The sequence below is a fragment of the Erinaceus europaeus genome, chromosome 13, assembly GCF_950295315.1.
Source record: "Erinaceus europaeus chromosome 13, mEriEur2.1, whole genome shotgun sequence".
In the NCBI taxonomy this organism is placed as follows: Eukaryota; Metazoa; Chordata; class Mammalia; order Eulipotyphla; family Erinaceidae; genus Erinaceus; species Erinaceus europaeus.
Genome location: NC_080174.1, coordinates 97,367,078 through 97,655,435, shown reverse-complemented (window position 1 = coordinate 97,655,435; position 288,358 = coordinate 97,367,078). Strand labels below are relative to the sequence as shown.

At 41.2% G+C, this 288,358-nt stretch overlaps 4 protein-coding genes across 7 annotated transcripts; 3 read left to right on the top strand and 1 right to left on the bottom strand.

Annotated features, from left to right (window-relative positions):
• Positions 1–64,856: 64,856 nt before the first annotated feature.
• Positions 64,857–192,227, top strand: LOC103127391 (zinc finger protein 709-like). 3 transcript variants are annotated; one of them, XM_060205022.1, is made up of 4 exons: positions 64,857–64,996; positions 187,533–187,659; positions 188,492–188,549; positions 190,480–192,227. In XM_060205022.1, the coding sequence occupies exons 1-4, from the start codon at positions 64,982–64,984 to the stop codon at positions 191,828–191,830; spliced, it is 1,551 nt and encodes a 516-aa protein (XP_060061005.1). In that variant the 5' UTR covers positions 64,857–64,981; the 3' UTR covers positions 191,831–192,227. The 3 variants fall into 3 exon arrangements, with proteins under 3 accessions (XP_060061005.1, XP_060061006.1, XP_060061007.1); XM_060205023.1 differs by lacking the exon at positions 64,857–64,996 and adding an exon at positions 131,725–131,846; XM_060205024.1 differs by lacking the exons at positions 64,857–64,996; positions 187,533–187,659 and adding exons at positions 131,725–131,846; positions 136,120–136,246.
• On the top strand, positions 72,895–73,926 carry LOC103127888 (zinc finger protein 709-like; the record flags this gene model as incomplete). The annotated part of the gene is made up of 1 exon (XM_060205051.1): positions 72,895–73,926. A coding segment is annotated over one exon (888 nt), but the record flags the coding sequence as incomplete, so codon positions are not given.
• Positions 192,228–251,029: 58,802 nt separating the features above from the next.
• Positions 251,030–260,061, top strand: LOC132542410 (zinc finger protein 709-like). The gene is made up of 4 exons (XM_060204983.1): positions 251,030–251,151; positions 255,442–255,568; positions 256,475–256,532; positions 258,216–260,061. Exons 1-4 carry the CDS (start codon positions 251,137–251,139, stop codon positions 259,912–259,914), a joined length of 1,899 nt encoding a protein of 632 aa, XP_060060966.1. The 5' UTR covers positions 251,030–251,136; the 3' UTR covers positions 259,915–260,061.
• Positions 260,062–275,384: 15,323 nt separating this feature from the next.
• LOC132532464 (endogenous retrovirus group K member 7 Env polyprotein-like) lies at positions 275,385–283,363 on the bottom strand. Of its 2 annotated transcripts, XM_060170908.1 has the most exons (3): positions 283,262–283,363; positions 278,029–278,278; positions 275,385–277,129 (listed from the first exon to the last, which is right to left on the bottom strand). In XM_060170908.1, exon 3 carries the CDS (start codon positions 277,087–277,089, stop codon positions 276,274–276,276), a length of 816 nt encoding a protein of 271 aa, XP_060026891.1. In that variant the 5' UTR covers positions 277,090–277,129; positions 278,029–278,278; positions 283,262–283,363; the 3' UTR covers positions 275,385–276,273. The 2 variants fall into 2 exon arrangements, with proteins under 2 accessions (XP_060026891.1, XP_060026892.1); XM_060170909.1 differs by lacking the exon at positions 283,262–283,363 and having other exon boundaries at positions 278,029–278,361.
• Between the last annotated feature and the right edge of the window lie 4,995 nt (positions 283,364–288,358).

Genomic DNA, 288,358 nt, shown 5'->3' with positions numbered 1-288,358 from the left:
GGTGTGCCACAGCCTGGCCCTACATCATGTTTTTGATGAGGACTTAAAAGTCTTTTGCACTGCTCAGGACATGTTTGACCACACTGTTTTGTATCCTAGCACCTGCCCATTAAAAAAAGAGAGAGAGTCCAGTGGTAGTGCAGCAGATTAAGCACAGGTGGTGCAAGAGAAGGATTGGCATAAAGATCCTGATTTGAGCCCCCGATTCCCCACCTGCAGGGGAGTCGCTTCCCTAGCGGTGAAGCAGGTCTGCAGGTGTCTCTTTCTCTCCCCCTCTCTGTCTTCCCCTCCTCTCTCCATTTCTCTCTGTCCTATCCAACAGCAACAATATCAATAATAACTACAACAATAAAACAGCAAGGGCAACAAAGGAGAATAAATAAATATTTAAAAGAGAGAGAGAGAAGTTATTGATCCCAGCTTCTGTATCCGAAAAAGAACTTTGGCCCATTCTCCTAGAGGCCCATGATAGAGGGAAGATGACCAGAGGGCTCTGGAGTCCAACTCCATCAGGACCCACAGAGAGAAAAGCAAGAAAGGAAGAGCATTTGGATATAGTCGTAGGTGTTGCTTGGAGAGGAAGAGAAGGGCTGGGGAGATAGCATAATGGTTATGGAAAAGACCTTCCCGCCTGAGGCACCAGAGGTCCCAGGTTCAATCCCTGGCCAAACGATAAGCCATAGCTAAGCAGTGCTCTGGAGGGGAAAGAAAAAGAAAAAAGAGTGGTCCATGAGGTGGTATGGTGGATAAAGCATTGGACTCTCAAGTGTGAGATCCTGAGTTCAATCCCTGGGAGCACATGTACCAGAGTGATATCTGGTTCTTTCTCCTCTTATCTTCTCATGAATAAAAAAATAAAAAAATTTTTTTTGTGGAATGAAAATAAAATTGGACCATGAGGGGGAAAAAAAAAGGACAAATATAGACAGTTAGTTTAGAAATAATAACCATATCCTCAACCTTGGGAGAACTGTTGTTGATTCCACTGGAGAGATTGAGACACAGGACTCAGGGAACAATGTGGAATTATATTCTTATTATCTTATAATTTTATAAATCAATATTAAGTCACCAATAAAATTGAAAAATATTTCAAGAGGAAAGAGGGAAGTTACTGATACATATCTTGGGAGTGGGAGGAAGGGGTGTGTGCAAATGAACATTTGTGGGGCTGAGTGTGGTGCACATGTTACAGTGCACAAGGACCCAAGTTTGAGCCCCCTGTCGCCACCTGCAGTGGAAAAGTTTTGCAAGCAGTGAAGCAGATCTGTAACTGTTTCACTGTTTCTCTCTGTCTCTGGAAATATATATATATATATGTGTATATATGTATATGTATATGAAGAGAGGAAAAGGGAGAGGGAGTGAGGGAGAGACTGAAATAAAACCCAAAAATGTTCCAGAAGCCTTTGGGCCTGGCTTACATCCTTTGAACTCAGCTCATCGATGGGTCAAGCCTGCACCTTAGTGGTGATTTCATCAATTTGCAGGAGACTTTTGATTTTGCTGCTTTTTGGTCCATTTTTATTCTTTCCTTTTTAACCTGAGCACTGTTCAGCTGTGGCTAATGGTTGTGCTTATGGTGATGTGGGGAGTTGAACCTGGAGTGTGGAACCTCAGGCATGAGAGTCGTTTTGGGTCTTCTTCAATCCTGGATGGGCCTCCTAAGCTCTTTTGGCTACTTTATCTGGGCTTCTCAAGCTCTCTCCTGGCTCCTACTAAACTTCCCTTTGTCTACATTCCTGACTCTACGTGCACCACTTAGTGTCTTATATTAGTAACACTTGGTGCTAAAATCTATGGAGCTAAACCCCCTCTATTGCCATTCTTGTCACACATTTCTCTCCTAGAGTCTTCCCCAGTATTGAGAAGCATACTCAAAAGTTGAAATCATACTTAAAATACTAAAGGATAGGGCAGAGAATAGATAGCATAATGGTTATGCAGAGACTCTCATGCTGGAGGCTCCAAAGTCCTAGGTTCAATCCTCCCACCACAAGCCAGAGCTGGACAATGCTCTGCTAAAAAAAGGGGGGCGGGAGTGAGACAGTAGTGTAGGGGGTTAAGTGCATGTGGCGCAAAGCACAAGGACCAACTTAAGCATCCTGTTGCAGCTCCCAACTCCCCACATGCAGGAGAGTCAATTCACTGGTGGTGTAGCAGGTCTGCAGGTGTCTGTCTTTCTCTCCCCTTCGTATTTCCCTCCTCTCCCCATGTCTCTCGGTCCTAACAACGACAACATCTATAACAACAATAACTACAACAACATTAAAAAATGGCAACAAAGGGGAAAATTAATAAATAAATATTAAAAATATTTTTTAAAATACTGAAAGCTAAGTACTGTCAGCCATTATGGTGAATCCTTACACAAATACAAATGGAAAAACAAATACATATTATCCAACAATACCACTACTAGGCATAGACCCAAATGATAGAACAACACTGATTCAAAGGGATATGCATAATTCATTCAGTAGCTGCTTAAATTGTTGTAGATTTGACCATGTTTTTAACGTGGTGGGGTTTATATTTTTCTATCCTGTCTGTTGTCACTTAGTTATTGTGTTTTGTGAGTACAATGCACACCAACTCAAAGTCCTTTCACAGATGAAATCACAAGCCTCAGAAAAGACAATACTATCCACAGAAGCAAAGATTAATGCAGTTCCACTCAAACCAGTTAGCCAAGCAACACCTCCACTCCAAAAACAAAACAAGAACAAAAACAAATCCAAACCATACAGACAAGGCAAAAATAAACAATTAGAGTAATCAACTGTAAATTCTAGAAATAGTGGAAAAAGAGAAAAGAGAGAATCCACTCTGAGTCTAACTTCTTTCACAGGATAATTCACAAACATGGATAAGTGATTACAGAAAAAAACAGCAGCAAAAGGAAAAAGATTTTTCCAATCAGAAAGGAGGAATGAAACAGAAAAGGAAAGAAAAGCAAACCCCTCCCACAATAGAAAGTACACCCAATCACCAATCAAAAGAAAAAGCAAAATAACTAATTTTGCTCAACCTAGAGAGAAGGAAAAACAGACAAAAGTAAAACAAAGGGGGAAAAAAACAGTCGTTTGGAAGGTGGTGCAGTGGAGCAAGCACTGGATTCACAACCATGAGGTCCTGAGTTCTATAAAGTTAATTTAAAAAATACAAGGAAGAAAACCTGCAAAAAAAAATCCAGATTAATAAAACCCTAACAATCAGTTTTTAGATTACTATTCCAATTGCCTACAAAATCCCCCCTCTTTCTAAACAAAGCAAAAACACACAGTCACAAGAAGCAACTATCAATTACTCAATATTACTATCATTATACTCAATAGGTATAATGGAGAAAGAAAAATAGATAAATTAACCTAAACAAGACCAAAGGACATTAATCTCACAGCCCCCAGTATAGACAGAGGTTGGTCAGGTATTCAGCCACTCAGACTGAGCTCCAACCATTGTAAAATAAATTAAATAAAATAAAAAACGTTTGCTTGGGGAAAGAACCCCCCTCCTCAGGATGGCTCAAGATATCCTGATAATGAAGTCACCATTAAAAATATTTTTATTTATTCCCTTATATTACCCATATTGTGTTTTTGTTGTAGTTATTATTGATGTGTTTGTTGAATAGGACAGAGAGAAATGGAGAGAGGATGGGAAAACAGAAAGGGATAGAAAGACAGACACCTACAGACCTGCTTCACCGCTTGTGAAGTAGATAAATTATCTTTAGTAATCTCCTGTCTGTAGCTGGTTCCTTTACTCTGGTGTGAGGGTTTTTGTTAGGGTACAGTATGAAAGAGTCAGACTTAGAGCCAGTGGGCCAACCCCATGTTTCCTTTGTCCTTTTCAGCCTCGGTTTGCCAACCTATAGGACTCTTCCTAGGCTCCTTAGAGCTCTTCTACATTCTGCGTCTGCCACTGGCCTGGAAATCCTACCCTCACCTGAAATTCCCAGGATGAAAGCAGCTTCCTTGCAGAGCTCATGCCAGGTGTGTCTTCAGCTGCCATCTTGGCTCCATCCACTGCACCCTCTCCCCATGTCACTGTTTTAATACAGATGTCTGAGCAGTATTTATGTGAGGCTTAATTAAATAAGAAAAGTAATAGACATTTTACTAGATTTTTTAAAACCTTTTTTCATTTTATTTTTCCCTGTTTGTTGTCCTTTTTTAAATTGTAGTTGTAGTTATTGATGTCATTGTTGTGAGATAGAATGGAGAGAGGCGTGGAAGACAGTGGGGGAGAGAAAGATAGCCACCTGCAGACCTGCTTCACCACCTGTGAAGCGACTCCCCTGCAGGTGGGTAACCAAGGGCTCAAACCGGATCCTTAGCCTGTTCCCTGAGCTTTGGGCCACATGCGCTTAACACACTACTACGCTACTTCCTGACTCCCGTTATACTAGTTTATTGTGAATGCTTTTGTTGAAGAAATATTAAAAGGTTGAAAGAGATGTCAGTAGAATTTGTGGGCTTTGTAGTGGTCTTAATAGGCAGGATAACTCGCTAAATATTTCCATAGCCTCTTCTGTTCACATTGCACAGCTAGGGTATTGTACCTTGTATTCACTATAGTATCTTCCATCTAGGGGTCATACTGTCCAGTGAAGAGGCTGTGCTGCCAGATTTAAACAGAGTCTGAAGCTATTGCTGTGATTGATCTTTCATTTTCTGGCCTGAAAGACATTCAGGGAAAGAGGAAGAGATGGCAGATTCTTGGGTAAGTTGACTTGCCCCACATCAGATTCTGTATCTTTTTTCTCTTGAATAAGTTTTATTTTAATTGATACATGTTTAATTTACTGTTTCTGTCTCTTTCTTCCAAGGTCCTGCTCATCTCTGGCTAACGTTGGGTCAGGGAGTAGAACCTGCAACCTGAGAGACGCAGGCAGAAACTTTATGTTACCTCCCCCACCCTTGTATTTCTCTTTTCACTTATTCTTTTTTTTTTATTATTTATTTATAAAATGGAAACACTGACAAACCCATAGGGGAATAGAGTCACAATTCCATCCAATTCCCACCAGCAGAATGCCATATCCCCTCCCCTCCCCTGATAGCTTTCCTATTCTTTATCCTCTGGAACTATGGACCCAGGATCATTATGGGGTCCAGAAGGTGGAAGGTCTGGCTTCTGTAATTGTTTCCCCACTGAACATAGGCACTGACAGGTCAATCCATACTACCAGCCTATCTCACGCTTTTCCTAGTGGGGCAGAGTTCTGGGGTAGCAGGAATCCCCTAGTTTCTTTTTTTGTTATTTTTTTCAATGAGAGAGATAGAGACAGATCAGAGTACTACTCAACTCTGGCTTATGTTGATGCTGGGGATTGAAATCCTCAAATATGGAAATATTTTGCATAAACACTATGCTATCTCCGCACCCATTTGCTCTTTTTTTTTTCTCCCTATAGTCACTATCTTCATTTCCCTATAATCTCAGTTGAGGTGTGTGTGTGTGTGTGTGTGTGTGTGTGTGTGTGTGTGTGTGTGTAATCATATCCATTATGCTATCTACTGGATTTTATTCTTTGTTTTTTTTTTTGTCATTTACTGACCCCATGGCCCTTCTCAGGTTCACTAATGACTTTGTTTTTTTTCTTATTTATTTTTCCTTTTTTTTAATGTTTTACATTCAACAGTAAATACAATAATTTGTACATGCATAACATTCCCCAGATTCCCATTTAACAATATAACCCCCACTATGTCATTCATCATCATTCATGGACCTGTATTCTCCCAACCCACCCACCCACCCCAGAGTCTTTTACTTTGGTGCGATACGTCAATTCCACTTCAGGTTCTACGTGTGTTTTCTTTTCTAATCTTGTTTTTCAACTTCTGCCTGAGAGTGAGATCATCCCATATTCATCCTTCTGTTTCTGACTTATTTCACTCAACATGATTTTTTCAAGGTCCATCCAAGATTGGCTGAAAAAGGTGAAGTCACCATTTTTTACAGCTGAGTTACTACTCATTGTGTATAGATACCACAACTTGCTCAGCCACTCATCTGTTGTTGGACACCTGGGTTGCTTCCAGGTTTTGGCTATTACAAATTGTGCTGCCAAGAACATATGTGTACACAGATATTTTTGGATGGATGTGTTGGGTTCCTTAGGATATATCCCCAGGAGAGGAATTGCAGGGTAATAGGGTAGGTCCATTTCTAGCCTTCGGAGAGTTCTCCAGACTGTTCTCCACAGAGGTTGGAACAATTGACATTCCCACCAGCAGTGCAGGAGGCTTCCTTTGACCCCCACACCCTCTCCAGCATTTTCTGCTGTTACCTTTTCTGATGTATGACATTCTCCCAGGAGTGAAGTGATATCTCATTGTTGTCTTTATTTGCATTTGTCTGACAATCAGAGACTTGGGGCATTTTTTCATGTGTTTCTTGGCCTTTTGGATCTCTTTTGTGGTGAATATTCTGTCCAACAATTCTTACGTTGATTAGTGGCATAGAACTGTTGAAAATGTCTTAATTTTTGCAGATAAAAGTAATGACATTGATCCGGTATTCCTACTGAGAAGTTGTCTCTCCTGGGATATCACAGACCTAACACAATTCTGCTTAGTTTCCATGTGTGCTTTTCACAACCTCTGTCTAAGATATAAGACTCAGTGACTCTACAAAAGGATAATAAACCAGAATTACTCTTGTTTTAAAAAATGAAACTTTATTGTTAGAACATACAGGTATCTGACACTCAGGGATTGTGAGTGATTTTTAATTGCACTGTGACTAAACATCTTGGTTAAAGAGATTATACATGTCTTTCTGTGCATTTACTGTGGTTGTTTATGTTACTCTACTGAGTTGTGTGAGTACATATATTGCTCATTAGCGCTTTGATGTAGAGCGTGTAAATATGTTTCCTTAATTTTTTTTTGCTTCATATCTTTGTCTTGGTGATATTATCCTTGGTCTTGTCATTATGCCAAATATATTCATTTTCATGTATTCTCAGTGGTTCATGTCTCCATTTATTTATCTTTAATGTTGAGCTCAGGTTTCTGAAGACATTTCCAAATCAGATATTATGTACTGTACTGAGGATGACTTCTTTTTTAAAAAAATTATTTAATTTTTTTTATTTATTCCCTTTTGTTGCCCTTGTTGTTTTATTGTTGCAGTTGATGTAAATCTCATTGTTGGATAGGATGGAGAGAAATGGAGAGAGAAAGGGAAGACAAAGAAGGGGAGAGAAAGATAGACACCTGCAGTCCTGTTTCAACGCTTGTGAAGCGATTCCTCTGCAGGTGGGGAGCCGGGCGCTCGAACCGGGATCCTTACACTGGTCCTTGTACTTAACGCCACCTGCACTTAACCCACTGTGCTACCGCCCGACTCCCTGAGGATGACTTCTATAGGTTATTTTGGTTACTGCTGTAAAATCCAAGTGCATCTTAAGGAACATAAGACCTTCACAGCCAGACTTTCCACAATGGCTCCCTCCTCCTCATAGAATCTTTTTGTATTTATAAATTATATTTTACTTCCTGTGATAGAGAAATTGAGGAGGATGTAGCTTACTGTGGAACAATTCTTCTTGTCCTCTGATCTTTTTTCTGCTACCAGGGTTATTTCTTGAGCTCATTGTGCAAAGTTTGAATCCACTGCTGCAGAAAGCCTGTTTTTCTTTCCATTTTATTTGATAGGAGACACCTGAAGGCCTGTCTCACTGCTCATGAAGTGGCCCCATTCAGAAGGGAAGCAGGCCTCAAACCTAGGTCCTGTGTCATGGTGAAATGTACACTTAACCAGGTGCACCATTGCCCTGAACCTGATAATACTTATTTTATTTGTATAACATTCTTGCATTTTTAACCCTTTATTGGACACTGACACTGCAGAGATGCCTAATGTAGTATGATGACTCTAAATAGTATAATTTCCATGCTTCCATAATGATGTTGATTTTATAAAGAGCTATGTGTGGCTAGAGATGTTTCTTTTTTTTTTAAGATTTTATGAGAAAGAGACTGAGTAGTTAATATGCTAACCTGCTTCCACTCACATTTTCTCACATGAACACATTGCACATATTTTAGGGCTCAGTGACCTATGAAGATGTAGCCGTGATATTCACTCAAGAGGAGTGGGCACTACTGAATCCTTCAGTGAAGAAACTCTACAGAGATGTGATCTGTGAAAACTTGAGGAACTTTCTTTCCATAGGTAACTCTAATCGCCTTAATTTATCAACTAGAAGGCAAGTCACTTTTTGTTCACCAATGTAGAAATGGGGACAGTGTTATGTGAGCCGAGTTTGATTGTGACTCATAATGGATCACGAATTCAGTCTTGGGGTCCAGCAGATGGCGCAGTGGATAAAATATTGAATTCTTGACCATGATGTCTTGAGGTTGGTCTTTGGCTACACATGTACTAGATTGATGTCTGATTCTTTCTCAGACTACCTGTCTCATGAATTAAGAAATAATTATTAATTCAGTTGTTCCAGTAGTCTTAAGCTACATGAAAGAATTCACAGTGGTGAGAAACCCTATGAATGTAAACAATGTAGTAAAACATTCAGTTGTACCAGTAGTCTTAAGCTACATGAAAGAACTCACAGTGGAGAGAAACCCTATGAATGTAAACAATGTAGTAAAATATTCAGTTGTTCCAGTAGTCTTCATTCACATGAAAGAACTCACACTGGAGAGAAACCTTATGAATGTAAACAATGTTGTAAAAAATTCAGTTTTTCCAGTAGTCTTCGGAAACATGAAAGAACTCACAGTGGTGAGAAACCCTATGAATGTAAACAATGTAGTAAAACATTCAGTTGGTCCTATAATCTTAAACTACATGAAAGAACTCACAGTGGAGAGAAACCGTATGAATGTAAACAATGTAGTAAAACATTCAGTTGTACCAGTAGTCTTCGCTCACATGAAAGAACTCACCATAGAGAGAAACCCTTTGAATGTAAACAATGTAGTAAAACATGCAGTTGTTCCAGTAGTCTTAAACATGAAAGAACACACAGTGGAGAGAAACCCTATGAATGTAAACAATGTAGTAAAAATTCATTTGTTCTAATAGTCTTCCCTTACATGAAAGAATTCACACAGGAGGGAAACCCTTTGAATGTAAACAATGTAGTAAAAAAATTAACAATCCTGTATTCTATGATAACATGAACAAACTCAGTGGAGAGAACCCATATAAATGTAAAGTAAAACATTTAGGCAATCCAAAATTCTTCAGACATGTGAAAGAATTCACAGTGTAGAGAAACCCTATGAATGTAATCTATGTAGTAAGACATTCAGGCAATCTGGAAATCTTCGGACACATGAAAGCATTCACAGCAGAATCACAGCCTCAAACCTGCTCCCAGCGCCCTATCCTCAGCCTGTATCCTCCCGGCTGTGATGACATGGAATTAATCACTGGACACCTGCTGCTGGCTAGTCTTCCTGCCCTGGAAGCCAGTGAGTCCATATATGAGAGCAATCCCTTCTACTCTGGGAGACCCTGCAGCTGGCAGGAGTCTTTTGCTTGGTTGGCATAGCCTTTCCCTGAGCAGCAAATGTAAATACAAAACTAAAAAGGAGCAGAGGCAAGTACCTGAGAGTATCGTCCCACTCATTGTGCCAGGGTCTGTCAGGACCTGCTGAGCCAGAAAGCTTCCCTCTTGGGGTCTGTGCCCCAGCCAAAGGCTGTTCTCTCTGGGAGCTCCAGGATCCCTCTTGATGGAAGGCAGGATGAGCTTTCTTTGCGAATAAAAATGCTTATAAAAAAATTCACAGTGGAGAGAATCCCTATGAATATAAACTATGTAGTAAAACATTCAGTTGTTTCAGTCATCTTGAGACACATGAAAGTACAGTGCAGAGAAACCATATGAATGTAAACAATGAAAGCATTCTTGTGATGTAGTTCTCTTCAGTTACATGATACAACTCACAGTGGACAGAAAGAAACCTCATGAATGTAAACAATGTAGTCAAACATTTAAGTCAGTTTTCTTTGGATACATGAATGATCTCACAGTGGAGAGAAACCTAATGAAAATAAACTGAAAAAATGGGAACTTAGATGTCAACAATGCTTAGATGTATTCAAATCAATAACTGTTTTTGCACATAAAAAATGACGGGCATTAGAAAAACAATTATCAGTGTAGACATTGTGGAGTGAGTTTACAGACCTAGAAAAGAACTTGTCCTAGAGTGATGAGTGAATGTAAAACAATGGAATAATAGTGGATGCTACAATATGTGTATGTAAATATTAAAAAAGTTAAAAATTGAAATTAACAAATGTCTGCTCACACTGGCCTGGTCCTTCTCAGCATTTGGAATCAGCTGAGGTGCTGAGCCAGGCCTGAACACCAGTCTGGACTCTGAGGATATATGTCTGCCTTGGCCACCTGCTTCCCAGCTTGACCCTGCGTGTGCTTTTTAGTCTTTCACTTTTGAAATAGAGAAAATAAGATCATGGTGCCCTCCCCAACCCCTGTGTGTTAAAGGCCATCATGAAGTGCCTCGTGAGTGAACTATCTTGAAACTGAGTATCTTCATTTGTGTCAGGCAAACCTAAGCCACTTGGATGATAATGAAAAGGCTGTTTTTAAAATATACATTTTATTTATTTAATACAGACAGAAAAATTGAGAGGGAAGGGGACCATAGAGAGGGAGAGACATCTGCAGTGCTGCTTCACCACCTGAAGGTTTTGCCCTGCAGGAGGGAACCAAGGAATTGAACCAAGCTCCTCCTGCATTGTAGTATGTGCATTCGACCAGATGTGCCACCACCCAGTCTCTGAAAGGATGTTTTTTTAACCAGAGCACTGTTCAGCTCTGACTTGTGGTGGTGTGGTGGATGGAGCCTGGGACTTTGGCACCTCAGGCATGAGAATCTTTTTGCATACCCATTATGCTATCTACCCTCTGCGAAAAGGATGTTTTTATGGAGAATGTGGTCATCTAAAATCTGAGCAGATATGACTTGTTATGAACTCTGATTCCACTTGCCCTGGTTTGGGAAGCAGGTGTGTGTACAGGAGATCTAAGAGAAAATCCTGATGGGGTAAAAGCATTCAGGCTGTTGTGGTGAGGCATTATCCAGGGATATTGTGTGTTCTCTCACCTAGAAGAGATTGCATTAAAACAGGTTTGAAATCAAGCTAGAAAGATAACAGGGTTAGGAATATCTAGTGATTTGTGAACTAGATTTTCATTCTTGAGACCCTGAAGTCCCAGGTTATATTCCCAGCACAACCACATGCTGAGCAGACCACCAGTGACAAAAAAAGAAGGAAAGAGAGTAAAAGTAGGACCAAGAAGCTCCAGTTCCTTATTTTTTCCATAGGAATTTGAGAAAGCAATCATATTTAAGGCAAAATAGCTTTACAGATATTGTGTAAAGCACAAGCTCACAAGAGTCCATCAATACCCATTTTCAGAAAAATAGTCTGCAGTAAGTACCTCCCAACACTTCATCTGCACTATTCCATCCTTTAGGTCAACAATTGTTCAACAATTTGTTTTTTTTTAGGTCCATAATTGTTCAACAATTTGTTTGTTGTGCTTAACTGGCTATGCAACCACACGACTCCCCAAAAATAAATTCTTTAAAAAGTTTTCAGAGGGGAGTCAGGCTGTAGTGCAGCGGGTTATGCGCAGGTGGCGCAATGCGTAAGGACTGGCCTCAGCATCCTGGTTTGAGTTCCTGGCTTCCCACCTGCAGAGTAGTCGCTTCACAAGTGTTGAAGCGGTCTGCAGATGTCTATCTTTGTCTACCCCACTCTGCCTTCCCATTCTCTCTCAATTTCTTTCTGTCTAATCCAACAATAACAACATCAATAACAAGAATAAAACAAGGGCAACAAAAGGGAATAAATAAAATAAAATATTAAAAAAAAAGTTTTCAGGGTGGGGATAGGTAGCACCATGGTTATACAGACTCTCAGGCCTGAGACTGTCAAGTCCCATGTTCAGTGCCCTGCAACATCATAAACCAGAGCTGAGCAGTGCTCTGGTAAAAATAAATGAATAAAAATAAATTTAATCTATTTGTATAATTTCTTTCTTTATAATTATTTCTTTATTCATGCAAAAGATAGGAGATAAAAAACAATGAGCCATAACTCTGGTACATGTGCTGCTGGTTATTGATCTCAGGACCTCATGATTGGGAGTTTAGTGACTTACACTCTGTTCGACCTCCGTAATCACTGTATAAGTTCTAATCCTTTATATATTTTGTAATTTTAGAAAAAATACAAGAACTTTCCACCAAAAAGCAGCATTACAGGAGTCAACAAAGGTGAGAGTTAAACTTACAATAAAATGTGATGTACCACCCAGAAAGCTATTGTGTTTTCAAATATATTGTCTCTGTGTTATTTAACTAGTTTTGGTGCCTGCATAATTTCTATGTATTAGGCTGGGGGCTTGAACCCAGATCCTTAAGACTTGTCCTTGTTCTTTCTGGAACCTACGATTAACCTGCTATGCTACCACTTGACTCCCTACTTATGCGTTCTTAATTGTGTGCTCTCTACTGACTTAATAACTGCATAACAGCTCTTTTAATAGATTTTTTAAGAAAATGATATTTCTAATAAAAAATTTATAATCACTGCCACAAATAGATTAATTTTTATATAATCTCATCAAAGATGCTTCATGACTAGGTTATAGAATACTTGGACAAGTGACTCAAATACAATGTATGTGATGTACATGACTGAAGTTCCCATCTGACTCACTGGCAACAAAAGGACCATAATGATGTTATACATTATCTGTCTATTCTTTACATCATAGGAAAATCTTTCTCACATGTAACAAGGAAATGGAAGTCTTAAAAAGGGGGCAAAGATGCTTAGTGTTTATAAAATAGTACACTTGTAAAATAAGAGTATCTATAATGTATGAATACCTATATTTTATGATACGTAGATGTAATCCTAGAAAAGATCAATACTTTCAGTGAAAAATTTCAACACAATGCCAAAACTGGCTGTTAACAAATAGTGGTTCAATTACTATATACAAAATACCTGTAAAGATATCATTAGTTGTTGCATAATATACTTAAATGAAAGTATGTAGTTTTTACCAGTTTTTATCTTATTTATTTATGGATAGAGACAGCCAGAAATCTAAAGGAAGGGAGAGATAGGGAGAGAGAAAGAGGACCTGCAGTCCTTCTTAAGCACTTGCTAAGCTTTTCCCCTGCAGGTGGGGACCGGGGGCTCAAACCAGGTCCTTGCTCATTGTAGCATGTGTGCTTAGTCAGGTGCACCACTGACCATCCCCCCCCTTTTTTTTTAGTATTTTTTGTAATATTTATTCCCTTTTGTTGCCCTTGTTTTATTGTTGCTGTCATTGATTTTGGACAGGAGAGAAAATTGGAGAGAAGGACAGAGAAAGATAGACACCTAAACACCAGCTTTACCACCTGTGAAGTGACTCCCTGCAGGTGGGAAGCCACGGGATCAAACTTGAATTCTTCATCCTCTTTACCTTTCACACCATGTGTGTTTAGACTGCTGTGCTACCTCTTGACTCCCAATTCAGCCGCTTTTAACCAATTTTTTAACTTTACTTTTTATACGAGATTTTTAAAAAATTGTTATTGGATAGAGACATAGAGAGAAAAGGGGTACATAGGAAGGAAGAGAGACACATTCTGATCAGCTTCAATACCTGTGAAGTGACTCCCCTACAGGTGGAGAGCTAGGGACTTGAATTGGGATCCTAACCAGTTCTTGCTCTTTGCACTGCACGTGCTAAACCCACTGTGGTAACGCCCAACTCCCTGGAGATCTTTTTCCAATTTTGAATATTTGTTTTTTTTTAGTAACGTTCTAGTAAAATCTATTGTTGATAACTGATGTTACTATGTAAAATTATGTTCTGCATCCTGGTAATAGATTCCGTTATATTCATTGAAATTTTATTAATTCATTGTTCATTATTTTACAGTAATACAGCACTTAAAGTCTCTGAGGGCAAAAAAAGTCAACATGGTAGAAAAATCTCAAGAATGTGAAGTATACAACAAGTTACTCAGTGATTCTATTCATCTTCAAAAATTTGAAAGAATTCACAATAGAAAGAAACCCTATGAATGTAAACTATGTAGTAAAACATTCAGTAGTCCCAGTGTTCTTCGATCCCATGAAAGAAGTCACAGTGGAGAGAAACCCTATGAATGTAAACAATGTACTAAAACATTCAGTTGTTCCTGTAGTCTTAAGCTACATGAAAGAACTCAAAGTGGAGAGAAACCCTATGAATGTAAACAATGTTGTAAAACATTCAGTTGTTCCAGTAGTCTTAAGCTACATGAAAGAATTCACAGTGGTGAGAAACCCTATGAATGTAAACAATGTTGTAAAAAATTCAGTTTTTCCAGTAGTCTTCGGAAACATGAAAAAACTCACAGTGGAGAGAAACCCTATGAATGTAAACAATGTAGTAAAACATTCAGTTTTTCCAGTAAACTTAAGCTACATTAAAGAACTCACAGTGGAGAGAAACCCTATGAATGTAAACAATGTACTAAAACATGCAGTTGTACCAGTAGTCTTAAGCTACATGAAAGAACTCACAGTGGAGAGAAACCCTATGAATGTAAACAATGTAGTAAAATATTCAGTTGTTCCAGTAGTCTTCACTCACATGAAAGAATTCACACAGGAGAGAAACCCTATGAATGTAAACAATGTAGTAGAACATTTCAACAATCCTGTATTCTACGGCAACATGAACTCACAGTGGAGAGAAACCCTATAAATGTAAACAGTGTAGTAAAACATTCAGGCAATCCTGTCATCTTCAGACACATGAAAGAATTCATAGTGGAGAGAAACCCTATGAATGTAACCTATGAAATAAGACATTCAAGCAATCCGTAATTCTTCGGACGCATGAAAGAATTGACAGCGGAATCACAGCCTCAAACCTGCTCCCAGCGCCCTATCCTCAGCCTGTACCCTCCCGGCTGTGATGACATGGAATTAATCACTGGACACCTATTGCTGCCGGCAAGTCTTTCTGCCCTGGAAGCCAGTGAGGCCACTGATGAGAGCAGTCCCTTCTACTATGACTGGGAGACCCTGCAGCTGGCAGGAGTCCTCTGCTTGGTCGGCATAGCCTTCGCCCTGAGCAACAAATGTAAATGCAAAACTAAAAAGGAGCAGAGCCCTGGTACCTGAGGGCGCCGTCCTGTTCAGTGTGTCAGGGTCTGTCAGGACCTGCTGAGCCAGGAAGCTTCACCTTCGTGGTCTGTGTCTCAGGCAAAGGCTGTTCTCTCTGGGAGCCCCAGGGTCCCTCTTGATGGAAGACAGGATGAGATTTCTTTGTGAATAAAAACCCATCTCCCTCAAAAAAAAAAAGATTTCACAGTGGAGAGAAACCCTATGAATGTAACTATGTAGTAAAACATTCAGTTGTTCCAGTCATCTTCAGACACATTCGACCAGGTGTGCCACCACCCAGCCCCTGAAAGGATGTTTTTTTAACCAGAGCACTGTTCAGCTCTGGCTTGTGGTGGTGTGGGGGATGGAACCTGGGAATTTGGAGCCTCCGGCATAAGAATCTGTTTGCATACCCATTATGCTATCTACCCTCTTTGAAATGGCTGTTTTTATGGAGAATGTGACCGTGTAAAATCTGAGCAGATATGACTTGTCATTATGAACTCTGATTCCACTTGCCCTGGTTTGGGAAGCGGGTGTGTGTACAGGAGATTCTAAGAGAAAATCTTGACAGGGCAAAGCATTCAGGCTGCTGTGGTGAGGCGTTATCCAGGGATATTGTGTGACCAATCTGAGATTATAAAGATTGTACTTGCTTGAAGGGAAATGAAGGTGATGCTGCCTGCAGCCCCTAGGAGATCACCAGGAAGCTTCTAAGGTTAAGGCCCAAGGACCTCAGGAGGGGTCTAAGCCTTAAGGGAGATTCCAGTGCATTGGAGAGGGCTCAAACTTTGTATGTGGGACGTCATGCCGCCTCTCACCTCCACTCTCCTCTTTCTGTACCACCTGGAGATCTGATCGGGTCTGTGGCCTGGGAAAGGCACATACACTTTTCTGTAAATGCACTGTGGTATTTTGTAGTCATTTTGGTGAACTGAGGATGGGAAAAATGTCTGGGAAGATGTTGTCAAAGCTGAGAATAGGAATAGAAAGCTGGATAAGGGCAGACAGTAGCTTCCAAATATGAGGAAAATATATAAATACCATTAACTGGAAACCCCATTGATCTGACCCATGTCTATTCATATTTAGCACAGGAGCCTGTGTGACCTCTGTGTCCTAATTTCATCTGCTCTACTCCTACCTTTGGGTTCCTGTTTATTAATCATTTTTGTTCTGCTTTATATCTTCTCACCTTTAGCACCATGTTACATATGCTACCATGAGGCCATCCTGACTTCCCTGGGCAGGTGACCTCCCAAATGTGTCCCAGAACATCACTTTCCCAGATCCCTGCCCCACCACAGAAAGACAGAAAGAGGCTAGGGGTTTGGATCCACCTGTTGACACGCATGTCCAGTGGAGAAGCAATTGCATAAGCGAGAACACCCACCTTCTGCACATATAAAGATCTTTGGTCCATACTCCCAGAGGGATAAAAAAATAGGAAAGCAGGAGTCAGGATGCCAGTGCAGCGAGTTATGTGCACGTGGCACAAAGTGCAATGACAGGCAAAAGTATCCCAGGTCGAGCCCCCAGCTTCCCACTTGCTGGGGAATTGCTTCATAGGCAGTGAAGCAGGTCTGCAGGTGTCTATCTTTCTCTCCCTCTCTCTGTCTTCCACTTCTCTCCCCATTTATCTCTGTCCTATCCAACAATGATGACATCTATAACAACAATAACTACAACGGCAATAAAAAGACAACCAGGGCAAAAAAGGGAAAATAAATAAGCAAATAAATAAATCCAAATAGGAAAGATTCCAATGGAGGGGATGCGACAGGGAACTCTAGTGGTGGGAACTGTCTGGAATTGGACCCCTATGATTTTACAATCTTTTTCATCATTATTTAATTACTAGAAACAAACAACAGTCCTCATAATGTTCTGAGAGAGAACTGCTCGAGTCCTGGGTCCTGATGGAGAGATTTTATACACTATGTGGAAGGGGAAGCTACAGTGAATAAACAGTCTACAAAGTGAAGTAAGACAAACAACATGCCACCTAACTAGCTGTTATCTACACATTGAGGAAACCCAACATCTGTCTAATCCTTTCTTCCTCCTTTTTTCTTTCCTTCCTTTTCTTCCTCCCCCTCTCTGTTATTTCTTCCTTCTCTCCCTTCCCCTCCCTATATTTCTCCCTTTCTTTTTTCCCCTCCTTCGTTTCCTCCCTCACTCCCTTCCTTGCCACCAGGGTCATTTCTGAGGCTTGGTACCTACATGATTAATCCCCACTCCTGGTAGCCATTTTTTCATTTTCCTTTTTTATTTTTTATTATTTTTCTGAGACCCCACTGCCATGGGAGATCTATACCCTGCCAGCTATTAAGGTCAAATGGAAAGACCCACTCTATAAAATTTGGAAAGGGCCTGACCACCTATTGACCATGGGAAGGGGTTTTGCATGCATGTTTCCACAGAATTACTCAAAACCTGTCTGACTTCCTGTCCACCAATACCTGCATGATGGCACTGTTATCCCTGAGGAACAAGAAGCGCTGCAAGAGGACTGGCTGCAGGATGCACCTCAGGACTCATAATACGACATGCCAGAATCTGAAAAGTCTGGTTCACAGAGCCCTCTGCCCCCTTCTCTGTATATCGTATGCTATGACTGCCCAGTTGTGTTTTGTGTGAGTGAATAACTAAAAAAAACTTTTTTGAGTGACTTGAATGACCAAAATTTTTTGTACGACCCATTTTTCTCAGAGTACTCTTGTTGTAGAGCCAGATGTTGTAGTGCGCGGGCCGCAGAGAAGAGAGAGAGGGTCCGGAGCGAAGAGGAAACACAAATCTTTATTCGCGCTGGCACCTCAGAGTTGGGTGTTAGAGAAGCAGGTTGGGCCACATGGAGGTAGAGAAAATGGCCGCCTCATGCAGTAACCTTTCCTGCGTCTGAAAACCAGAGTGGAGCGCTGGCAAGAGAGCGAGGTGCGGAAAACGAAGGGTTTTTATAGGAGTAGCTTTCGCAAGAGAATGGGAAGGGGGAGGAGTAACCATAGCACTCCAGGATAGGATGATAACTCTCGTGAGAATGGGAGGGGGGAGGAGTAACCAGAGCACTCCAGATATCGTGGGGATATAGACAATGTCCTGAGGGCACAACATGGCTGAACAGGCACTCCGAGAATGTCCCAACTCTCCAGGGAACTAGCAGTAGCCTGAGGGGACAACATGGCAGATGTGACTGCATTGGCACAATTTCCCAGCATCTCCCCCTTTCCTTTTATCTAATGCCCAGGGCAACAGTGTGTAAAGTCTATGAACTACTCAGGGTCAGTCTATGAAAAACCAGCAACGTGAAGGGAAGAAAGCTGCTGTAAAATTGTCTAAAGTGTCCAAAGGGTATACCAGCAAGTCCGATAGAAGTCTCAGTCCAAAGTAGGCGACTAGGGGGAGAAATGGCAGAGGATGAAATGCTGCATGAGGAAGGTCAGCCTCTGGAATTCTGCTGTTCTGTAGATTGTGAACTGGAACCGCCAAAATGTGACAGGTCAAAGCAAAAGCAGGAAAGGCAGACAGGCAGTAAAAAGGTTCTGTCCTTGGAGTCTGCGAATCAGATTCTTCAGATCGCGTCAGATGACATCTAGGGTTTTGGGGGGTGTGCCACTGTAGTCGTGCCATCTAGTGGGTGATGTCAGGATGTGCAGAGGTCCAGATGTTTTTTTTCTGGGATTTCTGTGGAAGAAACATAAACAATCTGCTTCTCGTGGTTAGCAGGGCATCTGATTTGAATGCTTTATAGAAAAAGAGGTTTGGTGCCTTGACCAACTGAGTATTGGGAGATGTATCTTTCCTATTCATTTATGATTATATTTTATATTATTTGTCATGGTAGTCAGCCGTTTATCTGGAAGGTCCTGGGTGATTCATGGGGAAAAAGACCTTATCTTTTAACAAAGACTCTAAGGTGTAGGGAAGCGGGAACTATCTTATCCCTTTTTTTGTATCTTGCCTTTTGTTGCCCTAGTTGTTCTTGTTGTAATTATATTGTTGTTATTGCTGATATTGTGGTTGTTGGATAGAACAGAGAGAAATGGAGAGAGGAGGGAAAGACAGAGGGAGAGAAAGATACCTGTAGACTTGCTTCACTGCCTGTGAAGTGATTCCCATGCAGGTGAGGAGCCGGGGGCTCAAACTGGGATCCTCAAGCCAGTTCTTGCACTTAGCACCACCTGCGCTAAACCTGCTGCGCCACTGCCCGATTCCCAGGAACTATCTTTTAACATAAACTCTATGGCCATGCCAATAGCTCCCCACATGTCACCCTGTCTTATATCATGTTTTGATGTTTGGTGGACTTTGTTTTATGGCAGGGTGGACTGTGCCTATCTTAGGTTGGGGATCAGCCTTCCGTCTTACCCGTCATTGGAACACCTGGTCATTTTCGCCCAGTAGTACCAGATGCCCTGTCTTAGGTTGACTGGATAGCGCTAGTTTCCTCTTACCCATCATTGGCTAGCCAGCCCTCTACATGGTGGACGTTCTGATGGAGGGGGGCAAATCCTCCACAGCAACACAATATTCTGCCATGTCCAGCCTATGATAGTGAGTTTGTATAGGTTGCATCTTTATGGCATCAATCTGTTGCCACAAAAGGCCATGAGCTTGTTAAGAATTATAGGACTTTGGTCCGGGAGGTGGTGCAGTAACTAAAGCCTTGGACTCTTAAGCATGAGGTCCTGAGTTCAATCCCTGGCAGCACATGTACCAGAGTGAGTCTGGTTATTTCTCTCTTTCTCATCAATAAATAAATTTAAAATGTTGAAAAAAAAGAATTATAGGACCTATTGTGAGCAGAAGAAGTAGAACAAGCTAGGGTCCCACAACTAAGGGTATACAGGTAAGGAAGGGGGAATGTATCCATTGATATGAAGAGGTAGGATCATATCTCAAGTATAAGGGAAGCAGTCAGTGGATGTGATGTCCAGGGGAACAGCCATTTGTCTTTGGGGGTAGTAAAGGATGTCCATGGCATGGGTGATGTTATAAAGGGAAACATCTTTAAATTGTTGGCTGACAAAGGCAGGCCTATGGTGGCAAGACAAGATACACTAGTTAAGTTTACAAGAATATGTGAATGTTGCTAATTCACATAGGTTGGATATGGAGGAACTTCTTACAGTTTAATACCATACCATATGAACAGATGATTCCTAATATGAAGGCTTGATAACTGTAATCACTTACTTGTAAAAAACAATAAAACTTGTAACAAGTTAGAGGTTTACTATAATTGACTTTGGACTATAAGCAGACTCAGGTTACTTAGAGAGTTAATTCATGTTAGTAACAATGGTTTTAACATTTAGAGTACTCTGAGCAGATGGGTCATACAAAAATTTTTGGTCATTCAGCTCACTCACTCACAAAACACAACTGGCCATTCATAACATAAGACATTCAGGGAAGGGGTAGGAGAGAGGGCTCTGTGAGCCAACTTTTGTAGGTTCTGCCATGTCATATTATGGATCCTGGGATGTATCCTGCATCTAGTCCTCTTGTGTTTCTTGTTCTTCAGGGATAACAGTACCATCATGAGGGTATTCTCAGACATGGCAGGCAGGAACCAAGACAGGTTTAGAGTAATTGTGAGGGAAAATACATGCAGAACCTCTCCCCATGGTCAATAGAGGGTCAGGCCCTTTCCAAATTTTATCAAGTGGGTCTTTCCATTTGACCTTAATAGATGGGAGAGTAGATGGTGTTTGCCAGTGAAGAATAATAGGAGGTAAGTCCGAGTTATTGTAAATATTAAAGAGATTTAACGTAGTTAAAGCTTTTGCTAGCTGGATATTGGGGGGATACATTCCTCCTTTATCTTTATTCAATTGAGCCTTAAGAGTTTGATGGGCCCTCTCGACAATGCTTTGTCCCTGTGGATTATAGGGAATGCCTGTGGTATGAGTAATGTTCCAGAGGGAACAAAAATCTTTAAATTGTTTGCTGGTAAATGCTGGTCCATGGTCGGTTTTCACTTGAAGAGCTAAGCCCATCACAGCAAAACAGGAGAGCATGTGGCTTATATGCTTTTTAGAGCTTTCTCCTGTCTGAGCTGTTGCCCACATAAATTTAGAAAAGGTATCGAGACAAACACATATTTTTGTTTGCCAAAGTTTGGTATGTGGGTGACATCAATTTGCCAAATAGCATTAGCTTTTAAGCCTCAGGGGTTAACACCAAGAGTCTGAATAGCAGGTGTTTTTATGAGACTTGCACAGGAAGAGCATGTAGCTAGGATATGTTTTAATTGTGGTAACGGAACATCAGGAAATCAAGCTCAAAGGCCTTTAAGATTAACATGGGTTAGAGAATGGAAATCAGCAGGATCAGAGACAGAGACTAGGAGAGCTCATGTGGAGGCAAGGCGGTCAGCTACAGCATTCCCTTCGGACAGGGAACCAGGAAGAGGGCTGTGGGAACAAAGGTGCTGAATATATAGTGGTTGGGTTCGAGAAGAGAGCATAGAGGTGATTTGAATCAAGAGAGGGGAAAGTGGGTTGTCATCAATTTTCACATAAGAACAAGCAAGCCATGGAAGTAAGTTAACAGTATACACACTGTCAGAAAAAAGGTTGAAGGATTCTGGTACAGCTTTTAATGCAAGGAAAACAGCATAAAGTTCTTTGTACTGAGGGGAATTCTCAGGAAGCTCAGTAAAGAGAGGTTTAGGAGATTGTTTGTCTGGGTAATATATAAGGGCAGCGGCTCCCTTTTTTCCACCATCAGTGAAGACTGTAGGAGCAGAAGGAATGGGATCTCGAGAGAAAAGTTTAGGTGCTAGTAGAGGCAGAAGAGGTAAAGAAGCTATCAATTTATTGGAAGGAAAATGGTTATCTATTTGTCCTGGAAACCCCAGGAAGCTTATGGCAAAGCGGGAATGATGGCGTATAAGCCACTCTGTATCTGTGAGAGAAAAGGGCAGAATAATTAAATCTGGTTCTTTCCCTAAGACCTGCACAGACCTATTTCTCCCTTGGCGAACCATGAATGCTAACGCGTCTATCTCAGTGAGGAGTCTTGGAGTTCCTCCTACTGGTGTGTGAAGCCACTCAAGAACCCCATGGTCTTGCCACAATGCCCCTACTACTGTGGGGGTGGAGTTAAAGATTAGAAGGTTTACCGGAGAAGAGGGGGAGAATCGAACAAGCTGCATGTCCTGGAGGGCCTGGTTAACCCTTTCCAGTGCCTAGGAGGCCTCGGGAGTTAACTTATGTTTTGAGGAGGGCTGTTTGTTTCCTTTTAACAGGTCAAACAGTGGTTGGAGGCAGCTTGTGGGCAGATAGAGATACTGCCTAAGCCAATTTAAATTTCCTAGAAAACTTTGTAAAGAAGCAAGAGTAAGGTTAGAAGGGAAGGTAACATTAGGTTTTAAGGGACGAATTTGTGTTAGAGAAACCTCTGAACCTAGGAAGGATATTGGAGGGATTAGCTGTATCTTCTCAGGGGCTACATTAAGGCCGCTTTTCTTTAATGCAGGCATGAGAAAATCACGTAAGGCATAGAGATCTGTATCTGATTTCCCCATATTGAAATATCATCTGTATAATGAAAAATATTAAGGCCCTTATGAATATATGGGACAAGGGCAGATTTAACAGCCTCCTGACAAATTATAGGACTGTTGGCCATACCCTGGGGCAGCACCACCCATTCAAATCTGTCAGCAGGGCTGGCGTTATTAATAGAAGGAACAGAGAAGGCAAAACGTTTACAATCTTGTGGATGCAAGGGAATAGAGAAAAAACAATCTTGTATATCAGTAGCTATGATTGGAATTCCTGTGGGAATTGCAGAAGCAAGAGGAAAACCCCTTTGGGGGGAGCCCCAGACCTGCATGGTTTTATTTACTGCACGGAGATCTTGAAGGAGGCGCCATTTTCCCGAGTGCTTTTTAATCACAAAGACAGGAGTATTCCATGGGCTTCGAGAATGGCGAATGTGTCCCAAGGACAACTGCTCTCAGACGAGCTCTTTTAAAATTTTTAGCTTATCCCTAGGTAAAGGCCACTGTTCCACCCAGACAGGCTCATTAGAAAGCCAGCTTAAACGGGGTTTTTGGCTACGAACAATGGCATTTAGTATTGGGGGTGCTGAATAGACCTGGTATTGTGGGAACGAGTTTTACACTCTGCAGAGGCGTCTGTGGATATCCTAACATCAAGACATTCCAGAAGATCCCTGCCCAATAGGTTGGTGCTAATATTAGCTACCAAAGGGCGGAAGTGTCCGGTAGAACCTTCCAGGTCTTCCCACATGATCGAGTCTCATGTGCGAAATGATTGGGTCACCCCTCCTACTCCATGTATACTGGGTCCAGGGATGAGTTCCCAATCTTGGGGAACCTCTTCTTGCCTTAAAATCGTCTTTGCTGCCCCTGTGTCAACAAAAAATTTAAAAGGAATATTGCCAATCTTTACTGTCATAGAAGGGTTGCCTTGTTCTAGAACAGGAGTGGTCCACAAAATCTCAGGCCCCGAATTTGTACCATTCAGGGGCGAACCATCTTTATGAAATTGGGACCAACAATTTCTCTTCCAATGAAACCCCTTACGACATCTTGGACAAACAGTACGTGGCCTCTGGCTCCCTGACTGAAAGCGGGGTTGCTCTGACTGGAGGCGGGGTTTCCCTGACTGGAGGTGTGGTCGCAGCTTATCAGGACATTGGTTACGCCAATGTCCTTGGCGACCGCACTGAAAATAGGCCCCATTGTGATTACGTGGGGTAACTGCATAAACCTGTGTCATAGCGGATGCCCCATAATTGCCTGATGTAAGTTCCTGTGTCGCTAAAATCCAATTATCTGGGTGTAGTTGTTTAAGATTAAGGCATGCCTGATGGAATTGTGGTATCATGCCTTCCCAGACAATAGAGCGCAGGAGTAGTGAGCGGATGTCAGGATTATAAACCTTTCTCTCTAAGCTTGTCTTCACCCTTGAGATGAAGCTCGCTAATGATTCATCAGTGCCTTGGTGAATAGAGTTAATGGGAACTGACGAATCTACATTGGGTGGGGTCACCCTTTCCCATGCTTGTGTTGCGCAGATGCGTACCTGTTCAAAATAACTGGTTGGAAACCTGGCTTCTGCCTGCTGAGCTCCAGATTCATAAGCTCCTTCTCCAAACAAAGCATCAGAATCCCATTCTACCTTTTTGTTACTATTTTCCTGTGACTGTCTAGAGCACTCATCGCAGAAGTATGCCTTCCACTGTAGGTAGAGGGGGTCTGGGAGTGCAGCACGAGCCAGATCTTTCCAATCTTGGGGTGTGTTAAGATGGTGGTAAAAACTCCTTAAAACGGACTTGGTCCATGGAGCGCACATTCCGTCATCCCTGACTGCTTGTCTGAGTGTTTCAAGGCCTTTAGCGGAGTATGGCTGCCACGGCTGAGGGTTTTGTTTAGACGGGGCCATGTTTACCGGGAAGGTGTGGATTTGGTTCGATGACACTGGCGAGAGATCTACGGAAGTGGAAGGTGCCGTGGAAACTGCTGTAGTGGCCACAAGGGAAACTGAACACGTATCTACGGGGATGGAGCTCTTGAGGTGGACTGCAAATGGTTTAAGGTCCTTAAATGCTGAAAAAATATCCTTTAACTCTCTTATCTCAGCCACAAGGTCTCTTAATGATGATGTATCAGCAGGGGGTGGGGTCAGAGAAGCAGAAGCCTCAGGGGAAGCCAAAACCGGGGCGGTAGGAGGAGGGGCTAGAGAACCGGAAGCCTCAGGGAAAACAGGGGGTGGGGCCAGAGAAGCAGAAGGTACTGAACACGTGTCTGCGGGTGAAGGGGTCATGGAAGCCGCAGAAGGGACTGAGCACATGTCTGCAGGGACAGAAGTTTGGGTGCTGACTGCAAATCGCCTAGGGCGTTTAGGTTGTAAGCACATATCTCTTAACTCTTGTATCTCAGGAGAAGTTTAACCCTGGGCAGTAGGTGGAGGGGTCGGAGGAGGAGCTTTTGAACACGTATACGTGTCTGTGGGAACGGAAGTTCTGGGTCTATCTGCTGATCGCTGAGGGCGTCTTAAGCACATGTGCTTTAACTCTCGTATCTCAGCCTCAAGGTCACTTATCATCATGGCAGACCACATTGTACATATCTTGTAAGTGGCGACCACAGTTATAAAAATCCAAGGGATAGCGAAAATTACACCATCTGTGACAGCGTGAATCTGTCCCAGGGCAGAAGGAGATAATAACTGGGACACCTCCTCATAAAACGAAAAAATTCCCATGATGTGGGAGACGCGGGGCCACAGAGGCGGGCGGATGCCACTTACCTGTGTCTGGGAGGCTTTTCTGGACCTCAGGCTGGGCATGAGTGCGGGACACGTTGAGTGCCAGATGTTGTAGAGCCAGATGTTGTGGTGCGCGGGCTGCAGAGAAGAGAGAGAGAGGGTCCGGAGCGAAGAGGAAACACAAATCTTTATTCGCGCTGGCACCTCAGAGTTGGGTGTTAGAGAAGCAGGTTGGGCCACATGGAGGTAGAGAAAATGGCCGCCTCATGCAGTAACCTTTCCTGCGTCTGAACACCAGAGTGGAGCACCGGCAAGAGAGCGAGGTGCGGAAAACGTAGGGTTTTTATAGGAGTAGCTTTCGCGAGAGAATGGGAAGGGGGAGGAGTAACCATAGCACTCCAGGATAGGATGATAACTCTCGTGAGAATGGGAGGGGGGAGGAGTAACCAGAGCACTCCAGATATCGTGGGGATATAGACAATGTCCTGAGGGCACAACATGGCTGAACAGGCACTCCGAGAATGTCCCAACTCTCCAGGGAACTAGCAGTAGCCTGAGGGGACAACATGGCAGATGTGACTGCATTGGCACAATTTCCCAGCATACTCTGAAACTTAATTTACTTTATATAAAAATGCTGGATGCAGACATGGTTTCTGGAGACATCCAGCAACAGTCAAAAAAATTTTTTTTTCTTCTTTTAATTTTTTAAGCTACTTAAACCAATTATAATCATTGAGTTATCAATTATAGTTAACTTCTACCTCATTAAAAGTTTTTTTGTCTTCAAAGTAATTGACTACAACTTTGTCAAAGCCTTCACATGAAGAAGCATCTGCTCATATGGTAAGATATTAAACTATATAAGAAGTTCCCCCATATACAACTTATGTAAATTAACAACATTCACATATTTTTCTACACTTAACTGGTGTGTCTCATTTTGCCACTATAGTCCTGCCTTTGTCAACCAACAATTTAAATAATTTTTCCATTTATAACATGACCCATACCACAGACATTCCTTACAACCCCCAAAGACAAACATTTGTTGAAAAGGCCCGCCAAATGCCTAGTCCCAATTAAGTAAAGTAAAAAGGGGGGATACCTACCCCCAACATTCATTTGGGTAAGGCACAAACTACATTAAACCTCCTTTAATATTTATAAAAATTAGAACCAGATGCCCTGCTATCCATGGGAAGCAAAATTGTGTGTGTTTCCTTCACAGGAATCCCCAGAAAACCATCTGGACCCCTGCACACTCTGACGTCACCCACTAGATGGCACAACTACAGCGGCTCCCCCCTGAAACCCATGATGTGACCTGACACAATTTGAAGAACCTGATTCACAGAGGCCAAGGACAGAACTTTCTTACTGCCTTTCTCTCACCCATCACTGTCTGCCCTTCCTGCCTCTGCTTCACCTGTCACGTTTTGGCCATTCCAGCTCACTCTCTATAGAGAAGCAAAGTTCCAGTGGCTGTCGTCCCCCATTGAGATAGACGTGCAGCATTTCTTCCTGTGGTCTTTGGCATTGGACTGACACTTCTATCAGACTTGCTGGTACACCTTTGGACACTCCCTTTACACTGCTGACATTGTCAAGGACTGACTGTAGAAGTCCTGAGACTGCAAGGCCAGATCATCCCTCTCGCCCCTCAGCCAATAAGGCCCTCACTTCTCCCCCTATCAGGCAGCGCACACTATCTGCCCAACAGGCAGCTCCTCTCTACCTACTAGGCCTCTCTTCAGTCTCAAGTTGTCCCTTGCTACTCTTATTTATTTCTCCTTGTCTTATTCCAGTTCTTTTTAAGACGCCTGCATGATATCATTTAGGTTTCTGCCCAACAGGTTTCGGTTCACCCCTACACTACTATTCCTCTGTCAGATATGGAGCCTTTTACAGACATTGACCCATTCAAATATAGCCATTGGAAAGAGGGAAATGTTCAGAAATTGTGAGGATGGGGTTGAGCTTGGCAGGGCTTGAACCTGAGGAGTGTGCTAATCCTGTTAGTCTCTCTACTGAGAGGTTGAACAAGAAGAGACAGTAGTCACCCCAAGGTGTGCCTCGTCCTATCAGACTCCCTGATCACAAAACACCCCGAATTCCCGATACCATGGCCATTAGATAAAAAGAAAGGGGGTGATGTTGGGCCTTAAAGCCAGCACCCCTGCTCTGCTTACATAATCATTGTTCTACCTGAAAGAGCCCCACCACGTTATCCCCTCAGGGTATTGCTAATTCAGTTAAAACCATTGCAACAGTTGCTACGGATGCTTCTACCAACCCAGCATGTCTTTTGCCTCTCTCCACCTCCTTTCCTAGCCAATTCTGTTCTTGACTTGCCACTTGTGTCTATAGACCCTATAAATCCCGCTGCTGTTCCAGTTTTGTCCCCTTTTCTCTTCCACGTACCGACCCAAGAAGACCTGGAGAAGGGCTGGTGGGCATAGTGGGAGGCGGCCATTTTGCTAGCTCCATGTGGCCTAAGCCTCTGTGCTCACACACAACTCTGGGGCACCTGTGTGAATAAAGATTTGCGTTCCCACTTTGCCACTAGTTCCTGGTCTCTTCTCTCTCCCCCACCACACAACCCAACAGAGATGGAAGAGAGGAATATCCTTTTTAAAAATAATTATTTAATCCCTTTTGTTGCCATTGTTGTTTTATTGTTGTAGTTATTATTGTTGATGTTATTGATGTTGTCGTTGCTGGATAGGACATAGAGAAATGGAGAGAAGAGTCTAGAGAGAGAGGAAAGAGAAAGATAGACTCCTGCCGACCTGCTTCACCGCCTTAGAAGAGACTCCCCTGCAGGTAGGGATCCAGGTGCTCAAACTGGGATCCTTATGCGGGTCCTTGCACTTTGCACCATGTGCTTTAACCTTCTGTGCTGCTGCCCAACTCCCCCAGGAATGTCCTTCTTGACCAGAGGTGGGATCCTAAGCAGATGGTCTAGGTCCCTCCAGGGAAGAGGGGCTTCAGTCCTGTGCAAGGACAGAGCCAAGTTCCTGCCCCAGATCTTGTCCTGGTCATCTGCCTGGGATCCCCTCTCATTCCACAGCCGCTCACCAGAAGAGCTCCCATCAAGTTCCTCCAAAGATTCACTAGTCAGAGGTGGAGAGGTCTGTGTGTCATTCCTCCTTGAGCTCAGGATACTCCTCTATAGGTAATAGAGACACAGACCTCCCTCAGCTCCTGCAGTGCTGCGCACCTCCCCCTACACACACACTGACTGTATCCTAGAGATTCAAGGTTGGTCTTATGGAGGGACCTATCCACCTCATTGGATAAAATAATCCTGAAGTGTGTGGGGGCTGGGTGGTGCTACAACAGGTTGAATGCAAACATTGTAGTGCACAAGGACCAGGGTTTGAGTCCCCAGTGCCCACATGCAGGAATAAAGCTTCAGGTATAGTGAAACTATATATAAAGCTTCAGGTATCTCTCTCTTCCTCTCTCTTTTTCCCATCTCACTTTCTGGCTGCCTCTATGCAATAAATAAAGATAGTTATATATAAACAAATAATCCAGTGGCTGTCGGGCAGAGGCACAGCAGGTTAAGCACACCTGGTGCAAAGCACAAGGAACAGCATTAAAATCCCTTTTTAAGCCCCTGATCCCAACCTGCAGGGGAGATGCTTCACAGACAGTGAATCAGGTCTGCAGCTGTGTGTATTTTGCTCCCCCTCACTGTCTTCCCCTCCTCTCTCTAGTTCTTTCTGTCCTATCTAACAACAACGACAGTAATAACAATAATGACTACAACAACAATAAAAAAACTACAAGGGCATTAAAGGAAAAATAAATAATGTTAAATATTTTAAAATTAAAATAAATAAATAAAATATCCTGGCGTGTGGATCAATTTAGGGGAACTTGAAGAAGTCACATTCCCTTTCTGGGCTTCAACTATCCTTGTGTAGAAGTAGGTATTGGACCTGCATTTCTCCCAGATTCTGATGGCACATTGCTGGGCCGTCTACTGCACACCCAAAGCTCCAAATGTCAAAAGGTGGGAACAGCTCAAGGTGTGGATACTGGACTTTGGGACATAATCCCCATATGGCTGAGGTCAGACTGGGAGTATAGTAAGACTCACGCAAACCCACAAGGGTGTGGTGTGTGGGAAGTGACTTAGTGCATGTCTGCTGGAAACACTCTGTTACTGCAAACTCAGCTGCACTAGCTGCTTCTACAAGGATAGGAAAGTTATCAGGGAACGGGATGAGACACAGTTCTGGTGGTAGGAGTCGTGTGGAATTATTTTATACTATGGTTTTTGTCAGTGTTTCCTTTTTTTTCCCCTCCAGGGTTATTGCTGGACTCAGTGCCTGCACCATGAATCCACTGCTCCTGGAGGCCATTCCCCCCCTTTTTTTGCCCTTGTTGTAGCCTCGTTGTGTCTATTATTGTTATTGCCATTGTTGATGTTGTTCATTGTTGGATAGGACAGAGAGAAATGGAGAGAGGAGGAGAAGACAGAGAGGGAGAGAGAAAGATAGATACCTGCAGACCTGCTTCACCGCATGTGAAGCGACTCCCCTGCAGGTGGGGAGCCAGGGGTTCGAACCGGAATCCTTATGCCAGTCCTTGTGCTTTGCATCACATGCACTTCACCCACTGCACCACCACTCAACCCCCTAGTATTTACTTTTTAAAAAATTTCCTTTTTGTTGCCCTTGTTTTATTATTGTAGTTATTATTGACGTCATTGTTGTTGGATAGAACAGAGAGAAATGGAGAGAGGAGGGGAAAATAGAGGGGGTGAGAAAGAGACCTGCAGACCTGCTACACCACCTGTGAAGCGACTCCCCTACTGGTGGGAAGCCAGGGGCTCGAATCAGGATCCTTAGCCTGGTCCTTGTGCTTTGTGTCACCTGTGCTTAACTACAGTGCTACCACCAACTCCCTCCTTTTAAAAAAGAACTATTTATTCCTTTTTGTTGCCCTTGTTTTGTTCCTGTTGGTGGTGTTGTTGGATAGGACAGAGAGAAATAGAGAGCGTAGGGGAAGACAGAAAGGGGGAGATGATAGACACCTGCAGACCTACTTCACCACCCGTGAAGTGACTCCCCTGGTGAAAATCCAGGGGCCCAAACCAGGAATTTTATGCCCATCCTTGGGCTTTTTGTCACGTGTGCTTAACCCACTGGGCTACCGCCCAACTTCCTAGTGTTTCCTTTATACAAAAATTTATAAATTCAGGGCACAAGAGGTGGGATAGTGGATAGGTTTTGGATAAAACCACTTCCCAGACCACTCAGTAGCTTCTGCAACACTTGGTGTTTCTGTCTCTTCTACAGCTTGGCAATCTCACATTGTTGGTTTTATTTACCTTCCATGATAAACAGTAACTTTGAGAATATTTTCAGATGTCTATTGTCCCTTTGGATCTCTTGAGAATATTCTGGTCATATATTGCTCCTATTTTTGAAAGAATTGTTTATCATATAAAAAAATATTTTGTTCATTTTATTTTTGAGAGATGCAGAGATAGAGAAACACCATAGCAATGTCCAGCTCTGGCTTCTGGTGGTTTGGGTGGTTGAAACTAGGACTTTAGAGCCTCAGGCATGAGTTTCTTAGCATAACCATTATGCTCTATACCCATGCCCAGGGATTGTTTAATTTTTTTTTTACCTCCACGGTTATTCCTGGGGCTCACTCAATGCCTACACCATGAATCCACAGCTCCTGAAGGCCATTTTTTTCCCTTTTTGTTGCCCTTGTTGTTGTAGCCTCATTGTGGTTATTATTGTTATTGTTGATGCCATTCGTGGTTGGATATGACAGAAATGGGGAGAGGAGGGTAAGACAGATGGGTAGAGAGAGACACTTGCAGACCTGCTTCACCACCTGAGAAGCGACTCCCCTGCAGGTGGGGAGCCAGGGTCTTGAACTGGGGTCTGTACACCGGTCGTCTCACTGGCTCACTGCACTACCACCTGACCCCGTTTAATTTTTTAATTGATGAATTCTTTATGTATTTTGATTATCAATACTCTCTGATGTAGGACAAAACTTTTGCTCAGAGTCTGTAGGAGGTATCTGTTATGGTAGCCTCCCTTTGCTGCATATAACCTTTTCAATTTGATGTAACTGTATTCATTTATTTTTGCTTTTGTTTTCTGCCACACCCCACTCAACTCTAGAATGATGGGTCTGACAGTGTCAGCACCCAGGAAAACTCTCTTCAAGGAAGAATTCTGGGAGTGGGTCTTGGCATCCTGAGCAGATCTAAACTGGAAACTCTGATTATTGTTTTCATTATGTACATGGTAATGATGCTGTGTAATTGGGGACAAACAGACCCTGTTCCCAGATCAGATACAGATGAACAGGAAATGAGGTGGACAAAGTTATGGGTCATCAAATACATAAAGTTTTAGGAAAAAATTTTAATAATACTTATCACTTCCTCTTATGAAATATGTTAAAACTCTATGTAAAATACTATCTGCTAAGCCTATTACTCAGAAATGCATTACCCCATGAAGTACAATATTACTGTGTAAAACTACAAGGCCATCTAATCAAGAAATGAGCTTTGTTCCGGATATTGTTTATATAAGACTGAAGGATATATAAACTCTCGCTTGTTAAATAAAACTTGAGTTCAGATTCACCCTCCAACAGAGTGTGTTGTATTCTGTTCTCCTCCTGACCCACCCTGGTGGTCACCTTCGGAGTTCCCTGATACTTCCTGCTGCTCCTCCGCCTGTGCGATCCATCGCAGTTTTCCTTGCAACTAAGTTTGTAGTGGTGAACATGTTGATAAACTTATATGGAGGAGAGTTCTGCATATGTTTTTATCTAAACATTTGATGATTTTTAGCCTATCAAATCATTTATCAGTTTGGAGCAAAAATTTAAGTCTTTATTTGCTTTAGTAGCATAGAGAAAAATCAACAGAGAAAGGGGTAGAGGGCACAAGTTACCTGTAGCACTGTTTCACAACTTGCAACTTGATAATTAAAATTATATACCATGTACTAGGACATGGGTAAAAGCCACCAGTTTCCACATGCAGGGCAGAAGCTTTCAAACTCGGAGGCAGTGCTGAAGGTGGCTCTCTTTCCGTTACTACCACCTCCCAGTCAATTTCTCTCTGGCTTACCAAATAAAATAAAAGTATGTTAAGGGGGAGTCGGGCTGTAGTGCAGTGGGCTAAGCGCAGGTGGCGCAAAGCACAAGGACCGGCATAAGGATCCCGGTTCAAACCCTGGCTCCCCACCTGCAGGGGAGTCGCTTCACAGGCGGTGAAGCAGGTCTGCAGGTGTCTATCTTTCTCTCCTCCTCTCTGTCTTCCCCTCCCTCTCTCCATTTCTCTCTGTCCTATCCAACAACGACAACAACAATAACAACTACAACAATAAAACAACAAGGGCAACAAAAGGGAATAAATAAATAAAATAAGTATTTAAAAAAGTATGTTAAATACAAAGTATACAAAGAGAAATTTAGAGAGAATATGTGTGGTGACACTATATGCCCTGACACAGTGGTGACGTCAGCTTTGGCGACAGAAGGCTAACAGAGTGTGCAGTGATCTGCACAGGTGCATGGTGGATTGTAGGTGAATCCAGACTGCTGGTGGGCAAAGCATTGTGGGTAGGCTGAATAGACCTAAAAGGACAGCAGCCAGAACTCTGGGGTCTCTTTGGCTGTGGCTTCTCTCCTGGTCAGATGCCTCTCAGTGGAGATGCCCCAGGCATCACCGCCAAGTCTACTTCTGGGAAATGAGTACATGTGACTCTGCTAGCTGGTAAACTTTTAGTCCCCTCTACAGCCATGAGTAAACTTTACCAGAGCTTATAATTGTTTATATTATGGGATTAAATTTTGATAACCATATTCAGACTTTACAGACCTAGCATATGCAAAACCCTTGATGATAATTGCTTATTTTGCCTTTTACCTGTTTCACCCTAATAAACTGTGTATTGATTAAACCAGTTCCCAGCTCCCGCTGTGAATTTTTCTATAGGCACCACAAGCAGCCCCAACCCCCATACCTCTTTTTAGGTTAATTTACAACAAATATATACTTTTGAACTAGACAGTTACAATTTATGCAAAAAGAAAATAAAGATTCACATATTGTAGCATCCATTGTTATTCCAATGTTTTACATTCACTGGTCTCACCAGTACAAGTACCTTACTAGGTCTGTAAAGTCATTCTACAACATCTACACAATAAGAATTGTTTTTATAATGCCAGGTATTTTATATGTGCAAAAATGTGTTATTCATTTGAATACATCTAAGCATGTTGACATCAGGAAGTTCTCAGTACCAAGTGGATTTTTTCACATATTAGAATTTATGATAAAAACTCAAAGTACTTACTTGTATTCCATATATTTATACTATATTCAGAGGTATGGGTTCACATGGCCCTCTGATTCCCTACAATTATTTAGATATATTTACTTATATATTAAAACAAGAAGGAGAGATAGAGAGACAATAAAAACAGAACATTATCTCTAGCCCATGTATTGCAGAGGCTCACACCTGAGAGCAATTATATTGAACCACAAGCCTCTGCATTGTGTCTCCAATCCTTAGTAGAGTTTACACTCAAAAGATTGATTTCCATTGTGAATACTTCATGTGCTTGAAAATTAGCGAAACATCTGAAAGCTTTATGACTTTCTTGGGGTTTGGTTTCACTGTGAGTTCTTTCAGGTCCATAGAGAGGACCAGAATAACAGAATGTTTTCAACACTGCTTGCATTTATCAAATGTCTCTCCATTGTGAGTTATTTCATATTGACAAAGATGACTGGCTTGAATCAATGTTTTGCTATTTACTTTCACTGGGTTTCTTACCACTGTGAGATCTTTCATGTCTCCAAAGAACACTGACTTAAATGAATGTTTGATTACATTGTTTATATTCATGAGGCTTCTTCCTCTCCACTGTGAGTTCTATCATTTAACTGAAGAGAACTAGATCCCATGAATGCTTTACTTCATTGTTTACATTCATAAGGTTTCTCTGCACTGTGAATTCTTTCATGTGTCTGAAGACTACTGGAACAACTGAATGTTTTACTACATTGTTTACATTCATGGGGTTTCTCTCCACTGTGAGTTTTTTCATGTGTCTGAAGATTACTGGATTGCCAGAGTGTTTCACTACATATTTTATAGTCATAAGGCTTCTCTCCACTGTGAATTCTTTCATGTTCCCAAAGACTACTGGAATCACTGAATGTTTTACTACTCTGTTTTCATTCTTAGGGTTTCTCTCCACAGTAAATTCTTTCAAGTGTCTGAAGACTACTTGAATATTTTACTACATAGTTTACATTTATAGGGTTTCTCTACACTGTGGATTATTTCATGTATCCAAAGATTACTGGAAAAACTGAATGTTTCATTACACAGTTTACATGCAAAGGGTTTCCACTGTGAGTTCTTTCATGTGTGCAAAGATTACTGGAACAACTGAATGTTTTACTACACAATTTACATTCATAGGGTTTCCCTCCACAGTAAATTCTTTCATATGTTGGAAGACTATTGGAAGAACTTCATGTTTTACTACACAGTTTACATTCATAGGGTTTCTCTCCACTATTAATTCTTTCATGTGACCGAAGATGACTTGAAAAACTGAATGTTTTACTACACTGTTTACATGTATAGGGTTTCTCTCCACTGTGAGTTCTTTCATGTTCCTTAAGACTACTGGATTGCCTGAATGTTTTACTACATTTTTACATTCATAGGGTTTCTCTCCACTGTGAATTCTTTTATGTGCCCAAAGACTACTGGAACAACTTAATGTTTTACTACATAGTTTACATTCATAGGGTTTCTCTCCACTATGAATTCTTTCATGTTTTTGAAGATTACTATAATAAGTGAATAATTTGTTGGGTGGTGGTGCACCTAGTTGAGTGCTCACGTTGCAGTGCAAGGACCCAGGTTCGAGCTCCCGGGCCCGACCTGCAGGGAGAAAGCTTTGCAAGTGGAGAAGCAGGGCTGCAGGTGTCTCTGCCTCTTTCGCTCCATAGGTGTCCTCCCCTCTTGATTTCTGGCTGTCTCTGTTCAATAAATAAGTGAAGATAATTTCAGTCTCATGCCTGTAATGTGTGCTCAGCTAGGTGCACCATCACCTGGCCCCTACTCTCAATTCTCTTTCCTGGTTCAAAATGAATACAAATCAATGAAAATAGCAAACAGCTTAGATTGTTCTCATTAAATCACCATGGTGCAGAGCAGCTCACTCATTCATCATCTAGAGCTTCTGGCTCCTTAAAAACCACAAGAAAGGGAGTCAGGCTGTAGCGCAGCGGGTTAAGCGCAGTTGGCGCAAAGCACAAGGACCTGCATAAGGATCCAGGTTCAAAGCCCGGCTCTCCACCTGCAGGGGAGTCGCTTCACAGGCAGTGAATCAGGTCTGCAGGTGTCTATCTTTCTCTCCTCCTCTCTGTCTTCCCCTCCTCTCTCCATTTCGCTCTGTCCTATTCAACGACAACAACAATAATAACTACAACAATAAAACAACAAGGGCAACAAAAGGGAATAAATAAATAAAATAAATATTTAAAAAAACAAAACACACACACACACACAAAAATTAAAAAAAAAAAACCACAAGAAGCCAACACTGAACCACCAGGCTAGAGAGGCAGCACTGGGCTCCAGGGCAGAAACATCTCTGTTTCCGGGAGCGTCATCTTAGGCCAGCCGCATGGGCTGCCTGGACTTGTAGTTCGCAGGGCTCTTCTCCCCTCTGATGGCGAGGGGGCGGACTACAACTCCCGTCAGGCCAAGCGGCGCCAGCGGGGTCCTGCACACGTGCAGCTGGGCGGCAGGTTCGAGTTGCTGTAGCTGCCAGTCGGCCATGCAGAGTCAGTTACACTACAGCGTCAGGTCAGTGGCAGCTGGTGTGTGTCAGGTGTCGGCTGGCTACGGAGGCCTTGGCGTGACCGGCCTTAAAGACCTGGGGCTCTGCGTGTGTCGGGGAGGTGCGCCAGCCTTGCCTCTGGCCATTCTGCGCCGCCTCCCTGCTGGTCTGGGTCCCGCTTCCCCTCGCCCCGCTTTGGGGCCCGCGGAGCTGCGGGGAGGTGCGGGGCCCGCGGGGGCGCGGCGTGAGCCGCTGAGGCGGGCGCTGGGTGTCCCGGGCAGGCTCCGGCCGGGCTCCGGCGGGCGACCGGGGGCGCGGACCCGCGGCTGGAGCGCGGCGGCCTCTGGCCTTGGCCGCGGGAGGACCGGCGCGTCTGCGCAGGCGCGGGGCTGCGGGTCCCCAGTGCCGCGGCGCCTGCGCGGTTGTGCGGCTGCAGGTGGCCGCCAGCTGCGTGTCTGAGGCCGGGCGGGACTGGCCTGCTGGAGCTGGTCCCGCTGCAGGATCCTGTGCAGCGATTCTGCGACCGCTTCACGTGCTGCGGTGCGGCTTAACCCCCTGCACTACTGTTTGACTGTTCTCCCCCCCCTTTTTTTAAAGCAGAGCACTGCTCAGCTCTGGCTTATGGTGGTGTGGGGATTTTACCTGGGACTTCAGAGCCTCAGGCATGAAACTCTCTTTGCATAACCATTGTGCTATCTGCCCCCACCCTTCTGTGCAAATTTCTATGAATTTTTACAAGTTGCATTGAAAACAGGCAGAAAGAATAGGAAATATTTCTAAGACATTTTACTCTGGTTTAATACTAGTAGTAAAAATGGGAGGTGTGCACAGCTTTGGAAACTGTCGTGAGCATAGACTAAAAAATGACCCTGATATTAATGAATTGAGTAGGGTAAAGAATCTGCCAATGGAGACCTAGGCTGTTATTTTATATGTGCTGTAGTACTCGTTTATGGACACCAGATGGCGCTTTAACACCACGTTGCACTCTAACATCACACTCTTAACATTAAAATAAGTTACTGAAATGCAATTTAAAAATCTTAATATCCTGACGTCAGATTCTTATAATTACAATTATGTATCCCAAATACCTCCTCAGTATAAGACAGGGAGGTGCGTTGGTAAGGTCATGACAAATGATGTCCTCAGGTTGAGGGAACTGGTCCTGGCAGAGTCCTTGTTTGGATGGGCCCTGTTTCTGGTCCTGGTCCAGATCTGTTCCGGTTGTGGTCCTGGTTCTTGTCTTGGTCTTGTCCTGTGCTGGTCCAGGTAGCTGGTCCGAGTCCTTTCCTGGGTCTGGTCTGGGAATCTGCAGACACCTCTGTGACTGTCGGTGTGGTGATTGCCATGGGACATGCGGGATGGGGGCTTCTGAACTTACAGAGTAGCAGGCAGTTCAAAAGTTGCCATCCATGTCCAAATGTCCAGGGCTTTTGTCCCTGAGCTAGGTTGGGGTGTGGATTAGGTCATTTTCAGCCACTGAGAATTGGGGGTCTTCCTAACATGTAGGTCTAACTTTATCAGGTGCTGCAGATGTAGGGCCTTCCCTGCACAGGACTTTATCTTATGCTGGTGTAAGGGGCATGTCAGAGAACTCAGGGGCTGCATTGAGCTTGCCCTGCACAAGACTTTATCTTATGCCGGCCTGCAGGGGCATTTTAAAGAACTAAGGGGCCTGCATAAAGCTTGCTCTGTAAGAAACTTTATCTTAGGCCCGTGCAGGGGCATTTTCAGGGCGTTTATCCTGCATAGGACTTATCTATGCAGGCCTGCAGGACTTGGGGGCTAGGTTCTAAGTTTTATCTTTCACTTTCCTTTGTCACTTAAAACTCAAGAGCATTTTGGCACTTTAATTTTAACAATGTTTCATCACTCAAATAAGCATTTTAACATTTCAAACTCAAAATAATATTCTCACACTTGAATATTCACTTTAACACTCTAAACTTAAACAACTTATCCTAATATCTCCAGTCTATTTAACAATTTCACACTCAAAGGAATACTTTCACAATTAATATTCTCACACTTCTTATGTATGTCTTAAGTACACACTTATCATTTCATGTACATATTATTTCAAGTACATATTATTGTTTCAAGTACACTCTTTAGCATTATTCTGAGTTCACACTCCTTATACATTAATAATATTCTAGTCTAAGTTTGGGCATAAGTCACAACACTCAGTTCACACTCCTTGTACATTAATATTATTCTATTCTAAGTTTGGACATAAGTTACATACAACATATTTGTTCAGGAATCCAGGGTCTCAGCCCTTGTGTTGAAGGAGTCGTGTTTTCTTCATCTGGTATATGTAAGGGACACTTAACTGAATGCTTGAATATTCTTGTTTGTGACATTCCATCCTCTTGGTCCCAAGGGCCTAGAAGGCCCAATGGTCTAGGGGGAGCTTGAGAGAAAACTAAGCCGTCCCATATACCAGCTCACAGTGCCTGCACTTGCCTGAGGTGCAGTGTTTTCAATTCCCTCCAATAACTCTGAGCTATGTATTGGTGAATACATTCTTCGATAAGAGGTTTTAAGATCATAGGGGCTGTGTATGGTTCTAAGGTTTTGGGCTGATAGGCCTTCTCTGTTGGGGGGTATCTAGAGAACCAGTCTCCTTCCAGGGATGTGAATGTGCCCTCTGGTTGCCTAATTAACATGGAATCAAAACTGGAATACTGTGTATATGATCCTTTATCTGTGTAACATGCTCACAGTCCTGCTGCCCAGGTTGCTGTCTATACTAGAGGGTCCCTGTGTACACATTTCTTAGGTATTAAAGGGTCATGCCCTATCAGATGGTGTGCTAGAGTGACCAACTGGTCTTATCTTCTGGCCCTGGCTTTGAGTAAGGTTTCCAAGACATAATATTGTATTTATATGTACAAAATTTGCAACAAATTTCCTTAGGAAAAATGTTTCTACAGAGTCTAGATTGGACATTGTATACTATGAAACAAAACAGTAAGCCTTCAAAATGCATTTTGTAACAATTAGAGAAAAACCAAAATTGATGACTCCGTATTCCCAGGTCACACTTCCTCCTGAAGTCCCAGGGATTTTCATTCCTGCCGTGTCTTCAGAGACCTTATAGACAAGGTCACAGCAACAGTGGTACACTGGAATGCAAACTCCTGACTGTCAGTGCTAGAATAACAATTACACAGGTGATCCAAAACATCTCTTTCACCCAATACCACCAATCACAGATATGTATACACACAAAATCAAGTTGTACAGCTCAGGCCAGAATTTCCCCAAATGAGCATTTCTTAATAGTTGTACTAGTGGATCTGTGTACAAAGGTGTTGGATTGTAATAATCCCACAATTTCATGTGCATCATGGATCTTTGCCTTGTGCAGCTGTCCCTGTTTCTCTATTTTTGAAAATATTTATGTATTTTCCCTTTTGTTGCTCGTGTCTATATTGTTGTAGTTGTTGTTATTGATGTCGTTGTTAGGACAGAGAAAAATGGAGAGAGGAGGAAAGACAGAGGAGAGACAAAGAGACACCTGCAGACCTGTGTCATCGCTTGTGGAGTGACTCCCCTGCAGGTGGGGAGCTGGGGGCTCGAACCAAGATCCTTTCTCCGGTCATTGTGGTTTGCACCACCGGCGCTTAACCCGCTGTGCTACCGTCTCTATTTTCTTGTGTATACTTTTTAAATTTCTCTTTCCTTGTGGCAATACCCCATATTTCATTAGCAATTTTAATAAAATGGTTGTAATTTTCCCATTCTAATTTTAAGTCAAATAGTTTGGTGGAATCAAAATAATGCTTCTCTTCATAGTGCACAGGGGTGACCAGGGTGGTATTATGCAGTGTAGCTTCTGAACAATTGGTCGGTATATAACACTGCTTTGTCAAATTATAAATAATGCTTACTTCTTACAAATAGGTTTTATTCAAATAAGTGCACACTAGTTGAGTGGGCACATCTGTACTTATTTAAAAAGGTGTAATCACTCGATCCTTAAGCATTTTTGGCACTAGTGCCTTTGCTAAATTTGTGGTTGCCAATTTTACCTCGGGGAGGCCTATATGTATAAATAAGTTTGGTCTTAATTGCAGTCACTCCTCCACAGGTATATACAATGATGTGTTAGTAGTATTGAGATCTGTCCACAAGAAATGGTCCACAGGTATAACCCTCTCAATACTCCAAAGTTGTGGAACAACCTGGGTGTGATAGGCTACATAAGTATTAACCAAGAATATTTGCAGCAAACACAGTTTACATATTCCATCTTCACACCAAGGTTCACCCTCAGGGTTCAGTCTAGTTTGACCTTCTCTAGTCCTTCTCCCAATTTCAGTGGTAAAGAAAGTATTTAATTCTCTTTCTAGCTCCTGGAGTGTAGAAGTGTACATCTGACACATTACTAGATTGTGATTCTCCACTGTCAATAACAGTGTCCTGTTGTATTCTTCTTGGTAACTGTCCTCCACTGCTTTCATCTCAGTCTGCATGGTATTGCTAATTATATGCATAGATCCAATGCTTTAGATAATGCATGGGTACCTCTGACTGAGTCCTTATTCAGTCTCCAAATTAGCTATGTCTGCTCTAAGGTGCTGCATTAGGGTGGCTGCAATACCGCCTTTCAATATGCCTCCAACTATTGTTCCAGCCATAAATGCTTCTGCTGCTAGGAACAGTAAAGGTTTCCTTCCAGTCCGTTGCAGGGAGGTGTAGTGTAAGCTACTCCTAGGAAAATTTTTGCCATACTTCCCAGGGGGAGTTAAGGCTGTAAGAGGAAAGGAAATCTCTATTGGCCTGACACGTGGTGTTAGTATCATAGTTACAGGTAATTTCAGGTTGGGTACTGCCATGGGGGCTCTGGTTATCTTTGGGTTTCCCTTTGATGGAATTAACCATTCCCTAGGTTAATGAGCAGTCTTGAAATGGATCTATTCTGTGTCATTTCCTTTCTTATGGGTAAGAGTTCCTCTATCCACTATGCATGCTCTATGGGTTAAGTTACAAGTCTGGAAATTCATTGGTATATAGTACCCTACATTCCCATGGTTGAGTGAATAAATTGGTCATATTCTGTTTGGGTTTCTGTGCTGTCCAGTCAGACATATGCCGTATTTGAGGTCCAAACGCTGCCTCTTTAAGAGGTATTACATGTGACATGTGGTGTCCAAAGTCAGTCTTAATGAGAGGTAGTATATAATAAAAATAATATGGTTGTCCTGTATGGTGTACCTCATAGACTCATTTCATGGTAAAGTTCCATGATTTCCACCACTGTAGTGGTTTATTATCAGCCTCCTTAATGTGATATCTAGGTCTGACTGAGCTATGATCTATATCTAGGTCTCACTGAGCTATCATCTAGATCACATCCTGCTAGTGTGAATTTAGAAATGGATAACACCAGTTTCTCGTATTGTTTACTTTTCCATCCTGTGAAATTAAATGCTTACCTTATGTGGATGGAGTTATCCGGGAGAGTGAGATGTCTTTCCTTGAATTCTGTGATCCCTTCTGTGGCATTAATATCCCACAGTATTGTGAATTCTAACCTGTCAGCATTAATTCCAAAATCACAACCGTCAATCATATAGGAGGGTATACACCTTCTGGTAAAGGTATGAGTGTTATTAACCTGAAGACGATATAAAGGAACATATCAAATTGTATGTTGTACTTATGGTATCTTGTACAGGTCCTACGAGAAATTCCTTATATTTATGAATTGTGTTGGCATCCCAGGTGATGTTACATTAATATAATATATTGGGTGTTCAAAAACTAATGGGCTAGGTTTACCTATCATAGGCCAGAGGTTATCAGATACATAGTATAGGTGTAGTGTGCTGGAGGTGTTATGTCAGTGTGCTAACTTGTTAGTTTTTTTAAAGTTACTTAATAGAGATCCTGTGGTGATACTCATATCTCCAGTATGATTATAATAATTAATTGCCTTTCTCTTACGGTTAATGTGGCCCGCAATTTAAGAGCCATAAAGGTTTCTCTCTCTTGCCATTATGGTACCCTGGTACAACATAACAAATGTGGGTAGCTCCCTGTGGTGAACAATACAAATCAGTTTTCTTAGGGACATTGGATTGCCATGGTTGTGGCACAATATCTGTTAAGACTAATGGCATCTGATAAGGATGTACACCTAGAGTCATGATTTTCATCCAGTGTTCCCATGAGGGCCAGTTCTCCAGGGAGGTATTCACGTAAGGCGATACCTCATCATTATAATACCTAAGTGTCCAAAAAATGGTAGGTTGGGAAATTCTGCCACACACGGCCATATAGTACTATCACTTGAATTCCTTAAGAACACATCCTCATACTGTATGTTGTCCTTCAAAGTCTTGGGGCATAAATTTCCCCATGGAATTGGGAGGGCTGGAACTCCTCTTTTAACCAGTTTAAGCTTTACATACTCCCCTTTATTACATGCAGTCCAATTCATTGGATTGCATGGATCTACAGATTCAGTGGTGGTGACTGATTCACTAAATTCATAATCCTTCCCTTGCATTGCTTCTGCAGACCCATTATAAGTTATCCTGTTGTCATCATCCCAAGTTATTTTTAACAACCATGGAGAAGAATGCTCTTAATAGCGTCATGTTCGTAGACATATTGCCATCAAAAGGATCTAACGTAAAAACTCCTTGAAAGACATCCCCTGTTAGCTTAAATGCCATCTGATGTATGTAGCTAGGTGGTCTCCAGTGTGTGGAGTATATTGCCATGGTATCTGTCTTATTGGTCCAACCTTCTGAGAAATGACATTTCAGTGGATTTTTCTCAAACCTGTTAGTATTAACTGAGTCATTAGTTACCAGCATATATATCTTATTGGGATGATAAGGGGCTACCCTAGCTCTGTACTGATGACATCCTGGATTACAGTTGTATGTGAGACAATATAAATATTTCTACTAAAACGATTGTATGTTAGAAAGAACATTACTATATAGGGTCTCATCAGTCCAATAGAGAGGGAGATTTCTCTCAAGTTCCACTTCCTTTGGTGTCCATACCTTCAGTGGCTCTATAGTTGGCAGTTCTGGTATAATGGTTTTGGGTTTTGCAGGAGTGCTGGTTGTACTGGAGACAGTACTGTTGGCACTGATAGTAGTACCATCTGCCTGTGTACTAGTGATGATGCCAATAATGTAGTCACTAACAATGCACTGAGTGTCATATTTGGGGTGTATGGAACACTAGTGTAGTAAGTAAGCTCAGGTGTCGTGAGGGTTAGGGTCTGCGTGGGGGGTTTAAGGTATCTCACTGGCCCACTAGAAATGACTTTCGTTTTCCCAGCAGAATAAGAAGAGTCAATAATCCCTACATCAGTCCCTTCAGGCACTGACTTTGCTCCTTGCAAAAGTGTGCCTCAGTCCAGCTTATGGTGTAATTAGTTAGCAGGACTGCTAGTCTCCTGTTTCCTGTGATATTGCTCTGGTTGCAGCTATAAATACTCTGACAAATAGTTACTGTCTCATGCACAATAGGGCCTCCTAGGTAAATAACACACAGAAAAACAACTAACACTAGGATGTACCTTGTGCACATCCTCTTATGCTATTTGGTCTAGTTTGGCCAACCGTAAGTCACTCTTGTCCTTAGTAATCCAAGCGGTGTTCCCTTGACCTGTCACAATCTTAGCCTTTCTCAGTGATTGTGTTTTCTTGTCCCTGTAGAGACAAGTGCATGGTCTAATTAGTTGCTGGTCTGGGAGGTTTACATATTCTAAAACAAGTACTTGGTCTGATAGACTCTCGAATAGGGTTGTTCCTATAGAGTCTAGGCCTGTGGTTAACTTGTAAGATGCCTTTACTCTTGCTTCCTCAAGGATTTTATATTCACTGTTCACTAATTTAGCTTTAATGTGCCCATTCCTTCTCTCTACATATCCTGCTGCTGTTGGGTTGTAAGCCATATGGAATTCCCATATGATACCTAAGTTCTGTGCCCATTGTTGGATTATGTTTTCAGTAATGTGGGTTCCTTGAGATCAAAGAACTAACTGTATGACTGTTGGAATACCATATGCTGATATCCAATTCCATAAAGTAAAAATAGTTAGATTTTGGGAGGGGCTATTGCCACTTCTTGCTAATCCTAGACCTGTACATGCATCCACTACTGTACAAGCGTATCTGTCCCTGTACTGTTTTAGGGGTCCTCTAAAATCTATTTGTAGGGTATGGTTAAAATGTATTTTTATTGCAGTCTGTCCTGGGTATCTATGAGAAAATCTACTTTGTTCATTTGGACAATTCTTACAGGACCTGACAGCTTACCATATGCCAAGTGACTTTAGCATTCCTTTCTTTAAACCACTTGTGTGTTCCATGAGTCCCAGGATGCCCTAAAAACTTACGAACTTCTAAGACTTCCTCTAGTGTGAGGGATCTAATCTGGGAGTTCCTTTATAACTTTAATTTTGTTCCTGTGTTTTCTGTCACTTTGCATCCTGTCTGTTTTTCCTATAAGAGCTGCTAATTTATCAACCTCATTATTATATTTAGTCTGTAAAGACTCATCTTTCTTATGAGCATCTACATGATATACCTGAATTTTGATCTGTCTCCCCATCTGGTGTAGCTCCTTCCATGCTTCCTTACTCCAAATAGCCTTTCCATTGATTTTCCAATCTGTATGTTCCCATTTTCCTGACCATAAAGCTATCCCATTTACTACACACCGTGATTCAGAGAACAAATGTAAATCCTTTCTCTTCTTTACGGATTGTCTGGCAGCTGAAATAGCTGCTGTAACTTCTGCATGCTGTGCAGAGTGGGACGTACCTTGATCAAACATGATCATGTTATGTGATGGCTGAAATGCCTCGGCTTTCCATCTTTTTTTTTATATAATTTATTTCTTTATTGGGGAATTAATGTTTTACATTCAGCAGTAAATAAAATAGTTTGTACATGCATAACATTCCCAGATTCCCATTTAACAATACAACCCTCACTATGTCATTCATCATCATTCATGGACCTGTATTCTCCCCACCCACCCACCCCAGAGTCTTTTACTTTGGTGTAATACTCCAATTCCATTTCAGGTTCGACTTGTGTTTTCTTTTCTGATCTTGTTTTTCAACTTCGGCCTGAGAGTGAGATCATCCCATATTCATCCTTCTGTTTCTGACTTATTTCACTCAACATGATTTTTTCAAGGTCCATCCAAGATCGGCTGAAAATGGTGAAGTCACCATTTTTTACAGCTGAGTAGTATTCCATTGTATATACCACAACTTGCTCAGCCACTCATCTGTTGTTGGACTCCTGGGTTGCTTCCAGGTTTTGGCTATTACAAATTGTGCTGCCAAGAACATATGTGTACACAGATCTTTTTGGATGGATGTGTTGGGTTCCTTAGGATATATCCCCAGGAAGGGAATTGCAGGGTCATAGGGTAGGTCCATTTCTAGCCTTCTGAGGGTTCTACAGACTGTTCTCCACAGAGGTTGGACCCACTGACATTCCCACCAGCAGTGTAGGAGGGTTCCTTTGACCCCACACCCTCTCCAGCATTTGCTGCTGTTACCTTTTCTGATGTATGACATTCTCACAGGAGTGAAGTGATATCTCATTATTGTCTTGATTTGCATTTCTCTGACAATCAGAGACTTGGAGCATTTTTTCATGTGTTTCTCGGCCTTTTGGATCTCTTCTGTGGTGAATATTCTGTCCAAGTCCTCCCCCCATTTTTGGATGGGGTTATTTGTTGTCTTGTTGTTGAGTCTGGCAAGCTCTTTATATATGTTGGTTATTAAACTCTTATCTGATGTATGACATGTAAAGATCTTCTCCCATTCTGTGAGGGGTCTCTTGGTTTGGGTAGTGATTTCTTTTGCTGTGAAGAAGCTTTATAATTTGATGTAGTCCCATAGGTTTATACTTGCCTTAGTCTTCCTTGTAATTGGATTCGTTTCATTGAAAATGTCTTTAAAATTTATGCGTAAAAAAGTTCTGCCAATATTTTCCTCTAAGTATCTGATAGTTTGTGGTCTAACATCCAGGTCCTTGATCCACTTGGAATTTACTTTTGTATTTGGTGAAATACAGTGATTCAGTTTCATTCTTCTGCATGTTTCAACCCATTGTTTCCAACACCATTTGTTGAAGAGACTCTGCTTTCCCCATGTAATAGTCTGGGCCCCTTTGTCAAAGATTAGATGTCCATAGGTGTGGGGCCTCATTTCTGGGCTCTCAATTCTATTCCACTGGTCAGTGTGTCTATTCATGCTCCAGTACCAAGCAGTTTTGATGACAATGGCCCTATAATACAATTTGAAATCTGGGAGTGTGAAGCCTCCAGTTCTGTTCTTTTTTCTCAAGATTGTTTTGGCAATTCTAGGTCTTTTCTGGTTCCAGATAAACATTTGTAATATTTTTTCTATTCTCCTAAAAAATGTGCTTGGGATCTTGATGGGGATAGCATTAAATTTGTAGATGGCTCTGAGTAATATATTCATTTTGATGATGTTAATTCTTCCAACACATGAACATGGAATATCTTTCCAGTTCTTTGTGTCTTTTTCAATTTCTTTGAGTAGTGACTCATAATTTTCAGTATACAAATCTTTCACTTCTTTGGTTAGGTTTATTCCTAGATATTTTATTGTTTTTGTTGCTATAGAAAAAGGAACTGATTTCTGGATTTCAATTCCTTCTAACTTAGTGTTTGCATAGAGGAATGCCACTGACTTTTGAATGTTAATTTTATAGCCTGACACCTTACTGTATTGCCTGATGATTTCCAAAAGCTTCTTGCTGGATTCCTTAGGTTTTTCCATGTATACTATCATGTCATCTGCAAATAAGGAGAGTTTGACTTCTTCTCTTCCAATCTGTATGCCTTTAATTCCTTGCTCCTGCCTGATTGCTATGGCAAGAACTTCCAACACTATGTTGAATAGTAATGGTGATAGTGGGCAGCCCTGTCTAGTACCTGATCTGAGGGGAAATGCTTCCAGTTTTTCACCATTGAGTATGATGTTGGCTGTAGGTTTGCTATATATAGACTCCACTATCTTCAGGAATTTCCCATCTATTCACATTTTTTGTAGTGTTTTGATCATAAAGGGGTGTTGTATTTTGTCAAAGGCTTTCTCTGCATCTATTGATATGACCATGTGGTTTTTGGTCTTGCTTTTGTTGATGTGGTGGATCACATTGATTGATTTACGTATATTAAACCAACCTTGCATGCCTGGGATAAACCCCACTTGGTCATGATGAACAATCTTTTTGATATACTGCTGTATCCGGTTGGCTAGAATTTTGTTCAATATTTTCGCATCTATGTTCATCAGAGATATTGGTCTGTAGTTTTCTTTTTTGGTTGTGTCCCTGTCTGCTTTTGGTATCAGGGTGATGTTGGCTTCATAGAAGCTGGCAGGGAGTATTCCAGTGTCTTCAATCTTCTGGAAGACTTTTCAAAGTAGAGGTATTAGTTCTTCTTTGAAAGTTTTGTAGAATTCAATTGTAAAACCATCTGGTCCAGGACTTTTATTTTTGGGAAGATTTTTGATGACTGTTTCAATTCCATTAGCTGTGATGGGCCTGTTCATGTTATCCACTTCCTCTTTACTTAGTTTTGGAAGTTGGTAGGTATCTAGGAAATCGTCCATTTCTTCCAGGTTCTCTAGCTTGGTGGCATATAGTTGTTCATAGAAGCCTCGCATGATATGTTGAATTTCTGCGGTGTCTGTTGTGATATCTCCTCTTTCATTTACTATCCGATTTATTTGGGTCTTCTCCCTTTTTTGTTTTGTGAGTCTGGCTAAAGGTTTGTTGATTTTGTTTACTCTTTCGAAGAACAACGTTTACTTTCGTTGACCTTTTGTATGGTTTTCCTATTCTCAATGTTATTTATTTCTGCCCTAACTTTAGTGATTTCTGTCCTTCTGGTTGCTTTAGGATTCCTTTGTTGTTCTTCTATGTCTTTAAGATGTGCAATCAGGCTGTTCATTTGTGCCTTTTCTTGTTTCCTAATGTGTGCTTGTATAGCTATGAACTTCCCTCTTAGGACTGCTTTAGCTGTGTCCCAAATATTTTGATAGTTTTTGTCTTCATTTTCATTGAACTCTTGAAACATTTTGATTTCTTCCTTGATTTCCTCTTTGACCCAGAAGTTGTTAAGAAGTGTACTGTTGAGCTTCCACATTTTGGGACTGTTACTAATCTTTTGTTGATTGTTAAGTGTTAGTTTAATTCCACTGTGGTCTGAGAAGATGCTTGGGATGATTTCAGTGCTCTTGAATTGACTGATGCTGTCTTTGTGGCCTAACATATGGTCTATCCTTGAGAATGATCCATCTGGATTTGAGTAAAATGTGTATTCCAGTTTCTTGGGATGAATTACTCTGAAAATGTCCAATAGTTCTAGTTTATCTATCTCTTCATTTAGCTCCCTTATGTCTTTACTGATTTTCTTCCTGGATGATCTGTCTAGTTGAGATAGTGGGGTGTTGAAGTCCCCTACTATGATTGTGTTACTGTTAATATATTTCTGTAGCTCTTTCAGTTGAAGTTTGATGTATTTAGATGGCTTCTCATTGGGTGCATAGATATTAATAATTGTTAAGTCCTCTTGATTGACTGATCCTCTGAGCATTAAGTAGTGTCCATTCCTATCTTTTTTAATCTTATCTATTTTAAAGTCTATCATGTCAGATATGAGAATAGCTGTTCCTGCCCTTTTTTGTGGGCCATTGGCTTGTATGATAGTTTTCCATCCTTTCACTTTAAGTCTGTGTTTGTCTTGTTGAGTTAGGTGAGTTTCCTGTAGACAACATATTGTTGGGTTGTGTTTTCTGATCCATCTTCCTACTCTGTGTTTTTTAATAGGTGAATTCAGGCCATTGACATTTATTGATATCAAAGATTGAAGATATTTTAACGCCATTCTTGTAGAGTTTTAGAGTGTTTTGATATATATCCTATTTGTGGTGGTCTGGTTGTTTATAGGAGACCTTTCAGAACTTCTTTCAGGGCAGGCTTGGTGATGGTTGCTTCCTTCAACTGTTGCTTGTCTGAGAAGGTTTTGATGCTTCCATCTAGTCTGAATGACAGTCTAGCAGGATATAGTATTCTTGGCTGAAAGCCTTTCTCATTGAGTACTCGATAGATATCTTGCCATTCTCTTCTGGCCTGTAGTGTTTGTATGGAGAAGTCTGCTGCTAATCTTATGGGTTTTCCTTTGTAGGTGACTCTTTGTTTTTCTCTTGCAGCCTTTAGGATCCTTTCTTTATCCTTATTCCTTTCCAATCTTTTTTTTATATTATTTTTTATTTAAGAAAGGATTAGTTAACAACACCATAGGGTAGGAGGGGTACAACTCCACACAATTCCCATCACCCAATCTCCATATCCCACCCCCTCTCCCGATATCTTTCCCATTCTCTATCCCTCTGGGAGCATGGACCCAGGGTCATTGTGGGTTGCAGAAGGTAGAAGGTCTGGCTTCTGTAATTGCTTCCCCGATGAACATGGGCGTTGACTGGTCGGTCCATACTCCCAGTCTGCCTCTCTCTTTCCCTAGTAGGGTGGGTCTCTGGGGAAGCTGAGCTCCAGGACACATTGGTGGTGTCTTCAATCCTGGGAAGTCTGGCCGGCATCCTGATGACACCTGGAACCTGGTGACTGAAAAGAGAGTTAACATACAAAGCCAAACAAATTGTTGAGCAATCATGGACCCAAAGCTTGGAAAAGTGGAGAGGAAGTGTTAGGGAGGTACTCACTGCAAACTCTATTGTACTTCTGCTTTCTTACTTTGTTGCCATACTCCAAACTCAGTCAATTTCTGCTTTGCGTTTCTACTTCTTTTTTTTTTTTTTTTACATGCATAACATTCCCCAGATTCCCATTTAACAATACAACCCCCACTATTTCGCTTCGGCAGCACATATACTAAAAAAATTCCTTTCCAATCTAAGTATGACATGTCTTGGTGTCTTTAGGTCTGGGTTAATTCTGTTTGGGACCCTCTGGGCTTCTTGAATCTTTATGTCTTTGGTGTTGTCTAGACTAGAGAAATTTTCAGCTTTTATGGCCTGGAGAATGCTTTCTTCCTCTCCTTCTCTTCCTCTGGTAAGCCAATAATGCGTATATTGTTTCTTTTGACGTCATCCCATAGGACTCTGTTGTTGTTTTCAACATCTCTTAATCTCTTTTTGAGATCTCTTACTTCTTTTTTAGTTGTCTCTAATTCATCCTCAATCTTGCTAATTCTGTCTTCAGCCTCATAGATTCTATTCTCTCTGCCCTCTACTGCTTTCTGGAGTTCATCTATTTTGTTGCCCTGCTCTGATACTGTTTTAGCTTGTTCAGCTAGTTGCATTCTTAGCTCAGCGATTTCAGCTTTCAGCTCTCTAATAACCATGAGATTAGAATTTTCTTCCATATTCTCATTTGTTGTTCCTGCATTTCTGATTACAATTTTTTCAAATTCTTTACTCACTTCTGTTATTATTTCCTTAGCTAATGTTTGGATGTTGAACTCGTTGTTTTGTGCTTCACCCTCTGGAGGACTTTTAGCTGGACTCTTGTCCTGATTCGAGTCTCCAATATTTTTTCTTGTTGTTTTAACCATTTTATATATTATGTTATGAGTTCCCTTTATCAGTACTTTTCAAATTATTGATCACTATTGCCTGGATTGACTTGTGTCTAAGTAAGTTAATTAAAGGGTTCACAGTGGTGGAAGTTAACAGTTAAAACTATCAATAGGCTTCTCAGCTTAATCACTGACTCCTGACCAAGAGATAAAGCAGGGTGTGGCAGAGATAATCCAGTGGTTATGCAAAGAGACTTTCACAGCACCTCAGCTATGCCACCAAAGTATAGGTCTTCTCCTGAGTTTCCCGGTTAGATCTCTGTCCCCTGGTGTCCCTCCCTGCCACTGCTCCAGACTCTGAGGGTAGTAGCAATGGAGACTCAGAGTTGCACCTGGTGAGTCTCTGGGGAGTCCTCTCCTCCCTTAAGCTGATAAACTGCTGAACTGTTAGCAGTCACTTAATCTCTCCTTAGGCCCCTCTCTCCTCTCTGTCACCAGCCACATGTGTTAGTACTCAACGGTGATTTACTGGGCTCCTGTCTTGTTTTGGTCCTAGGTGGCCTCCTTTGGTATTCCTAGTTCATCCTGGAGAGGGAGCAGAGTAGAGGAGAGAAAGTGATCTGCTCGTAGCTCCGCCTCCTGAGTAGGTTCTATAATTCCTTCCTTTAGCATGATCTGAATTGTTTCACTAATCTCTTCCATTCCTTCCTTAACTGGGTACTGATTGGTCAAGCTAGGTTCTGTACATGGTCACTTAATACCAAGAATATTTACAGTGTTTAGGCCCCATGGAATTTCTTTAGCAATTTTCTTCATACATAAATACTTAGGGAATATATTACATATTTCTCCTATACTTGAAATATTTTCTGGTGCATTACAACATGCAAATCTAACTCTAAATTGCTTCTCATGACTCTTAACTACTAAATATTCTATGGGTATCTTAATCTCTCCTTAAGCTGGTCTCTGAGCTTTGCGCCATGTGAGCTTAACATGCTGTACTACTGCCCGACTCCGGTTTTACTCAATTTTTGTTGATGCTTTTCCTGAAGAAAAATTAAGAGGTTGAAAGAGATGTCAGTAGAGTTTGTGGGCTTTGTCATGGTCCTAATAGGCAGGATAACTCACTACATGTTTCCAGAACCTCTTCTGTTTCCATTGCACAGGTAGGGTATTGTACCTTGTATTCACTACAGTATCTTCCATCTAGGGGCCATACTGTCCAGTGAAAAGACTGTGCTGCTAGATTTAAACAGAGTCTCAAGCTATTGGTATGATTGATCTTTTATTTTCTGGCCTGAAAGACATTCAGGGAAAGCAGTAGAGATGGTAATTTCTTGGGTAAGTCACTTGCCCCACACCAGATTCTGTTTCTTTTTCCTCTTGAATAAGTTGTATTTTAATTTATACATATTTAATTTACTGTTTCTGCTTTGTCCATCATATTTCTGTATCTCTGTCTTTTTCCCTCCCTTCCTGCCAGGGAACTGCTCATCCCTGGCTTATATGCCTGGCTTATTGTCATAGAATACAGCCTCAAACCTGATAGCCTCAGGCAGAAACTTTGTTATCTTACCCTCCCTTGTATTTCTCTTTTCACTTAGTCTTTTTTCTTTTATTATTTATTTTTTTAAGGTCTCTTGATTTTTTAAAAATACTTATTGTCCCTTTTGTTGCCCTTGTTGTTTTTTATTGTTGTTTTTGTTATTGTCATCATTGTTAAGATAGATCAGATAGAAATGGAGAGTGAAGGGGGAGACAAAGAGGGGGAGAGAAAGACACCTGCAGATCTGCTTCACCACCTGTGAAATGACTCCCCTGCAGGTGGGGAGCCGGGACTCGAACCTGGATCTTAAGCTGGTCCATGTGCTTTGCGCCACATGCGTTTAACCCACTGCGCTAGTGCCCAGCCCCCAATCAAAAATTTTCTATAAAGACAAACCTTCATAAAAAAAAAGTGGTCCGGGGGATGGCGCAGTGGCTAAGGAACTGGACTCTCAAGCATGAGGTCGTCAGTTTTAGCCCCAGCAACACATGTACCAGAGTGATGTCTGGCTCTTTCTCTCCTCCTGCCTTTCTCATTAATAAAATCTTTTTAAAGAAAAAAAAATGAAAAAAGATAAACAATTCTTATCAGTATAGATATTGTAAAATGACATTGCAGACCTACTAAGTAACTTGTGCTGGAGAGCCCAGTGAATGTAAAACAGTGGAATCACAATGGATGCTACAGTATGTGAATCTTATTTATTTTCTTGCATAAATTGTATCTGTCTAGTTAAAAGTACATATTCTCTCTAAATTGTCTTTTTTAAAACTTTTTTTACATATTTATTTTCCTTTTTTTGTTGCCCTTGTTTTTTTATTGTTGTAGTTATTATTGTTACTGATGTTGTCATTGTTAGATAGGACAGAGAGAAATGCATAGAGGAGGGTAAGACGGGGAGAGACAGACAATTGCAGACCTGCTTCACGGCCTGTGAAGTGACTCCCCTGCAGGTAAATAATATTTTACTTCCTATTATAGAGAGAAGCAGAGGAGGGTGTACATTACTGAATAACAGTTTTTCTTTTCATCCTCCTCTTTTCTGCCACCAGGGTTATTTCTTGAGCTCAGTGTCAGAATTTGAATCCACTGCTCCAGAAAGCCATACTTTCTTTCCATTCTATTTGATAGGACAGAAAGAAATGGAGAGTGGACAGAGGTAGAGAGACATCTGCAGGCCTGTTCACTGCATTTTTAACTGTTTTTTTTTTTTTTTTTTGGAGAATGACACTACAGAGAAGCCTAATGTGGTATGATTACTCTAAATAGTATAATTTCCATAATGATGTTAATTTTTAAAAAATATTTATTTATCCCCTTTTGTTGCCCTTGTTGTTTTTTATTGTTGTAGTCATTATTATTGCTGTTGTCATTTGTTGGGCAGTATGCCAGCTCCCCCCTAACTGTTGTGGTCCATTTACATAATCACTTTTACCTGAGACCCTCCCTGCCTGCAGGGCACTGTTTAATCCCACTGGTTCACACTCTCTTTTTGCTCTGCCCCCTCCTAGTCACATCCTGTTTTCCACTGTGTAATCCCCACTGGTTCGATCTCTTTCCACTCTGCCCCCTTATCCTATGTTCTTCCTATTACACCCTACCACTTCCTTCCTGGAGAGTATAAATGCAGATGAATAAAGGCAACATGGCATTGGGTTCCTGCTCAGCCACCAGAGTTCCTGGTTCCTCTCCCACATCTATGAGTAGGCAGCAGCCTAGGTTGGCTCTGGCAGAGTTCTCTCCAACCCAGAGAGCACATGCCCAGGAAGAAACACTCTCAAGCTAGCCTGGCAGTCATTGTTGGATAGGACAGAGAGAAATGGAGAGAGGAGGGGAAGACGTGAGGAGCCGGGATCCTTTCGCCAATCCTAGCACTTTGTGCCACATGCACTTAACCCGCTGTGCTACCCACCAACTCCCCATGATGATGTTAATTTTATAAAGAGCTATGTGTGGCTAGACATGTTTCCTTTCTAACAAACAGTAATAATCTTCATTATTTGTTGTTTTTTTAATCCCTTTTTAAATATTTCTGAGAAGATAGAGAAAGAACCAGCCATCTCTCTGGTACATGTGCTGCTGGAGACTGATCTCATGAAGTCATGTTTGAGAATCCAGTTCCTTAGCCACTGTGCCACCTCCCTGACCACCCCATCTTTTTCTTTTACCACTGTGGCTTCATTATAAATTCATTAACCCGCTGTCCATTTTCTTTATTTATATTTTTGAGTTTTATATAGGTGAAGAGAATTTAATAAGGAAAGTGAGGTAGAAAGTAAAGTAGAGATATCTCTCAGTGTGTCATATGAAATTGTTAGTCATATATGATAAGTGAAATAAATGTTTATTTTCTTTTTCTTCTCCTTATTATATCCTTCCAGGAATATTTTTATTTTAATTTTTACTTTTTATCTATTTATAAAAAGGAAACATTGACAAAACCATAGGATGAGAGGTGTGCAGCTCCACATAGTTCCCACCACCAGAACTCTGTATCCCCAATGGCTTTCCCATTCTCTATCCCTCTGGACGTATGGACCCAGGGTCATTGTGGGTTGCAGAAGGTGGAAGGTCTGGCTTTTGTAATTGCTTCCCCGATGAACATGGGCGTTGACTGCTCGATCTATACTCCCAGTCTGCCTCTCTCTTCCCCTAGTAGGGTGGGTCTCTGGGGAAGCAGTGCTCCAGGACTCATTGGAGGGGTGGTCTGTCCAGGGAAGCCTGGTCGGCATCATGCTGGCATCTGGAACCTGGTTGCTGAAAAGAGTTAACATACAGAGCCAAACAAGTTGTTGACTAATCATGAACCTAAAGGCTCTCATGCCGGAGGTTCCAAAGCCCCAGGTTCAATCCTCCCACTGTCCAAGAGAGCTGGACAGTGCTCTGCTTTAAAAAAAAAAGGGGGGGGTGAGACAGTAGTGCAGGGGGTTAAGTGCATGTGGTGCAAATCACAAGGACCAACTTAAGCACCCCTGTTCTAGCTCCGAGCTCCCCACATGCAGCAGTCAATTCACTGGTGGTGTAGCAGGTCTGCAGGTGTCTGTCTTTCTCTCTCCTTTGTCTTCCCCTCCTCTCCATGTCTATCCTAACAACGACAACATCTATAACAACAATAACTACAACAGTAAAAAATGGCAACAAAAGTGAAAATAAATAAATATTAAAAGTATTTTTTAAAATACTGAAAGCTAAGTACTGTCAGCCATTATGGTGAATCCTTAAACAAATACAGATGGAAAAACAAATACATATTATCCAGCAATACCACTACTAGGCATAGACCCAAATGATAGAACTACTCAGATTCAAAGGGATATGCGTAATTCATTCAGTAGCTACTTTAATTGTATATTTGACCATGTTTTTAACGTGGTGGGGGTTATATTTTTCTATCTTGTCTGTTGTCATTCACTTGTTGTGTTTTGTGAGTACAAGGCACGCCAAATCAAAGTGCTTTCACAGATGAAATCACAAGCCTCAGAAAAGACAATACTATCCACAGAAGCAAAGATTAATGCAGTTCCACTCAAACCAGTTAGCCAAGCAACACCTCCACTCCAAAAACAAAAAAAGAACAAAACCAAATCCAAACCATATAGACAAGGCAAAAATAAACTGTGGGGAGCCACATGTGCCCTCAAGGTTGCTATTGGCATGGTCATAGAGTTTATGTTAGGAATCGGGCGGTGGTGCAGCAGGTTTAGCGCAGGTGGCGCTAAGTGCAAGAACTGGCTTAAGGATCCCAGTTTGAGCCCCTGGCTCCTCACCTGCAGGGGAATCGCTTCACAGGTGGTGAAGCAGGTCTGCAGGTGTCTCTTTCTCCTCTGTCTTCCCCTCCTCTCTCCATTTCTCTCTGTTCTATCCAACAACCACAATTCAGTAATAACAACAATATAATTACAACAATAAAACAACTAGGGCAACAAAAGGAAAAATACAAAAAAAAAAAAACAATCCCACTTCCCTACACCTTAGAGTCCTTGTTAAAAGGTAAGTTCTTTTTCCCCATGAATCACCCAGGACCTTCCAGATAACGGCTGACTACCATGACTAATAATATAAAATACTAATAACTAATAAATAGGAAAGATACATCCCCCAGTACTCAGTTGGGTAAGGCACCAAACCTCTTTTTCTATAAAAAATTCAAATCAGATGCCCTGCTAACCACGAGAAGCAGATTGTTTTTGTTTCTTCCACAGGAATCCCTGAAAAAAACCATCTGGACCCCTGCACACCCTGACATCACCCACTAGATGGCACGACTACAGAGGCACACCCCCATCCCCGAAACCCTAGATGTCACCTGATGCGATCTGAAGAACCTGATTCACAGACTCCAAGGACAGAACCATTTTACTGCCTGTCTGCCTTTCCTGCTTCTGCTTTGACCTGTCACATTTTGGCGGTTACAGCTCACTCTCTACAGAAAAGCAGAATTCCAGAGGCTGACCTTCCTCATGCAGCATTTCATCCCCTGCCATTTCTCCCCCTAGTCACCTGCTTTGGACTGAGACTTCTATCAGACTTGCTGGTATACCCTTTGGACACTTTAGACAATTTTACAGCAGCTTTCTTCCCTTCATGCTGCTGGTTTTTCATAGACTGACCCTGAGTAGTTCATAGAGTTTACACACTGTTGCCCGGGCATTAGATAAAAGGAAAGGGGGAGATGCTGGGGAACTGTGCAGATGCAGTCACATCTGCCATGTTGTCCCCTCAGGCTACTGCTAGTTCCCATGAGAGTTGCGACATTCTCGGAGTGCCTGTTTCGCCATGTTGTTCCTTCAGGGCATTGTCTATTTCCCCGTGATATTTGGAGTGCTTTGGTCACTCCTCCCCTTCCCATTCTCATGAGAGTTATTATCCTATCCTGGAGTGCTATGGTTACTCCTCCCCCTTCCCATTCTCGCGAAACCTGCTCCTATAAAATCGCTTCCGCACCTTGCTCACTTGCCAGTGCTCCACTTCGGTGTTCACACACAGGAAAGGTTACTGCATGAGGCGGCCATTTTCGCTACCACCACGTGGCCCAACCTGCTTCTCTAGCACCCAACTCTGAGGTGCCAGCGCAAATAAAGATTTGTGTTCTGTCTTCGCTCCAACTTCCTCTCTCTCTTCTCTGCGGCCAGCACAACAACAATAAACAATTACAGTAATCAACTATAAATTCTAGAGATACTGGAAAAAGAGAAAAGAGAATCCACTCTGAGTCTAACTTCTTTCACAAGATAATTCACAAACATGCATAAGTGGTTACAGAAAAAACAGCAGCAAAAGGAAAAAGATTTTTCCAATCAGAAAGGAGGAATGAAACAGATAAGGAAAGAAAAGCAAACTCCTCCCACAACAGAAAGTGAACCCAATCAATCAATAGAAAAAGCAAAGTAACTAATTTTGGTCAACCTAGAGAGAAGGAAAAACAGACAAAAGTAAAACTAACAAAGGGAAAAAAACAATGGTTTAGGAGGTGGTGCAGTGGACCAAGCATTGGATTCTCAACCATGAAGTCCGGAGTTCTATAAATTTAACAACAAAAAAAAAAAAATACAAGGAAGAAAACCTGCCAAAAAAAAAATCCAGATTAATAAAACCCTAACAATCAGTTTTTAGATTAAACTACTCCAGATTGGCTACACAGTCCCCCCCACTTCCTAAACAAAGCAAAAACACACAATCACAAGAAGCAACTATCAATTACTCTATATTACTATAATTATACTGAATAGGTATAATGGAGAAAGAAAAGTAGATAAATTAACCTAAGCAAGACCAAAGGAAATTAATCTCACAGCCCCCAGCAGAGACAGAGATTGGTCAGGTATTCAGCCACTCAGATTGAGCTCCTTTGTAAAAGTAAATAAATAAAATAAAATAAAATAAAAAACATTTACTTGGGAAAAGAACCCCCCTCCTCTGGATGGCTCTAGGTATCTTGGTAATGAAGTTACAATTAAAAAAATATTTTTATTTATTCCCTTATGTTGCCCATGTTGTATTTTTGTTGTAGTTATTATTGATGTGTTTGTTGAATAGGATAGAGAGAAATGGAGAGAGGATGGGAAAACAGTGAGGGAGAGAAAGACAGACACCTACAGACCTGCTTCACCGCTTGTGAAGTAGATAAATTATCTTTAGTGATCTCCTGTCTGTAGCTGATTCCTTTACTCTGGTGTGAGGGTTTTTGTTAGGGTACAGTATGAAAGAGTCAGACTTAGAGCCAGTGGGCATTTGTCCTTTTCAGCCTCAGTTTGCCAGCCTAAGGGTGGGTTATAGGACTCTTCCTAGGTTCCTTAGAGCTCTTCTATATTCTGCCTCTGCCACTGGCCTGGAAATCCTACCCTCACCTGAAATTCCCAGGATGAAAGCAGCCTCCTTGCAGAGCTCATGCCAGGTGTGTCTTCAGCTGCCATCTTGGCTCCATCCATGGCACCCTCTCTCCATGTCACTGTTTTAATACAGATCTCTGAGCAGTATTTAGGTGAGGCTTGAATTAAATAAGAAAAGTAATAGACGTTTTTTTTATAATTTATTTCTTTATTGGGGAATTAATGTTTTACATTCAACAGTAAATACAATAGTTTGTACATGCATAACATTCTCCAGATTCCCATTTAACAATACAACCCCAACTATGTCATTTATCATCCTTCATGGACCTGTATTCTCCCCACCCACCCACCCCAGAGTCTTTGACTTGGGGGCAATACGCCAATTCCATTTCAGGTTCTACTTGTGTTTTCTTTTCTAATCTTGTTTTTCAACTTCGGCCCAAGAGTGAGATTATCCCATATTCATCTTTCTGTTTCTGACTTATTTCAGTCAACATGATTTTTTCAAGGTCCATCCAAGATCGGCTGAAAACAGTGAAGTCACCATTTTTTACAGCTGAGTAGTATTCCATTGTGTATACATACCACAACTTGCTGAGCCACTCATCTGTTGTTGGACACCTGGGTTGCTTCCAGGTTTTGGCTATTACAAATTGTGCTGCCAAGAACATATGTGTACACAGATCTTTTTGGATGGATGTGTTGGGTTCCTTAGGATATATCTCCAGGAGAGGAATTGCAGGGTCTTAGGGTAGGTCCATTTCTAGCCTTCTGAGAGTTCTCCAGACTGTTCTCCACAGAGGTTGGACCAATTTACATTCCCATCAGCAGTGCAGGAGGATTCTTTGACCCCACACCCTCCAGCATTTGCTGCTGTTACCTTTTTTGATGTATGACATTCTCACAGGAGTGAAGAGGTATCTCATTGTTGTCTGTTTGTATTTGTCTGACAATCAGAGACTTGGAGCATTTTTTCATGTGTTTCTTGGCCTTTTGGGTCTCTTCTGTGGTGAATATTCTGTCCAAGTCCTCCCCCCATTTTTGGATGGGGTTATTTGTTGTCTTGTTGTTGAGTCTGGCAAGCTCTTTATATATATTGGTTATTAAACTCTTATCTGATGTATGACATGTAAAGATCTTCTCCCATTCTGTGAGGGGTCTCTTGGTTTGGGTAGTGGTTTCTTTTGCTGTGAAGAAGCTTTTTAATTTGATGTAGTCCCATAGGTTTATACTTCCCTTAGTCTGCTTTGTAATTGGATTCGTTTCATTGAAAATGTCTTTAAAATTTATGTGGAAAAGAGTTCCGCCAATATTTTCCTCTAAGTACTTGATAGTTTGTGGTCTAACATCCAAGTCCTTGATCCACTTGGAATTTACTATTGTATTTGGTGAAATACAGTGATTCAGTTTCATTCTTCTGCATGTTTCAACCCATTGTTTCCAACACCATTTGTTGAAGAGACTCTGCTTTCCCCATGTAATAGTCTGGGCCCCTTTGTCAAAGATTAGATGTCCATACGTGTGTGGCTTCATTTCTGGGCTCTCAATTCTATTCCACTGGTCAGTGTGTCTGTTCATGTTCCAGTACCAAGCAGTTTTGATGACAGTGGCCCTGTAATACAGTTTGAAATCTGGGAGTGTGATGCCTCCGGTTCTGTTCTTTTTTCTCAAGATTATTTTGTCAATTCTAGGTCTTTTCTGGTTCCAGATAAACATTTGTAGCATTTTTTCTTTTTCTTTTTTTTTTCTCCTCTTTTTTATTAATGGGGTTAATGCTTTACAGTGCAATCATTCACATATGCAAACAATTTTATTATGTAATAAGCTCCCCAAATTTTTTTCCTATCCTTCTCTCCCCATCCCTCTCCAGAGTCCTTTGCTTTGGTGCAATTCACCATGCTCAGTCTATGTTTCACTTTGTGCTCTCCCTCTCCAAAGTCCTTTAGTGCTTTTTCTTCTTTTTGATAAGAGATATGATAGAGCTAGAGAAATTGAGAGGGAAAGGGGAGATAGTGGTAGAGATAGACGACAGTGGGGGCTGGGTGGTGAAACACCTGTTTGAGTACATGCTACAATGAACAAGAACTGGGGTTGAGCCTGCTATCCCCACCTGCAGGGGAGGGAACTTCTCAAGTGGTGAAACAGGGCTGCAGGTATCTTTCTCTTTCTCTCCCTATCTCCCCTTCTCAATTTCTGGCTCTCTCTATCCAATAAATGAAAATAATAATAACAAATAAGAGAGATTGAATCAGAGAGAGAGAGAGGGAGAGAGAGAGAGACCAGCAGCATTGCAGCATTGCTTTTCCATATGTAAAGCTTCCCCCTGCAAAGATTGGGGGCCGGGGGGCTGAACTTGGGTTCTTGTGCAGTATAATGTGTGTTGCTCTATTGGGTGTGCCAAGACTCAACTCCAAGCTCAGTCTTTTCTTTCTGTAGCATTTTTTCTATTCTCCTAAAAAATGTGCTTGGAATCTTGATGGGGATAGCATTAAATTTGTACATGGTTCTGGGTAATATATTCATTTTGATGATGTTAATTCTTCCAACCTATGAACATGGAATATCTTTCCACTTCTTTCTGTCTTTTTCAATTGCTTTGAGTATTGACTCATAATTTTCAGTATACAAGTCTTTCACTTCTTTGGCTAGGTTTACTCCTAGGTATTTTATTGTTTTTGTTGCTATAGTAAAAGGAATTGATTTCTGGATTTCAATTTCTTCTCACTTAGTGTTTGCATAGAGGAATGCCACTGACTTTTGAATGTTAATTTTATAGCCCGACACCTTACTGTATTGCCTGATGATTTCTATAAGTTTCTTGCTGGATTCCTTAGGTTTTTCCATGTATACTATCATGTCATCTGCAAATAAGGAGAGTTTGACTTCTTCTCTTCCAATCTGTATGCCTTTAATTCCTTGCTCCTGCCTGATTGCTATGGTAAGAACTTCCAACCCTATGTTGACTACTAATGGTGATAGTGGGCAACCCTGTCTAGTACCTGATCTGAGTGGAAATGCTTCCAGTTTTTCACCATTGAGTATGATGTTGGCTGTAGGTTTGCTATATATAGACTCCACTGTCTTCAGGACTTTTCCATCTTTTCCCATTTTTTGTAGTGTTTTGATCATAAAGGCATGTTGTATTTTGTCAAAGGGTTTCTCTGCATCTATTGATATGACCATGTGGTTTTTGGTCTTGCTTTTGTTGATGTGGTGGATCACATTAATTGATTTATGTATATTAAACCAACCTTGCATGCCTGGGATAAACCCCACTTGGTCATGATGAACAATCTTTTTGATATACTGCTGTATCCGGTTGGCTAGAATTTTGTTCAATATTTTCGCATCTATGTTCATCAGAGATATTGGTCTGTTGTTTTCTTTTTTGTTTGTGTCCCTGTCTGCTTTTGGTATCAGGGTGATGTTGGCTTCATAGAAGCTGGCAGGGAGTATTCCAGTGTCTTCAATCTTCTGGAAGACTTTTAAAAGTAGAGGTATTAGTTCTTCTTTGAAGGTTTTATAGAATTCATTTGTAAAACCATCTGGTCCAGGACTTTTATTCTTGGGAAGGTTTTTGATAACCGTTTCAATTTCATTAGCTGTGATGGGCCTGTTCATCTTATCCACTTCCTCTTTACTTAGTTTTGGATGCTGGTAGGTATCTAGGAGATCGTCCATTTCTTCCAGGTTCTCTAGCTTGGTGGCATATAGTTGTTCATAGAAGCCTCGCATGATATGTTGAATTTCTGTGGTGTCTGTTGTGATATCTCCTCTTTCATTTACTATTCGATTTATTTGGGTCTTCTCCCCTTTTTGTTTTGTGAGTCTGGCTAAAAGTTTGTCGATTTTTTTTACTCTTTTGAAGAACCAACAATTACTTTAATTGATCTTTTGTATGGTTTTCCTATTTCAATGTTATTTATTTCTGCCCTAACTTTAGTGATTTCTGTCCTTCTGGTTGCTTTAGGATTCCTTTGTTGTTCTTCTTCTATGTCTTTAAGATGTGCTATCAGGCTGTTCATTTGTGCCTTTTCTTGTTTCCTAATGTGTGCTTGTATAGCTATGAACTTCCCTCTTAGGACTGCTTTAGCTGTGTCAAAAAATATTTTGATAGCTTGTGTCTTCATTTTCATTGAACTCTTGAAACATTTTGATTTCTTCCTTGATTTCCTCTTTGACCCAGAAGTTGTTAAGAATTGTACTGTTGAGCTTCCACATTTTGAGATTGTTACTAATCTTTTGTTGATTGTTAAGTGTTAGTTTCATTCCACTGTGGTCTGAGAAGATGCTTGGGATGATTTCAATGCTCTTGAATTGGCTGATGCTGTCTTTGTGGTCTAACATATGCTCTATCCTTGAGAATGACCCCTGTGGATTTGGTATGCCAGTAATGCATATATTGTTTCTTTTGAAGTCATCCCATATGACTCTGTTGTTGTTTTCAGCATCTCTTAATCTCTTTTTGAGATCTCTTACTTCTTATTCATCATCAATCTTGCTAATTCTGTCTTCAGCCTCATAGATTCTATTCTCTCTGCCCTCTACTGCTTTCTGGAGTTCATCTATTTTGTTGCCCTGCTCTAATACTGTTTTAGCTTGTTCAGCTAGTTGCCTTCTTAGCTCAGCGATTTCAGCTTTCAGCTCTCTAATAACCATGAGATAATTAGTATTTTCTTCCATATTCTCATTTGTTGTTCCTGCATTTCTGATTACAATTTTTTCAAATACTTTACTCACTCTTGTTATTATTTCCTTAGCTAATGTTTGGATGTTGAACTCGTTGTTTTGTGCTTCACCCTCTGGAGGACTTTTAGCTGGACTCTTGTCCTGGTTCAATTCTCCAATATTTTTTCTTGTTGTTTTAACCATTTTATATATTATGTTATGAGTTCCCTTTATCAGTACTTTTCAAATTATTGATCACTATTGCCTGGATTGACTTGTGTCTAAGTAAGTTAATTAAAGGGTTCACAGTGGTGGAAGTTAACAGTTATTTCAATCCCTGAGTTAGAGCTCAGTGGGCTAAAGGCCTCTTTTTTTTTTTTCTTCCCTGTAGGCTATGGGAGCCTGAGGGCTTTTAAACTATCAATAGGCTTCTCAGTTTAATCACTGAATCCTGACCAAGAGATAAAGCAGGGTGTGCGGAGATAATCCATTGGTTATGCAAAGAGACTTTCACAGCACGTCAGCTATGCCACCAAGGTATAGGTCTTCTCCTGAGTTACCCAGTTAGATCTCTGTCCCCTGGTGTCCCTCCCTGCCACTGCTCTAGACTCTGAGGGTAGTAGCAATGGAGACTCAGAGCCGCACTTGATGAGTCTCTGGGGAGTCTTCTCCTCCATTAAGCTGTTCCCCTGTTGGTGGAGCAAACTGGAGGTGGTGTCTCAACTGATAAACTTCTGAACTGTTAGTAGTCACTTAATCTCTCCTTAGGCTCCTCTCTCCTCTCTGTCACCGGCCACATGTGTTTGTACTCATGGGTGATCCACTGGCATCCTGTGGTCATTCTAGTGGTGTTTTGCTTCAGTCCCGGGTGGTCTCCCTTGGTATTCCTAGTTGATCCGGGAGAGGAAAGGAGAAAAAGCAATCTGCTGCTCGTAGCTCCGCCTCCGGAAGTCGAATCGTAATAGACATCTTACTAGATTTTTTTAACCTTTTTTCATTTTATTTCTTTTCCCTTTTGTCCTTTTTTAAATTGTAGTTGTAGTTATTGATGTCATTGTTGTTAGAATGGAGAGAGGCATGGAAGACAGTGGGGGAGAGAAAGTTAACCACCTGCAGACCTGTTTCACCACTTGTGAAGCAACTCCCCTGCAGGTGCGGAGCCAAGGGCTGAGACCGGATCCATAGGCTGGTCCCTGAGCTTTGGGCCACATGCCCTTAACACACTACTACGCTACTTCCTGACTCCCGTTATACTAGTTTATTGTGAATGCTTTTGTTGAAGAAAAATTAAAAGGTTGAAAGAGATGTCAGTAGAATTTGTGGCTTTGTAGTAGTCTTAATAGGCAGGATAACTCGCTAAATGTTTCCATAACCTCTTCTGTTCACATTGTATAGCTAGGGTATTTTACCTTTTATTCACTACAGTATCTTCCATCTAGGGGTCATACTGTCCAGTGAAGAGGCTGTGCCGCTAGACTTAAACAGTCTGAAGCTATTGCTGTGATTGATCTTCCATTTTCTGGCCTGAAAGACATTCAGGGAAAGAGGAAGAGATGGCAGATTCTTGGGTAAGTTGACTTACCCCACATCAGATGCTGTATCTTTTTCCTCTTGAATAAGTTGTATTTTAATTGATACATGTTTAATTTACTGTTTCTGTCTCTTTCTCTCTCTTTCTGCCAAGGTACTGCTCATCTCTGGCTAATGTTGGGTCAGGGAGTAGAACCTGGAACCTGAGAGCTGCAGGCAGAAACTTTATGTTACCTCCCCCACCCTTGTATCTCTCTTTTCACTTACTTTTTTTTATATATATAATTATTTATTTATAAAATGGACACACTGACAAAACCATAGAAGAGGGTCACAATTCCATACAATCCCGCCACCAGAATGTCATATCCCCTCCCCTGATAGCTTTCCTATTCTTTATCCTCTGGAACTTTGGACCCAGTATCATTATGGGGTCCAGATTGTGGAAGGTCTGTCTTCTGTAATTGCTTCCCCACTGAACATGGGCACTGACAGCTCAATCCATACTCCCAGCCTGTCTCATGCTTTTCCTAGAGGGGCAGAGTTCTGGGGAAGCAAGACTCCCCTAGTTTATTTTTTTGTTATTTATTTCAATAAGAGAGAGAGATGTGGATCAGAGTACTGCTCAACTCTGGCTTATCTTGATGCTGGGGATTGAAAGCCTCAAGTATGGGAATATTTTGCATAAACACTATGCTATCTCCACAGCCATTTACTCTTTTTTTTACATCTTTTTAAAATTATTTATTTATTTTTTTGCCCTTCTTGTTTTGTTGTTGTATTTATTATTGATGTCATTGTTGTTGGATAGGACAGAGAGAAATGTGAGAGGAGGGGAAGACAGAGGGGGAGAGAAAGACAGACACCTGCAGACCTGCTTTACTGCCTGTGAAGTGATTCCCCTTTAGGTGGGGAGCCGAGGGCTCGAACTGTGATCCTTCCACTGGTCCTTGTGCTTAGCGCCACCTGCGCTTAACCCGCTGCGCTATCGCCCGACTACCCGCCATTTACTCTTAAAACTAATTTTCCAATTAGTATTATCACTGGGACTCAGTATCACCATTCTTTAGTGTCATGTTACATATATACAGACATGAATAGATATAAGAAATGGGGTGTGCTTGAAGCACATACAATTGTGAGACTTCCCTCTACAGCTGTTGTTGAGATGATTCTTGAACCCATCTGAGTTCACACAGGTGATCATTTGTGGTCTCCACTTGGTATGTCACCAGAAAGCACCTGTGAAATAATTTTTGAATACCAAGACATAATTCGTGTTGTAAAGTGCTACTTTGTCATACCCAGATATTGAGTTTCAAGCCCTGAAAACATAGATAGACATGAAAAGGGGAATTTCATGGGTATTACTGTAGTGTCTTCCCTTTTTTTTGTCTAATCTTCTATCTAGAGAAAATAAATAAATAAAATCATTCCACCAAGAATAATGGAATCAGGCGCAAATGAGGTTCGTTAGAATACATACTTCCTAATATTCACTCTTCATTTTATGTCTCTTTTTAATTTTATTTTTTAGTTATGAAAAGGAAACACTGAAAAAAAGCCATAGGATAAGAGGGGTTCAGCTCCACACAATTCCCACCACTAGAACTCCCTATCCCATCCCCTCCCCAGATAGGTTTCCCCATCCAAAAATGGGCAGAGGATAGGAACAGAATATTTACAACAGAAGATCCAAATGGCTAACAAACACATGAAAAATTGCTCCAGGTCACTGATTGTCAAAGAAATGCAAGTAAAAACAGCATTGAGATAGCACATCTCCCCCCGTGAGAATGACAAATATCAAAAAGGACAGCAGCAACATGTGCTGGAGAGTCTGAGGGACAGCGAACCCTCCTGCGCTGCTGGTGGGAGTGTAAATTGATCCAGCCTTTGTGGAGATCTGTCAGGAGAACTCTCACAAGGCTAGACATGAACCTTAACGTGAGCCAGTAATTCCTCTCCTAGGGATATATCCCAATGACACCATAACACCCAACTAAAAAGATATGTGTACACCTATGTTCATAGCAGCACAATTCGTAATAGGGAAAAAACCTGGAAGCAACCCAGGTGCCCAGCAACAGATGAGTGGCAGAGAAAGCTGTGGTATATACACACAATTGAAGACTACACAGCTATTAAGAACAGTGAGCCCATCTTGGATGGAGCTAAAAGGAATTTTCTCTTTTTTAAAGTAGATTTTTAAAGCAATATTTGTTTATTTAAGAAAGGATTGGGGGTCGGGCGGTGGCGCAGTGGGTTAAGCGCATGTGGCGCAAAGTACAGGGACCGGAGTAAGGATCCCGGTTCAAGCCCCCAGCTACCCACCTGCAGGGGAATCACTTCACAGGTGGTGAAGCAGGTCTGCAGGTGTCTATCTTTCTCTTCCCTTCTCTGTCTTCCCCCCCTCTCCATTTCTCTCTGTCCTATCCAACAACGAATTGCGTCAACAAGGGCAATAATAATAATAACCACAACGAAGCTACAACAAGGGCAACAAAAGGGGGGAAAATGGCCTCCAGGAGTGGTGGATTCATAGTGCAGGCACCGAGCCCAGCAATAACCCTGGAGGAGGGAAAAAAAAAAAAAAGAAAGAAAGGATTGAGACCAAGAGAAATGGATGGGGCAGGGGAGATAGAAAGGGAGAGCCATAGATAGAAATCTGCAGCCCTGCTTTACATTTCATGAAGCTTTCCTGCTGTAGGTTGTGCCAAGGGGCTTGAACTGGTTCTTTGAACACTATAAAGTGAACACTTAATGAAGTGTGTCACCACTTGACCCCCTGGCCTTTTTTTTTGTTGTTGTTGTTCTTATAGATGTCATTATTATTAGATAGGACAGAGAGAAATGGAGAGAAGAGTGCAAGACAGAGGGGAAGAGAGAGACACCTGCAGACCTGCTTCACTACTTGTGAAGCGACTTTCCTGCAGGTGAGGAGCCAGGGGCTCAAACTGGGATCCTTATTCTGATCCTTGTGCTTTTCACCACATTCTCGTTACCTGATGTGCTACCACAACTCCCACCTTCTTTTTCTCTCTACCCAACATTCTTTTAAAAGAGTTTTTTAAAAAATATTTATTCCCTTTTGTTGCCCTTGTTGTTTTATTGTTGTACTTTTTTATGTTGTTGTTAATTGATGTTGATGTTTTTATTGTTGGATAGGACAGAGAGAAATGGAGAGAGGAGGGGAAGACAGGGGGAGAAAAAGATAGACACCTGTGGACCTGCTTCACCACCTGTAAAGCGACTCCCCTGCAGTTGGGGAGCCGGGGACTCAAACCGGGATTTTTACTCAGGTCCTTGCGCTTTGCACCACGTGCGCTTAACCCATGTGCTACCGCCCAACTCCTAGGGTCAACAATTCTTATGTTGATTAGTGGCATAGAACCGTTGAAAATGTCTTAATTTTTGCAGATAAAAGTAATGACATTAATCCAGTATTCCTACTGAGAAGATGTCTCTCCTGGGATATCACAGACCTAACACAATTCTACTTAGTTTTCATGTGTGCTTTTCACAACCTCTAAGATAGTATAAGATTCAGTGACTCTACAGAAATGTAATAAACCAGAATTACTCTTTTTCTAAAAAATGAAACTTTATTCTTAGAACATACAGGTATCTGACACTCAGGGATTGTGAGCGATTTTTAATTGCACTGTGACTAAACATCTTCTTGGTTAAAGAGATTATAAGTGTCTCTCTGTGCATTTACTGTAGTTGTTTATGTTACTCTACTGAATTGTGTGAGTACATATATTGCTCATTAGCGCTCTGATGTATAACATGTAAATATGTTTCCTTTTTTTTTCACTTCATCTCTTTGTCTTGGTGATAGGTCTTGTCATTATACCAAATATATTCATTTCCATGTATTCTCATTGGTTCATTTCTCCATTTATTTATTTGTCTTTAATATTGAGCTCAGGTTTCTGAAAACATTTACAAATCAGATATTATGTACTGTAATGATGATGACTTCTATAGGTTTTTTTGGTTACTGTTGTAACATCCAAGTGCATCTTAAGGAACATAAGACCTTTCACTGCCAGACTTTCCACAATGGCTCCCTCCTCCTCATAGATTCTTTTTGTATTTATAAATTATATTTTACTTCCTATGATAGAAATTGAAGAGGATGTAACTTACTGTGGAACAATTCTTCTTGTCCTCCAATCTGTTTTCTGCCACCAGGGTTATTTCTTGAGCTCATTGTGTCAAGTTTGAATCCACTGCTGCAGAAAGCCCGTTTTTCTTTCCATTTTATTTGATAGGAGACACCTGCAGGCCTGTCTCACTGCTCATGAAGTGGCCCCATTCAGGAGGGAAACAGGCCTCAAACCTAGATCCTGTGTCATGGTGATATGTACACTTAACCAGGTGCACCATTGCCCTGAACCTGATAATACTTATTTCATTTGTATGACATTCTTGCATGTTTTTTTATTTTTTTTAAATTTATGTTTTATTTATTTATTTCCTTTTGTTGTCCTTTTGTCTTAATTGTTGTAGATATTTTTTATGTCGTTGTTGTTGGATAGGACAGAGAGAAATGGAGAGAGGAGGGGAAGATAGAGAAGGGGAGAGAAAGACACCTGCAGACCTGCTTCACCGCCTTTGAAGCAACTCCCCTGCACGTGGGGAGCCGGGGGCTCGAACCAGGATCTTTACGCTGGTCCTTGCGCTTTGCACCACATGTGCTTAACCTGCTGCGCTACCTCCGGACTCCCGACATTCTTGCATTTTTAACCCTTTATTGGACACTGACACTGCAGAGATGCCTAATGTGGTATGATGACTCTAAATAGTATAATTTCCATGCTTCCATAATGATGTCGATTTTATAAAGAGCTATGTGTGGCTAGACATGTTTCATTTCATTTTTTAAAAGATTTTATTTATTTATGAGAAAGTGACTGAATAGTTAATAGGCTAATCTGCCGCTCACATTTTCTCACTTGAACACATTGCACATATATTTAGGGCTCAGTGACCTATGAAGACGTAGCCGTGATATTCACTCAAGAGGAGTGGGCACTATTGAATCCTTCAGAGAAGAAACTCTACAGAGATGTGATGTGTGAAAACTTGAGGAACTTTCTTTCACTAGGTAACTGTAATCGCCTTAATTTTTCAATTAGAAGGCAAGTCACTTTTTGTTCACCAATGTAGAAATGGAGACAGTGTTATGTGAGCAGAGTTTGATTGTGACTCATAATGGATCACAAATTCAGTCTTGTGGTCCGGCAGATGGCGCAGTGGATAAAATATTGGATTCTCGACCATGAGGTCTTGAGGTTGGTCTTTGGCTACACACGTACTAGATTGATGTCTGATTCTTTCTCTCAGACTACCTTTCTCATGAATTAAGAAATAATTATTTATTTATTCCCTTTTTTGCCCTTGTTTTATTGTTGTTATTGATGTTGTTATTGTTGGATAAGACAGAAAGAAATGGAGAGAGAATGGTCAGACATAGCAGCGTAGACAAATGGAGAGAGAATGGGAAGTTAGAGTGGGGTAGACAAAGATAGACACCTGCAGACCATTTCACTGCTTGTGAAGCGACTACACTGCAGGTGGGAATCCGGGATCTCACACCAGGATGCTGAGGCCAGTCCTTGCGCATTGTACCATGTATGCTTAACTGGGTATGCTACCACATGACTCCCCCGAAAATAAATTCTTTAAAAAGTTTTCAGGGTGGGGGTAGGTAGCACCGTGGTTATATAGACTCAGGCCTGAGATTCTGTCAAGTCCCAGGTTCAATCCCCAGCAACATCATAAACCAGAGCTGAGCAGTGCTCTGGTAAAAATAAATTCTATCTATTTGTATAATTTCTTTCTTTTTAATTATTTATTTATTCATGCAAAAGATAGGAGGAGAAAAACAATCAGCCATAACTCTGGTACATTTGCTGCCATGGATTGAACTCAGGACCTCATGATTGAGAGTTTAATGCCTTACCCACTGTGCCACCTCCCTGACCACTGTTTGTATAAGTTCTAATCCTTTATATATTTTGTAATTTTAGAAAAAATACAAGAACTTTCCACCAAAGAGCAGTATTCCTTGTACAGGAGTCAACAAAGGTGAGAGTTAAACTTACAATATAATGTGATGTACCACCCGGAAAGCTATTGTGTTGTCAAATATTTTGTATCTATGTAATTTACCTAGATCTGGTGCCTGCATAGTTTCCCCGAATTAGGCTGGGGGCTTAAACCCAGATCCTTAAAACTTGTCCTTGTTCTTTCTTGAACCTGCTACGCTACCACTTGGCTCCCTACTTACACGTTCTTAAATGTGTGTTCTGTACTGACTTAATAATATCATAGCAGCTCAGTTAATACAATTTATTAAGAAACTGATATTTATAATAAAAACAATTTATAATCACTGCCACAAATAGATTAATTTTATATAATCTCATCAAAGATACTTCATGACTAGGTTATAGAATGGTTGGACAAATGACTCAAATACAGTGTACGTGACGTACATGACTGAAGTTCCCTTCTGACTCACTGGCAACAAAACGACCATAATGATGTTCTACATTATCTGTCTATTCTTCACGTCATAGGAAAATCTTTCTCACATGTACCAAGGAAATGGAAGCCTTAAAAAGGGGGCAAAGATGCTTAGTGTTGATAAAATAGTACACTTGGAAACAATAAGAGTATCTATAATGTATAAATATCTATATTTTTATGATACGTAGATGTAGTCCTTCTAGAAAAGATCAGTATTTTCAGTGAAAAATTTCAACACAATGCCAAAACTGTCAACAAATAGTGGTTCAATTAGTATATACAAAATACCTGTAAAGATATCATTAGTTGTGGCATAATATACTTAAATGAAAGTATGTAGTTTTTTCCAGTTTTTCTTTTATTTATTTATTGGATAGAGACACCCAGAAATCTAAAGGAAGGGAGAGAGAGAGGGAGAGAGAAAGAGCAGCTGCAATCTTTATTCAGCATTTGCAAAGCTTTCCTCGTGCAGGTGGGGACCGGGGGCTCAAACCAGGTTCTTGCTCATTGTAGCATGTGTGCACAGACAGGTGCACCACTGCCCATCCCCCTCTTTTTTTTGGTATTTTTTGAAATATTTATTCCCTTTTATTGCCCTTGTTTTGTTGTTATTACTGTCATTGATTTGGGACAGGAGAGAAATTGGAGAGAAGGGAAGAGAAAGATAGACACCTAAACACCTGCTTTACCACCTGTGAAGTGACTCCCCGGCAGGTGGGAAGCCAGGGGATCAAACTGGAATCCATCAGCCTCTCTTTACCTTTCGCACCATGTGTCTTTAGACTGCTGTACTACCTCCAGACTCCTAATTCAGCCCCTTTTAACCAATTTTTTAACTTTACTTTTAATACGAGATTTGAGAAAAATTATTTATTGGATAGAGACATAGAAACGGGGGAGATAGGGAGGAAGAGAGACACCTTCTGTAGAGCTTCACTACCTGTGAAGTGATTCCCCTTCAGGTGGAGAGCCAGGGACTTGAATCCTGGGATCCTAATCGGTTCTTGCTCTTTGCACTGCACGTGCTAAACCGACTGTGGTACCGCCCAACTCCCTGGAGATCTTTTTCTAATTTTGAATATTTGTGATTTTTTTTCAGTATACGTTCTAGTAAAATCTATTGTTAATATCTGATGTTATTATGTAAAATTATGTTTTGCATCCTGATAATAGAATCAGTTATATTCATTGAAATGTCATTAATTGTTCGTTATTTTACAGTAATACAGCAATGAAAGTCTCTGAGGGCAAAAAAAGTCAGAATGGTAGAAAATCTCAAGTATGTGAAGTATACAACAAATTACTCACTGATTCTATTCATCTTCAAAAATATGAACGAATTCACAGTGGAAAGAAACCCTATGAATGTAAACAATGTAAAATATTCAGTTATTCCTGTAGTCTTAAGCTACATGAAAGAACTCACAGTGGAGAGAAACCCTATGAATGTAAACAATGTACTAAAACATTCAGTTGTTCCAGTAGTCTTCGCTCACATGAAAGAACTCACAGTGGAGAGAAACCCTATGAATGTAAGCAATGTACTAAAACATTCCGTTTTTCCAATAGTCTTAAACTACATGAAAGAACTCACAGTGGAGAGAAACCCTATGTATGTAAACTATGTACTAAAACATTCAGCTTTTCCAATAGTCTTAAGCTACATGAAAGAGTTCACAGTGGAGAGAAACCCTATGAATGTAAGCAATGTACTAAAACATTCCGTTCTTGCAGTCATCTTCGGGTACATGAAAGAACTCACAGTGGAGAGAAACCCTATGAATGTAAGCAATGTACTAAAACATTCATTTGTTCCAGTAGTCTTCACTCACATGAAAGAACTCACAGTGGAGAGAAACCCTATGAATGTAAACAATGTACTAAAACATTCAGTTGTTCCAGTAGTCTTAAGCTACATGAAAGAACTCACAGTGGAGAGAAACCCTATGAATGTAAGCAATGTACTAAAACATTCCGTTTTTCCAGTAGTCTTAAACTACATGAAAGAACTCACAGTGGAGAGAAACCCTATGAATGTAAGCAATGTACTAAAACATTCCATTGGTCCTGTAGTCTTAAGCTACATGAAAGAACTCACAGTGGAGAGAAACCCTATGAATGTAAACAATGTAGTAAAACATTCAGTTCTTCCAGTTATCTTCGGGTACATGAAAGAATTCACAGTGGAGAGAAACCCTATGAATGTAAACAATGTACTAAAATATTCATTTGTTCTAGTAGTCTTCGCTCACATGAAAGAATTCACAGAGAAACCCTATGAATGTAAATAATATACTAACAGATTTCGACAATGCTGTATTCTACAGCAACATGAACGAACTCACAGTGGAGAGAAACCATATAAATGTAAAGTTTAGTAAAACATTCAGGCAATCCAAAACTCTTTGGACACATGAAAGAATTCATAGTAGAGAGAAACCCTATATGAATGTAACCTATGTAGTAAGACATTCAGGCAATCCAGAAATCTTCGGACACATGAAAGAATTCACAGCAGAATCAGAGCTTCAAAGCTGCTTCCAGCATCTGTCCTCAGCGTGTACCCTCCCGGCTGTGATGACATGGAATTAATCACTGGACACCTGCTGCTGCTGCTGGCAAGTCTTCCGGCCTGGGAAGCCAGTGAGTCCATTGATGAGAGCAGTCCCTTCTACTATGACTGAGAGACCCTGCAGCTGGCAGGAGTCCTCTGCTTGGTTGGCATAGCCTTCACCCTGAGCAACAAATGTAAATGCAAAACTAAAAAGGATCAGAGCCTGGTACCTGAGAGTGCTGTCCCATTCATTGTGCCAGGGTCTGTCAGGAACTGAGCCAGGAAGCTTCCCCTTTGGGGTCTGCCCCAGGCAAAGGCTGTTCTCTCTGGGAGCCCCAGGGTCCCTCTTGATGGAAGACAGGACAAGCTTTTTTTATTAATAAAAATCCTCCGTCCTAAAAAAAAAAATTCACTATGGAGAGAAACCCTATGAATGTAACTAGGTAGTAAAACATTCAGTTGTTCTAGTCATCTTTAGACACATGAAAGAACTCAATGCGGATAAACCTTATGAATGTAAATAAAGCATTCTTGGGATCTAGTTCTCTTCAGTTACATAATAGAACTCACAATGGAGAGAAAGAAACCTCATGAATGTAAACAATGTAGTCAAACATTTAAGCCAGTTTTCTTTGGATACATGAAAGATCTCACAATGGAGAGAAACCTAGTGAAAATAAACAGCAGAACATTGATTCAAGCAAGTCATCTTTGTCAACATGAAGTAACTTAGAATGGAGAGAAATTTGATCAATGTAAGCAGTGTTGAAAGCATTGTTATTCTGGTCCTCTTTGTAGACATGAAAGAATTCACAGTGAAACCAAACCCCAAGAAAGTCAAAGTTTTCAGATGTTCCCCTAATTTTCAATCACATGACAATATTTGCAAAGGAAACTAATCTTTTGAGCATAAACTCTACTAAAGATCAGAGAGAGAGAGATGCAACCTGAGACATGATGCAGAGGCTTGTGGTTCAATATAATAGCTCTCAGGTATGAGCCTCAGCAATACATGGGCAAGAGAGATGTTCTGTTTTATTGACTCTCCATCTTGCCATCTTGTGTTAATATATAAGTAACTATGTATAAATAATTATAGGGAATCACAGGGCCATGGGAACCCATACCTGTGAGTATTGTATAAATATATAGAATATGAGTAAATACTTTGATTCTTTATTATAAATTCTAATATATGAAACAATCCACTTGGTACTGGGAACTTTGATGTCAACAATGCTTCGATGTATTCAAATTGATAAGTTTTTGCACATATAAAATTACTGGCATTAGAAAAACAATTCTTATCAGTGTAGACATTGTAGGATGACTTTACAGACCTAGAAAGGAACTTGTTCTGAAGTGACAATGTAAAACAGTGGAATAATAGTGGATGCTACAATATGTGTATATGGTGTAAAGCGCAAAGACTGGCATACAGATCTGGTTTGAGCCCCCAGCTCCCCACCTGCAGGGGAGTCACTTCACAACAACAGTGAAAGGCAAGAAAAAGGGAGTATATAAATATTAATAAAAATAAAACATTTAAATTGACAAATGTCTGCTCACACTGACCTGGTTCTTCTCAGCATATGGCATCTACTGAGGTGCTGAGCCAGTCCTGAATACCAGTCTGGACTCAGGGGTTGTGTGTCTGCCTTGGGCCACCTGCTTCCCAGCTTGACCCTGCTTGTGCTTTTCAGTCTTTCACTTTTGAAATAGAGAAAATAAGATCATGGTGCCCTCCGTAGCCCCTGTGTGTTAAAGGCCATCATGAAGTACTTTGTGAATGAACTAGGTGCATGTCCTGGAGGGCCTGGTTAACCCTTTCCAGTGCCAAGGAGGCCTCCAGAGTTAACTTACGTTTTGAGGAGGGCTGTTTGTTTCTTTTTAACAGGTGAAACAGTGGTTGGAGGCAGCTTGTAAGAAGATAAAGATATTGCCTAAACCAATTTAAATTTCCTTGTAAAAAACCTTGTAAACAAGCAAGAGTAAGGTTAGAAGGAAAGGTGACACTAGGTTTTAAGGGATGAATTTGCGTTAGAGAAATCTCTGAACCTAAGAAAGATATTGGAGGAATTAGCTGTATCTTCTCAGGAGCTACATTAAGGCCGCTTTTCTTTAATGCAGGAATGAGAAAATCACGTAAGGCACAGAGATTTGTGTTGTATGCTTTACATTGAGTTGTTCTAGTTCTCCCCTGCCAAGAAAATTGGATCAGTCCTGCTAGTTTCGCAGGCCCGCTTGGCCCCGCCCCTAGGAACCCCGAGAGAGTGCCAGAGTTCCAGAGTTGGAGAGTTGGAGAGTTGCAGAGTTTGAGAGTGCTTGGTGCCGCCGTGGGGGAAAGAGGCAGCAGAGTTCTGTTTGGTGATTAGTTTAGTTTAGTTTATGAATCGTTGTTCCTGAATAAAGAAATACAGCTTCCCTGCCCAGCCGTATGTCTCTGGTTGTCTCTGTTACCTGCCCGTGAAGCTAGCCCGGCCAGCTAGAGCCTCCGAATTTTAATAATAAATGGCGCCCACGTGGACCTGACCTCCGCATCTCTCAGATAAGTAAAGACAATTTGGCTACCTATGTATGCCTTCTCTTCTGCTTGTAAAGAGATCTCCAATGGCCTCTGCTCTTTCTTCACGAGACTGTTTTGCTGTTTCTGGAACATTTATCTCTGGACCACTCTGTGGTTTCCACTCGCTTGGGCGAACTCAGAACAGCCAGCGGGAATAGCCAGCGGGCGGGAGGCGAGGCGCGGAGCTGCTGTTTCCACCTGGTTAAACAGCCAGCCAGCTGCGCCCAGACAACTCCGCGCACCGCGCCCGCAGCCCCGCAGCCCGCAGGAGGCTGACGCCAGCACGCAGGAGCCCGATGCCAGCACGCAGGAGCCCGATGCCAACACGCTGGAGCCCAATGCCAACACGCTGGAGCCCGATGCCACCACGCAGGAGCCCAATGCCAGCATGCAGGCCAGCGCACAGGAGCTGGCTCTCCACCGCGTGGCGCAGTGCACTGGACGTGTGATCCCTCCACGTTGCTCGGCCACTGTGAGCAGGGTAGCAGACATGACAGGGCCATGGGGTAGGGCCGCGGCGGCCTATCATGGCCGCCACCCCTGGGCACCTAGGCCCACGCCTTCTACAAGACTGGCCCGCCCGCCCTCTTGCTATGAATTCTGGAACGATCCCGGACCCCCGGGCTCCCTGCCGAAACTGGGCACACGAGATCTCCAGCTGCCAGTCCGGTCTGAAGGCAGACAAGCTGGAGTACGCAGAGATTTGTACAGAGATCGCAACCTGCAATTCCTAGAAGTGAAGCTGCCCAAGAGACCACCACTGGACAACGCACCCCCCAACAACTAAGACAGTACAGATTTAAATTCGTGTTTAAAATGACATGTCTTCGTAACAAAGTTTTCTCTCCTTGTGTATTAATGACCATGTTTATGTGTGTGTTTAAAGTTTGGTAAACAGTAACTTTAAGGCTAAATTCTTACTAGACAAAGTTAAATGAAAAAAGTTTTCAACGTAATTCTCATAAAGATAAAATTAACTTACATTTAAAGTCTGAGGTAAAAGTAAAAATTAGTTAACAATCAATATATTTTAACTAAGTTGGTCTAAACAAAAGGTTAAATAGACTTGTTGATATGTAAAACTCTCCATTACCTTCTCTATTAGAAATGGTAGATCGCACAATGGCCATGCTAATTATTCTCATGCCTGAGGTTTCCTTTCCTGCGCACACCTAGGGTGTGTCTCCATCTTGAATGAGTGTAACAAAAGGTAAAAAAGATGTTCTGATATGTGAAAGTCTCAAATTCCTTCTCTATTAGAAATGTTAGATTGTGCTTTGGTTATGCTAATAACAAGTTTTGTTTCATAGTAAGTAAATTGCAGCCAGCTGCCTTTGGGCCGTTTCCCACCCCCATGCAAATGTCTGTCGAGTCAAGTATGCCCCTGAGAGGCAAGAAATATTTTTTTTAAGCTGATAAAGTTTTGCCCACAGAGGCAAAATATGGCCCCCTCAGGCCTTCCCTTGGCAGCACACTGGTTCTTGTTACTTGCTTACATATTTCTCCATGTTTGTGCCAGTTTCTTTTTTAAAAATGCCTGTATGATATATGTTTCTGTTCACCCCACACCCCTGATACTGTGGTCATTTAGTTGAAAAGGGGGAATTGTTGTATGCTTTACATTGGGTTGTTCTAGTTCTCCCCCGCCAAGAAAATTGGATCAGTCCTGCTAGTTTCGTGGGCCCCCTTGGCCCCGCCCCTAGGAACCCCGAGAGGGTTCCAGAGTTCCAGAGTTGGAGAGTTGCAGAGTTAGAGAGTGCTTGGCACCGCCTCGGGGGGAAAGAGGCAGCAGAGTTCTGTTTGGTGATTGGTTTGGTTTAGTTTATGAATCGTTCCTGAATAAAGAAATAAAGCTTCCCTGCCTAGCCATATGTCTCTGGTCGTCTCTGTTACCCACCCATGAAGCTAGCCCGGCCAGCTAGAGCCACCAAATTTTAACAACAGATTTGTATCTGATTTCCCCCATATTAATATGTCATCTGTGTAATGAAAAACATTAAGGCCCTAATGAATATATGGGAAAAGGGCAGATTTAACAGCCTCCTGACAAATTGTAGGACTATTGGCCATGCCCTGGGGCAGCACCACCCATTCAAATCTATCAGCAGGGCTGGCATTACTAATTGAAGGAACAGAGAAGGCAAAACGTTTACAATCTTGCGGATGAAAGTTAATAGAGAAAAAACATTCTTGTATATAATAGCTATGATTGGAATTCCCGTGGGAATTCCAATTGCAGAAGCAACTGGGGGAAGCCGCAGACCTGCATCGTTTTATTTACCGCACGGAGATCTAGGAGGAGGCACCATTTTCCCGAGCGCTTTTTAATCACAAAGACAGGAGTAGTCCATGGGCTTCGAGAATGACGAATGTGTCCCAAGAATAACTGCTCTCGGACGAGCTCCTTTAAAATTTCTAGCTTATCCCTAGGTAAAGGCCACTGTTCCACCCAGACAGGCTCATTAGAAAGTCAGTCTAAGCAGGGAGTTTGTATACGAACAGTGGCAGTTAGTATTGGGGGTGCTGGTTAGATCTGGTCTCGCTAGAGCTGGTGTCATGCTCTGCAGAGGCATCTGTGGATATCCTAGCATCAAGACATTCCAGAAGATCCCTGCCCAGTAGGTTGGTGCTAATATCAGCTACCAAAGGGCAGAAGTGTCCGGTAGAACCTTCTGGGTCTTCCCACATGAGCGAATCTCGTGTGAGAAATGATGGGTCACCCCTCCTACTCCATGTATACTGGGTCCGGGGAGGAGTTCCCAACTTTGGGGAACCTCTGCTTGCCTTAAAATCGTCTTCTCAGACCCCATGTCAATGAAAAATTTAAAAGGAATATTGCCAATCCTTACTGTCATAGTAGGATGACCGCATTCTAAAACGGATGTGGTCCACAAAATCTCAGGCCCCAAATTTGTACCATTCAGGGGCGTGCCATCTTTATGAAATTTGGACCAACAATCTCTCTTCCAATGAAACCCTCTACGATATCTCGGTTATATTGTCGGTGGCTTTTGGCTCCCTGACTGAAGGCGGGGTTGCCCTGACTGGAGGCATGGTTGCAGCTTATCTGGACATTGGTTACAACAATGCCCTTGGCGACTGCACTGAAAGCAGGCCCTGTTTTGATTATGTGGGGTAACTGCATAAACCTGTGTTGTAGCGGGTGCCCCCTAAGAGCCTGATGTAAGTTCCTGTGTCATTAAAATCCAATTATCTAGGGTTAGGGTTAGAAAAGAAACGAAAAAAATCCAATTATCTGGGTGTAGGTGTTTAAGAGTAAGGTATGCCTGACGGAATTGGAACCATGCCATCCCAGACAATAGAACGCAGGAGGAGAGAGCGGACTTAAGGATTATAAATCTTTCTCTCTAAGGTTGCCCTCAACCTTGAGATGAAATTTGCTAAAGATTCATCAGTGCCTTGGCGAAGAGAGTTAATGGGGACTGATGACTCTACTGTGGTTAGGGTTACCCTTTCCCAAGCTTGTGTTTCGCAGATTCGTACCTATTCAAAATAACCAGTTGGAAACTTAGCTTCTGCCTGCTGAGTTCCAGTTTCAAACTCTCCTGCTCCAAACAATGCATCAAAATTCCATTCTAGCTGTTTGTGACTATTTTCCTGCGATTGTCTAGAGCATTTGTCATGGAAGCATGCCTTCCATTGTACATAGTGGGGGTCTGGTAGTGCAGCACAAGCCAGGTCTTTCCAGTCCTGAGGGGTGTTTAGGTGCTGGTAAAAACTCCTTAAAATGGACTTGATCCATGGAGCATGAAACCTGTCCTCCTCCACTGCTTATCTGAGTTCTATGATCTCTTTGGAGGAGTATGGGTGCCACACCTGAGGGTTTTGTCTATTGGGGGCCACATTTACCAGGAAGGTGTGGACTTGGTCTGATGATGCAGGGGAAAGAGTTACAGAAGTGGAAGCTGCCATAGTGTCTACAGGAGAAACTGAGCGCGTATCTATGGGGATGGAGCTCTTGGGACAGACTGTAAAAGGTTTAAGTTCTCTAAACGCTGAAAACATATCCTTTAACTACTGTATCTCAGCCACAAGGTCCCTTAAAGATGAGGTATCAGCACGGGGAGGAGTCGAAGAAGCAGAAACCTCAGGGGAAGCCAAAACTGGGGGAGGAGTCATAGAAGCAGAAGTCTCAGGGTCTCTTGATGAGGTATCAGCAGGGGGAAGAGTCAGAGAAGCAGAATCCTCAGGGGAAGCCAACACCGTGGCAACAGGGTCACCTGGGGGCAGGGTCAAAGGAGGAGCAGCTGTACACATGTACGTGTCTGTGGGGACAGAAGTTTCGGGGCTAACTGCTGATCACTTAGGGCATTTAAGTTTTGTGCACATATGCTTCAACTCTCGTATCTCAGCCTCAAGGTCGCTGAACCTTGTGGCAGAACACCTTGTACACATCTTGTAAGTAGCAAATATAGCCATGAGAACCAACGGTGTAGCGAAAAATAAAGCGTCTCTGACATTGAGAACCTGTCCAAGGAGAGAAGGATATAATGTCTGGGACACCTCCTCATAAAACGGAAAAAGTCCCATGGTGGGGGGAAATGCGGGGCCACTTAACTGTTCCTGGGCGACTTCTGGGGACCTCAGGCCATGCCACCCAGTGGGGTGTGAGTTTGGGACACGTTGGTCGCCAGGTGTTGGGCTGCACTGCTGAGAAGAGAGGAGGTCCAGAGCAAGTGGGGTACACAAATCTTTTTTATTGGATCAGGAGGGGGTGGTTCATGCCACGTGGAATCAGCTGACAATGGCCCTCCCCACTACCTCACCACTGGTCAAGAGCAAGAGGGGGGGGCTCTGAGAAAGGGAGCCCAGATAGAGGGGGGAAGTGGGAAAGCTTTTATTGGGCAACAACCGGGGTGATGTGTGGGGACAGGATTGGTTGAAGGGGGGTACTGCTAGGATTTTGTGGGGCATGGTAAAACCTGGGGCAGAGACTGCATCAGAATAATTCCTCAGCATCCGGGTTAGATAGCATAATGGTTATGCAGAGAGAGTCTCATGCCTGAGGCTCCAAAATCCCAGGTTCAGTCCCCTACACCACAATAATCCAGAGCTGTGCAGTGCTCTGGTGGTTCTGTGTCTGTCTCTCACTGCATCTGTCTCAAAAATAAACAAGAGCAAATGTTTGTGTCACCAGGAACTGTCATCATTCATCCTAATAACACCATTTTTTTTTTGGACTACCTGCCTCAATGAGTCACTAGTCTGTGTGAACTGAGAATTTGGGAAGGAAGAGAGTTGAGGGGGATCTGGGAAATCACTGGAATGTGAAATGGTATAAAGTGACCAATTTGCGGTCGGCTGATAGCACACCTGGTATAGGGCATATGTTTAAATGCACAAGGATCCAGGTTCAATTTCCCTGTCCCCACCTGGAGGAGTAAAATGCTGTGAGTGGTGAAACCTGGCTGCAGGTGTCTCTCTGTCTCTCTCCCTCTCTACCTTCCCCTTCCCTCTCATTTTTTGGCTGTCTCTATCCAATAAATAAATAGATATCTATATATATTTTTAATTACAAACAAAGTGACCAATCTGAGGTCAGAAAGATTGTACTTGCTTGAAGGGAAATGAAGGTGATGCTGCCTGCAGTCCCTGGGAACTCACCAGGAAGCTTCTAAGGTTAAGGCCCCTGGACCTCAGGAGGGGTCTAATTCCTCAGGGAGATTCCAGAGCTTTAGAGAGGGCTTAAACTTTGCATGTGGGAGGCCGTGTCTCCTATCACCTCCACTCTCCTCTTTCTGTACCACCTGGAGATCTGGTCGGGTCTGTGGCCTGGGAAAGGCACATACACTTCTGTAAATGCACTGTGGTATTTTGTTAGTGATTTTGGTGAATTGAGGATGGAAAAAATGACTCAGGTGTTCATAGACAGACAAGCTAGGAATTTAGGAGAATTTATTAAAGAATCAGACATAACATTCAAGCCTAGAGGGAACCTAAACCCAGGAACTGCCCTCAGATGAAACTGGGGTCTTTGGGGGTGGGGCGAAGAAGCTAGGAGTCTATTTCAGGTTCCTAGAGGTCTATGACTTTAGTAGTTTTTGCTTGATCCCAATAGCTGATATGAAGGTGAATTAAAAATATTGTCTCTCTGGCTTACCAAATAAAATAAAAGTATTTTAAATACAAAGTATACAAAGAGAAATTTAGAATATGTGTGGTGACGCTATATGCCCTGACACAGTGGTGACGTCAGCTTTGGCGACAGAAGGATGACAGAGTGTGCAGTGATCTGCACAGGTGCCTGGTGGACTGTAGGTGAATCCAGACTGCTGGTGGGCAAAGCATTGTGAGTAGACTGAATAGACTTAAAAGGACAGCAGCTGGAACTCTGGGGTCTCTTTGGCTGCCGCTTCTCCTGGTCAGATGCCTCTCAGCGGAGGTGCCCCAAGCATCCATCCGCCATATCTACTCCTGGGAACTGAGCACGTGTCATTCTGCAAGCTGGTAAACTTTTAGACCCCTCTACAGCCATGAGCAACCTTTAACAGAGCTTATAATTGTTTATCTTATGGTCCTAAACTTTGATAACCATATTCAGACTTTATAGACCTAGTGTACACATACCCTTGATGATAATTGCTTATTTTGCCTTTTACCTGTTTCACGCTAATAAACCGTGTATTGATTAACCAGTTCCCAGCTCTCGCTGTGAATTCTTCTATACGCGCCACAAGCAGCCCAACCCCCATACCTCTTTTTAAGTTAATTTACAACAAATATATACTTTTGAACTAGACAGTTACAATTTATGCAAAAAGAAAATAAAGATTCACATATTGTAGCATGCATTGTTATTCTACTGTTTTACATTCACTGGTCTCACCAGTACAAGTACCTTACTAGGTCTGTAAAGTCATTCTACAATGTCTATACAATAAGAATTGTTTTTATAATGCCAGGGATTTTATATGTGCAAAAATGTGTTATTGATTTGAACACATCTAAGCATTGTTGACATCAGGAAGTACTCAGTACCAAGTAGATATTTTCATATATTAGAATTTATGATAAAGAATCAAAGTACTCATATTCCATATATTTATACTATATTCAGAGGTATGGGTTCACATGGCCCTCTGATTCCCTACAATTATTTAGATATATTTACTTATATATTAACACAAGATGGAGAGCTAGAGAGACAATAAAAACAGAACATATCTCTAGCCCATGTAGTGCAGAGGCTTACACAATTATATTGAAGCACAAGTCTCTGCATCATGTCTCAGGTTGCATCTCTTTCTCTAATCTTTAGTAGAGTTTATACTCAAAAGATTGATTTCCATTGTGAATATTTTCATGTGCTTGAAAATTAGTGGAAATCTGAAAGCTTTATGACTTTCTTGGGGTTTGGTTTCACTGTGAATTCTTTCATGTCCATAGAGAGGACCAGAATAACAGAATGTTTTCAACACTGCTTGCATTGATCAAATTTCTCTCTATTGTGAGTTATTTCATATTGACAAAGATGACTGGCTTGAATCCATGTTTTGCTATTTACTTTCACTGGGTTTCTCTCCACTGTGAGATCTTTCATGTCTCCAAAGAAAACTGACTTAAATGAATGATTGACTACATTGTTTACATTCATGAGGTTTCCTCCTCTCCACTGTGAGTTCTATCATTTAACTGAAGAGAACTAGATCCCATGAATGCTTTACTTCATTGTTTACATTCATAAGGTTTCTCTGTACTGTGAATTCTTTCATGTGTCTAAAGACTACTGGAACAACTGAATGTTTTATGACACTGTTTACATTCATCAAGTTTCTCTCCACTGTGAATTCTTTCATGTGTCTGAAGACTACTGGAATAACTGAATGTTTTTCTACAGTTTACATTCGTAGGGTTTCTCTCCACTGTGAGTTCTTTCATGTGTCCTAAGACTTCCGTATATCCTGACTGTTTTACTACACTGTGTACATCCATAAAGTTTCTTTCCACTGTGAGTTTGTTCATGTTCCTGAAGACTACTGAAATTCCCAAATGTTTTAGTACATTGTTTATATTCATAGGGTTTTTATTATGAATTATTTCATGTGTTCAAAGATTACTGGAAAAAGTGAATGTTTTACTACACAATTTACATTCACAGAGTTTCTCTCCACTGTGAATTCCTTCATGTGACCAAAGATTACTGGATTGCCTGAATGTTTTACTACAAATTTACATTCATAGGGTTTCCCTCCACAGTAAATTCTTTCATGTGTCTGAAGATTATTGGAAGAACTTTATGTTTTACTACACAGTTTACATTCATAGGGTTTCTCTCCACTATGAATTTTTTCATGTGCCCGAAGATGACTTGAACAACTGAATGTGGGGATTCAGAACTGAATCTATCCCCACTTGAAATTCCCAGGTTTAAAGCAGCCTTCTTGCAGAAATTACTCCAGGTTTGTCTTCAAGCTGCCAACTTGGCTCCATACACCCCCTCCCCACCCCATGTCACTGCTTTAATACAGATCTCTGAGCAGTACTTAGGTGAGGCTTGAATTAAATAAGAAAAATAATAGATGTTCTACTAGATTTTCTTAACCTATTTTAAATGTATTTTATTTATTTTCCTTTTTTGTTGTCCTTGTTTTTTAAATTGTAATTGTAGTTATTGCTGTCATCATTGTTAGATAGATCAGAGAGAAATGGAGAGAGGAGGGGAAGCCTGTGGGGAAGAGAAAGATAGACATCTGCAGACCTGCTTCACCACCTGAGCAGAGACTCCCCTGCAGGTGGGGAGGGAAGGGCTCAAACCTGGATGCTTAGGCTGGTCCCTGAGCTTCTTGCCACATGTGCTTAACGACTCCCAATTTCCTAGACGATTGTGAATGCTTTTGTTGAAGAAAAATCAAAATGTTGGAAAGAGATGTCAGTAGAATTTGTGGGCTTTGTCATGGTCCTAATAGGGAGGATAACTCACTACATGTTTCCAGAACCTCTTCTGTTTCCATTGCACAGTTAGGGTATTGTACCTTGTATTCACTACAGTATCTTCCTTCTAGGGGCATGCTGTCCAATGAAGAGGCTGTGCTGCTAGATTTAAACAGACTCTCAAGCTATTAATGTGATTGATCTTCCATCTTCTGGCCTGAAACACATTCAGGGAAAGATGGCAGTTTCTTGGGTAAGTTGATTTGCCCCACATCAAATTCTGTTTCTTATTCCTCTTGAATAAGTTGTATTTTAATTAATACATGTTTAATTTACTGTTTCTGTTTTGCCCATCATATTTATTTCCTTATCTCTATCTCTTTCTCTCTATTTCTGTCAGGGCACTGCTCATCCTGGCTAATGTTGGGTCAGGGAATAGAACTTGGAACCTGAGAGCCTCGGCAGAAACTTGATGTTATCTACCCCTCTCTTGTATTTTTCTTTTCATTTACTCGTTTTTATTGCATAACCATTATGTTATCTCCACAGCCACTACTCTTAAAACTAATTTTCCAATTAGTATTATCACTGGGACTCAGTGTCACCATTCTCGAATGACATGATATATATATATATTTACAGATATAAACAGATACAAGAAGTGGGGTTGGTGGTGGTGAAGCACATATAATTGTGAGACTTCCCTCTACATCTGTTGGAAAGATTATTCTTGGATCCATCTGAGTTCACACAGGTGATCATTTGTGGTTTCCACTTGGTGAAGCACATATAATTGTGAGACTTCCCTCTACATCGGTTGGAAAGATGATTCTTGGACCCATCTGAGTTAACACAGGTGATCATTTGTGGTTTCCACTTGGTATGCCACCAGAAAGACCCTGTGAAATAATCTTTGAATACATAGACATAACTCGTGTTGTAAAGCACAAATTTGTCATACCCAGATACTGAGTTTCAAGCCCTGACAACACATATAGAACTTTATGGGTGTTACTCTGGAGTCTTTCCATTTTTTGTTTGGTCTAATCTTCTCTCCAGAGAAAATAAATAAATAAAATCGTTCTACCAGGAATAATAGAATCATGCATAAATGAGGTTCATTAGAATACATATTTCCTATTATTCAGTGTTCGTTTTCTCTCTTTTTAATTTTATTTTTTTAGTTATGAAAAGGAAACACTGAAGAAGAACCAGAGGATAAGAGGGGTTCAACTCCATACAATTCCCAACACTAGAAATCCGTATCCATCCCCTCCCCTGATAGCCTTCCCCATCCAAAAATGGGCAGAGGATAGGAACAAAATATTCACAACAGAAGAAATCCAAAAGGCTAACAAGCACATGAAAAATAGCTCCAGGTCACTGATTGTCAAAGAAATGCAAATAAAGAAAACTTTGAGATAGCACCTCATCCCTGTGAGAATGGCAAACATCAAAAAGGACAGCAGCAACAAATGCTGGAGAGGCTGTGGGGACAGAGAAACTCTTCTGTACTGCTGGTGGGAATGTGAATTGGTCCAGCCTCTCTGGAGAGCAGTCTGGAGAACTCTCACAAGGTTAGACATGGACCCAGTAATTCCTCTCTTGGAGATATACTCCAGGGACGCCATAACATCCAACTAAAATGATACGTGTACACCTATGTTCAGAGCAGCACAATTCATAATAGCGTAAACCTGGAAGCAACTCAGGGGCCCAACAACAGATGAGTGGCTGAGAAAGCTGTGTATACAATTGTGTATACAGTTGAATACTATACAGCTATTAAGAACAGTGAGCCCACCCTCTCTGACCCATCTTGGATGGAGCTAAAAGGAATTTTCTTTCTTTTTTAGATTTTTTAAATAATATTTATTTATTTAATAAAGGATTGAGACACAGAGAAATGGATGAGGCAGGGGAGATAGGGAGAGACATAGAGAGAAACCTGCAGCCCTGCTTCACATTACATGAAGGTTGCCTCCTCTACGTGGGGTCAAGGGGCTTGAACTGGTTCTTTGAACACTACAAACTGAACACTTAAAGACGTGTGCCACCACTTGACTCCCTAGCCTTCTTTTTCTTTCTACCCAGCATTCTTTTAAAGATTTTTTAGAAAATATTTATTCTTTTTTTTTGCTGTTGTTTTATCGTTGTACTTATTATTGTTGTTAATTGATGTTGACTTTTTGTTGTTGGATAGGACAGAGAGAAATGGAGAGAGCAGAGGAAGACAGAGGGGGAAAGAAACACACCTGCAGATCTGCTTCACCACCTGTCATGTGACTCCCCTGCAGGTGCGGAGCTGGTGGCTTGAACAGGCATCCTTACTCCAGTCCTGCGCTACAACCCAACTCTCTTTACCCAGCATTCTATGTGGGGTCAACAATTCTTTGTTATTTTTTTAGTATTTTTTTACTTATTTCCTTTTTGTTTTCCTTGTTTTTATTGTTCTTGTAGTTATTGTTGTTGATAATGTAGCATAGTTTTTGGATACTACAGAGAGAAATGGAGAGAGGAGGGGAAGACACAGACGGGGAGAAAAGGATAGACACCTTTAGACCTGCTTTACCGCCTGTGAAGTGACTCCCCTACAAGTGGGGAGCCGGGGGCTCACACGGGGGTCCTTATGTTGGTCCTTGCACTTTGCGCCACATGCGTTTAACCACATCTCTACCGCCCGACTCTGGGGATCAACAATTCTTATGTTGATTAGTGGCATAGAACTGTTGAAAATGTCTTAATTTTTGCAGATAAAAGTAATGACATTAATCCAGTATTCCTACTGAGAATGATGTCTCTCCTGGGATATCACACACCTAACACAATTCTGCTTAGTTCCCATGTGTGCTCTTCACAACCTCTGTCTAAGATATAAGATTCAGTAACTCTACCAAAGGGTAATAAACCAGAATTACTCTTTTTTTAAAAAAATGAAACTTTACTGTTATATCATACAGGTATCTGACATTCAGGGATTGCGAGCAATTTTATTACATACTGTACTGAGGATCGTTTTTGGTTACTGTTGTAACATCCAAGTGCATCTTAAGGAACATCAGACCTTTCACTGCCAGACTTTCCACAATGGCTCCCTCCTCCTCAGAGTATCTTTTTGTATTTATAAATTACATTTTACTTCCTATGATAGAGAGAAATTGAGGAGGATGTAGATCACTGGAGAACAGTTCTTCTTGTCCTCCTCTTCTTTTGTTTGCCACCAGGGTTATTTCTTGAGCTCATTATGAGAAGTTTGAATCCACTGCTGCAGAAATCCATTTATTCTTTCCATTTTATTTGACACCTGCAGGCCTGTTTCACTGATCATGAAGTGTCCCCCACTCAGGAGGGAAGCAGGCCTCACACCTAGGTCCTGTGTCATGGTGATATGTACACTTAACCAGGTGCACCACTGCCCTGCATATGATAATACTTATTTTATTTGTATAACATTCTTGCATTTTTAGCTTTTTGTTGGACACTGACACTGCAGAGATGCCTAATGTGGTATGATCACTCTAAATAGTATAAATTCCATGCTTCCATAATGATGTTGATTTTATAAAGAGCTATGTGTGGCTAGAAATGTTTCATTTCATTTTTTTTAAGATTTTATTTATTTATGAGGAAGACAGGAGGAGAGAGAAAGAACCAGACATCACTCTGGCACATGTGCTGCTGGGGGATCGAACTTGGCACCTCATGCTTGAGAGTCCAAAGCTTTACTACTGTGCCACTTCTTGGACCATGAGGTTTGATTTCTAACAAATGTATCATAATTACAAAAGTATAGAGGGGAATAGTGATAATAGGGATATCTCTCTGTCACATGAGATGCCAGCAATTGTATTCAGGGCCTCATGAAACAAAGGCCAGTGTTCTAATCAATGTACCAACTTCTAGAGCATGATTAAGAGGTATTTGATTTTCAAGTCACCAAAGACATGTTTGCAGATGAGACAATCCTTCACAGGCTTCCTAAAGTAGAGACTGAATGGCTAATCTGCTGTTGCTCACATTTTCTCCCATGAACACATTGCACATATTTTAGGGCTCAGTGACCTATGATGATGTAGCCGTGATATTCACTCCAGAGGAGTGGGCACTATTGAATCCTTCAGGGAAGAAACTCTACAGTGATGTGATATGTGAAAACTGGAGGAACTTTCTTTCACTAGGTAACTCTAATAGCCTTAACTTTTCAACTAGAAGACAAATCACTTTTTGTTCACCAATGTAGAAATGGAGACAGAGTTAAGTGAGCAGGGTTTGATTGTGACTCATAATGGAGTACATATTCACCTCATGCTTGAGATTCTTGTGCCTAAGCCACTGTGCCACCTCCCAGACCATTATATATATAATTTCTACTACTTTATATATTTGTAATTTTATTTATTTTATATATTTATAATTTTATTTTTTATTTTTTATTTTATATATTTGTAATTAAAAGTAGAACATTCCAGCAAAGAGCAGCATAACTTGCATGGGAGTCAACAAAGGTGAGAGTTAAATTTACAATAAAATGTGACGAACACCCAGAAAGCTACTGTTTTAAAATATTTTGCTATATTATATTATATTATATTATATTATTTATTTATTCTTTCCCTGTTGTTGCCTCTGTTTTGTGGTTGTACTTATTGATGTTGTCATTGTTGAATAGAACAGAGAGAAATGGATAGAGAACAGGGAGAGAAAGAAAGACATCTGCAGACCTGCTTCACCGCTTGTGAAGCGACTTCCCTACAGGTGGGGAATTGGGGGCTCGAACCCGGATCCCTAGGCTTGTCCTTGTGCTTTGTGGAACCTACCCTTAACCCGCTGCACTACTTGACTCCCTACTTATGGGTTCTTAATTGTGTGTTCTGTACTGACTTAATAATTTCATAGCAGCTCTGTTAATACAATTTATTAAGAAAATAATATTTATAATAAAAACATAAAATTTACAATCACTGCCACAAATAGATTTTTAAATAATCTCATCAAAATACTTCATGACTAGGTTATAGAATCGTTTGGCAAGTGACTCAAATGTGATGTATGTGATGTACCTGACTGAACTTACCATCTAACTCACTGGCAACAAAAGGACCATAATGATGTTCTAAATTATCAGTCTTTTTGCCACTTTATAGGAAAATCTTTCTCACATGTAACAAGGAAATGGAAGTCTTAAAAAGGGGGCAAAAGTGCTTAGTATTTTATAAAATAGTACACTTGGAAACAATAAGAGTATCTATAGATCATTCGACTTTCGGAGGCGGAGCTACGAGCAGAAGATTGCTTTCGCTCATCTCCTGGATCAACTAGGAATACCAATTAGACCACCCAGGACTGAAACAAGACATAACTAGAATGACCACAGGAACCCAGTAAATCACCAGTGAGTACAAACACGTGTGGCTGGTGACAGAGAGGAGAGAGGGGCCTAAAAAGAGATTAAGTGACTGCTAACAGTTCAGCAGTTTATCAGTTGAGACACCACCTCCAGTCTGCTCCACCAACAAGGGGACAGCTGAAGGGAGGAGAGGACTCCCAAGAGACTCACCAAGTGCAACTCTGAGTCTCCATTGCTACTACCCTCAGTCTGGAGCAGCGACAGGAAGGGGACACCAGGGGACAGAGATCTAACCAGGAAACTCAGAAGACCTATACCTTGGTGGCATAGCTTAAGGGCTGTGAAAGTATCTTTGCATAACCACTGGATTATCTCTGCCACACCCTGCTTTATCTCTTGGTCAGGAGTCACTGATTAAGCTAAGAAGCCTATTGATAGTTTAAAAGCCCTCAGGCTCCCATAGCCTACAGGGAAGAAAAAAAAACGCTTTTAAACCACTGAGCTCCAACTCAGGGATTGAAACAACTGTTAACTTCCACCACTGTGAACACTTTAATTAACTTACTTAGACACAAGTCAATCCAGGCAATAGTGATCAATAATTTGAAAAGTACTGATAAAGGGAACTCATAACATAATATATAAAATGGTTAAAACAACAAGAAAAAATATTGGAGACTCGAACCAGGACAAGAGTCCAGCTAAAAGTCCTCCAGAGGGTGAAGCACAATACAACAAGTTCAACATCCAAACATTAGCTAAGGAAATAATAACAGGAGTGAGTAAAGAATTTGAAAAAATTGTAATCAGAAATGCAGGAAAAACAAATGAGAATATGGAAGAAAATACTAATTATCTCATGGTTATTAGAGAGCTGAATGCTGAAATTGCTAAGCTAAGAATGCAACTAGCTGAACAAGCTAAAAATGTATCAGAGCAGGGAAACAAAATAGATGAACTCCAGAAAACAGTAGAGGGCAGAGAGAATAGAATCTATGAGGCTGAAGACAGAATTAGCAAGATTGAGGATGAATTAGAGACAACTAAAAAAGAAGTAAGAGATCTCAAAAGAGATTAAGAGATGCTGAAAACAACAACAGAGTCCTATGGGATGACTTCAAAAGAAACAATATACACATTATTGGAATACCAGAGGAAGAAAGAGGAGAGAAAGAAAGCATTTTCCAGGCCATAGTAGCTGAAAACTTCTCTAGTCTAGACAATATCAAAGATATAAAAATTCAAGAAGCACAGAGGGTCCCAAACAGAATTAACCCAGACCTAAAGACACCAAGACATATCATACTTAGAATGGAAAAGAATAAGGATAAAGAAAGGATCCTCAAGGCTGCAAGAGAAAAACAAAGAGTCACCTACAAAGGAAAACCCATAAGATTAGCAGCAGACTTCTCCATACAAACACTGCAGACCAGATGAGAATGGCAAGATAATTAACATTCAAAAGTCAGTGGCATTCCTCTATGCAAACACTAAGTGAGAAGAAATTGAAATCCAGAAATCAATTCCTTTTACTATAGCAACAAAAACAATAAAATACCTAGGAGTAAACCTAACCAAAGAAGTGAAAGACTTGTATACTGAAAATTATGAGTCACTACTCAAAGAAATTGAAAAAGACACAAAGAACTGGAAAGATATTCCATGTTCATGGGTTGGAAGAATTAACATCATCAAAATGAATATATTACCCAGAGCCATCTACAAATTTAATGCTATCCCCATCAAGATTCCAAGCACATTTTTTAGGAGAATAGAACAAATACTACAAATGTTTATCTGGAACCAGAAAAGACCTAGAATTGCCAAAACAATCTTGAGAAAAAAGAACAGAACTGGAGGCATCACACTCCCAGATCTCAAACTGTATTATAGGGCCATTGTCATCAAAACTGCTTGGTACTGGAAAATGAATAGACACACTGAACAGTGGAATAGAATTGAGAGCCCAGAAATGAGGCCCCACACGTATGGACATCTAATTTTTGACAAAGGGGCCCAGACTATTACATGGGTAAAGCAGAGTCTCTTCAACAAATGGTGTTGGAAACAATGGGTTGAAACATGCAGAAGAATGAAACTGAATCACTGTATTTCACCGAATACTAAAGTAAATTCCAAGTGGATCAAGGACTTGGATGTTAGACCACAAACTATCAAGTACTTAGAGGAAAATATTGGCGGAACTCTTTTCCGCATAAATTTTAAAGACATTTTCAATGAAACGAATCCAATTACAAAGCAGACTAAGGGAAGTATAAACCTATGGGACTACATCAAATTAAAAAGCTTCTTCACAGCAAAAGAAACCATTACCCAAACCAAGAAACCCCTCACAGAATGGGAGAAGATCTTTACATGTCATACATCAGATAAGAGTTTAATAACCAACATATATAAAGAGCTTGCCAGACTCAACAACAAGACAACAAATAACCCTATCCAAAAATGGGGGAAGGACTTGGACAGAATATTCACTACAGAAGAGACCCAAAAGGCCAAGAAACACATGAAAAAATGCTCCAAGTCTCTGATTGTCAGAGAAATGCAAATCAAGACAACAATGAGATATCACTTCACTCCTGGGAGAATGTCATACATCAGAAGAGGTAACAGCAGCAAATGCTGGAGAGGGTGTGGGGTCAAAGGAACCCTCCTGCACTGCTGGTGTTAATGTCAATTGGTCCAATCTCTGTGGAGAACAGTCTGGAGAACTCTCCGAAGGCTAGAAATGGACCTACCCTATAACCCTGCAATTCCTCTCCTGGGGATATATCCTAAGGAACCCAACACAACCATCCAAAAAGATCTGTGTACACATATGTTCTTAGCAGCACAATTTGTAATAGCCAAAACCTGGAAGCAACCCAGGTGTCCAACAACAGATGAGTGGCTGAGCAAGTTGTGGTATATACAATGGAATACTACTCAGCTGTAAAAAATGGTGACTTCACCATTTTCAGCCGATCTTGGATGGACCTTGAAAAAATCATGTTGAGTGAAATAAGTCAGAAACAGAAGGATGAATATGGGATGATCTCACTCTCAGGCAGAATTTGAAAAACAAGATCAGAAAACACAAGTAGAACCTGAAATGGAATTGACATATTGCCCCCAAGTCAAAGACTCTGGGGTGGGTGGGTGGGGAGAATACAGGTCCATGAAGGATAATAAATGACATAGTGGGGGTTGTATTGTTAAATGGGAAACTGGGGAATGTTATGCATGTACAAACTATTGTATTTACTGTTGAATGTAAAACATTAATTCCCCAATAAAAATAAATTAAAAAAAAGGAGTATCTATAATGTATGAATATCTATATTTTTATGATATGTAGATGTAGTCCTTCTAGAAAAGATCAATATTTTTAGGGAAAAATTTCAACACAAAGCCAAAAATTGCTGTTAACAAATAGAGGTTCAATTAATACATACAAAATACCTGTAAAGATATCATTAGTCGTGGCATAATATACTTAAAAGAAAGTATGTAGTTTTTACCAATTTTTATCTTATTTATTTATTGGATTGCGACAGCCAGAAATCTAAAGGAAGGGAAAGAGAAAGAGAGACACCTGCAGTCCTTCTTCAGCACTTGAAAAGCTCCCCCTACAGGTGGGGACCGGGGGCTCGAACCAGGTCCTTACTCATTGTAGCTTGTGCTCTCTGTCTGCTGCACCAGTACCCATTTCCACCTTTTTTTTAAATTATTTTTTAAAATATTTATTTCCGGGGAGTCAGGCGGTAGCGCAGCGGTTAAGTGCATGTGGTGCAAAGCGCAAGGACCGGCATAAAGATCCCAGTTCGAGCCCCCGGCTCCCCACATGCAGGGAGTCACTTCACAGATGGTGAAGTAGGTCTGCAGGTGTCTATCTTTCTCTCCCCCTCTGTCTTCTCCTCCTCTCTCCATTTCTCTCTGTCCTATCCAACAACAATGACAGCAATAATAACAACAATAATAGCTACAACAATAAAGCAACATGGGCAACAAAGGAAAATAAATAATAAATTCCCTTTTGTTGCCCTTGTTGTTTTATTGTTGTTATTATTGCTATCATTGATTTTAATAGGACAGAGAAAAATGGAGAGAAGAGGAGAAAAAGACACCTGAAGACCTGCTTTACCACCATTGAAGTGACTCCCCTGCAGTTGGGAAGCCATTGGCTCAAACTGGGAGTCTGAAACCTGTCCTTACACTTTGCGCCATGTGTGCTTAACCTGCTGTGCTGCCTCCTGCCTCCTAAGCCCAGCCCCTTCTTACCAATATTTTAACTTTACTTTTAATTCTCGATTAAAAAATACTTATTTGTTATTGGATAGAGAAATTGAGAGAGAAGGGGGAGATAGAGAGAAAGAGAGACACTTTCAGACCTGCTTCACTGCCTGTGAAGAGACTCCCCTGCAGGTAGAGAGCCAGGAATTGAACTGGGATCCTAACCAGTTCTTGCTCTTTGCACTGTGTGTGCTTAACCCACCGTGCTACCACCCAACTCTCTGGAGATCTTTTTCTAATTTTGAATATTTGTGATTTTTTTCAGTCTACATTTTTTGTGAGATCTATTGTTAATGTCTGAGTTTGTGGTTTATTAAGTAAAATTATGTTCTGCGTCCTAATAATAGAATCAATTGTATTCATTGAAATGTAATTAATCAATTGATCCTTATTTTATAGTAATACAGCAGTGAAAGTCTCTGAGGGCAAAAAACTTCAGAATGGTAGAAAATCTCAAGAATGTGAAGTATACAGCAAACCATTCACTTATTCTATTCATCTTAAAAACATGAAAGAATTTATAGTGGAAGGAAACCCTATGAATGTAAACACTGTAGTAAAACATTCAGTCAAGCTGGTCATCTTCATATACATGAAAGAATTCACAGTGGAGAGAAACCCTATGAATGTAAACTGTGTAGTAAATCATTCAGTCATTCCAGTAATATTCAGAGACATAAAATAATTCACAGTGGAGAGAAACCCTATGAATGTAAACTATGCAGTAAAACATTCAGTTATTCCAGTAGTCTTCATACACATGAAAGAATTCACAGTGGAGAGAAACCCTATGAATGTAAACTATGTAGTAGAACATTCAGTCATTCCAGTCATCTTCAACAACATGAAAGAACTCACAGTTGAGAGAAACCATATGAATGTAAAGTATGTAATAAAACACTCAGTTGTTCCAGTAGTCTTTGGACACATGAAAGAACTCACAGTGGAGAGAAACCATATGAATGTAATCTATGTAACAAAATATTCAGATTTTCAGTCATCTTCAGATACATGAAAGAATTCACAGTGGAGAGAAACCCTATGAATGTAAACAATGTAGTAAAACATTTGGGCATTTCAGTAGTCTTCAGGAACATGAACAAACTCACAGTGGAAAGATACATTATGGATGTACACAGTGTAGTAAAACATTCAGGCTATACGGTAGTCTTCAGACACATGAAAGAACTCACAGTGGAGAGAAACCCTATGAATGTAAACAGTGTTGAAAAACATTCAGTTGTTCCAGTAGTCTTCAGACACATGAAAGAATTCACAGGCGAGAGAAACTCTAGGAATGTAAGCAGTGTAGTAAAATATTCAGTTGTTTCAGTAGTCTTCAGATGTATGATAGAATTCACAGTGGAGAGAAACCTTATGGGTGTACACAGTGTAGTAAAACATTCAGGGTATTCGTTAGTCTTCAGAGACATGAACAAACTCACACTGGAGAGAAGCCCTATGAATGTAAACAATGTGGTAAAACACTCAGTTGCTCCAGTCATCTTCAGGCACATGAAAGAATTCACAGTGGAGACCCTATGAATGGAAACAATGTAGTAAAACATTAAAGAAATACTCTAATATTCAGTCACATGAAAGAATTCACAGTGGGGAGACACTCAATGTAAATATGGTAAAACATTCAGGACATCCTGTAGTCTTTAGAGACATGAAAGAATTCACAGTTGAGAGAAACCCTATGAATGTAAACTAGTGAAACATGCAGTTGTTCCAGTAGTCTTTGGTCACATGAAAGAATTCACAGTGGAGAGAAACCCTATGAATATAAACTATGAAGTAAAGCATTCATGGAGTCTTTCTCTTCAGTTACATGATAGGACTCACAGTGGAGAGAAAGAAACCTCATAAATATAAACAATGTGGTCATTCATTTAAGTGAATGTTCTTTGGATACATAAAAGATCTCACAGTGGAGAGAAACCCAGCAAAAGTAAACAGCAAAACATTGATTGAAGCCATTCATCTTTCTCAAAATGAAATAACTCACATTAGAGAGACATTTGATAAAATGTAAGCAGTGTTGAAACCATTCTGTTATTCTGGTCCTTTTTGTGGACATGAAAGGACTCACAGTGAATCAAAACCCCAAGAAAGTCATAAACCTTTCAGATGTTCCACTAACTTTCAAGCACATGAAAATATTTGCAATGGAGATATGTAAGTAAATATAGCTAGATAATTGTAGGGATCACAGTTCATGATACAAGTGAACACATACCTCTGAATATTCTATAAATGTAAGGAATATGAGTAAATACTTTGATTCTTTATCATAAATTCTAATATATGAAAAAATCCACTTGGTACTGAGAACTTCCTGATGGCAACAATGCTTAGATGTATTCAGATCGCTAGCACATTTTTACATATGAAATCATTGGCATTAGAAAAACAGTTCTTGTGGTCCGGGAGGTGGTCCAGTGGATAAAGCATCAGACTCTCAAGCATGAGGTCCTGAGTTCAATCCCCGGCAGCACATGTACCAGAGTGATGTCTGGCTCTTTCTCCTCCTATGTTTCTCATTAATAAATAAATATATAAAAGATTTTTAAAAAAAATTAATAAAACCAGTTCTTATCAGTGTAGACACTCTAGACTGAATTTACAAACCTAGTAAGGAACTTGTACTGGAGAGACCAGTGAATGTAAAACAGTGGAATAACAATGGATGCTATAATATGTGAATCTTTATTTTCTTTCTGCATAAATTGTATCTGTCTAGTTCAAAAATACATATTCTCTCTAAATTTCTCTTTTTATACTTTTTATTTAAAATACTTTTATTTTATTTGGTAAGCCAGAGAGAAATTGGGAGACGGTAGTAAGGGAAAGAGAGCCACCTTCAGCACTGCCTCCCAGCCTGTGAAAGCTTGTGCCCTGCATGTGGACACTGGGGGCTTTCACCCATGTCCTAGTTCATGGGATCTAATTTTGATTATCAAGCTGCAAGTTGTGAAAAAGTGCTGCAGATGTCTTTCCCCCTCTACTCCCTTCTCTGTTGATTTTTCTGTATCCTATTAAAGAAAATAAAGACTTAAAATTTTGCTCCAGACTGATAAATGATTTGATAGGCTAAAAATCATCAAATATTTAGGTAAAAACATATGCAGAAGTCTCCTCTATATGAGTTTGTCAACATGTTCATCACTACAAACAATTCCACAGAAATCAAAAGCAAAAATAAATGAAAACAGTGACATCAAACTGAAACAGTTATATGCAGCAAAGGGAGTCTACCATAACAGGTACTTCACACAGACTCTGAGAAAAAGTTTTGTCCAACATCAGGGTATTGATAGGCAAAATACATAAAGAATTCCATCAATTAAAAAATTAATCCATTGTTCAGGGGGGTAGATAGCACAACGGTTATGGAAAGAGACTGTCATGCTTGAGGCTCTAAAGTCCAAGGTTCAACCCCGCAAACCATCATCAGCTGGAGCTGGGCATTGCTATGGTGTTTCTCTCTGCATCTCTCAAAAATAAAATATTTTTTTAAAAAAAAAGATTAAAAAATTTCTTCAAAAATAGGAATATATAGACGGAATATTCTCAAGAGATCCACAGGGACAATAGACATCTGAAAATATTCTCAAAACCACTGTTTATCAGGGAAGGTAAATAAAACCAACAATGTGAGATTGTCATGCTTTAGATGAGACAGAAACAGAAGATGCTACTGAGAGGTCCAGGAAGTGGTTTTATCCAAAACCTACAAGTATTCTACCTCCTGTGCCCTGAATTTATAAATTTTTAATAAAGGAAACACTAGGGAGTCAGGCGATAGTGCAGTGTGTTAAGCCCAGGTGGTGCAAAGCACAAGGACCGGCATAAGCATCCCAGTTCAAGCCCCTGGCTCCCCACCTGCAGGGGAGTCACTTCACAGGTGGCGAAGTAGGTCTACAGTTGTCTGTCATTCTCTACTCCTTTCTATCTTCCCCTTCTCCATTTCTCTCTGTCCTATCAAACAACAGGTGACATCAACAATAACAATAATAACCACAACAAGGCTGCAACAAAAGGGGGGGGAGAAATAACCCTGGTGACAGAAAAAAAAAAGTGGAGGCCAAAAAGAACTGTTATCCAGTAATCTACATCCTCCTCAATTTCTCTCTGTCCTAGGATGTAAAATATAACAACAAGGGCAACAAAAAGGAATAAATATTTTTTAAAAAGAGACACTGAAAAAACCATAGTATAAGATGACTCCACATAATTCCCACCACCAGGATTCCTGGTCTCATCCCCTCCCCTGATAGCTTTCCTATTTATCCCTCTGGGAGTATAGACCCATGGCCATTATGGGGAGCTGAAGGTTTAAGGTGTGGCTCTGTAATTGCTTCTTTGCTCAACGTGGGTATTGACAGGTTGATCCATATTCCCAGCCTGTCTCTCTTTTTCTTCTTTCTGGTAAAGAACTGCTTTATTAATACAAAGTTAGACACACACAAACCACAAAGTGTCAGGTTTAAATAGTTCAGTCATAGCAAATAGGTGGCAATTCAACATCCAGGGTTGACAGAATGATTGAAGGACACTGGAACCTATCAGATTCCCACAGTTGGGTGAACATCTTCACGGGGGAAGAGAGACCCAGGTTCAGCAGCCTGTCAACTTCCTTGTCCTGCTCAAGAATCATGAGGGGCACTCCACTCAAGGGCAGGTATGCAATCTGATGTTCTTCAAGCAGGTGAAAAGCTCTCAAAATCTGGAGGATTAAAGGGAGAGAACTTCTCTAATTCTGGATAGGTGTCGTCTGACACAGGAGCAGTGCTCTTGCTTTAACAATCATTTGCATTAACTTTGGGCAGAAAAAGTTTCTGTCTCTGTTTAAGGGGTCCACTAGTCTGCACAGACTTTCCTGTTGTTCTGTTTACAGTCTTCCCAGGAGCTCAGTGGTCTTGTGTATTCTGCTGTCCCCTTCCCTGAAACCTCTCTTCCAGTGCTTCCCTGTGGGAAAAATGTTACACTTGGCCCAATTAGCGTTCCCCTCACTCTGCAGCAACTGGACAAGGCTCTTTTCTGCGGATGCATTTCACAGACTGTCCTCTGCTGCATTCCAGCATAGTCAGCTCCCCAAGGACAAGTGGCATCTTCTTATCCAGGCCCTAGGCCTGAGCACTTACTGGCTTTCATTTCCAATGGTGTCAGTAATTGCCCCTCAAACTGTGATGTCTCAGGGTTAAACCTATTTTTCTCTAACAAATGTGTTACTTCCATGCACCAGCCTTGCATTTAACAAGACAGCCATTAGTGTGTGTGTGTGTGTGTGTGTGTGTGTGTGTGTGTGTAGACAGATAGCATAATGGTTACTCTAAGAGACTCTCATGCCTGAGGCTCCAAAGAGCCAGGTTCAATCCCCTGTACCACCAGAAGCCAAAGTTGAGCAGTGTTCTAGTTAGACAAAAAAAATTATAAATATTGGGCACCAAAGTAAAAACCCTGTGGTGAGGGGGAGGGTGGACATGTGGCTTCCTGGGCCAGCGGGGGAAGAGACTATAATGGTTATTTATGCAAAGAAACTCTAGTTACTTAGTCTCCAAATCTCAGGTTTAATCCTTTGCATCATCTTAATTAGAGATGATCTGTGCTCTGGTTAGAATAAAAAAAAAGCGGGGCTAGGTGGTGGTGCACCTAGCTGAGTGTACACATCACAGCGCAAGGACCCAGGTTCGAGCTCCCGGGCCCCAACTGCAGGGAGAAAGCTTTGCAAGTGGAGAAGCAGGGCTGCAGGTGTCTCTGCCTCTTTCACTCCGTATGTCCGGTCCCCTCTTGATTTCTGGCTGTCTCTGTTCAATAAATAAGTGAAGATAATTTCAGTCTCATGCCTGTAACGTGCGCTCAGCCAGGTCCATCATCATCCGGCCCCTATTCTCAATTCTCTTTCTTGGTCCAAAATGAATACAAATCAATGAAAATAGCAAACAGCTTAGATTTCTCTCATTAAATCACCATCAGGGCAGAGCAGCTCACTCATTCATTATCTAGAGCTTCAGGCTCCTTAAAAACCACAAGAAGCCGACCCTGAACCACCAGGCTAGAGAGGCAGCACTGGGCTCCAGGGCAGAAGCATCTCTGTTTCCGGGAGCGTCAGCTTAGGCCAGCCGCACGGGCTGCTGGGACTTGTAGTTCACACGGCTCTTGCAGCTGACGGGGAGGTAGCAGACTACAACTCCCGTCGGGCCAGCGGGGTTTTGTACACGCTGCTGTTCGGCAGGTTCGAGTCGCTGTAGCTGCCAGTCCGCTGTGCAGAGTTGGTTGCATGGCGGCGTCAGGTCAGTGGCAGCTGATGGGTGTCGGGTGGCGGCAGGAGCCGGTCGAGGCCTCGGCGTGACCTGCCTTAAAGACCTGGGGCTCTGCGTGTGTCGGGGAGGTGCGCCAGCCTCGCCTCTGGCCATTCTGCGCCGCCTCCCTGCTGGTCTGGGTCCCCCTTCCCCTGGAACCGCTTTGGGTCTTGCAGAGCTGCGGGGAGGTGCGGGGGCGCAGCGTGAGCTGCTGGGGCGGCTGCAGGGTGTCCCCGGCAGGCTCTGGCAGGGCTCCGCGGGCGACCGGGGGCGCGGACCCGCTGAGGGAAGCAGCGCTGAGCGTGGAGGTCTCTGGCCTTGGCTGCTGGCGGACCTGCGCGTCTGCGCAGGCGCAGGGCTGTGGTTCCGAGTGGGCGCTGCACCTGAGAGGTTGTGCGGCTGCAGGTGGCCACCAGCTGTGTGTCTGCTTCTTCTTCTAGCGTTTGCCCTTCTTCCGTAGCCAGTCGACAGCATCAGGTTGAGCCTGATGTAAAGTTTTGAGACCTCCTTTGAATCTGGAGAGGTGGCAGTCGTTGACTATGTGAGTCATAGTCTGTCTGGAGCCGCAGGGGCAGTTCGGGTCGTCTCTGGCTCCCCAGCGGTGGCACATAGCAGCGCACCGGCCATGGCCTGTTCGAATAGCGATTGAGGAGAGCCCAATCATAACGTGCTAGGTCAAAGCCGGGTAGACGCTTGCAAGGGTCTGTGATGAGGTGTTTGTTCTTTACCTCAGCTGACTGCCAACTCTATTTACAAGAGTCTGGAACAGAGAAGTTCAATGTAGGCATAGGAGACCAGATTGGATGACGAGACGTCAAGCGTTGGACAGGGTGGGCGAAGATATCCGCGTATATTGGCAGGTCCGGTCGAGCATAGACGTGGGAAATGAACTTAGATGATGCCGCATCCTGACGAATATCTGGCGGGGCGATGTTGCTAAGAACTGGCAGCCATGGAACCGGGGTGGAACGGATGGTTCCAGAAATGACCCTCATGGAGGAATATAATTTGGAATCAACCAAGTGGACATGGGGGCTATGGAAGCATACTGGGGCACAGTATTCTGCAGTGGAATAGCATAATGCCAGAGATGATGATCTTAGTGTGGAAGCGCTCGCGCCCCATGAGGAGTTGGCCAGTCTTGGAATGATGTTATTCCTCGCACCCATCTTTGCTGCGTGTCTGCTGCCTGGCGGGACTGGCCTGCTGGAGCTGGTCCAGCTGCAGGATCCTGTGCAGCGACTCTGCGGCCGCCTCACGTGCTGCGGTGCGGCTTAACCCCCTGAACTACTGTCCGACCCCCCCCTTTTTTTTTAAGCCGAGCACTGCTCAGCTCTGGCTTATGGTGGTGTAGGGATTGCACCTGGGACTTCAGAGCCTCAGGCATGAGAGTTTCTTTGCATAACCATTGTGCTATCTACTCCCACCCTTCTGTTCAATCTATGAATTTTTACAAGCTGCATTGAAAACAGGCAGAAAGAATTAGAAATATTTCTAAGACATTTTACTCTTGTTTAATACTAGTACTACATGTGGGAGGTTTGCACAGTTTTGGAAACTGTTGTGAGCATAGACTAAAAAATGACCCTGATATTAATGAGTTGAGTAGGGTAAAGAATCTGCCAATGGAGACCTAGGCTGTTATTTTATATGTGCTGTAGTACTCGTTTATGGACACCAGATGGCGCTTTAACACCACGTTGCACTCTAACATCACACTCACATTAAAATAAATTATTGAAATGCAATTTAAAAATCTTAATATCCTGACGTCAAATTCTTATAATTACAGTTATGTATCCCAAATACCTCCTCAGTATAAGACAGGGAGGTGCGCAGGTAAGGTCATGATAAATAATGTCCTCAGGTTGAGGAAGCTGGTCCAGGCAGAGTCCTTGTTTGGATGGGCCCTGGTTCTGGTCCTGGTCCAGATCTGTTCTGGTTCTGGTCCTGCTTCTTGTCTTGATCTTGTTCTGTGCTGGTCCAGGTAGCTGGTCTGAGTCATTTCCTGGGTCTGATCAGGGATTCTGCAGACACTTCCGTGACCGTGGGTATGTTGGTTGCTATGGGATATGCCGGATGGGGGCTTCTGAACTTACAGAGTAGCAGGCAGTTCAAAAGTTGCCATCCATGTCCAAATGTCCGGGGCTTTTGTCCCTGCGCTAGGCTGGGGTGTGGATTAGGTCATTTCCAGCCACTCAGAATTGGGGTCTTCCTGACATGTGTGTCTAACTTTATCCGGTGCTGCAATTGTCAGGCCTGCCCTGCAGAGGTCTTTATCTTATGCTGGTGTAAGGGGCATTTCAGAGAACTCGGGCTGCATTGAGCTTGCCCTGCACAAGACTTTATCTTATGCTGGCCTGCAGGGGCATTTCAAAGAACTAAGGGGGCCGCATAAGCCTTGCTCTGCACGGAACTTTATCTTACACCCGTGCAGAGGCATTTCAGGGCGTTTATCCTGCATAGGACTTATCTTTGCAGGCCTGCAGGACTTGGGGGCCGAGGTTCTAAGTTTTTTCTTTCACTTTACTTCTCACTTAAAACTCAAGAGCATTTTAGCACTTTAATTTTAAAAATGTTTCATTACTCAAATAATTATTTTAATGTTTCAAACTCAAAATAATATTCTCACATTTCAATATTCACTTTAACAAACACTCTAAACTTAAACAACTTATCCTAATATTTCCAGTCTATTTAACCATTTCACACTCAAAGGAATACTTTCACAATTAATATTCCCACACTTCTTTTTTTTTAATTTTTTTTAATATTTATTTTATTTATTTATTCCCTTTTGTTGCCCTTGTTGTTTTATTGTTGTAGTTATTATTATTGTTGTTGTTGGATAGGACAGAGAGAAATGGAGAGAGGAGGGGAAGACAGAGAGGAGGAGAGAAAGATAGACACCTGCAGACCTGCTTCACCGCCTGTAAAGCGACTCCCCTGCAGGTGGGGAGCCGGGGTTCAAACCGGGATTCTTATGCCGGTCCTTGTGCTTTGCGCCACCTGCGCTTGACCCGCTGCGCTACAGCCCGACTCCCCCCACACTTCTTATATATGACTTAAGTACACAGTTATTTCATGTACATATTATTATTTCAAGTACACATTATTGTTTCAAGTACACTCTTTAGTATTATTCTATGTTCACACTCCTTATACATTAATATTCTTCTAGTCTAAGTTTGGGCATAAGTCACAACACTCAGTTTACACTCCTTGTACATTAATATTATTCTATTCTAAGTTTGGACATAAGTTACATACAACATATTTGTTCAGGAATCCGAGGTCTCAGCCCTTGTGTTGAAGGGGTCGTGTTTTCTTCATCTGGCATATGTAAGGGACACTTAACTGAATGCTTGAATATTCTTGTTTGTGACATTCTATCCCCTTGGTCCCAAGGGCCTAGAAAGCCAGAAAGGGCCAATGGTCTCGGGGGAACATGAGAGAAAACTGAGCCATCCCATATACCAGCTCACAATGCCTGCACTTGCCTGAGGTGCAATGTTTTAAATTCCCTCCAATAACTCTGAGCTATGTATTCGTGAATACATTCTTCGATAAGAGGTTTTAAGATCATAGGAGCTGCATATGATTCTAAGGTTTTGGGCTGATAGGCCTTGTCTGGAGGGAGTATCTAGAGAACCATCTCCTTCCAGGAATATGAATGTGCCCTCTGGTTGACTAATTAACATGTAATAAAAACAGGAATACTGTGTATATGATCCTTTATCTGTGTAACAGGCTCACAATCCTGCTGCCCAGGTTGCTGTCTATACTAGAGGGTCTCTGTGTACACATTTCTTAGGATTTAATGGGTCATGCCCTATCAGATGGTGTTCTAGAGTGACCAACTGGTCTTCATCTTCTGGCCCTGACTTAAGTAAGGTTTCCAAGACATAATATTGTATTTATATGTACAAAATTTGCAACAAATTTCCTTTGAAAAATGTTTCTACAGAGTCTAGATTGGACATTGTATACTATGAAACAAAACAGTAAGCCTTCAAAATGCATTTTGTAACAATTAGAGAAAAACCAAAATTGATGACTCTGTATTCCCAGGTCACACTTCCGCCTGGAGTCCCAGGGATTTTCGTTCCTGCCGTGTCTTCGAGACCTTATAGACAAGGTCACAGCAACAGTGGTACACTGGAATGCAAACTCCTGACTGTCAGTGCTAGAAAAACAATTACACAGGTGATCCAAAACATCTCTTTCACCCAATACCACCAATCACAGATATGTATACACAAAATCAAGTTGCACAGCTCGGGCAGAATATCCCCAAATGAGCATCTCTTAATAGCTGTACTAGTGGATCTGTGTACAAAGGTGTTGGATTGTAATACTCCCACAATTTCATGTGCACCATGGATCTTTGCCTTGAGCAGCTGCCCCTGTTTCTCTATTTTTTAAATTTTTTAATATATATGTATTTATTTTCCCTTTTGTTGCTCGTTTCATTATTGTTGTAGTTATTATTGTTGTTATTGATGTCGTCGTCGTTAGATAGGACAGAGTGCCGTGGACCACCACAGCAGATGAGCAGCAGGAGAGTCAGGGGTCTCGGAAGGTGACCTCCCCAGTGGGTCAGGAGTTGGCGCAAGGGAGAATAGAGAGCACCACACTCATATGGAGGGTGAATTTGGACTCATTTTAATAGTGAAACTGCATTAGCTTTTATACTTTTTCAGGTTACATTCAGGTTACATAAACACCTAGCTCATAAGGAAGTAGCAATAAGCATCATAGTCTTGTGGCTTTGGCAGACTACGTGTTACTCCCCCCTTTACTGCAAAGAATGGTACAATACTTAATATCGCCCTGTTCTCAGGGGAGGTCATACCCAGAATTATTTCTGACTTTTGCGGAGGGCTCTTTCTATCATTAATCTTCTATGGGGGGCATACGGATCTTTGCCTAGTCGTGGGCCACTGCTCATCTAGATCTGGTACAGTTTAACTATTGATCTTTCTTTGTTTCGATGTGTCAACTAGCACCAGGGAGGCCCTAATCTCTGCATTCTTTCTTTGAGGAGCAGGTCATAACATGACTTCTTTTGTCCGTCTATGTTGACCCACCACCCCCACTTTCATAATGTAACTTTCAAATATCCCCCTGTGTAAGGGAGAGGGGGTGCTTCTGACTCTCCATTCCCACCAGGCACTGCCAAAGCACTATTAATCAGTTGTGACAGTGTAAATATTTGTAACAATAATGGGGGGAGAATGCGTCGGCCCATTCTCGTCCTTCCTGCCCAGCTTCCTTGAAGTCAGTGCAGATCCAGAGGAGATGACCATGTCAGGATCCCTGGTGTACTTTATGGGGGCCACACAGAGAAAAATGGAGAGAGGAGGGGAAGACAGAGGAGGAGAGACAGAGAGACACCTGCAGTCCTGTGTCACCTCTTGTGAAGTGACTCCCCTACAGGTGGGGAGCTGGGGGCTCGAACCAGGATCCTTTCTCTGGTCATTGTGCTTTGCGCCACCTGTGCTTATCCTGCTGTGCTACCGTCTATTTTATTGTGTATACTTTTTAACGTTCTCTTTCCTTGTGGCAATATCCCATATTTCATTAGCAATTTTAATAAAATGGTTGTAATTTTCCCATTCTAATTGAAAGTCAAATAGTTTGGTGGTATCAAAATAATGCTTCTCTTCATAGTGTACAGTGGTGACCAGGGTGGTATGCAGTGTAGCTTCTTAACAGTTGGTCGGTTTATAACACCCCTTTGTAAAATTATAAATAATGCTTACTTCTTACAAAGAGGTTTTATTCAAATAAGTACACACTAGTTGAGTGGGCACATCTGTACTTACTAAAAAGGTGTAATCACTCAATCCTTAAGCATTTTTGGCACTAGTGCCTTTGCTATATTTGTGGTTGCCAGTTTAACCTCAGGGAGGCCTATATGTATAAATAAGTTTGGTCTTATTTGCAGGCACTCCTCCACAGGTATATACGTGTTAGTAGTATTGAGATCTGTCCACAAGAAATGGTCTACAATTATAACCCTCTCAATACTCCAAAGTTGTGGAACAACCTGGGTGTGATAGGCTACATAAGTATTATCCAAGAATATTTGCAGCAAACACAGTTTACATATTCCATCTTCACACCAAGATTCACCCTCGGGGTTCAGTCTAGTTTGACATTCTCTAGTCCTTCTCCCAATTTCAGTGGTAAAGAAAGTATTTAATTCTCTTTCTAGCTCCTGGAGTGTAGAAGTGTACATCTGACACATTACTAGATTGTGATTCTCCACTGTCAATGACAGTGTCCTATTGTATTCTTCTTGGTAACTGTCCTCCACTGCCTTCATCTCAGTTTGCATGGTATTGCTAATTATATGCATAGATCCATTGCTTTAGATAATGCATGGGTACCTCAGTCTCCAAATTAGCTATGTCTGCTCTAAGGGGCTGCATTAGGGTGGCTGTAATACTGTCTTTCAATATGCCTCCAAATATTGTTCCAGCCATAAATGCTTCTGCTGCTAGGAACAGTAAAGATTTCCTTCCAGTCCATTGCAGGGAGGTGTATTGTAAGCTACTCCTAGGAATATTTTTGCCATACTTCCCAGGAGGAGTTAAGGCTGTAAGAGGAAAGGACATCTGTATTGGCCTGACATGTGGTGTTAGTATCACAGTTACAGGTAATTTCAGGTTGGGTACTGCCATGGGGTCTCTGGTTATCTTTGGGTTTCCCTTTGATGGAATTAACCATCCCCTAGGGTAATGAGCAGTCTTGAAGTAGATCTGTTCTGTGTCATTTCCTTTCTTACGGGTAAGAGTTCCTCTATCCACTATGCATGCTCTATGGGTAAGTTACATTTCTGGAAATTCATTGGTATATAGTACCCTACATCCCATGGTTGAGTGAATAAATTGGTCGTATTCTGTTTGGGTTTCTGTGCTGTCCAGTCAGACATATGCCGTATTTGAGGTCCAAACTCTGCCTCTTTAAGAGGCAATACATGTGACATGTGGTGTCCAAAGTCCGTCTTAATGAGAGGTAGTATTTAATAAAAATAATATGGTAGTCCTGTATGGTGTATCTCATAGACTCATATCATGGTCAGGTTCCATGATTTCCACCACTGTAGTGGTTGATTATCTGCCTCCTTAATGTGATATCTAGGTCTGACTGAGCTATGATCTAGATCACATCCTGTTAGTGTGAATTTAGAAATGGATAACATCAGTTTCTCATATTGTATAATTTTCCATCCTGTGAAATTAAATGCTTACCTTATGTGGATGGAGTTATCCGGGAGAGTGAGATGTCTTTCCTTGAATCCTGTGATCCCTTCTGTGGCATTAATATCCTACAGTATTGTGAATTCTAACCTGTCAGCATTAATTCCAAAATCACAACCATCAATCATATAGGAGGATATAAACCTTCTGGTTAAGGTATGGGTGTTGTTAACCTGAAGATGATATAAAGGAACATAACAAATTGTATGCTGTACTTTTGCTATCTTGTACAAGTCCTACCAGAAATTCCGTATATTTATGAATTGATTGTGTTGGCATCCCAGGCGATGTTACATTAATATAATATATTTATATATTCAAAAACTAATGGACTAAGTTTACCTATCATAGGCCAGAGGTTATCAGATATATAGTATAGGTGTAGGTGTTCTAACTTGTTAGTTTTCTTAAAGTTACTTAATAGAGATCCTGTGGTGATATTCATATCTCCAGTATGATTATAATAATTAATTGCCTTTCTCTTATGGTTATGTGGCCCGCAATTTAAGAGCCATAAAGGTTTCTCTCTCTTGCCTTTATGGTACCCTGGTTGGTACAACATAACAAATGTGGGTAGCTCCCTCTGGTGAACAATACAAATCAGTTTTCTTAGGGACATTGGATTGCCATGGTTGTGGCACAATATCTGTTAAGACTAATGGCGTCTGATAAGGATGTACACCTAGAGTCATGATTTTCATCCAGTGTTCCCATGAGGGCCAGTTCTCCAGGGAGGTATTCATGTAAGGCGATACCTCATCATTATAATACCCTAAGTGTCAAAAAAAATGGTAGGTTGGGAAATTCTGCCACACACAGCCATATAGTACTATCACTTGAATTCCTTAAGAACTCATCCTCATACTGTATGTTGTCATTGAAAGTCTTGGGGCATAAATTTCCCCATGGAATTGGTAGGGCTGGAACTCCTCTTTTAACCAGTTTAGGCTTTACATATTCCCCATTTATTACATGCAGTCCAATTCATTGGATTGCATGGATCTAGAGATTCAGTGGTGGTGATTGATTCACTAAATTCATAATCCTTCCCTTGCATTGCTTCTGCAGACCCATTATAAGTTATCCTGTTGTCATCATCCAAAGTTATTTTTAACAACCATGGAGAAGAATGCTCTTAATAGTGTCATGTTCGTAGACATATCACCATCAAAAAGATCTAAAGTAAAAACTCCTTGAAAGACATCCCCTGTTAGCTTAAATGCCATCTGATGTATGTAGCTAGGTGGCCTCCAGTGTATGGAGTATATTGCCATGGTATCTCTTATTGGTCCAACCTTCTGAGAAATGACATTTCAGTGGATTTTTCTCAAACCTATTAGTATTAACTGAGTCATTAGTTACCAGCATATATATCTTATTAGGATGATAAGGGGCTACCCGAGCTCTGTACTGATCACATCCTGGATTACAGGTATATGTGAGACAATATGGATATTTCTGCTAAAATGATTGTATGTTAGAAACAACATTAGTATATAGGGTCTCATCAGTCCAATAGAGAGGGAGATTCCTCTCAGGGTCCACTTCCTTTGGTGTCCATGCCTTCAGTGGCTCTATAGTTGGCAGTTCTGGTATAGTGGGTTTGGGTTTTACAGGAGTGCTGGTTGTACCGGAAACAGTACTGTTGGCACTGATAGTAGTGCCATCAGCCTGAGTGCTAGTGATGATGCCAATAATGTAGTCACTAACAATGCACCGAGTATCATATTTGGGGTGTATGGAACAATAGGTCTAGTAAGCTCAGCTGTCGTGAGGGTTAGGGTCTACGTGGGGGGTTTAAGGTATCTCACTGGCCCACTAGAAATGACTTTCGTTTTCCCAGCAGAATGAGAAGAGTCAATAATCCCCACATCAGTCACTTCAGGCACTGACTTTGCTCCTTGCAAAAGTGTGCCTCAGTCCAGCAGATGGTGTAATTAGCTAGCAGGACTCCTAGTCTCCTGTTTCCTGTGATATTGCTCTGGTTGTAGCTATAAATACTCTGACAAATAGTTGCTGTCTCATGCACAATAGGGCCTCCTAGGTAAATAACACACAGAATAACAACTAACACTAGGATGTACCTTGTGCACATCCTCTTATGCTATTTGGTCCAGTTTGGCCAACCTTAAGTAATCCAAGCGGTGTTCCCTTGACCTTCTGTCACAATCTTAGCCTTTCTCAGTGATTGCATTTTCTTGACCCTGTAGAGACAAGTGTATGGTCTAATTAGTTGCTGGTCTGGGAGGTTTACATATTCTAAAATAGCTACTTGGTCTGATTGCCTCTCGAATAGGGGAGTTCCTATAGAGTCTAGGCCTGTTGGTTAACTCGTAAGATGCCTTTACTCTTGCTTCCTCAAGGTTTTTGTATTCACTGTTCACTTCTTCTAGCGTTTGCCCTTCTTCTGTAGCCAGTCAACAGTGTCATGTTGAGCCTGATGTAAAGTTTTGAGACCTCCTTTAAATCTGGAGAGGTGGAAGTCGTTGACTATGTGGGTCATTGTCTGTAGCCGCAGGGGCAGTTCGGGTCGTCTCTGGCTCCCCAGCGGTGGCACATAGCAGCGCACCGGCCATGGCTTGTTCGATAGCGATTGAGGAGGGCCCAATCATAACGTGCTAGGTCAAAGCCGGGTTGACGCTTGCAAGGGTCTGTGATGAGGTGTTTGTTCTTTACCTCAGCTGACTGCCAACTCTGTTTCCAAGAGTCTGGAACAGAGAAGTTCAATGTAGGCGTAGGAGACCAGATTGGATGACGAGATGTCAAGCGTTGGACAGGGTGGGCGAAGATATCCGCGTATATTGGCAGGTCCGGTCGAGCGTAGATGTGGGAAATGAACTTAGATGATGCCGCATCCTGACAAATATCTGGCGGGGCGATGTTGCTAAGAACTGGCAGCCATGGAACCGGGGTGGAATGGATGCTTCCAGAAATTATCCTCATGGAGGAATATAATTTGGAATCAACCAAGTGGACATGGGGGCTATGGAACCATACTGGGGCACAGTATTCTGCAGTGGAATAGCATAATGCCAGAGATGATGATCTTAGTGTGGAAGCGCTCACGCCCCATGAGGAGCTGGCCAGTCTTGCAATGATGTTATTCCTCGCGCCCACCTTTGCTGCAGTTTTTATGAGATGTTCGTGAAATGACAGAGTGTGATCGAGAGTAACGCCAAGATAGACTGGCTGGGCTTCATGCCAGATTCTCGTATCGTCAAGCTGCACACTAAGCTCACGTGAGGCCGAGGCATGGTGTAGATGGAAAACAGATAATACCGTTTTTGCAGTGCTAGGGATTAGTCGCCATTTTTTACAGTAATCAGATATCAGAGACATGTCTTTCGTGAGTGTTTCCTCGAGGATGTCGAACTTGGATGCCTGAGTTGCACAGCAGATGTTCACTAATTTAGCTTTAATGAACCCACTCCTTCTCTCTACATATCCTGCTGCTGTTGGGTTGTAAGCCATATGGAATTCCCATATGATACCTAAATTCTGTGCCCGTTGTTGGATTATGTTTTCAGTAATGTGGGTACCTTGAGATCAAGGAACTAACTGTATGACAATTGGGATACCATATGCTGATATCCAATTCCATAAAGTAAAAATAGTTAGATTTTGTGAGGGGCTATTGCCACTTTTTGCTAATCCTAGACCTGTACATGCATCCGCTATTGTACAAGCATATCTGTCCCTGTACTGTTTTAGGGGTCCTCTAAAATCTATTTGTAGGGTATGGTTAAAATGTATTTTTATTGCAGTCTGTCCTGGGTATCTATGAGAAAATCTACTTTGTTCATTTGGACAATTCTTACAGGACCTGACAGCTTCTTTTACCATATGCCAAGTGACTTTAGCATTCCTTTCTTTAAACCACTTGTGTGTTCCATGAGTCCCAGGATGCCCTAAAAACTTACGAACTTCTAAGACTTCCTCTAGTGTGATGGGTCTAATGTGGGAGTCCCTTTTTAACTTTAATTTTGTTCCTGTGTTTCCTGTCACTCTCCATATCATCTGTTTTCCCTATAAGAGCTGCTAATTTATCAACCTCATTATTATATTTAGTCTGTAAAGACTCATCTTTCTTATGAGCATCTACATGATATACCTGAATTTTGATCTGTCTCCCCATCTGGTATAGCTCCTACCATACTTCCTTACTCCAAACAGCCTTTCCATTGATTTTCCAATCTGTATGTTCCCATTTTCCTGACCATAAAGCTATCCCATTCACTACACAGCATGAGTCAGAGAACAAATGTAAATCCTTTCTCTCCTTTATGGAATGTCTGGCAGCTAAAAGAGCTGCTGTAACTTCTGCATGCTGTGCAGAGTGGGACGTGCCTTGATCAAACATGATCATGTTATGTGATGGCCGAAACACCTCGGCTTTCCATCTTCCTATGTTATTTTGGGTGGTAGAAGAACCATTAGTGAACCAGGCATTAACCAGAGACGGGGAGTATTTCCCTGGATCCCATTGTCCAGTAGGTACCTGTTTCTGTGAAGGGGAGTTGTCGGGGTGGAATATACCTGTCCCCTGGAGCTTGTTGTAACAATTGCTCCGACAACATTGGTACCATCCCCTTTGCTAGCAGGCGTCCCCCACGAAGAAACTCCGAGAGATACCATTTCCATTGAAGTACCTTTGCTTCGATGGGTAGGCCAGCCCATGCCTCTGCCGGTGCCTTTACCCAATCTAATATGGGTACAGTAGTTCAGAGGACTACCGGATTATTCCTCAAAATAGAGTGGCACATTCTCAAAGCTTCAGACTGTCCATACATATTTTTCAAACAAGGAAAATTTGTTCTCTAACCATGGGAATCTTTTACAGTAAAATCCTACAGGAGATAGCCAGCTCTGTTCCCTAAGAAATATATCACAGTTTCCCCAGCTGGGTTTATAAAGTACATCACTGACTACTGTTTGACCTTCCTTAATGTAAGTGAGCTCCTTATATTCTATAATCCACTTCTTCACTATACCAAAGGCCTCATGTGGTTTTCCCAATTCAGAATCTTCAGCTTTCTTAGTTGTGTCATATAGAGGTTTAAGCACTATTTGTAAGTATGGTATATGTTTCCTCCAATACATGCATGTACTTACTATAGCTTGCTGGGTTTGAGAATTACTCTGTGGTGTTGGTAGGGCTTTAATTATGTCTTTTGTAGCCTCAGGAATTTTAGGTACCCATGGTTGACCAATGTACTCCTAAGAACTTTACACTTCTGGGAGTTGGTCGGGGGCACAGTGGGTAGCGCACATGGAGCGAAGTGTAAGGACCAGTGTAAATATCTGGGTTCGAGCCTCTGGCTCCCCACCTGCAGGGGAGTTGCATCACAAGCAGTGAAGCACGTCTCTAGGTGTCTGTGTGCCACCAGGGTTATTTCTTGAGCTCAGTATCAGAATTTGAATCCACTGCTCCAGAAAGCAGTACTTTCTTTGCATTCTATTTGGTAGGACAGAAAGAAATGGATAGTGGACAGAGGTAGGGAGACACCTGCAGGCGTGTTCACTGCTCATGAAGTGTTCCCCACTCTCAGGAGAGTAGCAGAGCTCAAACCTAGGTCCTGTGTCTGGTGATGTGTACACTTAACCAGGTGCACCACTGCCCTTCACTTGATAATACTCAATTTGTGTAACATTCTTGCATTTTTAACTGGTTTTTTTTGGACAATGACACTACAGAGAAGCCTAATGTGGTATGATCACTCTAAATAGTATAATTTGCATGCTTCCATAATGATGTTAATTTGTTTTTAAATATTTATTTATTCCCTTTTGTTGTCCTTTTTTATTTTTTTATTTATTGGGGAATTAATGTTTTACATTCAACAATAAATACAATAATTTGTACATGCATAACATTCCCCAGTTTCCCATTTCACAATACAACCCCCACTATGTCATTTATCATTCTTCATGGACCTGTATTCTCCCTACCCATCCACCCCAGAGTCTTTTACTTTGGTGCGATATGCCAATTCCATTTCAGGTTCTACTTGTGTTTTCTTTTCTGATCTTGTTTTTCAACTTCTGCCTGAGAGTGAGATCATCCCATATTCATCCTTCTGTTTCTGACTTATTTCACTCAACATGATTTTTTCAAGGTCCACCCAAGATCGGCTGAAAACGGTGAAGTCACCATTTTTTACAGCTGAGTAGTATTCCATTGTGTATATATACCACAACTTGTTCAGCCACTCATCTGTTGTTGGACACCTGGGTTGCTTCCAGGTTTTGGCTATTACAAATTGTGCTGCCAAGAACATATGTGTACACAGATCTTTTTGGATGAGTGTGTAGGGTTCCTTAGGATATATGCCCAGGAGAGGAATTGCAGGGTTATAGGGTAGGTCCATTTCTAGCCTTCTGAGGGTTCTCCAGACTGTTCTCCACAGAGGTTGGACCAATTGACATTAACACCAGCAGAGCAGGAGGGTTCCTTTGACCCCACACCCTCTCCAGCATTTGCTGCTGTTACCTTTTCTGATGTATGACATTCTCACAGGAGTGAAGTGATATCTCATTGTTGTCTTTATTTGCATTTCTCTGACAATCAGAGACTTGGAGCATTTTTTCATGTGTTTCTCGGCCTTTTGGATCTCTTCTGTGGTAAATATTCTGTCCAAGTCCTCCCTCCATTTTTGGAGGGGGTTATTTGTTGTCTTGCTGTTGAGTCTGGCAAGCTCTATATATGTTGGTTATTAAACTCTTATCTGATGTATGGCATGTAAAGATCTCCCATTCTTTGAGGGATCTCTTGATTTGGGTAGTGGTTTCTTTTTCTGTGAAGAAGCTTTTTAATTTGATGTAGTTCCATAGGTTTATACTTGCTTTAGTCTTCTTTGTAATTGGATTTGTTTCATTGAACATGTCTTTAAAATTTATGCGGAAAAGAGTTCTGCCAATATTTTCCTCTAAGTATCTGATAGTTTGTGGTCTAACATCCAAGTCCTTGATCCACTTGGAATTTACTATTGTATTCGGTGAAATACAGTGATTCAGTTTCATTCTTCTGCATGTTTCAACCCATTGTTTCCAACACCATTTGTTGAAGAGACTCTGCTTTCCCCATTGAATAGTCAGGGCCCCTTTGTCAAAGATTAGATGTCCATACGTGTGGGGCCTCATTTCTGGGCTCTCAATTCTATTCCACTGGTCAGTGTGTCTATTCATGTTCCAGTACCAAGCAGTTTTGATGACAATGGCCCTATAATACAGTTTGAGATCTGGGAGTGTGATGCCTCCGGTTCTGTTCTTTTTTCTCAAGATTGTTTTGGCAATTCTAGGTCTTTTCTGGTTCCAGATAAACATTTGTAGTATTAGTTCTATTCTCCTAAAAAATGTGCTTGGGATCTTGATGGGGATAGCATTAAATTTGTAGATGGCTTTGGGTAATATATTCATTTTGATGATGTTAATTCTTCCAACCCATGAACATGGAATATCTTTCCACTTCTTTGTGTCTTTCAATTTCTTTGAGTAGTGACTCATAATTTTCAGTATACAAGTCTTTCTTTCACTTTCTTGGTTAGATTTACTCCTAGATATTTTATAGTTTTTGTTGCTATAGTAAAAGGAATTGATTTCTGGATTTCAATTTCTTCTTAGTTTTGGCATAGAGGGATGCCACTGATTTTTGAATGTTAATTTTATAGCCTGACACCTTACTGTATTGCCTGATGTTTTCCAAAAGCTTCTTGCTGGATTCCTTAGGTTTTTCCATGTATACTGTCATGTCATCTGCAAATAAGGAGAGTTTGACTTTTTCTCTTCCAATCTGTATCCCTTGAATTCCTTGTTCCTGCCTGATTGCTATGACAAGAATTTCCAACACTGTGTTGAATAGTAATGATGATAGTGGGCATCCCTGTTTAGTACCTGATGTGAGTGGAAATGCTTCCAGTTTTTCACCATTGAGTATGATGTTAGATGTAGGTTTGCTATATATAGACTCCATTATATTCAGGAATTTTCCATCTATTCTCATTTTTTGTAGTGTTTTGATCATAAAGGGATGTTGTATTTTGTCAAAGGCTTTCTCTGCATCTATTGATATGACCATGTGGTTTTTGGTCTTGCTGTTGTTGATGTGGTGGATCACATTGATTGATTTACATATATTAAACCAACCTTGCATGCCTGGGATAAACCCCACTTAGTCATGATGAACAATCTTTTGGATATACTGCTGTATCCGGTTGGCTAGAATTTTGTTCAATATTTTCGCATCTATGTTCATCAGAGATATTGGTTTGTAATTTTCTTTTTTGGTTGTGTCCCTGTCTGCTTTTGGTATCAGGGTGATGTTGGCTTCATAGAAGCTGGCAGGGAGTATTCCAGTGTCTTCAATCTTCTGGAAGACTTTTAAATGTAGAGGTATTAGTTCTTCTTTGAAGGTTTTGTAGAATTCATTTGTAAAACCATCTGGTCCAGGACTTTTATTTTTGGGGAGATTTTTGATAACTGTTTCAATTTCATTAGCTATGATGGGCCTGTTCATGTTATCCACTTCCTCTTTACTTAGTTTTGGAAGTTGGTAGGTATCTAGGAAATCATTTATTTCTTCCAGGTTCTCTAGCTTGGTGGCATATAGTTGTTCATAGAAGCCTCGCATGATATGTTGAATTTCTGCGGTGTCTGTTGTGATATCTCCTTTTTCATTAACTATCTGATTTATTTGGGTCTTCTCCCTTTTTTGTTTTGTGAGTCTGGCTAAAGGTTTGTCGATTTTGTTTACTCTTTTGAAGAACCAACATGTACTTTCATTGATCTTTTGTATGGTTTTCCTATTCTCAATGTTATTTATTTCTGCCCTAACTTTAGTGATTTCTGTCCTTCTGGTTGCTTTAGGATTCCTTTGTTGTCCTTCTTCTAGGTCTTTGAGATGAGCAATCAGGCTCTTTATTTGTGCCTTTTCTTGTTTCCTAATGTGTGCTTGTATAGCTATGCACTTCCCTCTTAGGACTGCTTTAGCTGTGTCCCAAATATTTTGATAGTTTGTGTCTTCATTTTCATTGAACTCTCGAAACATTTTGATTTCTTCCTTGGTTTCCTCTTTGACCCAGAAGTTGTTAAGAAGTGTACTGTTGAGCTTCCACATTTTGGCACTGTTACTAATCTTTTGTTGATTGTTAAGTGTTAGTTTAATTCCACTGTGGTCTGAGAAGATGCTTGGGGTGATTTCAGTGCTCCTGAATTGGCTGATGCTGTCTTTGTGGCCTAACATATGGTCTATCTTTGAGAATGATCCATGTGGATTTGAGTAAAATTTGTCTTCCAGTTTCTTGGGATGAGTGACTCTGAAAATGTCCAATAGTTCTAGTTTATCTATCTGTTCATTTAGCTCCCTTATGTCTTTATTGATTTTCTGCCTGGATGATCTGTCAAGTTGACATAGTAGGGTGTTGAAGTCCCCTACTATGATTGTGTTACTGTTAATATATTGCTATAGCTCTTTCAGTAGAAGTTTGATGTATTTATATGGCTTCTCATTGGGTGCATAGATATTAATAATTGTAAATCCTCTTGATTGACTGATCCTCTGAGCATTAAGTAGTGTCCATTCCTATCTTTTTTAATCTTATCTATTTTAAAGTCTATTATGTCAGATATGATAATAGCTGTTCCTGCCCTTTTTTGTGGGCCATTGGCTTGTATGATAGTTTTCCATCCTTTCACTTTAAGTCTGTGTTTGTCTTGTTGAGTTAGGTGAGTTTCCTGTAGACAGCATATTGTCGGGTTGTGTTTTCTGATCCATCTTCCTACTCTGTGTCTTTTAATAGGTGAATTCAGGCCATTGACATTTATTGATATCAAAGATTGAAGATATTTTAATGCCATTCTTGTAGAGTTTTAGAGTGTTTTGATATATGTCCTATTTGTGGTGGTCTGGTTGTTTATAGGAGACCTTTCAGAACTTCTTTCAGGGCAGGCTTGGTGATGGTTGCTTCCTTCAACTGTTGCTTGTCTGAGAAGGTTTTGATGCTTCCTTCTAGTCTGAATGATAGTCTAGCAGGATATAGTATTCTTGGCTGAAAACCTTTCTCATTGAGCACTCGATAGATATCTTGCCATTCTCTTCTGGCCTGTAGTGTTTGTATGGAGAAGTCTGCTGCTAATCTTATGGGTTTTCCTTTGTAGGTGACTCTTTGTTTTTCTCTTGCAGCCTTGAGGATACTTTCTTTATCCTTATTCCTTTCCATTCTAAGTATGACATGCCTTGGTGTCTTTAGGTCTGGGTTAATTCTGTTTGGGACCCTCTGGGCTTCTTGAATCTTTATGTCTTTGGTGTTGTCTAGACTAGAGAAATTTTCAGCTATTATGACCTGGAGAATGCTTTCTTCCTCCCCTTCTCTTTCTTCCTCTGGAAAGCCAATAATGCATATATTGTTTCTTTTGAAGTCATCCCATAGGACTCTGTTGTTGTTTTCAGCATCTCTTAATCTCTTTTTGAGATCTCTTACTTCTTTTTTAGTTGTCTCTAATTCGTCCTCAATCTTGCTAATTCTGTCTTCAGCCTCATAGATTCTATTCTCTCTGCCCTCTACTGCTTTCTGGAGTTCATCTATTTTATTGCCCTGCTCTGATACTGTTTTAGCTTGTTCAGCTAGTTGCCTTCTTAGCTCAGCTATTTCAGCTTTCGGCTCTCTAATAACCATGAGATTATTAGAATTTTCTTATATATTCTCATTTGTTGTTCCTGCATTTCTGATTACAATTTTTTCAAATTCTTTAGTCACTCTTGTTATTATTTCCTTAGCTAATGTTTGGATGTTGAACTCGTTGTTTTGTGCTTCACCCTCTGGAGGACTTTTAGCTGGACTCTTGTCCTGGTTCGAGTCACCAATATTTTTTCTTGTTGTTTTAACCATTTTATATATTATGTTATGAGTTCCCTTTATCTGTACTTTTCAAATTATTGATCACTATTGCCTGGATTGACTTGTGTCTAAGTTATTTTATTAAACAGTTTACCGTGGTGGAAGTTAACAGTTTTTTCAATCCCTGAGTTGGAGCTCAGTGGTGTAAAAGCCTCTTTTTTTTTTTCTTCCCTGTAGGCTATGGGAGCCTGAGGGCTTTTAAACTATCAATAGGCTTCTTAGCTTAATCACTGACTCCTGACCAAGAGATAAAGCAGGGTGTGGCAGAGATCATCCAGTGGTTATGCAAAGAGACTTTCACAGCCCCTCAGCTATGCCAGGAGGTATAGGTCTTCTCCTGAGTTTCCCGGTTAGATCTCTGTCCCCTGGTGTCCCTCCCTGTTGCTGTTCCAGATTCTGAGGGTAGTAGCAATGGAGACTCAGAGTTGCACTTGGTGAGTCTCTGGGGAGTCCTTTCCTCCCTTCAGCTGTCCCCTTGTTGTGGAGCAGACTGGAGGTGGTGTCTCCACTGATAAACTGTTGAACTGTTAGCAGTCACTTAATCTCTCCTTAGGCCCCTCTCTCCTCTCTGTCACCAGCCACGCGTGTTTGTACTCACGGGTGTTTTACTGGGTTCCTGTAAAATGTGGTCATTCTAGTCCTGTCTTGTTTCGGTCCAGGTGGTCTTCTTTGGTATTCCTAGTTGATCGAGGAAAGGAGAGGAGAGGAGAGGAGAGGAGAGGAGAGGAGAGGAGAGGAGAGGAGAGGAGAGGAGAGGAGAGGAGAGAAAGCGATCTGCTGCTCCGAACTCGTTATTTTGTGCTTCGCCCTCTGGAGGACTTTTAGCTGGGCTCTTGTTCGATTCTCCAATATTTCTTCTTGTTGTTTTAACCATTTTATATATTATGTTATGAGTTCCCTTTATCAGTACTTTTCAAATTATTGATCACTATTGCCTGGATTGACTTGTGTCTAAGTAGTTAATTAAAGGGTTCACAGTGGCAGAAGTTAACAGTTGTTTCAATAGTATTTAAATCTCTGAGTTGGAGCTCGGTGGTTTAAAAGCCTCTTTTTTTTTCTTCTCTGTAGGCTATAGGAGCCTGAGGGCTTTTAAACTATCAATAGGCTTCTTAGCTTAATCACTGACTCCTGACCAAGAGATAAAGCAGGGTGTGGCAGAGATAATCCAGTGGTTATGCAAAGAGACTTTCACAGCCCCTCAGCTATGCCACCAAGGTTTAGGTCTTCTTCTGAGTTTCCTGGTTAGATCTCTGTCCCCTGTTTTCCCTCCCTGTCGCTGCTCCAGATTCTGAGGGTAGTAGCAATGGAGACTCAGAGTTGCACTTGGTGAGTCTCTGGGGAGTCCTCTCCTCCTTTCAGCTGTCCCCTTGTTGTGGAGCAGACTGGAGGTGGTGTCTCAACTGCTAAATTGCTAAACTGTTAGCAGTCACTTAATCTCTCCTTAGGCTCCTCTCTCCACTCTGTCACCAGGCACACGTGTTTTTACTCTCCAGTGATTTACTGGGTTCCTGTGGTCATTCTAGTCCTGTCTTGTTTCAGTCCCGGGTGGTCTCCTTTGGTATTCCTAGTTGATCCGGGAGAGGAGAAGAGAGGAGAGGAGAGGAGAGGAGAGGAGAGGAGAGGAGAGGAGAGGAGAGGAGAGGAGAGGAAAGAGCACACATGTTATTGTGCTCAAGGAGTCAGGTTCGAGCCCCTGGTCCCCACCTGCAGGGTGATAGCTTTGCAAGTGGTGAAGAGTGCTGTAGGTGTCTCTCTTCCTCTCTATTTATTCCCTTTTGTTGTCCTTGTTGTTTTTATTGTTGTAGTCATTATTATTGTTGTTATTTGTTGGGCAGTACACCAGCTCCCCCCTGCTCCATTGCTTAACTGTTGTGGTCTATTTAAATAATCACTTTTACAGGTAAAATGTAGGGCACTGTTTAATCCCACTGTTTCACACTCTATTTGTTCTCTGCCCCCTCTCCTTGTCACATCCTGTTTTCCACCATGTAATCCCCTCTGGTTCGAGCTCTTCTTCCACTCTACCCCCCTTATTGCTACGTTCTTCCTTTTACACCCTACCACTTCCTTCCTTGAGAGTATAAATGCTGATGAATAAAGGCAGGATGGCATTGGGTACCTGCTCAGCCACGAGAGTTCCTGGTTCCTCTCCGCATCTCTGAGTAGGCGGCAGCCTAGATTGACTCCGGCAGAGTTCTCTCCAACCCAGAGAGAATGTGCCCGGGAAGAAACACCCTCAGGCTACCCCGACAGTTGTTAATTGGATAGGACAGAGAGAAATGGAGAGAGGAGGGGAAGATATGAGTAGCCGGGATCCTTATGCCAATCCTAGCACTTTGTGCCACATGCACTTAACCCGCTGTGCTACCGCCCAATTCCCCATGGGTGATGTTAATTTTATAAAGAGCTATGTGTGGGTAGACATGTTTCATTTCTAACAAACTGTCATATCTTTATTATCTGTTCTTTTTTTAATCCCTTTTTAAAACACTTTCTGAGAAGATAGGAGGAGAGAAAGAACCATCACACTGGTACATGTGCTGCTGGGGACTGATCTCATGAACTCATGTTTGAGAGTCCAGATCTTTAGCCACTGTGCAACCTCCCAGAGAACCCCATCTTTTTCTTTTACTACTGTGGCTTCATTATAAATTCATTAACCCACTGTCCATTTTCTTTATATTTTTGAGTTTTATATAGGTGAAGAGAATTTAATAAGGAAAGTGAGGTAGAAAGTAGAAATATCTCTCTGTGTGTGTCATATGAAATTGTTAGTCGTATATAATAAGTGAAATTAATGTTTATTTTCTTTTTCTTCTGCTTATTATATTATATCCTTCATTAATACTTTTTATTTTAATTTTTACTTTTTATCTATTTATAAAAAGGAAACATTGACAAAACCATAGGATAAGAGGTGTGCAACTCCACACAGTTCCCACCACCAGAAGTCTGTATCCCATCCCCTCCCCAATAGCTTTCCCATTCTCTATCCCTCTGGGAGTATGGACCCAGGGTCATTGTGGGTTGCAGAAGGTGGAAGGTCTGGCTTTTGTAATTGCTTCCCCGATGAACATGGGCGTTGACTGATCGATCCATACTCCCAATCTGCCTCTCTCTTCCCCTAGTATGATGGGTCTCTGGGGAAGCAGTGCTCCAGGACTCATTGGAGGGGTGGTCTGTTCAAGGAAGCCTGGTTGGCATCATGCTGGCATCTGGAACCTGGTTGCTGAAAAGAGAGTTAACATACAGAGCCAAACAAGTTGTTGACTAATCATGAACCTAAAGGCTGGAGTAGAGTAGTGCAGATGAAGAGTTGGGGGTGGGGGGTGTCTCCATTTTGCATATAGTTACTAGGCATAATTTATATATTCCAAAGGGCCTGTGGCTATACTAGTTTTTTTTTTTTTCCTTTCCCCTGAGCCTGACATCTGATATGCAGGTGGATCCAAGTTACTATCTGGGGAGATGATGTTATGACTGGAGAGGAACAGAAAGCTGGATCGGGGAAGAAAGTAGCTCCCTAATATGGGAAATGGGTATAAATATTACTGACTGTAGACCCCATCAATCTCATGTCCTCTGGGGCCCAGATTCAGCTAGGAGCCTATGTGACCTGAGCTGACAATCTGTGGTCATGTGTAGGAACAACCATAAAGGTCACAAGTTCCTTAGTGAGAGGACACAGGTTCCAGCATCCAGCCCTACATGCAGGAGTGAAAGTTTAGTAGTGGTGGAGCAGGCAGCAGGTGTGTCTTTCCCTACAATTTATGTTACTCTATCCTAATAATAAATGTTAAAAAGGGGGTCAGGCAGTAGTGCAGCAGTTTCAGCGCATGTGGCGGGAAGAGCAAGGATCAAGGTTCGAGTCCCGGGCTCCCCACCTGCAGGGGGTTGCTTCACAGGTAGTGAAGCTGGTGTCTGTCTTTCCTTCTCTCCATTTCTCTCTGTCCTATACGAGAGCAATGGCAACAGCCATAATAATGACTACAAATGTGAGGGCCACTGTTACTTTAGATTGTCCTTGAAGTTCCTCCATACTATAACCCAACAAGTTACAGCTGCAGAGCAGCTGTACCTTATCCTTGAGAAACCAGTCTTAATGTTCTTACTTAGAGTTCAGCAGTAGTTCTGTCAACGAAGGTCATTACAACCACAAAACCCAAAATTTGCTTAACAGACAAGACTACTGGACTGTAGTCAAGGACTGTGGTCAAAGAACTCCTTGACAAGCAAGTCTGAATTTTAGGTGACCCCCCCCCCAATTCCCCCCTCCTGATGTGCATAAAACTAATCTGCCTGTCTTTGGGGCTCACATGCCACTATTGGGAAATGCATGTAGCCCAGGCTTAAGCTTGCTTCAGTAAAGAGTCTTTGCTTTTACATGTGATTCTGGCCTCCACTCTGTGAGAATGGGATCTGATCTCTGGGCATAACACAAGAACAACCACAAAAAATGGGGGGGATTGAAAAAAGAAAAAGGAGCGATAAATGGAACACATAGGTGAGACTTTAATTAGCTGTGGTCTATCACAGCTGATCCAGGGACTCAAAGGAAGCAGGTTGATTGGTCGGAAAGCAGTGAGCACACAGTGTGGCTGGAGACTAAGGGGTGCTGACACTAACCTGGGCTCCAGAGCCACTGAAATTCTGCAGAACCATTATGCTACCTCCCTTTTTTTTTCTTTTTCTAATTTTATTTATTTATTATTAGAGACAGAGAGAAATTGAGAGTAGAGGGAGAGAAACAGAGAGACACCTGCAGCCCTACTTCACCACTAGTGAAGCTTCCCTCTGTAGGTGGGGAACAGAGACTTGAACCTGGGTCCTTGCACATTGTGGTATGTGCACTTAACCAGGTGTGCCACTGCCTGACCCTGTGCTACCTACCCTCGGCATACAACAGTTTTGTATATCAACACTCCCTTGATTAAAATGATTTTTGTTTTGTCATTCATTTATTTACTCATTATTTTAAATTAGTGGTTTAATAATGATGAACACGATCGTTGATTCTCACCACCAGAGTTCCATGTCCACCAGGGTACCCTCCACTGGAAGCTTGCATATTGTTTATCCTCTGGAAGTGTGTATTTTTAAGGTCTAATTTTTTAAAAGATTTTTATACGTATTTATTCTCTTTTATTCTTATTTTATTATTGTTGTCATCATTGTTCTATAGGATGGAGAGAGTGGGAGAGAAAGATAGACAATTCTAGACCTGCTTCACTGCTTGTGAAGCACTGCCCCATAGGTGAGGAGCTGGGGGCTTGAGCCCGGATCCTTAAGCCAGTCCTTGTGTGTTGGGCCACCAGGAGTGTGTATTTTATTGCCGCCAAGGTTATGACGGGGGCTCAGTTCCAGCACTGTGAATCCACTGCTCCTGGTGGCCATTGTTTCCATTTTTTATCTATTTCATTTAATACGACAGAGAGAAATTGAGAGGGCAGAAGGAGCCGGGGACCAGGTAGTGAGTGGAATGCCTTATTAAGTATACAGATTGCAGTGTGTTGGGTAGTATGCCAGCTCCCCCCTTAATATTTAATGCTGTGGTCTATTTACATAATCACTGTTTTATCTGAGACCTGCCCTGCCTGCAGGACACTGGTTTAATCCCACTGGTTAACACTCTTTCTCCGCCCCCTGTCCTAGTCACACCCTGTTTTCCACCATTTAATCCCCATTGGTTTGCACTCTCTTTTTGCTTCGCCCGCTCTCCTAGTCACAACCTAGCACTTCCTTCTTGGGATGTGTAAAAGAATCTTCTTTTCAGATTAAACACATTGGAATGCCATCTGGCTCCAATAGTCCCAGAGTCTCTCCTGCAATACTAGCCAAGTTCCTGATCCCTCTCCCAAGCATCAGCCTAGGTTGGCTCCAGTTGAGTTCTCTCCAACCCAGAGAGCACTTGCTCAGGAAGAAGCACCCTCAGGCTATCCCATCAACAGTGTACAAGGATCTAGGTTCAAACCCCTGCAGGGGTAAAGCTTCATAAGGGGTAAAGCAGAGCTGCAGCTATCTCTGTCTCTCTCACTCTCTAGCTCCTCTACCTTCAATTTCTCCCTGTCTGTGTCCACTAATAAAGAAAAAAGAGAGTAATTTTTTATTTATTTAAGAAAGAAGACATTAACAATACTATAGAATAAGAGGGGTACGATTCTACACAATTCCCATATCTTGATCTCCACATCCCACCCTCTCCCCTGATAGCCTTCCCATTCTCTATCTGTCTGGGAGTATGGATCCAGGGTTGTTGTGAGTTGAAAAAAGAGTATTTGTAAATAATGCGAGAGGAATTGAATCGGGGGGTAGTACAGCAGGATCAGCGCAGGTGGTGCAAAGTGCAAGAACAGCATTAGGATCCCAGGTTGAGCTCATGGCTCCTAACCTGCAGTGTAGGCGCTTCACTTATGAAACATATCTGCATGTGTCTGTCTTTCTCTCCCCCTCTCTTTCTTCCTCTCTCCATTTCTCTCTGTCCTCTCTAACAATAATGATATTACCTATAACAAAAATGGAAAATAAGGGAAAATAAATAATAAACTCTTAAGAAATAAATAAAAAACTAATGAGAGAGAGAGACAAAAACCTTCAGCTTTGGTTCATCACTCATGAAGTTTTCCCTCTTGCAGTTGGGGAGCAGGGGCTTGAACCTGGTTCCTTTTGCATAGTAGCATGTGCACTGCACTAAAGCCCCACCACCCAGCCCCCAATGAAAATATTTTTTAATACAGGGTAATGTTTTGCATCATCTAAACAAGGTCAGAGAACAAAAAGATAAAGAAAAATGAAGAAAAAGAAAAGGATTGTTGGGAGTCGGGTTGTAGCTCAATGGGTTAAGTGCAGGTGGAACAAAGACCAAGGACCTGTATAAGAATAATGGTTGGAGTCTCCAGCTCCTCACCTGCAGGGGGGTTTCTTCACAAGGAGTGAAGCAGGTCTGCAGGTGTCTATCTTTCCTCCTGTCCGTATTCCCCTCCTCTCCATTTCTCTCTGTCCTATCCAACATCGACGACATCAATAACAACAATAATAACTACAACAATCAAGAAGGCCAACAAAAAGTGAATAAATAAATAAATAAGTAAATATTTAAAAATTCAGAAAGAAATGTTGTAGCCAGATCTGGAAATGGTTTACTGAGTGAAATGCCTTGCAATGTGTGCAGCCAGCTTCTGGCCAGCCCTGGCCCTGTCAAGGGATAGAACAATTTAAGAGCCCCAGTTTCTTTGGTTCTTCAGACAGTCAGCAAAGAACTGAAGAGTGAAACACAGGAGTTTGAAGCAAAGAAATTTTCATATAGTATTAGCAAGCAGACATACACTCTGTGGGATTTCTGTAGAGTGGCTCTCGAGTTACAAAGTATTTCACGGTTTTTAATTAATATATAGAGAGGGAAACAGTCTACATCTCTGCTGGAGGTGGAAATGACATGCCTGATTGACAAGCTGGGTGACAGACACCCTGTATGTGCTCAGTGCCTGTAATTACAATGGTTACAGAGAAGTTCTAATGGGCGGTATGGAGCAAAAACCACAATGGTTATTTCTATGTTCCTTCAAATTTCTTTTATTATTTTTATTTATTTATTGGATAGAGACAGCCAGAGATTGAGAGAGAAGGAGGAGATAGCGAGGAAGAGAGACAAGAGAGTCATCTGCAGCCCTGCTTTACCACTCTTGAAGCTTTCTCCTTGCAGGTGCGGACTGGGGGCTTGAGCCCAGGTCTTTGTGCACTGTAATGTGCAAACACAGTTCTCACCACCAGAGTTCTTCGTTGGAAGCTTCCCTATTCTTTATCCCTCTGAGAGTATGGACCAAAGATCTTTATGGAATGCAGAAGGTGGAAGATTTGTCTCCTGTAATTGCTTCTCCACTAGACATGAGTGTTGGCAGGTGGATCCACACCCCCACCCTGTTTCTGTCTTTCCCAAGTGGGGTAGGGCTCTGGGGAGCTAGACTTTGGGACACATTGGTGAGGTCGTCTGCCCAGGGTAGTCGGGAGAGCATCATGGTAGCATCTGCGTAGCAACATGGTGACTGAAAGAAAGGTGCTAAGATATAAAGCAGGACAAATTGTTTAATAAACAGGATCCAAGAAGTAGAAATAGATCAGATGAAACTAGGGCTCTTCATGTGGGAAGAAGCTAGGGAGTCTATTTTAGGTATGTTCTGAGGGGCCCATGACTTGAGTAATTTTTACCTGAAAAGCCAGACAGCTAACATGCAGGTGGACTAAAAACATAGTCAGGGACGATGGTGTCAGAGTTGAGAATAGAACTTAGAAAGCTGGATTAGAGCAGAGAGTAGCTCTCAAATTTGGGAAAGTATATAAATACCATTAACTGTAACCCCCATCCACCTGGCTAGGGCTCATATTAGTATTCTGTTCTTTAAAATATTTTTACTTATTTTTTGATATATATATATAGAAATTGGGAGAGGAGGAGATAGAGAGGAAGAGAGACAAAGAGAAACCAGATTCACAATTCACCCGGCAGGTGGGGAGGAGGGTCTTGACCCGGATCCTTGAGCACTGTAATTTGAGTGCTTAACCAGGTGTGCCACAGCCTGGCCCCACATTGTGTTTTTGATGAGAATTTAAAAGTCTTGCACTACTCAGGACATGTTTGACCACACTGTTTTGTATCCTAGCACCTAATCATTAAAAAAAGAGAGGGAGTCCAGTGGTAGTGCAGCAGGTTAAGCACAGGTGGTGCAAGAGAAGGATTGGCATAAAGATCCTGGTTTGACTCCCCGACTCCCCACCTTCAGGGGAGTCGCTTCCCTAGCGGTGAAGCAGGTCTGCAGGTGTCTCCTTCTCTCCTCCTCTCTGTCTTCCCCTCCTCTCTCCATTTCTCTCTGTCCTATCCAAAAGCAACTATATCAATAATATCTAGGACAATAAAATAGCAAGGGAAACAAAGGAGAATAAATAAATATTTAAAGAGAGAGAGAAGTTATTGATCCCAGCTTCTGCATCCCAAAAAGAACTTTGGCCCATTCTCCTAGAGGTCCATGATAGAGGGAAGATGACCAGAGGGCTCTGGAGTCCAACTCCATCAGGACCCACAGGGAGAAAAGCAAGAAAGGAAGAGCATTTGGATATAGTCGTAGGTTTGGCTTGGAGAGGAAGAGAGGGCTGGGGAGATAGCATAATGGTTATGGAAAAGACCTTCCGACCTGAGGCACCAGAGGTCCCAGGTTCAGTCCCTGGCCAAACAATAAGCCAGAGCTAAGCAGTGCTCTGGAAGGGATAGAAAAAGAAAAAAGAGTGGTCCATGAGGTGGTATGGTGGATAAAGCATTGGACTCTCAAGTGTGAGATCCTGAGTTCAATCCCCGGGAGCACATGTACCAGAGTGATGTCTGGTTCTTTCTCCTATCTTCTCATGAATAAAAAATAAAGAAAAAAAATTTTTTTGTGGAATGGAAACTAAAATTGGACCATGGTGGGGAAAAAAGTACAAATATAGACAGTTAGTTTAGGAATAATAATTAACCATATCCTCAACCTTGTGAGAACTGTTGTTGATTCCAATGAAGAGATTGAGACACAGGACTCAGGGATCAATGTGGAATTATACTCTTTGTTTTCTTATAATTTTATAAATCAATATTAAGTCACCAATAAAATTGAAAAATATTTCAAGAGGAAAAAGGGAAGTTACTGATACATAGCTTGGGAGGTGGATGTAGGGTGTGTGTGCAAATGAACATTTGTGGGGCTGGGTGTGGTGCACATGTTACAGTGCACAAGAACCCAAGTTTGAGCCCCTGTCCCCACCTGCAGTGGAAAAGTTTTGCAAGCATTGAAGCAGATCTGTAACTGTCTCTCTCTGTCTCTCGAAATATGTATGTATATGAAGAGAGGAGAAGGGAGAGGGAGTGAGGGAGAGACTGAAATAAAACTTGAAAATGTTCTAGAAGCCTTTGGTCCTTGGTTACATCCTTGGAACTCAGCTCATCGATGGGTCAAGCCTGCACCTTAGTGGTGATTTCATCAATTTGCAGGAGGCTTTGGTTTTGCTGCTTTTTGGTCTGTTTTTATTCTTTCCTTTTTAACCTGAGCACTGTTCAGCTGTGGCTAGTGGTTGTGCTTATGCTGATGTGGGGGGTTGAACCTGGACTTTGGAACCTCAGGCATGAGAGTCCTTTAGGGTCTTCTTCAATCCTGGATGGGCCTCCTAAGCTTTCCTGGGCTTCTCAAGCTCTCTCCTGGCTCCTACTGAACTTCCCTTTGTCTACATTCCTGACTCTGCATGCACCACTTAGTGTCTCATATTTGTAACACTTGGTGCTAAAATCTATGGAGCTAAAACCCTTTTATTGCCATTCTTGTCACACATTTCTCTCTAAGAGTATCCCCCAGTATTGAGAAGCATACTCAAAAGTTGAAATCATACTTAAAATACTAAAAGAATAGGGCAGAGGGTAGATAGCATAATGGGGGGGAGTGAGACAGTAGTGCAGGGTGTTAAGTGCATGTGGTGCAAAGCACAAGGACCAACTTAGGCACCCCGGTTCCAGCTCCCAGCCCCCCACGTGCAGGAGAGTCAATTCACTGGTGGTATAGCACGTCTGCAGGTATCTGTCTTTCTCTCGCCTTTGTCTTCCCCTCGTCTCTCCATGTCTCTCTGTCCTATCTAACAACGACAACATCAATAACTACAACATTAAAAAATGGGAACAAAAGGGAAAATTAATAAATATTAAAAATATTTTTTAAAATACTGAAAGCTGAGTACTGTCAGCCATTATGGTGAATCCTTACACAAATACAAATGGAAAAACAAATACATATTATCCAACAATACCACTACTAGGCATAGACCCAAATGATAGAACAACACTGATTCAAAGGGATATGCATAATTCATTCAGTAGCTGCTTTAATTGTTGTAGATTTGAGCATGTTTTTAACGTGGTGGGGTTTATATTTGTCTATCCTGTCTGTTGTCATTCAGTTGTTGTGTTTTGTGAGTACAAGGCACACCAAATCAAAGTCCTTTCACAGATGAAATCACAAGCCTCAGAAAAGACAATACTATCCACGAAAGCAAAGATTAATGCAGTTCCACTCAAACCAGTTAGCCAAGCAACACCTCCACTCCAAAAACAAAACAAGAACAACAAAAAAAATCCAAACCATACAGACAAGACAAAAATAAACAATTAGAGTAATCAACTATAAATTCTAGAAATAGCGGAAAAAGAGAAGAGAATCCACTCTGAGTCTAACTTCTTTCACAGGATAATTCACAAACATGCATAAGTGATTACAGAAAAAACAGCAGCAAAAGGAAAAAAAAGTTTCAATCAGAAAGGAGGAATGAACGTTAAAGGAAAGAAAGGCAAAACTCCTCCCACAATAGAAAGTACATCCAATAACCAATCAATAGAAAAAGCAAAATAACTAATTTTGGTCAACCTAGAGAAAAGGAAAAACAGACAAAAGTAAAACAAAGGGAAAAAAACAGTGGTCTGGGAGGTGGTACAGTGGAGCAAGCATTGGATTCTCAACCATGAGGTCCTGCGTTCTATAAAGTTATTTAAAAAAATACAAGGAAGAAAACCTGCCCAAAAAAATCCAGGTTAATAAAACCCTAACAATCAGTTTTTAGATTAAACTATTCCAGATTGGCTACACAACACCCCCCACTTCCTAAACAAAGCAAAAACACACAATCACAAGAAGCAAGTACCTATTACTCTATATACTCTATATATATACTCTATATTATATATATATACTCTCTCTATATATATTATATATATATATACTCTATATTACTCTATATACTCTATATACTCTATATTACTATCAAGGGCTCAAACAGGATCCATAGGCTGGTCCCTGAGCTTTGGGCCACATGAGCTTAACATGCTACTACACTACTTCTTGACTCCCATTTTACTAGATTATTGTGAATGCTTTTGTTGAAGAAAAATTAAAAGGTTGAAAGAGATGTCAGTAGAATTTGTGGGCTTTGTAGTGGTCTTAATAGGCAGGATAACTTGCTAAATGTTTCCATAACCTCTTCTGTTCACATTGCACAGCTAGGGTATTGTACCTTGTATTCACTACAGTATCTTCCATCATACTGTCCAGTGAAGAGGCTGTGCTGCTAGATTTAAACAGAGTCTGAAGCTATTGCTGTGATTGATCTTCCATTTTCTGGCCTGAAAGACATTCATGAAAAGAGGAAGAGATGGCAGATTCTTGGGTAAGTTGACTTGCCCCACATCAGATGCTGTATCTTTTTCCTCTTGAATAAGTTGTATTTTAGTTGGTACATGTTTAATTTACTGTTTCTGTCTCTTTCTCTCTCTTTCTGCCAAGGTACTGCTCATCTCTGGCTAACGTTGGGTCAGGGACCTGAGAGCCACAGGCAGAAACTTTTTTACTTCCCCCACCCTTGTATTTCTCTTTTCACTTACTCTTTTTTTATTATTTATTTATTTATTTATAAAATGGAAACACTGACAAACCCATAGGAGAATAGAGTCACAATTCCATACAATTCCCACCAGCAGAATGCCATACCCCATTCCCTCCACTGATAGCTTTCCTATTCTTTATCCTCTGGAACTATGGACCCAGGGTCATTATGGGATCCCGAAAGCGAAACGTCTGGCTTCTGTAATTGCTTCCCCACGGAACATGGGCACTGGCAGGTCAGTCCTTACTCCCAGCCTGTCTCACGCTTTTCCTAGAGGGGCAGAGTTCTGGGGAAGCAGGACTCCCCTAGTTTATTTTTTTGTTATTTATTTCAATGAGAGAGATAGAGACGGATCAGAGAACTGCTCAACTCTGGCTTATGTTGATGCTGGGGATTGAAAGCCTCAAATATGGAAATATTTTGCATAAACACTATGCTATCTCCACAGCCATTTACTCTTAAAACTAATTTTCCAATTAGTATTATCACTGGGACTCAGTGTCACCATTCTTTAGTGTCATGTTATATATACAGACATGAATAGATATAAGAAATGGGGGGTGCTGTGAAGCACGTACAATTGTGAGACTTTCCTCTACAGCTGTTGGAGAGATGATTCTTGAACCCATCTGAGTTCTCACAGGTGATCATTTGTGGTCTCCACTCGGTATGCCACCAGAAAGCTCCTGTGAAATAATTTTTAATACCAAGACATAACTCGTGTTGTAAAGTGCTACTTTGTCATACCCAGATATTGAGTTTCAAGCCCTAAAAACACAGACAGACATGAAAATGGGAACTTCATGGGTATTACTGTGGAGTCTTCCCCTTTTTTGTCTAATCTTCTATCTAGAGAAAATAAATAAAGTCATTCCACCAAGAATAATGGAATCAGGCACAAATGAGGTTTGTTAGAATACGTACTTCCTAATATTCAGAGTCTTCATTTTCTGTCTCTTTTTAGTTTTATTTTTTAGTTATGAAAAGGAAACACTGAAAAAAAAAAAAACATAGGGTAAGAGAGGTTCAGCTCCACACAATTCCCACCACTAGAACTCCCTATCCCATCCCCTCCCCAGATAGGTTTCCCCATCCAAAAATGGGCAGAGGATAGGAACAGAATATTCACAATAGAAGATCCAAAAGGCTAATAAACCCATGAAAAATTGTTCCAGGTCACTGATTGTCAAAGAAATTCATATAAAGACAGCATTGAGATAGCACCTCACCCCCGTGAGAATGGCAAACATCAAAAAGGACAGCAGCAACAAGTGCTGGAGAGGCTGTGGGGACAGAGGAACCTGTGGGAATGTAAATTGGTCCAGCCTCTGTGGAGATCTGTCTGGAGAACTCTCACAAGGCTAGATATGGACCTTCAATATGACCCAGTAATTCCTCTCCTAGGGATATATCCCAAGGACACCATAAGACCCAACTTAATAGTTATTTGTATACCTATGTTCATAGCAGCACAATTTATAATAGCAAAAACCTTGGTGCAACCCAGATGCCCAACAACAGATGAGTGGCTGAGAAACCTGTGGTATATATACACCATTGAATACTACATAACTATTAAGAACAGTGAGCCCATCTTGGATGGAGCTAAAAGGAATTTTCTCTTTTTTAAAGTAGATTTTTAAAACAATATTTGTTTATTTATTCAAGAAAGGATTGAGACCAAGAGAAATGGATGGGGCAGGGGAGATAGAAAGGGAGAGACATAGAAACCTGCAGCCCTGCTTCACATTTCATGAAGCTTACCTGCTGTAGGTGGGGCCAAGGGGCTTTAACTGGTTCTTTGAACAGATAAAGTGAACAGTTAATGAAGAGTGCCACCACTTGACCCCCTGGCCTTTTTTTATTATCATTGTTGTTCTTATTGATGTCATCATTGTTAGATAGGACAGAGAGAAATGGAGAGACGAGGGCAAGACAGAGGGGGAGAGAGAGACACCTACAGACCTACTTCACTACTTGTGAAGCGACTTTCCTGCAGGTGAGGAGTCAGGGGCTCAAACTGGGATCCTGATTCCAATCCTTGTGCTTTTCTCCACAAGCACTTTACCTGCTGCGCTACCACTTGACTCCCACCTTCATTTTCTCTCTACCCAACATTCTTTTCAGAGTTTTTTTTATTAATATTTATTTCCTTTTGTTGGCCTTCTTGTTTGATTGTTGTACTTTTTATTGTTGTTGTTAATTGATGTTGATGTTTTTATTGTTGGATAGGACAGACAGAAATGGAGAGAGGAGGGGAAGACAGGGGAGAGAAAGACTTGACACCTGCAAACCTGTGAGGTGACTCCCCTGCAGGTGGGGAGCCGGGGACTCAAACTGGCATTATTACTCCAGTCCTTGAGCTCTGCACCACATGCGCTTTAACCCACTGACTACAGCCCAACTCTATCCCGCATTACTGTGGAATAAACAATTCTTTATTATTATTATTATTTTACTCTGTATTTATTTCCTTTTTCTTTCCCTTTTTGTTTTTATTGTTGTAGTTATTGTTGATGTAGTTTTTGGATAGGACAGTCAGAAATGGAGAGTGGAGTGGAAGACAGAGAGGGGGGAAAAAAAGATAGACACCTGTAGACCTGCTTCACCGCCTGTGAAGCGACTCCCCTGCAATTGGGGAGCTGGGGACTAAAACCGGGAATTTTACTCAGGTCCTTGCGCTTTGCGCCACGTGCACTTAACCTGTGTGCTACCGCCCGACTCCTAGGGTCAACAATTCTTATGTTGATTAGTGGCATAGAACCATTGAAAATGTCTTAATTTTTGCAGATAAAAGTAATGACATTAATCCAGTATTCCTACTGAGAAGATGTCTCTCCTGGGATATCACAGAACTAACACAATTCTGCTTAGTATTCATGAGTGTTTTTCACAAGCTCTGTCTAAGATATTATAAGATTCAGTGACTCTACAAAAGGGTAATAAACCAGAATTACTCTTTTTTTAAAAAAATGAAACTTTATTGTTAGAACATACAGGTATCTGACACTCAGGGATTGTGAGCAATTTTTAATTGCACTGTGACTAAACATCTTGGTTAAAAGGATTATAAATGTCTTTCTGTGCATTTACTGTGGTTGTTTATGTTACTCTACTGAGTTGTGTGACTATATATATATATTGCTCATTAGTGCTTTGATGTATAGCATGTAAATATGTTTCCTTATTTTTTTTTACTTCATCTCTTTGTCTTGGTGATATCTTTGGTCTTGTCATTATGCCAAATATATTCATTTTTGTGTATTCTCGGTGGTTCATGTCTCCATTTATTTATCTTTAATGTTGAGCTCAGGTTTCTGAAGACATTTCCAAATCAGATATTATGTACTGTAATGAGGATGACTTCTATAGGTTTTTTTGGTTACTGTTGTAACATCCAAGTGCATCTTAAGGAACATAAGACCATTCACTGCCAGACTTTCCACAATGGCTCCCTCCTCATAGAATATTTTTGTATTTATAAATTATATTTTACTTCCTATGATAGAGAGAGAAATTGAGGAGGATGTAGCTTACTGTGGAACAATTCTTTTGTCCTCCAATCTTTTTTCTGCCACCAGGGTTATTTCTTGAGCTCATTGTGCGAATTTTGAATCCATTGCTGCAGAAAGCCCGTTTTTCTTTCCATTTTATTTGAGAGGAGACACCTGCAGTCCTGTCTCACTGCTCATGAAGTGGCCCCATTCAGAAGGGAAGCAGGCCTCAAACCTAGGTCCTGTGTCATGGTACACTTAACCAGGTGCACCATTGCCCTGAACCTGATAATACTTATTTACTTGTATAACATTCTTGCATTTTTCTCCCTTTATTGGACAATGACACTACAGAGATGCCTAATGTGGTATGATGACTCTAAATAGTATAATTTCATGCTTCCATAATGATGATGATTTTATAAAGAGCTATGTGTGGTTAGAGATGTTTCATTTCATTTTTTTAAAGATTTTATTTATTTATGAGAAAAAGACTGAGTAGTTAATATGCTGATCTGCTGCCGCTCACATTTTCTCACATTAACACGTTGCACATATTTTAGGGCTCAGTGACCTATGAAGACGTAGCCGTGATATTCACTCAAGAGGAGTGGGCACTATTGAATCCTTCAGAGAAGAAACTCTACAGAGATGTGATGTGTGAAAACTTGAGGAACTTTTTTTCCATAGGTAACTCTAATCGCCTTAATTTTTCAACTAGAAGGCAAGTCACTTTTTGTTTACCAATGTAGAAATGGAGACAGTGTTATGTGATCAGAGTTTGATTGTGACTCATAATGGATCACAAATTCAGTCTTGTGTTCTGGCAGATGGCGCAGTGGATAAAATATTGGATTCTCGACCATGATGTCTTGAGGTTGGTCTTTGGCTACACAAGTAGTAGATTGATTTGTGATTCTTTCTCTCAGACTACCTTTCTCATGAATTAAGAAATAATTATTTATTTATTCCCTTTTTTGCCCTTGTTTTATTGTTGTTATTGATGTTGTTATTGTTGGATAAGACAGAAAGAAATGGAGAGAGAATGGTCAGACATAGCAGTGTAGACAAAGATAGACACCTGCAGACTGTTTCACCACTTGTGAAGTGACTACCCTGCAGGTGGGAAGCCGGGATCTCAAACCAGGATGCTGAGGCCAGTCCTTGCACTTTGCGCCTTGTGTGCTTAACTGGCTATGGAACCACAAGACTCCCCTGAAAATAAATTCTTTAAAAAGTTTTCATGGTGGGAGTAGGTAGCACGATGGTTATACAGACTTTCAGGCCTGAGACTCTGTCAAGTCCCAGGTTCAATCCCCTAGAACATCGTATACCAGAGTTGAGCAGTGCTCTGGTAAGAATAAATGAATAAAAATAAATTCAATCTATTTGTATAATTTCTTTTTAATTATTTATTTATTCATGCAAAAGATAGGAAGAAAAAAACAATCAGCCATAACTCTGGTACATGTGCTGCCTGGGATTGAACTCAGGATCTCATGATAGAGAGTGTAGTGCCTTAACCACTGTGCCACCTCCCAGACCACTGTTTGTATAAGTTCTAATCCTTTATATATTTTGTAATTTTAGAAAAAATACAAGAACTTTCCACCAAAGAGCAACATTACTTGCACAGGAGTCAACAAAGGTGAGAGTTAAACTTAGAATAAAATTTGATGTACCACCCAGAAAGCTATTGTGTTTTCAAATATTTTGTCTCTGTGTAATTTACTAGATCTGGTGCCTGCATAGTTTCCCCGTATTAGGCTGGGGGCTTGAACCCAGATCCTTAAAACTTGTCCTTGTTCTTTTTTTTTTTATTATTTTTATTTAAGAAAGGATTAATTAACAAAACCATAGGGTAGGAGGGGTACAACTCCACACAATTCCCACCGCCCAATCTCCATATCCCACCCTCTCCCCCGATAGCTTTCCCATTCTCTATCCCTCTGGGAGCATGGACCCAGGGTCATTGTGGGTTGCAGAAGGTAGAAGGTCTGGCTTCTGTAATTGCTTCCCCGCTGAACATGGGCGTTGACTGGTCGGTCCATACTCCCAGTCTGCCTCTCTCTTTCCCTAGTATGGTGGATCTCTGGGGAAGCTGAGCTCCAGGACATATTGGTGGGGTCTTAATCCAGGGAAGTCTGGCCAGCATCCTGATGACACCTGGAACCTGGTGACTGAAAAGAGAGTTAACATACAAAGCCAAACAAATTGTTGAGCAATCATGGACCCAAAGCTTGGAAAAGTGGAGAGGAAGTATTAGGGAGGTACTCACTGCAAACTCTAGTGTACTTCTGCTTTCTTACTTTGGTGCCATACTCCAAACTCAGTCAATTTCTGCTTTGCGTTTCTACTTCTTCTTTTTTTTTTTTTTACATGCATAACATTCACCAGATTCCCATTTAACAATACATACCCACTATTTCATTCATCATTTTTCATGGACCTGTATTCTCCCCACCCACCCACCCACCCCAGAGTCTTTTACTTTGGTGTAATACTCCAATTCCATTTCAGGTTCGACTTGTGTTTTCTTTTCTAATCTTGTTTTTCAACTTCGGCCTGAGAGTGAGATCATCCCGTATTCATCCTTCTGTTTCTGACTTATTTCACTCAACATGATTTTTTCAAGGTCCATCCAAGATCGGCTGAAAATGGTGAAGTCACCATTTTTTACAGCTTAATAGTATTCCATTGTGTATATATACCACAACTTGCTCAGCCACTCATCTGCTGTTGGACACCTGGGTTGCTCCCAGGTTTTGGCTATTACAAATTGTGCTGCTAAGAACATATGTGTACACAGATCTTTTTGGATCGATGTTTTGGGTTCCATAGGATATATCCCCAGGAGGGGAATTGCAGGGTCATAGGGTAGGTCCATTTCTAGCCTTCTGAGAGTTCTCCAGACTGTTCTCCACAGAGGTTGGACCAATTGACATTCCCACCAGCAGTGCAGGAGGGTTCCTTTGACCCCACAGCCTCTCCAGCATTTGCTGCTGTGACCTTTTCTGATGTGTGACATTCTCACAGGAGTGAAGTGATATCTCATTGTTGTCTTGATTTGCATTTCTCTGACAATCAGAGACTTGGAGCATTTTTTCATGTGTTTCTCGGCCTTTTGGATCTCTTCTGTGGTGAATATTCTGTCCATGTCCTCCCCCCATTTTTGGATGGGGTTATTTGTTGTCTTGTTGTTGAGTCTGGCAAGCTCTTTATATATATTGGTTATTAAACTCTTATCTGATGTATGGCATGTAAAGATCTTCTCCCATTCTGTGAGGGGTCTCCTGGTTTGGGTAGTGGTTTCTTTTGCTGTGAAGAAGCTTTTTAATTTGATGTAGTCCCATAGGTTTATACTTGCCTTAGTCTTCCTTGTAATTGGATTCGTTTCATTGAAAATGTCTTTAAAATTTATGCGGAAAAAAGTTCTGCCAATATTTTCCTCTAAGTATCTGATAGTTTGTGGTCTAACATCCAAGTCCTTGATCCACTTGGAATTTACTTTTGTATTTGGTGAAATACAGTGATTCAGTTTCATTCTTCTGCATGTTTCAACCCATTGTTTCGAACACCATTTGTTGAAGAGACTCTGCTTTCCCCATGTAATAGTCTGGGCCCCTTTGTCAAAGATTAGATGTCCATAGGTGTGGGGCCTCATTTCTGGGCTCTCAATTCTATTCCACTGGTCAGTGTGTCTATTCATGTTCCAGTACCAAGCAGTTTTGATGACAATGGCCCTATAATACAGTTTGAGATCTGGGAGTGTGATGCCTCCGGTTCTGTTCTTTTTTCTCAAGATTATTTTGGCAATTCTAGGTCTTTTCTGGTTCCAGATAAACATTTGTAGCATTTTTTCTATTCTCCTAAAAAATTTGCTTGGGATCTTGATGGGGATAGCATTAAATTTGTAGATGGCTCTGGGTAATATATTCATTTTGATGATGTTAATTCTTCCAACCCATGAACATGGAATATCTTTCCACTTCTTTGTGTCTTTCAATTTCTTTGAGTAGTGACTCATAATTTTCAGTATACAAGTCTTTCTTCACTTTCTTGGTTAGATTTACTCCTAGATATTTTATAGTTTTTGTTGCTATAGAAAAAGGAACTGATTTCTGGATTTCAATTTCTTCTAACTTAGTGTTTGCATAGAGGAATGCCACTGACATTTGAATGTTAATTTTATAGCCTGACACCTTACTGTATTGCCTGATGTTTTCCAAAAGCTTATTGCTGGATTCCTTAGGTTTTTCCATGTATACTATCATGTCATCTGCAAATAAGGAGAGTTTGACTTCTTCTCTTCCAATCTGTATGCCTTTAATTCCTTGCTCCTGCCTGATTGCTATGGCAAGAACTTCCAACACTATGTTGAATAGTAATGGTGATAGTGGACAGCCCTGTCTAGTACCTGATCTGAGTGGAAATGCTTCCAGTTTTTCACCATTGAGTATGATGTTGGCTGTAGGTTTGCTATATATAGACTCCACTATCTTCAGGAATTTTCCATCTATTCCCATTTTTGTAGTGTTTTGATCATAAAGGGATGTTGGATTTTGTCAAAGGCTTTCTCTGCATCTATTGATATGACCATGTGGTTTTTGGTCTTGCTGTTGTTGATGTGGTGGATCACATTGATTGATTTACGTATATTAAACCAACCTTGCATGCCTGGGATAAACCCCACTTAGTCATGATGAACAATCTTTTTGATATACTGCTGTATCCGGTTGGCTAGAATTTTGTTCAATATTTTCACATCTATGTTCATCAGAGATATTGGTCTGTAGTTTTCTTTTTTGGTTGTGTCCCTGTCTGCTTTTGGTATCAGGGTGATGTTGGCTTCATAGAAGCTGGCAGGGAGTATTCCAGTGTCTTCAATCTTCTGGAAGACTTTTAAAAGTAGAGGTATTAGTTCTTCTTTGAAAGTTTTGTAGAATTCATTTGTAAAACCAGCTGGTCCAGGACTTTTATTTTTGGGGATATTTTTGATAACTGTTTCAATTTCATTAGCTATGATGGGCCTGTTCATGTTATCCACTTCCTCTTTACTTAGTTTTGGAAGTTGGTAGGTATCTAGGAAATCATTCATTTCTTCCAAGTTCTCTAGCTTGGTGGCATATAGTTGTTCATAGAAGCCTCGCATGATATGTTGAATTTCTGCGGTGTCTGTTGTGATATCTCCTCTTTCATTTACAATCTGATTTATTTGGGTCTTCTCCCTTTTTTGTTTTGTGAGTCTGGCTAAAGGTTTGTCGATTTTGTTTACTCTTTCGAAGAACCAACATTTACTTTCATTGATCTTTTGTATGGTTTTCCTATTCTCAATGTTATTTATTTCTGCCCTAACTTTAGTAATTTCTGTCCTTCTGGTTGCTTTAGGATTCCTTTGTTCTTCTTCTTCTAGGTCTTTAAGATGTGCAATCAGGCTGTTTATTTGTGCCTTTTCTTGTTTCCTAATGTGTGCTTGTATAGCTATGAACTTCCCTCTTAGGACTGCTTTAGCTGTGTCCCAAATATTTTGATAGCTTGTGTCTTCATTTTCATTGAACTCTCGAAACATTTTAATTTCTTCCTTGATTTCCTCTTTGACCCAGAAGTTGTTAAGAAGTGTACTGTTGAGCTTCCACATTTTGGCACTGTTACTAATCTTTTGTTGATTGTTAAGTGTTAGTTTAATTCCACTGTGGTCTGAGAAGGTGCTTGGGATGATTTCAGTGCTCTTGAATAGGCTGATGCTGTCTTTGTGGCCTAACATATGGTCTATCCTTGAGAATGATCCATCTGGATTTGAGTAAAATGTGTATTCCAGTTTCTTGGGATGAATGACTCTGAAAATGTCCAATAGTTCTAGTTTATCTATCTCTTCCTTTAGCTCTCTTATGTCTTTACTGATTTTCTTCCTGGATGATTTGTCAAGTTGAGATAGTGGGGTGTTGAAGTCCCCTACTATGATTGTGTTACTGTTAATATATTGTTGTAGCTCTTTCAGTAGAAGTTTGATGTATTTAGATGGCTTCTCATTGGGTGCATAGATATTAATAATTGTTAAGTCCTCTTGATTGACTGATCCTCTGAGCATTAAGTAGTGTCCATTCCTATCTTTTTTAATCTTATCTATTTTAAAGTCTATCATGTCAGATATGAGAATAGCTGTTCCTGCCCTTTTTTGTGGGCCATTGGCTTGAATGATAGTTTTCCATCCTTTCACTTTCAGTCTGTGTTTGTCTTGTTGCGTTAGGTGAGTTTCCTGTAGACAACATATTGTTGGGTTGTGTTTTCTGATCCAGCTTCCTACTCTGTGTCTTTTAATAGGTGAATTCATGCCATTGACATTTATTGATATCAAAGATTGAAGATATTTTAATGCCATTCTTGTAGAGTTTTAGAGTGTTTTTGATATATGTCCTATTTGTGGTGGTCTGGTTGTTTATAGGAGACCTTTCAGAACTTCTTTCAGGGCAGGCTTGGTGATGGTTGATTTCTTCAACTGTTGCTTGTCTGAGAAGGTTTTGATGCCTCCATCTAGTCTGAATGACAGTCTAGCAGGATATAGTATTCTTGGCTGAAAACCTTTCTCATTGAGCACTCGATAGATATCTTGCCATTCTCTTCTGGCCTGTAGTGTTTGTATGGAGAAGTCTGTTGCTAATCTTATGGGTTTTCCTTTGTAGGTGACTCTTTGTTTTTCTCTTGCAGCCTTGAGGATCCTTTCTTTATCCTTATTCCTTTCCAATCTAAGTATGACATGTCTTGGTGTCTTTAGGTCTGGGTTAATTCTGTTTGGGACCCTCTGGGCTTCTTGAATCTTTATGTCTTTGGTGTTGTCTAGACTAGAGAAATTTTCAGCTATTATGGTCTGGAGAACGCATTCTTCCTCCTCTTCTCTTTCTTCCTCTGGTAAGCCAATAATGCGTATATTGTTTCTTTTGAAGTCATCCCATAGGTCTCTGTTGTTGTTTTCAGCATCTATTAATCTCTTTTTGAGATCTCTTACTTCTTTTTTAGTTGTCTCTAATTCATCCTCAATCTTGCTAATTCTGTTTTCAGCCTCATAGATTCTATTCTCTCTGCCCTCTACTGCTTTATGGAGTTCATCTATTTTGTTGCCCTGCACTGATACTGTTTTAGCTTGTTCAGCTAGTTGCCTTCTTAGCTCAGCGATTTCAGCTTTCAGCTCTCTAATAACCATGAGATAATTAGAATTTTCTTCCATATTCTCATTTGTTGTTCCTGCATTTCTGATTACAATTTTTTCAAATTCTTTATTCACTCCTGTTATTATTTCCTTAGCTAATGTTTGGATGTTGAACTCGTTGTTTTGTGCTTCACCCTCTGGAGGACTTTTAGCTGGACTCTTGTCCTGGTTCGAGTCTCCAATATTTTTTCTTGTTGTTTTAACCATTTTATATATGTTAACAGTTTTTTCAATCCCTGAGTTGGAGTTCAGTGGTGTAAAAGCCTTTTTTTTCCCCCTGTAGGCTATGGGAGCCTGAGGGCTTTTAAACTATCAATAGGCTTCTTAGCTTTATCACTGACTCCTGACCAAGAGATAAAGCAGGGTGTGGCAGAGATAATCCAGTGGTTATGCAAAGAGACTTTCACAGCCCCTCAGCTATGCCACCGAGGTATAGGTCTTCTCCTGAGTTTCCCGGTTAGATCTCTGTACCCTGGTGTCCCTCCAGATTGCTGCTCCAGATTCTGAGAGTAGTAGCAATGGAGACTCAGAGTTGCACTTGGTGAGTCTCTGGGGAGTCCTTTCCTCCCTTCAGCTGTCCCCTTGTTGGTGGAGCAGACTGGAGGTGGTGTCTCCACTGACAAACTGTCGAACTGTTAGCAGTCACTTAATCTCTCCTTGGGCCCCTCTCTCCTCTCTGTCACCACAGATGTACTCACAGGTGATTTACTGGGTTTCTGTGGTCATTCTAGTCCTGTTTTGTTTCGGTCCGGGTGGTCTCCTTTGGTATTCCTAGTTGATCTGGGAGAGGAGAGGAGAGCAGAGAAAGCGATCTGCTGCTCGTAGCTCCGCCTCCGGAAGTCGAATCCAAAAAAAAGTCTTAACTTACATCTTAAAGTGCACATTAGTTTGCAGTGAGTCAATAAATGCAGCAAGCTGCCGGTGCCTGTTCAAGCACCAGATGCTGGGCTAGCTTCACGGGCGGGAGAGAGATGACCAGGAACTCATGGCTGAGCAGGAACGCAATCCAATGTTTCCTTTTCTTGTTTCCTAATGTGTGCTTGTATAGCTATGAACTTCCCTCTTAGGACTGCTTTAGCTGTGTCCCAAATATTTTGATAGCTTGTGTCTTCATTTTCATTGAACTCTTGAAACATTTTGATTTCTTCCTTGATTTCCTCTTTGACCCAGAAGTTGTTAAGAAGTGTACTGTTAAGCTTCCACAGTTTGGGACTGTTACTAATCTTTTGTTGATTGTTAAGTGTTAGTTTAATTCCACTGTGGTCTGAGAAGATGCTTGGGATGATTTCAGTGCTCTTGAATTGGCTGATGCTGTCTTTGTGGCCTAACATATGGTCTATCCTTGAGAATGATCCATCTGGATTTGAGTAAAATGTATATTCCAGTTTCTTGGGATGAATGACTCTGAAAATGCCCAATAGTTCTAGTTTATCTATCTCTTCATTTAGCTCCCTTATGTCTTTACTGATTTTCTTCCTGGATGATCTGTCAAGTTGAGATAGTGGGGTGTTGAAGTCCCCTACTATGATTGTGTTACTGTTAATATATTGCTGTAGCTCCTTCAGTAGAAGTTTGATGTATTTAGATGGCTTCTCATTGGGTGCATAGATATTAATAATTGTTAAGTCCTCTTGATTGACTGATCCTCTGAGCATTAAGTAGTGTCCATTCCTATCTTTTTTAATCTTATCTATTTTAAAGTCTATCATGTCAGATATGAGAATAGCTGTTCCTGCCCTTTTTGGTGGGCCATTGGCTTGTATGATAGTTTTCCATCCTTTCACTTTAAGTCTGTGTTTGTCTTGTTGAGTTAGGTGAGTTTCCTGTAGACAACATATTGTTGGGTTGTGTTTTCTGATCCATCTTCCTACTCTGTGTCTTTTAATAGGTGAATTCATGCCATTGACATTTATTGATATCAAAGATTGAAGATATTTTAATGCCATTCTTGTAGAGTTTTAGAGTGTTTTGATATATGTCCTATTTATGGTGGTCTGGTTGTTTATAGGAGACCTTTCAGAACTTCTTTCAGGGCAGGCTTGGTGATGGTTGATTCCTTCAACTGTTGCTTGTCTGAGAATGTTTTGATGCTTCCATCTAGTCTGAATGACAGTCTAGCAGGATATAGTATTCTTGGCTGAAAGCCTTTCTCATTGAGCACTCGATAGATATCTTGCCATTCTCTTCTGGCCTGTAGTGTTTGTATGGAGAAGTCTGTTGCTAATCTTATGGGTTTTCCTTTGTAGGTGACTCTTTGTTTTTCTCTTGCAGCCTTGAGGATCCTTTCTTTATCCTTATTCCTTTCCATTCTAAGTATGACATGCCTTGGTGTCTTTAGGTCTGTGTTAATTCTGTTTGGGACCCTCTGGGCTTCTTGAATCTTTATGTCTTTGGTGTTGTCTAGACTAGAGAAATTTTCAGCTATTATGGCCTGGAGAACGCTTTCTTCCTCCCCTTCTCTTTCTTCCTCTGGTAAGCCAATAATGCGTATATTGTTTCTTTTGAAGTCATCCCATAGGTCTCTGTTGTTGTTTTCAGCATCTATTAATCTCTTTTTGAGATCTCTTACTTCTTTTTTAGTTGTCTCTAATTCATCCTCAATCTTGCTAATTCTGTTTTCAGCCTCATAGATTCTATTCTCTCTGCCCTCTACTGCTTTATGGAGTTCATCTATTTTGTTGCCCTGCACTGATACTGTTTTAGCTTGTTCAGCTAGTTGCCTTCTTAGCTCAGCGATTTCAGCTTTCAGCTCTCTAATAACCATGAGATAATTAGAATTTTCTTCCATATTCTCATTTGTTGTTCCTGCATTTCTGATTACAATTTTTTCAAATTCTTTATTCACTCCTGTTATTATTTCCTTAGCTAATGTTTGGATGTTGAACTCGTTGTTTTGTGCTTCACCCTCTGGAGGACTTTTAGCTGGACTCTTGTCCTGGTTCGAGTCTCCAATATTTTTTCTTGTTGTTTTAACCATTTTATATATGTTAACAGTTTTTTCAATCCCTGAGTTGGAGCTCAGTGGTGTAAAAGCCTCTTTTTTTTTTTTTTCCTGTAGGCTATGGGAGCCTGAGGGCTTTTTAACTATCAATAGGCTTCTTAGCTTAATCACTGACTCCTGACCAAGAGATAAAGCAGGGTGTGGCAGAGATAATCTAGTGGTTATGCAAAGAGACTTTCACAGCCCCTCAGCTATGCCACCAAGGTATAGGTCTTCTCCTGAGTTTCCCGGTTAGATCTCTGTACCCTGGTGTCCCTCCAGATTGCTGCTCCAGATTCTGAGGGTAGTAGCAATGGAGACTCAGAGTTGCACTTGGTGAGTCTCTGGGGAGTCCTTTCCTCCCTTCAGCTGTCCCCTTGTTGGTGGAGCAGACTGGAGGTGGTGTCTCCACTGACAAACTGTCGAACTGTTAGCAGTCACTTAATCTCTCCTTGGGCCCCTCTCTCCTCTCTGTCACCACAGATGTACTCACAGGTGATTTACTGGGTTTCTGTGGTCATTCTAGTCCTGTTTTGTTTCGGTCCGGGTGGTCTCCTTTGGTATTCCTAGTTGATCTGGGAGAGGAGAGGAGAGCAGAGAAAGCGATCTGCTGCTCGTAGCTCCGCCTCCGGAAGTCGAATCCAAAAAAAAGTCTTAACTTACATCTTAAAGTGCACATTAGTTTGCAGTGAGTCAATAAATGCAGCAAGCTGCCGGTGCCTGTTCAAGCACCAGATGCTGGGCTAGCTTCACGGGCGGGAGAGAGATGACCAGGAACTCATGGCTGAGCAGGAACGCAATCCAATGTTTCCTTTTCTTGTTTCCTAATGTGTGCTTGTATAGCTATGAACTTCCCTCTTAGGACTGCTTTAGCTGTGTCCCAAATATTTTGATAGCTTGTGTCTTCATTTTCATTGAACTCTTGAAACATTTTGATTTCTTCCTTGATTTCCTCTTTGACCCAGAAGTTGTTAAGAAGTGTACTGTTAAGCTTCCACAGTTTGGGACTGTTACTAATCTTTTGTTGATTGTTAAGTGTTAGTTTAATTCCACTGTGGTCTGAGAAGATGCTTGGGATGATTTCAGTGCTCTTGAATTGGCTGATGCTGTCTTTGTGGCCTAACATATGGTCTATCCTTGAGAATGATCCATCTGGATTTGAGTAAAATGTATATTCCAGTTTCTTGGGATGAATGACTCTGAAAATGCCCAATAGTTCTAGTTTATCTATCTCTTCATTTAGCTCCCTTATGTCTTTACTGATTTTCTTCCTGGATGATCTGTCAAGTTGAGATAGTGGGGTGTTGAAGTCCCCTACTATGATTGTGTTACTGTTAATATATTGCTGTAGCTCCTTCAGTAGAAGTTTGATGTATTTAGATGGCTTCTCATTGGGTGCATAGATATTAATAATTGTTAAGTCCTCTTGATTGACTGATCCTCTGAGCATTAAGTAGTGTCCATTCCTATCTTTTTTAATCTTATCTATTTTAAAGTCTATCATGTCAGATATGAGAATAGCTGTTCCTGCCCTTTTTGGTGGGCCATTGGCTTGTATGATAGTTTTCCATCCTTTCACTTTAAGTCTGTGTTTGTCTTGTTGAGTTAGGTGAGTTTCCTGTAGACAACATATTGTTGGGTTGTGTTTTCTGATCCATCTTCCTACTCTGTGTCTTTTAATAGGTGAATTCATGCCATTGACATTTATTGATATCAAAGATTGAAGATATTTTAATGCCATTCTTGTAGAGTTTTAGAGTGTTTTGATATATGTCCTATTTATGGTGGTCTGGTTGTTTATAGGAGACCTTTCAGAACTTCTTTCAGGGCAGGCTTGGTGATGGTTGATTCCTTCAACTGTTGCTTGTCTGAGAATGTTTTGATGCTTCCATCTAGTCTGAATGACAGTCTAGCAGGATATAGTATTCTTGGCTGAAAGCCTTTCTCATTGAGCACTCGATAGATATCTTGCCATTCTCTTCTGGCCTGTAGTGTTTGTATGGAGAAGTCTGTTGCTAATCTTATGGGTTTTCCTTTGTAGGTGACTCTTTGTTTTTCTCTTGCAGCCTTGAGGATCCTTTCTTTATCCTTATTCCTTTCCATTCTAAGTATGACATGCCTTGGTGTCTTTAGGTCTGTGTTAATTCTGTTTGGGACCCTCTGGGCTTCTTGAATCTTTATGTCTTTGGTGTTGTCTAGACTAGAGAAATTTTCAGCTATTATGGCCTGGAGAACGCTTTCTTCCTCCCCTTCTCTTTCTTCCTCTGGTAAGCCAATAATGCGTATATTGTTTCTTTTGAAGTCATCCCATAGGTCTCTGTTGTTGTTTTCAGCATCTATTAATCTCTTTTTGAGATCTCTTACTTCTTTTTTAGTTGTCTCTAATTCATCCTCAATCTTGCTAATTCTGTTTTCAGCCTCATAGATTCTATTCTCTCTGCCCTCTACTGCTTTATGGAGTTCATCTATTTTGTTGCCCTGCACTGATACTGTTTTAGCTTGTTCAGCTAGTTGCCTTCTTAGCTCAGCGATTTCAGCTTTCAGCTCTCTAATAACCATGAGATAATTAGAATTTTCTTCCATATTCTCATTTGTTGTTCCTGCATTTCTGATTACAATTTTTTCAAATTCTTTATTCACTCCTGTTATTATTTCCTTAGCTAATGTTTGGATGTTGAACTCGTTGTTTTGTGCTTCACCCTCTGGAGGACTTTTAGCTGGACTCTTGTCCTGGTTCGAGTCTCCAATATTTTTTCTTGTTGTTTTAACCATTTTATATATGTTAACAGTTTTTTCAATCCCTGAGTTGGAGCTCAGTGGTGTAAAAGCCTCTTTTTTTTTTTTTTCCTGTAGGCTATGGGAGCCTGAGGGCTTTTTAACTATCAATAGGCTTCTTAGCTTAATCACTGACTCCTGACCAAGAGATAAAGCAGGGTGTGGCAGAGATAATCTAGTGGTTATGCAAAGAGACTTTCACAGCCCCTCAGCTATGCCACCAAGGTATAGGTCTTCTCCTGAGTTTCCTGGTTAGATCTCTGTCCCCTGGTGTCCCTCCCTGTTGCTGTTCCAGATTCTGAGGGTAGTAGCAATGGAGACTCAGAGTTGCACTTAGTGAGTCTCTGGGGAGTCCTTTCCTCCCTTCAGCTGTCCCCTTATTGTGGAGCGGACTGGAGGTGGTGTCTCCACTGATAATCTGTTGAACTGTTAGCAGCCACTTAATCTCTCCTTAGGCCCCTCTCTCCTCTCTGTCACCAGCCACGCGTGTTTGTACTCACGGGTGATTTACTGGGTTCCTGTGGTCATTCTAGTCCTGTCTTGTTTGGGTCCGGGTGGTCTCCTTTGGTATTCCTAGTTGATCTGGGAGAGGAGAGGAGAGGAGAGAATGCAATCTGCTGCTTGTAGTTCCGCCTCTGGAAGTCGAATCTTTTTCTTGTTTTTATTGTTCTTGTTGTTATTGTTGTTGACGTAGTTTTTGGATAGTACAGAGAGAAATGGAGAGAGGAGGGGAAGACTGAGACGAGGAGAAAAAGACACCTGTAGACCTGCTTCACTGCCTTTGAAGTGACTCCCCTGCAAGTGGGGAGCTGGGGGCTTGAAAGGGGATCCTGAGGCTGGTCCTTGCGCTTTCCGCCAGGTGCATTTAACCACTGCGCTATTACCTGACTCCCGGGATCAAGAATTCTTATGTTGATTAGTGGCATAGAACTGTTGAAAATGTCTTAATTTTTTCAGGTAAAAGTAATGACATTAATCCAGTATTCCTACTGAGAATCATGTCTCTCCTGGGATATCACAGACCTAACACAATTCTGCTTAGTTTCCATGTGTGCTTTTCAAAATCTTTTTCTAAGATATAAGATTCAGTAACTCTACAAAAGGGTAATAAACCAGAATTACTCTTCTTTAAAAAAAAAATGAAACTTTACTGTTATATCATACAGGTATCTGACAGTCAGGGATTGCGAGCAATTTTATTATGTACTGTACTGAGGATCGTTTTTTAGTTACTGTTGTAACATCCAAGTGCATTTTAAGGAACATAAGACCTTTCAGTGCCAGACTTTCCACAATGGCTCCCTCCTCCTCCGAGTATCTTTTTGTATTTATAAATTACATTTTACTTCCTATGATAGAGAGAAATTGAGGAGGATGTAGATCACTGGAGAACAGTTCTTCTTGTCCTCCTTTTGTTTGCCACCAGGGTTATTTCTTGAGCTCATTATGAGAAGTTTGAATCCACTGCTGCAGAAATCCATTTATTCTTTTCATTTTATCTACACCTGCAGGTCTGTTTCCCTGATCATGAAGTGTCCCCCACTCAGGAGGGAAGCAGGCCTCAAACCTAGGTCCTGTGTCATGGTGATATGTACACTTAACCAGGTGCACCACTGCCCTGCATATGATAATACTTATTTTATTTGCATAACATTCTTGCATTTTTAGCTTTTTGTTGGACACTGACACTGCAGAAATGCCTAATGTGATATGATCATTCTAAATAGTATAGTTTCCATGCTTCCATAATGATGTTGATTTTATAAAGAGCTATGTCTGCCTAGAGATGTTTCATTTCATTTTTTGTTTTTAAGATTTTATTTATTTATGAGAAAGATAGGAGGAGAGAGAATGAACCAGACATCACTCTGGCACATGTGCTTTTGGGGGATCGAACTTGGCACCTCATGCTTAAGAGGCCAAAGCTTTACTACTGTGCCACTTCTGGGACCATGAGATGTTTCATTTCTAAGAAATGTATCATAATTACAAAAGTATAGAGGGGAATAGTGATAATAAGGATTTCTCTCTGTCGCATGAGATGCCAGCGATTGTACTCAGGGCCTCGTGAAACAAAGGCCAGTGTTCTAATCAATGTACCAACTTCTACAGAATGATTAAGAGGTATTTGATTCTCAAGTCACCAAAGAAATGTTTGCAGATGAGACAATCCTTGAATGGCTTCCTAAAGTAGAGAAGAATGGCTAATCTGCTGTCGCTCGCATTTTCTCCCATGAACACATTGCACATATTTTAGGGCTCAGTGACCTATGAAGATGTAGCCATGATATTCACTCAAGAGGAGTGCGCACTATTGAATCCTTCAGAGAAGAAACTCTACAGAGCTGTGATGTGTGAAAACTGGAGGAACTTTCTTTCACTAGGCAACTCTAATAGCCTTAATTTTTCAACTAGAAGACAAAGCACTTTTTGTTCACCAATGTAGAAATGGAGACAGTGTTAAGTGAGCAGGGTTTGACTGTGACTCATAATGGATCACAAATTCACCTCATGCTTGAGGGTCTTGTGCTTTAGCCACTGTGCCACCTCCCAGACCACTATATGTATAATTTCTAATACTTTATATATTTTGTAATTTTAGAAAAATAGAACATTCCAGCAAAGAGCAGTATAACTTGCATGGGAGACAACAAAGGTGAGAGTTAAATTTACAATAAGGTCCTGAGTTCAATCCCTGGCAACACATGTACCAGAGTGATGTCTGGCTTTCTCTTATGTTTCTCATTAATGAATATATAAAATGTTTTTTTAAATAAATAAATAAATAAAGTTCTTATCAGTGTAGACACTCTAGAGTGAATTTACAAACCTAGTAAGGAACTTGTACTGGGGAGACCAGTGAATGTAAAACAGTGGAATAACAATGGATGCTATAATATGTAAATCTTTATTTTCTTTGTGCATAAATTGTATCTGTCTAGTTCAAAAATACATATTCTCTCTATATTTCTCTTTGTATACTTTTTATTTAAAATACTTTCATTTTATTTGGTAAGCCCGAGAGAAATTGACTGGAAGACATAGTAAGGGAAAGAGAGCCACCTTCAGCACTGCCTCCCAGCCTGTGAAAGCTTGTGCCCTGCATGTGGACACTGGGTGCTTTCACCCATGTCCTAGTTCATGGGATCTAATTTTGATTATCAAGCTGCAAGTTGTGAAAAAGTGCTGCAGATGTCTTGCCCCCTCTACCACTTCTTTGGTGATTTTTCTGTATCCTATTAAAGAAAATTAAGACTTAAAGTTTTGCTCCAGACTGATAAATGATTTGATAGGCTAAAAATCATCAAATATTTAGATAAAAAACATATGCAGAAGTCTCCTCTATATGAGTTTGTCAACATGTTCACCAACAAACTTAATTGCACAGAAACCAAAAGTAAAAATATTCCTTTTCCTTTTTTTTTTTTTTTTTTTTTACCAGAGAACGAATCAGCTCTGGTTTAAGGTGGTGCAGGGGACTGAACCTGGGACTTCGAAACCTCAGGCATGACAGTCTGTTTACATAACCACTATGCTATCTACTCCTGCTCAAAAGTAAAAATAAATGAAAACAGTGACATCAAATTGAAACGGTTATATACAGCAAAGGGAGTAGGTCTCCACCCCTCTTGATTTCTGGCTGTCTCTTGTGAAGATAATTTCAGTCTCATGCCTGTAACATGCGCTCCACCAGGTGCACCATCACCCGGTCCCTACTCTCAATTCTCTTTCTTGGTCCAAAATGAATACAAATCAATAAAAAAAGCAAACAGCTTAGATTGTTCTCATTAAATCACCATGGCGCAGAGCAGCTCACTCATTCATTATCTAGAGCTTCAGGCTCCTTAAAAACCACAAGAAGCCAACCCTGAACCACCAGGCTAGAGAGGCAGCACTGGGCTCCAGGGCAGAAACATCTCTGTTTCCGGGAGCGTCAGCTTAGGCTAGCGGCACGGGCTGCCGGGACTTGTAGTTCGCCAGGCTCTTCTCCCGCGGCTGGCGGCGAGGAGGCGGACTACAACTCCCGTCAGGCCAAGCGGCGCCAGCGGCGTCCTGCACACGCGCGGCTGGGCGACAGGTTCGCGTTGCTGTAGCTACGAGTCCTGTCGTGCAGAGTCGGTTGCACGGCGGTGTCAGGTCAGTGGCAGCTGGTGGGTGTCGGCGGGAGCCGGGCGAGGCCTCGGCGTGACCGGCCTTAAAGACCTGGGGCTCTGCGTGTGTCGGGGAGGTGCGCCGGCCTCGCCTCTGGCCAGTCTGCGCCGCCTCCCTGCTGGTCTGGGTCCCGCTTCCCCTCGCCCCGCTTTGGGGCCCGCGGAGCTGCGACGAGGTGCGGGGCCCGCGGGGGCGCGGCGTGAGCCGCTGGGGCGGGCGCAGGGTGTCCCGGGCAGGCTCCGGCAGGGCTCCGGCGGGCGTCCGGGTGCGCGGACCCGCGGCGGGGAGCGGCGCTGAGCGCGGCGGCCTCTGGCCTTGTCCGCGGGCGGACCGGCGCGTCTGCGCAGGCGCGGGGCTGCGGTTCCCGAGTGCGCGCGGCGCCTGCGCGGTTGTGCGGCTGCAGGTGGCCGCCAGCTGCGTGTCTGAGGCCGGGCGGGACTGGCCTGCTGGAGCTGGTCCCGCTGCAGGATCCTGTGCAGCGACTGTGCGGCCGCCTCATGTGCTGCGGTGCGGCTTAACCCCCTGAACTACTGTCCGACTCCCCCCCCCTTTTTTTAAGCAGAGCGCTGCTCAGCTCTGGCTTATGGTGGTGTAGGTATTGCACCTTCAGAGCCTCAGGCATGAAACTCTCTTTGCATAACCATTGTGCTATCTACTCCCACACTTCTGTGCAACTTTCTGTGAATTTTTACAAGCTGCATTGAAAACAGGCAGAAAGTATTAGAAATATTTCTAAGACATTTTACTCTTGTTTAATACTAGTAGTAAATGTGGGAGGTCTGCACAGCTTTGGAAACTGCCGTGAGCATAGACTAAAAAATGACCCTGATATTAATGAATTGAGTAGGGCAAAGAATCTGCCAATAGAGACCTAGGCTGTTATTTTATGTGCTGTAGTTCTGTTTTTTTTTTTAAATTTTTAATATTTATTTATTCCCTTTTGTTGCCCTTGTTTTATTGTTGTAGTTATTATCAATGTCATTGTTGTTGGATAGGACAGAGATAGACATCTGCAGACCTGCTTCACGGCCTGTGAAGGGACTCCCCTGCAGGTGGGGAGCTGGGAGCTCAAACCAGGATCCTTTCCCTGGTCCATGGCTCCTAACCCACTGAGCTACCGCCTGACTCCCTGTAGTGCTGTTTATGGACACCAGATGGCGCTTTAACCACGTTGCACTCTAGTATCACACTCTTACATTAAAATAAGTTATTGAAATGCAATTTAAAAATCTTAATATCCTGACGTCAAATTCTTATAATTACAATTATGTATCCCAAATACCTCCTCAGTTTAAGACAGGGAGGTGCATTGGTAAGGTCATGACAAATGATGTTCTAAGATTGAGGAAGCTGGTCTAGGCAGAGTCCTTGTTCGGATGGGCCCTGGTTCTGGTCCTGTTCCAGATCTGTTCCGGTTCTGGTCCTGGTTCTTATCCTGATCTTGTCCTGTGCTGGTCCAGTTAGCTGGTGCGAGTCCTTTCCTAAGTCTGGTTCGGGAATTTTTTTTTCTTTTTTTTTATTGGGGAATTAATGTTTTACATTCAACAATAAGTACATTGGTTTGTACATGCATAACATTCATCAGTTTCCCATTTAACAATACAACCCCCACTAAGATTCCTCTTTGAATCCTTCTTGGACCTATATTTTCCCCACCCACCTACCCCAGAGTCTTTTACTTTGGTGCGATAGGTTCTATTTCAGGTTCTACTTGTGTTTTTTTTTTTTTTTTTTTTTTTTTTGAGGCATTTCCCTCATCTGTAAAATAGGGCTACACACAACAAATGGAATCTTGAATGTAAAGTAATGAGCAAAGTACCTTCCTCTTCATTTTAAATTGTTATCCCCCCCCCCAACCTGCTTTATTCCTAATGATCATCCTGATTATCAAGCCAGCTACAAACGTGGGAGGGAGTTTATGTAGGTTTGTGTCATTTTCGCTGAGTTTTCTCAGAAGGAACGTATTTAGAAGGAAAGACCAATTTTTCTCTCAGGAGTAATTACATTTTTCTTTAGTTGGCCTTTAGTTTATTTGGAACTGTTTGCTTGAAGTTTGTGGATGAATTAAGGCAGGAGTTGGCAGACCTTTTTTGCAAAGAGCCAGATAGTAGACATTCTTTACTTTGCAGCCCATCTATCTCAGTTGTACCTACTCATTGCCTTGTAGCTCGAAAGTAGCCATAAACAGTCTGTCAGTATACGGGCATAGCTGTGTTCCACTGAGGCATTATTTATGGACTTCAAAATGTGAATTTCATATCTTTTTCCTGTGTCACAGGATACTCTTTTTTTTTTTTTTTGCCTCCAGGGTTATCACTGGGGGCTTGGTGCCTACGCTATGAATCCATTGCTCCTGGAGGACACTTTTCCCACTTTGTTGCCCTTGTTGTGGTTGTTATTGTTATTATTGTTTTTTTTTTTAATAATTTATTTCTTTATTGGGGAATTAATGCTTTACATTCAACAGTAAATACAATAGTTTGAACATGCATAACATTCCTCAGATTCCCATTTAACAATACAACCCCCACTATTTCATTCATCATTTTTCATGGACCTGTATTCTCCCCACCCACCCAATATTGTTATTATTGTTATAGCTGTTATTGTTTTTGGATAGAACAGAGAGAAATGGAGAGAGGAGGGGAAGACAGAGAGGGTGAGAGAAAGATAGACATCTGCAGACCTGCTACACTGCTTGTGAAGCGACTTCCTGCAGGTGGGGAGCCAGAGGCTCGAACAGGGATCCTTAAGCCGGTCCTTGCGTTTTGCAGTTTTTCTTCTTTTAGCCCTCTCTTCTACACTACTTCTCTCTCCCTCTCTTCCTTCTTGGTTTTCTCTCTTTGTTCCAGGGGATAGGACAGAGAGAAATGAAGAGAGATGGGGAAGACAGAGAGGGGGAAAGATAGACACCTGCAGACCTGCTTCACTGCTTCACTGCTTATGAAGCCACCCCCCTGCAGGTGGGGAGTTGGGGGCTCAAACTGGTATCCTTAGGCCGGTCCTTGCTCTTCGTGCCATGTGAGTTTAACCTGCTGCACTACCGCCCACCCCCCTCTTGATTTTTTTGTTGTTGTTTAGAAATAATATAACAATGGTTTTTTGGGGGGTATTTAGAAAATTATAAGACAACAAGAGTATAGTTCCCTACCTTTCCAATCACCAGAGTTCCATGTCCCTATCCTCTCCACTGCAAACTGCAGTAGTTCTCTTAAGATCACATATATGGGTTGAACATATATATATTATTAATTTTTTATAGTCCTGCCTTCTCTTCCTTTCTTTTTTTTTTAATAATTTATTTCTTTATTGGGGAATTAATGTCTTACATTCAACAATAAATACAATAGTTTGTACATGCATAACATTCCCCAGATTCCCATTTAACAATACAACCCCCACTATGTCATTCATCATCTTTCATGGACCTGTATTCTCCCCACCCACCCACCCACCCCAGAGTCTTTTACTTTGGTGTGATATGCCAATTCCATTTCAGGTTCTACTTGTGATTTCTTTTCTGATCTTGTTTTCAACTTCGGCCTGAGAGTGAGATCATCCCATATTCATCCTTCTGTTTCTGACTTATTTCACTCAGCATGATTTTTTCAAGGTCCATCCCAGATCGGCTGAAAACAGTGAAGTCACCATTTTTTACAGCTGATTAGTATTCTATTGTGTTTATATACCACAGCTTGCTCGGCCACTCATCTGTTGTTGGACACCTGGATACCTCCAGGTTTTGGCTATTGAAAATTGTGTTGCTAATAACATATGTGTACACAGATCTTTTTGGATGGGTGTGTTGGGTTCCTTAGGATATATCCCCAGGAGAAGAATTGCAGGATCATAGTGTAGGTCCATTTCTAGCCTTCTGAGGGTTCTCCAGACTGTTCTCCACAGAGGTTGGACCAATTTACATTCCCACCAGCAGTGTAAGAGAGTTCCTTTGACATATTTGTTCAGGAATCCAAGGTCTCCACCCTTGTGTTGAAGGGGTCGTGTTTTCTTCATCTGATATATGTAAGGGACACTTAACTGAATGCTTGAATATTCTTGTTTGTGACATTCCATCCCTTGGTCCCAAGGGCCTAGAAGGAGCCAATGGTCTAGGGGGAGCTTGAGAGAAAGCTAAGCCGACCCATATACCAGCTCACAGTGCCTTTACTTGCCTGAGGCGCAGTGTTTTCAATTCCCTCCAATAACTCTGAGCTACCTTACGAAGAAACTCCGAGAGATACCATTTCCATTGAAGTACCTTTGCTTCCATGGGTAGGCCAGCCCATGCTTCTGCCAGTGCCTTTACGCAATCTAATATGGGCACGGTAGTTCAGAGGACTACTGGATTATTCCTCAAAATAGAGTGGCACGTTCTCAAAGCTTCAGACTGTCCATACATATTTTTCAAACAAGGAAAATTTGTCCTCTGACCATGGGAATATTTTACAGTAAAATCCCGCGGGAGTTAGCCTGCTCTGTTCCCTCACAAATATATTCCAGTTTCCCCAGCTGGGTTTATAGAGTACATCAATGACTACTGTTTGACCTTCCTTAATGTAAGTGAGCTCCTTATATTCTATAATCCACTTCTTCACTATACCAAAGGCCTCTTCTTGTGGTTTTCCCCATTCAGAATCTTCAGCTTTCTTAGTTATGTCATATAAAGGTTTAAGCGCCATGTGTGAGTATGGTATATGATTCCTCAAATACATGAATGTACCTACTATTGCTTGCTGGGTTTCAGACTTATTCTGTGGTGTTGGTAGGGCCTTAATTATGTCTTTTGTAGCCTCAGGAATTTTAGGTACCCATGGTTGACCAATGTACTCCTAAGAACTTTACACATTTGGGAGTCGGTCGGTGGCACAGTGGGTGCAAAGTGCAAGGACCAGCATAAGTATCTGGGTTCAAGCTTCGGCTCCCCACCTGCTGGGGAGTTGCATCACAAGCAGTGAAGCAGGTCTGTAGGTGTCTGTGCTTCTCCTCTCCTCTCTGCCTTCCCCTCCTTTCTACATTTGTCTCTGTCTTATCTAACAACAATAATAACTATAGCAATAAAGAACAAGGGCAACAAAAGGGAAAATAAAAAAAAAAGAAAGAAGAACTTTATACTTTCAGCAGGGCCTTGGACCTTATCTTGATTGATTGTCCATCCCTGATGTCTCAGTTGTTTAACAGAGACATCAAGAGTCTGTGTCACAGTGTCCTTATTCTGCCCTATAATTAAAAGATGATCTATATAAGAAAAACTTTCACATCCCTTTTGTAGCTGTAATGCTTCTAAGCTCCATCTGAGGGTATTATGTGCAATGATAGGAATATTTCTGTACCCTTGTGGGACTGGAGTAAACTGATAGTGCTTTCCCTGCCATGAGAAAGTTGTAATCTCTCTAGATTCTGGTGTTAAAGGTATGGCATAGAACATGTCAGTTAAGTCTATGGTGGCTAGCCATTTAGGTGAAGCCTTCCTAATTCTTAGAAATACATCCTCTGGGAGCCAGTGGTGGCGCAGCGGGTTGGGCGCAGGTGGCCGAAAGCACAAGGACCGGCGTGAGGATCCCGGTTTGAGCCCCCGGCTCCCCACCTGCAGGGGAGTCGCTTCACAGGCGGTGAAGCAGGTCTGCAGGTGTCTGTCTTTTTCTCCTCCTCTCTGTCTTCCCGTCCTCTCTCCATTTCTCTCTGTCCTATCCAACAAGGATGACATCAACAACAACAATAATAACTACAACAACAATAAAAAGACAACAAGGGCAACAAAAGGGAAAATAAATAAAATTACAAAAAAAATTTTTTAAAAATACATCTTCTACATCTGGTAATTGTCCTGGCATCTTTCCTGTTCTTTCACGCACTCTTCTATAGTCCACTGTCATCCTCCATTTACCATTGGGCTTCTAAACTGGCCATATTGGGCTGTTATAGTTAAAATTCTAAATAGGTTCTATAATTCCTTCCTTTAGCATGATCTGAATTGTTTCACTAATCTCTTCCATTCCTTCCTTAACTGGGTAGTGATTGGTGAAGCTAGGTTCTGTGCGTGGTCACTTAATATCAAGTATATTTACAGTGGTTAGGCCACATGGAATTGCTTTAGCAATTCTCTTCATACATAAAAACTTAGGGAATATCTTACATATTTCTCCTATACTTAAAATATTTTCTGGTGCATTGCAACATGCAAATCTAACTCTAAATTGCTTCTCGTGACTCTTTTTTTTTTTTTTTTTTTCCTCCAGGGTTATTGCTGGGCTCGGTGCCTGCACCATGAATCCACCGCTCCTGGAGGCCATTTTTTCCCCTTTTTGTTGCCCTAGTTGTTGCAGCCTCGTTGCGGTCATTATTGCCATTGTTGACGTTGCTTTGTTGTTGGATAGGACAGAGAGAAATGGAGAGAGGAGGGGAAGACAGAGAGAGAGGGGAGAGAAAGATAGACACCTGCAAACCTGCTTCACCGCCCGTGAAGCGACTCCCCTGCAGGTGGGGAGCCGGGGGCTCGAACCGGGATCCTTACGCCGGTCCCTGCTTTGCGCCATGCGCGCTTAACCCACTGCGCCACCGCCTGACTCCCTTCTCATGACTCTTAACTACTAAATATACTATGGTTGCCTTAATGTCTCCTTGAGCTGGTCTCTGAACTTTGCACCATGTGAGCTTAACATACTGTACAACTTCCCGACTCCCGTTTTACTCAATTTTGGTGGATGCTTTTGCTGAAGAAATATTAAGAAGTTGAAAGTGATGTCAGTAGAATTTGTGGGCTTTGTCATGGTCTTAATAGGCAGAATAACTCACTACATGTTTCCAGAACCTCTTCTGTTTCCATTGCACAGTTAGGGAATTGTACTTTGTATTCACTACAGTATCTTCCATCTAGGGGCCATACTGTCCAGTGAAGAAGCTGTGCTTTTAAAACAGATTTAAACAGAGTCTCAAGCTATTGCTGTGATTGATCTTCCATTTTCTGGCCTGAAAGACATTCAGGGAAAGAGGAAGAGATGGCAGTTTCTTGGGTAAGTCACTTACCCCACATCAGATTCTGTTTTTTTTTCCTCTTAAATAAGTTGTATTTTAACTTATACATATTTAATGTACTGTTTCTGTTTTGCCCATCATATTTCTGTATCTCTGTCTTTCTCCCAGGGTACTACTCATCCCTGGCTTATATGCCTGGCTTATAGTCATAGAATACAACCTAGAACCTGAGAGCCTCAGGCAGAAACTGTGTTATCTTATCCTCCCTTGTATTGCTCTTTTCACTTAGTCTTTTTTACTTTTATTATTTAATTTTTTTAAAGTCTCTTTTGATTTTTTAAAACTATTTTCCCTTTTGTTGCCCTTGTTGTTTTTTATTGTTGTTGTTGTTGTTATTGTTGTCATCTTTGTTATATAGGTCAGAGAGATATGGAGAGAGAAGGGGAAGACATAGGGGGATTGAAAGACACCTGCAGACCTGCTTCACAGCCTGTGATGCGACTCCCCTGCAGGTGGGGAGCCAGGGGCTTGAACCGGCATCCTTATGTACGTACTTGTGCTTGGTGCCACGTATACTTAACCCAACTCCCTATTTTTTAATTATCATTTATATAATGGAAACACAAAACTATAGGATAAGAGGGCTACTGTTCCACACACTTCCCACCGCCAGAACTCCATATTCAATCCTCTATCCTGATAGTTCTCTTCTTTATCCCTCGGATTATCGACCCAGTGTCATTTATGGGGTTCAGAAGGTGGAAGGTCTTGCATCTGTAATTGCTTCTCCACTGAACATGGACGTTGACAGGTCAGTCCATACTCTCAACCAGTCTCTATCTTTCCCTAGTGGGACAGACCTTTGAGGAAGCAGGATTCATTTATTTTGCATTTTTGAAATTTATTTTATTATTATTCCTTTAACTTGATTTTTAAATTTTTTAATTGTCTTTGATTAGAGACAGCTGGAAATTGTAGTTATTACTGTTGTTGTTACTGATGTCATTGTTGATATAATAGAGAGAAATGCAGAGAGGAGGGGGAGACAAAGACAGACACCTGCAGACCTGCTTCACATGTGAAGCGACTCCCCTGCAGGTTGGGAGCCGGAACTCAAATCTAGGTCTTAAGCTGGTCCTTGTGCTTTGTGCCACATGTGTTTAACCCACTGCGCTCCTCCCGGCCCCCAATCAAAATTTTTTATAAAGACAAACCTTTATAAAAAAAAAAAAAAAAGTGGTCCGGGAGGTGGTGCAGTGGCTAAGGAACTGGACTCTCAAGGATGAGGTCCTGAGTATAAGCCCCAGCATCACATGTACCAGAGTGATGTCTGGCTCTTTCTCTCTCTCCTCCTGCCTTTCTCATTAATAAATAAATAAAATCTTAAAAAAAAAAGATAAACAATTCTTATCAGTATCGATATTGAAGAATGACATTGCAGACCTACTAAGTAACTTGTACTGGAGAGCCCAGTGAATGTAAAACAGTGGAATCACAATGGATGCTACAATATGTGAATCTATATTTTTTCTTGCATAAATTCTATCTGTCTAGTTAAAAATACATATTCTCTCTAAATTGTCTTTTAGTAAACTTTTTACTTATTTATTTTCCCACTTTTGTTGCCCTTGATTTTTTTTTATTGTTGTAGTTATTGTTAGTGATATCGTCATTGTTAGATAGGACAGAGAGAAATGGATAGAATGGTAAGACGGGGAGAGACAGAGAACTGCAGACCTGCTTCACGGCCTGTGAAGTGACTCCCCTGCAGGTAAATAATATTTTACTTCCTATTATAGAGAGAAGCGGAGGAGGGTGTACATTATTGAATAACAGTTTTTCATTTCTTCCTCCTCTTCTTTTTTCTGCCACCAGGGTTATTTCTTGAGTTCAGTGTCAGAATTTGAATCCACTGCTCCAGAAAGCAATACTTTCTTTCCATTCTATTTGGTAGGACAGAAAGAAATGGAGAGTTGACAGAGGTAGAGAGAGACACCTGCAGATCTGTTCACTGCTTATGAAGTGTTCCCGACTCTCAAGAGAGAAGCAGGGCTCAAACCTAGGTCCTGTGTCATGGTGATGTGTACACTTAACCAGGTGCACCACTGCCGTTCACTTGATAATACTCAATTTGTGTAACATTCTTGCATTTTTAACTTTTTTTTTTTTTTTGGACAATGACACTACAGAGAAGCCTAATGTGGTATGATCACTCTAAATAGTATAATTTCCATGCTTCCATAATGATATTAATTTGTTTTTAAATATTTATTTGTTCCCTTTTGTTGTCCTTGTTTTTTTTAAATTTTTTTATTGATTGAGGAATTAATGTTTTACATTCAACAGTAAATACAATAGTTTGTACATGCATAACATTCCCCAGTTTCCCATTTAACAATACAACTCCCACTATGTCATTTATCATCCTTCATGGACCTGTATTCTCCCCACCCACCCACCCCAGAGTCTTTTACTTTGGTGTGATATGCCAATTCCATTTCAGGTTCTACTTGTGTTTTCTTTTCTGATCTTGTTTTCAACTTCTGCCTGAAAGTGCGATCATTCCCTATTCATCCTTCTGTTTCTGACTTCTTTCATTCAACATGATTTTTTCAAGGTCCATCCCAGATCGACTGAAAACGGTGAAGTCACCATTTTTTACAGCTGAGTAGTATTCCATTGTGTATATATACCAAAACTTGCTGAGCCACTCATCTGTTGTTGGACACCTGGGTTGCTTCCAGGTTTTGGCTATTGAAAATTGTGCTGCTAAGAACATATGTGTACACAGATCTTTTTGGATGGATGTATTGGGTTCCTTAGGATATATCCCCAAGAGAGGAATTGCAGGATCATAGGATAAGTCCATTTCTAGCCTTTTGGGGGTTCTCCAGACTGTTCTCCACAGAGGTTGGACCAATTGACATTCCCACCAGCCGTACAGGAGAGTTCCTTTGACCCCGCACCCTCTCCAGCATTTGCTGCTGTTACCTTTTCTGATGTATGACATTCTCCCAGGAGTGAAGTGATATCTTATTGTTGTCTTTATTTGCATTTCTCTGACAATTAGAGACTTGGAGCATTTTTTTCATGTTTCTCGGCCTTTTGGATCTCTTCTGTGGTGAATATTCTGTCCAAGTCTTCCCCCCATTTTTGGGTGAGGTTATTTGTTGACTTGTTGTTTAGTCTGGCAAGCTCTTTATATATGTTGGCTATTAAACTCTTATCTGATGTATGGCATGTAAAGATCTTCTCCCATTCTGTGAGGGGTCTGTTGGTGTTGGTAGTGGTTTCTTTTGCTGTGAAGAAGCTTTTTAATTTGATGTAGTCCCATAGGTTTATACTAGCCTTAGTTGTTGACTGGCTACAGAAGAAGGGCAAACGCTAGAAGAAGAACTTGCCTTAGTCTTCTTTGTAATTGGATTTGTTTCATTGAAAATGTCTTTAAAATTTATGCGGAAAAGAGTTCTGCCAATATTTTCCTCTAAGATTTGATAGTTTGTGGTCTAAGATCCAAGTCCTTGATCGTCTTGGAATTTACTTTTGTATTTGGTGAAATATAGTGACTCAGTTTCATTCTTCTGCATGTTTCAACCCATTGTTTCCAACACCATTTGTTGAAGAGACACTGCTTTTCCCACGTAATAGTCTGGGCCCCTTTGTCAAAGATTAGATGTCCATATGTGTGGGGCCTCATTTCTCTCAATTCTATTCCACTGGTCAGTGTGTCTATTCATGTTCCAGTACCAAGCAGTTTTGATGACAGTGGCCCTCTAATACAGTTTGAAATCTGGGAGTGTGATGCCTCCGGTTCTGTTCTTTTTTCTCAAGATTGTTTTGGCAATTCTAGGTCTTTTCTGGTTCCAGATAAACATTTGTAGCATTTGTTCTATTCTCGTAAAAAATGTGCTTGGGATCTTGATGGGGATAGCATTAAATTTGTAGATGGCTCTGAGTAATATATTCATTTTGATGATGTTAATTCTTCCAACCCATGAACATGGAATATCTTTCCACTTCTTTGTGTCTTTTTCAATTTCTTTGAGTAGTGACTCATAATTTTCAGTATACAAGTCTTTCACTTCCTTGGTTAGATTTATTCCTTGGTATTTTATTGTTTTTGTTGCTGTAGTAAAAGGAATTGATTTCTGGATGTCAATTTTTTTCTAACTTAGTGTTTGCATAGAGAAATGCCACTGACTTTTGAATGTTAATTTTATAGCCTGACACCTTACTGTATTGCCTGATGATTTCCAAAATCTTCTTGCTGGATTCCTTAGGTTTTTTTTGTTGATATGGTGGATCACATTGATTGATTTACGTATATTAAACCAACCTTGCATGCCTGGGATAAACCCAACTTGGTCATGATGAACAATCTTTTTAATATACTGCTGTATCTGGTTGGTGAGAATTTTGTTCAATATTTTCACATCTATGTTCATCAGAGATATTGGTCTGTAGTTTTCTTTTTTGGTTGTGTCCCTGTCTGCTTTTGGTATCAGGGTGATGTTGGCTTCATAGAAGCAGGCAGGGAGTATACCAGTGTCTTCAATCTTCTGGAAGACTTTTCAAAGTAGAGGTATTAATTCATATTTGAAGGTTTTGTAGAATTCAACTGTAAAACCATCTGGTCCAGGACTTTTATTTTTGGGAAGATTTTTTTTTTTTTTTAATTTAAGAAAGGATTAATTAACAAAACCATAGGGTAGGAGGGGTACAACCCCACACAATTCCCACCGCCCAATCTCCATATCCCACCCCCTCCCCCGATAGCTTTCCCATTCTCTATCCCTCTGGGAGCATGGACCCAGGGTCATTGTGGGTTGCAGAAGGTAGAAGGTCTGGCTTCTGTAATTGCTTCCCCGCTGAACTTGGGCGTTGACTGGTCGGTCCATACTCCCAGTCTGCCTCTCTCTTTCCCTAGTAGGGTGGGTCTCTGGGGAAGCTGAGCTCCAGGACACATTGGTGGGGTCTTCAATCCAGGGATGTCTGGCCAGCATCCTGATGACACCTGGAACCTAGTGACTGAAAAGAGAGTTAACATACAAAGCCAAAGAAATTGTTGAGCAATCCTGGACCCAAAGCTTGGAAAAGTGGAGAGGAAGTATTAGGGAGGTACTTACTGCAAACTCTAGTGTACTTCTGCTTTCTTACTTTGGTAAGAAAAGTCAATTTCTGCTTTGCGTTTCTACTTCTTTTTTTTTTTTTTTTACATGCATAACATTCCCCAGATTCCCACTTAACAATACAACCCCCACTACTTCATTCATCATTTTTCATGGACCTGTATTCTCCCCACCCACCCACCCACCCCAGAGTATTTTATAATACTCTTTATAAAAATTTTATATAAAATTTTATATAAAATACTCTTTATAAAAATTTTGTAATACTCCAATTCCATTTCAGGTTCGACTTGTGTTTTCTTTTCTAATCTTGTTTTTCAACTTCGGCCTGAGAGTGAGATCATCCCGTATTCATCCTTCTGTTTCTGACTTATTTCACTCAACATGATTTTTTCAAGGTCCATCCAAGATCGACTGAAAACGGTGAAGTCACCATTTTTTACAGCTGAGTAGTATTCCATTGTGTATATATACCAAAACTTGCTGAGCCACTCATCTGTTGTTGGACACCTGGGTTGCTTCCAGGTTTTGGCTATTACAAATTGTGCTGCCAAGAACATATGTGTACACAGATCTTTTTGGATGGCTGTTTTGGGTTCCTTAGGATATATCCCCAGGAGGGGAATTGCAGGGTCATAGGGTAGGTCCATTTCTAGCCTTCTGAGAGTTCTCCAGACTGTTCTCCACAGAGGTTGGACCAATTGACATTCCCACCAGCAGTGCAGGAGGGTTCCTTTGACCCCACACCCTCTCCAGCATTTGCTGCTGTGACCTTTTCTGATGTGTGACATTCTCACAGGAGTGAAGTGATATCTCATTGTTGTCTTGATCTGCATTTCTCTGACAATCAGAGACTTGGAGCATTTTTTCATGTGTTTCTCGGCCTTTTGGATCTCTTCTGTGGTGAATATTCTGTCCAAGTCCTCCCCCCATTTTTGGATGGGGTTATTTGTTGTCTTGTTGTTGAGTCTGGCAAGCTCTTTATATATGTTGGTTATTAAACTCTTATCTGATGTATGGCATGTAAAGATCTTCTCCCATTCTGTGAGGGGTCTGTTGGTGTTGGTAGTGGTTTCTTTTGCTGTGAAGAGGCTTTTTAATTTGATGTAGTCCCATAGGTTTATACTTGCCTTAGTCTTCCTTGTAATTGGATTCGTTTAATTGAAAATGTCTTTAAAATTTATGCGGAAAAAAGTTCTGCCAATATTTTCCTCTAAGTATCTGATAGTTTGTGGTCTAACATCCAAGTCCTTGATCCACTTGGAATTTACTTTTGTATTTGGTGAAATACAGTGATTCAGTTTCATTCTTCTGCATGTTTCAACCCATTGTTTCCAACACCATTTGTTGAAGAGACTCTGCTTCCCCCATATAATAGTCTGGGCCCCTTTGTCAAAGATTAGATGTCCATACGTGTGGGGCCTCATTTCTGGGCTCTCAATTCTATTCCACTGGTCAGTGTGTCTGTTCATGTTCCAATACCAAGCAGTTTTGATGACAATGGCCCTATAATACAGTTTGAGATCTGGGAGTGTGATGCCTCCGGTTCGGTTCTATTTTCTCAAGATTGTTTTGGCAATTCTAGGTCTTTTCTGGTTCCAGATAAACATTTGTAGCATTTGTTCTATTCTCCTAAAAAATGTACTTGGGATCTTGATGGGGATAGCATTAAATTTGTAGATGGCTCTGGGTAATATATTCATTTTGATGATGTTAATTCTTCCAACCCATGAACATGGAATATCTTTCCACTTCTTTGTGTCTTTTTCAATTTCTTTGAGTAGTGACTCATAATTTTCAGTATACAAGTCTTTCACTTCTTTGGTTAGGTTTATTCCTAGATATTTTATAGTTTTTGTTGCTATAGAAAAAGGAACTGATTTCTGGATTTCAATTTCTTCTAACTTAGTGTTTGCATAGAGGAATGCCACTGACTTTTGAATGTTAATTTTATAGCCTGACACATTACTGTATTGCCTGATGATTTCCAAAAGCTTCTTGCTGGAGTCCTTAGGTTTTTCCATGTATACTATCGTGTCATCTGCAAATAAGGAGAGTTTGACTTCTTCTCTTCCAATCTGTATGCCTTTAATTCCTTGCTCCTGCCTGATTGCTATGGCAAGAACTTCCAACACTATGTTGAATAGTAATGGTGATAGTGGGCAGCCCTGTCTAGTACCTGATCTGAGGGGAAATGCTTCCAGTTTTTCACCAATGAGTATGATGTTGGCTGTAGGTTTGCTATATATAGACTCCACTATCTTCAGGAATTTTCCATCTATTCCTATTTTTTGTAGTGTTTTGATCATAAAGGGATGTTGTATTTTGTCAAAGGCTTTCTCTGCATCTATTGATATGACCATGTGGTTTTTGGTCTTGCTTTTGTTGATGTCGTGGATCACATTGATTGATTTACGTATATTAAACCAACCTTGCATGCCTGGGATAAACCCCACTTGGTCATGATGAACAATTTTTTTGATATACTGCTGTATCCGGTTGGCTAGAATTTTGTTCAATATTTTCACATCTATGTTCATCAGAGATATTGGTCTGTAGTTTTCTTTTTTGGTTGTGTCCCTGTCTGCTTTTGGTATCAGGGTGATGTTGGCTTCATAGAAGCAGGCAGGGAGTATTCCAGTGTCTTCAATCTTCTGGAAGACTTTTCAAAGTAGAGGTATTAGTTCTTCTTTGAAAGTTTTGTAGAATTCATTTGTAAAACCATCTGGTCCAGGACTTTTATTTTGGGGAAGATTTTTGATAACTGTTTCAATTTCATTAGCTGTGATGGGCCTGTTCATGTTATCCACTTCCTCTTTACTTAGTTTTGGAAGTTGGTAGGTATCTAGGAAATCATTCATTTCTTCCAGGTTCTCTAGCTTGGTGGCATATAGTTGTTCATAGAAGCCTCGCATGATATGTTGAATTTCTGCAGTGTCTGTTGTGATTTCTCCTTTTTCATTTACTATCCGATTTATTTGGGTCTTCTCCCTTTTTTGTTTTGTGAGTCTGGCTAAAGGTTTGTCGATTTTGTTTACTCTTTCGAAGAACCAACATTTACTTTCATTGATCTTTTGTATGGTTTTCCTATTCTCAATGTTATTTATTTCTGCCCTAACTTTAGTAATTTCTGTCCTTCTGGTTGCTTTAGGATTCCTTTGTTGTTCTTCTTCTAGGTCTTTGAGATGTGCAATCAGGCTGTTTATTTGTGCCTTTTCTTGTTTCCTAATGTGTGCTTGTATAGCTATGAACTTCCCTCTTAGGACTGCTTTAGCTGTGTCCCAAATATTTTGATAGTTTGTGTCTTCATTTTCATTGAACTCTTGAAACATTTTGATTTCTTCCTTGATTTCCTCTTTTACCCAGAAGTTGTTAAGAAGTGTACTGTTGAGCTTCCACATTTTGGCACTATTACTAATCTTTTGTTGATTGTTAAATGTTAGTTTAATTCCACTGTAGTCTGAGAAGATGCTTGGGATGATTTCAGTGCTCTTGAATTGGTTGATGCTGTCTTTGTGGCCTAACGTATGGTCTATCCTTGAGAATGATCCATGTGGATTTGAGTAAAATGTGTATTCCAGTTTCTTGGGATGAATGACTCTGAAAATGTCCAATAGTTCTAGTTTATCTATCTCTTCATTTAGCTCCCTTATGTCTTTACTGATTTTCTGCCTGGATGATCTGTCAAGTTGAGATAGTGGGGTGTTGAAGTCCCCTACTATGATTGTGTTACTGTTAATATATTGCTGTAGCTCTTTCAGTAGAAGTTTGATGTATTTAGATGGCTTCTCATTGGGTGCACAGATATTAATAATTGTTAAGTCCTCTTGATTGACTGATCCTCTGAGCATTAAGTAGTGTCCATTCCTATCTTTTTTAATCTTATCTATTTTAAAGTCTATCATGTCAGATATGAGAATAGCTGTTCCTGCCCTTTTTTGTGGGCCATTGGCTTGAATGATAGTTTTCCATCCTTTCACTTTAAGTCTGTGTTTGTCTTGTTGAGTTAGGTGAGTTTCCTGTAGACAACATATTGTTGGGTTGTGTTTTCTGATCCATCTTCCTACTCTGTGTCTTTTAATAGGTGAATTCATGCCATTGAAATTTATTGATATCAAAGATTGAAGATATTTTAACGCCATTCTTGTAGAGTTTTAGAGTGTTTTGATATATGTCTTATTTGTGGTGGTCTGACTGTTTATAGGAGACCTTTCAGAACTTCTTTCAGGGCAGGCTTGGTGATGGTTGCTTCCTTCAACTGTTGCTTGTCTGAGAAGGTTTTGATGCTTCCATCTAGTCTGAATGACAATCTAGCAGGATATAGTATTCTTGGCTGAAAGCCTTTCTCATTGAGCACTCGATAGATATCTTGCCATTCTCTTCTGGCCTGTAGTGTTTGTATGGAGAAGTCTGCTGGTAATCTTATGGGTTTTCCTTTGTAGGTGACTCTTTGTTTTTCTCTTGCAGCCTTGAGGATCCTTTCTTTATCCTTATTCCTTTCCAATCTAAGTATGACATGTCTTGGTGTCTTTAGGTCTGGGTTAATTCTGTTTGGGACCCTCTGGGCTTCTTGAATCTTTATGTCTTTGGTGTTGTCTAGACTAGAGAAATTTTCAGCTATTATGGCCTGGAGAACGCTTTCTTCCTCCCCTTCTCTTTCTTCCTCTGGTAAGCCAATAATGCGTATATTGTTTCTTTTGAAGTCATCCCATAGGACTCTGTTGTTGTTTTCAGCATCTCTGAATCTCTTTTTGAGATCTCTTACTTCTTTTTTAGTTGTCTCTAATTCATCCTCAATCTTGCTAATTCTGTCTTCAGCCTCATTGATTCTATTCTCTCTGCCCTCTACTGCTTTCTGGAGTTCATCTATTTTGTTGCCCTGCTGTGATACTGTTTAGCTTGTTCAGCTAGTTGCCTTCTTAGCTCAGCGATTTCAGCTTTCAGCTCTCTAATAACCATGAGATAATTAGAATTTTCTTCCATATTCTCATTTGTTGTTCCTGCATTTCTGATTACAATTTTTTCAAATTCTTTACTCACTCCTGTTATTATTTCCTTAGCTAATGTTTGGATGTTGAACTCGTTGTTTTGTGCTTCACCCTCTGGAGGACTTTTAGCTGTACTCTTGTCCTGGTTCGAGTCTCCAATATTTTTTCTTGTTGTTTTAACCATTTTAAATAAGTTAACAGTTTTTTCAATCCCTGAGTTGGAGTTCAGTGGTGTAAAAGCCTTTTTTTTCCCCCTGTAGGCTATGGGAGCCTGAGGGCTTTTAAACTATCAATAGGCTTCTTAGCTTAATCACTGACTCCTGACCAAGAGATAAAGCAGGGTGTGGCAGAGATAATCCAGTGGTTATGCAAAGAGACTTTCACAGCCCCTCAGCTATGCCACCGAGGTATAGGTCTTCTGAGTTTCCCGGTTAGATCTCTGTCCCCTGGTGTCCCTCCCTGTTGCTGCTCCAGATTCTGAGGGTAGTAGCAATGGAGACTCAGAGTTGCACTTGGTGAGTCTCTGGGGAGTCCTCTCCTCCCTTCAGCTGTCCCCTTGTTGGTGGAGCAGACTGAAGGTGGTGTCTCCACTGACAAACTGTCGAACTGTTAGCAGTCACTTAATCTCTCCTTAGGCCCCTCTCTCCTCTCTGTCACCAGCCACGCGTGTTTGTACTCACGGGTGATTTACTGGGTTTCTGTGGTCATTCTAGTCCTGTCTTGTTTCGGTCTGGGTGGTCTCCTTTGGTATTCCTAGTTGATCCGGGAGAGGAGAGGAGAGAAAGCAATCTGCTGCTCGTAGCTCGGCCTCCGAAGGAAATGTTTTTTCTTGGGAAGATTTTTGATAACTGTTTCAATTTCATTAGCTGTGATGGGCCTGTTCATGTTATCCACTTCCTCTTTACTTAGTTTTGGAAGTTGGTAGGTATCTAGGAAATCGTCCATTTCCTCTAGGTTCTCTAGCTTGTTGGCATATTGTTGTTCATAGATGCCTCGCGTAATATGTTGAATTTCTGCAGTGTCTGTTGTGATATCTCCTCTTTCATTTACTATCCAATATATTTGGGTCTTCTCCCTTTTTTGTTTTGTGAGTCTGGCTAAAGGTTTGTCGATTTTGTTTACTATTTCGAAGAACCAACATTTACTTCTGTTGACCTTTTGTATAGTTTTCCTATTCTCAATGTTATTTATTTCTGCCCTAACTTTAGTGATTTCTGTCCTTCTTGTTGCTTTAGGGTTCCTTTGCTGTTCTTCTTCTAGGTCTTTAAGATGTGCAATCAGGCTGTTTATTTGTGCTTTTTCTTGTTTCCTAATGTGTGCTTGTATAGCTATGAACTTCCCTCTTAGGACTGCTTTAGCTGTGTCCCAAATATTTTGATAGCTTGTGTCTTCATTTTCATTGAACTCTCTTAACATTTTGATTTCTTCCTTGATTTCCTCTTTGACCCAGAAGTTGTTAAGAAGTGTACTTTTGGGAGTCGGGCGGTAGCGCAGCGGGTTAAGCGCAAGTGGTGCTAAGCACAAGGACCAGCAGAAGGATCCCGGTTCAAGCCCCCGGCTCCCCACCTGCAGAGGAGTTGCTTCACAAGCGGTGAAGCAGGTCTGCAGGTGTCTGTCTTTCCCTCCCCCTTTCTGTCTTCCCCTCCCCTCTCCAATTCTCTCTGTCCTATTCAACAACAATGACATCAGTAATAACTACAACAAGAAAAAAACAAGGGCAACAAAAGGAATAAATAAATAAAAATAAAAATTTAAAAAAAGAAGTGTACTGTTGATCTTCCACATTTTGGTACTGTTGCTAATCTTTTGTTGATTGTTAAGTGTTAGTTTAATTCCACTGTGGTCTGAGAAGATGTTTGGGATGATTTCAATGCTCTTGAATTGGCTGAAGCTGTCTTTGTGGCCTAACATCTGGTCTATCCTTGAGAATGACCCATATGGATTTGAGTAAAATGTGTATTCTAGTTTCTTGGGATGAATAACTCTAAAAATGTCCAATAGTTCTAATTTATCTATCTCTTCATTTAGCTCCCTTATGTCTTTATTGATTTTCTGCCTGGATGATCTGTCAAGTTGAGATAGTGGGGTGTTGAAGTCCCCTACTATGATTGTGTTACTGTTAATATATTGCTGTAGCTCTTTCAGTAGAAGTTTGATGTATTTATATTGCTTCTCATTGGGTGCATAGATGTTAATAATTGTTAAATCCTCTTGATTGACTGATCCTCTGAGCATTAAGTAGTGTCCATTCCTATCTTTTTTAATCTTATCTATTTTAAAGTCTGTCATGTCAGATATGAGAATAGCTGTTCCTGCCCTTTTTTGTAGGCCATTGGCTTGTATGATAGTTTTCCATCCTTTCACTTTAAGTCTGTGTTTGTCTTGTTGAGTTAAGTGAGTTTCCTGTAGACAACATATTGTTGGGTTGAGTTTTCTGATCCATCTTCCTACTCTGTGTCTTTTAATAGGTGAATTCATGCCATTGAAATTTATTGATATCAAAGATTGAAGATATTTTAACGCCATTCTTGTAGAGTTTTAGAGTTTGTTAATATATGTTCTATTTGTGGTGGTGTGGTTGTTTATAGGAGACCTTTCAGAACTTCTTTTAGGGCAGGCTTGGTGATGGTTGCTTCCTTCAACTGTTGCTTGTCTGAGAAGGTTTTGATGCCTCCATCTAGTCTGAATGATAGTCTAGCAGGATATAGTATTCTTGGCTGAAAGCCTTTCTTATTGAGCACTCGATAGATATCTTGCCATTCTCTTCTGGCCTGTAGTGTTTGTATGGAGAAGTCTGCTGCTAGTCTTATGGGTTTTCCTTTGTAGGTGACTCTTTGTTTTTCTCTTGCAGCTTGAGGATCCTTTCTTTATCCTTATTCCTTTCCATTGTAAGTATGATATGTCTTGGTGTCTTTAGGTCTGGGTTAATTCTGTTTGGGACCCTTGGGCTTCTTGAAACTTTATGTCTTTGATGTTGTCTAGACTAGAGAACTTTTCAGCTATTATGGCCTAGAAAATGCTTTCTTCCTTTCCTTCTCTTCCTCTGGTATGCCAATAATGTGTATATTGTTTCTTTTGAAGTAATCCCAAAGGACTCTGTTGTTGTTTTCAGCATCTCTTAATCTCTTTTTGAGATCTCTTACTTTTTTTTTAGTTGTCTCTAATTCATCCTCAATCTTGCTAATTCTGTCTTCAGCCTCATGTGAAGAAAATTTAATAAGGAAAGTGAGGTAGAAAGTAAAGTAGTGATATCTCTCTGTGTGTGTCATATGAAATTGTTAGTCACTTATGATAAGTGAAATTAATGTTTATTTTCTCTTCTTAGTATCATATTATATCCTCCATTAATATTTTTTATTTTAATTATTACTTTTTATCTACTTATAGATAGGAAACATTGACAAAACCATAGGATAAGAGGTGTGCAACTCCACACAGTTTCCACCACCAGAATTCTGTATCCCATCCCCCCCCAATAGCTTTCCCATTCTCTATCCCTCTGTGAGTATGGACCCAGGGTCGTTGTGGGTTGCAGAAGGTGGAAGGTCTGGCTTTTGTAATTGCTTCCCCGATGAACATGGGCGTTGACTGGTCGAACCATACTCCCAGTCTGCCTCTCTCTTCCCCTACTAAGGTGGGTCTCTGGGGAAGCGGTGCTCCAGGACTCATTGGAGGGGTGGTCTGTTCAAGGAAGCCTGGTTGGCATCATGCTGGCATCTGGAACCTGGTTGTTAAAAAGAGAGTGAACATACAGAGCCAAACAAGTTGTTGACTAATCATGAACCTAAAGGCTGGAGTAGTGCAGATGAAGAGTTGTGGGCGCGGGGTGTCTCCATTTTGCATATAGCTAGTAGGCATAATTTATATATTCCAAAGGGCCTGTGGCTATACTAGTTTTTTTTTTTTTCCTTTCCCCTGAGCCTGACATCTGATATGCAGGTGGATCCACGTTACTGTCAGGGGAGATGATGTCATGACTGGAGAAGAACAGATACCTGGATTAGGGAACAAAGTAGCTCCCTAATATGGGAAAGGGGTATAAGTATTGTTGACTGTAGACCCCATCGATTTGTTGTCGTCTGGGGCCCAGATTCAGCTGAAGAGCCTATGTGACCTGAGCTCACATTCTGTGGTCATATGTTAGAACAACCATAAAGGTCACAAGTTCCTTAGTGAGAGGACACAGGTTCCAGTGTCCATCCCCCACATGCAGGAGTGAAAGTTTAGTAGTGGTAGAGCAGGCTGCAGGTATATCTTTTCCTGCATTTTATGTTACTCTATCCTAATAATAAATGTTAATAAGGGGGTCAGGCAGTAGCGCATCAGTTTCAGCGCACATGGTGGGAAGAGCAAGGATCAAAGTTCGAGTCCCGGCCTCCTCACCTGCAGGGGGTTTCTTCACAGGTAGTGAAGCTGGTATCTGTATTTCTTTCCTTTCCTTCTCTGTCCTATACAACGAGAGCAATGGCAACAACCATAATAATGACAACAAATGTGAGGGCCACTGTTACTTTAGATTGTCCTTGAAGTTCCTCCATACTATAACCCAACAAGTTACAGCTGCATAGCAGCTGCACTTTATCCTTGGGAAACTAGTCTCAATGTTCTTACTTACAGTCCAGCAGTAGTTCTGTAAATGAAGGTCATTACAACCCAAAAACCCAAAATTTGCTTAACAGACAAGACTACTGGACTGTAGTCAAGGACTGTGGTCAAAGAACCCCTTGACAAGCAAGTCTGAACTTTAGGTGACCCCCCTCAAGTCCCCCTTTCTGTTGTGCATAAAACTAATCTGCCTGCCTTCGGGACTCATATTCCACTATTGGGAAATGCATGTAGCCCAGGCTTAAACTTCCTTCAATAAAGAGTCTTTGCTTTTACATGTGATTCTGGCCTCCACTCTGTGAGAATGGGATCTGATCTCTGGGCATAAAACAAGAACAACAACAAAAAAATGGTGGAGGGATTGAAAAAATAAAGAGGAGCGATAAATGGAACACACAGGTGAGACTTTAATTAGCTGTGGTCTATCACAGCTGATCCAGGGACTCAAAGGAAGCAGGTTGGATGGTCGGAAAGCAGTGAGGAGAAGTGTGGCTGGAGACTAAGGGGTGCTGACACTACCCTGGGCTCCAGAGCCACGGAATCTCTGCAGAACCATTATGCTACCTCCCCTTTTTTTTCTTCTTCTAATTTTATTTATTTATTATTAGAGACAGAGAGAAATTGAGAGTAGAGGGAGAGAAACAGAGAGAGACCTGCAGCCCTACTTCACCACTAGTGAAGCTTCCCCCTGCAGGTGGAGACCAGGGACTTGAACCTGGGTCCTTGCACATTGTGGTATGTGCACTTAACCAGGTGTGCCACTGCCTGCCCCCGTACTACCTACCCTTTGCATAGAACAGTTTTATATATCAACACTCTCTTGATTAAATGATTTTTTGTTTTGTCATTCAATTACTTATTTACTCATTATTTTAAATTAGTGGTTTTATAATGATGAACAAGATCGTTGACTCCCACCACTAGAGTTCCATGTCCACCACAGTACCCTCCACTGGAAGCTTCTATATTCTTTATCCTCTGGGAGTGTGTATTTTTAAGGTCTAATTTTTTTTTTTAAGATTTTTATATGTATTTATTCTTTCGTTCCCCTTGTTTTATTATTGTTGTCATCGTTGTTCTATAGGATGGAGAGAGGGGGAGAGAAAGACACTTCTAGACCTGCATCACTGCTTGTGAAGCACTGCCCCATAGGTGAGGAGCTGGTTGCTTGAGCCCAGATCCTTAAGCCAGTCCTTGTGTGTTGGGCCACCAGGAATGTGTATTTTATTGCCACCAAGGTTATGGCTGGGGCTCAGTTCCAGCACTGTGAATCCACTGCTCCTGGAGGCCATTTTTTCCATTTTTTCTCTATTTCATAATACGACAGAGAGAAATTGAGAGGGCAGAAGGAGACGTGGACCAGGTAGTGGCATGCCTTATTAAGTATACACATTACAGTTTCTTGGGCAGTACGCCAGTTTTACCCTTAATGCTAATGCTGTGGTCTATTTACATAATCACTGTTTTACCTGAGACCTACCCTTCCTGCAAGGCACTGGTTTAATCCCACTGGTTCACACTCTTTCTCCGCCCCCTGTCCTAGTCACACCCTGTTTTCCACCATTTAATCCCCACTGGTTTGCACTCTTTTTGCTTCGCCCGCTCTCCTAGTCACAACCTAGCACTTCCTTCTTGGGATGTATAAAGGAATCTTCTTTTCAGATTAAACACATTGGAATGTCATCCGGCTCCTATAATCCCAGAGTCTCTCCTGCAGTGCTAGCCAAGTTCCTGATCCCTCTCCCAAGCAGCAGCCTAGGTTGGCTCCAGTTGAGTTCTCTCCAACCCAGAGAGCACTTGCTCAGGAAGAAGCACCCTCAGGCTATCCCGGCAACAGTGTACAAGGCTCTAGGTTCAAGCCCCTGCAGGGGTAAAGCTTCATGAGGGGTAAAGCAGAGCTGCAGGTATCTCTGTCTCTCTCACTCTCTAGCACCTTCAATTTCTCCCTGTCTGTGTCCACTAATAAAAATAAAAGAGAGTAATTTTTTATTTATTTAAGAAAGAAGGCATTAACAATATCATAGAATAGGAGGGGTACGGTTCCACATAATTCCTATATCCTGATCTCCACATCCCACTCTCTCCCCTGATAGCCTTCCCATTCTCTATTTCTCTGGGAGTATGGATCCAGGGTCATTGTGGGTTGAAAAAAAAAGTATTTTTAAATAATGTGAGAGGAATTGAATCGCGTGGTAGTACAGCAGGATCTGCGCAGGTGGTGCAAAGTGCAAAGACAGCATTAGGATCCCAGGTTGAGCTCATGGCTCCTAACCTGCAGTGGAGGCGCTTCACTTGTGGTGAAACATGTCTGCAGGTGTCTGTCTTTTTCTTTCCCTCTCTTTCTTCCTCTCTTCATTTCTCTCTGTCCTCTCTAACAATAATGACATTACCTATAACAAAAATGGAAAATAAGGGCAATAAAAGGGAAAATAATAAGTAAACTCTTAACAAATAAATAAAAAACTAATGAGGAGAGAGAGAAAAAAACCTTCAGCCTTGGTTCATCACTCATGAAGTTTTCCCTCCTGCAGTTAGGGAGCAGGGGCTTGAACCTGGTTCCTTTTGCATGGTAGCATGTGCACTGCACTAAAGCCCCACCACCCAGCTCCCAATGAAAACATTTTTTTATACTGGGTAAGGTTTTGCATCATCTAAACAAGACCAGAAAACAAAAAGAAAAGTGAAGAAAAAGAAAAGGATTGTTGGGAGTCAGGCTGTAGCGCAGTGGGCTAAGTGCACAAAGCCCAAGGACCTGCGTAAGGATAATGGTTGGAGTCCTCGGCTCCTCACCTGCAGGGGTATTGCTTCAAAAGCAGTGAAGCAGGTCTGCAGGTGTCTATCTTTCCTCCTGTCTGTCTTCCCCTCCTCTCCATTTCTCTCTGTCTTATCCAACATCGACGACATCAATAACAATAACTACAACAATCAAGAAGGCCAACAAAAAGTGAATAAATAAATAAATAAATAAAGATTAAAAAATTCAAAAAGGAATGTTGTAGCCAGATCTGGAGTCTGTTCACTGAGTGAAATGTCTGTCTTGCAATGTGTGCAGCCAGCTTCTGGCCAGCCCTGGCCATGTCACGGGATAGAACAATTGAAGAGCCCCAGTTTCTTTAGTTCTTGGGACAGTCAGCAAAGAACTGAAGAGTGAAACACAGGAGTTTGAAGCAAAGAAGTTTTCATACAATATTAGCAAGCAGACATACTCTCTGGGGGATTTCTGTAGAGTAGTTCTCGAGTTACAAAGTATTTCACAGTTTTTAATCAATATATAGAGAGGGAAACAGTCTGCATCTCTGGTGGAAATGACATGCCTGATTGACAAGCTGGGTGGCAGACACCCTTTATGTGCTCAGTGCCTGTAAACAATGCTTACAGAGAAGCTCTAGTGGGCATTATGGAGCAAAAACCACAGTTGTTATTTCTACGTTCCTTCAAAAAAATTTTATTATTTTTATTTATTGGATAGAGGCAGCCAGAGATCAAGAGAGAAGGGAGAGATAGCGAGGGAGAGAGACAGAGAGTCACCTGCAGTCCTGCTTCACCACTCCTTAAGCTTTCTCCTTGCAGGTGGGGACTGGGAGCTTGAGCTCAAATCTGTGCACTGTAATGGGCAAACACAGTTCTCAGCACCAGAGTTCTTCATTGGAAGCTTCCCTATTCTTTTTTTTTTTTTTTCCTCCTCCAGGGTTATTGCTGGGCTCAGTGCCTGCACCATGAATCCACCGCTCCTGGAGGCCATTTTTTCCCCCTTTTGTTACCCTTGTTGTAGCTTCGTTGTGGCTATTATTATTGCCCTTGTTGACGCAATTCGTTGTTGGATAGGACAGAGAGAAATGGAGAGAGGAGGGGGAAGACAGAGAAGGGGAGAGAAAGATAGACACCTACAGACCTGCTTCACCGCCTGTGAAGCGACTCCCCTGCAGGTGGGGAGCCGGGGGCCCGAACCGGGATCCTTACGCCGGTCCCTACGCTTTGCGCCACATGCGCTTAACCCACTGTGCCACCGCGCGACCCCCGCTTCCCTATTCTTTATCCCTCTGAGAGTATGGACCAAAGATCTTTATGGAGTGCAGAAGGTGGAAGATTTGTCTCCTGTAATTGCTTCTCCACTGGACATGGGTGATGGCAGGTGGATCCACACCCCCAGCCTGTTTCTGTCTTTTCCAAGTGGGGCAGGGCTCTTGGGAGCTGAGACTTTGGGACACATTGGTGAGGTCTTCTGCCCAGGAAAGTCGGGATAGCATCTGCATAGCAGCATGGTGACTGAAAGGTGCTAAGATATAAAGCAGGACAAATTGTTTAATAAACAGGATCCAAAAGTAGAAATAGAGCAGATGAAATTAGGGGTCTTCATGTGGGAAGAAGCTAGGGAGTCTATTTTAGGTATGTTCTGAGGGGCCCATGACTTGAGTAATTTTTACCTGAAAAGCCAGACTGCTAACATGCAGGTGGAGTAAAAATATAGTCTGGGACGATGGTGTCAGAGTTGAGAATAGAACTAGAAAGCTGGATTAGAGCAGAGAGTAGCTCTCAAATTTGGGAGAGTATATAAATACCATTCACTGTAAACCCCATCCACCTGACTAGAGCTCATATTAGCATTCTGCTTTTTAAAATATTTTTACTTATTTTTTGATATATATAAAAATTGGGAGAGGAGGAGATAGAGAGGAAGAGAGACAAAGAGAAACCTGAAGCCCAGATTCACAATTCACCCTGCAGGTGGGGAGGAGGGTCTTGAACCCGGATCCTTGAGCACTGTAATTTGAGTGCTTAACCAGGTGTGCCACAGCCTGGCCCCACATTATGTTTTTGATGAGAACTTAAAAGTCTTTTGCACTGCTCAGGACATGTTTGACCACACTGTTTTGTATCGTAGCACCTAACCATTAAAAAAAGAGAGGGAGTCCAGTGGTAGTGCAGCAGGTTAAGCACAGGTGGTGCAAGAGAAGGATTGGCATAAAGATCCTGGTTTGACTCCCCGACTCCCCACCTGCAGGGGAGTCGCTTCCCTAGCGGTGAAGCAGGTCTGCAGATGTCTCTTTCTCTCCCTCTCAATGTCTTCCCCTCCTCTCTCCATTTCTCTCTGTCCTATCCAACAGCAACTATATCAATAATAACTACAACAATAAAACAGCAAGGGCAACAAAGGAGAATAAATAAATATTTAAGAGAGAGAGAGAGAAGTTATTGATCCCAGCTTCTGCATCCCAAAAAGAACTTTGGCCCATTCTCCTAGAGGTCCATGGTAGAGGGAAGATGACCAGAGGGCTCTGGAGTCCAACTCCATAAGGACCCACAGAGAGAAAAGCAAGAAAGGAAGAGCATTTGGATATAGTCGTAGGTGTTGCTTGGAGAGGAAGAGAAGGGCTGGGGAGATAGCATAATGGTTATGGAAAAGACCTTCTCGCCTGATGCACCAGAAGTCCCAGGTTCAATCCCTGGCCAAACGATAAACCAGAGCTAAGCAGTGCTCTGGAGGGTAAAGAAAAAGAAAAAAGAGTGGTCCATGAGGTGGTATGGTAGATAAAGCATTGGACTCTCAAGTGTGAAATCCTGAATTCAATCCCCAGGAGCACATGTACCAGAGTGATGTCTGGTTCTTTTTCCTCCTTCTTCATGAATAAAAAAATAAAAGAAAAAGTATTTTTCCTGTGGAATGGAAAATAAAATTAGACCATGAGGGGGGCAAACAAAGGACAAATATAGACAGTTAGTTTAGGAATAATAATTAACCATATCCTAAACCTTGTGAGAACTGCTGTTGATTTCAATGGCAAGATTGAGACATAGGACTCAGGGAACAATGTGGAATCATACTCTTGTTATCTTATAATTTTATAAATCAATATTAAGTCACCAATAAAATTGAAAAATATTTCAAAAAGATGAAAAAGAGAGAGAGGGAAGTTACTGATACATTTCTTGGGAGTGGGAGGAAGGTAGTGTGTGCAAATGAACATTTGTGGGGCTGGGTGTGGTGCACATGTTACAGAGCACAAGGACCCAAGTATGAGCCCCCTGTCCCCACCTGCAGTGGAAAAGTTTTGCAAGCAGTGAAGCAGATCTGTAACTGTCTGTTTCTCTCTGTCTCTGGAAATATATATATATATATATAGAGAGAGAGAGAGAGGGAGAGAGAGAGAGAGGAAAATGGAGAGGGAGTGAGGGAGAGACTGAAATAAAACCCGAAAATGTTCCAGAAGCCTTTGGGCCTGGGTTACATACTTGACTCAGCTCATCGATGGGTCAAGCCTGCACCTTAGTGGTGATTTCATCAATTTGCAGGAGGCTTTTGGTTTTGCTGCTTTTTGGTCTGTTTTTATTCTTTCCTTTTTAACCTGAGCACTGTTCAGCTGTGGCTAATGGTTGTGCTTATGGTGATGTGGGGGCTTGAACCTGGACTTTGGAACCTCAGCCATGAGAGTCATTTTGGGTCTTCAATCCTGGATTGGCCTCCTAAGCTCTCCTGGTTACTTTATCTGGGCTTCTCAAGCTCTCCCCTGGCTCCTACTGAACTTCCCTTTGTCTACATTCCTGACTCTTCGTGCACCACTTAGTGTCTCATATTTGTAACAAATGGTGCTAAAGCCTATGGAGCTAAAACCCCTCTATTGCCATTTTTGTCACACATTTCTCTCCAAGAGTATTCCCCAGTATTGAGAAACATACTCAAAAGTTGAAATCATACTTAAAATACTAAACAGATAGGGCAGAGGGTAGATAGCATAATGGTTATGCAGAGACTCTCATGCCGGAGGCTCCAAAGCCCCAGGTTCCATCCTCCCACCACAAGCCACTACTAAGCATAGACCCAAATGATAGAACCACACTGATTCAAAGGGTTATGCATAATTCATTCAGTAGCTGCTTTAATTGTTGTAGATTTGACCATGTTTTTAACGTGGTTGGGTTTATATTTTTCTATCCTGTCTGATGTCATTCAGTTGCTGTGTTTTGTGAGTACAAGGCACACCAAATCAAAATCCTTTCACAGATGAAATCACAAGCCTCAGAAAATATAATACTATCCACAGAAGCAAAGATTAATGCAGTTCCACTCAAATCAGTTAGCCAAGCAACACCTCCACTCCAAAAACAAAACAAGAACAAAAACTAATCCAAACCATAGAGACAAGGCAAAAATAAACAATTACAGTAATCAACTATAAAATACAAAAGAGAATCCACTCTGAGTCTAACTTCTTTCACAGGATAATTCACAAACATGCATAAGTGATTACAGAAAAACAATAGCAAAAGGAAAAAGATCTTTCTCATCAGAAATGAGGAATGAAAGAGAAAAGGGAAGAAAAGCAAACTCCTCCCACAATAGAAAGTACTCCCAATCACCAATCAATAGAAAAAGCAAAATAACTAATTTTGGTCAACCTAGAGAGAAGGAAAAACAGACAAATGTAAAACAAAGGGAAAAAAACAGTGGTCTGGGAGGTGGTTTAGTGGAGCAAGCATTGGATTCTCAACCATGAGGTCCTGAGTTCTATAAAGTTAATAAAAAAAAATACAAGGAAGAAAACCTGCAAAAAAAAAAAATCCAGATTAATAAAACCTTAACAGTTTTTAGATTAAACTAGTCCAGATTGGCTACACAACACCCCCCACTTCCTAAACAAAGCAAAAATACACAATCACAAGAAGCAACTATCAATTACTCTATATTACTATCATTATACTCAATAGGTATAATGGAGAAAGAAAAATAGATAAATTAACCTAAGCAAGACGAAAGGACATTAATCTCACAGCCCCCAGCAGAGACAGAGTTGGTCAGGTATTCAGCCACTCAGATTGAGCTCCAGCCTTTGTAAAAATAAATAAATAAAATAAAAAACATTTGTTTGTGAAAAGTACCCCCCTCTGGATGCCTCTAGGTATCTTGATAATGAAGTTACCATTTAAAAAAATTTTTTTTAACCCTTATGTTTCCCATTTTGTATTTTTATTGTAGTTATTATTGATGTGTTTGTTGAATAGGACAGAGAGAAATGGAGTGAGGATGGGAAAACAGAGAGGGAGAGAAAGACAGACACCTACAGACCTGCTTCACCGCTTGTGAAGTAGATAAATTATCTTTAGTGATCTCCTGTCTGAAGCTGGTTCCTTTACTCTGGTGTGAGGGTTGCTCTTAGGGTACAGTATGAAAGAGTCAGACTTACAGCCAGTGGGCCAACCCCACGTTTCCTTTGTCCTTTTTGCCTCGGTTTGCCAGCCTAAGGGTGGGTTATAGGACTCTTCCTAGGCTCCTTAGAGCTCTTCTACATTCTGCCTCTGCCACTGGCCTGGAAATCCTACCCTCACCTGCATTTCCCAGGATGAAAGCAGCCTCCTTGCAGAGCTCATGCCAGGTGTGTCTTCAGCTGCCATCTTGGCTCCATCCACTGCACCCCCTCCACATGTCCCTATTTTAATACATACAGATGTCTGAGCAGTATTTAGGTGAGGCTTGAATTAAATAAGAAAAGTAATAGACATTTTACTAGATTTTTTTTTACCTTTTTTCATTTTATTTCTTTTCCCTGTTGTCCTTTTTTAAATTGTAGTTGTAGTTATTGATGTCATTGTTGTTAGATAGAATGGAGAGGCGTGGAAGACAGTGGGGGAGAGAAAGATAGCCACCTGCAGACCTGCTTCACTACCTGTGAAGCGACTCCCCTGCAGGTGAGGAGACAAGGGCTCAAAGCGGATCCTTAGGCTGGTTCCTGAGCTTTGGGCCACATGCGCTTAACACACTACTCCGGTACTTCCTGACTCCCTTTTCTCTAGATTATTGTGAATGCTTTTGTTGAAGAAAAATTAAAAGGTTGAAAGAGATGTCAGTAGAATTTGTGGGCTTTGTAGTGGTCCTAATAGGCAGGATAACTCGCTAAATGTTTCCATAACCTCTTCTGTTCACATTGCTCAGCTAGGCTATTGTACCTTTTATTCACTACAGTATCTTCCATCTAGGGGTCATACTGTCCAGTGAAGAGGCTGTGCTGCTAGATTTAAACAGAGTCTCAAGCTATTGCTGTGATTGATCTTCCATTTTCTGGCCTGAAAGACATTCAGGGAAAGTGGAAGAGATGACAAATTCTTGGGTAAGTTGACTTGCCCCAGATCAGTTTCTGTATCTTTTTCCTCTAGAATAAGTTGTATTTTAATTGATACATATTTAATTTACTGTTTCTGTCTCTTTCTCTCTCTTTCTGCCAAGGTACTGCTCATCTCTGGCTAACGTTGTGTCAGGGAGTAGAACCTGGAACCTGAGAGCCACAGGCAGAAACTTTGTTACCTCCCCCACCCTTGTATTTCTCTTTTCACTTATTCTTTTATTATTATTATTTAATTATTTATTTATTTATAAAAGGAAACTCTGACAAACCCATAGGAGAATAGAGTCACAATTCCATACAATTCCCACCAGCAGAATGCCATATGCCACCCCTCCCCTGATAGCTTTCCTATTCTTTATCCTCTGGAACTATGGACCCAGGATCTTTATGAGGTCCAGATCATGGAAGATCTGGCTTCTGTAATTGCTTCCCCACTGAACATGGGCACTGACAGGTCAATCCATACTCCCAGCCTGTCTCAAGCTTTTCCTAGTGGGGAAGAGTTCTGGGGAAGCAGGACTCCCCTAGTTTATTTTTTTGTTTTTTATTTCAATGAGAGAGATAGAGACGGATCAGAGTACTGCTCAACTCTGGCTTATGTTGATACTGGGGATTGAAAGCCTCAAATATGGAAATATTTTGCATAAACACTATGCTATCTCCGTAGCCATTTACTCTTAAAACTAATTTTCCAATTAGTATTATTACTGTGACTCAGTGTCACCATTCTTTAGTGTCATGTTACATGTATATAGACATGAGTAGTAAGAAATGGGGGGTGCTGTGAAGCCCATACAATTGTGAGACTTCCCTCTACAGCTGTTGGAGAGATGATTCTTGAACCCTTCTGACTTCTCACAGGTGATCATTTGTGGTCTCCACTTGGTATGCCACCAGAAAGCACCTGTGAAATAGTTTTTGAATACCAAGACATAACTCATGTTGAAAAGTGCTACTTTGTCATTCCCAGATATGAGTTTCAAGCCCTGACAACAGAGACATGAAAAGGGGAACTTCTATAGGATATAGCTATAGGATAAGAGGGTTCAGCTCCACACAATTCCCACCACTAGAACTCCCTATCCCATCCCACCCCTGATAGCTTTCCCCATCCAAAAATGGGCAGAGGATGGGAACAGAATATTCACAATATAAGATCCAAAAGGCTAATGAACACATGAAAAATTGTTCCAGGTCACTGATGTCAAAGAAATGCTAATAAAGACAACTTTGAGATAGCACCTCACCCCAGTGAGAATGGCAAACATCAAAAAGGACAGCAGCAACAAGTGTTGGAGAGGCTGTAGGGACAGAGGAACCCTTCTGCACTGCTGGTGGGAATGCAAATTGGTCCAGCCTCTTGGAAATCCTGCTGGAGAACTCTCACAAGGGTAGACATGGACCTTACGTATGACCCAGTAATTCCTCTTCTAGGGATATATCCCAAGGACACCATAACACCCAACTAAAAAGATATGTGTACACCTATGTTCATAGCAGCACAATTCGTAGTAGCGAAAACTTGGAAGCAACCCAGGTACCCAACAACAGATGATTGGCTGAGAAAGCTGTGGTATATATACACAATTGAATACTGCACAGCTATTAAGAACAGTGAGCCCATCTTGGATGGAGCTAAAAGGAATTTTCTTTGTTTTTTAAAGTAGATTTTTAAAACAGTATTTATTTAATAAAGGATTGAGAACAAGAGAAATGGATGGAACAGTGGAGATAGGAAGGGAAAGACATAGATAGAAACCTGCAGCCCTGCTTCACATTTCATGAAGCTTTCCTGCTGTAGGTGGGGTCAAGGGGCTTGAACTGGTTCTTTGAACACTATAGTGAACGAACACTTAATGAAGTGTGCCACCACTTGACCCCCTGGCCTTCTTTTTATTATTATTATTGTTCTTATTGACATCATCAGTGTTAGAACAGAGAAATGGAGAGAGGAGGGTAAGACAGAGGGGGAGAGACACCTGCAGACCTACTTCACTACTTGTGAAGCGACTTTCCTGCAGGTGAGGAGCCAGGAGCTCAAACTGGGATCCTTATTCCAATCCTTGTGCTTTTCGCCACATGCACTTCACCTGCTACGCTACTGCCTGACTCCCACCTTCTTTTTCTCTCTACCCAACATTCTTCTCAAAGATTTTTTTTTAATATTTATTCCCTTTTGTTGGCCTTGTTTTATTGTTGTAGTTTTTATTGTTGTTGTTAATTGATGTTGATGTTTTTATTGTTGGATAGACAAGAGAGAAATGGAGAGAGGAGGGGAACACAGGAAAGAAAGACTGACACCTGCAAACCTGTGAAGGTGACTCCCCAGCAGGTGGGGAGCCAGGGGCTCAAGCTGGCATCATTACTCCAGTCCTTGAGCTCTGCACCACATGCGCTTTAACCCACTGACTACAACCCAACTATCCTGCATTCATGTGGGATGAACAATACTTTTTTATTATCATTATTTTACTCTGTATTTATTTCCTCTTTGTTTCCCTTTGTTTTTATTGTTTTAGTTGTTGTTGATGTAGTTGTTGGATAGGACAGTCAGAAATGGAGAGAGGAGTGGAAGTCAGAAAGAGGGAGAAAAATATAGTCACCTGTAGACCTGCTACACCGCCTGTGAAGCGACTCCCCTGCAGTTAGGGAGCCGGGGGCTCAAACCGGGATTTTTACTTAGGTCCTTGGGCTTTGCGCCACGTGTGCTACCGCCCGACTCCTAGGTTCAACAATTCTTATGTTGAATAGTGGCATAGAACCATTTGAAATGTCTCAATTTTTGCAGATAAAAGTAATGACATTAATGCAGTATTCCTACTGAGAAGATGTCTCTTCTGGGATATCACAGACCTAACACATCTGCTTAGCTTCCATGTGTGCTTTTCATGAACTCTGTCTAAGATATTATAAGATTCAGTGACTCTACAAAAGGGTAATAAACCAGAATTACTCTTTTTTTAAAAAATGAAACTTTATTGTTAGAACATACAGGTATCTGACACTCAGGGATTGTGAGCGATTTTTAACTGCACTGTGACTAAACATCTTGGTTAAAGAGATTATAAATGTCTTTCTGTGCATTTACTGTGGTTGTTTATGTTACTCTACTGAGTTTTGTGAGTACATATATTGCTCATTAGTGCTTTGATGTATAGCATGTAAATATGTTTCCTTATTTTTTTTTACTTCATCTCTTTGTCTTGGTGGTATTATCTTTGGTCTTGTCATTTTGCCAAATATATTCATTTTCATGTATTCTCAGTGGTTCATTTATCCATTTATTTATCTTTAATGTTGAGCTCAGGTTTCTGAAGACATTTCCAAATCAGATATTATGCACTGTACTCGGGATGACTTCTATACGTTTTTTTTGGTTAATGTAACATCCAAGTGCATCTTAAGGAACATAAGACCTTTCACTGCCAGACTTTCCACAATGGCTCCCTCCTCCTCATTGAATCTTTTTGTATTTATAAATTATATTTTACTTCCTATGATAGAGAGAGAAATTGAGGAGGATGTAGCTTACTGTGGAACACTTCTTGTAGTCCGATCATTTTTTTCTGCCACCAGGGTTATTTCTTGAGCTCATTGTGCAAAGTTTGAATCCACTGCTGCAGAAAGTCCGTTTTTCTTTCCATTTTTATTTGATAGGAGACACCTGCAGGCCTGTCTCACTGCTCATGAAGTGGCCCCATTCTGAAGGGAAGCAGGCCTCCTACCTAGGTCCTGTGTCATGGTGAATGTACACTTAACCAGGTGCACCATTGCTCTGAACCTGATAATACTTATTTGTATAACATTCTTGCATTTTTAACCCTTTATTGGACACTGACACTGCAGAGATGCCTAATGTGTTATGATGACTCTAAATAGTATAATTCCCATGCTTCCATAATGATGTTGATTTTATAAAGAGCTATGTTTGGCTAGAGATGTTTCATTTCATTTTTTTAAGATTTTATTTATTTATGAGAAAGAGACTGAGTAGTTTATATGCTAATCTGCTGCCACTCACATATTCTCACATGAACACATTGCACATATTTTAGGGCTCAGTGACCTATGAAGATGTAGCCGTGATGTTCACTCAAGAGGAGTGGGCACTATTGAATCCTTCAGAGAAGAAACTCTACAGAGATGTGATGTGTGAAAACTTGAGGAACTTTCTTTCCATAGGTAACTAATCGCCTTAATATTTCAACTAGAAGGCAAGTCACTTTTTGTTCACCAATGTAGAAATGGGGACAGTGTTATGTGAGCAGAGTGTGACTGTGACTCATAATGGATTACAAATTCAGTCTTGTGGTCCAGCAGATGGCGCAGTGGATAATATATTGGATTCTCGACCATGATGTCTTGAGGTTGGTCTTTGGCTACACACGTACTAGATTGATGTCTGATTCTTTCTCTCACACTATCTTTCTCATGAACTAAGAAATAATTATTTATTCCCTATTGTTGCCCTTGTTTTATTGTTGTTATTGATGTTCTTATTGTCAGATAAGATAGAAAGAAATTAAGAGAGAATGGGAAGTTAGAGTGTGGTAGACAAAGATAGAGACCTGCAGACCATTTCACCGCTTGTGAAGCGACTACCCTGCAAGTGGAAAGCCGGGATATCAAACCAGGATGATGAGTCCGGTAAAAAGTTTTCAGGGTGGGGGTAGGTAGCACCATGGTTATACAGACTCTCAGGCCTGAGACTCTGATAAGTCCCAGGTTCAATGCCCTGCAGCATTATAAACCAGAGCTGAGCTGTGCTCTGGTAAAAATAAATAAAATAAATAAATTCAATCTATTTGTATAATTTCTGTCTTTTTAATTACTTATTTATTTATTCATGCAAAAGATAGGAGGAAAAAAATAATCAGCCATAACTCTGGTACATGCGCTGCCTGTATTGAACTTGGGACCTCATGATTGAGAGTTTAGTGCCTTACACACTGTTCCATCTCCCTGACCACGGTCTGTATAAGCTCTAATCCTTTATATATTTTTGTAATTTGAGAAAAAATACAAGAACTTTCCACCAAAGAGCAGCATTACTTGCACAGGAGTCAACAAAGGTGAGATTTAAACTTACAATCATATGTGATGTGCCACCCAGAAAGCTATTGTGTTTTCAAATATTTTGTCTCTGTTTTATTTACCTAGTTCTGGTGCCTGCATATTTCCCCGTATTAGGCCGGGGGCTCGAGCCCAGATCCTTAAAACTTGTCCTTGTTCTTTCTGGAACTTACGGTTAACCAGCTTGCTACCACTTGACTCCCTACTTACGCGTTCTTAATTGTGTGCTCTCTACTAACTTAATAATTTCATAGTAGCTCTTTTAATACAACTTATTAAGAAAATGATATTTACAATAAAAACAGAATTTATAATCACTGCCACAAATAAATTAATTTTTATATAATCTCATCAAAGATACGTCATGACTAGGTTATAGAATAGTTGGACAAGTGACTCAAATACAATGTATGTGACGTACATGACTGAAGTTCCATCTGACTCACTGGCAACCAAAGGACCATAATGATGTTGCACATTATCTGTCTATTCTTCACATCATAGGAAAATCGTTCACATGTAACAAGGAAATCGAAGTCTTAAAAAGGGGGCAAAGATGCTTAGTGTTTATAAAATAGTACACTTGGAAACAGTAAGAGTATCTATAATGTATGAATACCTATATTTTTATGATACGTAGATATAGTCCTTCTAGAAAAGATCAATATTTTCAGTGAAAATTTTCAACACAATGCCAAAACTAGCTGTTAACAAATAGTAGTTCTATTAATATATACAAAATACCTGTAAAGATATCATTAGTTGTGGCATAATATACTTAAATGAAAGTATGTAGTTTTTACCAGTTTTTATATTATTTATTGGATAGAGACAGCCAGAAATCTTAAGGAAGAGAGAGAGAAAGAGGACCTGCAGTCCTTCTTCAGCACTTGCAAAGCTTTTCCACTGCAGGTGGGGACAGGGGGCTCCAACCAGGTCCTTGCTCATTGTAGCATGTGTGCTCAGTCAGGTGGACCACTGCCCATCCCCCTCTTTAGTTTTTTTTGAAATATTTATTCCCTTTTGTTGCCCTTGTTTTGTTGTTGTTGCTGTCATTGATTTTGGACAGGAGAGAAAATTGGAGAGAATGGGAAAGATAGACACCTAAACACCTGCTATACCACCTGTGAAGTGACTCCCCTGCAGGTGGGAAGCCAGAGTTCAAACTGGAATTCTTCAACCTCTGTTTACCTTTCACACCATGTGTGTTTAGACTGCTGTGCTACCTCCTGACTCCCAATTCAGCCCCTTTTAACCAATTTTTTAACTTTTAATACGAGATTTAAAAAAAATTATTTGTTATTGTATAGAGACATAGAGAGAAAAGGGGGAGATAGGGAGGAAGAGAGACACCTTCTGACGAGCTTCCCTACCTGTGAAGTGACTCCACTTCAGGTGGAGAGCCAGGGACTTGAATTGGGATCCTAACCAATCCTTTTTTTTTTTAGTATTTATTTTATTTATTCCCTTTTGTTGCCCTTGTTTTCTTGTTGTAGTTATTATTGTTGTTGTCATTGTTGGATAGGACAGAGAGAAATGGAGAGAGGAGGGGAAGACAGAGAGGAGGAGAGAAAGATAGACACCTGCAGACCTGCTTCACCGCCTGTGAAGCGAAACCCTGCAGGTGGGGAGCCGGGGTTCGAACCGGGATCCTTAGACTGGTCCTTGTGCTTTGTGCCACCTGCTCTTAACCTCTAACCAATTCTTGCTCTTTGCACTGCACCTGCTAAACCCACTGTGGTACAGCTCAACTCCCTGGAGATTTTTTTCTAATTTTGAATATTTGTGATTTTTTTTCGGTATACATTCTTACAGTAAAATCTATTGTTAATATCTGATGTTAATATATAAAATTATGTTCTGCATTCTGATAATAGAATAAGTTATATTCATTGAAATGTCATTAATTAATTGTTCATTATTTTACAGTAATACAGCAGTGAAAGTCTCTGAGGGCAAAAAAAGTCAGAATGGTAGAAAATCTCAAGAATGTGAAGTATACAACAAATTACTCACTGATTCTATTCATCTTCAAAAATATGAAAGAATTCACAGTGGAAAGAAGCCCTATGGATGTAAACAGTGTAATAAAACATTCAGTTGTCCCAGTTATCTTCAGGTACATGAAAGAACTCACAGTGGAGAGAAACCCTATGAATGTAAACAATGTAGTAAAACATTCAGTTCTTCCAGTAAACTTAAGAAACATGAAAATACTCACAGTGGAGAGAAACCCTATGAATGTAAAAAATGTAGTAAAACATTCAGTTGTTCCAGTAGACTTAAGAAACATGAAAGAACTCACAGTGGAGAGAAACCCTATGAATGTAAACAGTGTAGTAAAACATTCAGTTGGTCCTGTAGTCTTAAGCTACATGAAAGAACTCACAGTGGAGAGAAACCCTATGAATGTAAACAATGTATTAAAACATTCAGTTGGTCTTGGAATCATAAGCTACATGAAAGAACTCACAGTGGAGAGAAACCCTATGAATGTAAACAATGTAGTAAAACATTCAGTTGGTCCTGGAGTCTTAAGCTACATGAAAGAACTCACAGTGGAGAGAAACCCTATGAATGTAAACAATGTAGTAAAACATTCAGTTGTTCCAGGACTCTTCGCTCACATGAAAGAACTCACAGTGGTGAGAAACCCTATGAATATAAACAATGTAAAACATTCAGTTTTTCCAGTAGTCTTAAACTACATGAAAGAACTCACAGTGGAGAGAAACCCTATGAATGTAAGCAATGTAGTAAAACATTCATGTTTTCCAGTAAACTTAAGAAACATGAAAGAACTCACAGTGGAGAGAAACCCTATGAATGTAAACAATGTAGTAAAACATTCAGTTGTTCCAGTAGCCTTAAGCTACATGAAAGAAATCACAGTGGAGAGAAACCCTATGAATGTAAACAATGTTGTAAAACATTCAGTGTTTCCAGTAGTCTTAAACTACATGAAAGAACTCACAGTGGAGAGAAACCCTATGAATGTAAACAATGTAGTAAAGCATTCAGTTGTTCCAGTAGTCTTAAGAAACATGAAAGAACTCACAGTGGAGAGAAACCCTATGAATGTAAACAATGTTGTAAAACATTCAGTGTTTCCTGTAGTCTTCAAACACATGAAAGAACCCATAGTGGAGAGAAACCCTATGAATGTAAACATTGTAGTAAAGCATTCAGTTGTTCCAGTAGTCTTAAGAAACATGAAAGAACTCACAGTGGAGAAAACCCTATGAATGTGAACAATGTAGTAAAACAGTTGTTCCAATAGTCTTAAGAAACATGAAAGAACCCACAGTGGAGACAAAATGAATGTAAACGATGTAGTAAAACATCCAGTTGTTCAAGTAGTCTTAAGAAACATGAAAACTCACAGGGGAGTGAAACCCTATGAATGTAAACAATGTAGTAAAACATTCAGTTGTTACAGTCATCTTCAGGCACATGAAAGAATTCACAGTGGAGATAAACCCTATAAATGTAAAAAGTATAGTAAAACATTCATTTGTTCCAGTAGTCTTCACTCACATGAAAATATTCACAGTGTAGAGAAACCCTATGAATGTAAACAATGTAATAAAACATTTGAGTTGTTCCGGTAGTCTTCGGACACATGAAAGAATTCACAGTGGAGAGAAACCCTATGAATATAACCTATGCAGTAAGACATTCAGGCAATCTGGAAATCTTTGGACACATGAAAGAACTCACAGTGCAGAGAAACCTTATGAATGTAAACTATGAAAGCATTCGTGGTATGTAGTTCTCTTCAGTTACATGATAGAACTCACAGTGGAGAGAAAGAAACCTTGAATGTAAACAATGTAGTCAAACATTTAAGCCAGTTTTCTTTGGATACATGAATGATCTCACAGTGGAGAGACACCTAGTGAAAATAAACAGTGAAAACCTGGGAACTTGGATGTCAACAATGCTTAGATGTATTCAAATCGATAACCGTTTTTGCACATATAAAATGACTGCCATTAGAAAAACAATTATCAGTGTAGACCTTGTGGAGGGAGTTTACAGTCCTATAAAAGAACTTGTCCTAGAGTGACGAGTGAATGTAAAACAGTGGAGGAACAGTGGATGCTACAATATGTGTATATAAATATTTAAAAAATAAAAAATTGAAATTGACAAATGTCTGCTCACAGTGGCCTGGTCCTTTTCAGTATATGGAATCTGCTGAGGTACTGAGCCAGGCCTGAACACCAGTCTGGACTCTGAGGTTGTATGTCTGCCTTGGGCCACCTGCTTTGCAGCTTGACCCTGCGTGTGCTTTTTAGTCTTTCACTTTTGAAATAGAGAAAATAAGATGATGGTGCCCTCCCCAACCCCTGTGTGTTAAAGGGCATCATAAAGTACCTCGTGAGTGAACTATCTTGAAACTGAGTATCTTCATTTGTGTCAGGCAAACCTAATCCACTTGGATGATCATGAACAGGCTGTTTTTAAAATATACAATTTATTAATACGGTCAGAAAAATTGAGAGGGAAGGGGACCATAGAGAGGGAGAGACACCTGCAGCACTGCTTCACCACCTCAAGGTTTCGCCCTGCAGGAGGGAACCAGGGACTTGAACCGAGCTCCTCCTGCATGATGTGCATTCGACCTGGTGTGCCACCACCCAGCCCCTGAAAGATTTTTTTTAACCAGAGCAATGTTCAACTCTGACTTGTGGTGGCACGGGGGATTGAGCCTGGGACTTTGGAGTCTCAGGCATGAGAATCTGTTTGCATACCCATTATGCTAGCAACCCTCCACGAAAAGGCTATTTTTATGGAGAATGTGGTCATGTAAAATCTCTGAGCAGATATGACTTGTCATTATGAACTCTGATTCCACTTGCCCTGGTTTGGGGAGCAGGTGTGTGTACAGGAGATTCTAAGAGAAAATCCTGATGGGGCAAAGCATTCACGCTGCTGAGACGTTATCCAGGGATATTGTGTGTTCTCTCACCTAGAAGAGATTGCATTAAAACAGGTGTTGAAGTCATGCTAGAAAGATAACAGGGTTTAGGAAGATAGAGTGATTTGTGAACTAGATTTTCATTCTTGAGACCCTGAATTCCCAGGTTAAATTCCCAGCATGACCATATGATAGAGCTGAGCAGACCACCAATGACAAAAGAAGGAAAGAGAGTAAAAGTAGCACCAAGAAGCTCCAGTTCCTCATTTTTTCAATAGGAATTTGAGAAAGCAATCATATTTAAGGCAAAATAGCTTTACAGATACTGTGTATAGCACAAGTTCACGAGAGTCTTTAATACCCATTTTCAGAAAATTAATCTGCAGTGAGTACCTCCCAACACTCCATCTGCAGTATTCCATCCTTTAGGTCCATAATTGTTCAACAATTTGTTTTGCTTTGTATATTAACTCTCTTCAGCCACCAGGTTCCAGATGCCAGCATGATGCTGAACAGGATTCCCTGGACTAAAGTCCCCACCAGTGTGTCCTGGAGCTCTGCTTCCCCAGAGACCCACCCTTCTAAGGATAGAGAAAGGCAGACTGGGAGTATAGACAGACCAGTTAACGCCCATGTTCAGTGGGGAAGCAATTACAAAAACCAGACCTTCCACCTTCTGCAACCCAGGACACTGTGACCATATTCCCAGAGAGGTATAGAATGGGAAAGCTATCGGGATAGGATGGGATGTGGAGATCGGGTGATGGGTAATGTGTGGAGTTGTACCCCTCCTAGCCTACGGTTATGTCAATGTCTTCTTAATAAATACAAACTTATTAAAAATTGGTAAAAAGGGATGGGCAGTGGCACAACTGGCTGGGGGCACATGCTGCAATTCTCAAGGACCCGAGTTGGAGACCGTGGTCCTCACCTGCAGGAGGAAATGTTTACAAGAGGTGAATTAGGAATGCTGGAGTCTCTGTCTTTTTCCCTCTCTATCTCCCCCTTCCTCTTGATTTCTGGCTGTCTCTATCAAATAAATAAGATATTGGTGAAATCAACAAGGGCAACAAAAGGGAAAATTTTTTTTTAAATTGGTGAAATCTAAATACTTTCATATAAATACATTATGCTAAAACTAATGATATCTTTACAGGTATTTTGTATGTATGAATTGGACTGCTATTTTTAATAGCAAGGTTTAGGTATGTGTTGAAATTGTTTACTGAAAATATTGATATTTTCTACATGGACTACCTCTATCATAAAAGTACAGATATACATACCTTGAAGATATTCTTATTGTTTCCAAGTGTAGTGTTTTATAAATACTAAGCATCTTTGCCCCCTTTTTAAAATTTCAATTTACTTGTTACATGTGAGAAATATTTTCCTATGAAACGGATAAAAGACAGAAAGTGTAAAACATCGTTATGGTATTTTTGTTGCCAGTGACCCAAATGTAAAGTTTAGTCACAGATCACATATATCTTATTTGAGTCACTTGTCCAACTATTCTATAACCTATTCATGAAGTATTTTTGATGAACTTATTTAAAAAATAATCTGTTTGTTGTAGTGATGATACATTTCATTTTCTTAATAAATTGCATTAAAAGGTGTGCTATGCAATTATTAGTGAGAGCACACAATAAAGAACTCATGAGTCTGCTTATACAGGAAACCATGCAGGCACCAGATATTAAATTACACAGAGACAAAATTTTTTGAAAACAGCTTTTTAGGTGGTAAATGATATCATGCTTCATTGTAAATGTATCTCTTATCTTTTCTAAAATTACAAAATATAAAAGCATTAGAAGTTATACACATAGATTACTTTTTGATCCATCATGACTCATGGTCAAACCTTGCTCGCTTAACAGTGTCTCCATTTTTACATTGCTGAACAAAAAGTGATTTGTCTTCTGGTTCAAAAATTAAGGCGATTATAGTTAGCTACTGAAACAGTTTGTGAAGCTTTCACACATCACATCTCTGTAGAGTTTCTTCTCTGAAAGATTCAATAGTGCCCACTCCTCTTGAGTGAATATCACAGCTACAGCTTCATAGGTCACTGAGCCCTAAAATATGTGCAATGTGTTCATGTGAGAAAATGTGAGTGACAGCAGATTAGCCATTCAGCCTCTACTTTAGGAAGCCTGTGAATGATTCTCTCATCTGCAAACATGTCTTTGGTGACTTGAGAATCAAATACCTCTGAATCATTGTCTACAAGTTGGTACATTGGTTAGAATACTGGATATTCTTTCACAAGGCCCTGAGTACAATCCCTGGCATCTCATGTGACAGTGAGATATACCTATTCTCACTATCACCCTTCTGTAGTTTTGTAATTAGCAAATGATAAAACCTTAGGGCTGTGTGGGAGTACAACTGATAGGATGCTCACATTGCCATATAAAAGAACTTAGATTTTTGGTCCGGGAGGTGGCCTCTATGGATTATTGGTGACCTGTATGGCTGCCAGGCCTCAGAGTCACCAGGTAGAGACACATTTGTCCCATACAGTAACAGCTCTCTTTTTCTCTCTTTCCATATCTATATATGGAAAAATGCCTGTTGTGTCCATGGGATGGATAAAGGAGGTGATGATGCATCCTGGCTTCAAATTGGTTGAACTGTGGGGAAAGGAATGACCTCTACTTACTTGATTTTTTTTTTAATTATATCTTTGGGGCTAGGTGGTGGGACACCTGGTTAAATGCTCACATTACAATGCTCTGCATTATAAAAGAAACTTCTGCACTGCAGAAGATAGCACTACCCAAACCAAGAGACCCCTCACAGAATGGCTGAAGATATTTACATGCCATACATCAGACAAGAGTTTAATAATCAAAATACATAAAGAGCTTGCCAAACTCAACAACAAGAGACACCTACAAACCTGCTTCATCACTTGTGAAGCTTTACTCCTGCAGGTACGTACCTGGGGCTGGAACTTGGAATTTACCCTCTGAGCGGAATAGATATTTCTGTTTCTCTCTCTTAGAAAAAGTTTTCCTGAAGCAGTAAAGTCCCACAGCAAGGAGAAAATGAAAGAAGAGTCAGTCTCAGCCACTAAGGTTAAGGCTTGAAGGAGCATGTCATAGCACACCAAGCCAGTAGGGAGAAGGAAAGACTGTGATTGTCACTGTACCTCCCAAGGAAAGGACTGGAAAAATCAGGTGGACACATCTGAGAGCTTTAGAAGCGCAAATGTTGGGAGTCAGGCTGTAGCTCAGCAGGTTAAGCGCAGGTGGCGCAAAGCACAAGGTCGGCATAAGGATCCCGATTCGAGCCCCCGGCTTCCCACCTGCAGGGGAGTCGCTTCACAAGCGGTGAAGCAGGTCTGCAGGTGTCTATCTTTCTCTGCCCCTGTCTTCCCCTCTCCATTTCTCCCTGTCCTATCTAACGACAACCTCAATAACAATAATAACTACAACAACAATGAAAAACAACAAGGACAACAAAAGAGAAAATAAATATTTTTAAAAAACTGAAGAAGAGCAAATGTTAGGGGGGTAGATAGCATAATGGTTATGCAAAGAGAGTCTCATGCCTGAGGCTCCAAAGTCCCAGGATCAATCCCCTATACCACAATAAGCCAGAGCTGTGCAGTGCTCTGGTGTTTCTGTGTCTGTCTCTCTCTGCATCTGTCTCAAAAATAAAGAAGAGCAAAAGTTTGTGTCACCAGGAACTGTCATCATTCATCCTAATAACACCGTTTGTTTTTGGACTACCTGCCTCAATGAGTCACTAGTCTCTGTGAACTGAGAAGTTGGGAATGAAGAAAGTTAAGGGGATCCAGGAAACCACTGGAATGTGAAATGGTATAAAATAACCAATTTGCCATCAGCTGGTGGCACACCTGCTTGAGGGCACATGTTAAAATGCACAAGGACCCAGGTTCAATTTCCTGGTCTCCACCTGCAGGAGAAAAACGCTGTGAGTGGTGAAACCTGGCTGCAGGTATCTCTCTGTCCTTGTGCTTTGTGTCACCTGTGCTTAACTACAGTGCTACCACCCAACTCCCTCTTTTTTTAAAAAAAAGTTTTTTTTTGTTGCCCTTGTTTTGTTCCTGTTGGTATTGTTGGATAGGACAGAAAGAAATAGAGAGCATAGGGGAAGACAGAAAGGGGGAGATAATGATAGACACTTGCAGACCTACTTCACCACCCCTGAAGCGACTCCCCTAGTGAAAAGCCAGGGGCTCGAACCAGGAACTTTATGCCCATCCTTGGGCTTTTTGTCACGTGTGCTTAACCCACTGGGCTACTGCCCAACTCCCTAGTGTTTCCTTTATACAAAAATTTATAAATTCAGGGCACAGGAGGTGGGATAGTGGTTAGGTTTTGGATAAAACCACTTCCCAGACCACTCAGTAGCTTCTCCAGCACTTGGTGTTTCTGTCTCTTCTACAGCTTGACAATCTCACATTGTTGGTTTTATTTACCTTCCATGATTAACAGTAACTTTGAGAATATTTTCAGATGTCTATTGTCCCTGTGGATCTCTTGAGAATATTCTGGCCATGTATTGCTCCTATTTTTGAAAGAATAGTTTAGCATCTAAAAAAATATTTTGTTGATTTTATTTTTGAGAGATGCAGAGATAGAGAAACACCATGGCAATGCCAAGCTCTGGCTTCTGGTGGTTTGGGGGGTTGAAAATGGGACTTTAGAGCCTCAGGCATGAGTTTCTTAGCATAACCATTATGCTATATACCCATGCCCAGGGATTGTTTAATTTTTTTTTTGCCTCCAGGGTTATTCCTAGGTCTCACTCAGTGCCTGCACCATGAATTCACAGCTCCTGAAGGCCATTTTCCCCCTTTTTGTTGCCCTTTTTGTTGTAGCCTCATTGTGGTTATTATTGTTATTGTTGATGCCGTTTGTGGTTGGATATGACAGAGAGAAATGGGGAGAGGAGGGTAAGATAGATGGGTAGAGAAAGATAGGCACTTGCAGACTGCTTCACCACCGGTGAAGCGACTTCTCTGCAGGTGGGGAGCCAGGGTCTTGAACTGGGATCTGTACACTGGCCGACTCACTGGCCCACTGCACTACCACCCAACCCCATTTAATTTTTTAATTGACAAATTCTTTATGTATTTTGATTATCAATACTCTCTGATGTAGGACAAAACTTTCGCTCAGAGTCTGTAGGAAGTATCTGTTATGGTAGCCTCCCTTTGTTGCATATAACCTTTTCAATTTGATGAAACTGTATTCATTTAGTTTTGCTTTTGGTTTCCTTGCAACTATGTTTTTATCTAAACATTTGATGATTTTTAGCCTATCAAATCATTTATCAGTTTGGAGTAAAATTTTAACAGTCTTTATTTGCTTTAGTAGCATAGAGGAAAATCAACAGGGAAAGGGGTAGAGGGCACAAGTTACCTGTTTCACAACCTGCTACTTGATAATCAAAGTGAGATACCATGAACTAGGACATGGTAAAAGCCCCCAGTGTCCACATGCAGGGCACAAGCTTTCAGACTGGGAGGCAGTGCTGAAGGTGGTTCTCTTTCCCTTACTACCACCTCCCAGTCAATTTCTCTCTGACTTACCAAATAAAAAAAAAGTATTTTAAATACAAAGTATACAAAGAGAAATTTAGAGAGAATATGTGTGGTGACGCTATATGCCCTGACACAGTGGTGACGTCAGCTTTGGCGACAGAAGGCTGACAGAGTGTGCAGTGATCTGCACAGGTGCATGGTGGATTGTAGGTGAATCCAGACTGCTGGTGTGCAATGCATTGTGGGTAGGCTGAATAGACTTAAAAGGACAGCAGCCAGAACTCTGGGGTCTCTTTGGCTGCGACTTTTCCTGGTCAGATGCCTCTCAGCTGAGGTGCCCCAGGCATCCACTGCCAAGTCTACTGGGAACTGAGCACATGTGACTCTGCTAGCCGGTAAACTTTAGTCCCCTCTACAGCCATGAGCAACCTTTACCAGAGCTTATAATTGTTTATCTTATGGGACTAAACTTTGATAACCATATTCAGAATTACAGACCAAGAGTACACTTAACCCTTGATGATAATTGCTTATTCTGCCTTTTACCTGTTTCACCCTAATAAACCGGGTATTGATTAAACCAGTTCCCAGCTCCCGCTGTGAATTCTTCTATATGGCCACAAGCAGCCCCAACCCCCATACCACTTTTTAAGTTAATTTACAACAAATATATACTTTTGAACTAGACAGTTACAATTTATGTAAAAAGAAAATAAAGATTCACATATTGTAGCATCCATTGTTATTCCACTGTGTTACATTCACTGGTCTCACCAGTACAAGTACCTTAGTACGTCTGTAAAGTCATTCTACAATGTCTATACAATAAGAATTGTTTTTATAATGCCAGGGATTTTATATGTGCAAAAATGTGTTATTGATTTGAATACATCTAAGCATTGTTGGCATCAGGAAGTTCTCAGTACCAAGTAGATTTTTTCATATATTAGAATTTATGATAAAGAATCAAAGTACTTATATTCCATATAATTATACTATATTCAGAGGTATGGGTTCACATGGCCCTGTGATTCCTTACAATTATCTAGATATATTTTCTTATATATTAACCCAAGAAGAAGAGATAGAGAGACAATAAAAACAGAACATATCTCTAGCCCATGTAGTGCAGAGGCTCACACCTGAGAGCTATTATATTGAACCACAAGCCTCTGCATCATGTCTTAGGTTGCATCTCTCTCTCTAATCTTTAGTAGAGTTTATACTCAAATGATTGATTTCCATTGTGAATATTTTCATGTGCTTGATAATTAGTGGAACATCTGAAAGCTTTATGACTTTCTTGGGTTTGGTTTCACTGAATTCTTTCATGTCCATAGAGAGGACCAGAATAACATAATGTTTTCAACACTGATTGAATTTATCCAATTTCTCTCCATTGTGAGTTATTTCATTTTGACAAAGATGACTGGCTTGAATCAATGTTTTGCTATTTACTTTCACTGGGTTTTTCACCACTGTGAGATCTTTCATGTCTGCAAAGAACACTGACTTAAATGAATGTTTGACTACATTGTTTACATTCATGAGGTTTCTTTCTCTCCACTGTGAGTTCTCTCATTTAATTGAAGATAACTAGGTCCCATGAATGCTTTACTTCATTGTTTACATTCATAAGGTTTCTTTGCACTGTGAATTCTTTCATATGTCTGAAGACTACTGGAACAACTGAATGTTTTACTACATTGTTTACATTCATGGGGTTTCTCTCCACTGTGAGTTTTTTCATGTGTCAGAAGATTACTGGATTGCCAGACTGTTTTTCTACATATTTTATAGTCATAAGGCTTCTCTCCACTGTGAATTCTTTCATGTTCCCAAAGACTACTGGAATCACTGAATGTTTTACTACACTGTTTTCATTCTTAGGGTTTCTCTCCACAGCAAATTCTTTCATGTGTCTGAAGGCTACTTGAACAACTGAATGTTTTACTACATTGTTTACATTTATAGGGTTTCTCTCCACTGTGAGTTCTTTTATGTGCCCGAAGATAACTGGAACAACTGAATGTTTTACTACATAGTTTACATTCATAGGGTTTCTCTCCACTGTAAATTCTTTCATGTTTTTGAAGATTACTATAAGTGAATAATTTGTTGTATACTTCACATTCTTGAGATTTTCTACCATTCTGACTTTTTTTGCCCTCAGAGATTTTCACTGCTATATTACTGTAAAATAATGAACAACTAATTAATGACATTTTAATGCATAAAACTGTAATTGATTCTATGATCAAGATGCAGGAGATTATTTTACGCAATAAGTCACAAAAGCAGATATTAACAATAGATTTCACTAAAAATGCAGGCTGAAAGAAATCACAAATATTCAAAATTATAAAATAATCTCCAGGGAGTCAGACCGTAGTGCAGTGGGTTAAGCTCACATTGCAAAGTGCAAGAATGGGTTAGGATCCCAGTTCAAGGCCCCAGCTCTCCACCTGTAGGGGAGTCGCTTCACAGGTAGTGAAATAGGTCTAAAGGTGTCTCTCTTCCTCCCTATTTCCCCCTTTCTCTATTTCTCTTTGTCTCTATCCAATAACAAATAATTATTTTTTAATTTAGATCTTGAATTAAAAGTAAAATTTAAAAGTTGGTAAAAAGGGGCTGGGCTGGGAGTCGGGAAGTAGCACAGCTGGTTAAGCACACAGGGCACGAAGTGTAAGGACAGGTTGAATGATTCCAGTTTGAGCCCCTGGCTTCCCGCCTGCAGTGGAGTCACTTCATAGGTGGTAAAGCAGGTGTTTAGGTGTCTATCTTTCTCTCCCCTTCTCTCCATCTTTCTCTCCTGTCCAAAATCAATGACAGCAACAACTACAACAACAATAAAACAAGGGCAACAAAAGGGATGCTTTAAAAAAAATTAAGAAAACATATTTACATGCTATATTTCAAAGGCCTAATCAGCAATATATGTTCTCACACAACTCAGTAGGGTAACATAAGTAACCATAGCAAATGTGCAGAAAGAAATTTATAGTCTCTTTAACCAAGAAGATGTTTAGTCACAGGGCAATTAAAAATAGCTCTTGGGAGTTGGGCGGTAGCGCAGTGGGTTAAGTGCAGGTGGCACAAAGCAAAAGCACTGGCGTAAGGAACGGGTCTGAGGGAGAAAAGAAGCTCCTTAAAGATCAATGTGCATATTGCAAAGAGATAGGACACTGGGGCAGAGAGTGTCTGTTGAAAAAAGGGAGACATAAGGACACTGGGTTTGTATTTTAATTGATACATGTTTAATTTACTGTTTCTGTCTCTGTCTTTCTGCCAGGGCACTGCTCATCTCTGGCTAATGTTGGGTCAGGGAATAGAACCTGGAACCTGAGAGCTTAGGCAGAAACTTTACATTTTCTCCCCACCCTTGTATTTATTTTCACATTTCTTTATTTTTTAATTTTTATTTATAAAATAATGTTGCTGTGGTCTGGAAGGTGGCACAGTGGTTAAGGAACTAGACTCTCAAGCATGAGGTCCTGGGTTCAATCCCTGGCAGCACAGGTACCAGAGTGATGTCTGGCTCTTTCTATCTCTCCTAACTTTCTCAGTAATAAAATAAAATCTTTAAAAAAAAATGGAAATGCTGTCCAGACCATAGAATATGAAGGGCACAATTCCATACAGTTTCCAACACCAGAATGCCATATCCCATCCTCTCCCCTGATAGCTTTCCTATATTCTTTATGCCTCTGAGAGTATGGACCCAGGGTCATTATGGGGTCCAAAAGGTAGAAGGGCTGACTTCCCCAGTGAACATGGGTATTAACAGGCCTGGCCAAACTCCCAACCTGATTACCTCTTTTTGTAGTGGGTCAGAGCTCTGGGGTAGCAGGACTCTCTTATTTTAATTTTTAAAATTATTTTAATGAGAGAGACCAGCATAGTGCTCAGCTCTGGCTTATCTTGATGCTTGTGATTGAAAGCCTCAAGAATGGAAGTATTTTGTATAACCACTATGCTATCTCCCCAGCCACTTACTCTTAAAACTATTAACTTTCTATATAGTATTATCACTGGGACTTAGCATCATCATTCTTGAATGTCATGTTATATACAGGTACAGATATAAATAGAGAAAAGAAATGGGGGGGTGAAGCACATATAATTGTGAGACTTCCCTCTACAGCTGTTGCAGAGATGGGTCTTGAACCCATCTGAGTTCTCAAAGGTGGTCATTTATGGTCTCAACTTGGTATGCCACCAGAAAGTCCCTGTGAAATAATTTTTAAATACCAAGACATAACATAACTCATTTTGTAAAGTGAAACTTTGCCATAACGGGATGTTGCGTTTCGAGCACTGACAACACAGATAGACATGAAAAGGGAAACTTCCTGGGTGTTACTCTGGTGTCTTTCCTTTTTTTTTTGTCTAGTCTTCTCACTAGAGAAAATAAATAAATAACATTGTTCTACCAGGAATAGTGGAATCATGCACAAATAAACTTCAATAGAATACATACTTCCTAATGTTGAGAGGCTTTGTTTCTCTCTCTCTTTTTTAATTTAAAATGTTATTTTATTTACAAAAAGGAAACAGTGACAAAACCATAGGATAAAAGGGATACAACTCCACACAATTCCCATTCAAGGTCATTGTGAGATGCAGAAAGTGGAAGGTCTGAACATGGGTGTTGACAGGTCGATCCATACTCCCACCCTGCCTCTCTCTTTCCCTAATGGGTTGGGGTTCTGTGGAATTACTGCTATAGGACACATTGGTGAAGTTGTTTGTTTTAGTTATATTTCATAGGGTCTGTGGCTATACTTTTTTCCCCTGAGGCTGAAATCTGATATGCAGCTGGATCCAAGTTATTCTCTAGGGAGATGATGTCATGGCTGGAGAAAGGACAGAGAGTAGCTCCCAAACTTGGGAAAGGTATATAAGTATTGTTGACTGTAAACCCCATCAGTTTGACATGATCTGGGGCCCGTATTCAGCTTAGGAGCCTATGTGACCTCTACATCCCTGTAGATCTGAGCTCAAATTCTGTGGTCATGAGTAGCAAGGTTCCAAGCTAGCCTAATATCAGGACCCATCTCCCTCAGGTGGTAGAGTATGTTTTCCAGCCTCCCTTTGGAAGATGGAACATTCTCTACTGTTGATGAACCAAGTTGAGGGCAAGGTCCTATGGGGGCTCACAAAGGGGTCTATTTTGTTTCTGATAAAGATGAGGGGTATCGGAAGTTCTCACCATAGCAATCAGATGAGAGAAAGGAATCAAAGGAATACAGATTGGAAGGGAAGAAGTCAAGCTCTCACTATTTGTAGTTGATATGATTGTCTGCATAGAAAAACATAAAAAGGAGCCGGGTGGTGGTGCACCTGGTTGAGAGCAAATGTAACAATGTGCAAGGATCCAGGTTCAAGCCCCCCAGTCCCCCCCTGCAAGGGGAGAGCTTCACAAGTGGCGAAGCAGAGCTTCACGTGTCTTTCTGTCTCTCTCCGTCTCTATCAACCCAAAGAAGAGGATATACAGAATTCACTCCCATTCCCTGTTGCAGAAATATTAATAAAATACCTAGGAATAAACGAGACCAAAGAGGTGAAAGACCTGTACACTGGAAACTGAGTCAGTATTCAAAGAAATAGAAAGTGATAGGGTCTGGGTGGTGGCACACCTGGTTGAGTGCACATGTTACAGTGTGCAAGGAACCAGGTTTGAGTCCCCATTCCCCACCTGCAGGGGAAAAGTTTCACAAGTGGGGAAGCAGAGCTGCAGGTGCCTCCCTATCTCTCTTCCTCTATACCCCCTCTCTCACAATTTCTGGCTGTCCCTAGACAATAAATAAATAAATAAATAAAAATATTTTTATAAAAAAAAGAAATAGATAATGATAATAACAAATCAGTGGGACTACATCAAATTGAAAAGCTGCACAGCCAAAGAAACTAGCACACAAACAAACAGAACCCTCACAGAATGGGAGAGGATCTTTAGATGCCATCCATCACACAAGAGATTAATAACCAAAATATACAAAGAGCTCAGCAAACTTACCAACAAAAAAGCAAATGTCCCCATCCAAAAATGGGCAGAGGATAGGAACTGAATATTCACAACAGAAGAAATCCAAAAGTCTAACAAGCACATGAAAAATTGCTCCAGGTCACTGATTGTCAAAGAAATGCAAATAAAGACGACTTTGAGATAGCACCTCACCCTTGTGAGAATGGCAAACATCAAAATGGACAGCAGCAACAAATGCTGGAGAGGCTGTGGGGACAGAGGAACCCTTCTGCACTGCTGGTGGGAATGTAAATTGGCCCAGCCTCTCTGGAGAGCAGTCTGGAGAACTCTCACAAGGCTAGACTTGGACCTTCCATATGACCCAGTAATTCCTCTCTTGGAGATATACCCCAGGGACACCATAAGACCCAACGAAAAAGATATGTGTGCACCTATGGGCATAGTAGCACAATTTGTTCATAGTAGCACAATTCCTGATTATGAAAACCTGGGAGCAACCCAGGGGCCCAACAACAGATGAGTGGCTGAGAAAGCTGTGGTATATATGCACAATGGAGTACTACACAGCTCTTAAGAAAAGCGAACCCACCTTCTTAACTCATCTTGGATGGAGCTTGAAGGAATTTTTTTTCTTTTTTAAATGTTTGTTTAATAAAGGACTGAGACAGAGATAAGTGGATGGGGCAGGGGAGATAGAAAGGCAGAGACAAAGAGAAACCTGCAGCCCTGCTTCACAATTCATGAAGCTTTCCTTCTGTAGGTGTGGACAGGAGGCTTGAACTGGTTCTTTGAACACTATAAAGTGAACACTTAACCAAGTGTGCCACCACTTGACCCCCTACCTAGCCTTCTTCTCCCAGCATTTTATAGGGGATAAACAATTCTTATGTTGATTAGTAGCATAGAACTGTTGAAAATGTTTTAGTTTTTGCAGATAATAGTAATGGCATTAATCCAGTATTCCTACTGAGAAAGATGTCTGTCCCAGGATATCAGAGACCTTACAAAATTCTGCTTAGTTTACATGTGTGCTTTTTCTAAGCTTTGTCTAAGATATTATAAAATTCAGTAAATCTAGAAGTGGGTATTAAACCCAATTTACTTTTTTTTTAAAAAAATGAAAATTTATTGTTATAATATATAGGTAGAAGTAGATAAAGAAATTATCTTTAGTGATTTCTTGTCTGTAGCTGATTCCCTTACTCCTCTGGTTGGTCTTGGGGTGAATTGGGAGAGTCAGACTTATAGCCCATGCACCAACCCCTTGTTTCCTTTGTCCTTTCCAGCCTCAGGACACTTCCTTGGCTCCTTAGAGCTCTCCTACATTCTTCCTCTTCCACTGGCCTGGAAAATCTACCCCCACTTGAAATTCCCAGGTTTAAAGCAGCCTCCTTGGAGAAATTACTCCAATTTTGTCTTCAAGCTGCCAACTTGGCTCCATACACCCCTTCCCCACCCCATGTCACTGTTTTAATACAGATATCTGAGCAGTACTTAGGTGAGGCTTGAATTAAATAAGAAAAATAATAGATGTTCTACTAGATTTTCTTAACCTATTTTAAATGTATTTTATTTATTTTCGCTTTTTGTTGTCCTTGTTTTTTAAATTGAAATTGTAGTTATTGCTGTCATCATTGTTATATAGAACAGAGAGAAATGGAGAGAGGAGGGGAAGCCTGTGGGGAAGCAAAAGATAGACACCTGCAGACCTGCTTCACCACCTGTGCATAGACTCCCTACAGGTGGGGAGGCAAGGGCTCAAACCTGGATGCTTAGGCTGGTCCCTGAACTTCTTGCCACATGTGCTTAATGACTCCCGTTTTCCTAGATGATTGTGAATGCTTTTGTTGAGGAAAAATCAAAATGTTGGAAAGAGATGTCAATAAAATTTGTCAGCTTTGTCATGGTCCTAATAGGCAGGATAACTCACTACATGTTTCCAGAACCTCTTCTGTTTCCATTGCACAGCTAGGGTATTGTACCTTGTATTCACTACAGTATCTTCCTTCTAGGGGCCATACTGTCCAGTGAAGAGGCTGTGCTGCTAGATTTAAACAGACTCTCAAGCTATTGCTGTGATTTATCTTTCATTTTCTGGCCTGAAACACATTCAGGGAAAGATGGCAGTTTCTTGGGTAAGTTGACTTGCCCCACATCAAATTCTGGTTTTTATTCCTCTTGAATAAGTTGTATTTTACTAATACATGTTTAATTTACTGTTTTGCCCATCATATTTCTTTCCTTATCTCTATCTCTTTCTCTCTCTTTCTGTCAGGGCACTGCTCATCCCTGGCTAATGTTGGGTCAGGGAATAGAACCTGGAACCAGAGAGCCTCAGGCAGAAACGATGTTATCTACCACACTCTTGTATTTCTCTTTTCACTTAATCTTTTTTATTATTTAATTTTTATTTATAAAATGGAAACACTGACAAAACCATAGGAGAAGAGGGTTACAATTCCATACAGTTCCCACCACCAGAATGCTATGTCCCCTCCCCTCCCCTGATAGTTTTCCTGTATTCTATATCCTCTGGGAGTATGGACCCAGGGTCATTATGGGGTCCAGAAGGTGGAAGATCTGGCTTCTGTAATTACTTCCCCACTGAACATGGACATTGACAGGTCAATCCATACTCCCAGCCTGTCTCACTCTTTCGAAAGTGGGGCAGTTCTCTGGGGAATCAGGACTCTCTTAGTTAATTTTTTAATGTTTTATATTTATTTATTTATTCCCCTTTGTTGCCCTTGTTTTCTTGTTTTAGTTATTGTTGTTGTCATTGTTGGATAGGGCAGAGAGAAATGGAGAGAGGTGCGGGAAGTCAGAGGGGGGGAGGGAAGATAGACACCTACAGACCTGCTTCAACATCTGTGAAGCATCTCCCCTTCAGTTATGGACTCCAGGGATTGAACTGGGTTCCTTACGCTGGTCCTTGAGCTTCGTGCCACCTGCTGTGCTACCGCCCGACTCCTGTTAATTTTTTATTATTTATTTCAATGAGAGATAGAGACTGATCAGAGTACTGCTCAATTGTGGCTTATCTTGATGCTGGGGATTGAAAGCCTCAACTATGGAAGTATTTTGCATAACCACTATGCTGTCTCCACAGCCACTTACTCTTAAAACTAATTTTCCAATTAGTATTATCACTGGGACTCAGTGTCACCATTCTCAAATGACATGATATATATATGTGTGTGTGTGTATATATATATATATATATATATATATACATATATATATATATATGTATATATATATAGTTACAGATATGAACAGATACAAGAAGTGGGGGTGGTGGTGGTGAAGCACATATAATTGTGAGACTTCCCTCTACGGCTGTTGGAAAGATGATTCTTGGACCCATCTGAGTTCACACAGGTGATCATTTGTGGTTTCCACTTGGTATGCCACCAGAAAGACCCTGTGAAATAATCTTTGAATACCGAGACATAACTCGTGATGTAAAACACAACTTTGTCATACCCAGATACTGAGTTTCAAGCCCTGACAACACATATAGAAGTTTATGGGTGTTACTCTGGAGTCTTTCCATTTTTGTTTGGTCTAATCTTCTCTCTAGAGATAATAAATAAAATCATTCTACCAGGAATAATGGAATCATGCACAAATGAGGTTCATTAGAATACATATTTCCTAATATTCAGAGTCTTCGCTTTCTGTCTCTTTTTAATTTTATTTTTTAGTTATGAAAAGGAAACACTGAAGAAGAACCATAGGATAAGAGGGGTTCAGCTCCACAAATTCCCAACACTAGAAATCTGTATCCATCCCCTCCCCTGATAGGTTTCCCCATCCAAAAATGGGCAGAGGATAGGAACTGAATATTCACAACAGAAGAAATCCAAAAGTCTAACAAGCACATGAAAAATTGGTCCAGGTCACTGATTGTCAAAGAAATGCAAAAAAAGACAACTTTGAGATAGCACCTCACCCCTGTGAGAATGGCAAACATCAAAAAGGACAGCAGCAACAAATGCTGGAGAGGCTGTGGGGACAGAGGAACCCTTCTGCACTGCTGGTGGGAATGTAAATTGGTCCAGCCTCTCTGGAGAGCAGTCTGGAGAACTCTCACAAGGCTAGACATGGACCCAGTAATTCCTCTCTTGGAGATATACCCCAGGGACATCATAAGACCCAACTAAAAGGATACGTGTACACCTATGTTCAGAGCAGCACAATTCATAATAGCATAAACCTGGAAGCAACCCAGGGGCCCAACAACAGACGAGTGGCTGATAAAGCTGTGTATACAGCTGTGTATACAATTGTGTATACAATTGAATACTATACAGCTATTAAGAACAGTGAGCCCACCTTCTCTGACCCATCTTGGATGGAGCTAAAAGGAATTTTCTTTCTTTTTTAAAGTAGATTTTTTAAAATAATATTTATTTAATAAGGAATTGAGACAGAGAGAAATGGATGAGGCAGGGGAGATAGAGACAAAGAGAGAAACCTGCAGCCCTGCTTCACATTACATGAAGATTGCCTCTTCTAGGTGGGGTCAAGGAGCTTGAACTGGTTCTTTGAACACTACAAACTGAACACTTAAAGACGTGTGCCACCACTTGACTCCCTAGCCTTCTATTTCTTTCTTTTTTTTATTTTTAAAAAATATTTATTTTATTTATTTATTCCCTTTGTTGCCCTTGTTGTTTTATTGTTGTAGTTACTATTGTTGTTGTCATTGTTGGATAGTACAGAGAGAAATGGAGAGAGGAGGGGAAGACAGAGAGGAGGAGAGAAAGATAGGCACCTGCAGACCTGCTTCACCGCCTGTGAAGCGACTCCCCTGCAAGTGGGGAGCCAGGGTTGGAACCGGGGTCCTTATGCCGGTCCTTGTGCTTTGCACCACCTGTGCTTAACCTGCTGCGCTACAGCCCGACTTCCGCCTTCTTTTTCTTTCTACCCAGCATTCTTTTAAAGATTTTTTTAGAAAAAATTTAGTCTTTTTTTGCCATTGTTTTATCGTTGTACTTATGATTGTTGTTGACTTTTTGTTGTTGGATAGGACAGAGAGAAATGGAAGGGGAGTCGAAGACAGAGACCTGCAGACCTGCTTCACCACCTGTCAAGTGATTTCCCTGCAGGTGCGGAGCCAGGGGGGTTGAACTGGCATCCTTACTCCAGTCCTTGAACTCTGCACCACGTGCACTTAAACCGCTGTGCTACAACCCAACTCTCTTGACCCAGCATTCTATGTGGGGTCAACAATTCTTTGTTATACTTTTAGTATTTGTTTACTTATTTCCTTTTTGTTTTCCTTGTTTTTGCAGTTATTGTTGTTGATGTAGCGTAGTTTTTGGTTAGTACAGAGAGAAATGGAGAGAGGAAGGGAAGACACAGACGGGGAGAAAAGGATAGACACCTGTAGATCTGCTTCACAGCCTGTGAAGTGACTCCCCTGCAAGTGGGGTGCCAGGGGCTCAAACAGGGATCCTTATGTTGGTCCTTGCGCTTTGCGCCACATGCGTTTAATCACTGTGCTACCGCCCTACTCTCGGGATCAGCAATTCTTATGTTGACTAGTGGCACAGAACTGTTGAAAATGTCATAATTTTTGCTGATAAAGCTAATGACATTAATCCAGCATTTCTACTGAGAATGATGTCTCTCCTGGGATATCACACACCTAACACAATTCTGCTCAGTTCCCATGTGTGCTCTTCACAACCTCTGTCTAAGATATAAGATTCAGTAACTCTACAAAAGGGTAATAAACCAGAATTACTCTTTTTATTAACAAAAATGAAACTTTATTGTTATATCATACAGGTATCTGACATTCAGAGATTGCAAGCAATTTTATTACATACTATACTGAGGATTGTTTTTTGGTTACTGTTGTAACATCCAAGTGCATCTTAAGGAACGTAAGACCTTTCACTGCCAGACTTTCCACAATGGCTCCCTCCTCCTCAGAGTATCTTTTTGTATTTATAAATTATATTTTACTTCCTATGATAGAGAGAAATTGAGGAGGATGTAGATCACTGGAGAACAGTTCTTCTTGTCCTCCTCTTCTTTTGTTTGCCACCAGGGTTATTTCTGAGCTCATTATGAGAAGTTTGAATCCACTGCTGCAGAAATCCATTTATTCTTTCCATTTTACTTGACACCTGCAGGCCTGTTTCCCTGATCATGAAGTGTCCCCCACTCAGGAGGGAAGTAGGCCTCATACCTAGGTCCTGTGTCATGGTGATATGTACACTTAACCAGGTGCACCACTGCCCTGCATATGATAATACTTATTTTATTTGTATAACATTCTTGCATTTTTAGCTTTTTGTTGGACACTGACACTGCAGAGATGCCTAATGAGGTATGATCACTCTAAATAGTATAATTTCCATGCTTCCATAATGATGTTGATTTTATAAAGAGCTATGTGTGGCTAGAGATGTTTCATTTCATTTTTTGTTTTTAAGATTTTATTTATTTATGAGAAAGACAGGAGGAGAGAGAATGAACCAGACATCACTCTGGCACATGTGCTGCTGGGGGATCGAACTTGGCACCTCATGCTTGAGAGTCCAAAGCTTTACTACTGTGCCACTTCTTGGACCATGAGATGTTTCCTTTCTAAGAAATGTATCATAATTACAAAAGTATAGAGGGGAATAGTGATAATAGGGATATCTCTCTGTCACATGAGATGCCAGCAATTGTATTCAGGGCCTCGTGAAACAAAGGCCAGTGTTCTAATCAATGTACCAACTTCTAGAGCATGATTAAGAGGTATTTGATTTTCAAGTCACCAAAGACATGTTTGCAGATGAGACAATCCTTCACAGGCTTCCTAAAGTAGAGACTGAATGGCTCATCTGCTGTCGTTCGCATTTTCTCCCATGAACACATTGCACATATTTTAGGGCTCCGTGACCTATGAAGATGTAGCCGTGATATTCAGTGAATGAATCTTTCAGTGAAGAAACTCTACAGTGATGTGATATGTGAAAACTGGAGGAACTTTCTTTCACTAGGTAACTTTAATAGCCTTAACTTTTCAACTAGAAGACAAATCACTTTTTTTTCACCAATGTAGAAATGGAGACAGTGTTAAGTGAGCAGGGTTTGATTGTGACTCATAATGGATCACAAATTCACCTCATGCTTGAGAGTCTTGTGCCTTAGCCACTGTGCCACCTCCCAGACCACTATATGTATAATTTCTAATACTTTATATATTTTGTAATTTTAGAAAAAAAAGTAGAACATTCCAGCAAAGAGCAGCATAACTTGCATGGGAGTCAACAAAGGTGAGAGTTAAATTTACAATAAAACGTGACGTACCACCCAGAAAGCTACTGTTTTCAAATATTTTGCTGTTTTATTTTATTTATTTATTTATTCTTTCCCTGTTGTTTCCTCTGTTTTGTGGTTGTAGTTATTGATGTTGTCATTGTTGAATAGAACAGAGAGAAATGGATAGAGAACAGGGAGAGAAATACAGACACCTGCAGACCTGCTTCACCACTTGTGAAGCGACTTCCCTGCAGGTGGGGAATTGGGGGCTCAAACCCAGATCCCTCGGCTTGTCCTTGTGCTTTGTGGAATGTACCCTTAACCCGCTGTGCTACTATTTGACTCCCTACTTATGGGTTCTTAATTGTGTGTTCTGTACTGACTTAATAATTTCATAGCAGCTCTGTTAATACAATTTATGAAGAAAATACTATTTATAATAAAAACATAAAATTTACAATCACTGCCACAAATAGATTAATTTTTAAATAATCTCATCAAAATACTTCATGACTATGTTATGGAATAGTTGGGCAAGTGACTCAAATATGTATGTGATGTACCTGACTGAACTTCCCATCTAACTCACTGGCAACAAAAGGACTATAATGATGTTCTACATTATCTGTCTTTCGCAAATTTATAGGAAAATCTTTCTCACATGTAACAAGGAAATGCAAGTCTTAAAAAGGGGGCAAAGGTGCTTAGTATTTTATAAAATAGTACACTTGGAAACAATAATAGTATATATAATGTATGAATATCTATATTTTTATGATACGTAGATGTAGTCCTTCTAGAAAAGATCAATATTTTCAGGGAAAAATTTCAACACAAAGCCAAAAATTGCTGTTAACAAATAGTGGTTCAATTAATACATACAAAATACCTGTAAAGATATCGTTAGTTGTGGCATAGTATACTTAAATGAAATTATGTGTTTTTTACCAATTTTTATTTATTTATTGGATAGCGACAGCCAGAAATCTAAAGGAAGGGAAAGAGAGAGACACCTGCAGTCCTTCTTCAGCACTTGCAAAGCTTTCCCCCTGCAGGTGGGGACCGGGGGCTCAAACAAGGTACTTACTCATTGTAGCTTGTGCTCTCTGTCTGCTGCACCACTACCCATTCCCACCTTTTTTAAAAATTATTTTTTAAAATATTTATTCCCGGGGAGTCAGGCGGTAGCGCAGCGGGTTAAGCGCATGCAGAGCGCAAGGACCGGCATAAATATCCCAGTTCGAGCCCCCGGCTCCCCACCTGCGGGGAGTAACTTCACAGGCAGGTGTAGGTCTGCAGGTGTCTTATCTTTCTCTCCCCCTCTGTCTTCCCCTCCTCTCTCCATTTTTCTCTGTCCTATCCAACAACGACAGCAATAATAACAACAATAATAGCTACAACAATAAAACAACAAGGGCAACAAAAGGAAATAAATAATAAATAAATATTTAAAAAAATATTTATTCGGGGCCAGATGGTCGCACACCTGGTTGAGTGCACACGTTACAATGTGCAAAGACCTAGGTTCGAGCTCTTGTCCCCACCTGCAGGGGGAAAGGTTCACAAGTGGTGAAGCAGTATTGCAGGTGTCTTTCTGTCTCTCACCCTCTCTATCTCTCATTTCTCTCTCAATTTCTGACTGTCTCTATTCAATAAATAAATAAAGATAATAAAAAAAGAAGTTGGATTCCCTTCTGGGGTTCAACTCAGTTTTAAAAAAAATTTATTCCCGTTTGTTGCCCTTGTTGTTTTATTGTTGTTGTTATTGCTATCATTGATTTTGGATAGGACAGAGAAAAATGGAGAGAAGGGGAGAAAAAGATAGACACCTGAAGACCTGCTTTACCACCATTGAAGTGACTCCCCTGCAGGTGGGAAGCCATTGGCTCAAACTGGGAGTCTGAAACCTGTCCTTACACTTTGCGCCATATATGCTTAACCTGCTGTGCTACCTCCTGACTCCCAAGCCCAGACCCTTTTAACCAATTTTTAAACTTTACTATTAATTCTAGATTTTTTTTTAAATATTTATTTTATTTATTTATTCCCTTTTGTTGCCCTTGTTGTTTTATTGTTGTAGTTATTATTGTTGTTGGATAGGACAGAGAGAAATGGAGAGAGGAGGGGAAGACAGAGAGGAGGAGAGAAAGATAGATACCTGCAGACCTGCTTCACCGCCTGTGAAGCGACTCCCCTGCAGGTGGGGAGCCGGGGTTCGAACCGGGATCTTTATGCCGGTCCTTGTGCTTTGCGCCACCTGCGCTTAACCCGCTGCGCTACAGCCCGACTCCCTTAATTCTAGATTTTAAAAAAATTATTTGTTATTGGATAGAGAAATTGAGAGAGAAGGGGGAGATAGAGAGGAAGAGAGACACCTTCAGACCTGCTTCACTGCCTGTGAAGAGACTCCCCTGCAGGTAGAGAGCCAGGGATTGAACTGGGATCCTAACCAGTTCTTGCTCTTTGTGCTGTGTGTGCTTAACCCACTGTGCTACCGCCCAAATCTCTGGAGATCTTTTTCTAATTTTGAATATTTGTGATTTCTTTTCAGTATACATTTTTTGTGAGATCTATTGTTAATGTCTGAGTTTGTGGTTTATTAAGTAAAATTATGTTCTGCGTCCTGATAATAGAATCAATTGTATTCATTGAAATGTCATTAATTAATTGTTCATTATTTTACAGTAATACAGCAGTGAAAGTCTCTGAAGGCAAAAAAATTCAGAATGGTAGAAAATCTCAAGAATGTGAAGTATACAGCAAACCATTCGCTTATTCTATTCACCTTCAAAAACATGAAAGAATTTTGTTGTTAAAATTTGGCGGCTCCAGCTGGCCAGGCTGGCTTCACGGGCGGGTAACAGAGACAACCAGAGACGTACAGCTGGGCAGGGAAGCTGTATTTCTTTATTCAGGAACAACGATTCATAAACTAAACCAAACTAATCACCAAACAGAACTCTGCTGTCTCTTTGCGGCAGCGCAAGCACTCTCTCCTACTCTGGAACTCTCGAACTCTGGAACTCTGGAGCTCTGGCGGGGTTCCTAGGGGTGGGGCCAAGCGGGCCGCGAAACTAACAGGACTGATCCAATTCTCTTGGCGGGGGAGAACTAGAACAACCCAATGTAAAGCATACAACAGAATTTATAGTGGAAGGAAACCCTATGAATGTAAACACTGTAGTAAAACATTCAGTCAAGCTGGTCATCTTCATATACATGAAAGAATTTACAGTGGAGAGAAACTCTATGAATGATTTACTATGTAGTAAATCATTCAGTCATTCCAGTAATATTCAGAGACATAAAATAATTCACAGTGGAAAGAAACCCTATGAATGTAAACTATGCAATAAAACATTCAGTTATTCCAGTTGTCTTCATAAACATGAAAGGATTCACAGTGGAGAGAAACCCTATGAATGTAAAGCATGTAATAAAACACTCAGTTGTTCCAGTAGTCTTTGGACACATGAAGGAACTCACAGTGGAGAGAAACCATATGAATGTAATCTATGTAAAAAAACATTCAGATTTTCAGTAATCTTCGGACACATGAAAGAATTCACAGTGGAGAGAAACCCTATGAATGTAAATAATGTAGTAAAACACTCAGTTGTTCCACTAGTCTTTGGACACATGAAAGAACTCACAGTGGAGAGAAACCATATGAATGTAATCTATGTAACAAAACATTCAGATTTTCAGTAATCTTCAGACACATGAAAGAACTCACAATGGAGAGAAACCCTATGATGTAAACTGTAAAAAAACATTCAGTTATTCCAGTAGTCTTCGGACACATGAAAGAAATCACAGTGGAGAGAAACCCAATGAATGTAAACAGTGTCGAAAAACATTCAGTTGTTCCAGTAGTCTTCAGACACATGAAAGAATTCACAGTCGAGAGAAACTCTAGGAATGTAAGCAGTGTAGCAAACATTCAGTTGTTTCAGTAGTCTTCAGATGTATGAAATAATTCACAGTGGAGAGAAACCTTATGGTGTACACAGTGTAGTAAAACATTCAGGGTATTTGTTAGTCTTCAGACACATGAATGAACTCACAGTGGAGAGAAGCCCTATGAATGTAAACAATGTGGTAAAACATTCAGTTGTTCCAGTCATCTTCAGGCATATGAAATAATTCACAGTGGAGACCCTATGAATGTCAACAATGTAGTAAAACATTCAATAAATACTCTAATCTTCAGACACATGAAAGAATTCACAGTGGAGAGACACTCTGAATGTAAAGTGTGGTAAAACATTCAGGACATCCTGTAGTCTTTAGAGACAGGAAAGAATTCACACAGTTGAGAGAAACCCTATGAATGTAAACTAGTGAAACATGCAGTTGTTCCAGAAGTCTTTGGTCACATGAAAGACTTCACAGTGGAGAGAAACCTTATGAATATAAACTATGAAGTAAAGCATTCATGGAGCCTTTCTCTTCAGTTACATGATATGATTCACAGTGGAGAGAAAGAAACTTCATGAATGTAAACAATGTAGTCAAACATTCATTTAAGTCAGTGTTCTTTGGATACATGAAAGATCTCACAGTGGAGAGAAACCCAGCGAAAGTAAACAGCAAAACATTGATTGAAGCCATTCATCTTTGTCAGAATGAAATAACTCACATTAGAGAGACATTTGATGAAATGTAAGCAGTGTTGAAACCATTCTGTTATTCTGGTCCTTTCTGTGGACATGAAAGGATTCACAGTGAATCAAAACCCCAAGAAAGTCATAAACCTTTCAGATGTTCCACTAACTTTCAAGCACATGAAAATATTTGCAATGGAGATATGTAAGTAAATATAGCTAGATAATTGTAGGGATCACAGTTCATGATACAAGTGAACACATACCTCTAAATATTCTATAAAGGTAAGGAATATGAGTAAATACTTTGATTCTTTATCATAAATTCTAATATATGAAAAAATCCACTTGGTACTGAGAACTTCCTGATGGCAACAATGCTTAGATGTATTCATATCACTAACACATATTTACATATGAAATCATTGGCATTAGAAAAACAGTTCTTGTGGTCCGGGAGGTGGCGCAGTGTATAAAGCATCAGACACTCAAGCATGAGGTCCTGAGTTCAATCCCCAGCAGCACGTGTACCAGAGTGATGTCTGGCTCTTTCTCCTCCTATGTTTCTCATTAATAAATAAATATATAAAATATTTTTTTAAAAAATAAATAAAAACAGTTCTTATCAGTGTAGACACTCTAGACTGAATTTACAAACCTAGTAAGGAACTTGTACTGGAGAGACCAGTGAATGTAAAACAGTGGAATCTGGTCCCCTATGCCTACACTGAACTTCTCTGTTCCAGACTCTTGTAAATAGAGTTGGCAGTCAGCTGAGGTAAAGAACAAACACCTCCTCACAGACCCCTGCAAGCGTCAACCCGGCATTGACCTAGCACGTTATGATTGGGCTCTCCTCAATCGCTATCGAACAAGCCATGGCCGGTGCGCCGCTATGTTCCATCGCTGGGGAGCCGAGATGACCCGAACTGCCCCTGCGGCTACAGACAGACTATGACCCACATAGTCAATGACAGCCACCTCTCCAGATTCAAAGGAGGTCTCGAAACTTTACATCAGGCTCAACCTGACGCTATTGACTGGCTACGGAAGAAGGGCAAACGCTAGAAGTGGAATAACAATGGATGCTATAATATGTGAATCTTTATTTACTTTCTGCATAAATTGTATCTGTCTAGTTCAAAAATACATATTCTCTCTAAATTTCTCTTTTTATACTTTTTATTTAAAATACTTTCATTTTATTTGGTAAGCCAGAGAGAAATTGACTGGGAGACAGTAGAAAGGGAAAGAGAGCCACCTTCAGCACTGCCTCCCAACCTGTGAAAGCTTGTGCCCTGCATGTGGAAACTGGGGGCTTTCACCCATGTCCTAGTTCATGGGATCTAATTTTGATTATCAAGTTGCAAGTTGTGAAAAAGTGCTGCAGATGTCTTACCCCTGCTACCCCCTTCTCTGTTGATTTTTCAGTATCCTATTAAAGAAAATAAAGACTTAAAATTTTGCTCCAGACTGATAAATGATTTGATAGGCTAAAAATCATCAAATATTTAGATAAAAACATATGCAGAAGTCTCCTCTATATGATTTTGTCAACATGTTCATCACTACAAACTTAATTGCATAGAAACCAAAAGCAAAAATAAATGAAAACAGTGACATCAAATTGAAACAGTTATATGCAGCAAAGGGAGTCTACCATAACAGGTACTTCACACAGACTCTGAGAAAAAGTTTTGTCCAACATCAGAGTATTGATAGGCAAAATACATAAAGAATTCCATCAATTAAAAAATTAATCTGAGATTTGACTTCCGGAGGCGGAGCTACGAGCAGCAGATCGCTCTCTTCTCTGCTCTCCTCTCCTCTCCCCGATCAACTAGGAATACCAAAAGAGACCACCCAGACCGAAACAAGACAGGACTAGCATGACCACAGGAACCCAGTAAATCACCCGTGAGTACAAACATGTGGCTGGTGACAGAGAGGAGAGAGGGGCCTAAAAAGAGATTAAGTGACAGCTAACAGTTCAACAGTTTATCAGTGGAGACACCACCTCCAGTCTGCTCCACAACAAGGGGACAGCAGAAGGGAGGAGAGGACTCCCCAGAGACTCACCAAGTGCAACTCTGAGTCTCCATTGCTACTACCCTCAGAATCTGTAGCAGCAACAGGGAGGGACACCAGGAGACAGAGATCTAATGGGGAAACTCAGGAGAAGACCTATACCTCGGTGGCATATCTGAGGGGCTGTGAAAGTCTTGCATAACCACTGGATTATCTCTGCCACACCCTGCTTTATCTCTTGGTCAGGAGTCAGTGATTAAGCTAAGAAGCCTATTGATAGTTTTAAAGCCCTCAGGCTCCCATAGCCTACAGGGAAGGAAAAAAAAGAGGCTTTTAAACCACTGAGCTCCAACTCAGGGACTGAAAAAACTGTTAACTTCCACCACTGTAAACCCTTTAATTAAATTACTTAGACACAAGTCAATCCAGCCAATAGTGATCAATAATTTTAAAAGTACAGATAAAGGGAACTCATAACATAATATATAAAATGGTTAAAACAACAAGAAAAAATACTGGAGACTCGAACCAGGACAAGAGTCCAGCTAAAAGTCCTCCAGAGGGTGAAGCACAAAACAACGAGTTCAACATCCAAACATTAGCTAAGGAGATAATAACAGGAGTGAGTAAAGAATTTGAAAAAATTGTAATCAGAAATGCAGGAACAACAAATGAGAATATGGAAGAAAATACTAATTATCTCATGGTTATTAGAGAGCTGAAATCACTGAGCTAAGAAGGCAACTAGATGAATAAGCTAAAACAGTATCAGAGCAGGGCAACAAAGTAGATGAACTCCAGAAAGCAGTAGAGGGCAGAGAGAATAGAATCTATGAGAATGAAGACAGAATTCTCAAGATTGAGGATGAATTAGAGACAACTAAAAAAGAAGTAAGAGATCTCAAAAAGATTAAGAGATGCTGAAAAGAACAACAGAGTCCTATGGGATGACTTCAAAAGAAACAATATACGCATTATTGGCTTACCAGAGGAAGAAAGAGAAGGAGAGGAAGAAAGCATTCTCCAGTCCATAATAGCTGAAAATTTCTCTAGTCTAGACAACACCAAAGACATAAAGATTCAAGAAGCCCAGAGGGTCCCAAACAGAATTAACCCAGACCTAAAGACACCAAGACATGTCATACTTAGATTGGAAAGGAATAAGGATAAAGAAAGGATCCTCAAGGCTGCAAGAGAAAAACAAAGAGTCACCTACAAAGGAAAACCCATAAGATTAGCAGCAGACTTCTCCATAAAAACACTACAGACCAGAAGAGAATGGCAAGATATCTATCGAGTGCTCAATGAGAAAGGCTTTCAGCCAAGAATACTATATCCTGCTAGACTGTCATTCAGACTAGATGGAGGCATCAAAACCTTCTCAGACAAGCAACAGTTGAAGGAATCAACCATCACCAAGCCTGCCCTGAAAGAAGTTCTGAAAGGTCTCCTATAAACAACCAGACCACCAAAAATAGGACATAGATCAAAACACTCTAAAACTCTACAAGAATGGCATTAAAATATCTCCAATCTTTGATATCAATAAATGTCAATGGCCTGAGTTCACCTATTAAAAGACAGAGTAGGAAGATGGATCAGAAAACACAACCCAACAATATGTTGTCTACAGGAAACTCACTTAACAAGACAAACACAGACTTAAAGTGAAAGGATGGAAAACTATCATACAAGCCAATGGCCCACAAAAAAGGGCAGGAACAGCTATTCTCATATCTGACATGATAGACTTTAAAATAGATAAGATTAAAAAAGATAGGAATGGACACTACTTAATGCTCAGAGGATCAGTCAATCAAGAGGACTTAACAATTATTAACATCTATGCGCCCAATGAGAAGCCATCTAAATACATCAAACTTCTACTGAAAGAGCTACAGAAATATATTAACAGTAACACAATCATAGTAGGGGACTTCAACACCCCACTATCTCAACTTGAAAGATCATCCAGGAAGAAAATCAGTAAAGACATAAGGGAGCTAAATGAAGAGATAGATAAACTAGAACTATTGGACATTTTCAGAGTCATTCATCCCAAGAAACTGGAATACACATTTTACTCAAATCCACATGGGTCATTCTCAAGGATAGACCATATGTTAGGCCACAAAGATAGCATCAGCCAATTCAAGAGCATTGAAATCATCCCAAGCATCTTCTCAGACCACAGTGGAATTAAACTAACACTTAACAATCAACAAAAGATTAGTAACAGTACCAAAATGTGGAAGCTCAACAGTACACTTCTTAACAACTTCTGGGTCAAAGAGGAAACCAAGGAAGAAATCAAAATGTTTCGAGAGTTCAATGAATATGAAGACACAAGCTATCAAAATATTTGGGACACAGCTAAAGCAGTCCTAAGAGGGAAGTTCATAGCTATACAAGCACACATTAGGAAACAAGAAAAGGCACAAATAAACAGCCTGATTGCACATCTTAAAGACCTAGAAGAAGAACAACAAAGGAATCCTAAAGCAACCAGAAGGACAGAAATCACTAAAGTTAGGGCAGAAATGAATAACATTGAGAATAGGAAAACCATACAAAAGATCAATGAAAGTAAATGTTGGTTCTTCGAAAGAGTAAACAAAATCGACAAAACTTTAGCCAGACTCAAAAACAAAAATGGGAGAAGACACAAATAAATCGGATAGTAAATGAAAGAGGAGATATCACAACAGACACCGCAGTAATTCAACATATCATGCAAGGCTTCTATGAACAACTATATGCCACCAAGCTTGAGAACCTGGAAGAAATGAATGATTTCCTAGATACCTACCAACTTCCAAAACTAAGTAAAGAGGAAGTGGATAACATGAACAGGCCCATCACAGCTAATGAAATTGAAACAGTTATCAAAAATATCCCCAAAAATAAAAGTCCTGGACCAGATGGTTTTACAAATGAATTCTACAAAACCTTCAAAGAAGAATACCTCTACATTTAAAAGTCTTCCAGAAGATTAAAGACACTGGAATACTCCCTGCCAGCTTCTATGAAGCCAACATCACTCTGATACCAAAAGCAGACAGGGACACAACCAAAAAAGAAAACTACAGACCAAGATCTCTGATGAACATAGATGCGAAAATATTGAACAAAATTCTAGCCAACCGGATATAGCAGTATATCAAAAAGATTGTTCATCATGACCAAGTGGGGTTTATCCCAGGCAAAAAATGTGAATAGATGGAAAATTCCTGAAGATAGTGGAGTCTATATATAGCAAACCTACAGCCAACATCATACTCAATGGATAGAAGCTGAAATCATTCCCCCTCAGATCGGGGACTAGACAGGGCTGTCCACTGTCACCGTTACTCTTCAACATAGTATTGGAAGTTCTTGCCATAGCAATCAGGCAAGAGAAAGAAATCAAAGGGATACAGATTGGAAGGGAAGAAGTCAAGCTCTCACTATTTGCAGATGATATGATAGTATACATAGAAAGACCTAAAGAATCCAGTAGAAAATTACTGGAAGTTATTAGGCAATATAGCAAGGTATAAGGGTACAAAATCAATGTACAAAAATCAGTGGCATTTCTTTATGCAAACACTAAATCTGAAGAAGAAGACATCCAGAAATCACTCCCATTTACTGTTTCAGCAAAATCAATCAAATACCTAGGAATAAAGTTGACCAAAGAAGTGAAAGACTTGTATGCTGAAAACTATGAGTCGCTACTCAAGGAAATAGAAACTGATACCAAGAAATGGAAAGATATCCCATGCTCATGGATTGGAAGAATACATATCATCAAAATGAATATTCTCCCCAGAACCATATACAAATTTAATGCAATACCCATCAAAGTTCCACCAAGCTTTTTTAAGAGAATAGAACAAACACTACAATCATTTATCTGGAACCTGAAAACACCTAGATTTGCCAAAACCATCTTAAGGAAAAGAAACAGAAATGGAGGCATCACACTCCCAGACCTTAAACTATATTATAAAGCCATCATCATCAAAACAGCATGGTACTGGAACAAAAATAGGCACACAGACCAGTGGAACAGAATTGAAAGCCCAGAAGTAAATCCCAACACCTAGGGCATCTAATCTTTGATAAGGGGGCCCAAAGGATTAAATGGAAAAAGGAGGTTCTCTTCAATAAATGGTGCTGGGAAAACTGGGTTGAAACATGCAGAAGAATGAAATTGAACCACTTTATCTCACCAGAAACAAAAATCAACTCCAAATGGATCAAAGACCTAGATGTCAGACCAGAAACAATCAAATACTTCGAGGAAAACATTGGTAAAACACTTTCCCACATACACCTCAAGGACATCTTTGATGAATCAAACCCAATTGCAAGGAAGACTAAAGCAGAAACAAACCAATGGGACTACATCAAATTGAAAAGCTTCTGCACACCCAAAGAAACTATTAAACAAACAGAGAGACCCCTCACAGAATGGGAGAAGATCTTCACATGCCAGACATCAGACAAGAAACTAATCACCAAAATATATAAAGAGCTCAGCAAACTTAGCACCAAAAAAGCAAATGACCTCATCCAAAAATGGGCAGAGGATATGAACAAAACATTCATCTCAGAGGAGATCCAAAAGGCTAACAAACATATGAAAAACTGCTCTAGGTCACTGATTGTCAGAGAAATGCAAATTAAGACAACACTAAGATACCACCTCACTCCTGTAAGAATGGCATACATCAAAAAGGACAGCAGCAACAAATGCTGGAGAGGATGTGGGGACAGAGGAACCCTTTTACATTGCTGGTGGGAATGTAAATTGGTACAGCCTCTGTGGAGAGCAGTCTGGAAAACTCTCAGAAGGCTAGACATGGACCTTCCATATGATCCAGTAATTCCTCTCCTGGGGTTATATCCCAAGGACTCCATAACACCCAACAAAAAAGAGGTGTGCACTCCTATGTTCATAGCAGCACAATTCATAATAGCTAAAACCTGGAAGCAACCCAGGTGCCCAACAACAGATGAGTGGCTGAGAAGGCTGTGGTATATATACACAATGGAATACTATGCAGCTATCAAAAACAATGAACCCACCTTCTCTGACTCATCTCGGACAGAGCTAGAAGGAATTATGTTAAGTGAACTAAGTCAGAAAGATAAAGATGAGTATGGGATGATCCCACTCATCAACAGAAGCTGACTAAGAAGATCTGAAAGGGAAACTAAAAGCAGGACCTGATCAAATTGTAAGTAGGGCACCAAAGTAAAAACCCAGTGGTGAGGGGTAGACATGCAGCTTCCTGGGCCAGTGGGGGGTGGGAGGTGGCAGGAGGGATGGGTCACAGTTCTTTGGTGGTGGGAATGGTGTTTATGTACACTCCTAGCAAAATGTAGACATATAAATCAGTAGTTAATTAATATGAGAGGAGGAAAATCAATTGTATGTCTCAACGTTTCTCAAAAGACAAACTGAATCTTTTTAATATATAGGCTATATATTTGATATGCGGACTCTCTCAAAAGCCTAGACCAAGTAGATTAGAAGCATCCAATAGCACAGCTATATACAAGATACTGGATACTATACAGCAAACCATAACAAAGGGATTTTTCAAAGTTAACCCAATTAACAAATGATGTGATGATAACATTAACTATTGATTGTCTTTTTGAACCCTAAGACAGCAGGAACCTCACATCTCCACTATAGAGCCCCTACTTCCCCCAGTTCTGGAACCCTTGGATAGGGCCCACTTTCCCGTATGCATCTCCCAATCCAAACCAAATAATATTGCATCCGCCGATCACAACCTAACCAACACAACGATTGCCACCTCAACATGCTTCACTTCAGACTGTATCCAGAGACTTCACGTGTGGAATGACAACCCTTCAGCTTCATTACTTGGGTGAGACGTTTCCTTTTATAGTACACTCTAATTTCATCTTAGGTAGTTCACTTTCTAACAAAGTCCCATAACCTAGATATACACCAGTTTCTGTGAGAGAGAGCTTATGTGCACACGTATCCATAAACTACTGCAAAATATATACCTGAAAGCAGAAGTACACTAGAGTTTGCAGTGAGTACCTCCCTAACACTTCCTCTCCACTATTCCAAGCTTGGGATCCATGATTGCTCAACAAATTGTTTGGCTTCATATGTTAACTCTCTTTTCAATCACCAGGTTCCAGATGCCACCAGGATGCTGGCCAGGCTTCCCTGGATTGAAGACCCCACCAATGTGTCCTGGAGCTCAGCTTCCCCAGAGACACACCTTACTAGGGAAAGAGAGAGGAAGACTGGGAGTATGGACCGACCAGTCAACGCCCATGTTCAGCAGGGAAACAATTACAGAAGCCAGACCTTCTACCTTCTGCAACCCTCAACGACCCTGGGTCCATGCTCCCAGAGGGCTAGAGAATGGGAAAGCTATCATGGGAGGGGGTGGGTTATGGGGATTGGGTGGTGGGAATTGTGTGGAGTTGTACCCCTCCTACCTTATGTTTTTGTTCATTAATCCTTTCTTAAATAAAAAATTAAAAAAAAAAAAGAATTGAGAGCCCAGAAATGAGGCCCCACACGTATGGACATCTAATCTTTGATAAAGGGGCCCAGACTATTACATGGGGAAAGCAGAGTCTCTTCAACAAATGGTGTTGGAAACAATGGGTTGAAACATGCAGAAGAATGAAACTGAATCACTGTATTTCACCAAATACAAAAGTAAATTCCAAGTGGATCAAGGACCAAAGACAAGTGGCATCTTCTTATCCAGGCCCGAGGGCTGAGCACTTATTGGCTTTTATTTCCAATGGTGTCAGTAATTGCCCCTCAAACCGTGATGTCTCAGGGTTAAACCCTTTTTCTCTAACAAATGTGTTACTTCCATGCACAAGCCTTGCTTTTAACAAGATAGCCATTACTGTGTGTGTGTGTGTGTGTGTGTGTGTAGACAGATAGCATAATGGTTACTTTAAGAGACTCTTATGCCTGAGGATCCAAAGTGCCAGGTTCAATCCCCTGTACCACCAGAAGCCAAAGTTGAGCAGTGTTCTAGTTAGATAAAGAAACTTATAAATATTGGGCACCAAAGTAAAAACCCTGTGGTGAGGGGGAGTGTCAACATGCGACTTCCTGGGCCGGCAGGGGGGTGGGGTGGGTGGGATGGGACACAATCTTTTGGTGGTAGGAATGGTGTTTATGTACACTCCTATTAAATTGTAGTCATATAAATAAGTATTTAATTAATATGAGAGGGGAAAAATTGATTGTATGTCTAACAAAGGGACTTTTGAAAGTTAACCCAATTACCAAATAATGTGATGATAGCAATAATTATCCATTGTCTTCTTGAACCCTAAGACAGCAGGAACCTCACATTTCCACTATAGAGCCTAACCTAAACTTCCCCCAGTCCTGGGACCCTAGGGTAAGGCCCACTTTCCCACATGCTTCTCTAAATTCTTATCAAATAATATTGCATCCACCGATCTCAACATAATCAACACAACGAGTGCCACCTCAACATCCTTCAGCTCAGACTGTGTCCAGAAACTTCAGGTGTGGAACGACAACTCTTCAGCTTCATTACACGGGTGAGACCTTTCCTTTCATAGTATTCTATAATCCCATCCCAGGTGGTTTACTTCCTAACAAAGTCCCAAAACCTAGATATAGACCAGGTCCCCTGAGATAAAGCATATGTTCACACGTATCCATAAACTAGGGCAAATATATACTTGAAAGCAGTAGTACACTAGAGTTTGCAGTGAGTACCCCCAAACACTTCATCTCCACTATTCCATCCTTTGGGTCCATGATTCTTGAACAATTTGTTTGGCTTTGTATGTTATCTTTCTTTTTAGCCACCAGGTTCCAGATGGCATCAGGATGTTGGCCAGGCTTCCCTGTACTGACAACACCACCAATGTGTCCTGGAGCTCTGCTTCCCCAGAGACCCACCCTACTAGGGAAAGAGAGAGGCAGACTGGGAGTATGGATCCACCTGTCAATGCCCATGTGCAGCGGGGAAGCAGTTACTGAAGCCAGACCTTCCACCTTCTGCAACCCACAAGGACCATGGGTCCATGCTCCCAGAGGGATAGAAAATGGGAAAGCTATTGGGGAGGGGATGGGATATGGAGATCGGGTGTCGGGAAGTGTGTGGAGTTGTACCCCACCATCCTATGATTTTGCTAATGTCTCCTTTTAAAAAAAAAAGTATAAATAAATACAATGGGCAGGGAAGAGACCATAATGGTTATTTATGCAAAGAAACTTTAGTGTAGTCTCCAAATCGCAGGTTTAACCCTTTGCACCAGCTTAATTAGAGATGATCAGTGCTCCGGTAAGAAAAAAAAAAAAGCAGTGCTGTGTGGTGGTGCCCCTAGCTGAGCGCACAGGTCACAGCGCAAGGACCCAGATTCGAGCTCCCGGGCCCCACCTGCAGGGAGAAAGCCTTGCAAGTGGAGAAGCAGGGCTGCAGGTGTCTCTGCCTCTTTCGCTCCGTATGTCCCCTCCCCTCTTGATTTCTGGCTGTCTCTGTTCAATAAATAAGTGAAGATAATTTCAGTCTCATGCCTGTAAATTGCGCTCAGCCAGGTGCACCATCACCCGGCGCCTACTCTCAATTCTCTTTCTTGGACCAAAATGAATACAAATCAAATCAACAAAATAGAAAACAGCTTAGATTGTTCTCACTAAGTCACCATCGGGGCCAGAGCAGCTCACTCATTAGCTAGAGCTTCAGCTCCTTAAAAACCACAAGAAGCCGACCCTGAACCACCAGGCTAGAGAGGCAGCACTGGGCTCCAGGACAGAGGCATCTCTGTTTCCGGAGCGTCAGTTTAGGCCAGCCGCACGGGCTGCTGGAACTTGTAGTTCTCCCGGCTCGTCTCCCGTGGCTGACGGCGAGGAGGCGGACTACAGCTCCCGTCAGGCCAAGCGGTGCCAGCGGGGTCCTGCACAGGCTGCTGGGCTTGAGCGGCAGATTTGAGTTGCTGTAGCTGCGGTCAGGTCAGTGGCAGCTGGTGGGTGTCGGGTGGCGGGAGCCGGGGGAGGCCTCGTCGTGACCGGCCTTAAAGCCCGGGGGCTCTGCGTGTGTCGGGGAGGTGCGCCAGCCTCGCCTCTGGCCATTCTGTGCCGCCTCCCTGCTGGTCTGGGTCCCGCTTCCCCTCGCCTCGCTTTGGGGCCCGCGGAATCGCGGGGAGGTGCGGGGCCCGCGGGGGCGCGGCGTGAGCCGCTGGGGCAGGCTCCGGCCTGGGCTCCGGCGGGCGACCGGGGGCGCGGACCCGCGGCGGGGAGCGGCGCTGAGCGCGGCGGCCTCTGGCCTTGGCCGCGGGAGGACTGGCTCGTCCGGGCAGGTGCGGGGCTGAGGTTCCCGAGTGCGCGCGACGCCTGCGCGGTTGTGCGGCTGCAGGTGGCCGCCAGCTGCGTGTCTGCGGCCTGGCGGGACTTCTTTTAGCGTTTGCCCTTCTTCCGTAGCCAGTCAACAGCGTCAGGTTGAGCCTGATGTAAAGTTTCGAGACCTCCTTTGAATCTGGAGAGGTGGCAGGCGGGACTGGCCTGCTGGAGCTGGTCCCACTGCAGGATCCTGTGCAGCGACTCTGCCGCCGCCTCACGTGCTGCGGTGCGGCTTAACCCCCTGCACTACTGTTTGACTCCCCCCCTTTTTTTTAAGCAGAGCACTGCTCAGCTCTGGTTTATGGTGGTGTAGGATTGCACCTGGGACTTCAGAGCCTCAGGCATGAGTCTCTTTGCATAACCATTGTGCTATCTACTCCCACCTTGCTGTGCAACGTTCTATGAATTTTTACAAGCTGCATTGAAAACAGAAAGAATTAGAAATATTTCCAGACATTTTACTCTTGTTTAATACTAGTAGTAAATGTGGGAGGTGTACACAGCTTTGGAAACTTTCGTGAGCATAGACTAAAAAATGACCCTGTTATTAATGAATTGAATAGGGTAAAGAATCTGCCAATGGAGACCTAGGCTGTTATTTTATATGTGCTGTAGTACTCGTTTATGGACACCAGATGGCGCTTTAACACCACGTTGCACTCTTAACATCACACTCTTACATTAAAATAAGTTATTGAAATGCAATTTAAAAATATCCTGATGAAAAAAAGACAAAAAAAATATCCTGATGTCAGATTCTTTTTTTTAATTTTTTTATTTAAGAAAGGATTAATTAACAAAACCATAGGGTAGGAGGGGTACAACTCCACACAATTCCCACCGCCCAATCTCCATATCCCACCCCCTCCCCTGATAGCTTTCCTATTCTCTATCCCTCTGGGAGCATGGACCCAGGGTCATTGAGGGTTGCAGAAGGTGGAAGGTCTGGCTTCTGTAATTGCTTCCCCGCTGAACATGGGCGTTGACTGGTCGGTCCATACTCCCAGTCTGCCTCTCTCTTTCCCTAGTAGGATGGGTCTCTGGGGAAGCTGAGCTCCAGGACACATTGGTGGGGTCTTCAATCCAGGGAAGTCTGGCCGGCATCCTGATGGCATCTGGAACCTGGTGACTGAAAAGAGAGTTAACATACAAAGCCAGACAAATTGTTGAGCAATCCTGGACCCAAAGCTTGGAAAAGTGGAGAGGAAGTATTAGGGAGGTACTCACTGCAAACTCTAGTGTACTTCTGCTTTCTTACTTTGGTGCCATACTCCAAACTCAGTCAATTTCTGCTTTGCGTTTCTACTTCTTTTTTTTTTTTTTTACATGCATAACATTCCCCAGATTCCCATTAAAAATATCCTGATGTCAGATTCTTTTTAAATATTTATTTTATTTATTTATTCCCTTTGTTGCCCTTGTTTTTTATTGTTGTAGTTATTATTGTTGTTGTCGTTGTTGGATAGGACAGAGAGAAATGGAGAGAGGAGGGGAAGACAGAGAGGAGGAGAGAAAGACAGACACCTGCAGACCTGCTTCACCGCCTGTGAAGCGACTCCCCTGCAGGTGGGGAGCCGAGGTTCGAACCGGGATCCTTATGCCGGTCCTTGTGCTTTGCGCCACCTGCGCTTAACCCGCTGCTCTACAGCCCGACTCCCCTGATGTCAGATTCTTATAATTACAATCATGTATCCCAAATACCTCCTTAGTATAAGACAGGGTGGTGCCTTGGTAAGGTCATGATAAATATTGACCTCAGGTTGAGGAAGCTGGTCCTGGCTGAGTCCTTGTTCGGATGGGCCCTGGTTCTGGTCCTGGTCCAGATCTGTTCCAGTTCTGGTCCTGGTTCTTGTGCTGGTCCAGTTAGCTGGTGCGAGACCTTTCCTGGGTCTGGTCAGGGAATCTGCAGACACCTCATGACCGTAGGTATGTTGATTGTCATGGGATATGCCGGATGGGTGCTTCTGAACTTACAGAGTAGCAGGCAGTTCAAAAGTTGCCATCCATGTCCAAATGTCTGGGGCTTTTGTCCCTGAGCTAGGCTGGGGTGTGAATTAGGTCATTTCCAGCCACTGAGAATTGGGGTCTTCCTGACATGTATGTCTAACTTTATCAGGCAATACAGATGTAGGGCCTGCCCTGCATATGACTTTATTTTATGCAGGTGTAAGGGGCATGTCAGAGAACTCAGGGGCCGCACTGAGCTTGCCCTGCACAAGACTTTATCTTATGCCGGCCTGCAGGGGCATTTCAAAGAACTAAGGGGGCCGCATAAGCCTTGCTCTGCATGGAACTTTATCTTATGCCTGTGCAGAGGCACTTCTGGGCATTTCAGGGTGTTTATCCTGCATAGGACTTATCTATGCAGGCCTGCAGGATTTGGGGGCTGAGGTTCTAAGTTTTATCTTTCACTTTACTTTCTCACTTAAAACTCAAGAGCATTTTAGCACTTTAATTTTAACAATGTTTCATCACTCAAGCATTTTAACATTTCAAACTCAAAATAATATTCTCACACTTGAATATTCACTTTAACTCTAACAAACACTCTAAACTTAAACAACTTATCCTAATATTTCCAGTCTATTTAACCATTTCACACTCAAAGGAATACTTTCACAATTAATATTCTCACACTTCTTATATATGTCTTAAGTACACACTTATTATTTCATGTACATATTATTTCAAGTACATATTATTGTTTCAAGTACACTCTTTAGTATTATTCTAAGTTCACATTCCTTATACATTAATATTATTCTAGTCTAAGTTTGGGCATAAGTCACAACACTAAGTTCACACTCCTTGTACATTAATATTATTCTATTCTAAGTTCCTCTTATGCTATTTGGTCCAGTTTGGCCAACCTTAAGTCACCCTTGTCCTTAGTAATCCAAGCGGTGTTCCCTTGACCTTCTGTCTCAATCTTGTCCCTGTAGAGACAAGTGTATGGTCTAATTATTTGCTGGTCTGGGAGGTTTACATATTCTAAAACAAGTACTTGGTCTGGTTGCCTCTCAAATACGGGAGTTCCTATAGAGTCTAGGCCTGTTGATTAACTTGTAAGATGCCTTTACTCTTGCTTCCTCAAGGTTTTTATATTCACTGTTCACTAATTTAGCTTTAATGAGCCCATTCCTTCTCTCTACATATCCTGCTGCTGTTGGATTGTAAGCCATATGGAATTCCCATATGATACCTAAGTTCTGTGCCCATTGTTGGATTATGTTTTCAGTAATGTGGGTTCCTTGAGATCAAGGAACTAACTGTATGACAATTGGAATACCATATGCTGATATCCAATTGCATAAAGTAAAAATAGCCAGATTTTGGGAGGGGCTATTGCCACTTCTTGCTAATCCTAGACCTGTACATGCATCCACTACTGTACAAGCATATCTGTCCCTGTACTGTTTTAGGGGTCCTCTAAAATCTATTTGTAGGGTATGGTTAAAATGTATTTTTATTGCAGTCTGTCCTGGGTATCTATGAGAAAATCTACTTTGTTCATTTGGACAATTCTTACAGGACCTGACAGCTTACCATATGCCAAGTGACTTTAGCATTCCTTTCTTTAAACCACTTGTGTGTTCCGTGAATCTCGGGATGCCCTAGCAATTTATAAACTTCTAAGACTTCCTCTAGTGTCATGGGTCTAATCCATGACACTAGTTCCTTTTCCTAGGTCTAGTTCCTTTTTAACTTTAATTTTGTTCCTATGTTTTCTTTCACTCTCCATCCCATCTGTTTTTCCTATAAGAGCTGCTAATTTATCAACCTCATTATTATATTTAGTCTGTAAAGACTCATCTTTCTTATGAGCATCTACATAATATACCTGAATTTTGATCTGTCTCCCCATCTGGTGTAGCTCCTTCCATGCTTCCTTACTCCAAATAGCCTTCCCATTGATTTTCCAATCTGTATGTTCCCATTTTCCTGACCATAAGGATATCCCATTCACTACACACCGTGAGTCAGAGAACAAATGTAAATCCTTTCTCTTCTTCACGGAGTGTCTGGCAGCTGAAAGAGCTGTTGTAACTTCTGCATGCTGTGCAGAGTGGGACGTACCTTGATCAAACATGTTATGTGATGGCCTCGGCTTTCCATCTTACTATGTTATTTTGGGTGGTAGAGGAACTATTAGTGAACCAGGCCTTAACCAGAGAGGGGGAGTATTTCCCTGGTCCCCGTTGTTCAATGGGTACCTGTTTCTGTGAAGGGGAGGTGTCGGGGTGGAATATACCCGTCCCCCGGAGCTTGTTGTAACAATTGCTCTGACACCATTGGTACCATCCCCTTTGCTAGCAGCCGTACCCCACGAAGAAACTCCGAGAGATACCATTTCCATTGAAGTACCTTTGCTTCCATGGGTAGGCCAGCCCATGCCTCTGCCGGTGCCTTTACCCAATCTAATATGGGCACGGTAGTTCAGAGGACTACCGGATTATTCCTCAAAATAGAGTGGCACATTCTCAAAGCTTCAGACTGTCCATACATATTTTTCAAACAAGGAAAATTTGTTCTCTGACCATGGGAATCTTTTACAGTAAAATCCTACGGGAGTTAGCCTGCTCTGTTCCCTCACAAATATATTCCCGTTTTCCCAGCTGGGTTTATAGAGTACATCAATGACTACTGTTTGACCTTCCTTAATGTAAGTGAGCTCCTTATATAATCCACTTCTTCACTATACCAAAGGCCTCTTCTTGTGGTTTTCCCCATTCAGAATCTTCAGCTTTCTTAGTTATGTCATATAAAGGTTTAAGTACCATTTGTATGTATGGTATATGGTTCCTCCAATACATGAATGTACCTACGATAGCTTGCTGGGTTTGAGACTTATTCTGTGGTGTTGGTAGGGCCTTAATTATGTCTTTTGTAGCCTCAGGAATTTTAGGTACCCATGGTTGACCAATGTACTCCTAAGAACTTTACACATTTGGGAGTCGGTCGGTGGCACAGTGGGTAGCACACATGGAGCGAAGTGCAAGGAGCAGCATAAATATCCGGGTTTGAGCCTCTGGATTCCCACCTGCAGGGTAATTGCATCACAAGCAGTGAAGCAGGTCTGTAGGTGTCTGTGTTTCTCCCCTCCACTCTGCCTTCCCCTCCTCTCTACATTTGTCTCTGTCTTATCTAACAACTATAATAACTATAGCAATAAAGAACAACAAAGGCAACAAAAGGGAAAATGAAAAAAAAGAAAAAAAAAGAAAAAACTTTACACTTTTAACAGGGCCTTGGACTTTATCCTGATTGATAGTCCATCCTTGATGTCTCAGTTGTTTAACAAAGACATCAAGAGCCTGTATCGTGGTGTCCTTATTCTGCCCTATAATTAAAAGATGATCTACATAAGAAAAACTTTCACATCCCTTTTGTAGCCTCTGTAATGCCTCTAAGCTCCATCTGAGGGTATTATGTGCAATGACAGGACTATTTCTGTACCCTTGTGGGACTCAAGTAAACTGATATTGCTTTCCCTGCCATGAGAAAGTTGTAATTTCTCTAGATTCTGGTGCTAAAGGTATGGCAAAGAACATGTCAGTTAAGTCTATGATGGCTAGCCATTTAGGTGAAGCCTTCCTAATTCTTAGAAATATAACTTCTACATCTGGTTCTTGTCCTGGCATCTTTCCTGTTTCATGAACTCTTCTGTAGTCCACTGTCATCCTCCATTTACCATTGGGCTTCCGAAATGGCCATATTGGGCTGTTATAGTTAAAGCTCTGAGTAGATTCTTTTTTTTTATTTCTTTATTGGGGAATTAATGTTTTACATTCAACAGTAAATACAATAGTTTGTACATGCATAACATTCCCCAGATCCCCATTTAACAATACAACCCCCACTATATCATTTATCATCCTTCATGGACCTGTATTCTCCCCACCTGCCCTCCCCAGAGTCTTTTACTTGGGTGCAATACGACAATTCCATTTCAGGTTCTACTTGTGTTTTCTTTTCTGATCTTGTTTTTCAACTTCAGCCTGAGAGTGAGATCATCCCATATTCATCTTTCTTTTTTATTTTTTTTTTTGCTTCTACTTTCTGGCTACTGTGAATAATGCTGCTATAATATAGGGATACAATTACTATATTTGTTCATTTATTCTCTCTCTCTTTTAACAGAGTAGTGCTCAGCAATTGCTTATGATGGTGTTGGGGATTGACCTTGGGAGCTTTGTTGCCTAGGGCAAGAAATATGTCTGCAAAGACAATTCAGTTTTGTCAGATTCTCAAATACTTACAAGACCAAAACAAAAGTTAGCATAGCTCACTTAAATAGGCATCCCTTTTATAGAATCCTGAAAGCAGCAAGCTTGATCAACCACTTTGTTTTTGAGAGGTACCACCAGCTATACAAGGATTCCCAACATCTTTTATTTTCAGAGATAAGATTGTTTCATGTATTTTTATTTTTTTTAACTTTACTTGATTTGATAGAACAATGAGAAGTTGAGAGGGTGGGGAGATAGAAAGGGAGAGACACCTGCACCACTGCTTTACCACTTGTGAAGCTTTCCCCCTGTGGGTGGGAGCCATAGCTTGAACCTGGGACATTATGCTAGGTAATACATGCACTTAACCAGGTGTACCACCACCACGCTCCTTTTCATGTATTTTCTAAAGATTTATTTACTTATTTATTTACAAGAAGAAAAGGGAAGATAACCAGAGTATGACACAGGGGAAGGTAGAGAACAAACTTGACACCTCAGGGCAGGGAGATAGCATAGTGCTTTTTGCATAGACTTTCATGCCTGAGGCTCCAAAGTTCAGGTTTTTTTTTTTTTAATTGTAGTTATTGTTGTTGATGTCGGTGTTGTTGGATAGGCCAGAGAGAAATGGAGAAGGAAGGGGACAACAGAGAGGGGGAGAAAAAGACAGACACCTGTACCTGCTTAACCTCTTACAAAGCAACTCCCCTGCAGGTGGGGAGCTGGGAGCCGAACAGGGCTCCTTGATGTGGGTCCTTGAGCTTTGTGCCACGTGCAGTAACCCTCTGTGCTACCACCCAACTCCCAAAGATTTTAAAAAAACAATTATTTATTTCCTTTTGTTGCCCTTGTTGTTTTATTGTTGTAGTTGTTATTGTTGTTGGATAGGACAGAGAGAAATGTAGAGAGGAGGGGAAGACAGAGACAGGGAGAGGGAAAGAAAGACTCAGGCCTGTTTCACCGCTTGTGAAGTGACTCTTATAGGTGGGGAGCCGGGACTTGAACCGAATCCTTACGCCAGTCTTTATGCCACCTGCAGTTAATCCACTGCGCTACCACCTAAGTCTCCAAAGTTCAGGTTTAAGCCTCTGCCTTATGGCAGAGAGTTGAACAGTACTGTGGTAAAACAAAACCAAAAACAAAACCCTAAACAAACAAATAGAAGCACTCAGAGCTCAGGTTTGATAGTTCAATGCTTTTTATCCATTGCACTAAGTCACAAAGTTCTTTGTATTTTTTTTTATTGTTGTAGTTAACATTGTTATTGATGTCTTCATTGTTGGACAGGACAGAGAGAAATGGAGATGGGGGAAGACAGGGGGAGAGAGAGACAGACACCTGCAGACCTGCTTCACCACTTGTGAAGCAACTCTTCTGCTGGTGGGGAGCCGGGGGCTTGAACCGGGATCCTTACGCTGGTCTTTGCACTTTGCACTACGTGCGCTTAACCAGCTGCGCTACCGCCCGACTGCTCTTACTACCAAATGTGGGGTAAATTTTGGCTTAAAAGATCTATGCAGAAGAGGGGCTGGGTGGTACCTCTCTGGGTTAAGAGCACACAGCGCCAAGCACAAGGACCAGCACAAGGATCCCAGTTGAGGCCGGGGGGGGGGGTGGGGGGGGGGTGGTGGTGAGATTGTTGCTTTGCAAGCAGTGAAGCAGGTACCCTTCCAGATAAACTATCTTGCTGGCTCTTACTTTTTAATCTAATTAGACATTCTGAACTTACTGAATATTTAATTCAAGATTATTAGAAGATCGACTAATCAAACATATTGTTAGGTAACAAATGTAAATTTTAGTATTCATACCCGGTATTTAGTTAGTTACTAAGTTTGAAATTTCAATCATCCAAAAAAAAAAAAAAGAAATTCATGAGCCAGGTAGTGGTACAACTGGTAGTGCTAACATGTTATAATACTTAAGACCTGTGTTCAAGCCCTTGGTCCCTATCTACAGGGCAAAGTGGCCATTTTCAGTCATGTCCCCCTCTCCCATTTTTTATTTTATTTATTTATTTATTTTTTATTTATTTATTTTTTTTAAATAATTTATTTCTTTATTGGGGAATTAATGTTTTACATTCAACAGTAAATACAATAGTTTCTACATGCATAGCATTCCCCAGATTCCCATTTAACAATACAACCCCCACTATGTCATTCATCATCTTTCATGGACCTGTATTCTCCCCACCCACCCACCCCAGAGTCTTTTACTTTGGTGTAATACTCCAATTCCATTTCAGGTTCGACTTGTGTTTTCTTTTCTGATCTTGTTTTTCAACTTCGGCCTGAGAGTGAGATCATCCCATATTCATCCTTCTGTTTCTGACTTATTTCACTCAACATGATTTTTTCAAGGTCCATCCAAGATCGGCTGAAAACGGTGAAGTCACCATTTTTTACAGCTGAGTAGTATTCCATTGTGTATATATACCACAACTTGCTCAGCCACTCATCTGTTGTTGGACACCTGGGTTGCTTCCAGGTTTTGCTTATTACAAATTGTGCTTCCAAGAACATATGTGTACACAGATCTTTTTGGATGGATGTGTTGGGTTCCTCAGGATATATCCCCAGGAGAGGAATTGCAGGGTCATAGGGTAGGTCCATTTCTAGCCTTCTGAGAGTTGTCTAGACTGTTCTCCACAGAGGTTGGACCAATTGACATTCCCACCAGCAGTGCAGGAGGGTTCCTTTGACCCCACACCCTCTCCAGCATTTGCTGCTGTTACCTTTTCTGATGTATGACATTCTCCCAGGAGTGAAGTGATATCTCATTGTTGTCTTGATTTGCATTTCTCTGAAAATCAGAGACTTGGAGCATTTTTTCATGTGTTTCTCGGCCTTTTGAATCTCTTCTGTGGTGAATATTCTGTCCAAGTCCTCCCCTCATTTTTGGATGGGGTTATTTGTTGTCTTGTTGTTGAGTCTGGCAAGCTCTTTTTATATGTTGGTTATTAAACTCTTATCTGATGTATGGCATGTAAAGATCTCCCATTCTGTGAGGGGTCTGTTGGTGTTGGTAGTGGTTTCTTTTGCTGTGAAGAAGCTTTTTAATTTGATGTAGTCCCATAAGTTTATACTTGCCTTAGTCTTCTTTGTAATTGGATTTGTTTCATTGAAAATGTCTTTAAAATGTATGCGGAAAAGAGTTCTGCCAATATTTTCCTCTAAGTATTTGATAGTTTGTGGTCTAACATCCAAGTCCTTGATCCACTTGGAATTTACTTTTGTATTTGGTGAAATACATTGATTCAGTTTCATTCTTCTGCATGTTTCAACCCATTGTTTCCAACACCATTTGTTGAAGAGACTCTGCTTTCCCCATGTAATAGTCTGGGCCCCTTTGTCAAAGATTAGATGTCCATAGGTGTGGGGCCTCATTTCTGGGCTCTCAATTCTGTTCCACTGGTCAGTGTGTCTGTTTATGTTCCAGTACCAAGCAGTTTTGATGACAATGGCCCTATAATACAGTTTGAGATCTGGGAGTGTGATGCCTCAGGTTCTGTTCTTTTTTCTCAAGATTGTTTTGGCAGTTCTAGGTCTTTTCTGGTTCCAGATAAACATTTGTAGCATTCTTTATATTTTCCAAAAAAAAAAAAAATGTGTTTGGGATCTTGATGGGGATAGCATTAAATTTGTAGATGGCTCTGGGTAATATATTCATTTTGATGATGTTAATTCTTCCAACCCATGAACATGGAATATCTTTCTACTTCTTTGTGCCTTTTTCAATTTCTTTGAGTAGTGACTCATAATTTTCAGTATACAAGTCTTTCACTTCTTTGGTTAGGTTTACTCCTAGATATTTTGTTGTTTTTGTTGCTATAGTAAAAGGAATTGATTTCTGGATTTCAATTTCTTCTAACTTAGTGTTTGCATAGAGGGATGCCACTGACTTTTGAATGTTAATTTTATGGCCTGATGATTTCCAAAAGCTTCTTGCTGGATTCCTTAGGTTTTTCCATGCATACTATCATGTCATCTGCAAATAAGGAGAGTCTGACTTCTTCTCTTCCAATCTGTATGCCTTTAATACCTTGCTCCTGCCTGATTGCTATGGCAAGAACTTCCAACACTATGTTGAATAGTAATGGTGATAGTGGGCAGCCCTGTCTAGTACCTGATCTGAGGGGAAATGCTTCCAGTTTTTCACCATTGAATATGATGTTGGCTGTAGGTTTGCTATATATAGACTCCACTATCTTCAGGAATTTTCCATCTATTCCCATTTTTTGTAGTGTTTTGATCATAAAGGGATGTTGTATTTTGTCAAAGGCTTTCTCTGCATCTACTGATATGACTGTGGTTTTTGGTCTTGCTTTGGTTGATGTGGTGGATCACACTGATTGATTTACATATATTAAACCAACCTTGTATGCCTGGGATAAACCTCACTTGGTCATGATGAACAATCTTTTTGATATACTGCTGTATCCGGTTGGCTAGAATTTTGTTCAATATTTTCGCATCTATGTTCATGAGAGATATTGGTCTGTAGTTTTCTTTTTTGGTTGTGTCCCTGTCTGCTTTTGGTATCAGGGTGATGTTGGCTTTATAGAACCTGGCAGGGAGTATTCCAGTGTCTTCAATCTTCTGGAAGACTTTTAAATGTAGAGGTATTCTTCTTTGAAGGTTTTGTAGAATTCATTTGTAAAACCATCTGGTCCAGGACTTTTATTTTTGGGGATATTTTTGATAACTGTTTCAATTTCATTAGCTGTGATGGGCCTGTTCATGTTATCCACTTCCTCTTTACTTAGTTTTGAAAGTTGGTAGATATCTAGGAAATCGTCCATTTCTTCCAGGTTCTCTAGATTGGTGGCATATAGTTGTTCATAGAAGCCTTGCATGATATGTTGAATTACTGCGGTGTCTGTTGTGATATCTCCTCTTTCATTTACTATCCGATTTATTTGGGTCTTCTCCCTTTTTTGTTTTGTGAGTCTGGCTAAAGGTTTGTCAATTTTGTTTACTCCTTCGAAGAACCAACATTTACTTTCGTTGGCCTTTTGTATGGTTTCACTATTCTCAATGTTATTTATTTCTGCCCTAACTTTAGTGATTTCTGTCCTTCTGGTTGCTTTTGGGTTCCTTTGTTGTTCTTCTTCTAGGTCTTTAAGATGTGCAATCAGGCTGTTTATTTGTGCTTTTTCTTGTTTCCTAATGTGTGCTTGTATAGCTATTACTTCCCTCTTAGGACTGCTTTAGCTGTGTCCCAAATATTTTGATAGCTTGTGTCTTCATTTTCATTAAACTCTTGAAACATTTTGATTTCTTCCTTGGTTTCCTCTTTGACCCAGAAGTTGTTAAGAAGTGTACTGTTGAGCTTCCACATTTTGGGACTGTTACTAATCTTTTGTTGATTGTTAAGTGTTAGTTTAATTCCACTGTGGTCTGAGAAGATGATTGGGATGATTTCAATGCTCTTGAATTGGCTGAAGCTGTCTTTGTGGCCTAACATCTGGTCTATCCTTGAGAATGACCCATGTGGATTTGAGTAAAATGTGTATTCTAGTTTCTTGGGGTGAATGACTCTAAAAATGTCCAATAGTTCTAATTTATCTATCTCTTCATTTAGCTCCCTTATGTCTTTATTGATTTTCTGCCTGGATGATCTGTCAAGTTGAGATAGTGGGGTGTTGAAGTCCCCTACTATGATTGTGTTACTGTTAATATATTGCTGTAGCTCTTTCAGTAGAAGTTTGATGTATTTATATTGCTTCTCATTGGGTGCATAGATGTTAATAATTGTTAAATCCTCTTGATTGACTGATCCTCTGAGCATTAAGTAGTGTCCATTCCTATCTTTTTTAATCTTATCTATTTTAAAGTCTATCATGTCAGATATGAGAATAGCTGTTCCTGCCTTTTTTGGTGGGCCATTGGCTTGTATGATAGTTTTCCATCCTTTCACTTTAAGTCTGTGTTTGTCTTGTTAAGTTAAGTGAGTTTCCTGTAGACAACATATTGTTGGGTTGTGTTTTCTGATCCATCTTCCTACTCTGTGTCTTTTAATAGGTGAATTCATGCCATTGACATTTATTGATATCAAAGATTGAAGATATTTTAATGCCATTCTTGTAGAGTTTTAGAGTGTTTTGATATATGTCCTATTTGTGATGGTCTGGTTGTTTATAGGAGACCTTTTAGAACTTCTTTCAGGGCAGGCTTGGTGATGGTTGATTCCTTCAACTGTTGCTTGTCTGAGAAGGTTTTGATGCCTCCATCTAGTCTGAATGACAGTCTAGCAGGATATAGTATTCTTGGCTGAAAGCCTTTCTCATTGAGCACTCGATAGATATCTTGCCATTCTCTTCTGGTCTGTAGTGTTTTTATGGAGAAGTCTGCTGCTAATCTTATGGGTTTTCCTTTGTAGGTGACTCTGTTTTTCTCTTGCAGCCTTTGGGACCCTTTCTTTATCCTTATTCCTTTTCATTCTAAGTATGATATGTCTTGGTGTCTTTAGGCCTGGGTTAATTCTGTTTGGGTCCCTCTGGGCTTCTTGAATCTTTATGTCTTTGATGTTGTCTAGACCTGGGAAATTTTCAGCTATTATGGCCTGGAAAATGCTTTCTTCCTCTCCTCTTTCTTCCTCTGGTATGCCAATAATGCGTATATTCTTTCTTTTGAATTTTTCCCATAAGACTGTATTGTTGTTTTCAGCATCTCAATCTCTTTTTGAGATCTCTTACTTCCTTTTGTTGAATTAGTTGTCTCTAATTCATCCTCAATTTTGCTAATTCTGTCTTCAGCCTCATAGATTCTATTCTCTCTGCCCTCTACTGTTTTCTGGAGTTCATCTACTTTGTTGCCCTGCTCTGATACTGTTTTAACTTGTTCAGCTAGTTGCCTTCTTAGCTCAGTGATTTCAGCTTTCAGCTCTCTAATAACCATGAGATAATTAGTATTTTCTTCCATATTCTCATTTGTTGTTCCTGCATTTCTGATTACAATTTTTTCAAATTCTTTACTCAGTCCTCTTATTATTTCCTTAGCTAATGTTTGGATGTTGAACTCGTTATTTTGTGCTTCACCCTCTGGAGGACTTTTAGCTGGACTCTTGTCCTGGTTCGAGTCTCCAATATTTTTTCTTGTTGTTTTAACCATTTTATATATTATGTTATGAGTTCCCTTTATCAGTACTTTTCAAATTATTGATCACTATTGCCTGGATTGACTTGTGTCTAAGTAAGTTAATTAACGGGTTCACAGTGGTGGAAGTTAACAGTTGTTTCAATCTCTGAGTTGGAGCTCAGTGGTTTAAAAGCCTCTTTTTTTTTCTTCCCTGTAGGCTATGGTAGCCTGAGAGCTTTTCAACTATCAATAGGCTCTTAGCTTAATCACTGACTCCTGACCAAGAGATAAAGCAGTGTGTGGCAGAGATAATCCAGTGGTTATGCAAAGAGACTTTCACAGCCCCTCACCTATGCCACCAAGGTGTAGGTCTTCTCCTGAGTTTCCCGGTTAGATCTCTGTCCCCTGGTGTCCCTCCCTGTCACTGCTCCAGATTCTGAGGGTAGTAGCAATGGAGACTCAGAGTTGCACTTGGTGAGTCTCTTGGGAGTCCTCTCCTCACTTCAGCTGTCCCCTTGTTGGTGGAGCAGACTGGAGGTGGTGTCTCAACTGATAAACTGCTGAACTGTTAGCAGTCACTTAATCTCTCCTTAGGCTCCTCTCTCCTCTCTGTCACCAGCCACACGTGTTTTTACTCTCCGGTGATTTACTGGGTTCCTGTGGTCATTCTAGTCCTGTCTTGTTTCAGTCCCAGGTGGTCTCCTTTGTATTCCTCATTGATCCGGAGAGGAGAGAGCGCACATGTTATAGTGCTCAAGGACTCAGGTTCAAGCCCCTGGTCCCCACCTGCAGGGGGAAAGCTTTGCAAGTGGTGAAGCAGTGCTGTAGGTGTCTCTCTGTCTCTCTTCCTCTCTATTTATTCCCTTTTGTTGTCCTTGTTTTTTATTGTTTTAGTCATTATTATTGTTGTCATTTGTTGGGCAGTACACCAGCTCCCCCCTGCTCCATTGCTTAACTGTTGTGGTCTATTTACATAATCACTTTTACCTGAGACCCACCCTGCCTGCAGGGCACTGTTTAATCCCACTGGTTCACACTCTCTTTGTGCTCTGCCCCCTCTCCTCGTCACATCCTGTTTTCCACCATGTAATCCCCTCTGGTTCGAGCTCTTTTTCCACTCTGCCCCTTTATGCTACGTTCTTCCTTTTACACCCTACCACTTCCTTCTTGGAGAGTATCAATGCAGATGAATAAAGGCAGCATGGCATTTGGTACCTGCTCAGCCACGAGAGTTCCTGGTTCCTCTCCTGCATCTCTGAGTAGGCAGCAGCCTAGGTTGATTCCCACAGGGTTCTCTCCAACCCAGAGAGCATGTGCCCGGGAAGAAACACCCTCAGGCTAGCGTGGCAGTTGTTATTGGATAGGACAGGGAGAAATGGAGACAGATGGGGAAGATGTGAGGAGCTGGGATCCTTATGCCAATCCTAGCACTTTGTGCCACATGCACTTAACCCGCTGTGCTACCACCCGATTCCCCATGAATGATATTAATTTTATAAAGAGCTATCTGTGGGTAGACATGTTTCATTTCTAACAAACTCATATCTTTATTATCTGTTCTTTTTTTAATCCCTTTTTAAAAACACTTTCTGAGAAGATAGGAGGAAAGAACCAACCATCACACTGGTACATGTGCTGCTGGGGACTGATCTCATGAACTCATGTTTGATAGTCCAGATCCTTAGCCACTGTGCCACCTCCCAGACAACCCCATCTTTTTCTTTTACCACTTTGGCCTCATTATAAATTCATTAACCCACTGTCCATTTTCTTTATTTATATTTTTGAGTTTTATATAGGTGAAGTGAATTTAATAAGGAAAGTGAGGTAGAAAGTAAAGTAGAGATATCTCTCTGTGTGTCATATGAAATTGTTAGTCATATATGATAAGTGAAATTAATGTTTATTTTCTTTTTCTTCTGCTTATTATATTATATCCTTCATTAATATTTTTTATTTTAATTTTTACTTTTTATCTATTTATAAAAAGGAAACATTGACAAAACCATAGGATAAGAGGTGTGCAACTCCACACAGTTCCCACCACAAGAACTCTGTATCCCATCCCTTCCCCAATAGCTTTCCCATTCTCTATCCCTCTGGGAGTATGGACCCGGGGTCATTGTGGGTTGCAGAAGGTGGAAGGTCTGGCTTTTGTAATTGCTTCCCCTATGAACATGGGCGTTGACTGATCGATCCATACTCCCAATATGCCTCTCTCTTCCCCTAGTAGGGTGGGTCTCTAGGGAAGCGGTGCTTCAGGACTCATTGGAGGGGTGGTCTGTCCAGGGAAGCCTGGTTGGCATCATGCTGGCATCTGGAACCTGGTTGCTGAAAAGAGAGTTAACATACAGAGCCAAACAAGTTGTTGACTAATCATGAACCTAAATCCTGGAGTAGTGCAGATGAAGAGTTGGGGGAGGGGGGTGTCTCCATTTTGCATATAGTTAGTAGGCATAATTTATATATTCCAAAGGACTATACTAGTTTTATTTTTTCTTTTCCCCTGAGCCTGACATCTGATATGCAGGTGGATCCAAGTTACTGTCTGGGGAGATGATGTCATGACTGGAGAGGAACAGAAAGCTGGAACGGGGAAGAAAGTAGCTCCCTAATATGGGAAAGGGCTATAAATATTATTGACTGTAGACCCCAGCGATCTGATGTGGTCTGGGGCCCAGATTCAGCTGAGGAGCCTATGTGACCTGAGCTCACAATCTGTGGTCATGTGTAGGAGCAACCATAAAGGTCACAAGTTCCTTAGTGAGAGGACACAGGTTCTAGCATCCAGCCCCACATGCAGGAGTTTAGCAGTGGTGGAGCAGGCTGCAGGTGTGTCTTTCCCTACAATTTATGTTACTCTATCCTAATAATAAATGTTAATAAGGGGGTCAGGCAGTAGAGCATCAGTTTCAGCACACGTGGCGGGAAGAGCAAGGATCAAGGTTCAAGTCCCGGGCTCCCCACCTGCAGGGGGTTGCTTCACAGGTAGTGAAGCTGGTGTCTTTCTTTCCTTCTCTCCATTTCTCTCTGTCCTATATGAGAGCAATGGCAACAACCATAATAATAACAATTGTGAGGGCCACTGTTACTTTAGATTGTCCTTGAAGTTCCTCCATACTATAACCCAACAAGTTACAGCTGCAGAGCAGCTGCACCTTATCCTTGAGAAACCAATCTTAATGTTCTTACTTACAGTTCAGCAGTAGTTCTGTAAACAAGAGGGGCAAACGCTAGAAGAAGATTACAACCCCAAAACCCAAAATTTGCTTAACAGACAAGACTGCTGGACTGTAGTCAAGGACTGTGGTCAAAGAACTCCTTGACAAGCAAGTCTGAACTTTAGGTCCCCCCCCCCAATTTCCCCCCTCCTGATGTGCATAAAACTAATCTGTCTGTCTTTGGGGCTCACACGCCACTATTGGGAAATGCATGTAGCCCAGGCTTAAGCTTGCTTCAATAAAGACTCTTTGCATGTGATTCTGGCCTCCACTCGTGAGAATGGGATCTGATCTCTGGGCATAACACAAGAACAACAACAAAAAAATGGGGGGGATTGAAAAAAGAAAAAGGAGCAATAAATGGAACACACAGCTGAGACTTTAATTAGCCGTGGTCTATCACAGCTGATCCAGGAACTCAAAGGAACCAGGTTGCATGGTCGGAAAGCGGTGAGGACACAGTGTGGCTGGAGACTAAGGAGTGCTGACACTAACCTTGGCTCCAGAGCCACTGAAATTCTGCACAACCATTATGCTACCTACCCTTTTTTTTTTATTTTCTAATTTTATTCATTATTAGAGACAGAGAGAAATTGAGAGTAGAGGTAGAGAAACAGGGAGAGACCTTCAACCCTACTTCACCACTAGTGAAGCTTCCCCCTGCAGGTGGGGACCAGGGACTTGAACCTGGTTCCTTGCACATTATGGTATGTGCACTTAACCAGGTGTGCCACTGCCTGCCCCTGTGCTACGTACCCTCGGCATACAACAATTTTGTATATCAACATGTTAGCCAGACAGCTAACATGCAGGTGGACTAAAAACATAGTCAGGGACGATGTTGTCAGAGTTGAGAATAGAACTAGAAAGCTGGATTAGAGCAGATAGTAGCTCTCAAATTTGGGAAAGTATATAAATACCATTAACTGTAACCCCCATCCACCTGACTAGGGCTCATATTAGCATTCTGTTTTTTAAAATATTTTTACTTATTTTTTGATATATATAGAAATTGGGAGAGGAGGAGATAGAGAGGAAGAGAGACAAAGAGAAACCTGAAGCCTAGATTCACAATTCACGCTGCAGGTGGGGAGGAGGGACTTGAACCCGGATACTTGAGCACTGTAATTTGAGTGCTTAACCAGGTATGCGACAGCCTGGCCCCACATTGTGTTTTTGATGAGAACTTAAAAGTCTTGCACTACTCAGGACATGTATGACCACACTGTTTTGTATCGTAGCACCTAACCATTAAAAAAAGAGAGGGAGTCCAGTGGTAGTGCAGCAGGTTAAGCACAGGTGGTGCAAGAGAAGGATTGGCATAAAGATCCTGGTTTGAGCCCCCGACTCCCCACCTGCTGAATGATCTCACAGTGGAGAGAAACCTAGTGAAAATAAACAGTGAAAAACTAGGAACTTAGATGTCAGCAATGCTTAGATGTATTCAAATCGATAACAGTTTTTGCACATATAAAATGGCTGGCATTAGAAAAACAATTATCAGTGTAGATCTTTTGGAGTGAGGTACAAAACCTTGTGGAGTGAGGTACCACAGGTGGTACAAGAGAAGGATTGGCATAAAGATCCTGGTTTGACTCCCTGACTCCCCACTTGCAGGGGAGTCACTTCCCTAGCGGTGAAGCAGGTCTGCAGGTGTCTCTTTCTCTCCCCCTCTCTGTCTTCCCCTCCTCTCCATTTCTCTCTGTCCTATCCAACAGCAACAATATCAGTAATAACTAGAACAATAAAATAGCAAGGGCAACAAAGGAGAATAAATAAATATTTAAAAAGAGAGAGAAGTTATTGATCCCAGCTTCTGCATTCCAAAAAGAACTTTGGCCCATTCTCCTAGAGGTCCATGATAGAGGGAAGATGACCAGAGGGCTCTGGAGTCCAACTCCATCAGGACCCACAGAGAGAAAAGCAAGAAAGGAAGAGCATTTGGATATAGTCATAGGTGTAGGTGTGGCTTGGAGAGGAAGAGAAGGGCTGGGGAGATAGCATAATGGACCTTCTCGCCTGAGGCATCAGAGGTCCCAGGTTCAATCCCTGGCCAAACGATAAGCCAGAGCTAAGCAGTGCTCTGGAGGGGAATTAAAAAGAAAAAAGAGTGGTCCATGAGTTGGTATGGTGGATAAAGCACTCTCAAGTGTGAGATCCTGAGTTCAGTCCCCGGGAGCACATGTACCAGAGTGATGTCTGGTTCTTTCTCCTATCTTCTCATGAATAAAAAATAAAAAATATTTTTTTTGTGGAATGGAAACTATAATTGGACCATGGGGGGGGGGGGAAGAACAAATATAGACAGTTAGTTTAGGAATAATAATTAACCATATCCTCAACCTTGTGAGAACTGTTGTTGATTCCAATGGAGAGATTGAGACATAGGACTCAGGGAACAATGTGGAATTATACTCTTTGTTTTCTTATAATTTTATAAATCAATATTAAGTCACCAATAAAATTGAAAAATATTTCAAGAAGAAAAAGGGAAGTTACTGATACATATCTTGGGAGTGGGAGGAAGGGGGTTTTGCAAATGAACATTTGTGGGGCTGGGTGTGGTGCACATGTTACAGTGCACAAGAACCCAAGTTGAGCCCCCTGTCCCCACCTGCAGTAGAAAAGTTTTGTGGGGGTCGGGTTGTGGCGCAGCAGGTTAAGCGCAGGTAGCGCAAGGACCGGCCTAAGGATCCCGGATCCCGGTTCGAGCTCCCCCCCCACCTGCAGGGAAGTCACCTCACAGGCAGTGAAGCAGGTGTGCAGGTGTCTGTCTTTCTCTCCTCCTCTTTGTCTTCCCCTCCTCTCTCTATTTCTCTCTGTCCTATCCAACAACTATGACTTCAATGACAACAACAGTAATTACTACAGCAAGGGCAACTAAAGGGAATAAATAAATAAATAAATTTAAAAAAAAAGAAAAGTTTTGTAAGCAGTGAAGCAGATCTGTAACTGTCTGTTTCTCTCTGTCTCTGGAAATATGTATGTATATGTATATGTATATGTATATGTATATGTATATGTATATGTATATCACGAGAGGAAAAGGGAGAGGGAATTACGGAGAGACTGAAATAAAACCCGAAAATGTTCCAGAAGCCTTTGGAACATTTACATCCTTGGAACTCAGCTCATTGTTGGGTCAAGCCTGCACCTTAGTGGTGATTTCATCAATTTGCACGAGGCTTTGGTTTTGCTGCTTTTTGGTCCATTTTTATTCTTTCCTTTTTAACCTGGGCACTGTTCAGCTGTGGCTAATGGCTGTGCTTATGATGTGGGGGGTTGAACCTGGACTTTGGAACCTCAGGCATGAGAGTCATTTTGGGTCTTCTTCAATTCTGGATGGGCCTCCTAAGTTCTCCTGGCTACTTTATCTGGGCTTCTCAAGATCTCCCCTGGCTCCTACTGAACTTCCCTTTGTCTACATTCCTGACTCTACGTGCACCACTTAGTGTCTCATATTTGTAACACTTGGTGCTAAAATCTATGGAGCTAAAACCCCTCTATTGCCATTCTTGTCACACATTTCTCTCCAAGAGTATCCCTCTGTATTGAGAAACATACTCAAAAGTTGAAATCATACTTAAAATACTAAAAGAATAGGGCAGAGGGTAGATAGCATAATGGGGGGGAGTGAGACAGTAGTGCAGGGGGTTAAGTGCATGTGGTGCAAAGCACAAGGACCAACTTAAGCACCCGTGTTCCTGCTCCCAGCTCCCCACGTGCAGGAGAGTCAATTCACTGGTGGTGTAGCAGGTCTGCAGGTGTCTGTCTTTCTCTCGCCTTCGTCTTCCCCTCGTCTCTCTATGTCTCTCTGTCCTATCTAATGACAACAACAATAACTGCAACAACATTAAGAAATGGTAACAAAAGGGAAAATTAATAAATAAATATTTAAAATATTTTTTAAAATAGTGAAAGCTAAGTACTATCAGCCATTATGGTGAATCCTTAAACAAATACAAATGGAAAAACAAATACATATTATCCAGCAATACCACTTCTAGGCATAGACCCAAATGATAGAACCACACTGATTCAAAGGGATATGCATAATTCATTCAGTAGCTGCTTTAATTGTTGTAGATTTAACCATGTTTTTAACGTGATGGGGTTTATATTTTTCTATCCTGTCTGTTGTCATTCAGTTGTTGTGTTTTGTGAGTACAAGGCACACCAAATCAAAGTCCTTTCACAGATGAAATCACAAGCTTCAGAAAAGACAATACTATCCACAGAAGCAAAGATTAATGCAGTTCCACTCAAACCTGTTAGCCAAGCAACACCTCCACTCCAAAAACAAAACAAGAACAAAAACAAATCCAAACCATACAGACAAGGCAAAAATAAACAGAGTAATCAACTATAAATTCCAGAAATAGTGGGAAAAGAGAAAAGAGAGAATCCACTCTGAGTCTAACTTTCACAGGATAATTCACAAACATGCATAAGTGATTACAGAAAAAGCAGCAGCAAAAGGAAAAAGATTTTTCCAATCAGAAAGGAGGAATGAAAGAGAAAAGGAAAGAAAAGCAAACTCCTCCCACATTAGAAAGTACACCCAGTCACCAATCAATAGAAAAAGCAAAATAACTAATTTTGGTCAACCTAGAGAAAAGGAAAAACAGACAAAAGTAAAACTAACAAAGGGAAAAAAAAAGTGGTCTGGGAGGTGGTCCAGTGGAGCAAGCATTGGATTCTCAACCATGAGGTCCTGAGTTCTATAAAGTTAAAAAAAAATACAAGGAAGAAAACCTGAAAAAAAAAATCCAGATTAATAAAACCCTAACAATCAGTTTTTAGATTAAACTATTCCAGATTGGCTACACAGTCCCCCCCCCCACTTCCTAAACAAAGCAAAAACACAAAATCACAAGAAGCAACTATCAATTACTGGATATTACTATCATTATACTCAATAGGTATAATGGAGAAAGAAAAATAGATAAATTAACCTAAGTAAGACCAAAGGACATTAATCTCACAGCCCCCAGCAGAGACAGAGATTGGTCAGGTATTCAGCCACTCAGATTGAGCTCCAACCATTGTAATAATAAATAAATAAAATAAAATAAAATAAAATAAAATAAAAAACGTTTGCTTGGGAAAAGAACCCCCTTCCTCTGGATGGCTCTAGGTATTCTGATAATGAAGTTACCATTTAATAAATATTTTTATTTATTCCCTTATGTTACCCATTTTGTATTTTTGTTGTAGTTATTATTCATGTGTCTGTTGAATAGGACAGAGAGAAATGGAGAGAGGATGGGAAAACAGAAAGGGAGAGAAAGACACCTACAGACCTGCTTCTCCACTTGTGAAGTAGATAAATTATCTTTAGTGGTCTTCTGTCTGTAGCTCGTTCCGTTACTCCTCTGGTGTGAGGGTTGTTGTTAGGGTACAGTATGAGTCAGACCTTACAGCCAGTGGGCCAACCCCAGTTTCCTTTGTCCTTTTCAGCCTCAGTTTACCAGCCTAAGGGTGGGTTATAGGACTCTTCCTAGGCTCCTTAGAGCTCTTCTACATTCTGCCTCTGCCACTGGCCTGGAAATCCTACCCTCACCTGAAATTCCCAGGATGAAAGCAGCTTCCTTGCAGAGCTCATGCCAGGTGTGTCTTCAGCTGCCGTCTTGGCTCCATCCACTGCACCCCCTCCACATGTCACTGTTTTAATACATACAGATGTCTGAGCAGTATTTAGGTGAGGCTTGAATTAAATAAGAAAAGTAATAGACATTTTACTAGATTTTTTTAACCTTTTTCCATTTTATTTCTTTTCCCTTTTTGTTGTCCATTTTAAAATTGTAGTTGTAGTTATTGATGTCATTGTTGTGAAATAGAATGGAGAGAGGCATGGAAGACAGTGGGGGAGAGAAAGATAGCAACCTGCAGACCTGCTTCACTACCTGTGAAGCGTCTCCCCTGCAGGTGGGGAGCCAAGGGCTCAAACAGGATCCATAGGCTGGTCCCTGAGCTTTGGGCCACATGAGCTTAACATGCTACTACACTACTTCTTGACTCCCATTTTACTAGATTATTGTGAATGCTTTTGTTGAAGAAAAATTAAAAGGTTGAAAGAGATGTCAGTAGAATTTGTGGGCTTTGTAGTGGTCTTAATAGGCAGGATAACTTGCTAAATGTTTCCATAACCTCTTCTGTTCACATTGCACAGCTAGGGTATTGTACCTTGTATTCACTACAGTATCTTCCATCATACTGTCCAGTGAAGAGGCTGTGCTGCTAGATTTAAACAGAGTCTGAAGCTATTGCTGTGATTGATCTTCCATTTTCTGGCCTGAAAGACATTCATGAAAAGAGGAAGAGATGACAGATTCTTGGGTAAGTAGACTTGCCCCACATCAGATGCTGTATCTTTTCCTCTTGAATAAGTTGTATTTTAATTGATACATGTTTAATTTGCTGTTTCTGTCTCTTTCTCTCTCTTTCTGCCAAGGTACTGCTCATCTCTGGCTAACGTTGGGTCAGGGAGTAGAACCTGGAGCCTGAGAGCCACAGGCAGAAACTTTGTGTTACCTCCCCCACCCTTGTATTTCTCTTTTCACTTACTCTTTTTTTATTATTTAATTATTTATTTATTTATAAACTGGAAACAGTGATAAACCCATAGGAGAATAGAGTCACAATTCCATACAATTCCCACCAGCAGAATGCCATATTCCCTCCCCTCCCCTGATAGCTTTCCTATTCTTTATCCTCTGGAACTATGGACCCAGGGTCATTAAGGGATCCAGAAAGCGAAACGTCTGGCTTCTGTAATTGCTTCCCCACTGAACATGGGCACTGACAGGACAATCCTTACTCCCAGCCTGTCTCACGCTTTTCCTAGTGGGGCAGAGTTGTGGGGAAGCAGGACTCCCCTAGTTTATTTTTTTGTTATTTATTTCAATGAGAGAGATAGAGACGGATGAGAGTACTGCTCAACTCTGGCTTATGTTGATGCTGGGGATTGAAAGCCTCAAATATGGAAATATTTTGCATAAACACTATGCTATCTCCACAGCTATTTACTCTTAAAACTAATTTTCCAATTAGTATTATCACTGGGACTCAGTGTCACCATTCTTTAGTGTCATGTTATATATACAGACATGAATAGATATAAGAAATGGGGGGTGCTGTGAAGCACATACAATAGTGAGACTTCCCTCTACAGATATTGGAGAGATGATTCTTGAACCCATCTGAGTTCTCACAGGTGATCAATTCTGGTCTCCACTTGCTATTCTACCAGAAAGCTCCTGTGAAATAATTTTTGAATACCAAGACATAACTCGTGTTGTAAAGTGCTACTTTGTCATACCCAGATATTGAGTTTCAAGCCCTGAAAACACAGATAGACATGAAAAGGGGAACTTCATGGGTATTACTGTGGAGTCTTCCCCTTTTTTTGTCTAATCTTCTATCTAGAGAAAATAAATAAATAAAATCATTCCACCAAGAATAATGGAATCAGGCACAAATGAGGTTCATTAGAATATATACTTCCTAATATTCAGAGTCTTCATTTTCTGTCTCTTTTTAGTTTTATTTTTTAGTTATGAAAAGGAAACACTGAAAAAAAAAACATAGGGTAAGAGGGGTTCAACTCCACACAATTCCCACCACTAGAACTCCCTATCCCATGCCCTCCCCAGATAGCTTTCCCCATCCAAAAATGGGCAGAGGATAGGAACAGAATATTCACAATAGAAGATCCAATAGGCTAATAAACACATGAAAAATTGTTCCAGGTCACTGATTGTCAAAGAAATTCATATAAAGACAGCATTGAGATAGTACCTCACCCCCATGAGAATGGCAAACATCAAAAAGGACAGCAGCAACAAGTGCTGGAGAGGCTGTGGGGACAGAGGAACCTGTGGGAATGTAAATTGGTCCAGCCTCTGTGGAGATCTGTCTGGAGAACTCTCACAAGGCTAGACATGGACCTTCAATATGACCCAGTAATTCCTCTCCTAGGGATATATCCCAAGGACACCATAAGACCCAACTTAAAAGTTATTTGTATACCTATGTTCATAGCAGCACAATTTATAATAGCAAAAACCTTGGTGCAACCCAGATGCCCAACAACAGATGAGTGGCTGAGAAACCTGTGGTATATATACACCATTGAATACTACATAACTATTAAGAACAGTGAGCCCATCTTGGATGGAGCTAAAAGGAATTTTCTCTTTTTTAAAGTAGATTTTTAAAACAATATTTGTTTATTTATTCAAGAAAGGATTGAGACCAAGAGAAATGGATGGGGCAGGGGAGATAGAAAGGGAGAGACATAGAAACCTGCAGCCCTGCTTCACATTTCATGAAGCTTACCTGCTGTAGGTGGGGCCAAGGGGCTTTAACTGGTTCTTTGAACAGATAAAGTGAACAGTTAATGAAGAGTGTCACCACTTGACCCCCTGGCCTTTTTTATTATTACTGTTGTCCTTATTGATGTCATCATTGTTAGATAGGACAGAGAGAAATGGAGAGAGGAGAGCAAGACAGAGGGTGAGAGAGAGACACCTGCAGACCTACTTCACTACTTTTGAAGCGACTTTCCTGCAGGTGAGGAGCCAGGGGCTCAAACTGGGATCCTGATTCCAATCCTTGTGCTTTTCTCCACAAGCGCCTTACCTGCTGCGCTAACGCCTGACTCCCACCTTCTTTTTCTCTCTACCCAACATTCTTTTCAGAGTTTTTTTTTATTAATATTTATTTCCTTTTGTTGGCCTTCTTGTTTTATTGTTGTACTTTTGATTGTTGTTAATTGATGTTGATGTTTTTATTGTTGGATAGGACAGAGAGAAATGGAGAGAGGAGGGTAGACAGGGGAGAGAAAGACTGACACCTGCAAACCTGTGAGGTGACTCCCCTGCAGGTGGGGAACCGGGGACTCAAACTGACATTGTTACTCCAGTCCTTGAGCTCTGCACCACATGCGCTTTAACCCACTGACTACAACCCAACTCTATCCCGCATTCCTGTGGGATAAACAATTCTTTATTATTATTACTATTTTACTCTGTATTTATTTCATTTTTGTTTCCCTTTGTTGTTTTTATTGTAGTTATTGTTGATGTAGTTTTTGGATAGGACAGTCAGAAATGGAGAGAGGAGTGGAAGACAGAGAGGGGGAGGAAAAGATAGACACTTGTAGACCTGCTTCACCGCCTGTGAAGCGACTCCCCTGCAGTTGGGGAGACAGGGGCTCAAACCGGGAATTTTACTCAGGTCCTTGCGCTTTGCACCACGTGCTCTTTACCTGTGTGCTACCGCCCGACTCCTAGGGTCAACAATTCTTATGTTGATTAGTGGCATAGAACCGTTGAAAATGTCTTAATTTTTTGCAGAGAAAAGTAATGACATTAATCCAGTATTCCTACTGAGAAGATGTCTCTCCTGGGATATCACAGAACTAACAATTCTGCTTAGTATCCATGTGTGTTTTTCACAAGCTCTGTCTAAGATATTATAAGATTCAGTGACTCTACAAAAGGGTAATAAACCAGAATTACTCTTTTTTTAAAAAATGAAACTTTATTGTTATAACATACAGGTATCTGACACTCGGGTTGTGAGCGATTTTTAATTGCACTGTGACTAAACATCTTCTTGGTTAAAGAGATTATAAATGTCTTTCTGTGCATTTATTGTGGTTGTTTATGTTACTCTACTGAGTTGTGTGAGTATATATATATTGCTCATTAGCGTTTTGATGTAGAGCATGTAAATATGTTTTCTTATTTTTTGTTTACTTCATCTCTGACTTGGTGATATAATCTTTGGTCTTGTTATTATGCCAAATATATTCATTTTTGTGTATTCTCAGTGGTTCATTTCTCCATTTATTTATCTTTTATGTTGAACTCAGGTTTCTGAAGACATTTCCAAATCAGATGTTATGTACTGTAATGAGGATGACTTCTATAGGTTTTTTTGGTTACTGTTGTAACATCCAAGTGCATCTTAAGGAACATAAGACCTTTCACTGCCAGACTTTCCACAATGGCTCCCTCCTCATAGAATCTTTTTGTATTTATAAATTATATTTTACATCCTGTGATAGAGAGAGAAATTGAGGAGGATGTAGCTTACTGTGGAACAATTCTTCTTGTCCTCCAATCTTTTTTCTTTCACCAGGGTTATTTCTTGAGCTCATTGTCTGAAGTTTGAATCCATTGATGCAGAAAGCCCGTTTTTCTTTCCATTTTATTTGATAGGAGACACCTGCAGGCCTGTCTCACTGCTCATGAAGTGACCCCATTCAGAAGGGAAGCAGGCCTCAAACCTAGGTCCTGTGTCATGGTGAAATGTACACTTAACCAGGTGCACCATTGCCCTGAACCTGATAATACTTATTTTATTTGTATAACATTCTTGCACTTTTAACCCTTTACTGGACACTGACACTGCAGAGATGCCTAATGTGGTATGATGACTCTAAATAGTGTAATTTCATGCTTCCATAATGATGTTGATTTCATAAAGAGCTATGTGTGGTTAGAGATGTTTCATTTCATTTTTTTTAAGATTTTATTTATGAGAAAGATTCTGAGTAGTTAATATGCTGATCTGCTGCCGCTCACATTTTCTCACATGAACACATTGCACATATTTTAGGCCTCAGTGACCTATGAAGACGTAGCTGTGATATTCACTCAAGAGGAGTGGGCACTATTGAATCCTTCAGAGAAGAAACTCTACAGAGATGTGATGTGTGAAAACTTGAGGAACTTTTTTTCCATAGGTAACTCTAATCGCCTTAATTTTTCAACTAGAAGACAAGTCACTTTTTGTTCACCAATGTAGAAATGGAGACAGTGTTATGTGATCAGAGTTTGATTGTGACTCAGAATGGATCACAAATTCAGTCTTGTGGTCCAGCAGATGGCACAGTGGATAAAATATTGGATTCTCGACCATGATGTCTTGAGGTTGGTCTTTGGCTACACACGTACTAGATTGATGTCTGATTCTTTCTCTCAGACTGCCTTTCTCATGAATTAAGAAATAATTATTTATTTATTTATTCCCTTTTGTTGCCCTTGTTTTATTGTTGTTACTAATGTTACTGTTGGATAAGACAGAAAGAAATGGAGAGAGAATGGTGAGACAGAGAGGCGTAGACAAAGATAGACACCTGCAGACGGTTTCACCGCTTGTGAAGCGACTACCCTGCAGGTGGGAAGCCGGTATCTTAAACCAGGATGCTGAGGCCAGTCCTTGCACTTTGCGCCTTGTCTGCTTAACTGGCTATGCAACCACAAGACTCCCTGAAAATAAATTCTTTAAAAAGTTATCAGGGTGGGAGTAGGTAGCACGATGGTTATACAGACTCTCAGGCCTGAGACTCTATCAAGTCCCAGGTTCAATCCCCTAGAACATCGTAAACCAGAGCTGAGCAGTGCTCTGATAAGAATAAATGAATAAAAATAAATTCAATCTATTTGTATAATTTCTTTCTTTTTAATTATTTATTTATTCATGCAAAAGATAGGAGGAAAAAAAACAATCAGCCATAACTCTGGTACATGTGCTGCCTGGGATTGAACTCGGGACCTCATGATTGAGAGTTTAGTGCCTTACCCACTGTGCCACCTCCCAGACCACTGTTAGTATAAGTTCTAATCCTTTATATATTTTGTAATTTTAGAAAAAATACAAGAACTTTCCACCAAAGAGCAGCATTACTTGCACAGGAGTCAACAAAGGTGAGAGTTAAACTTACAATAAAATTTTATGTACCACCCAGAAAGCTATTGTGTTTTCAAATATTTTGTCTCTGTGTAATTTACCTAGATCTGGTGCCTGCATAGTTTCCCCGTATTAGGCTGGGGGCTTGAACCCAGATCCTTAAGACTTTTCCTTGTTCTTTCTGGAACTTATGCTTAACCTGCTACGCTACCACTTGGCCCCCTACTTATGCGTTCTTAATTGTGTGCTGTCTACTGACCTAATAATTGCATAGCAGCTCTTTTAATACAATTTATTAAGAAAATTGTATTTATAATAAAAAAGAATTTATAATCACTGCCACAAATAGATTAATTTTTATATAATCTCATCAAAGATACTTCATGACTAGGTTATAGAACAGTTGGACAAGTTACTCAAATACAATGTATGTGACATACATGACTCAAGTTCCCATCTGACTCACTGGCAACAAAAGGACCATAATGATGTTCTACATTATCTGTCTATTCTTCACGTCATAGGAAAATCTTTCTCACATGTAACAAGGAAATGGAAGTCTTAAAAAGGGGGCAAAGATACTTAGTGTTTATAAAATAGCACACTTGGAAACAATAAGAGTATCTATAATGTATGAATATCTTTATTTTTATGATACGTAGATGTAGTCCTTCTAGAAAAGATCAATATTTTCAGTGAAAAACTTCAACACAGTGCCAAAACTGGCTGTTAACAAATAATGATTCAATTAGTATATACAAAATACCTGTAAAGATATTATTAGTTGTGGCATAATATACTTAAATGAAGGTATGTAGTTTTTACCAGTTTTTATCTTATTTATTGGATAGAGACAGCCAGAAATCTATAGGAAGGGAGAGATAGAGAGGGAGAGAGAAAGAGGACCTGCAGTCCTTCTTCAGCACTTGCAAAGCTTTCCCCCTGCAGGTGGGGACCGGGGGGCTCAAACCCGGTCCTTGCTCATTGTAGCATGTGTGCTCAGTCAGGTGCACCACTGCCCATCCCCCCCTTTTAAAGTATTTTAAAAAATATTCCCTTTTGTTGCCCTTGTTTTGTTGTTGTTGCTTTCATTGATTTTGGACAGGAGAGTAAATTGGAGAGAACGGGAGAGAAAGATAGACACCTAAAAACCTGCTTTACCACCTGTGAAGTGACTCCCCTGCAGTTGGGAAGCTAGGGGATCAAACTGGAATACTTCAACCTCTCTTTACCTTTCGCACCATGTGTGTTTAGACTGCTGTGCTACCTCCTGACTCCCAATTCAGTCCCTTTTAACCAATTCTTTAACTTTACTTTTAATTCATGATTTAAAAATAATTATTTGTTATTGGATAGAGAGAGACATAGAAAAGGGGAGATAGGGAGGAAAAGAGACACCTTCTGATGAGCTTCACTACCTGTGAAGTGATTCCCCTGCAGGTGGAGAGCCGGGGACTTGAAGTGGGATCCTACCTGGTTCTTGCTCTTTGCACTGCACCTGCTAAACCCACTGTGGTACCGCCCAAATCCCTTTAGATCTTTTTCTAATTTTTTATATGTGTGATTTTTTTTCAGTATACGTTCTAGTAAAATCTATTGTTAATATCTGATGTTATTATGTAAAATTATGTTCTGCATCTGATAATAGAATCAGTTATATTCAGTGAAATGTCATTAATTAATTGTTCATTATTTTACAGTAATACAGCAGTGAAAGTCTCTGAGGGCAAAAAAATTCAGAATGATAGAACACCTCAAGAATGTGAAGTATACAACAAATTACTCACTAATTCTATTCATCTTCAAAAACATGAAAGAATTCACAGTGGAAAGAAACCCTATGGATGTAAACAGTGTAGTAAAACATTCAGTTCTCCCAGTCATCTTTGGGCACATGAAAGAATTCATAGTGGAGAGAAACCCTATGGATGTAAACAGTGTATTAAAGCATTCGGTTGTTCCAGTCATCTTTGGATACATGAAAGAAATCACAGTGGAGAGAAACCCTATGAATGTAAACAATGTAGTCAAATATTCAGTTGTTCCAGTAATCTTAAAAAACATGAAAGAACTCACAGTGGAGCGAAACCCTATGAATGTAAACAATGTTGTAAAGCATTCAGTTGTTCCAGTAGTCTTCGGAGACATGAAAGAACTCACAGTGGAGAGAAACCCTATGAATGTAAACAGTGTAGTAAAACATTCAGTTGTTCCAGTAGTCTTAAGCTACATGAAAGAACTCACAGTGGAGAGAAACCCTATGAATGTAAACAGTGTTGTAAAGCATTCAGTTGTTCCAGTAGTCTTAAGAAACATGAAAGAACTCATAGTGGAGAGAAACCCTATGAATGTAAACAATGTTGTAAAACATTCAGTTGTTCCAGTAGTTTTAAGAAACATGAAACAACTCACAGTGGAGAGAAACCCTATGAATGTAAACAATGTTGTAAAACATTCAGTGTTTCCAGTTGTCTTAAGAAACATGAAAGAACTCACAGTGGAGAGAAACCATATGAATGTAAACAATGTAGTAAAACATTCAGTTTTTACAGTTGTCTTAAGAAACATGAAAGAACTCACAGTGGAGAGAAACCCTATGAATGTAAACAATGTAGTAAAACATTCAGTTGTTTCAGTAGTCTTCAGAGACATGAAAGAAGTCACAGTGGAGAGAAACCCTATGGATGTAACCAATGTAGTAAAACATTCAGTTCTTCCAGTCATCTTCGGGCACATGAAAGAATTCACAGTGGAGAGAAACCCTATAAATGTAAAAAGTTTAGTAAAACATTCATTTGTTCCAGTAGACTTCGCTCACAGCGTATTCACAGTGGAGAGAAACCATATGAATGTAAACAATGTAGTAAATCATTCAGTTGTTCCAGTAGTCTTCGGACACATGAAAGAATTCACAGTGGAGATAAACCCTATGAATGTAAACTATGTAGTAAAACATTCAGTTGTTCCAGTCATCTTTGGTTTCATGAAAGAACTCACAGTGGAGAGAAACCCTATGAATGTAAACAATGTAGTAAAACATTCTTTTGTTCCAGTAGTCTTCGCTTACATGAAAGAATTCACACAGGAGAGAAACCCTATGAATGTAAACAATGTAGTAGAACATTTCGACAATCCTGTATTCTTCAGCAACATGAACGAACTCACAGTGGAGAGAAACCATATAAATGTAAACAGTGTAGTAAAACATTCAGGCAATCCGGTCATCTTCAGACACATGAAAGAATTCATAGTGGAGAGAAACCCTATGAATGTAACCTATGTAGTAAGACATTCAGGCAATCCGGAAATCTTCGGACACATGAAAGAATTCACAGCAGAATCACAGCCTCAAACCTGCTCCCAGCGCCCTATCCTCAGCCTGTACCCTCCCGGCTGTGATGACATGGAATTAATCACTGGACACCTACTGCCGGCAAGTCTTTCTGCCCTGGAAGCCATTGAGGCCATTTATGAGAGCAGTCCCTTCTACTATGACTGGGAGACCCTGCAGCTGGCAGGAGTCCTCTGCCTGGTCGGCATAGCCTTCTCTCTGAGCAACAAATGTAAATGCAAAACTAAAAAGGAGCAGAACCCTGGTACCTGAGAGTGCCGTCCCGTTCAGTGTGCCAGGGTCTGTCAGGACCTGCTGAATCAGAAGCTTCACCTTCGGGGTCTGTGTCCCAGGCAAAGGCTGTTCTCCCTGGGATCCCCAGGGTCCCTCTTGATGGAAGACAGGACGAGATTTCTTTGTGAATAAAAACCCATCTCCCTCCAAAAAAAAAAAAAAAAAAAGAATTCACAGTGGAGAGAAACCCTATGAATGTAACTGTAGTAAAACATTCAGTTGTTCCAGTCATCTTCAGACACATTCGACCAGGTGTGCCACCACCCAGTCCCTGAAAGGATGTTTTTTTAACCAGAGCACTGTTCTGCTCTGGCTTGTGGTGGTGTGGGGGATGGAACCTGGGACTTTGGAGCCTCAGGCATGAGAATCTGTTTGCATACCCATTATGCTGTCTACCCTCTTTGAAATGGCTGTTTTTATGGAGAATGTGACCGTGTAAAATCTCTCTGAGCAGATATGACTTGTCATTATGAACTCTCATTCCACTTGCCCTGGTTTGGGAAGCAGGTGTGTGTACAGGAGATTCTAAGAGAAAATCCTGATGGGGCAAAGCATTCAGGCTGCTGTGGTGAGGCATTATCCAGGGATATTGTGTGACCAATCTGAGATTATAAAGATTGTACTTGCTTGAAGGGAAATGAAGGTGATACTGCCTGCAGCCCCTAGGAGCTCACCAGGAAGCTTCTAAGGTTAAGGCCCCTGGACCACAGGAGGGGTCTAAGCCTTAAGGGAGATTCCGGTGCATTGGAGAGGGCTCAAACTTTGTATGTGGGACGTCATGCCGCCTCTCACCTCCACTCTCCTCTTTCTGTACCACCTGGAGATCTGGTCGGGTCTGTGGCCTGGGAAAGGCACATACGCTTTTCTGTAAATGCACTGTGGTATTTTGTCAGTGATTTTGGTGAACTGAGGATGGAAAAAATGTCTGGGAAGATGTCAGAGCTGAGAATAGGAATAGAAAGCTGGATTAGGGCAGACAATAGCTTCCAAATATGAGGAAAATATATAAATACCATTAACTGGAAACCCCATTGATCTGACCCATGTCTATTCATATTTTGCACAGGAGCCTGTGTGACCTCTGTGTCCTAATTTCATCTGCTCTACTCCTTCCTTTGGGTTCCTGTTTATTAATCATTTTTGTCCTGCTTTATATCTTATCACCTTTAGCACCAAGTTACATATGCTACCATGAGGCCATCCTGACTTTCCTGGGCAGGTGACCTCACCAAATGTGTCCCAGAACCTCACTTTCCCAGATCCCTGCCCCAACACAGAAAGACAGAAAGAGGCTAGGGGTTTGGATCCACCTGTTAACACCCATGTCCAGTGGAGAAGCAATTGCATAAGCGAGAACACCCACCTTCTGCACACATAAAGATTTTGGTCCATACTCCCAGAGGAATAAAAAAAAAATAGGAAAGCGGGAGTCAGGATGCCAGTGCAGTGAGTTATGTGCACGTGGTGCAAAGTGCAGTGACAGGCAAAAGTATCCCAGGTCGAGCCCTCGGCTCCCCACTTGCTGGGGAATTGCTTCATAGGCAGTGAAGCAGGTCTGCAGGTGTCTATCTTTCCCTCTCTCTGTCTTCCCCTCCTCTCCCCATTTCTCTCTGTCCTATCCAACAATGATGACATCTATAACAACAATAACTACAACAGCAATAAAAAGACAACCAGGGAAAAAAGGAAAAATAAATAAGCAAATAAATACAAATAGGAAAGATTCCAATGGAGGGGATGGGACAGGGAACTCTAGTGGTGGGAACTGCCTGGAATTGTACCCCTATGATTTTACAATCTTTTTCATCATTTAATTACTAGAAACAACAGTCATAATGTTCTGAGAGAGAACTGCTCGAGTCCTGGGTCCTGGTGGAGAGATTTTATACACTGTGAGAGGGGAAGCTACAGTGAATAAACAGTCTACAAAGTGAAGTAAGACAAACATGCCACCTAACTAGCTGTTATCTACACATTGAGGAAACCCAGCATCTCTGTCTCTCTCATCCTTTCTTACTTCCCCCTTTTTTCTTTCCTTCCTTTTCTTCCTCCCCCTCTTTATCTTTCTGCTATTTCTTCCTTCTCTCCCTTCCTCTCCATATATTTCTCCCTTTCTTTTTTCCCCTCCTTTGTTTCCTCCCTCACTCCCTTCCTACATTGCCACCAGGGTCATTTCTGAGGCTTGGTACCTACATGATTAATCCCCACTCCTGGTAGCCATTTTTTCATTTTCCTTTTTTATTTTTTATTATTTTTCTGAGACCCCTCCGCCATGGGCGATCTTTACCCTGCCAGCTATTAAGGTCAAATGGAAAGACCCACTATAAAATTTGGAAAGGGCCTGACCGCCTATTGACCATGGGAAGGGGTTTTGCATGCATGTTTCCACAGAATTATTCAAAACCTTTCTGACTTCCTGTCCACCAATACCTGCATGATGGCACTGTTATCCCTGAGGAACAAGAAACACTGCAAGAGGACTGGCTGCAGGATGCACCTCAGGACTCATAATACGACATGGTGGAATCTGAAAAGTCTGGTTCACAGAGCCCTCTCCCCCTTCTCTGAATTTCTTATGCTATGACTGCCCAGTTGTGTTTTATGAGTGAGTTGAATAACTAAAAAAAATTTTTTGAGTGACTTGAATGACCAAAATTTTTTGTACGACCCATTTTGCTCAGAGTACTCTGAAACTTAATTGACTTTATATAAAAATGCTGGATGCAGACATGGTTTCTGGAGACGTCCAAAAAGAGTCAAAAAAATTGTTTTTTTCCTCTTTATTTTTTAAGCTACTTAAACCAATTATTATCATTGAGTTATCAATTATAGTTAAGTTCTAACTCATTAAAAGTTTTGTCTTCACAAGTAATTGACTACAACTTTGTCAAAGTCTTCACATGAAGAAGCATCTGCTCATATGGTAAGATATTAAACTATATAAGAAGTTCCCCCATATACAACTTATGTAAATTAACAACATTCACATATTTTTCTACACTTAACTGGTGTGTCTCATTTTGCCACTATAGGCCTGCCTTTGTCAGCCAACAATTTAAAGACTTTTTCAATTTATAACATCACCCATACCACAGACATGCCTTACAACCCTCAAAGACAAACGGTTGTTGAAAAGGCCCGCCACATGCCTAGTCCCAATTAAGTAAAGAAAAAAGGGGGGATACCTGCCCCCAACATTCATTTAGGTAAGGCACAAACTACATTAAACCTCCTTTAATATAAAAATTAGAACCAGATGCCCTGCTATCCATGGGAAGCAAAATTGTGTGTGTTTCCTTCACAGGAATCCCCAGAAAACCATCTGGACCCCTGCACACTCTGACGTCACCCACTAGATGGCACAACTACAGCGGCACCCCCCTGAAACCCATGATGTGACCTGACACAATTTGAAGAACCTGATTCACAGAGGCCAAGGACAGAACTTTCTTACTGCCTTTCTCTCGCCCATCACTGCTCTTCCTGCCTCTGCTTCACCTGTCACGTTTTGGCCATTCCAGCTCACTCTACAGAGAAGCAAAGTTCCAGTGGCTGTCGTCCCCCATTGAGATAGACGTGCAGCGGTCGTTGGCATTGGACTGACACTTCTATCAGACTTGCTGGTACACCTTTGGACACTCCCTTTACACTGCTGACATTGTCAAGGACTGACTGTAGAAGTCCTGAGACTGCAAGGCCAGATCATCCCTCTCGCCCCTCAGCCTATCAGGCCCTCCTCCCCCTATCAGGCAGCGCCCACTATCTGCCCAACAGGCAGCCCCTCTCTACCTACTAGGCCTCTCTTCAGTCTCACGTTGTCCCTTGCTACTCTTATTTATTTCTTGTCTTATTCCAGTTCTTTTTAAGACGCCTGCATGATATCATTTAGGTTTCTGCCCACCAGGTTTTGGTTCACCCTTACACTACTATTCCTCTGTCAGAGATGGAGCCTTTTACAGACATTGACCCATTCAAATATAGCCATTGGAAAGAGGGAGATGTCCAGAAATTGTGAGGATGGGGTTGAGCTTGGCAGGGCTTGAACCTGAGAAGTGTGCCAATCCTGTTAGTCTCTCTACTGAGAGGTTGAGCAAAAGGGACAGTAGTCACCTCAAGGTGTGCCTTGTCCTATCAGACTCCCTGATCACAAAACACCCCGAATTCCCGATACCATGGCCATTAGATAAAAAGAAAGGGGGTGATGTTGGGCCTTAAAGCCAGCACCCCTGCTCTGCTTACATAATCATTGTTTTACCTGAAAGAGCCCCACCATGTTATCCCCTCAGGGTATTGCTAATTCAGTTAAAACCATTGCAACAGTTGCTACAGATGCTTCTACCTACCCAGCATGCCTTTTGCCTCTCTCCACCCCCTTTCCTAGCCAATCCCATTCCCAACTTGCCACTTATGTCTATAAACCCTATAAATCCCGCTGCTGTTCCAGTTTCGTCCCCTTTTCCACGTCCCGACCCAAGAAGACCTGGAGAAGGGCTGGTGGGCATAGTGGGAGGCGGCCATTTTGCTAGCTCCATGTGGCCTCGGCTTCTGTGCTCACACACAACTCTTGGGCACCTGTGTTTAATAAAGATTTGCGTTCCCACTCTGCCACGAGTTCCTGGTCTCTTCTCTCCCCCGTGACACAACCCAACAGAGATGGAAGAGAGGAATATCCTTTTTTAAAATAATTATTCCCTTTTGTTGCCCTTGTTGTTTTATTGTGGTAGTTATTATTGTTGATGTTATTGATGTTGCTGCTGGATAGGACACAGAGAAATGGAGAGAAGAGGGTAGAGAGAGAGGAAAGAGAAAGATAGTCTCCTGCTGACCTGCTTCACCACCTGAGAAGAGACTCCCCTGCAGGTGGGGATCCGTGTGCTCAAACTGGGATCCTTATGCTGGTCCTTGTGCTTTGCACCATGTGCTTTAACCTGCTGTGCTGCTGCCCAACTCCCCCAGGAATGTCCTTCTTGACCAGAGGTGGGATCCTCAGCAGATGGTTTAGGTCCCTCTGCCAGGAGCCATTTCTCTGCTTTGATAGATGATTAGCTTTGAAACAATGGAAGCCCTCGAGACAAGTTTCATTTCCCCCTGGGCAAGCCATTTCCCCCTCAGGTAGACCATTTATCAGAAACAGTGACACAACACATAGTTGTGGTAGCAAACATGATTTCATCCATTGTATGTTGCAAGGAACATTCCCCCTTTGAAGATTGCTCCCCCTCCTCCTCCTCCAGCACTTCCCCCTCCTTCCCCAAAGCCTTATAATGCCTGTGTTCACAATAAAATTTAGAGCTTGATCAGAAACTTGACTTGCTCTCGTTCTTCGCATCTCTTGTCCCTATCATTTCAGGTCTCATTGGGTTGCTAGCCCCTGCTCACCGCCCTGCTGGCCGGGGCATTCTGGCGCCCGAGCGTGGGGCAAAGAAGCCTTCTGAACCTAGAAACTCCGCTGATCGAGGGGGTAGGCCTACCCGAATTCACAGAGTCACCGCGGCCCGAGGGGGGTAATGCAAAGACTCGCAGAGATCGCCACGGAAATACCCGCCCGTGAGTCGCATCTGGGGGAGAGTGTCACAGCGGCTGAGGTAAGCAAAACCATGGGACATGAATTCAGCAAACTATTTATTCATTAAAGGACTCAAGGAGTCACTCAAGACACGAAGAAATAGGGTTAAAAAAAAAAAAAAGAAAGAATTAAAGAAGTTTTTAGATTATATTGGGAATATTTGCCCCTGGTTCCCCCAGGAAGGCACTATAGATGAGAAACGTTGGAGGAGAATTGGTGACTGTCTTAATGATCACTATCAGTCTTTTGGTCCTGAACGTGTACCTGTTTCTGCCTTTTGTTACTGGAATTTGATTAATGATATCTTAAAAATCTATAATAATCACCCTGATATTAAAAACCTTATTACAGAGGGTGAAAAGGTCCTCCGGCAACTTTCTCGTCCGCCGTCCAGGACAAAGACCCCATCTCCATGCCCTTCTGTGGTTATTGATCTTGATCCCCCGGTACCCAGTCAAAATAAAAGCCTCCCAGCACCTGATGAAAGTAAAAGCCCTATTCCCCTCCCTACAGGTCCCACTGCACTTACTAAAGTTCCCTCCATTGACTCTCCTATTGCTAATTCACATGAGAGTGAAACCCAGCATTCTTTCCCCCGCCTCTATCCAGTTTTACAAAACCTCCCACAAAGCCCCCCCTCTCCTGAAGCACTCCCCGCGGAGGATGAGGCTTTGCTAGAAAAAGAGGCTGCCAAATATCACAATCCTGATTGGTATCCTCCTCCCTTTAATTCCCCTCCCTATATCCGTGCCCCTGCTCTCCAGCCTGACCCTCTCCTTGACAATCCCTCTGTCAGGTGGGCACTCTCAGGAGCCCTTCTAGGAATTTCCACCCTCCGCAAGGTCCTTGCTGACCGGAGAGAGCAGCTTCAATTAATGAAAGAAATATCTGCAGTTACAGAAGAGCTTACATTTTTAGCCTCACCAAAAAACCCAATCCCTAAAACTAAAACTAAGACTAAACCATCCAAATCAAAACCGGTTTTGGCTTTCCCTGTTACTTGGAGCCAGGCTCAAACTGGTTAACCCTAACCCCTAGGCTTTTCCTTGTCCAGACTGCCTCCCTACACCACCGTCCCTCCGTTTTGTGCTCTGGTCCTTGACTTGGCCAATAATACTGATTAGACCACCAAGGCTAAAACTCAACTAGCACGAAAAACAGCTTCCCTTAGAAAATTAGAGAAAAAGAAAATGAGAACATTTACAATTAGTTAAAGAACTGTGGGCTCTTGATTTGGCATTATCTTAAAACTAGTCAGCCAAAAAAGATCCAGCTTTTTTCCCTCTACTCTCAGAAAGCTTAAAACCAGTTCTGAGTGAGATCTTATCTGGCTAACAAGCTATTCCTTAGAGAAAGAATGAAATCAATCAAACAAGATGTTCTCTTTAACTTAAAAGCTATTAACCAGAAAACCAGTACACACTTTTGATAGAAATTTAATTATTTATTTCTTTAAAACTGTAAAATGTACCTTAGCCACAAACGCCCCTCCTGGATAGATAGGCTGTGAGTTAGGAATCCAAAAACCAAAGCGGTTTTTCAAAGGGAAAATTTTCCTTTCACCAAGAATGTATGTTTTAAGTCTGTGCTAACCTTGTTTTCATTAATGTGTGTTAACCCCTAAGTAACTAAAGTTTGTTTTAAGTTTTAAATAAGATTTAGTTAAGCTAAATGTGGTTTTAAAGATCCAGACTCATAGAATTGGCACACCTTTACCAGAGTAAAATATAAGACAATTTCGTCCTTCTGATAGCTAATATCAGCATCAATTCATTAGTTAAAAAGATTTTCTGAGGGAGTCGGGCTGTAGCGCAGCGGGTTAAGCTCAGGTGGCGCAAAGCACAAGGACTGGCATAAGGATCCCGGTTCGAACCCCGGCTCCCCACCTGCAGGGGAGTCGCTTCACAGGCGGTGAAGCAGGTCTGCAGGTGTCTATCTTTCTCTCCTCCTCTCTGTCTTCCCCTCCTCTCTCCATTTCTCTCTGTCCTATCCAACAACGACGACAACAACAACAATAACTACAACAATAAAACAACAAGGGCAACAAAAGGGAATAAATAAATAAAATAAAATATTTAAAAAAAAAAAAAAAGATTTTCTGAGATATCTAGACATGGTAAAATGCCTCTGTAGTCTCTCTCACTCTTGTGAAAATTGTAGATATTACCAGCACCTCAATATCAACTGCCACTGTTTGTTAATTTAATTCCATCCTTGAACTGACTTTCTAATAACCCAGTCAGTGTAGAGCAGTGGCCTTGCCAGGAAAAAAAAGGGTTAAACGTGCTATTCCTGGCCTGATAAAAAAAATTTTTTATTCAACAGATGTGATTCAACAAAATTATTTAGTGTAAAATGGTCATCTAAAAGAAATGTTAACAGTAAAAATTTATTTTAACATTTCAGCTATGAGGTTTATCTTAGCTTTTTAAGTTACCTATCCAAATCAAAGTGAAAGATCAATTAAGTTGTGTACCCACCTTTGTTCATAGCTGCCCTAAGGGTGTGATAGCTTTGTGATAAACAAAGATCCTAACAAACAAAGTTTAACATTTTACTTAAAATTGTTTAAGTGATTTCAAAAAAAAAAAAAAAAAAAAAAAAACTTTTAAAATACTTTCTCAACTAAACAGGCAAAACTGGCTTGGGTTAGTAAAAGATAACACAATGGTTATGTTAATTATTTACATGCCAGAGGCTCTTGCGCTGGTTTTCCTCTTTATATCTTTCTGCTTTTAAAAATTATCTGGTTTGTTTTAAGACACTGCCAGAGGTTTATTCTTGATAAATTAAGGTAATAAATGGTGTTTTTGGTCTGATAGAAGATTTGTTTTGGCAAATCCTGATTTAACAAAATTAATATTTTGAATATTTAAACTATGAGGTTTTATTTTAGCCTTTTAAGTTGCCATATTAGAGTTCTAAAGAACAAAATCTATTAAGAGTTTTATATCTATGCTTACTCATGATAGCCTTGTGATGAGTAAAGATCTTAGTAAACTAAAGGCATAATAGTGTGCTTAAACTGTCTAATCAGTTTAAAATAATGCTAAAAAATGGTAAATATTTTATCATGTCAACACATTAGGTATTGACTTTCTATAACATATTGGTATATTCTAATAAAGAGCCTTCTAAAATCATATAAAAAAAAAAACAAGTCAATTCTAACCATTAGATCATCAATTAACTTGGTACAAGTTCTCTCCCTAAGTAAATAATTATAGGTACATCTGCACATGAAGAACTGACTGCTCATATGGTAAGATTTAAAACTAAACATTTTTAATTTTTTATGTATGGGTGTGTGATGACTCCTAAAGTCACTCATATCCTAAAATTTTTCTCATTTTTTTACAAGCCTCTTAAAATTTTAATGCTTGACCTGCCATAGTGAGAGCACTTTACTGGCTCCTGCATTATTTAATTAAGATCTTGCTATTCAGACTTTTAAGATTAATCTCCATTGATAAAAGCCAATGCTCTCTGACAGATTGATGTAATTCACCTGCCCATGTTTAGTAAAAAAAAAAAAAAAAAAAAAAAAACTTTTTTTTATCAGTTGATATTTTTTCTAAATTTATGTGGGCTACAGCTCAAACAAGAAAAACTAAAACCCTTAAGCTTAATTAATAATAAAAAAAGGAAGGGTAATGCACCCTCCAGTATTCAGTTGGCTAAAGTGTCAATGAAGTAACATACTAAATCTTTTTAATATTTACAAAAATTCAAATTGTCCATTTATTATATCTCATTGACAAAGCCACACACTTTTCCAGTCATAGAGACATATTCTTTTTCTCTTTTTTCAACACTGGATGTCCATGTTTGTTTTCCTTTTATTATGGTGGATGACATTGCTCTTGCAAAATCCACGGAGTCCCTGTTGGCAAGTCCTTACCACAAAGGACACCATGGCAGTATATACTCCAGCTAACCTCACCAGCTTATCCAAGTCTTCTCTTTCTGCTGACCTACCACTGCTGACTTCATCTTTGCATGCTTATTGACTGCTCACTTTTCTCAAAATATTCCTCAATATTCAAGGAACCTCACCTTGACTTCTAATGTGTATGCACCTCCTCTGTGTTTTGATAAACACCATCCTATATTTTCATGTCAATTCTTCTCTACCTGGTCCTTGCCTCCTAGTCTTGCTTGTTCCACAGCTGACCAGAAGAAGAAAATTTCATCAGTTGGCGCTGACCAGAAGACCAGACGTGCTGTGTTTCTTCCCCTGGACATCACATCCACTGACTGCTTCCCTTAGACTTGCTGGTGGCATGCTAGGACACTCTATATATTCCTCCCATAAATTTTCTGACAAATTACAACAGGTTATAGACTCCACCACAAATAGTCTTGAGTCACTACAGAGCCCCTTATGAGGCCCTTATTAGTCTTTTGTTAATGGTTACCTTAGGACCCTTTATTTTTAATAAGATTACTGATTTTATAAAACGGCAGATTGACTCTTTGGCATCAAAACCTTTGCAAATCCATTATCACAGACTTGATTTGGCTGATAGAGGCCTGGCTGAACCTGAGGATGACTGACCTCCCTTTCGGATGGCATAAAACTCAGAATTATGCACGGAAACATCCAACCTTGGCAGGGAAAGGACACCAGTAAGGGGTGCAAGGCAAAGCACTGCAGGGGGAGGACCCTATTGTCCGCCTCTGAGTCCCCCGTGAAGCAAACCTGATTTGCATGGAGGTTGGTGTCAGCAACAAAAAAACATTTCCCTGGAAACTGTGGCTCTGCCTCCTCTCCCCAAAAAGACACCGAGAGCCTTATAAGATGCGGGAAGGTTGGTTTCTGCACCCACCCCGCGGGAGGAATCGGGTCAATACTTCCCCCCTCTGGTTATACCTGCTGTTCAGGTCCCTGCTCCTCACCTCAACTAACTGCCTCAAGTTAAATTATAACGAAGGGATGAGATGCCAGGAGCCATTTCTCTGCTTTGATAGATGATTAGCTTTGAAACAATGGAAGCCCTCGAGACAAGTTTCATTTCCCCCTGGGCAAGCCATTTCCCCCTCAGGTAGACCATTTATCAGAAACAGTGACACAACACATAGTTGTGGTAGCAAACATGATTTCATCCATTGTATGTTGCAAGGAACATTCCCCCTTTGAAGATTGCTCCCCCTCCTCCTCCTCCAGCACTTCCCCCTCCTTCCCCAAAGCCTTATAATGCCTGTGTTCACAATAAAATTTAGAGCTTGATCAGAAACTTGACTTGCTCTCGTTCTTCGCGTCTCTTGTCCCTATCATTTCAGGTCTCATTGGGTTGCTAGCCCCTGCTCACTGCCCTGCTGGCCGGGGCATCCCTCCAGGGAACTTCAGAGGGGCTTCAGTCCTGTGCAAGGACAGAGCCAAGTTCCTGCCCCAGATCTTGTCCTGGTCATCTGCCTGGGATCCCCACTCATTCCACAGCCACTCACCAGAAGAGCTCCCATCAAGTTCCTCCAAAGGTTCACTAGTCAGAGGTGGAGAGGTCTGTGTGTCCTTCCTCCTTGAGCTCAGGAGACTCCTCTAGGTAATAGGGACACTGACCCCCCTCAGCTCCTGCAGTGCTGCGCACCCCCCTCCCACACACACACACTGACTGTATCCTAGAGATTCAAGGTTGGTCTTATGGAGGGACCTATCCACCTCATTGGATAAAATAATCCTGAAGTGTGTGGGGGCTTGGTGGTGCTACAACAGGTTGAATGCAAACATTGTAGTGCGCAAGGAACAGGGTTTGAGTCCCCAGTGCCCACATGCAGGAATAAAGCTTCAGGTATAGTGAAATTATATATAAAGCTTCAGGTATCTCTCTCTTCCTCTCTCTTTTTCCCATCCTCTCACTTTCTGGCTGACTCTATGCAATAAATATAGTTATATATAAACAAATAATCCAGTGGCTATCGGGCAGAGGCACAGCAGGTTAAGCAACGTGGTGCAAAGCACAAGGAACAGCATAAAAATCCCTTTTTTAGCCCCTGATCCCAACCTGCAGGGGAGATGCTTCACAGACAGTGAATCAGGTCTGCAGGTGTGTGTATTTTGCTCCCTCTCACTGTCTTCCCCTCCTCTCTAGTTCTTTCTGTCCTATCTAACAACAATAACAGTAATAACAATAATAACTACAAGGGCATTAAAGGAAAAATAATGTTAAATATTTTAAAAATTAAAATAAAATATCCTGGCGTGTGGATCAATTTAGGAGAACTTGAAGTCACATTCCCTTTCTGGGCTTCAACTATCCTTGTGTAGAAGTAGGTATTGGACCTGCATTTCTCCCAGATTCTGATGGCACATTGCTGGGCCGTCTACTGCATACCCAAAGCTCCAAATGTCAAAAGGTGGGAACAGCTCAAGGTGTGGATACTGGACTTTGGGACATAATCCCCATATGGCTGAGGTCAGACTGGGAGTATAGTAAGACTCACGCAAACCCACAAGCGTCTGGTGTGTGGGAAGTGACTTAGTGCGTGTCTACTGGAAACACTCTGTTCCTGCAAACTCAGCTGCACTAGCTGCTTCTGCAAGGATAGAAAAGTTATCAGGGAATGGGATGAGACACATAGTTCTGGTGGTAGGAGTCGTGTGGAATTATTTTATACTATGTTTTTTGTCAGTGTTTCCTTTTTTTTTTCCCCTCCAGGGTTATTGCTGGATTCAGTGCCTGCACCATGAATCCACTGCTCCTGGAGGCCATCCCCCCCTTTTTTTGCCCTTGTTGTAGCCTCGTTGTGGCTATTATTGTTATTGCCATTGTTGATGTTCGTTGTTGGATAGGACAGAGAGAAATGGAGAGAGGAGGAGAAGACAGAGGGGGAGAGAAAGCATGTGAAGCGACTCCTCTGCAGGTGGGGAGCCAGGGGCTCGAACCGGGATCCTTCCGCCAGTCCTTGCGCTTTGCACCACATGCGCTTCACCCACTGCACCACCGCTCAACCCCCTAGTATTTACTTTTTTAAAAAATTTCCTTTTTGTTGCCCTTGTTTTATTATTGTAGTTATTATTGATGTCGTTGTTGTTGGATAGAACAGAGAGAAATGGAGAGAGGAGGGGAAAATAGAGGGGGTGAGAAAGAGACCTGCAGACCTGCTACACCACCTGTGAAGTGACTCACCTGCTGGTGGGAAGCCAGGGGCTCAAATCAAGATCCTTAGCCTGGTCCTTGTGCTTTGTGTCACCTGTGCTTAACTACAGTGCTACTACCCAACTCCCTCCTTTAAAAAAAAACTATTTATTCCTTTTTGTTGCCCTTGTTTTGTTCCTGTTGGTGGTGGTGTTGGATAGGACAGAGAGAAATAGATAGCGTAGGGGAAGACAGAAAGGGGGAGATGATAGACACCTGCAGACCTACTTCACCACCCGTGAAGTGACTCCCCTGGTGAAAAGCCAGGAGCTCAAACCAGGAATTTTATGCCCATCCTTGGGCTTTTTGTCACATGTGCTTAACCCACTGGACTACCATCCAACTTCCTAGTGTTTCCTTTATACAAAAATTTATAAATTCAGGGCACAAGAGGTGGGATAGTGGATAGGTTTTGGATAAAACCACTTCCCAGACCACTCAGTAGCTTCTGCAACACTTGGTGTTTCTGTCTCTTCTACAGCTTGACAATCTCACATTGTTGGTTTTATTTACCTTCTCAGTAACTTTGAGAATATTTTCAGACATCTATTGTCCCTGTGGATCTCTTGAGAATATTCTGAGAATATTGAGAATATTATTTGAATACATCTAAGCATTGTTGACATCAGGAAGTTCTCAGTACCAAGTAGATTTTTTTTACATATTAGAATTTATGATAAAGACTCAAAGTACTTACTTCTATTCCATATATTTATACTATATTCAGAGGTATGGGTTCACATGGCCCTGTGATTCCCTACAATTATTTAGATATATTTACTTATATATTAAAACAAGAAGGAGAGATAGAGAGACAATAAAAACAGAACATATCTCTAGCCCATGTAGTGCAGAGGCTTACACCTGAGAGCAATTATATTGAACCACAAGCCTCTGCATTGTGTCTCAGGTTGTGTCTCTCCAATCCTTAGTAGAGTTTACACTCAACAGATTGATTTCCATTGTGAATATTTCATGTGCTTGAAAATTAGCGAAACATCTGAAAGCTTTATGACTTTCTTGGGGTTTGGTTGCATTGTGAGTTCTTTCAGGTCCATGGAGAGGACCAGAATAACAGAATGTTTTCAACACTGCTTGCGTTTATCAAATATCTCTCCATTGTGAGTTATTTCATATTGACAAAGATGACTGGCTTGAATCAATGTTTTGCTATTTATTTTCACTGGGTTTCTCGCTACTGTGAGATCTTTCATGTCTCCAAAGAACACTGACTTAAATGAATGTTTGACTACATTGTTTACATTCATGAGGCTTCGTCCTCTCCACTGTGAGTTCTGTCATTTAACTGAAGAGAACTAGATCCCATGAATGCTTTCCTTCATTGTTTACATTCATAAGGTTTCTCTGCACTGTGAATTCTTTCATGTGTCTGAAGACTACTGGAACAACTGAATGTTTTACTACATTGTTTACATTAATGGGGTTTCTCTCCACTGTGAGTTTTTTCATGTGTCCGAAGATTACTGGATTGCCAGAGTGTTTCACTATGTGTTTCAGTATGGAATATGGTTCCTCCAATACATGAATGTAATGTACCTCCAATACATGAATGTACCTTGCTGGGTTTGAGACTTATTCTGTGGTGTTGGTAGGGCCTTAATTATGTCTTCTGTAGCCTCAGGAATTTTAGGTACCCATGGTTGACCAATGTACTCCTAAGAACTTTACACATTTGGGAGTCGGTCGGTGGCACAGTGGGTAGTGCACATGGTGTGAAGTACAAGGACCAGCATAAGTATCCAGGTTCGAGCTCCTGGCTCCCCACCTGCAGGTGAGTTGCATCACAAGCAGTGAAGCAGGTCTGTAGGTGTCTGAGTTTCTCCCCTCCTCTCTGCCTTCCCCTCCTCTCTACATTTGTCTCTGTCTTATCTAACAACAATAATAACCATAGCAATAAAGAACAACAAGGGCAACAAAAAGGATAATAAAAAAGAAAGAAAGAAAGAAAGAAAGAAAGAAAGAAAGAAAGAAGAACTTTACAGTTTCAGCAGGGCCTTGGACCTTATCCTGATTGATAGTCCATCTCTGGTGTCTCAGTTGTTTAACAGAGACATCAAGAACCTGTGTCATGGTGTCCTTATTCTGCCCTATAATTAAAAGATGATCTACATAAGAAAAACGTTCACATCCCTTTTGTAGCCTCTGTAATGCCTCTAAGCTCCTTCTGAGGGTATTATGTGCAATGATAGGACTATTTCTGTACCCTTGTGGGACTGGAGTAAACTGATAGAGCTTTCCCTGCCATGAGAAAGTTGTAATCTCTCTAGATTCTGGTGCTAAAGGTATGGCATAGAACATGTCAGTTAAGTCTATGGTGGCTAGCCATTTAGGTGAAGCCTTCCTAATTCTTAGAAATACATCCTCTGGGAGCCAGCCTTGGCGCAGCGGGTTGGGCGCAGGAGGCGCAAAGTGCCGCCGACCACCCAACTGGGGGCTCAGCAGGCCGATCCAGGGAGAATGAGACTTATAGGTGGGAGGTGGATTCGGCGCGACAGACAACACTGAGACACATGAGTTTCAATGCTGCTGCGATCTTTTACTGATATAGAGATTCTTTTTATAATAGCATAACAAAGAAGCATAAATCAAAAGCTGGCCAAGTCAGTTGACCACAAAGTACGCAGGGTACATTTTTTATAAGTAACACAGACAGGAGGAACTGAAGGCATACAACTACCAACAAAACGAAAGCACAGCCATACTGTTCTTTCATGGGTTATTAACCACATCCCTTTGGTTTCAGACAAAAGTCAATTTATCAGTAAGAACTAAATGCTTTCACTGCTCTCATTTATCCAAAGGGCTATTCTTTCTCCTTCCAAGCACTGGACCTTAATACCCAGAATAGGGGGGGGGCACTAGTGGGAACACGGCGCCTTGCTCTGATCCTTAAGCCAAGCTCACTTTCCTGTAAACTACCTAAGACAATATGCAGGTGCATTTCAGGGTTGCTATGTAACATGTTTCCTGGGAAAGCTAAAGGACCATTGTCTGTATGATTGAATGTAATATTTCTGAGAATAGTGCTCAGTCCTTGCTCAACCTGGATAGCCAAGTCATTGGGGCTTGAAGTGCTGGGATTTACTGTTGTAAGGGGCTTTTCATCCAGTGGGGTCCCATCTGGAATGTCCAGACTAGACTTGGGGGGTTGCACTGTAAGCGTCTCCGGAGTCTCCTGGACATTCCCTGGGTGGCCTGCATAAAGCATGATAAACAACAATAGTAAGCTTTCAGAAGCGAAACCAAGTCCACCTAGCCCTCCAAGGCCTTTCCGCCAACCGGGAGACCCAGGGATCCGTCCACACAAATATCCAGGCTTCTGTCCACCACCTATCTTGGGTACGGTCTACCGTACAGGAGCTTGTAAGGCCCCTGTCCGGTTCCCTAACCAGGTCACCCGCACTGTTTTGTCACACCGCGGTCGTGGCCTGCCTATCTGGCCAGACAGGTGTGGCAGTTCCCGGTTTTTTGTTTTTAAGACGGAATTCCTCTAGGTCCCTCCGGGTGGTTTTGATGGCCAATAGGAGAGCTCTGAAAAGACAAGGAAACACCATGAAAACCACTATGATTATTATTATTGCAACAGCTGCCACTATTGCATAATGCCACCAAGTGAAAGGATTGAGAGCAGAGACATTCTCATAGAGCTGCTGAGCTAGGGATTCGAATCCAAAATTATTTAAATGAGCAGTGCTGGTAGCAGTGATATAATCTTGCACCTCCTGAAAATCATGAGTTAAATCATTATCTTTCCAGATTCCTAGTAAATGTGCTTTTGTCTTATTCCAATTTTCTGTATCATTATATTTAGCTGGGGTGACACAAATGTACTTAAAGGAGACGTGACACTTTGTTGCCATTGTAGCTTTTATGTTAGCTACATCCTGCCCCAGGGCTATAACCACTTCCTCAAGAGCGTTGAGTTTTGCTTCTAACTTTTTATCTATAATATGCTGTTCAGCAAGTATTAAGGAAATGTTCCTATGCATGTCATTCACAAAATGGGCTGTCTGGATGTTTTTTACTAAAGCTGTTGTCGAAACGGCGAAAGAGGTAAGGATAGCTATTAAGGCTGAAATTCCTAGGATAAGTGCTGCCACAAATCTTTTTGGCCGCAATAATTCATTTAGTCTTTGTACAACCATGAGTCCTGTATCCTCAAACCATGCTTCCTGTTTAAGGTCTACAGGCATCATAACATAAGCAGGTCTTTTTACTAACAGCATAACATCAAACTCCTTTTAAAAATCATTTTCCATGCAATTTGTTAGAACACATTGTAGACATTTAATATGGTATGAGTTGCTTGAAATGGGGCAGACTGAGAAGAAAGAGCGTTTTGCCATCAAAATGCCAAAGGGATACCCAACACATGCCCTAGCTCCTATTGGCTCAGGGTGTGTAGCTTTTGGTTTGGTCCATAAAATCATATCTGCTGCAGCAGCCAATCTGAACAGATCCATTTGCATTAAGGAGGAACCGTCGGTGTTCTTAGTTATCCAAACAGGTTCCACAAAGCCTGCTGTAAAAAATCTATGAATAACTTTGTCTTTGGAGTTATAATTATTAAACTTTTCACTATTATTTTTAAAATAACCAGCTTGATTATAATTAGGAGATGAGACCGAAAAGTCCCATACTGTAGTGTTAGTTCCTGTAACCACATAGGGGATTCCCCTTTTCTGGAATCCACACGAGAGCCAATTAGGGGTCTGATCATCATATATCCACTGAGAGTCTTGATTTTTATATTTATGCAGACAGTCAGTGATGGGTAACGTCTCTGTGGTACTCGCAGTCTCATTTTCTGTATACCATCCCAAAGTTTTAATCTGTAATTCCCAAACCAACCTTTTTTCAGGTGTTGGTATTTCCACAGACTCCGGGGCGTCAGTCACAAAGGTCCTATATGCCACTGGTAAGCAACCAGAGATTGAGAAGCCTAAGAGGCTGAAGCATATAGGGGCGGAGTCTGCTCTGCCCTCGTAAGTTAATGTGGAAGACTTTATTGGGCCCACAGAGAATATTGGAGTTCCCCCTAGAATATCAGACACATTAGTCATAACCTTTATATGCTCTCTTTCCTGCCACGTAACGGGATGAATTAATGGAGGTTTTGGAACATATGCCCAATATGAATCACCTTGTGTTGGAACTGCTGAAAGTAAAAGCATGCAAGCAAGGAAAATATTAGCCATAGAAGGGGGTTTCCCCTCCTCATGCACTGCCTGCGTGGCCACTTGGATCAACCGCTGTATCTGGCTCATGGTTGGGAGCGATCCCGCCATCGGCTGCGGCGTCAGTGTGCACTTCAGCAGTTTCCTCCGTAGCTGCTTCATCTTCTTTCGGTTTCGGTTGTGGCGTCGCGACGTGCCTGATGAGTCGATCTGGGATCCAGATGGGAGATTCTCCATCCTGTGGAAAGACACAAGCATACCCTCGCCCTGAAGTTATAAGAGGGTCTGGCCCTTTCCACAGTCCTGTAAGTTGATCTTTCCATTTTACCAAGGGTTTGGGATTATCCTGGGAAGGATTCCAATGTCTCTCCATTCTTGACTGGCCTGTGTCATTGAGATTCAAATGGTTAAGAGTAAACAAGGCATGAGACAAAACATGGTGGGGGGTTAAATAAGGGCTGGCTTCTCGTAATTTCTTTATCTGTGCTTTCACATCCTGATGAGTTCTCTCAATTATAGCCTGTCCCTGAGGATTATATGGTATCCCTGTCACATGTCGAATTTTCCAGGTATTGCAGAATTTGGCAAACGGTTTGGAAATGTAGGCCGGACCATTATCTGTTTTCACCCTCAGAGGCTGTCCAAGGACGGCCATGGCCGCAACCATGTGTTGAATAACATCCTTTACGGCTTCTCCAGTCCTAGCGGTGGCTAGCACAGCATGTGAGAAGGTATCAACACATATGTGCACATAGCACAGCCTCCCAAATTCTGGGACATGAGTAACATCCATTTGCCATAAGTGATTTGGCTTTAGCCCTCTGGGATTTACTCCCATTTTATGTACTTGCCTAGCGGGCGGACAAGCCCCACAGGTCCGCACAATGTGCCTGGCTTGTTCTCTAGTAATTTTAAATTGATATCTTAAGGCATTAGCATTTTGATGATGTAAAGCATGACTGTCCTCAGCCTCTTGTATAGTGAGGCAAAGGTTGGCCCTTGTGAAGTGGTCAGCCATGGCATTGCCAAAAGCCAAGGCCCCTGGCAAATTTGTATGCCCTCTAATGTGCCCTATAAAAAACTTATGCTTTCTTTGCAGGATTAAATCCTGGATTACTTTTAACTGCTCTTTGATAGTTGACTTACCCGTGATGAGGGCAGTTTCAATAGTGGGAAAGAGGCTCACTATATATTTAGAATCGGTGTAAAGGTTAAATGTCTGGGGGAAGTGTCGAAAGGCTAGCGTGACAGCCGCCAGTTCCGTCTGCTGAGCAGATGTCTTTCCTGTGTGGGATATTATAGGGGGTTCCCCTTCAGTCCAGACAACCGCTACTCCATTACTAGAACCATCAGTAAAAATAGTTTGTGCTTCTGTAAGCGGTTCTATGGAACACTGCTGGGGAAAAATCAATGTTGTTTCTTTTACAAATTCTATTATAGGGTGCTTGGGCAGATGATACTTAATCTGTCCTGTATATCCCATCAAGGCCAAACCCCAATCATCACTTTCTTGTAACAATTGTTCAAATTGTAACCTAGAGTAAGGAATTACTATTTCTTGCATATCTCTTCCAAATATTTCTTTTGATCTTGTCCTTCCCTTGACTATCAATTGGGCTACCAGGCTCGGATATGAGATGAGACCTTTTGATGGAGAGTGGGGCAGATGGACCCATTCTAGCAGGGCATCTTGCCACAGGCATCCTGTGGGTGTATAAGCAGTTTTCATTATGAGCAATGCCCAAGGTATGGCGTAATTCACTTGATGCAGTCTAGCCTGTTCTAGCCTTTCCTCCACCAATTGTAGTGCAGCTGTGGCCTCAGGGGTCAGCTGTCTTTTTGACTTAGGATGTGAATCCCCATGTAATATATCAAATAGGGGGCTTAATTCTCCGGTTGTGATTTTCAAATATGGTCTAACCCAATTAATGTTTCCCAGCAATTTCTGGAAGTCATTTAAAGTATTTAATTTGTCCCTACGAATGTGGGCATGCTGAGACGTTAAATATCCTTCATGTATCTTGTGTCCCAAATACTGAATTGGTCTATTTTCTTGTATCTTGTCTGGGGCTAGACTTAACCCAAACTTTTCTAGAGACACAGTCATTTCTCTTAATATTTGTCTAGCCTGATTAATGTCTTCATGCCCAATCAAAATATCGTCCATAAAATGTATGATATATGCCTCTGGATATCCATGCCTAAGGGGGGACACAGCCATATCTACAAATTTCTGGCACAACGTAGGACTGTTTTTTATGCCTTGAGGCAACACCTGCCATTCATATCTTTTACAAGGCTCTTTATGATTAACTGAGGGAACAGAGAATGCAAACCTTTTACAATCTATGGGATTTAATTTGATAGTAAAGAAACAATCTTGCAAGTCTATAACTATAATATGATAATTTCTAGGAATAGCCACAGGAGAAGGAAGCCCCGGCTGCAGGGCTCCCATGTCTTCCATAGTGGCATTAACTGCTCTTAAGTCTTGCAGCAATCTCCATTTGCCTGATTTCTTTTTAATTACAAAAACCGGTGTATTCCAAGGACTATTGCTTTCTTTCAAATGTCCCTTATCCACTTGTTCTTTCACAATTTGTTGTATGGCTTCTATTTTTTCCATGGTGAGGGGCCATTGATTTTGCCATACAGGTTCAGATGACTTCCATGGAATGCTATCTGCATATAAATTATCAATGGCCCCTATGAAAAATATTGGTCCTCTACATTGTCAGTGGTCAGGGCGAGATTTAAGTCCTGCATAATGTCTCGCCCCCACAAAGAAAAAGGCAATGAGGGAATTACATAGGGCTGTATATGCCCTGTCTTTTTTCCATGTCTCCAGGGAATGATCCCAGAGCTTTTGGCCACATTAGCTGCCATCCCTAGACCCATTAAGATTGAATCTGTTCTGATGACTGGCCATGCCTGAGGCCAGTCTTTTCCTGCTATACAGGTTTTATCTGCTCCTGTATCCAACAACCCTTTTATAGGTTTTCCCTGAATGTGTATTTCAAGAAACGGCCTTGCTGCAGTAATTTCCTGAGTCCATGCCACAACGTCAGAGGAGCCAAACTGCCCCTCTCTGGACTGCATCAAAATTGGATTGGGCAAATTTACATAGGGGAGCAATATGATCTGTGCAATCCTTTGTCCTTTTCTGATGATTACAGCCTCTCTCAGGGCTCTACACAAAATTTTTATATCATCCCGGGTATCTGCGTCTATCACTCCTGGTATGACTTCTACACCTTTGTCCTTTCCAGAGCTTCTGCCTAAAATCAACCCAAACAGCCCTGATGGTAAGGAGCCCTTAACCCAAGTCTCTATTACCACTATTCCATCCAGGGGTGACAACACATAGTCCTTCTGTGCTGCGAGATCAAGCCCTGCACTACCCGGGGTGGCTCGAGGAAGGTCATGAATAGTTTTAGAGGGGGGCTCAATCTGTGTCCCTGTGTCTGGACATTCTGTCCCTTTTGGATCCTCTCTTGGCGTGGGGCTGAGAGGCAGCCCCTCAATTAGTTTTTTGTCTCTGTTTCCTTTAAAGTGGTCCCATCTTTGTGGAACTTTGACCTGCATTCATTTTTCCAATGTCTCCCTTTATTACATCGGGGACATATTCCTGGTGCCACACCCTTACTGGCCGACTCTCTGTTCTGGCCTTTATTGGGACATGCTGCTCTTTTATGACCAGGCTTACTGCAACCAAAGCAGTTCAGGTCTTTGTCTGACCGCCCACCCCCATAAGTAGTCTTGATAAATTTGGTAATGGGGGTACGATGCATTGCAGCTGCATATGCCATTCCCTGTACCACCGCAGGTGAGGCATCAGCACAGGCTCGTATGTAATCCTGTAGGGACCCTGTCCTACGTATGGGACGAATTAGGTCCCGACACAGCTGATTGGCATTTTCCCAAGCCAATTGCTTTAATAATATGGCTGTCCCTTCACTTTGGGGCATCATCCTATTTATGGCTTCTTCTAACCTAGCAATGAAACTCTGATAAGGTTCCTCAAGTGACTGCTGGATACCTGCTAAGGCAGTACCTGTTGTTCCCGCAGGTGGAATGGCTCTCCATGCCAAAACAGCATTTGTAGTGATTTCCTTCAATACCTGTTTTGGTATTTTTACTTGTGCCTGCTGTTTTATGAAGTCTCCTGTACCCAACATCATGTCCATTGTGGGAGATTTACCTCTCCTGCCTGATATGCTCTTTTTTACTGAGTCTTTACATCTTTCCTCATAATCAGTGCGCCACAAAACATAATCTCCTGGGCTAAGCACCGATCTGGCTGTTTGATGCCAGTCACTCGGGGTTAGCCATTGGCTAGCCACCAAATCTACCAGTTGCAATGTAAACGGCGCGGACGGCCCTGAGGCTTTGATGGCCGCTTGCAACTCCTTTATGGTTTTCAATGCCAATGGTTCCCATTCAGCTTCCCCTCCGTCCTCATTAAAATCAAGGGCAACAACAGGGAAACTGAAAGTAAGATCACCTGTCCTGCGAGCCTCCTGAACAGCAGCCTGAAACCCGACAGGAGGAAGTAGCTTCCTTCGTGGTTTAGGTACGGGTGGCTGTTTACTTTTTCTGGGTAATGGGACCATCGCCACCACCTCATGATCCCTCTCATCAGGATAATGCTGGTCATTATATTCCTGTTCTTCCTCAGCTAGATCATCCCAATCATCAAACACCTCAGTGTAAAGTGGCGCGGTGGGGTGCTTGCCCTTTTCTTCCTTTCCCAGAACCGTCCCGTACCTGTTTTCACCTTCTGAGTCAATTAGTGGCTGACCCTCTTCGAGGGACATTACTTCCTCTGCAAGGAGTTCCAAGTCTGACTTTTCTGTCAATGCGTCCCTGATTTGTAACCATATAGGAAACATCTGTTTGGGCACAGGAGTATCCTCATGCACAGTGGCATACCTTTTTAAGTCTTTCCCAAGTCTTTTCCAATCTGGGAGAGTCAATGTTCCCTCCTGTGGAAACCAGGGGGCCGCCTTCATCATATATTCATAAAATTCTGCGGCAGTGTCTTCTGACACTCGGAGCCCACGCTCTAACAGCATGTGCCGCAATACTGAGAGGAACATAGTTTTCCCTTTGATCCTGACAATCCCATACTGTTAATGATTACCTGCCCTTAACCAAATACTTCTGGCGGGTCTGCAGCACCCTCCGGCAGGAACCGATCCCCTCCTGACAATATACTCACCTGTCTTCAAGTCCCTGTTCAAGGCGCCAGGTGCCGCCGACCACCCAACTGGGGGCTCAGCAGGCCGATCCAGGGAGAATGAGACTTATAGGTGGGAGGTGGATTCGGCGCGACAGACAACACTGAGACACATGAGTTTCAATGCTGCTGCGATCTTTTACTGATATAGAGATTCTTTTTATAATAGCATAACAAAGAAGCATAAATCAAAAGCTGGCCAAGTCAGTTGACCACAAAGTACGCAGGGTACATTTTTTATAAGTAACACAGACAGGAGGAACTGAAGGCATACAACTACCAACAAAACGAAAGCACAGCCATACTGTTCTTTCATGGGTTATTAACCACATCCCTTTGGTTTCAGACAAAAGTCAATTTATCAGTAAGAACTAAATGCTTTCACTGCTCTCATTTATCCAAAGGGCTATTCTTTCTCCTTCCAAGCACTGGACCTTAATACCCAGAATAGGGGGGGGGCACTAGTGGGAACACGGCGCCTTGCTCTGATCCTTAAGCCAAGCTCACTTTCCTGTAAACTACCTAAGACAATATGCAGGTGCATTTCAGGGTTGCTATGTAACATGTTTCCTGGGAAAGCTAAAGGACCATTGTCTGTATGATTGAATGTAATATTTCTGAGAATAGTGCTCAGTCCTTGCTCAACCTGGATAGCCAAGTCATTGGGGCTTGAAGTGCTGGGATTTACTGTTGTAAGGGGCTTTTCATCCAGTGGGGTCCCATCTGGAATGTCCAGACTAGACTTGGGGGGTTGCACTGTAAGCGTCTCCGGAGTCTCCTGGACATTCCCTGGGTGGCCTGCATAAAGCATGATAAACAACAATAGTAAGCTTTCAGAAGCGAAACCAAGTCCACCTAGCCCTCCAAGGCCTTTCCGCCAACCGGGAGACCCAGGGATCCGTCCACACAAATATCCAGGCTTCTGTCCACCACCTATCTTGGGTACGGTCTACCGTACAGGAGCTTGTAAGGCCCCTGTCCGGTTCCCTAACCAGGTCACCCGCACTGTTTTGTCACACCGCGGTCGTGGCCTGCCTATCTGGCCAGACAGGTGTGGCAGCAAAGTACAAGGACCAGCGTGAGGATCCCGGTTTGAGCCCCTGGCTCCCCACCTGCAGGAGAGTTACTTCACAGCTGGTGAAGCAGGTCTGCAGGTGTCTGTCTTTTTCTCCTCCTCTCTGTCTTCCCCTCCTCTCTCCATTTCTCTCTGTCCTATCCAACAACGACAACAATAATAACTACAACAACAATAAAAGACAACAAGGGCAACAAAAGGGAAAATAAATAAATAAAATTACAAAAAAAATTTTAAAAAATACATCTTCTATATCCGGTAATTGTCCTGGCATCTTTCCTGTTCTTTCATGAACTCTTCTATAGTCCACTGTCATCCTCCATTTCCCATTGGGCTTCTGAACTGGCCATATTGGGCTGTTATAGTTAAAGCTCTGAGTAGGTTCTGTAACTCCTTCCTTTAGCATGATCTGAATTGTTTCACTAATTTCTTCCATTCCTTCCTTAACTGGGTACTGATTCTGAAGCTAGGTTCTGTGCATGGTCACTTAATATCAAGTATATTTACAGTGGTTAGGGTACATGGAATTGCTTTAGCAATTCTCTTCATACATAAAAACTCCAGGAATATCTTACGTATTTCTCCTATATCTAAAATATTTTCTGGTGCATTACAACATGCAAATCTAACTCTAAATTGCTTCTCATAACTCTCAACTACTGAATATACTGTGGGTGCCTTAATCTCTCCTTAGGCACGTCTATGAGCTTTGTGCCATGTGTGCTTAACATGCTGCACTACCGCCCAACTCCTGTTATAGTAGATTTTTGTGAATGCTTTTGTTGAAGAAAAATTAAAGTGTTGGAAAGAGATGTCAGTCATGTTTGTGGGCTTTTTCATGGTCCTAATAGGCAGGATAACTCACTAAATGTTCCCATAACCTCTTCTGTTTACATTGCACAGCTAGTATATTGTATCTTGTATTCACTACTGTGTCTCCCATCTAGGGCCCATACTGTCCAGTGAAGAGGCCCTGCTGCTAGATTTAAACAGAGTCTCAAGCTATTGCTGTGATTGATCTTCCATTTTATGGCCTGAAAGACATTCAGGGAAATCAGAAGAGATGGCAGTTTCTTGGGTAAGTCACTTGCCCCACATCAGATTCTGTTTCTTTTTCCTCTTGAATAAGTTGTATTTTAATTTATACATATTTAATTTACTGTTTCTGCTTTGCCCACCATATTTCTGTATCTCTGTCTTTTTCTCTGCCTTCCTGTCAGAGTACTGCTCGTCCCTGGCTTATATGCCTGGCTTATGGTCATAGAATACAACCTCGAACCTGATAGCCTCAGGCAGAAACTTTGTTATCTTACCCACCCTTGTATTTCTTTTTTTCTTTTATTATTTAATTTTTTAAGGTTTCTTTTGATTTTTAAAAAATACTTATTTTTCCTTTTGTTGCCCTTGTTGTTCTTTATTGTTGTTGTTATTGTTGTCATCATTGTTAAGGTAGGTCAGAGAGAAATGGAGAAAGAGGGGTAAGACAGAGAGTGGGAGAGAAAGACACCTGCAGACCTGCTTCACCACCTGTGAAGTGACACCCCTTCAGGTGGGGAGCTGGGACTCGAACCTGGATCTTAAGCTCGTCCTTGTGCTTTGTGCCATGTGTCTTTAACCCACTGCGCTACTGCCCAGCCCCCAATCAAAAATTTTCTATAAAAACAAACCTTCATAAAAAAAAAAAAAGTGGTCCAGGAGGTGGTGTAGTGGCTAAGGAACTGGACTCTCAAACATGAGGCCCTGAGTTCAATCCCCGGCAGCACATGTACCACAGTGATGTCTGGTTCTTTCTCTATCGCCTCCTACCTTTCTCATTAATAAATAAATAAAATCTTTAAAAAAAAAAGAAAAAAGATAAACAATTCTTATCAGTATAGATATTGTAGAATGACATTGCAGACCTAATAAGTAACTTGTGCTGGAGAGCCCAGTGAATGTAAAACAGTGGAATCACAATGGATGCTACAATATGTGAATCTTAATTTTTCTTGCATAAATTGTATCTGTCTAATTAAAAGTACATATTCTCTCTAAATTGTCTTTTTTAAAACTTTCTAAATATATTTCCCTTTTTTGTTGCCCTTGTTTTTTTATTGTTGTAGTTATTGTTACTGTTAGTGATGTTGTCATTGTTAGATAGGACAGAGAGAAATGGATAGAGGAGGGTAAGACAGGGGGAGAGACAGACACCTGCAGACCTGCTTCACCACCTGTGAAGTGACTCCCCTGCAGATAAATAATATTTTACTTCCTATTATAGAGAGAAGCGGAGGAGGGTGTACATTACTGAATAACAGTTTTTCTTTTCATCCTCCTCTTCTTTTTTCTGCCACCAGGGTTATTTCTTGAGCTCAGTGTCAGAATTTGAATCCACTGCTCCAGAAAGCCATACTTTCTTTCCATTTTATTTGATAAGACAGAAAGGCATGGAGAGTGGACAGAGGTAGAGAGACACCTGCAGGCTTGTTCACTGCTCATGAAGGGTTCCACTCTCAGGAGAGAAGCAGAGCTCAAACCTAGGTCCTATGTCATGGTGATGTGTACACTTAACCAGGTGCACCACTGCCCTTCACTTCATAATACTTAATTTGTATAACATTCCTGCATTTTTAACTGTTTTTTTTTGGGGGGGGGTTTGGATTATCACACTACAGAGAAGCTTAATGTGTTATGGTCACTCTAAATAGTATAATTTCCATGCTTCTATAATGATGTTAATTTTTTAAAAAATTTATTTATTCCCGTTTGTTGCCCTTGTTGTTTTTTATTGTTGTAGTCATTATTGTTGTCATTTGTAGGGCAGCACACCAGCTCCCCCCTGCTCCATTGCTTAATTGTTGTGGTCTATTTACATAATCAGTTTTATTATGAGACCCGCCCTGCCTGCAGGGCACTGTTTAATCCCACTGGTTCACACTCTTTTTGCTCTGCCCCCTCTCCTAGTCACATCCTGTTTTCCACCACGCAATCCTCACTGGTTTAAGCTCTTTTTCCACTCTGCCCCCTTATGCTACGTTCTTCCTTTTACACCCTACCACTTCCTTCCTGGAAAGTATAAATGCAGATGAATAAAGGCAGCATGGCATTGGGTTCCTGCTCAGCCTCTAGAGTTCCTGGTTCCTCTCCTGCATCACTGAGTAGGCAGCAGCCTAGGGTGGCTCTGGCAGAGTTCTCTCCAACACAGAGAGAACGTGCCGAGGAAGAAACACCCTCAGGCTAGCCTGGCATACTAGTTCTCTTATTAAATGCACATTGTGGTATGTGCATTTAACCAGGTGTGCCACTGCCTGCCCCTGTGCTACCTACCCTCTGCATACAACAGTTTTGTATATCAACACTCCCTTGATTAAATGATTTTTTGTTTTGTCATTCATTTACTTATTTACTCATTATTATAAATTAGTGGTTTAATAATGATGAACAATATGGTTGATTCCCACCACCAGAGTTCCATGTCCACCAGAGTACCCTCCACTGGAAGCTTTCATATTCTTTATCCTCTGGGAGTGTGTATTTTTAAGGTCTTTTTTTAAAAAGATTTTTATATGTATTTATTCTCTTTCATTCCCCTTGTTTTATTATTGTTGTCACCATTGTTTTATAGCATGGAGAGAGGGGGAGAGAAAGATAGACACTTCCAGACCTGCTTCACTGCTTGTGAAACACTGCCCCATAGGTGAGGAGGTGGGGGCTTGAGCCCGGATCCTTAAGCCAGTCCTTGCACGTTGGGCCACCAGGAGTGTGTATTTTATTGCCACCAAGGTTATGGCTGGGGCTCAGTTCCAGCACTGTGAATCCACTACTCCTGCTGGCCATTTTTTCCATTTTTTTTCTATTTCATTTAATACAACAGAGAAATTTAGAGGGCAGAAGAAGAGAGGGGGACCAGGTGGTGGCATGCCTAATAAATTATACAGATAACAGTGTGTTGGGCAGTACGCCAGCTCCCCCCTTAATGCTTAATGCTGTGGTCTATTTACATAATCACTGTTTTACCTGAGACC

Bases quoted from the DNA above. Each gene is read 5' to 3' on its own strand.
- LOC103127391 (XM_060205022.1), top strand. The intron at 187,660-188,491 runs GTAACTAATCGC...TTGTAATTTGAG, and splicing joins GAGGAACTTTCTTTCCATAG to AAAAAATACAAGAACTTTCC. The intron at 188,550-190,479 runs GTGAGATTTAAA...ATTATTTTACAG, and splicing joins TTGCACAGGAGTCAACAAAG to TAATACAGCAGTGAAAGTCT.
- LOC132542410 (XM_060204983.1), top strand. The intron at 255,569-256,474 runs GTAACTCTAATC...TTGTAATTTTAG, and splicing joins GAGGAACTTTTTTTCCATAG to AAAAAATACAAGAACTTTCC. The intron at 256,533-258,215 runs GTGAGAGTTAAA...ATTATTTTACAG, and splicing joins TTGCACAGGAGTCAACAAAG to TAATACAGCAGTGAAAGTCT.
- LOC132532464 (XM_060170908.1), bottom strand. From the start codon at position 277,089: ATGCTGTTAGTAAAAAGACCTGCTTATGTTATGATGCCTGTAGACCTT.